This window comes from Drosophila obscura, unplaced genomic scaffold (assembly GCF_018151105.1).
Source record: "Drosophila obscura isolate BZ-5 IFL unplaced genomic scaffold, ASM1815110v1 contig_192, whole genome shotgun sequence".
NCBI lineage: Eukaryota > Metazoa > Arthropoda > Insecta > Diptera > Drosophilidae > Drosophila > Drosophila obscura.
In genome coordinates this window covers 3508987-3777626 of record NW_024542781.1, presented here as the reverse complement: position 1 = coordinate 3777626, position 268640 = coordinate 3508987, and the positions used below count along the sequence as shown (strand labels likewise).

Here is a 268640-nt window from a genome sequence, read left to right as displayed (position 1 = left end):
CTGCAACTCTTTTATCGCACTCACCTCTGCCAGAGCTCTGGGGCTGCGACTTTGTTGCGCCATTGCTCCGCCTCTAGGAAGGTACTTCCGCTTAATTAAAACGATGCCCGTGTAGGGGGAAGAAAATGCCCCACCCGAAACAGAGATACTCGCACTTTAAGTTGCCGAATAAATTAAACTTCATTTATTTGTAGCACACAAAACTTGTTTAACGAGAGAATCGTATATTGGTATACATATATAGTCTGTATGTGTGTATGTATATTATTTTGGTATGCAAGGATTCGTTTATTGCACTAAACATGATAGATATTTATCGGAGTAAGCTCTTCGAGCTGAGAGTACAACATTAACACTTGACTATTTATGTTCTTTATCTTTATCTTTATTTTGTTTTTGTCTGAGTACATCTTAGGGGTACGTCTTTAGCACGGTAATGTTTTATTTGCCTGCAGCAACAATTTGGTTTTGTTGGTTTCTTGGCTAACGAGTATTATAAATACGGAAATTTAAAGGTTCAACTCTCAAATGACAGCGATATCCTAGCTAAACTATGTACACAACATATCGCCGCTTTGGCTGTCTTAGGCTAACGTATAGTCAATAAGGGATTCACAGGAAGTCCGATGTCTATGTACAATGGTGGGTATCAGTATACTGAGTATGTGCAGGCTGCAGCAGCTCCCCCGATGCCCAACCTAATCCTGATCCGGACGCAAATCTCTCTCCAATGATGTCAAAGGAAGGCTGTGGGTCAAAGGTTGTGTTTCATGGAGCATACCTAGTGGGAGGAGTTCGAGGTGAAAATAAAAACTAACACGTATGTATATGCTATGCTATGCTATCCGTTGCTCTGCTGTCTCTGGCTTAGACCCTCGCATCGCTGTACTCGATGCGAACCATGCGCCTTGGTCGCTGCCCTGGCCTCGAAACCGCACCAGATCCCAGGCCACGCAGCGCCAGCAGCTCTCGTGGCTACAACTGGGTCCGCTTCGGCCCGCTGCCTCCGGAGGTTGAGGCGTCCCCAGAGGGCTCCACGTAGGAGTAGCAGGCAGTCTCCATGACCAGCGGATGGCAAATCTCGTAGACGGGCACCTTGAGGCTCGTCTTCCGTAACCCACCCAAGCTGCTTTGCGAGCTTGAGCTGGGCCCAAACGAACGTCACCTGGGGTCGTTGCTCATCTCGGAGTGGTGCAGCTCGCTCTCATCGCCGAAGCTGTGGGCCGCCGCGCTGGGCGTGATGCTGGGTGTGCGTGCCCGGATGCGGATGGCGGACATGTCGGAGCCGCGACGGGAGCTCTTCAGCGATACACTCTGGCGCGAGCAGAAGCAGCGACAGATGATGCGCTTGAAGGCGAAGCGGAAGTCCTTGGAGAACAGGGCGTAGATCATGGGATTCACCGCCGAATTGCAGTAGCCCAGCCAGAAGAGCACCGAGAAGAGCAGCGGGTCGACGCAGTCCTGGCAGAAGGGCCGAATGATGTACATCGTAAAGAACGGGCACCAGCAGAAGATGAACATGCCCACGATGATGGCCAGCGTCTTGGCCGCCTTGGTCTCCATGCGGAAGCGCTTCACCTGAGCCTTGATGTTCCGCCGACCCATTTTCTTGTTGGCCGGGCGGCAGTGTCCCGATCCGCCACCTCCTTCGCTGGTGTTGCTCTGACGCCTGCCCAGCTCTGGCAGGGCTTTGCCCACCTGCAGGTAGCAGGAGCTGCCACCTCCATGCTGCTGCCTGTACAGCTGCGACTCCGTGGAGTCGCGTCCATTGGATCCGTTGTAGTGCACGGCGAAGAGGGCGTTGCCGGAGGGTCGCCTGTCCCGGCCGGAGTCTCCGTGGGTCAGTTCGTGGATGTTCTCGGTGGATGGATACGACACGGAGATCTTTATTTTGTCGTGGTGGTGGTGGAGGCGCCGCGTGGCGTACTTGGACAGCCGCTCTGGCGAGGGGGTGCCCAGCGTAGTGGTGGTGCTCTGTGTGCTCCCGTTGCTGTGCATGGAGTCGTGCTGGTTGGAGCCCCTTCCCCGATGTATGCGAAGCGTCAGGCGCTGCTCCTCGAAGCGTGATCCGATGCCCTTGGAGCCTGTTTGGGGAAACGGGAATAGATAAGGAGACATATATGTCAGTATGCATGAATTTAACATAAGGGGTGTTGTATTTCTTGTTTCCGCCTCACATATTGAATATCGCTCATACGCCCCCCATACGAGTCACGTCCTGCGTCGAGGGCGTCGAGTGTCAGGCGTCAGGCCTGGCGCTCTGCCAAAGGGGCAGCAGGCAGCCATCCAGCCATCCGGCCTGCACTTTAGCAAATTAAACGCGTAATTATGCAAATGTTTTCCCATAAACGCGACAAGCACTCAACTCAATCCCCTGCCCGATCCTGGCTACGCGTGTAGTTGTAGTCGCCTTTAAGCTGCTTTCAAAGCGAACTTTATTTCATTAACACACACACACAAACACAAACACACACACACACACACATTTGCATAATCACCGCTCTCTCACTTTTCCCCCCCTAGTGAACCCTAGTACCCTGGCCATATGGCTCAGCCATCGCTTGCTCTGCATTTATTACTCATACGCACGTTTAACTGCTGAATACATTTTCATTACGAGTACTCGACCCACGACAAGTAATGAATAATCTTGGGATGCTCTTGCTCCTGCTGCTTCTGAGGTTGCTCCTGCCTTGGCTCTTAAAGAATTAAAAGCTGATTTATTGTCAAGCGATAGCTTTAAACCCACTTCTTGCCCTTGGCCCATCTGCCAGCTTATGCCGCGAAGTACTCTTTCAGCAATTTAATAACGGTCTCTTGAACGTCTGCTGATGCTGGCCAGTGCAAAAGACGGAGCATCATTGATGTCGAAGAGCACCAGACCATATGGGTCAAAGGGAACCAGCCCACTCATGTGTGCTGCAGACGAAAGCGTTGAATGAAATTTCTATACACTGCCCAAGAAAAAGGCCAGTAGAATGAAGAATCAAACTTGAACGGATATTCGAGTACGCTTAAAAATATAATTAATTTTTGTGTGTCGCCCAATCGATGCCGACAGGAGAATTACAGCAAATTCCCATACAGATGGCAGCTTGATTGTTGGATTGTCGGATTGTTGAGAGGGCATATCATCGTTGGTGTGGTGTATGGAGACTTCATTTATTTTTTGATGATTCGGAATGTCTCTGGTCGTGGGCCTGAGGCCACTTCCCTCACAGACAAGCTGTCGCTACCTTTGATTGACCCGGTATTTGGTATTTGCCAATTTCTGGTCATTTCGTTGTCGGCACTTGTTTTTTTGTTTTTGTTTTTTGGCTTTTTTATTCTTTATTTGTATTTATTTCGATTTGTTTTCTCTGCTCTCGTTTTTATTGAAACTGCAGTTGACTTACACAGCTGCTGTACACACACAAACATACACATTTATCCACATACATATATACGAGTATATCTGTATATCTTTTATGTAGCTAATTTGATGAGATTTTTGTCCTTGCGCCTAACAAATGTACACAACAGAACTGAAAACAATAATGGGCTGCTTACGGCTAGTCGGCTTGTATCTTGTATCTTGTGTATCGTGAATTGTATCTTGTGCCTCATACGAGTTGTTATACGAGTAGTTATGTAGGTTTGTATCTGTACGAGTAACTATATATGTATAGTAAGTAGTTTAACATAGCCTTAGATCTAGGTAAATACATGAAAATTATTGCCATACAGTTACAACGTCGTTCAATGCGAATACTGACAATTTGTATAGTGGGATGCTGGCGGGGATCGGGACATACATACATATGTATATCTATGTGTATATCCGATTGGGATTACTGCTACTGGCGACGTTCACAAGAGTCGAAAAGTATCAAAAGTCGAAATGCATTGCCCCCTTCAGAGAACGCGTCCCTTGCAGAAGCCGCCGCGCCGTACTCGGCGCGTGCTGCCAGACCCCTCGTCCCCCAGCACCGCATCGCTGGAGTCCTGGGGCAGCGAGGATGTGCGCTGAAGCGGACCCGGACCCGGACTCGGACTCGTCTCGTAGCTGCCGATTAGTCAGCTAAAGTCCACGGCATCGCCGTCGTCCGAGCAGCCGGAAATGGTTTTGTGGAATGTGGCAGGAGCCATCAGAGCTCGGGCGGCGATCATCTGGAAGTTCTCCGAGGCCCTGAAGCCACTCCTCGTGCACACGCAGCGGCAGACGATGCGCTTGAAGGCGATGCGAAACTCGTGGGAGAAGAGCGCATAGATCACGGGATTGATTGCCGAATTGCAGTAGCCCAGCCAGAAGAGCACCGAGAAGACCGTCGGCTGGATGCAGCTCTCGCAGAAGGCTCGTATCAGATACATCGTGAAGAAGGGCAGCCAGCAGACGATGAAGCCGCCCACGATGATGGCCAGCGTCTTGGCTGCCTTCGTTTCCATGCGGAAGCGCTTCACCTGGAACTTTGCGCTGCGCTTGCCCGCCCGCTTCTTGGCTGCCGTCGAAGCAGCTGCGTGACCGCTCTCCAAATCCGTGGCCGTCTGGGCCGTGGTGTCCAGATTGAAGGTCGTTTCCCCAATGTCGAAGAGGCTGGTCTTGAAGGAGGCCCGTCGCCCGTTGGAGCTGCTGATGACCGCAAAGTGTGGGGTGGGGGAGTGTGGAGGCTGCTGGCCTGACGTTCTCTGTGATTCCAGGACGTTCTCGGACGAGGGGAAGGACACCTTGATGGCCACCTTCTCGGGTCGCTGGCGACTGACACGCATCGAGGTGGCTCGCTTGGGCGTGCCCATCTGCGAGGCGGACTGATGGTGATCCTCGCCAGCTCCTCCGCCGCCTCCGTTGCTGTTCACGCTCAGGGTCGAGGACATCGAGTGCACGGAGAGCGGGGTGCGCTGTGGTGTGCTGCAGGGACGTCCCCGGTGTATCCGCAGTATCAGCTGTGACTCGTCGACGCGATTGTTACCCGACTCACGGGGACTGCCTGCAATTAGTGAGTGGAGGGAGTTTTTCGGGAGTCGAAACGAATAATGTCTTTCGCGATGACCACACGTGAAGGAGTAGTATTATAGTTTGGTAGTTTGGTGTTTCGGGTGTATCCCGGGGGTGTAAAATTAACACGGAGTAAAACATTCAGTTTGTATGGTACATGGACATGTGGTAGTACGAGTGTAATATAAGTTGAATGAACGAACTGAACTGTTGCTTTTGTTTGCTGTTTTGTGGTTGTAGTTGTGGTGGTGGTGGTGGTGGTGTGTTGTGGTTGTGAACTGAGTTAGATACATTCGCATAAATATTTAGAGATGCAAGAAACATTTCTTCTTGAATAAACGGTTGAATGGTTAAAATTGTTGGAGACTGACACTTCACAGAGAGCGGATAACTAACTACAAACTGTTACATTAAAATAGAGATACATATGTACGGTGGAGTAACTTAATTGAGTAGTAAGTATATGTATATATATGTATGTAATAAGGTTTGTTCTACGTTCATCAATACAGATATATTTATAGAGAAAAGGAGGGTCTCATTCCATTATAAAAATCTAGTAATATGTAGCAAAAATGTAGTACAAATATTGCAATTCATTAAATGTATTTTGGTTCTCTTTTGTTTTCAAATACGAGTATCCACAGTAATTAATTGCTATAAAAAACTTTGTTAATTTGTTTGGGTTTATTTATATGTGGTTCGGTTTCCTTTTGGGGAGTTTTTTGTTCTTTGGTACGTGTTGGCATTGAGGGGGTACATAGTACATATTTGTTGAGCCCGAGGGAAGGGTTTGTTGGGTCTAATTTTATTTATTAGTCGGGGGTCATCGAGCAGGAAGGGTCATTAAAAAGGGCTCTACAAATTATACAGGGATACGAAATGAGTCCGACTGAAACGACATGGATAATGAATGCACCCTTGGTGGCACAGAGAAGCATCAGATATAATTTAGTATTAAATTTACCCGAATACAATTACGAGAGGCTTTTCATTTATTGATAATTCCGGACTGATTGCCAGCTTTAGTTCCAGGAGTATTCTTTGTTTAAACAACAGAGTGCCTCGCTCAGTATTATCTTAATTTAATGCGGGACGTGCAACATTTCAATTTGCATAAACTCCATTAAACTTATTGAAACAAAATTGTGTGTTGCCCATGAATATAAGCAAACGAAGCAAACGAGTGGCTGAAGCTGAGGCCGAGGATAGCAAACAAGAAGTCCAGCATATGTGTGGAGACTGTACATAAAAAAGTATACACTATTGATTCCTTTCATGTATTCATACATAAATACATACGAGTATGCATGTATGTATGTATATGCCCTCAAAAAATGAAAGTTAAACAAACAATTTGTATACACATAAGGAAAATATAAAAAAAAAAAAAAACCGCTCTATCCTAATGTATGTAAATACAGCCAGATATGAAAGCGCAATCCGAGCAAACGGTCTCTAGTCCTCTGTTGGCCCGGACTGTGTCCATGGATATGCCTGTGGATGTGCCACATCCTGGGGCGTTGTTGATTTAAATAAATGTATATTACTTTTGTTTTCTGCTTATGTAGGTTTATCCCTGCACCTACACACAGGACGAGTACGAGCATGAGTACGAGTAAGGTGCAGATACTCGTATGCCTGGGCGTACTCCCACATGGTCGTACCTGTGAGTCTCAATTTCCCTTTGATTGAAATGCTTTGTCTATGTGCCTGCCTTCAGGCATTAATTTGACATTTGTAATTCAGTCAACACATTCATGTGGGCGTACACTACGATTATCTGTCATTTAGCTAAAGGTCATTTAATAAATAGTTTCATATTTTTAATGAGCGGCAGAGAGTAATTAGCGTGAACAATTATTCCGCGAAACCTCTTGTGGACCTGCACGAGTGTGGGTCTGATTGTCATATGCTTTTGACCTTTGAACGATGGCTCGCCGCGGCTGCAAGTCAAGGCGAGCTGCAGCTACTGCCACTGCCACTGCCACGGGCAGCTCTCACGAAAGTTCCTCTTGTTCCGTTCTGCTCTTGACACAGGGCCAGGGCCACACTTCTAAAATTTCTAAACCCTAACAATAACAGAACCCAATCGACCCACCGACCGAGCCAGGCTCTGGCTCTGGCTCTGGCTCTGGCATCGGGCACATTGTAGTGGTCGACAGTCGACAGTCGACACCATGAACCTCGGCAAGTTTTTGAACTTGAAACTTGATTACCTTCAAAAGCCACTAAAAAGGCGTGTGGGATGGATGGGCGTTGGGCAATGGTGAGAGGTGGGGAATCCTTCTTTGCTGGTGAGCAAAAAGCATCAGCAACACCCGCATTGTGTCACGGAAGGTTTTTTGACTCTTTCCGTTGCGTTCTGCCGGGAACGTTGCGGCAAGACACGCACGGACAAGTGGCCCCTGCACAGAGAACTATAGCACTGTGTGTGTGTGTGTCGATGTGTTGGCTTACAGCAGTATGTGTACGACTGAGTGTAGACAAAGCATATTTCAATTCTGCCACACGCTGATTTTTTGACTGTGTCAGTAAGTGGGTGTGAGGGTGTGAGAGCGTGAGTACGAACATGCTCTTGTTGCTGGCAAATCTGAGCTCTGTGCTCAAAAATGGCGCCAACTAACGACGCGACAGTTGCAAAACAAAAACAGCTCAGTCCCACAAGGCACTAGCAGGCATGCTGGCATCAGCAGTACTCGTAGAAGCTCAAGAAGCTGGCCCCGAAATGCATTTGTGTACCCTTGAAGAGGGTATTTCTATTTTGCACAGAGTCTCCCTTAATAATTTGTCGCAAACGGTCAGAACGATTGGTCAAAAATGTATCAGACGTATAGTTTCAGAAATATCAAAATCGGGCCTCTTATCATGCTATATGTAGCTAGCTCCCAATCCTTTATGGATGCTTACGGCCCAACTAAATGACACGTCCAGTGCCTTGTCGTCTAACATCAAGTTCGTGTATATAAAAGTCGGCGTGCCTTACTAGCTGCTCTTATTTTTGTCGTTAGAAAGAGGATCAACTTGGGTTCAATATGGCGTCAGGTCAGTCTCTGCCTCAAAATAAGCCATCACATTTTAAGTGCTGTCTCAACTCAAGAAATCCCCAGGGACTTGAAGGGCAACAAACGACAAAAAGACAGAAGGGAGATTCCCCTTGAAAATCTATACTAAAATAGCACTAACAGCTTTTATTTTAGTTTCAGCACATAGGGCTGTAGTAGCAGTAGGAAGAAAATTACTAATAATTATAATTAATGAAGTAAGGCATATTAATGCTGAAAATGTGTGAAATTGTTGGTTGAACTATGTTTATGCCCATGACTTATTCATGAATCATTTGAATCGGGCATGCAGCTAATTCCGGAAGTTTGGGATGGTTACAGGAACACAGGCGTCTGGGAGAGCCAATCAATTAGCAGGAACATTGACTTCCAAGAGAAACGTGCACGAAGGTCGGCTATTGATTTTCGTTATGAAGTCAGCGGGTCAGTCCCCCGTTCGTTAGGTGGGTTGGCTAGTTAGCCTGGCCCGGCTGTTTCGGGAACTGCAGATTATCGCCAAATGCGTGCGCTTGGCTTGCCAGCGCTTTGTGGAGGGACTAAAGGGAAATAAACTAGAGTTGTGCCCAATGAGCTGATCAGGCGGAAGAAAGTGCGCTGCGTCCCGCGTCCCCGGCCCCAGCCCCGACCCAGGCCCAGTAATGTGCAAGAAATGCGCCATATACTCGTATTAAAATAAACATTTAATGACAGTTTATTGGGTGCCCCACAACAGCAGCAGCTTCAACTTCAAACGGAATATGTTTGGCAGGATTATCGCCAGCAAACAGTTCGATGGGATGTCAGAAGAACAACGAGGCCTAAAATGACAAAACCCCAAGAAAACAGCAATTTGCAAAGACAGCAACAGGGGCTCTTGTCTTCCATTTCGAGCTTCTTTCATGTCTACCATTTACGTACATATGTACAAATGTATGTACATACGTATTCGTATTCCAGGAAGCCCTGGCCCTGCTCTAATGGCTGAATTTTTTTTTCATTTAATCCAGGCTGCCTTTTTACGAGCATCTAAGCCGATTTGTTTGATGTGTTGGGTTCTCTCAGCACCCATTGGGGGTTTTTTTTTTGTATGGTTTTTGCTCATCACTGGAAATAATGCTAATTATAATGCGTGACTTCTCCCTTGAGCATATGATTGATATACGTAGTGCTAGGATTACTTTAAAGTGGTTTGGGATAACGAAATGGGAAACTTTAATGATTTGATGACTTCATGTGGGGCTCTGTGGAGTAACGAGAGGGATGTTGAGAGGTTCTTAGGAGATTATTCACAGATTTAAGTTGAGATTCGTGGTTACTTACATGGGTAGACTAAACTAATATTATTTTATGAGGCACTTAGCATTAGCCCAATGTTAATTTTCGATGACATTCACTTGATGTCAGGGGGATTTCAGTTACAGGGTTTTACAGTTAATCCAATTTATACAGAATTAAAATTGTTGCTGGGGTTTTATGGGGGATTTTATTCGCTTGTCGCTCGCTTACATATATTTAAATCAGATATTGCCAATCGGCTCTAGGGGTTGATTTTTTGTGTGTGTGTTTTCTGTTGGCTTGCTTCGGGGTCTATGCTTTGACTATGTCTATATGCATATGTATGTGTATTTATTTATATATTTACTCATTTCCATGTTATTTATCATGTTTATTTATGTTGTGAGCACAAAAACAAAATGCCGACAATAAATGCACGTGTGTATGTACGAGTGGTGTATCTGTATGTGAACGTGTCTGTGGGACTGTGGGCGCTGTGTATGAGTAGTTATTTATACGTTTATATGTGTATGTAAATTTAGTTGTACACTTTTTGCTTTTGTCAATTTATACAGTTCCTCATAAAAGTATTCGTTAAACGGGGCGAGAACATACACACACACACATACACTACACGTACACGTAGAATTGTTATTTGCTTGGCTGAAAATTTATGGGTTTCGGAGGGAGTACCTACAGATACATCCGTACTGAATCTGGCAGGGACGACGGCACTGAGGTGTCTGTGAATGTGTCTGTGAGAATGTCTGTAGTGTTCAGTGTGAATGTGTACACTTTACTTTTTGTTTGTCTGTTTTTTTGGTAACCAACATAAAATGGGACAAACGGGACGTCACACTATTGTCTACACGTTGAGAGATTTGAAACTGTTTAGCAATCGATATTAAGCTGAATAAAATGAACTATCTACGTGATTACGTTACTTACGAGTATCGAACATACGAGTACGAGTACGGGTACGGGTACGAGTACGAGTAATGGGTTGAAATGAGTGGCTAAGCTACGCACAAGTTAGGACAAATCGTGGGTGACAATTGAAAGATTCAAACAAACTGTGTCCAAATGAGAGCTGGTGGAGTCTGTTAGCTACGGGTGACTGCTTTCGGATCGCATTCGGATCCGGATTCGGATTCGGATTCAACTTACCCTTGGTGGTCTTGAAGCCCTGGTTGATGGCCCGCGTGGTGCGCACCGCGGCCCGGTAGATGCGCCAGTAGAAGAAGAGCATCACGAACATGGGTATGTAGAACGATCCGAGGGCTGAGTACAGTACGTAGCCGCGATCGTTGGTCAGCTCACACTTCCAGGGGCAGCTGCCCGGCGTTGTCTGGACTCTGTTCTGCGGCGGCGCGCTCGTCAGATCCTGTTCCATTTCGGTGGAGGATAGACTGGGGGATGATGTGGTACTTGTGGTGGTGCTGCTGCTCGTGGTCATGGCGGCAATCCGTATCTCGGCGGAGCCATCGATGGGCGCAAAGTCGGGATCGTAGGGATTGTAGGCGTTGCCATTGCTAATGTGGGCGGAGCTCTCCAGCTCGCCCTGTTCCTTAATGCTATCTAACTCTAGTTGCCCCTCCTCTGTGCTTGACATCGTGGTGGCATAGAAAAGCGTATAGTTTCCCCGCGAATAGGTCGGCTGTTCAACGGCCTGGAACGAGAAAGGGCACACCCAGTTATGACACTTGATATTTGGAGGGTTTCAGAGAGTAGTCCATTAAAATTCTGTGCTCGCGCTGGCACCCTGTTCACTCTGTCCTGTAGCACACTGTGCTAAGAAGCCAATAAAAATGCAACTTAAAGCGGGGCGGACTATACATACTCGTATTGCGAAATATACTCGGGGACGTGTTGTGCATAAATATTACACGAAAGGTAGCATACATCTCGGCGTTGTAACAAAGCCAAGCTCCCTGGCCGAACCGAGCCGAACCGAACCGAACTGAACTGAACTGAATGCCGCTGGCAATATGGGGGGAATATGTGAAAACATGTTGCCCCATGTTGTGCCCATCCTTCTTGCCGCCTGCTGCAGCTGAATCGAAATTGAATTGAGCATATGGAGAGGGGAGAACGAGTACCGTAGTATATGGCAGTATAATAATAATCGATGGCTCCAAAAGGTCCATGCAGGAAGCAAACAGAACGCCATTCATTCAAACGGGGCGCATTCAACTGCATTCAATTGCATTCAGCTGCGGCAGCCATGAATTGAGTCGACTGTGCGCTCGAATTCTTTTCCTATCCCTCGGAGGATACATTTTCATGTGTGTGCAGCTATGCGGTTAAAGCATCCATCCCATCCACCATTACCAAGGTCCAATGGGATGAAGTGAAGCCACCGGCCGTAGCCAGGGAGCACAGCACGAGCACGAGCACCTCAAGATTAATATGTCTGGCCAGACCGTATATCATGCATCAGTTTCCAGCTGAATGTCTTCGTTAGGCATTAGCCTAAAACAATGTAGGCCCAAAATAAACTGAACCAAAAGGCAGGGCCATAAACTGGAGCCGGACCAAGAGCTGGCTATCTTCGCTGATCTGATTACCCACTGACAGGGTGCTCATAAATTGTGCTCCGTCTCCGACTGCCCCCACTGCCGTACTGTTTCCTCTGTTTGGGACATGTACATGCCTACATATGTATAACAAACACATCATTATCATTGCCGTTGCGTAAGAGAGAGTGTGGCATGCATGGGTGCCAAAAACGTTGCAAAAATGGAGACGGGAATGTAGTCAGAAATTAGAAGACGGCCCATCCAATGGCAGGCCAACAAAAGGGACAAACTCGTGTCTTGTTTTACGGTAATTTTGGCACAAATGAGCCAGATTGCAGTCTTTAGCACGAGGTTGTCGTTGCCGTTGTCGTTGCGGTTTGGCAACAACTTCCACCCGTAATGGTGTCAATGACAGTCCGCCCCCATGTAGGCCAGACAGTTTGGGGCCCCGAAAAACTTCTAGCAGCGGGCTTCGCTTTGTTCTTTATGAGGATTGGGCGTGCTGAAAACAGTTTACGGACTTTCAATTTTGTTTTCCTTTCTCCCTCTCACTTTTTGGCAGAGACAAACCGCGTTTCACTCGTTAATTTATCGGATTGGGTCAGCTGTGGGTCAGTTGTGGGTGGCTTGGGCCTTGGGTGGACTTGTGTGGGCTTGTGTAGCAGTCGGCAGTCTAAAGTCGACACTCACCTTTTGATCCTTCCAGCCAACAAGGGGCGGAAAGCAAATAACAAATGAGAGTACCCAAATGCCGGCGATTAAGGACTTGGCCTTCTTCGTTGACATGATGCTTGGGTAGGTGACGGGTCGCGTGACCGCCACATACCGATCCAGGGATATGGCACACAGATTCAGAATCGAGGCGGTGCACATCCAGACATCTACGGCCAGCCAAATGCGACACCACACATCGCCGAATATCCAGACCTGTGCGCCGAAGGAAACCATTAAAAAAGGGTGCAAAAATATAGGTTTATTTATTACAGGCTAAAGGTTTATGGTATATTCACCTTGAACACCTCCCAGGTGGCGGAAAAGGGCAGCACCGCTAGACCCACCAGTAGATCGGCCACAGCCAAATTAACGATGAAGAAGTTGGTGACACTGCGCAACTTGTTCGAACAGAAGACGGCGGCAATCACAAGGCAGTTGCCACCAATGACCAGAACGTTGATGAACTCGAGTATGGCCAGGGAGATCAGATTGGCTGGTTCCGTCCATTTCACAGATTTGATGAGATCCTCGCACTCTGTCTCATTCATGGCGGTACTATTGAGATGGGTGTATATCCGTGTTCACCACCTGCAATCCACCGACCAGAAAGGTTACCAACGGAAAGATACCAACTCGACTGACGGCTACCTGCCACAACCTGTCAGGGGCAGCCGGCCCTCGCGTGCCTAATTAATTTATTAAGGAACTCCGGTCTATAAATACCACAAAAAAAAAGAAAGAATGTTGCCAGTGTTTACCCCAAGGAAAAACAAAATGTGCGTGGGCTCTAAATTAGCTGCTACAACCCGAACTCTGCCCCTATTCTCAGAACTCGTAATCGTAGCTGGGGTGGAGAGTTGCACCGCAGAGCCCGAAGATACAAATCGGTTGACAATCATTGGGATCCTCACATAGAAACCTGTACAGAATTCAAAACTAAGCAATTACCTACTTTGCAACATATTGCAGTAGTTGTACTTCTAATTAGCAGAAAGGCACTCGGTTCCAGTGGCTCGCTGTTCTGTTATTTTCAACTTTTGTGAGCGCCGGCAGGCAAATAAACTTTTCCACAGAAGGGAAAATCGGAAAATCTCCATCAACCAAAATGAAAAAAAATTAAATGTAAAATTACAGACGAAAGAGAATACGGAGTGGGAGCAGAGGAGAGGGAGAGGGAGAAGAGGAGCAGGAACAGAATGCCTGCTGGCATATTTGCTTAATTGTTTTGTAAGACGGCATAAGCCATCTCTGGATGTTATCCAGAGCTGACCTGTGCAAATAATTGAAAATTAAATGTGGCCGGAAACACGAGTAGAGCTGACCAGGGCTGAACTCCCCTCGGGCCGAGAGCTTTTCCATTCCCTGCCCACTTGGTATTCAGCCGGCAGACGCGCATTGCAATTTAATTGCCATAATTAATTGCGGTCGTTCACTGTACTGGGTATATTGAATGTGTTCACGTCGAGTCAATTTATGAATGAATTGGCATGCGAATCGGCATCATCGTCGGCTGCATTTCAATTGCTATGCCACACAATGCACGACTCTCTACTGAGAGTGAGAGTGAGAGTAAGAGCGAGTGAGGGAGGCCGGCCATCAAGCCATCGAACATACGAACATATTACTCGATAAACTACAAATCCAGCTAAACAAGCAATCAACTGCCATAAAGCCAACTCGCTGCGCCATTCCCTTCCTTGGGTGCGCACAATTTGGCTACTAATCAATATTTGAAATTATTTTTGACTTTAATGGCTCTACCGACTGCCTGGCACGCACACAGCCAACCCAGGCCATCCCCTGTCGCGATTTTTGGGGAATAATTGTCGGGTATGCGATATTCAGAACACGCAACAAATCGATTAAAGTATACGTTTCTTTAAGCCCGATCTAACTACAATATATGGCGGTTGATTGTGCGAACCTTTTGGCACGTTCCCCCAATGGAACTGGATGGTGCTGTGGCTGTGCTAATGAACACCTGTTCTGGCAAGGTAATCTTGTTGTGTAAAGATCTATGTAAAAGGTTGCTACTCGGGGCGGGGGAGTTGAAGAGTTGCAGAGCGGAAGTGAGCCTCTGGCGACCACAACAAAGGGGACAACCATGGGAACGAACCCAACTAAAAAGCCAAAGTCAAAGACAGCAAACAGTATGTATAGGAGAGTCGTATCGATTTATAAATTACTCAGAGACCTGGAAAAGGCATTGATTACAGTTTAAGTTCAAGGCAACATCCATATGAGTAATTTAATCCTCTAAGAGCCCAGACCTTGGCGAAGGACGGGCCTGTCCTGCTGTTGCTTTTCCTCTGAAATTCAGAGAAATTTCACAGTGTGGGCTGAACGGAATATTCCCAACACTTGGAAGGGCCAGGCCCGGAGCTGTGGCTGGTAGCTGGTTGCTGGTAACTGGTAGCCAATCAGGGACAGGGAATGCGTGTACTGAACTCGCATAAATTACTCACATGACAAACAATATACATGGGTCGAGCCGAGTGGCAGGGCCGAGCAGAGCCAAAATGCTGTTCCACGGCTACAAAGTTTAAAAGGCATTCACGCTTCAAGCTCCTTGCCGGAGAAAGGCACTCTTACTCGCCCCTAGTCCACGGCATTCTGTTCTCATACGAAATTTGCATGCCAAAATTCGCTTTGTGGCAGCTAATAATGGGAAATGCCCAAATTGAGTTGCAGGCTGAATTTTGCCAGCATTAAGTTGCCGAGTGTAATAAATAATTGACATTTAAAGCGAGTTGTAAAAGCTTTTTACCCACTACCCACACGTCGGTTGCGCGCCTCTCTTCACTTGAGTATACTCTTTAAAAGCGTGCACGAGTATCTAGTGTACCTGCAGTGAATGAAGAGTTCTGAAGAGTTCAATAATGTAAATTTCATATTTGGAGAAGAGAGCACAGAATCAGCTGTTTTATATTACCTTCACACACACACAACAACAAAATACGTGTAATTGGATCGGTAAAACCAGTTGATTTGGGAATCCTGGTAAGGGTATTGCCGTGCCAACCAGCCCAGCCGGTGGCAAGCCTTCGTCTCTTGTTCCGTTACGCATACGCCTAGTTGACGATGACATAAAAAAGCCGCGCATTTAATGTATGCGAGGCGAGAGGTGGTGCAGCTTTGAAGCAAATTAAATTTAATTACCTCAGCATTAAAAAGTTAACAGAGTTCTTTAGATGGAAATTAATTGTCAAATGGCGTTAAAAAAAATAATGAATAACATTTTCAGTAATCATATTTATGGCGGCATAAATTTCAAATGACTTTAAAGGACTCCTCTCCTTGAATTATGCTTTATGTCGTTATGTCAATGTTCAGATTTAAGTAAAATGTGATGTTCTCAAGCATAAAACACTCCGACCAGCCCTTTCGTTGCACTCAATCGAAACTCTCCAATTGAGGTTTCCGTGTGTCAGAGTTTTGGGAGCGTTTGTTTTAGTCCCAATTGATTGGGAAATTTCTACTTTTTTTGACACACAACCGACCAGGAGAGGAAAGAAAAGCTGGGTGGATGGTATTGACACAACTAATGGACACTTAACACGTAAAGTCGACAGAGAGAGAGACCCGCCAGGCACTCAACGAAGACAGGCCACGAAGAATAATTAAGGTTTTCCATTAGAGTGAGGCGTGAATGCACCAGTGATGCCCCATTGACCCACAAATTTACCTTCTTTTATGTCCTAATTGCAATGTCAGCAAAATCGCCCATATTTATTTAGTACAGAGCACTGTGAAAGCGCAGTGCATAAAAATTAAGCACGAAATTCCATTGTTGCAGAAAAATATATTTGAGATGCAGCATGCATTCGCCAAGAACAGAGGTAAAATTGTATAATTTCATTTAATTTTCTGCTCCAAGGAGGAGCGCCTGAATTTGATTTGTTGCACACGAGTAGAGCGGAAATGGGAATGGAGAGAGAAAAGAAATGCGCCGAAGGAATTGCTGAAAATTTGATTTCATGGGATATTACACAAGGGAGAGAAAAAAGGAAAAAAGCAAGACCAAAGGATTGTCAAGTGCCAGTTACATTGCAAACATTGTATTAAGCTACCGTATAATGCCAGAATCAGGTTTTAAGTGAGAGTTAATAATCCGATAAAGAGTCGTACATTTTTCCTGGAGCAATATTAGAGAGTATATGAAGAAATAAAATTCAAATATTTCTAATCCTTTAAACACACACAAAATGATTTCCACATTTTGAGTTATTAAATTAAATCTGGCTTCTGAACCAGGGAAAATGCATTTTAATGATTTATCCTAATTGAATCTGCTTGTGGCAAAGGGTAGTCAAAAAAGAATTCAATAACTGCATAAATGGAAACATTTCCGTTCCGTTACGTTCCGACCAACTATGCCACAACATTTGTGGCTAAAATCCAGTTTCCAGCAATTAGCCAGGCCCGTAGTTTCGGCGCCGAATGAGTTGGAAGAGAATTAAAACGCCAAATACGCAACATTTTCCGGCGGCGGCCGCAGAAGGGGAAGTGGACCATTATACACAGACCCCACGCAGATAAAACAATTTTGCGGCTTGCTGATTTCTGCCAACTGCAATTCGCCTGTCGACAGTTGCCGCAAAAACTTTTAATTTCATTCTGATAATTGGGAGCGAATGGTGCCCAAAATTGTTGTAGAGAACGCCCAGAGAAATCCCCAATTACGTTTACAAATGCGAAAAGTGGTTGGGCCGCAGTTGAACTTTAACGTTTAAAACTATCGTCGTCTGGCATAAGGAGTTTGTTGTCCTCTGCAAATCACTTAAGCCTTCCTTTCTGCTGTCAAATCCCATCTACGAGCACAATTAAGAGTTCGTATTAGGTTGCGTTGCTGAAAACCGAATGCAAATGACAGCCTAAAGCCTCTCGATGAGTTTTGCAGGCCTTGTCTATAGATTTGGAATTCAAGAATTGTTGAAGTGATATCTGAGTGGCTTTGCTGGGAACTCCCCTTCAAGGATATCCAGGGCAGGAGTTTGTCTTGGCGATGCCTGTGCTTCGCTGGCCTCAATTGAATTACTGATTTATGATGTAAATTGCTTTAAGTAATTAAAATTGAATTAATGGCTTAGCTGCCTGCTATGGCTAAGTAGTTGGGCCATTAACAGGGAACAGATCCCATTCTACGTATCTATCTGTCGCTTCCTCACTTCCCTTCGCTGAATTTGTATGTAATGGTCGTTTTACGAGACGCAGCTCAAAATACGATGTGTGTGCCAACTTTACGAGCATCTTTCAGCGGAGCATTAAAGTGACAGAGTCATGTGTTGATGCCTCGACTAACGCTGCCGCCCACAAGTGCCATGTAGATTTAGTCAGTGGATTTATTGCCCGTCGGTAACTCCACTAAGCGTCACACAAAACTCTGATGCTGATGCTGCTGCTGCTGCAGCGCAAACAGCCTGACAGACAGAACATCTACAGGATAATCAATGTCGGGCGCACACACACGCATCAACATGTCAAAGTTGATTGCAGCATTCACACAGATACAGAAAAGAGCACGGGGGACAAATTTACCAGTGGCCAAATGTGCAACTGACATCTGTGGAGCATCAACAGACATAGGACGTGCCTACTTCCCCCACTGCCCCTGCCACTGCAACTTCTGCTACAACACGAACCTACTTCCCCGGCCCCGATCGCACAGTTCCTTGGGCACAGTTCACTTGTACAGAACCCTATGTGGTACCCGGCCCCTTGTCCCCCTGCCGTGCAGAACGTGCGTGCCACAGTGCCACAACGGAAACGCGCAGCGGAAATAATAACAGGAAATGTTGCCAACTAAATTTTTAACACACAGCACAACTTCACCATCAGGCTTGACTAATTGTGCGCGACATGCTTGGCATTCCCGACGAGTCCTTAGGGCAAATAGAGTCGCATTCAAATTGTTTTTGATTGATTGCAGTTGGTCCAAAGTTGAAAGAGAAATCAGACCGAATCTGGATAAGCACGTTCCGAGTTCCTTAAGCTAGAACTCTTGTTAACGCCTGAAAGTAGTGCCTTGGCCACCTCAATCCCTGTTGAATCACTCACCAATAGCAGCAGTTTGTTGGGTTCTTGTAACCATGAATTACAGTTTGTTCGTTGCTGTTCCCTTATGGCCATGTTGTTGTCGTGCCGGCTGTGGTTGATATTGGGCATGGGCCTGGGCCTGTACTTGACAACCGCTAGCCAAAGCCGATGTCGAGGCTGGTCTCGCTGCCGCTGCCGATGCCGCTGCTCCAGCTGATCCGTTCTCGTCTCGTGGGCCACGGCACCCGCACGCTGTCTCCATCCAGAACAGCGAATTTGTGTGGCACACCGTCCCGGTGGGTCAATGTCAATACGCACGCCCCCAAATAGTCAAGTCAGACGGTGTGGAGCTCTCCAATATCGTCGGCTTGTGCAATGTTTACTCTTTTGTTTACACGATTCGTGGTTTACATATCAAATATGTATATGTCGTGAATATATATGCTCCGGAATTCTGACGGAATTTTCCAAATAAGCTGAAAATAGAGAGAGGGCCAGTGAAAAAGAGTGGAGTTAAGGGCTGGCAAATATAGATTGTAAATAGATTGTAAGGCTGTCAAATTGTTCCTAACAACGTGGCGTATACTCAATTTTTCATTCATTTCCACCATGTGGGAGTGTGTGTCAATTGCTTTGCTGTCAGCTGCTCGTAACAAGAGAGTTGTCAGTAAATTTACTCTGGAGATGTCACGTTGAGGAAACTTACTTGGCCCCAAAAACCTATGGAACATAAAATATTGAATTGTCAGCAACAATACAGAGAACTCGAGGGTTTTCGGGGGAAAGGGAGAGCAGATACTTTGTTAAGCGACTCCTAGATGACAATCAATAAATCCAATTGTTTTTCTCTTCCATTTTTCAGCTGTGAGATGACAAAAGCCATCAGAATTTACTAATTGCCTGCCCGGAAAGTTTCTGCAGTGACTGAACAGATTGTGTAGGTAGGTAGCCCCAAAGTTTTGCATTCGATGGAAAAGTTATGCGGAGAATAAATAAACAAGTTCCAGGGGGAAAACTGACAAATAACTCGATTTTGATTGAGTATCGCAGTGGCAGTGGCTGTGGCTGTGGCAGTGGCAGCAGTAGCAGCAGGGGCAGTTTTTCTTTGCATTGAAAATGCATTTAAAAGTTTGTCAAACCTTAAAGAATTTTCCATTCTCCTTTCGCTGATGAAAGGCTCACTGCAGCATGGGCCCTTCCTTCCAATTTATTCCCCTTTTATTTGCCCTTCGCTCATTTCACGGCCTGTCACTCCTCCAGGCAGCTTGACATCGGCTTCCCCAGCTGGGTTGGGACAGGAACCGAAAATGAAATGTCAAACTGCGTGGCCACAACTGTGGTGAGATGAGAAATTGCATTTTCACACGTAATTTGCATTTGCTGGCACCTTTTACTTTTCCATTTCCATTCCAAGTCTCTGCACACACAGACACACAGGCAGACAGACACCGTACTACATATAGCAGTGGATGAATCGATAGGTAATCAATGTTTAATAACTTGAGCGTGTCCCTTGACCGTGGCCTAAAGCGGGGACCAGACTGGCTGTCAACGCGGTAAACATTGAATAAGTCATAGGCACGACGACCCAGTCGGAAAGGTCCTAACGCGTTCACGCATTTATAATGGGAATATTATAATGAGGCCACGTGCCTCAAAATATCCAAAATCATCCTCGTCAGGCGCCACTTATGTACCGAATATGAATATAGATCCCGCACAGTCCGAATGCGTCATTTAAATTTTTGGCGCGTTCTGCCCCTAAGAAGGTCAAATCATTGTCAGGGCCTGCCTGCCTGCCCTTGCCTTCACCCGAAATCGGCTAATAACCATAATTTGTATTTAATGACATTCAGAATTCGTTGCCTGTAGGCCTGGCTAATTCTTATTCATTTAGAAAGCCATCAGCCATCAGCCATCAGCCACTCCCAGGACAATCTAGAGTGGACACCTATTAATAAATATATGCATATTTGCCTTATGGCTGTCCGGCACGGTATACATATGTACGTAGCATTGATTCATTTTGCCTGTGAGCTGTGCCCGCTCTCTCTCCATCTCCATCTCCATATCTATCCATGTCCTAAAGCTACTACATCAAATAGCACAAATATATGTATAAATATTTGAGAAGCATTTGCATAATAATGCTCTTGCTGGCTACGCATTAACGAACACTTGTGTCTGCCATTGTGACATAATGCACTCTGCCAAGAGAACATCGTCCTCATAGTGCACTGGTCTCATTTATATATGCTAAATTAAATTAACTCAAAGGCTCCAGGGCTGAAACAGCGACTGCGACTGTAACTGGGTCTGTCACTGTGGCTGGGAAACTGCAGAGGGATGTCATGTCATGTGCAGCCATTTTCCTCTTTAGTCGGAAATGAGCGACTTCCAGCAAATTAGATGGATATACCCGTAACTGTGCGCTGCATACACAATTCGCTGCCCCGGCAAATGATGGCGGCTCCACCTAATTAGATGTGTGTGTCGAATACGCCGGAAAAGTTTCTCATTTCTTGGTACTACGAACCACGGGGCAAACAGACATCATGTCTGGCTTTAATTCATGACTGCTTATGCAAGTCAAAAGGATTGTGCGGCTTAGGTAAATAATGAGGGATTGTGCGAGGAAAATACAATGCAATTAATGTGAATTTCATTAAAGAAATTTCCGACGATAAAAATATGAATTTATTTGGGCAAGAGACCCACGAAAAGACCCAAAGTTAACAATAGATTCCAGGAATAAATTTCAGTTATATTTTTTCTTAACAGCACTTTCCAAAAATAAATCACTTGAAGAGCCATTAAATATGAATTTAATATTTCTCGACCCCAAATATTAGCCCAAGCTAAAATTCTATAAATTATTTAGCCCGTTCAAAGGTAGCCCCTGAATGGCTATAAAGGAATTCAGCCGGAGAGCCTCATCCCCGGAAAGACAGTTGCCACAGAAACAAAAACTATATATACATAAGTATACCTCTATACGTCATCAACGAGGTGGCCAAGTGGGTTGTGTTGTTAACAAGTCCAAATCACTCGACTGCAAAGAAATCGGGATTGAGATTCAGGGCCACTTAAGTGTCATTACATTTACATCCGCTCCGCTCCCTTCGCCTTACTCGCCTTTCGCACTCTTCACATTCATTTGTGTACTTGTTTGTGTTTGTTTTTCCTCCTTTTTTTTCATTTCATTTTCATCGTGTTGTTGCTGCTAAGGTAAACCCGTGCAGCTAGGAAAAACACCTGTACCCGGGTGGCTCGCTCCCAGTTGTTTACAGTATGAATAGTTTATGATGGTTAAATATCATTATTGTTAATCTTGATGAACAAATGTACTCGTACTCGTATATAAATCCCAATTAATGGTAGCCAAAATGGGATAATTAATTGACTTTGTGATTCAAAATTTACAGATTGCCTTTTATAGAGAATTAATTTTTGTATTTAAGAGGAAATTTTTGGAGACGAGAACGGCAAGTTGACTGAATATGTAAATAGAATTTACATTTGACTGTGTAAATGGTTGACAACTTCTTCATTAAAGGCTGTTTGAAAGTTATTTCTTTCGGGCCGTGTGTCAGTCCAGTTCTTCTACGATCGCATGGAGACGAGACCCTTACGTTAAGGGTTCATTCAGCCTAGAACTACTTTAACTGTGCGTATGTGTGTGTGTTTAATGGCTTTTATGCTCATTCCTGTTCTAAATGTACACAAATACCCACACATAAACACACCCAGAGAAGACAGAGTGAGATGGAAATATAGAGAGAGAGAGAGAGAGAGTGAAAGAGCTTGGGCTCGTTCCTATGGCCTTCTCCCAGAACTAACAAAAGAATTTATGTGCCATGCTCAACAAAATATAAAAATTTACACTAAACACCCAACCATAACCAACCCTTTTCACTATGCACACACACACACACTGGCAGGCGTTGTCTTGTCTTTGGCTTTACATAGAAAATTGACTGTGAAAACGCTTTGGGCACTTTTCCCCATTCTGTTCGCACACACAGCCGCTTTTCCTTTCATGCTACTGTCTCTGTCTCTATCTCTGTCTCTATCTCTGTCTATGTCCGTGTCGTATTATGTTTTGTTCTATGTTTTTTTTTAAGTTTTTCAGAATTTGTGTTTGTTTTTTTTGCTGTTTTTTGTGGCGAAATAATTTGTGTTTAGATTTGGTGCTGTCGTAAAAAGTGCTGCAAAAATGTTTTCCATTTTTAAATTTCGGGGAAAAGTTGTTGAAAGAATGAATGAATGAATGGTTTTCGCATTCCGACACGGCTGATCAATTAACTAATGAATGTCGCTATAATGAATGCATGAATAACCTCAAGCCACCATTCATTCACTGCTCGACTGTTGCACAGATTTGCTCTGGTTCTGGTTCTGGCTCTGAGTTTGGTTTTGGTTTTGGCTTTTAGCCACACGCACGTATCGGGCCACAGGCCCAGATGCTTCCCAGAAAGGCAAACGGCAAATTAGATTAATTACAGTCGCACACACACACTCACACACATACTGCCACACAACCAGGAAACGAAACGAATTCGATTTTCAATTCATTCGATTCCCATTGTCAACACGGGGCAGGGAGGGCAAAAGTTCACTGATGACAAATTTAACATCGCATCGCATCCAACTGGATGCTGATTCTGGCAACAGAGACAAGCGGGGCACACAATCCCGACATTTGACTTCGAAAATAGACTAAACGCAACACAAAACATTTGCAAACCTGCCAAATGGATGAGTTGTGCTGCCAATTCAGGCTGCCAATCAAAATGACAAAACAATTGAAATCAAATCCATAAATTGCTTTTCTTTTACATATCCGTCGGATATACCTACAAATGTACTTGTGTGTGTTTTTTTTTCGTGTGTTTATTTTGCATTCGATGCAAATGCATATTTTTTATCGTCTGATAGAATGCAATTTCATCGTTTGCCTGGGTGTGGCCAGGGACGGGGACGGGGACGGGTACGGGGACAGGTCGCAGGCATCCCAAACATGGCTCGTGTCTGGCAATTCGCTTGAATATCGGATGACTCTTGCTCTCTGTTGGCCTGGAAGAGGCAATAAAAATTGCAAAAACGGCAACGGGCAAGGCAAATGAAATGGAATTACTTGTGTAGGTGAGCAATTAATTCAAAAGTGTCTGGCAAAGAAAGTTTCAGTCATTAATTAGCATTTCCATATACACTCTCGCACACTCACTCACAGAGAGGGAGAAAGACACTTGTGCAGGCGAAACGGTATACGTAGAATGGTATACGGACAAGTGCTGGGAGAGTTCATGGCTTCAGTTCATTGGGCACGTTTCGGCCAGAAGGAAGAGCGGGACAGGGCAAAGTTGAGCAGGACCCAGAGTAAAGCTCATTTCCGTTTTATATTTAAACACTTGGGGGCTAAAATGTTTGCTCTACTATTGCCACGCAGTGCAAAATCATCATAAAAGGCAAGAAATGAAAAAATAAATATCCCCAGCCTAGACCCCAGTCCGCAGTCCCCAGTCCCCAGAGTGGCCCCAGAGTGGTCTCCCCCGGTCGATGGACCATGGAGGTGGGAAACGCTTAGCAAGTGGATTTTTAAATTAGTTTGTCGACTCCTCGCCTCGTTTGGTATCCGACTTCTGCAGATAAAAGCCAAGGCGACTGACTGCAGACTTCTCGAGACGGCAACGTCCTTTTTGGCAAATGGAGTCCGTTCACTTCGCCTTTGGCTCTGACATTCTGGTGCTTATTTAAATGAATTAGGTGATTTTTCAAGAGCTAAGCTCGCCACGAGCAGTGGAACTCATTTCCGTTCCAGTTGCCACTGGCTCTTGGCCGTTGTCCGTTGTCCGTTGCCCGTTGGTCGTTGTCCGATGGTCGTTGTCTCCTCATGCTTCATTTGGCATCCACTTTGTGGCTGCATCGGAATGAGCTGTTAATTTGCAGGCCACTGCGTGTCAATCAAAACTTTTACGAGATATTTCTATGGAAAATTTCATTGCCCCTCACCCGCGTAAGCAGTGAAAGAAAATCATCATCCAAAGGTATACAAAAATAAAAAATAAATCTGGCGTAGCTATAAAAGTGCTCGACAAGTGCCAAATACATTGAGCAGACATAGCACCCAGGGAGACCTCTTTGCGAGACGAGACTTTCGGAGGCAACTTTTCTGCTCACGCGTCGTATACGCAATGAAGTTTTCGCTCCTTTGTTTCCGGGCGCCCTTTGTCTGTTTTGCTACATGAGCACACTTGCGCATATGAGTGCCGCTCGTGGAAGCGGGTCGTAAGGTGACAACTTTGAAATAAGGCTGCAAAGCGGCAAAGTGGCACGAAATCGAGGCGAAAAGAGCCCAGCGGAGGGCTCCTCCGCCAGGCACACATTGAAAAGAAAAACGAGAGCGACACTGAAAGTAAAAGTGAAAGGGTTGCGTTGCGTTGCGTTGCTCCTGTTCAGAACATTACCCGCCAGGGTGCCCCCAACCCATTTTATTGCTGGGTTATTGTTATTTAATGCCAAGTTTAATGCCAACACACTCCGAGCAGCAACAGCAAACACCTAAAACAATTTCATTCCCGCCCCATTAATATATTTCAACTGGTTTGTTTCGTTTCGATGTACGTGTGGGTTTGCTTACCCCACTCTCTCCCTGCCCTCCTGCCGGCCTGGCACTCACTGCCTCGCCCAGTGGCAAGACTGCTTTGGGTGTTTGCTTTGGGTGTTGCACAATTCTATGCTGACGCTCTTTTGTGTTCGCCTGGGCGAAAGAATCTCAGGTTTCGGTGGCTTATGCACGTAGGCTGCCTCGCCTTTGTTGTTTCTGTTTTCTGCTTTCTTTTAAACTAGGAAGCAATTTGAATGCCTTCACAGAGGGCTGCACATAACACAAAATTATGTTAGAGTTACTCAAGGCGATTCGTTTATGGGAAATTTAACGTAGATGCCCAGGGGAAAATATAGAAAGCAGAGGTTTCATGGGTATACTTAAAGTTTCCACATCAATAGAGGAAACTCTTGTGAATCAGTTTTGGATTGAGTTCTGGTTAATTTATGTCGAAAAATCGTGACTTTAGGCGCAGCTTGAGCGTTGGAGTGTCTCCAAATTAAAGCACAGCGCTTGGATCATTCCTAATTTAAATTTTAATAAATTAGAAAAAACCCCCAGTTCACCTCTCGGTCGGTGAAGATTGAAATTCCATTCTGTTCAACTGCCAACCCATCTGTCCGTTTTATTGGATATTCCTTTTGGTCCGGGCTCTGGGCCGTGCCGGGCCGGGCCTTTGTGTGGCCTGTCAAAACAACTTCCATTGTTTGCCCCCATTTCACCTGTCAGCGGCTCATTGTGTCTGTTAAGCTTCACACTCGGGATAACAAAAGGAAGAAGGACGAATCTGTTGCCGGGATGAGTGGCGGGACAGCCGGTCACACTTTGGTTTCCATTGTCAACAGGGCAGCCAATTTAGTTAATTAGGCCACTGAAAGTGTATAAACACAGTCTCTAACCAAACCGGACGGGCACGTGCTGCGGCTCTGGCTCTGGCTTTAGACAGAAAAACCCGCATAAATGCACAAAACACTTGACAATTGTATTTTGTATTTTTCGTTTTTCTTTGTAATTTGTGTGCCACACGACTCCCCCCGACCCAGTCCCCTGCCCTCGTCTGCTAATTACGTTGCGAGCCTCATGGCTGATTGATATGGGTTTGTAATTAACTGAGTCTGTGGATAGCCCGTTCCGTTTGGGCACTTAAACTGATTTCTAATAGTCTCGCCTATCCAGCCAAAAACTCCATCCACAACCGCATCCGATTCGATCCGCCGTTCCACGCATTTACATAGCTAAACGGCGCCAGCGGCAGCAACAACAACAGCAACCAACCATCAACTGTGGCAAGAAAAGAGTGCTGTACGCTGCTGTACCCGATGCTCTGAATATGGAACCCCAAAACTCATTGAAATATTCAGCCAATATTTATCCAATTCGCAATTTTTCCGGCTCAAGGGTTAAGTTTAAGCTGCTTTAATTTTAAGACTTACAAAAAAATAAATTCATTTACGGAGAAAAACATAAAAAAAATCTTCTTTTCGCCTGTGCACAGACATCTTCACAAAAACATTACACCCTTGCATGCCCACTACCCAGTAATTGTAAATGCATGTATTTACATGCAAACACACATAGGAGGATGTACTTATGTAGGTGCGTTTAGCTAGGAGAGACTCACCTGCATAAATCATCGCGATTTGGATGGCGATTGTGAATGGGGCTCTCTGGGCGAGATTAGCGACACGGCCGTCACCGAATTGATTTAAAAATCGGTCAAGTTTTTGTGGCCGCTGCCTCTAACTCTGCCGGCACTGCCGCTCTGTTTGCTGTTTGTTGATGCACTTGGGAGGCGTTAACCGGCTCGACAGTTGCGCCTAACTTTTTGTGGGCTTCTCGACTTGTTGCCTCGAGCTGTGTGAGTTCGCTCCGGCGCTCCGGCTCTCCCGTTCTCACTGCTGGCTGCCTGCCTGCCTGCCGCACTCTTTTGCCAATTAATTGGTTGTCAGGCGTTGAATAATTGCACGCATTTTGACTAAATTCGCCATGTTCTATTCCACATTCTGTGCTCACAAAATTAATAGTTTGTTTGCGCTAGAATTTGATGGAAATATGTTTTATTTGTTGAGCAAGATTGTGGCCAACAAAACAATTATTTGCTGTCAGCCCCAGACAACCAGAAACAGCTCGACAGCGAACGAAATACTCGTAGTTTGATCTCTGGCTGGCCTGGCTGACATCATGTTTGGGTGCATCTATAAACAGATATGTTTATTTCAGCATATGGACACTCTGACAGCGGCACAATTATGAAAATTTCCGTTTGTCAATGCTGTTTGTTCTATGACAGCAAATGAAATTGTTTGCTAATGAGGGAAATTACGAAACTAAATGAAACAAGGGAAAACAATTTGCAAACAAGGAACAGAACCGAACCGAACTAAACAGAACTGAACAGAACAAGCGGCACGGCGCTGCACTGAAGAAACACACAATAAAATCACATAAAAGGCATTCACACTCGTTTCACACTCGCGAATGCATAATAAATGCACTCACACACTTGTCTCGCTTTTTGCGAATATTATAATAGCATTTAATTGTTGTTGGTTTTTGGGCTCTTGCCTTGTTTTCTTTTTTTTTATTTTTGTTTTATTCTTTTTTTTTTGTTTTCTGTCGAAAGCACGTAGCTGCATTGAGCGTCAGTTTCAAATGTCAGCAGCAGCAGCAGCAGCAACTGTCGTTTATCACCCACATCACACCAAATACGAGTATGCGGAATATTCTACAATACTTATTGGATGGGTAATCCGTTTGAGCTCTGAGCTGGGAGTCGACAGTCGACCGGAACTGAAAGTGCAATCGGAAAATGGTGGAAACTTCTTCAGTTGCTACTGCTACTGCTGTTTGCTTCTGTCTGCGATCACGACCATTCATAACGACCGACCTACGAGCACAGCGCACTTCACTTCGGCTACACACAAACACCCACACAGACGCAGAGGCGTCCACTCACGTGGGCGGACTGAAAGGTACCGTTATGCTCATCCGACGCCGTCGGCAAATGTCGGCCTGGAAAAGAACTGTTCGTGCGCCTTGGCACAACCGACGCGGCAGAATTTTCACAACTGAATGCCAGAATGCGAGACAGCGCCAACAGTTGGCCCCCACGGTGGATGCCTGTGTACGTGAGAAATGGAACGCAATGGAAATGGAACAAAGAACACGAAAATATAGCACGATAGAACGAACACGAATCTACGCCATAGGCCAAAGCAGCAACAGACAGTCGCTTGCTTGATGAGTTGTTTTGCGTAATTCCGAGGCAGAAATCGCATGCGATATGCTCGCATTCCCTGGTAGAACTGATTAATTATAAGCTTTTGATTCCCTTAATCTGCATTCGCCTGCAGCCAGAGGCCTGCCGACTCGAGTCAGAAAATTTCCTTTGATTTGTGTCGTTTTTGGCTTGTTAACCTTTCGGTCCGGCGAGGCGGAGAGACAGACCAGAATAAAGAAACCACGCATAATAAATTGGCAAATTCGAAGTCAAAAGAGGGACGGCATAAAAAGGACACACTCCTACACACAGCCAGCCAGCCAGCCAGACAGACAGTCAGTCAGACAGAGAGAGAGTCAGCCTGCCCCTTTTTGATGGCCCATCGGGCGGATGGCGATGGTCCGTCCTTATTCTGATTATCCCATTCGTTGATTTTTCTTGCAATTTCATTTTATGACAAAGTTGCTCGAGTTCAATTTGGCGAATTTTCCCTCGATTCTCCATCGACTTCAGAGTCCCACTTCAGCCAATTTTCCATTAGTCGGGCAATGCGTTGATTGCTTTTACCCAGTTTTCTGTTCTTTTTCTTTTTTAAGTTTTTGGCTTGCGACTGGCAGAGAAGCAGCAGAAGCCGCCGCCGCAGCAGCAGCAGCAGCAGCAGCAGCAAAAGGATAAGCCAATATGTACTCGATTGCCATGTCATTATGAACATCTATAGAAATTGGTGCCGCTGGTGCGCTGATTAAGAGAATTTGCCATGCAGGAGCCGTTCCAGCCATTACTCACTTGATTTTGGCTCGTTTTAGCCCTCTTTCATCTCTCTGCTGACCCGAAGGTTTGTTTTGGCCAGAATTCTAATAATGATAAATGAAACGAAAACGCCTCGGGACACACCCACACCGACACACACAGCCACACTCTAACCCTGCATGTGTATCCGCTGCACGAGGCGTTCATCTCTAATTAGGATAAACAGATGTTGCCGAAAATTAATTACACATCACGAGCCGAGCACATGAAAAGCTCCTCCAACTCGCCAAGCCTCCAACGACCAACGACCAACCCACCACGCTTTCCCCTTCCCCTCATTAACTGTCAGTGGCATGCCGTTACGGCTTCTAATCAGAATGACCACCAGCAGCTGATGGTCATGATGGAATGGCAATGATGCTCATCTTTTTGGTTACCCTCTGCATTTACATTTACATTTACATTTATGTAAGTACGAGGAGTACTCGTATCTGACTGCTGCCAAACCCCATCCCCGGGCGGCAATAAATCTCAGCTGCCTGCGAAATAAGATACTTTGGCTGCCATTGTCTTGCAGCAAGTTTCACGTAGATTTGCATTCCTAACCAGGTAAATCCACTTGGGCGACAGCGGGGAGCGAGAGTCGCTGATTGTCTCCTCCCTCCCTACTAGCTTCTAGCTGTCACCGGGGTCCTGCCAAGGTGGCTTGAAATGTGTAAAAGTGCAATTCTGCATATTTTGCCCTTCACTGTGAAGTGGCTGCGGTCCTTGCTCTGCTCTGCTTTAAATTCCACCTTCTACGTGGAAGGGCTAGCTACACTGTCTAGTGAAAAGTGAGTGGGACCCTGCGGTTTTGTGGGAGCTTCTGTGATTATTTGTATATCTCCTTTTCCCACAGTTGGTGGCAGATTTTCCTGGAATTCCTGTTCGGGTTTCGAACCTTCAGTTTCATTCTCCCTAAATCGGATTTAAAGAATTGCTTTCGTCTGTTCGTGTGTGTGTGTGTGTGTGTGTGTGTGTGTGTGTGGCTGACCGGGCACAGAATACGATTTGATGATGCCAAATCAATTTGCGGGCACAATCGAACAAAAGAATCTGCCCGATGTGCTTCAATCTTAAAGTTGAGTTCTCATTTGAGTGCCCAAAATTAAGCCCTCCCTACCCGGGCTCCCGGCTCCCGGCTCACGGCTCACGGCTCCCTGCTGTCAGTCAAAGGCAAACACCTGTAATAAATATTCGTTTGTCGTCTTTCGTTTTGGGCTCTGGCTCCGCTTGGTTATCCAGGATTTCTTGCTGGCGCTGTCACAGATACATTTTGTCTGCTTTTCCGTGTGAGCGCACAAGACAGCAGCGGCCGTGCCAGCGACAGCGAAAGCAGGAGCAGGAAGACGCAGCCGCCAGGAAGGAAAAGAATGCCTAGCTGGCACAATTTTATACATTTCAGTGAAGCTTTTTTGCCGCCTTGCTGCCTTGCTGCCTTGCTGCTTTCCTGCCCAAGCCCCTGTGCATGCCCGCCCCCCCTGCCCAGCGCCGTCGCCGTCGACACAGTTTTCATGCGGGCAGTGAGAAGGGCCATAAAGAAAAGCACTTAGAGAGATGCGAAGAGGCGGAGAGTAGTGCAGGCGCAGGCCCACGCACTTGATTCCTGAACCACCACCCAGTGGGACGGGTTCAGTGGCCACTTTTGGATCCCCTACCATCCCGCTCCAGTAGCAATTCATTCAGCCATTTATGGCTGCACAAGTTGCGTTTCCACGCGGCTATAAATTTACGGCACGCAGCTTCAGCGACTTCCCGAGCAGCTGCTGCTGCTGCTGCATTCGGCCGGGCTCTTAATTTAGCACGGAACCCGCAAGGATGCAGCTGCCCCGTTGGAGTACACTCCGCACCAAGTGTTACACTTTGCGCCCAGCTGAGCGCTCAGCGTGTGTTATTAATTGCGTTATATGTGTATTAATACACAAGTGGAGGCACACGTGGTGGCACCTGCTGTAGGCTGGGTTCCATGGTCCAAGGATGCTCACATTGCCTCCGGTGCTTTAGCTCAGCCACACCCCATTGAAGCCACATCTAGCTTATGTTCGCTCATTGCTTATTCAGGCAATCAGAAGATGTTTGCCCTGCTCTCCCATGCCCATGTAATCAAATTAAATCTCAACTGCATCAACAGTGCCGGTAACTGTTTGACTTACAATTGAAGTGCCTCCGTCTGCACCCCTGCTACACTCTGTGGCTTATGCTTATAGTATAAGGCCCTGGAAGACGGAGGTATAAATCAGTTTTTATATGTCAGTGCTGGCTGCTCGTCCTTCCCGGCTGCTGTTGCTGCTGCTGCTGCTGTAATTGCACACGGAGAAACATATAATGGCCAACACGAGCGGGTTCCCACTTACCCAGACTGTGTGTGGAGGAGCGCGCTTTCAAGCAATTCAATTATAATTACCAGCGCCTTATTAGCGCCATTAAAGTGAAGCCACAACCCCAACCATTGCACTGCAGTCTTTCCTCCACGTGCTCGTCTGGCTTCTTGCCTTTTTTCAGGCGGTTCATTGCACGTTGCCAGACACGCTGTCACGATGGCAGTTGAGATGCATACATACATACATACAGACAGGTTGACAGGACAAAGAATCAATCAAGTAAATATGAGTACGGTATTCCAACCAAAGAGATCGACTAACAAATTGTCATTGCTACACTCCGATCTGTTCTATCAGTTATCGAAAATCAGATTATGCGGCTTGCATACTGCAGAACGTAATCAAAGTCAATGCATAAATCGAATGCATAAACAGGTAGGCAGCAGCCAAATAAAACCAAGTCCCAATGAAGATTTCCAATATTGCGCATACGCCACGTGCGGCTCGGGCTCCGGCTCCGAGCTGCATGCGTGATTCAAACCAGAAAGGGCCACAGCCAGACCCAGACATATGGCAGGGTATGAGTGCTGCACGGACACGGAACCTGCCCTGCACTACCGATGGCAGATCAATGATTACAATACTAAGTTGAGCTCCAAGCAGGCAACAGCAACATCCCCTCCACGGTACACCCACGTACAGACCCGGACGAGCACTCAAGTGCAGGTAGCAACACTCACTTAGCACACCCCCCACATACTGTGCCATGGAGAGGGATGCCGGACGGGGAATGGGTGCAGCATCCGTATCATCAGTGTAGATGCAGCAGCTGCCAGTTTCTGGAAACAACAGCAGCAGCTGCAGTGGCAGCGGCAGCATCACCAGCAGGAGCAACAAGAGTGGGCGTAGAAAAATGAAGCTAATAGACAATCTGTGGGCGGAGTATGCCACTCTTCGACACCCTGTTGTGTCCTCCGGTGCTTGTAAATCAGTCGGATGCTGCCCTGTCCCAGTCGAATATACCCGTGATAGCCATCGCTGTGCTAACAACACGTCGAGTGCATTAGATGAATATTAAAAGCACTCGCCCGCTGCCCGATGCCCGCTGCCTGCAAGCTTGGTCCTCCTCCAGTGCAGGACCTGCACTGGCCATCATCAGCAGTCTGTTGCGTTGCATAATTTACGGTTATGCAATCAATCGCACAAACAGAGTTGAGTACGCAACAAATACGAGTAGACCACGTCCTGACTGAGTGGCGCTGATAAACTCCACCGAATGGGCAATAAATTATGTTTGTTTGCATGTAATCAAATTACATTTACCTACGGGCATTTGCACACGCATTCGTGGTCTCGGTTCGGACTATGGGATAAGACCAAATGTCAGACCGTTCCCTAATTTCTGCTGCGTAATTTGCCAACAGCCACGGCAGCGCAGCTGTGGGCTGTGGGCTGGGGTAGGGGGGTCGGCTAAACAATACCGCATTAAGTGGCAGTGTCATTGCCAGAGTCAGCGAAACAGCCCGCGTGGCCAGGCCTGTCAGCGCCGAATAGAGCCACAGGAACGAGGACTCCTCGAGTGTACCTTTACGGCATGGAGACTTCTGGCAGCATCTGGTCGTGATTGCCTGTTTATATGTACAATGTACATACATCTGTGTGAATAAATTTATCGCATGCTATACGCCAAGCTGATGTCACTGATACAGTACTATACTGTTTACACTTTTCCAGAGTTTTCATGAGTTTTGCTTTGTTTTGTTAGCCACCTGTTGGCGCCTGTTCCATTCTATTCCATGCACTGTGGGTCCCTGGGTCCCTCTCTAATCAAGCCATGCCAAGCCAAAAAAGATTTATTAAAACGCACAAAAAGGACCAAGGACACGGTCGAGCTTGATACACAGACAACGGCCCGAGCAGACGACAGACCCTTAGCCATTCTCTGGACTCGTCCCGACTTCCGGTTGTCCTAATGGCGGAAGGATAAAATTAATCCGGTTAAGGTCGAATTAGAAATGTCACCTGCTGGAAAAGAAACGTAACGTGCCGTAAGTGTAATCAGTAATGGTTGTTAGCTTTAAGTTCCGTATTAGCCTTCGTCTTTAATTGCTCCACGGAGCAACATGTTGCCCGTTCATCATCCGGGACAGAGTGGACAGAGACTCGCAGACATATTGTTTGAATAATTGCTCACAAGCTGCTCGGGCTGCTTCCACTCGTAACGGAGAACACCATTGCCCCGGCAATGAGATACTCAGTTCTGTTCAGTTCAGTTCAGTTTTAAATATAGGAAATATTTCACAGCTTAAGGTCTAGCTTTAGGCCTCCGATGGCAGTGCGAGTGTTACATACATTTGCTCGAATACAATATGCCCCATGCACTTGACGGTAGCCGGGTATGCAAAGCACTGGAAGGAAGCCGGGCGAATTAAAAGTCGTAACAACAAATGCGAAAAGTCAAAATGTTTGTTAGACAAATAAATTCAACACTTTCCGCATATTTTCATAAACTCCGAGACGAGCACGAGTGTGCATGTATTTATGTATGTATGTGTCAGATTTCATGTGTTTGTGCGTATGTGTGGAATCCATGGACATTTGCTGGGACTGGGGCGAGTGTGTTTTAATCCAACCACAAGACAAACACCAACTGAAGTGTGGCCCTGGCCCCCAAGGCAGTGCCCGGACACTTAAAGCAAACTAACAAGTTGAGGGGAAGACACGGGGACACAGGGACACAGGACGCAGGACACAGGACTGGGGGGAGGGACAATGAGGGGGGGATCTGGATGTGCCTAGTAAGTCAAGGCTCCTCAAATTCCTTTGCTTATCAACGAGACGCCGGAAGCTGTGGAAACATTCATACATATTTACATGCCTCGACGGGCCCTGGCCGGGCTCGGGCATTGTGTGTTGTGTCTGACTCTCATCAAATTACATATTTAACGACAACAGCAGGAAGGCAGGAAGGACGACTTCCACATGAGGTTGGGCACAGAAGTACAAGCAAACAGAACAGTACTCGTAATACACATTCCATTGGCTGGTAGCTTCCCTCGACTGCGTAAATGTCGAAATTAGTCAATTTGGCAAAAATATCCCCCGGCTAGTTTTCGTTCCGTTCCTCGTCTTTTGGCTCAAAGCATGTTGCACTAGAACTGGGGGAACTCAAGGAGTTCCTCTCAACCTCGCTATCTAGGCTGAGAGACCTCAATAGATTGTCGATGTAAATTCAATTGCTTCGAAAAGTGTCCATTAAAATTCGTAATTAAAACGTTAATAATTTAATGCAATTGGCCGGCATTTCTCGAGTCGCCTTTCGCAGGATTCCCATTCCCGCAGCGGCAACGTTGTCAATTGAGCGCAAAAATCGATCATAATTCGATAAACGCCCTGCCAAGGAACGCAAAAAGTTTGCACTTCGGTCCAGAGTTCCGAGGGTCTTCGGCTTGGCGCTGGCCCTTGTACAGAGGATGGAGGCTGCAGAGTGTGTCCAAGCCTGTAATTGAAGTTTCACTTTTGGAATTTTCAACTGAAATTACTGACTAGAGTGCGAGAGATACTCGTACCGAGCCTCACAGGAATATGAAAGCACTTTTTTTAAGCTTACAACCCTTTCCCTTTTACTGAAGGAATGTTAGAAATACTGCTCCATCAGCAAGACGAGTTTTGCAAATTGCCAAACGAGATTCGAGGAAAACTGCCATAATGGGGACATCAGTTGCCAGCTCTCCCTCTCTCTCTCTCCCTTCCTATTTTCCTATCTCTCTTCCGCTCTCTCTATTTCTTGGAAAACCAAATCACGCTCGAGATTACCGCTACAATGGCAGACATCTATCAAGCAAATTGAACACGCCCATGTCACATACATTATGGCCAGAGAGACGCCCAGCTCATCTCTTTACCCTTTTATCAGAGGACAAAGCAATTGCAAATCCCACCAGCTAACCAGCCAGCCAGCCAGCCAGCCTTGTGCATAGAGTGACAGCACGCACTGTACGCCGCCTCTAATATCGCTCCATAAATAAAGTCAAACAATAAGTGCGTCAACCTGGCAGGGCATGGGCAACCGTGGGTTGGATGCTGTATCAGTCATGGTGACAGCTCCAACGGAGCATGGGACGAAAAGTGATGATGGGACCGCTGCCTGCTGCTCTTCGCTGACACGTGTTGAAATGTCAGTTAGGCAAATAAGGGTAGACAGCAGGATCCCGGCTCATGCTCAGGCTCAGGCTCAGACTCAGACGCAGACTCACAGCGGAGTTTGACAGAAGTCGTGGGACGACTGGATGACACCGTCAAGCTAAGCCACAGACGACGAGTCATTAGCTGGATCCGATGGGTGGCAGAGGAAGGAGCGAGTGAAGGCGAAATAAAAACTGGTACCACCTCACTACCCCCCACTCGCATAATAAATGTTAACCACTTACCGAACAATTGTCCCCGGCAGCTGGGGACCATTCCAAATCTGGACTTAAAGACTCAGATTAATCAGTATTTGTCTGGGTATTATCCAGGGGCAGGCTTAGATTTCGTGGTGGATTTAACGACCCGCTAGCATCCGGCGTCCGCCCGGTCACCTTGATCCGACCACAATGCCAACCGACAAACCGAACGCTAAATAAAAAAAGGATGGATGGAAATCCAATACTCGCATCGGCTACGTGGTGCACGGGGGTCCGTGGGGCACACGGATGAAAAATAAATGCAAAATAATAAAAATCGATTTGAAACAGGCTCCAATTGAAATTGAATAGACTTGAGCAGCGCCAAGCATCCTTTGGCCGTCCTCCTGCCGGCAGGATGTGGCAGTGCCGAGCACTTTGCACGTTGTCATTTGATAACCCATTGTGGCAGACGCAAATTGAAAAAAAGTTCCGTCTACATAGAGGGCGGCAGGGAGGGGAGAATGCGAACAAAGCTTCATCTTGACAGAGGACTATGGATGGAATATGGAGGACATTCGACATCTGTCGGATATGTGTGAAAGTAAAGTCCAGCAGGCGTAGTTCGTATATCCATGCCAGCACATCTGCTGCGCCCCCTCTAATACGAAAAAGAGAATTTGTCAAAAAAGAGTTCTGGCCCCAGAGCTTCTCCTCCGCTCGTTCTCCCAATCGTTTGGCCTGCGAACTTTGAACTTTTGGGGCACAAGCGTCACAAAACCGCAACAGCCAAGCAATTAACATGGAATGACACTTTGATGGAAGTGTCTTATGTGTGGGGCGGTCGGTCAATCAACTGCCTGCCGGTCAAATGAGTTCGGACTCGTTCCCCAGAGCACGGGAAGGTCGATGAAACAAAGCAAATCTCTCTGAATACATTCATTTTGGGGCAAGTCAACACCATTCGGCTCCAAATGCAATTTACATCCAGGGCCAGTCAGGCGGATAGATAAGGCGAGCCCAACTTTCTTCGGGCCTGCCAGAGGTAGCTCTGGCCAAATCCAACTTTGCTCCGCCCGCACATTGGCTGGCCCTGGCAGGATTCCATGCACAAGTCGAAACTGATACGTGGCCTGAGCATCGTCCGTCCGTGAGCCAGAATAAAATGCTTATCATCTCAACGGACTGAGTGCATCTCCATCGTTGAATCGCGCAGGGCAGCTGTGGGCAGTGGAGTGGAGCTTGCACCATGGATTCCATTTCATGAACAGGAGGAGAGGAGACCTTAAAGCTGTTTAAGCCAATCCCCGTGGACACGTGTTAACCATTTTATGGCTCTCGTAAATAGAGAAAGACGAAAACCAGACCATAATCAACACGAATTAAATGTTCCTCTCCCCCTAGTCAAACGACTATCTTATACACTCCTAGCATCTTCTCAAAAGTAGGCAACAAAGTACAGGGAACTGGCCTCGTCCCTGTCCCTGTACATCCAGCAGCCCCACAGTACGAGTACTTGGCGGCTGCCCTGCCGAATGCCAAATCTCGGCGATTAAACTTCAAGTGTAATTCGAGTCGGAGGCTGGTGGCTCTGGCTCCGGCTCCGGCTTTGGTTCTAGCTCTGCTTTGATTCCGCAATCTACACAATATTTAAGATTTAATTTAAATACATACATACATAGTATATATATATATATATACGTAATGTATGTATGTATGTATGTTCTATGGAAAATCCAGAGCACGCTCTCGGTCTCTCCGGCTCTCGGGCTCAGAAATAAACAGAAAAGCAAACCCTTGCCCGACTTTGGGCCGAGTTGAGGACTTTTGTTTGTGCATAAAATTAAAGGAAGTCGGCTGTGGGGCAACTTTTATGATTGGGTTGGTTATCCAATGGCTGCGCCACAGCATCGCGCGCCGTGTGCCGTCTGTTTGGGTTAATAAAATATGCAAAAATTCGGCACGAAAATTAAGTTTCCTCTGCATTGTAGAGTAGACCGAGACCTTTCGCACTCGCACCCGAACTTTCGCCTGCTGTTCGCTGAGTGGAAACTGAAAAGCGACATATGCCCACAGAGCGGAAGCGTCACACATACGCACTGTTGCTGGCTGCCGTCCTGTCTGCCTCTTGTCGTTAACTACTAATCAAATTATTAATACAACTAAAACTTTTCAGGGCCTGTCACGTTTCTTCTCTGCCCCTGTAATGGGTAAACTGTGTTGCCAGCCCACACACTCCTACCTACTGTCTGATGTCGTTATAATTATCATGTTATTGAGTTAATTATACATTTAGAGTGTTTGTGTGTTGGTGGAAAGTGTATTTAATAGCAAAGCACGGCACAGCACAGCAACAGCAACAGCAGAGTTTTAGCCAAGCCCCAGAGGCTTAAGCCTCACACAATGGCAAAGCAAGGCAAAGCCCCATGGCGGTTGAAATTTGTAACTCCCAACATCATTAGCTGTAACCACAATTTTCGGGGGCCCACACTTAAGCCGCCATTGAATGGGGAAATTCATTTAACACACAAATAACGCAATTCTATTACATAAATTGAATATGGCCACGGGTACTGGAAGCCTTTTAAACTAATGCCGTCTCTTCCTGCCACTCTGCACCTCTGCCCATCCAATACTCAACTCACTCAGTGAGTTGCTTGCAGAGCCAACATGCCGGAGAACGAATACATATGTACACACATACATAAGCCCAAACAGAAAGTCAAATGCCTTTTCATTCCATTTCAATTGTGGCACACACATACACACACACACACGCAAGCAGGCATTAATATTCCCCAATATCAATACCAATACCAATACGAATACGAATACCAATACCTGATGCTTGCACACCCGCAAACGCACAGACACTCACACACACACATATTCGTGGCACAAAGAATGCCATATATATTATTTATGAGTGTGTGTGTTTTAACTAAACAGAAACTCAATTGTTGTTTTTTGGGGCCGTTTTGTTGTTGTGCTATTTTCTGCCTGCCGCCTGCACGTGGCTTTTCCCCGGGAGTCAACAATTTGTGTCCCCATATTCCCCATTTTTATTTATAGGTGAGTAAAATAAAAGTCGAACGTGTTTATGGGACAAATGAGATACTTTAGATTCAATTATGCATTCGTCAACAGAGCTCGTAATGGAATCGCAAATTGTGCCATCTGTGTGTGGGAGAAATTTTCCGTTTGTTTGCGCTGCTTCAATTTTGGTCTTTGGACATTGCGGAACGGAGTCTTCTTAAAGCCACGTCCTCAGACTTATGTCTGGCAGTCATAAATCAGATTTTGGGCTTATGCTACTCGTACTGGTCAAGTGCTGGCCGAGCTGGGTACTTAATAGGGGAAAAGCTAACCACAGTCTGCCAAAAGGATTTGTAACCCCGAGTGGAGTGTAAAAAGCTGACCTTTGTTTTCACTTGACAGTGGCCCGACTCCAGCAGAGTGTTTATCAATGGACACTAACTTATTCGCCTGTAGTTTCAGGGTACAATTCTAGATCACGACTCTGACATTGCCCATACGCACTGTGGTCGGACGAAAATCAATACTCAGGCAATCCGTTCAGCCGACTTACAAGTGTAATCACTCCAGGAAAAGTTGACCCCACAAGTGGCGGTTGCTAATAGAACGCTGCAATGAAATGACCTGGCAACCCCCTTGGCCCACTCGACAACTTCGTAATCGGGAGGCAGACCCAAGTATCTGGCAAATGCCGCAACAAAGAACAACTAAGTGAAGCCGAAATCCTTTTGAGAAATTAGTCGCCTAGTCCCGGACGACTTTTCCACTTCACGCCTGGTCAGGGCTTTGGACAGTTTCCAGCTGGCGGTCAGCGCTCTGTGGGTTTCTGTGATTTAATGAGCTGTCCGGCAAAGAAGTCCAGGAAAAGCCGCGTAACAAACGAATCAAAAGAGTTTCCATTGTAAAGCAATCCACGCACAGTCGTCGTCGGGAATGCGTCAGAGCTTTTTCAGTGGGAATCAATCGGTAGTGACGTCAAGCGTGCTGGGTGGGTAGCATTCATGATGCTTTTGTGATGCGGAAAAACTTTGCTCTTTGCTGCTGCGGTTGGACCGAAGTCAAGGTCCAGGCTTTTTGGCAGCCTTTCCGCAAATGTCATTAGCCGGAGAGAGAGAGTGCTGTGTGGTTTTCTGCATTTGGCTTTGGCTGGCAGCCATTTGCAGCTGCATCTGTCTGAATGAAAGCATTCAAAGAACAGCAGGGAATTAAGTAAACAAGCAAACGCAATTACAAGCGACTAAATAGACTAAAGTTGCATTCTTAATTCCATTCAGTGCCAGCCCGAAGACACTTGCCACTCGACGGCCTGCCCCAGGGGTCTCCCATTGAATGCAGGAAATTAGCGAGAGCCTCGGCCTGGCCCAGACACGAGACACAGACACTGACACTGACGAGATTGTGCCCCATGCACAATCAGGCCAATTCCAAGCAGCCTCAAGCAGCTGACTCAATTAGAGACCCAAGAAACTGCCAAGGGCACAGCTCGCACACAAACACACGAATCAGATCAGATCAAGAGGCAGTGGGTTGGCTTGGCCTTTATTAAGCCATTAAATTATTAAAGACTTAAGAGACCCCCCGAATACGAAAATTGGCGAAAAGTCAACACCTGTTGGGGTCCTCCCGTGTCCGTTGCTGTTGGCTTTAATTTTGTGACGCACCCAGACCCTGTTACCTTGTCGTCGGCATCTCTAATTCAATTATCGGCAAGAGGAGCACGCCCCACAGTCGGCCCCACTCGGTCTGTCTCCCATCTGCAGGGTAAACATTTGCTTAAACTTTACAATGAAATTATCTGAGCGTGCCACGGCAGTGCAGGTACTCGTGCACCCCGGACGGGACGGGACGGGACGGGACTTCCGCTTTGGCCCAGCATCTATTGTGGTAGATGGTAAATTGGCATCGTAATTGGAGTGTGTTGTGGCTAACAGTGAACCGTGATGTAATGAAAGGGAAGGAGTGTGACTCCCTGTGGAGCGTAGTCAGTAATCAGACATCCGATAATGAAGGCACGCCGCTTCCACAAACTCAACTGTTACAAAAAAAGTTTGATTAAAAAAAAGCCCAACGAATTGCTAGACCCCTGACTAAATCTTAACAAAGTTTACGCCTGACATCATTTGTGTCAATATTTGGCATGGCCAATCGAAGTACGAGTACTAAGGTTTCGATGTGAGATGAAGATTGTTGGTCTGCTTTGTTGCTGGGAGCTAGAAACGGCAATTAACAATATTAATTTGATTAGAAATTGTGACCTTGATATGTGTGTCAAAACTTTTGAGTGCATAATGATAGCTTTTTCCATGAATAGACACAGCAGTCTCTTGGCTGATTTAAGTGTAGGAAACTCCTCGAGCGGCTTAACTACGAGTTCCAATTCCCTGCACTCACTCAACGATTGTCTCCGAGCACTCGACGAAATTCTGTCGCATTTAATTAAAGTCTTGCGCATAATACCCCAAGCTAAAATGTCACGGCAGTCAAGTGGTCTTTTTGGTCCTTTAAAAAATTTAAAAGTGCGCCACATTCTTAAATATTCAATAGGTTTGCTGGGATGTTGAGTGCTGGTTGTTGGATGCTAGATGCGGGCCCTGGTTCTGGCTTTTTGGGCTGTGGTGGTGTGGCGCATTGTCACTGTTTCCCTCTGTGCTCGCACCGTACATAATTTAATTTGCTGGCATAATACGCTGAGCATTAACAAAGTAATTACGGGCATTATGGCAACCGCATCGGTGGAGCAGCCTCTCCCGCAATCTGCAGTCCCGCTGCGATTGCCATGGTTGCCATGGCAGATGAAATGAGGAACGACCATTGTGGCTGCCATACACACACACACACACACTATACAAGCGCACAGGAGGCCGCACACAGATGACAGATTTCCGCGTTTCCTAATTAACGCAACACTTTCAGCTGGATGGCACGACCGACTGGAAAATGATTCAGCGAAAACTCACATTTTAGATAAGTACAAAAAGTCAGAATGGACTGAAAGGGCGCGCCATCAATCAGCATGAAGATGGGCAATTAACTGAATAGAAAGCAAGAAAGAAGATATAAAGATATCCAGGTACAGCAAAAAAAACTAGTCCCGCTGCAGAAAAAACGAGAAGGAACGTGTGAATCGTTTCTTTGGACGCGACTCTACTTTTATACCCGTACTCAGTCAGTATATAAATTTGTGAGCTTATGATTTAAGTAGAATTGTAAAATATTTTACATTTTACATTTTTTTGCTACATCTGGCAGCTTCCATTTAATTGAACTAATTTTTACAGACCAAACCCCTGCCCTGCGAGACAGTCAACATCCTTTAAGCCACTTTCAGTGATTTAATTAGCCTCCATCAAGTTGACATTTGTCGGGTTGAATCTAAAATAAATTCCGAGCTGTATTTGTACTTTCCGTCGCTTATCTCTTAGCCGTTTGTCTCTTGGCAAATGTAAATAAATAAAGCAAGAAAGGTCGCCACAGTATCCTTCAGCGATGCTAAGCGATGTCTGGAGCAGCGCCACCCCAGAGAAGGAAAGAAAATGCAGCTTTAAGTACGGAGACAGCAAATGAATTTCACAAAAAATGTCAGAACCGATGGGAGGCGAAAATGAGTGGATCGTCCGTGAAATAAAATGAATTAAAATGAGAGAGGAAAACGTATACGCAGGGCCCTTTACTGGAGGCAGATCCCCGTTGTCAGTGGCGACTTTTGATTGTTGCCACCCGAGTTTTTCTTTGCCATTTTTGTTTCTCCGCTGTGCAGACGGGAATAATCAAATGCACGCAGCTGCCACGGCTCCAAGTAAAGTGAAAGTTAAATAAATTCCCGACTGCCTTTCGGCAACGCTCACGTACGCAAACACACGCGAACAGTAGCAACATTATGGCACACAGAGACACACTCTTACGCTCCATTGAGTGAACCGCGTAGTGCGTATACGACGTGTGTGCTGCACAAACAGTGCATTTTCATTCCGTTTTTAATATAAAATAAGTGCTTCTGTTCTCTGTTTTCGGTGATATCAAATTCAGCCTAAACTGCAGCACGGTGAAACAGTCAGCGAGGACTTTGCAAGTACTTTCGCAGTAGAGCTTAAGGAAAGGAAAGCACAAGGAATTAATGCTAAGCAAAATACGCATAATTTCTCATGTGGGCGACAAGCTGGCACTCGACAAGGAGTGGGCGTGGTTCATGCGAAGTTGCCATTTGGCAACTGGCGAAAATCCAAAGTCAAAGCCAGTTGCAAGACGGCATGGAATGGCACGATGGCAGTGGCAAGACGGATTCGGGGAACGTGGTGGCTTCGGACACGCCGGAATGGAACACAACAACGGTACAAAAATAAAGTTGAGCCGCCTAAAGGCTGGCGCCCACTTGCATAATGCGCCAAATCTCGTTGTTTACTCGATTCTGTATCTCCGACCGGTCCTGAACTTTTGAAATGGAGATTTATGGGCAAAGTTAAAGTTAAGGGAAGCAGGACTGACTCTAAGAATTCACGGGCAGACCCAAAGCCAGTCTCTGAGCTATTAATTGGCAAAGTGTGTGGGCCACAAGTCGCCTGTCAACGTCCAGGGCCATGGCCTGGCAGGAATCACCTGTTGATTTCGCTTGCCGTCTCACTAGGCCTTAATTAAAGCCCTCCAGCCACGCCAACTTTTCTTATCTATTGCGAAAAGTTCGACTCGTCTGTGGCTCTAATGAGCGGACGGCAATGGGTACAGTACAGAATAAAACAAATTAATCCACTTTGCTGAAATTTGTCAAAGTCAACTAACCCGCTTGGGATTGGTGATTGGGGTAAGGAGGAGAGGTGAGAGGTGACAGGTGAGATCCAACTGCAGAGACACAGCAAATAAACTTGTTTGATTCAATGTGACGGGCATGTCTGATGCGGGAAAAAAGTTTGGCAATAAAAGATGACTGAAGTAAAAGCGAAACAAAATCGAAAAACCAACTTACTATTGATGGAAATTTATTGAAAATACGAGTATGTGCCCATGTCAGCAAAGATTGAGAAAAGAATTACATACAAACACAAATGCAATCTGTCATGGCCATGGAGTTCGATTAAACCTGATGGCGTTGTTCCGGCCCATTTTTGTATTAAATTATGCATGAAACAACACAATAAGGCAAATCAACGACTGATAAACAACACATGATAGGCATAGATGGCAAACGGACCAGTACTCAATAGTCGCACAGACAGACTTTGGCACATACGAGTATGACATTCTCAAATTGTACACGGAAAACCTTTTACATTTCCCATTTTGTTAGTAGTTAGTTGGTAGTGATATGAATTATTGCTGTTCGGGGGAGTGACAAGGCAGGTCACTGCCAATGCAAAGCGGAGGAAAAGTTGGCAAAAACATGTTTAGAGGACAGGGATTATTACAAGGCTTTAGCGACGAGCGTAGTGCGATGTAACGACGCGCTAAGATGCTCCCGATGCTGACGGCATGCCCATTGTTGTCGCTAATGACACTTTTATAACTTTTTATAGATTTCCCGCACACACACACACGCACATAGTGTGAACTCTGGGGCCATTTATCGTGGCAGCAGCGACAACAATCCTTTTTGTACAACAGCATAATACGCATGAGTGTGTGTACATATTGTACGAGTATATGTATAAACGCGGGCGACGTTTATTTCGCTTTCCTTTTCAAAACTTATTTACGAGAATGTGCGGGAGATGCTACCGGATTTGCAGAGCCCCAACACATCTATTCACCTACGCGTTTGTGTGTGAATCTATTGGTTGTTGCTATAGTACTTTTCTGTTGGGTTTTCTCTATGTGTGCGAGTGGTGAGAAGGCCTGCCTGCCTGGGGGCGCATGGCGCGTATACGCAACGTGACGCATACGAAGCAGCAGCGAAACAAACAAGCCGCAATATAATTTCGCAACAAATTTCAAATGCTAGGCATGAACAACTTTTAAACTTACCCCCAATGCACCCCCACACACACACACACACACCCACACATCCCCAGTATTTATTCCCTGGGAAACACTGATGCGTGGCAAGTTAAATTTGGAGTTGGATAAATTCAGCTGCGGACGCGAATGGGGAATGGGCTGGTGATGGGTAAATAGACTAAATCAAAAGTAATCATCTTCAGCACACACAAACTTTGCTTTCGGTTTGCTAGGGGATCATTTAGTTTCATTTGATAGGACTTAAAACTCTTATCACTCAAACTGCTAATCTAAAAAGAAACATAAATTGGCAACGTCATTGTTTTTGAAATTCTAGAAGAGATAAGTATAACATCAGAGTCTATAAATTTGACTGTTGCAGGCGGATAGTCTGCAGTTACGGGCGAACAAGAGGCGAATCAGCATGGCATATACCGGCTATGATCCGATCAGCAAGATCTGGAGCTGTGAGAATGAAAGATCTCACTTTGGAGAGGACCTGTCCATAGGCGAAATAATATTTCAGGAGATGCAGCGTCATCCCAAGGATATAGCGCAAGTATATTCAAAAGACACATTCAATGACGTGCTGAGTAATCCTCAAATGTTGCTTCGCAGATATCAGACTCGGAGAAAACGATCCTCTTGCGGGAAGAACTTCTAATGAACGCAATGCGCATTGCCAGTTTCTTACGCAACCTTGGACTAGATCAGTCCGACGTCGTGGGCATCATAGCTAGGAACACCACACACATCTCGGCTGTCGCATACGCCTGCCTCTTCAATGGCATCGCTCCTCACTCCCTTAACGTTGCCTATTTGACGGATATTATCGAAAAGCTATTCCACATCACCAAGCCCCGTATTATCTTCTGCGACGGCGACGAGTATGAGAAAGTGCGAGAGGCCACCGCCAAGTTGGATGTTAAGATTGTGACAATGCGTAACCATCCAACGAACTCCATCCGAATTCAGGAAGTTCTGCAGACACCTGTGGAGCTAGGCTTCCAACCCGCTCGTCTCAAATTGGGGAATAGCCAGCAAATGTTCATTCTTAGCTCGTCCGGAACCACGGGCACTCCTAAGGCAATCACCCTGTCCAACAGCCGCAAAATTCTCAACGGCAGCACGTAAGTATTGCCCAAAGAAATCAAATTGGTATCAATTGGCTTACGGATTTTCTTACAGCAAGCTCACCACTGCGGATGTTCAGTACGCATCCAGTACACTGGACTGGGCCTCGGGACTAGTGGCTACCATCACCACGGGTGTCTTCAGCACGAAACGCATAATATCGGAGAGACCCTTCGATCCGGCTGATACCCTGCGCATGATCGAGGAGCACAAGGTCACATGGGTGCTCCAAGCCCCAGCGCAAATGGCGGCGCTTCTTAACTGTCCGGTCATTGAGATGGCAAATCTACAGAGCTTACAGTATTTCATGTACGTGGGTGGCCGCTGCACTCTGGAAACGCAGCAAGCACTTCGCAGTCGCTTGGGGAGGGATTGCCTGAACTTCGGCTATGCTTTTTCCGAATTGGGCTGTTTCTGCTCTCTCAACTGGAAGTTCGGTGAGAAGCCCAATTCCGTGGGTCGTTTGACGTCGGGTCTTAAACTGAAGATTCTCAACGAAGTTGGTGATTCGTTGGGACCCAACGAGGTAGGTGAGGTATGCCCTAACACTGGAGAGTTCTGGCCAGGCTACTATGGAAACCCGGAGGCGACGAAAAAGGTTTACGACAAGGACAACTGGATATACAGCGGTGACTTGGGCTACGTGGATGACGATGGCTTTCTGTATATCGTCGATCGTAAGAAGGATCTGCTGAAGTACCAGAGCAATAAGTATTATCCTCACGAGCTGGAGAACTTGATCTCCCAAATGGCGGGCGTGGCAGAAGTCTGCGCCTTTGGCATCTGGTCTGAGGCAAATGGGGACGAGGCTGCTGCCGCTATCGTCAAGAAGCCAAGTGTCCAATTGACTGAGCAGGATGTGGTCGACTTCGTGGCGCAGCATGCAAAGACCGAGTTCCTGAGACTCCATGCCGGCGCCCTAATCGTTGAGGACTTACAGCGTAATCCCAATGGTAAGACCAATCGAATGGCCACCAAGAACAGCTTCCTTCAGGCCAAGGGTATTAAATAAGGGGGAGTATTGAGTTGTCGATCCATTAAAAACCGAACGAGATCGATATTATGATAACCTGTCTGCGTTGTCATGTGTGTTAATGCTCAAAGAGTCTAGGCAGAACACATTTTCGACCTCATCATTTTTTTGGGACAATAACAGAGTCGTAGACCAACTTCATACTAGACATCCCAGCACAGAGTAACAGTACTGGTTGAAAGATTGTCGAGCCATGTGTGTCTCGACTACAACCATTGGACTGCCTTACATTTTGGAAATTGAACTTTTATTGCACAATATGACATGAACATAAGAAGATACGTTTAAGGAGAAGATAACATAATCTTCACGCATATCATTATTGTGGCCTCTGCTCTTTAGCAGTGCTGTTGTATAAATAAGCTTTGATTTATCTTATTATACATTTGTACTTTGCACCAAGGTCCCAAAGATGACATGAAACATTAACATAAACATGACATTAAAACACGAAAATCTTTGGTTGAAGCACTGCTTCTCGTGTAAATAATATTGTTCTCCCTAAAAGTCTCTGTTACTAAGTAGATAACACTACCAGACACGATTTTTTCTCAAGGAACCAAACTGACTTTTTCTTATTGATTTGAGGGTTTGAAAATTTGTGATGAAATTTTTATACCCGTACTCAAAAAAGAGTTAAGGGGTATATTAGATTTGTGGTAAAAGTGGATGTGTGTAACGCAGAGAAGGAAACGTTTCCGACCCCATAAAGTATATATATTCTTGATCAGCATCAATAGCCGAGTCGATAGAGCCATGTCTGTCTGTCCGTCTGTCTGTCTTGTTGAGCGCCTAGATCTCAGAGACTATAAGAGCTAGGGCAACCAAATTTGGTATCCAGACTCATGTGGTATCCCACTGCTACAAGTGTACTTCAAAATTTCGCCCCGCCCCCTTCCGCCCCCACAAAGAACGAAAATCTGTGGCAGGCACATTTTTAAAGATACGATAAAACTAAAAACGAAGTATCGTAGAGAATGCCCATATCTACCAGACTGCTGAATCTGAATCAGATCGGATCATAATTATAGCCAGAATGACGAAATTAATTTTCAATTGCTTCCCCTGCCCCCCCCCCTCACGCAAACGAAAACGAAACTCATTTTCCTTCTCGCTCGCACACTCTGCCGCGTTCAGTGCGCGAGCAACCCCCAGCGGAGGAGATGTAGAATATGAATGGTACATCTATAATCTACATGTTAGATGTAGAATATACATTGTATATGTAGATGTAGATAGCAGATGTAGCAAAAAAATTTTAAATGTACAATTTTTTTTTTAATGATAAAATCCTAAAAATTCATATGTTCAAAAATGTAAATACTGTCTGAGTACGGGTATAAGTAGAGTCGCGTCTTTAGAAGCGACTCACACGTTCCTTCTCGTTTTGTTTCTACCGCATAACTTTTTTTCGCTTTTTTTAGAGGTAGCGCTTTTTTTCATTTAACTTAAATATTCGGTTGTAATGAACTTTGTTATTCTGAAAAGCTAATAGATGCAGCTATTAATTGAACATATGCATTTATTGTTTCAGTCTACCGTCTGAAAAATATTAAGCTTTCAAATGCCAAATTTGACTTCAAAACTCAGGAAAATAAAAAAAAAAGAATATCTTATGTCCTTTTATGTTTTGTGTAAAGGTGCATTAATTAGGCGACGTTTAAAGTATTTCTCATAAAAAGCTATGCAGATACGGTTAATAGATACGGCTAAAGCAGAGATAGACCCAGATGCCATACAAGCATTCTTGGCTAAAATTGTGAAATAAACTGTGAATATATTAGCTGAAAAATCATCGTCTCTTGAATACTGAAGAAGCTCAGTAGCTCAACAAACAAATTAGGGTCGATGATACTCCGAATCGTCGGTGAGGGTATTGCGGCATTGCACTTGCAATTGTTGATCCATTTCTGTCCACGTGATGACCTCAATTGGGTTTGGATGTGTATTATGTTAGAACGACCTCTCTCTTACTCTCACATATAGTCACATATACTAAGTGTATAAACATTCATGTGCGGACGTACACTAACGTACACATACACATGTGCATATGTATGTACGTTCATCTACGAGCCCTCGTACGAGTATGAGCGGCATTTGTAACTGGTTTGCTTTTGTTCAAATTACAAGTTTCATTTTTGCCCGCCATTTGCTCTTATTGTTGACAATGCCAGGACCTGCGACCAGACCAGCACATTGGTATGGTTGTTGCCGTTGCTGCTGTTGCTGCTGTTGCCGCTGTGTCAATATCCTGGCAGCATTGTTGTTATTGCAGATGGAACATGCGCCTGCTCGTTAGCTGGCAACTCGTAGTTCCAGGGAGCATTGTCTATCCGGGCGATGTCCTTGTTTTCGTCACCAACTTTGACATTTGATCAACACCATCAAAGGCAAAAGCATCATCAAAATGGGGGAGAGGGGACTCAGATTAAAGCTGTTGGCTTGCAATTGGCCTCATTTAATTCCATTCTGTCTGTCATATCTCCACAGGGGTCTGCAACATGTTTCCACTTTCCCCAGTGCAATTTCCATTAGCAATTCTCCGCGAACAGGGGGGAGATTTCTGTCAGTTAGCCACTTTAAATCGACCGCGAATCGTTTGCTAACAACGCTCGAATTAATTAATTTCATTTACGCTCAATTAGGTAATGTCGATTTCGCACTACACCGACTCTGAATACTCATAAATAAATGCATCTCCATGTGCAGCGGCGTCAAACGAATCTTTTATTCATATTTGTTCGAGCTCAATCAATTGAAACGTACAAATGCTGTGCACTTCTTTTTTCATTTATTATTATTACTATATGTATTAATTATGAGTCAATAAGAATCAGCAGCAATTTGTGGCTTGCAAATTACTTTAAATCCTTTTTAATTCGAATTGATTGTCAGGAAGTTGAGCGTAAGTGTTTGTTGAAACCAATTTCCCAGGTTTTATTTAATCAAAGCAACTTTTCCATTATATTTACTGGTGCGATGTTTCAGGCCAGGCTTGGGAATAGCCGCTTAATAACTGGATTGACTAGCTATCCGTATAGCAGCTACTCGGCTTATAAAAGACTCGGCTTGGCTCGGAACACCTCAGTGCTTGCCCGAGTGACGAAAAGATCACAATGATTGTGTTACACAGATTCTTGGCTATAATTGGGACACTGTGGTTTGCATTTATCAGTAAGAATCGGAAGCGAACCCGAAATAGATATCTAAATATAGTTTTAATCGACTTATAGCATTCGAAACGTCTGCGGATGCTAGCCCCAGCGAGCAGCAGTGCGGAAATCTCAACGAGTCGCAGGTAAAGAATGGACAGCGGATCACGGAACTGGACGAACACCCATGGATCGCACGGATTGAGTTCACGGACTCACAGGGAGACCGAGAGCATTTGTGCATTGGCGCACTCATAAATACCCGTCATGTCGTCACAGCGGCTCATTGCCTGGATAATGCCGATAGAGATGTCTCGGCAGTTGTCCTCGGCGACTGGGACTCCAGCAACAACATCACCGAACGGGACTGCAATCCCCAGGGCTTGTGTGCACCGCCCCCCCAGCGCATCGAACTCAAGTCACTAGCCATGCATCCAGACTACACCATCCACAAAGTCGACAATGACATAGCTGTGATCAAGTTGGCCAGGAACGCGGAAATCTCTGAATATGTTCAGCCCATATGCCTGCCTACAGCCGAAGAAGTTTCAACTGGCACCGCTGACACAGCTCTCCAGGTGTCGGGCTTCGTGAGACCTAACAGACGGAATATAACTAAGAGAATTAAGATGCCGTTCGAGAAAGTCCGCACCGAGGAGTGCCAGAAAAAGGATCGAGACAATAGGATAGCGAACTCAAACATTTGCGGGAGCACCGAGTTTAATCCCATGTCAGGGTCTGCTCTCATCGAGGCCCACGGAGAGCCACGTAGGTTCCACCTAGTGGGCGTTGCGGCCGCGGGATTTAACTCTGAACCGAGTTTGCATTTGCATACGAACGTTCGTTTGCACCTCAATTGGATTCTGCAGAACTCAAAAATGTAACCCTCTCTATTTAGCGGCCTCACTGTCTTTCTACAGGTTGATTTACGAATAAACAAAATTGCAAACTCCTGTATTTTAGGTTTTTGTACAGCCCCTTCTCTTCCGTTGCATCTATGTATAACAGATTGAAAATGCTTTTAGGTTATTTACGCAAAGTTACCCCCAACTCTGACCCAAACCCAAATGCATAAATCACACGGAGACCCAAAGCACAGTTGGGGCCCGCACCCTTGAGTTGTCACCTGCCCCGAAATTGGATTCTCTAGGCCACCCGGCACCCAGGTCCATCGCTTTCGGTGCACCTTTCTGCTTTTCTGTTTTCGGGAAATGCAGTTTTTCGGCACTTGGTTGGCGCCAAAAACCGTAAGTACATATCAGCATGGCATAATTTATATTTGCGAGTCTCCTTTGCCGCCACCCCTGCAAGTCGAGGGAGCTCCTTATCGAAAGCACGCAAGTCGCAGGAATATGGAAATGTGCAAACAGCTGCAGCCATAAATTCCGGGCCATGCAGTCGGGCGGGAGAAACGAAACGAGGCACTTGAACAAGTGAAGTAATAGATTTGGTTTGCCATTGAATCACGGCTAATTGTCGACACCCCCGCTCTACACTGAGCACTGAGCTGTGAGGCAGCGAGTGCTCAGGGCAGATGGAGGACTCCATGAAGTCATCACGAAGGGTCCTGTCAAACGGCGTGATTACGCATACACCAGCACCACAACCACTACCGGTCTGAAATGATTAATGAGCCATAAAATGCGAAGTTGTGTTGCCGTTGCGCGCCAAAGACATTCACAGAACACGCAAAACTCTCTCTCTCTCTATCCGCAGAATCACATCACGGAAAACACATGCTCATAAGATCAAAAAGGAACAGGAGCGGCCCCGTAATTTTAATGGCATTTTTATTTCCACACGTAAAACAGAAAATTGAGACAAGATGAAGTGCAGAGGGGGGGCGGGTGCGGGGCGTGCACATGCCAATTGCGTGTGGCAATTACAGGCAATTACATTTTTAAATGCATCTCATAAAATGCATGAAATGTCTTTTTAAACGTTTGCAGCATTTCAGTGGAGTCGATATCGAAAGAAATTTATTCCAATGCGTACTCGTTCAGTTGTTATCAAACCGCGCGAGAGAACGGATCGGAGCAGACAAAGCAATATGCTTTCATCCAAATCAGTCCCTGTTTTTGTCGTATTATCTTTTATTGCGCTGGGAAGTAGGTTTTGTGGAGGCACTTGATGATTCTTTAATATTGCATACACGTTTGTTTTTGTAGATGCAGCATTAGCCAGCAAAGCAATCGATTGTGTGAATGGAAAGCGTGATCCGGAAGCGTTAATTTGGCTAGGAACGATTCGGTATACCACAAAAAACAGCCGACTGTATCCCTGCTCTGGCGTTGCTATCACCACTCGCCACATCCTTACGCCGGCGCACTGTGTGATCTGGAAGCAGCAAAAAAACTACATCTACAGGAGTGGAGAGTTCAGGACACACAACATCATGGGCATTTTCATTCATCCGAAATACACTTTGGACCGCTCCGACAACGATATCGCTATACTAAAGCTCGGAGACGGTCCTGTGCTGTCATCCTGCCTCTCTCTAGCTGAGGAGGTGGAGGACGTTTCCCTGACTGCCCGGCGCTTCGATGTGGTGACCACCGCTCTGGGTCCAAGTGGCACAAAGAGTCATCGAACAACTAAAATTACGAGTCATGCCTACTGCCAGCGCAAATTTGAAGGTCTGACCATAACGGAGCTTGAGGTGTGCGCACACATCCCGACAGACAGCCCGGCATTGATGGGCTCGGCACTGGTGGGCAGGAATATGGAGAACGGAACTGAGGCATGGAAGCTTTTGGGGATTTCCACGCATGGCTTGGCCGAAAGCAATCCGCACATGCCGACCCTATTCACTCTCATTTCAGCGTACAGGAAGTGGATTGAAGAGATAATTAATTTGTAATCACACCAAGTACGAGTAAACAAGAAAAGAAAAGAAAGGAAAATGGAAATATTTTTATTTAAATGGATCGATGAATCATAATCAGCAACGCTGAGACGACTGCAAGTGAGGCAATCAATTCAGATGTATATGCAGTCTTTGTTGAGTCGACGCCCTACCCACAGCTCCCAACGAAATGCCGGGACAGAGGGTATTTGTATTTGTGAACTGTATTGTTATATCCGCGCTAAGTAAGTTGTCCAAGGCTCCTGAGACGACCTCAATTAAATTCCTCCTTCCTCCTGAACACAGCTATTGCGGCAATGTGTAGAGAGGAGGCCTGTGGAAGACTGGATGAGGGGCAGCTCTACACTAACAAGGCGCAAGCCGAGCAGGATGAGCACCCATGGCTGGGTCGTATTGTCTTTAAGAACAGGAATGATTCGAAGCAGGAAGCATTCGTATATCACTGCGTTGCCGTGCTCCTTAATGCCCGGCATGTCTTGGCACCCGCCAGCTGTTTCGGAGGCAAAAATGTGAACGAATACACCTATGCGGTTATGTTCGACTCCTCCGACTGTGAGTCCAGCGCACACACCAGAATGTTCATGATTGAAAATATTATTATGCATCCTGACTACAAGAACGACACCCTTGGCGATGATCTGGCTGTTATCAGACTGGATCGCGATGTGTCCTTCTCTGTCTTTCTTCAGCCCATTTGCATTCCGCAGTCCTGGGAAGGACCAACGACTTTACTTGCAGCTAACGTGGACATGATTGGCTATGAGATGGGGAAGAATATGAACAGCCGCCGCATCAAGGCTTATGCGCACATCATCGATCCGCAGTTGTGTGTGGAACGATACCCGGGAATCACGGAGCGTCACATGTGTGGATACATCAATGGGGCGGACCTGCAGCTTGGCTCGATTTTAATAGGCGTTCGTGTGGAGAAAGGTGTTCCAACAAATTACTATCTTATCGGAAATTTAATGGCCAAGTACGAAATATTTATATCAGCGCCATACCTGTTCACGTGTATTGCCCCTTACAGGGCTTGGATTTTGGATAATATTCATCCCATTTGATTTTATAAATTATTTCTCAATTTGTGTTGTTGCTTGAAAACCTGTGAGCATAAAAACATCATAAAGAGCATAGTCTGAGCGCACTTCTTTGTGTATTTTTTTTTTTTAATTTCGATAAATTTCAAATAAAATCTATTTTTCTTTTATTTCAAACTATATATCGGTCGAAATGATCATTGATCTATCCCTCATCGGCCTTATCGTTAGTGCCATCAATGGTTTTGCAGCCCAAAAACACAGTTACAACAATTAACTTGCTTTAGTTTATTAAATGAAAAGAGGACGAAAAAGTATATTCCATTCTGCTCCTGATATGTAAATATATCATTCATACCGCCAAACATTTTGAAATAATCCTTTAACCACTATTACTGGGCTGCCACATCGCTGCAAAAAGGTTGCAGCGCTACCACCAAATTTCCATTTATCGCACAAAAATACCGATATTTTATTACATTATTTTTGGTTTTTCGTTTGATTAGTTCCAAAACAACTGCTCTCTATCAAAATCAGGCTTGATATTATTATAAAAATTAAAAACTAACTTAAAAACTAAATAATCCGCAACAACTTATTTTTAATATTCTTTATAAATGGGCTTTTAGTATATGATTAGACCCCAATTCCAGTTCTTATGTGGGAAGCAACAGGCACATACATAACATTAAAAAGAAATTTTGAGAGCAAAAACCAGGTTTGTAATATATATTTGTATATATACATACGATCAGTGGTCAAATGCCCATTTTAGATGGTCGCAGTGGAGCATATATAATAATGTTATTGAAATAAAGGAAACAATATGTATGTAAAATCAAAAATATGTTTTGTTATAATCTAAACTATATATATTATATGTTTTATTTATTTAAAGAGACAAAACACTTGAAACTAATGTGTTTGATTTATGGTATTTAAATGGTATTTCTCGAAACTGAAATGGTATTTAATGGTATTTTTTGTTGTTGGCCGGATGGTATTTCTTAGCGGGACGGTCAACTAGAGCTGTCAAACGATTGATAGTTGAGCCATCGATAGCTTTGAATGTTTTGAAAAAAACAATCGATACTGTCGTAATAGAATCAGGCTGAAATAATTATTAAAAAACCATTGAAACCTTTTAGGAACTTGTCCATTGTAAAAATTAGATGCCACCTGTCGATTTTTTTACAAATTTGTCTTCGTCGATAGTAGATAGTAGAGGCCGTCGATAGTAGAGGCCATCAGTAAAATATCGATACTATCGATAGTGCCCTCGATGGTCAACTGATGCCAGGTTTCCCTCCATTTTTTGTCTGATTTTTTTTTTATTGTATTATCAATTATCAATAAAGGCATTATTTGCATCGCGAATGACTAGTTTAACCCGATGACAACCGTTTTAGATAACTTCCTACGAGCTGAGAAAATCGGCGAGGGCACATACGGCATTGTGTACAAGGCGCACAGCAATTTAACTGGTCAGGATGTGGCGCTCAAAAAAATCCGCCTGGAAGGGTGCGTAAATCAACAACTACATAAGTGCTGGAAATCGCATGCAGTGTCACCCAGTGCAGTGTCAAAGCATTGTGCACCCAACCCAACAATCAGCAATCTGCAAACAGTGTGCAGTGCCGACACATACAAATGTATATAGACAGCTAGCATCCTGGCTGCTTACGCCGTGTCCTTGACGAATGTCAAACACCTCGCAGGCTCTGCAGCAGTCCCAGACCATGCTGCACAACGCAGCCCGGATTCTGTGAGTGCCACGCTGCAGTCTAGAAATGCGTAGCACCACATGATTCGGCTGCGTGGTCCAGCCACACCTTCTGTATCCAAGTCACAAGCGCTCTTCATACTAACATAATATACATCTGTGATACCTACTGACTTTCCCCACCTCCTTGCAGTGAGGCTGAAGGCGTCCCTTCCACAGCGATACGAGAGATATCCCTGCTGAAGAACCTGAAGCACCAGAATGTGGTGCAGCTGTTTGACGTGGTTATTTCTGGTAATAATCTATACATGATATTCGAGTACCTCAACATGGACCTGAAGAAACTAATGGACAAGAAGAAGGATGTCTTTACACCGAAGTTGATCAAAGTAAGTTATCAAGCTGCACCTCCACACGTATATACTTACGCAGTCATCCTTTTCAGAGCTATATGCACCAGATACTCGACGCCCTCTGCTTTTGTCACACCAATCGCATACTGCATCGCGATCTCAAGCCCCAGAATCTACTCGTAGACACGGCGGGCAGAATAAAGGTAGGCATTAAGCTGTTTTCCTGTTAGTTCCGTGCTAATTCATCGCTGTAGTTGGCAGATTTTGGGCTGGCACGCGCCTTCAATGTACCCATGCGACCGTATACCCACGAGGTGGTCACGCTGTGGTACCGAGCACCGGAGATATTGCTGGGAACCAAGTTCTACTCAACTGGAGTGGACATCTGGAGCCTGGGCTGCATTTTCTCCGAGATGGTAAGGCATTCGTATAATGGTGCTTGGTTATCTCATTCAATATTCTGTCTTAGATTATGCGACGCTCATTATTTCCCGGGGACAGCGAGATCGATCAGCTGTATCGTATCTTTCGCACTTTGAGCACGCCCGACGAGACCACCTGGCCGGGTGTGACGCAGCTGCCGGACTTTAAGCCCAAGTTCCCCAAATGGGAAGCGACCAATGTGCCCGCACCCATTCGCGAGCACGAGGCCAACGATCTGATAATGGTGAGCGAGTGCCAATCAAAAGCAGCAGCATCTGTCTATAATTTTACTTTGCTGAACAGTCGATGCTGTGCTATGACCCCAACATACGCATCTCCGCCAAGGACGCGCTTCAGCATGCCTATTTTCAGAATGTGGAACATGTGGATCATGTTGCGCTGCCAGTGGATCCCAATGCTGGCAGTGCATCTCGTCTCATGAAGCTCGTCTAATTGTCACCAACCCCGGATGAACCCTAGCTAATTTCTTGTGATCTGTTAGTATAGTAAGTCCAACCGACTACCTCACCGCCACTTATCCATTAATATACAACTAGTGAAATTACATGTGAGTGTTGTCTTCCTTACAGCTGCCACCATCATATCATCCATTCTTAACACACACAACAAATCCGCTAAATACACGTTCATGCCCATCAAGTATTCGCTGAGTTTATTAAAGATATATCGGTTTAGTTCACCAGGCGCGCAGCCAGAAAATAGCGGTTGCGATGCCGAGGAGAAACCTTGGCACCCGCCTCCGAGACTGCAGTAACCCCACCATTGCGCTCCGACTGACGTTGGCGCTGGCGATTCCGCTGATCGTCCCGCATGTACGTGCCGAGAGCATTGCGCATGCTCTTGGAGAGCGGTGAGTGACTCGTGGCATCATCATCGTCTTCGGCAATGCCGTAAGACGTTGAATCGGTCAGTGCTGTATTATCGTTCAAATTATTTTCATCGAACACGTCTTCGTTTTGATTTGCCGAGTCGCTGGCGTCTACTGTGCCTGCAGCGGACAACGGCAGGGGCCGCAGAAGAGTGATCTTTTTGGTGTTGATTTTACCCAAAATTGTCGGCTCCTGTGGTTCCCGCTCCGATGATGGATCGAAGCGATTGTAGTAATTGGTCTGAAAGTCTTCCGGGCTGAATCGCTGCACCCCGTAGTAACTGCCGGAGTTGGTGTCGTAGAAGAACATGGGCTGGGCTGGAGGCAACGGAGGTGCATAGTAATCGTACGAATCATCATACTCCTGCGAGTCGTAGGCGGGTCTTCGTTTCTGCTGCTTGCGATGCTTTCGTTTGCGTTTCTTGGAGCTCTGCACCTCTGGAGTCGGATCCTCTGGCTTTGGGTCCAGGTCCTCGTCCAGAGACTGAAGGAAAACGGGAGATGTCTCAATGATATTCGTGCTGCCGTCGTTGAAGAAGTTTGCCAGTGGATTTGTCAAGTTTCGCAAACTAAACGAGGGCTGAACACTTCGAATGAAACTATTCCATACACGGACTAGAGGACGCTCTGTGGTCGTCGTTGGCGCCGCTTTGCCTAGGCCATGGACGCTACGCCTCCTGTAGCCCCCGCGAGTATTCGGCAACAGGACGTACTGGTAGTTACTGGAACAAGAGAAGTAGTACATGGGTAAATCTTTTCATAGCCAAGGTACAAAGTTGGATGCTTCCTACTCTCTATTGGCTGGATGCATTGCCTGTGGCAAGCGCTGCTGCAGCTCCAAAGCCGGCGTCCTGGCTGATTGAGTCTGGATGGGATAACTCCATGCTACAAAGAGCATCAGAGCTGTCACCAATTGCCAATGCATGGCTGTTTGCTGTTTCTTTAATGTCCTTAAGTGAAGGCTAAGCACTGGCTGCGTCTGTTCTGTTGCCCTTCCAGGTCTATAGCACACTGAGACGAATCCGAGGCGCGAACCTAGTGGTCATGACCATTGTTTTCGTCTTCGAGCGCATCTCATTAGAATTTTTTTACGCTGCCCCACTGAACGCTCAATATTCAATATCCATTTTGATATGAAATGGCATTCTTCCAAGCCCCAGACACTCAGCTGCGTTGGCGGCATTAGCCGGTGCCGACAGTAAAGCAGCTAACCCAATTCTGAGGGTGTCGAAAAGAAGAACATCTTTGCCCCGCGGCTTCGTGGCAGCTGCCAATCTCGCCCATACATATGCTAATGGATTTTTATAGATTACACAATTAATATGCCATTCATGGCATTGCCTGTGATTAAGAAACTCGTTTGATGGTCTCTAGTCTCTGAACTGGGAATGTTGGCAGTTGTCTGATTTCGAAAATTATGCTAAGCTGACTGTGCTAAATGGACGGTTCGCGAAATGCTTTCTCCTGATGAATTTCTTTCTATGGGAGCGACTCCTTATAGCGAATATATCGAATAGATGATCTGTCTAAATATGTGTGTATTTATGGGAGCTTTTTTTTTGCACTCCTACTTTTTTATGGCATGACGATTCGGATTATATTGCGAACTTAAAATGGTAATTGTTATTGGATGTCTCCATTTAGACAAAGTTTTATAGCGCTGATATGTAGAACAATTTAGAAATTTAATTTAAATCAAATTGTTTATTCAAAGAATAAACAAAAGGGACCGAAATGACTCAATAATAAATCTCAAGAAGAAGGGAAGGCTGGCTTCGTCGGACCATGGATCATAGTTATTTCTGAGCCAGAAAATTATTTGTTTACTACTATTTACTACACATATATTTAACAAAAATTTACAAATTTCATAATTCTTGAGTTTAGAAATCTTTATCTGCTGAAAAGAAAATCAGCGGCACAAACAAACCAAAAACGTGCAAGGCAAATCAAAAACAAATGGAAAATCAAAGAAAATTCCTAACAAGTGTTTTTCTTTGCATTGCGGAGAGAGATGGTGAGAGAATTAAGCCGAGAGAGCAAGAGAGCTGTCAGCCGCGGAGAGGGCTTTCGATGCCTGCTGGAAAAGCTTTGGCTCTGGCTTTGGCCAGGAAACGGTTCAGTCTACTTTGAGATTCCTGGCCAGCAACGACACGACATCCGACAGTGTCCGCGGCGCGTGCTCCAAAAAAAAAAGGAAGGCTGGAAAAACGCCAGCAGCAAGGAGCTGTGGCTGTGGCTGTGGCTGTAACAGTTTCCACCAAAGTCTAGGAAAACAAGTCAGAAGGAGGCGCATTTAAGTGGCAGTGGCTTTTTTGGGCTAAGCTAAGCAAGCGATTCGTGTGATTCTATCCATGTGTATATATGTATGTACGTGTCTCTTGCCTGTGTGCGTGCGCGAGTGCCAGTGTGTGTTTGTGTGTGTGTGTGTATCTAATAGATACATTCTGTTTTTGAGCTGCTGCTCCAAATTTATACAGAGCATATTTGTGTCCATTTAATTGAATTAAGTAAAGGGCTCCGCCACCGAGACAAGCGTCGCCATTCCGTTCCATCTTTACATAAGAGCAAGCAAGCGTGAGATACAGATACGGAGGAAGGCAGAGCGACTGTGACAGTGACAGTGACAGAGCAGAGAATGTCAAGAATTGCGTAAAGTTTGTGGCCCGTGTGTGTGCCGTGGGAAAAGTGACATTAAGTGCTTAAGTAAATTATATAAAATCATTAAACGCCCCGCCGACGAGCATCCATAACACGGCAAATGTGAAACGACAGCTGCAGCCTGGAAACACACACAGTTTCCATCGCTACAAGATAAACCGATTCGCCCAAGCAGTTTTCTACCTTACCTTTTGGCCAAATGAAAAATTCAAAGCCGTCACACAGGGCCTGTGGCTGGGGGCGGACTAGATTTTCGACATGGGCGGGCTACTGTCAAGGTGTGCGCTACCTCAAGGCCTAGTCTCGTAGCTAACCCTAAACCCAACCACAGGCACGCACACACCCACACACGTGTCCCCCCCACACACACACACAGTCACACACTCTCCCAATGGAAACATCTTGGCGGGCGTTTTGTTTTCCATTTTCAAGTGCGCTTTTTGGGGGTGCCGTGCCACAGAGCAGAGCGGAGCGGAGCGGAGCAGCACCCCACCCAACCACCAGGTGTCTGACTGAAACAGTTTTTGGCGTCACTTTCGTTTTCGTTGTGCCCTCGCTCAAGTGCTGTGCTTGACCATAACCACTAAAAGTGTCACATTGCGTATACGCCGCGTGTTGTCCTCGAGCGCGGTGTATTTGTTTTGTGGCCGTGTGCCACGAGCTTACGTTCGTAAGCTCGTTTACTTTTGAGCAACGCCACCCACGCTTGCACGGAGAGCCAGCGTTTGCTCTCTTCTCTTGCTCACTGTCCTCTCTTTCCGAGCTCTTTCCGCTCTCTTGCCGTGGCATGTTCTCTCTCCCAAGCAGCTGTATGTTTTGTTTTGAATCACATTCCGCCATTCCGCCATCCGCAAACAACAAAGGACAACGTTCCGTTCATCCGTGTCTCTGTCGTTCTGTCTGTCGGTCATCTGGTCACGTTTTCCACATCCCATCCCCCATACCCTTTGCGAGGCAATTTAAATTTTATTGTGATTTTTATTCTTGGCGCAAATAAACAGCACGAAGAGCGTCTTTAGGCTCTCTCTCTCTCTCTCTCTCTCTCCCTCTCTTGCTCTTTTGTTTATAGAGCAATTTAGCGACTAAAAGTATGCTCCGACAAGGCATCATCAAAATGATGGGTCTACATTAGCCTGACAAGGCTTTGGGGATGGATGGGCGAATGAATGGCTTGGGTGGTGCACTGGACTGGCATGGGAAAACGACATCGAAGCCACCTGTCGAGCGGCTAAATATTTAATACCTACCTAAGATTTATGGAACACCAGTCCAGTGCTTTGTGTGTCCCAAAACACCAAAAGTTTACCCCAACAACTTGTGCAAGCCATATTTCACAGTCCATGGCTATGGCTGTGGCTATGGCTATGGCTGAGCAGAGTATTGCCTAGTGGACCAGCTGGGTTACTTTCTTTGTTTGGGCCATGTCTTGGCATTTGGCCAAGTTCCCCTTTCGGTTTTCCGTTTCCGTTTTTCTTGGAAATTGCAAACTTTGTCTGTCTGTCTGCCTGGCAGGAGCAGCATTGTCACAGTGATTCGGGGTCTGCGAGGAAGAGCGAGGAAATTTCCATATTTCTCGCATTAGCCAACAGCCAACTACATAGCAATGGCGGGGCGGTGCTGAGTGACTGCTCATTAAAATGCTATAAGTGTACGAACAATTTGCATGCTGCACGAGCAGCGGGTGGGTGGTGCCGAAGTCACGGCACTGTAAGCGCTTAGCGCCGAGCTTCGAGCTTCGAGCTGAATAATTAACACCCCGGCCCATACCTGTTGGCAGTGGCTTCTGCCTTTATTGGGTGCTCAGGAGCGTACAATTAGCGAATTGGCATTTTGGTAGATAAAATCGAGGTAATGCCGTATGGCCAGGAAGCTGGAGAGGATGCGATTGTTCTCCCAGCGCCAGTCGATCATCAGACCCACCAGATAGAAGTTCTGTGTGACATCCCCCTTAACCTGCATCCCCACTAAAGGTGCTCCGATATAGTAGCCCTCCGGCTTGGCCTGGTAGCCGCAGACGGTGCTGCTGCTGGTGACAATGGAGCTGACCTTGGACTGGCAGAAGCCACGACTGAGGGTGTTCACCCAGGTCTTTAGCTTGAGATCCTCCTTGACTCGCAGCCCGGCCACAATGAATGTCTGACCCACCAGTGTCTCATTGACCAGCTGGGGTGGCGGCATGCAGGCGGGCATCACATTCGGGTTCAGCTTGGCGTCCCGCTGCAGGGTGAGCACGGCCAGGCTGTTCTTCAGCGTGAGCGGGTCGTACTCGGGGTGAACGGCGATCTCGGCCAGCTTTATCTCCTGCGCGGGCACCACACAGAATCCGTCCCTGTCGCATGTCGGCTGGCTGACAGGAGAGCTCTTGTTATACACTCCCAGGTGGACGGAGAACGCCTCCGCCTCGCCATTGTACTGTACAAAGCAATGGGCGGGGGCCAGCACATTGCGCTTGGAAATCAACACGCCCAGGCATCCATCGTCCCTGATCTTTCCCTCGAAACCTGAAGGCCACATATGTCATTCACGCTTCACAACTATGCCAGACGCTCACCTTTCTTGAAGACGATGCGGGCCACCCACTGGTGCTCCGTGGGTATGGCAAAGTTTGCCTGCTTGAGCAACTGATCCTCGTTGAAGTAGCCGCACTCAGTGTCCTCCAGCTTGGCAGAGCGGACGCCCGTCCAAGTAGCCAGCAGCAGCGTGATCAGAGCGGTTCCCCAATGCATTCTAAAGCGCGACTCAAAGTCAACTGAGCCATGAAAACTGCTCAAGCACGAGCATCCCATTGTCGATGCCATCTCAGTGGGTTTCTCCAGAAGTTGATCGTCTACAGCGATTTGTCTTGATTGGCTTTCGAATAAACTATTCGTTCCACCTGTGTGTTCTGGCCAATGCAATTGCGATAATGAATGTTCTCTGAGGTGATTGCAACACGTATTAAAAACCAGTTCCAGATGCGGAACCTCTGGGCAGCTCCCAGCACGATGCATCAGTGTTTCCCCTTAATAAACATATAACATCCATTAATCTGTGCATACATAGATATGTATATTTATTTACTGATTGAAAACATATTGGAAATACGCTGAAAACAGGCTCTGCAACCTCCAGCCTATAGCAACTGTAGTCCGGATAGAATGGGGGGAGGTGGAGCCTACTTTGTCGCTGTGTTCTCCATTATCCAAGGACGAGCACTCCGCAAATCCTGGTAGACATGGGTGGTGGATGCACCCACGCTCATCACCCTGGCCAGCAGAGCGACCACATAGAAGCTGTGCGGCACATTTCGCTCCACGCTGATGTCCATGAGGGCCGTGCCCTCGTAGAACTTTGTGCGCTTCACGGGGAAGCCGCAGAGTTGGTTCTCCGGGGGCAGGGTCGAGGCGGAGGTCAGCTGCTTGCACTTCTGACGGGAGACCGTCATGGCCAGGCCCTTGCCCTTGATGTTGTCGGTGTGGGTGAAGCCCGAGAAGTGAAGGTTGCGGTTGATCAGCGACTCTGGCTCCGAGTTGCCCTGCATGCAAATGGGTTGAATGTAGTTCGTCCACTGGATGGGCTCCACAAGACGTAGGATAGCCATGTCATTGTCGCCCGTGTCCTTGTCCGCCTCCGGGTGCACCTTGATCTCGGCCACGTTGTACAGCTTGGGCCCGGGCACACAGAAGCCCTTGTTGTTGCAGGCGAACTCCTCGTCGGGTGAGTGGCTCTCATCCCACACGCCCACCATAACGACGGCGCTCACATTGCCCGTTCGGTTCTTGAATCGCTTCACACACGTGGCGGTGGTCAGGACATGCTGCTGGTTCACTATGACCACGGTGCATCTTGTGTTCGTGTAGCCATTCCCTGAGTGACAGTCAGAGTGAGAGTCAGATCAGCGATCAGAGAGATCAGAGAGCGAGTGTTGCACTTACCCTGACTCTGCAGCAGAACTCCTATCCAGGGGTACTCCGAAGGCTCTGTTCTTTCGTCCGTTGTATAGAGCAGTCGCTCGTCCAGGCGGCCGCACTGGGTATCGCCCACTGTCAGAGCTATGGGGAACAGAATAGATGTAGAATAATTAAATATTCCATAAACCCCAGTGGAATATGTATACGAGTAGGTGTTTGCACTTACCCCCCAGCCAAGCCACAACTAGAAGTTGAACAAGTTTTCCAGCCACAACCATTTCGATCTCAATCCGCTTGTCTTTCTCGCCTCTCCAAGTGCTCGGATCGAACTGAGAATAAACTGGCTGAATAAACTTACTCACAATAAACGCTCACTGAATCATTCGAAATGTTTCGATAATTTAGATATTTCTCGGCAGTCAGAAACGAATAATTCAAGAATAGATTCTCAGATTAGCAACATTTATTCTTCAAACAAAAACAACTCAAGTTACGTAATACTTCTGTGCTATGAAATACTAATAAAATTCGAGCCCCAAGTTAGGTGATTAAAAGATTCATCCAAGAAGTTTGCGCGATGCTCAAAGGTATATATTGGAAACCCGATTCAATGCTACGCTTTCGCTCCCAGTGTACGACAGTATTTCCAAAGACAAGACCAGTCAATTACAAGAAAAGGACACTCATTATATACCGATTAGATTGTTACAATCCGTCGACCCGTTGGGCTCTCCCATTGGGCTCGGCTCTGCTGTCCCTCCTCGGATATGCATGTGCACAGGCCCCCACCGCCCCACCCACGACTACGACTGGGGCTGAATAATTAATGTTTCAATTAGAATGCTATTATCGAGGGCAAACACAGGCTGCTCAGCAGGCAGTGAAGGTGAAGGACACCGAAGGACACTGTAATGGATCGCGACAGTGGGGGGGTGGCTGGATTTAACACTCTACTAAATATGCTTACAAATTGCTCGGCCAGATCCGGCTGGCAGTTTATTGTCCAATCCGACAGTGCTCTTGCAGCTTGACCTGCTTAAGCCGGGGCGGGGCGCTCATAACTCGCATTGTTATGAATTCCAGCCCGCCCCACCCCATCCCAAATAGCCCCAAATACCTCCTATCCTGGCCTAGTGTGGTCCCGACCCGACCGGACGGGACCGGACTTTAATGAACAAGCCGCCCGTTGGTCATTCAGCAATAAAACTTGGCTTGGCTCTTGCTCTTGCTCTGGCTGTGGCCTTGTCCAGCGAGTACCCCGGAGGGAACACGACTACGCTCCGAACTGAAGGAGAACCATGAACAGAAAGAGAAAGAGAGAGGGGTTGGGGTGGGGTGGGGTGAGGAGGCGTAGGCACCGGAATGGGCATGCAAATTGCTCGAACCAGACCCTGCCTGGGTGGACTGCGTGGGCATTGGGTGCGCCTTTTGCTTGTAAAGGGTCGAAAAATGTGCTTCGCCTTCCAGACTTGCGTGTCCCTCAATCTTTAATCGCTGCCAGCACGTCACGTGAACAACTTGCCTCTCGTTTCTCTTCTAAGGAATAGCTAATGGCGGCGGCTGGAATCGAATTGAATCATTGATTGTACTGCCCCGCTGTAGGAGGCAGACCAGACCCAGACCCATACCCATCCCATTCACTCGAAATTTCTCTATCTTTAAGCTGGCACGGACCCCTATGAACACTATGAGCGAGGCCTGGCAATGATGATAGTATGACGCGTGACGGCGAAATTCCAGCCATTTTCAATCCGAAACGGGTCCGCACACCTGCCGTGGTAGTCACTGGAGACTCATCGACAAATGTCCCCTACAGTAACAACAACAACAACAACAACAGTGGGACGGGGACGGGGCCGGGGGCCAGCAGCAGCTCGCCAGGAACAGTTATCGGAGCAGCAGCAGCAGCAGGAGGAGGAGGAGGTGGCACAGGAGGAGCGACAGGAGGCTGCGGCTTTAGCAATGTGCTCACATCGAGCAATCCGCAAATAACCCACCAAGACTCGATCTCGTCGAGCCAGCAGGACCCCAATGAGGTAATCATCATACCAGCGGACACCCCCACGGGGGGTGCCGGCAGCCACAATGCACAGCACCACTTCGGAGGCGACTCGAGTGACACGCAAGCCGGACTCGACTCTCAGCAGCAGCAGCAGCAGCCGAATGGCCATGGGGAGGAGCCGGAGCTGCGCTTCAGAAAGCTGCAGGCCTGCAAGGAGTCCTGCTGCTCGGAGCTGGCCCGCAAGGTGAGTCCACACCCATGCAAGCCCTTTTACCATTTCGGGCCACATGCGCCACATTACTGGCTCTGCTCGTTGCAGATGTATTTCGGGGTGTGCGTGACCATCCTGATGACTGCCTCATGGGTGGGGGCCACGCACTGCATCAAGTACATGTACAAGTACCGGGCGCCCTACGATGACGTGCTGAACGACGACCAGGACACGTCGTCGAGTCGCGCCGAGCTGAGTGCCGAGCTGGAGGAAATAATGGCCATCAGCGACTCGTCGCTGCATCACGTCGAGGACGCCACCGAGATGTTCAATATACCACCGCGGCAGCCTGTCTACTTCAGTGCCCCGTTTTTTGCAGCCTGGTTTTTTACAAACTTTTCACTGCTCTTCTTCCCGATCTACATCCTGGGTCTCGTGTCCACGCGCAAGTGCGACAAGCTGAGCGAGGTCCTGGGCGATGTGCTGCGAGGATTCCGGGAGCGCGGCTTCACCGTGGGTGAGTGTGTCCACCCACTGAGGCGGAGTTCGCCCCCAATAATTTCCAGCTAACGTTATGGTTTGGATATTCGCACAGGTCGCTTCCTGAATCGCTGCCTCTCCTTCTGCATTTTGTGGCTGGTCACCACCTACCTGTATACACTCTCCCTGAACGTGCTCTATGCCACGGACGCCCTGGCCCTGTTCGCCACCAACGTGGCGTGCGTCTATCTGCTCTCATGGGTGATCCTGCACGAGCAGTTTGTGGGCGTTCGAGTGAGTAGATCTGCACCCAAGCCCTCCCCCCACAGTACAACGAATAATTAATTACCCACTGCTTTCCGCCCAGATTGTCGCCATCATTCTCTGCGATACGGGAATCGCACTGCTCGCCTACATGGACGGCATCACGGAGAGTCGGACTCTGAGCGGCGTTGTTCTGGCCACACTGGCCGGCGCTGGCTATGCCGTGTTCAGGGTAAGTCACAGTCACAGTCCCCCTGCTAACCTGCCTCCCTGATTGTGTCGTGCCCTGTGCTCATGTCGCTGTCGGGCTGTCGCTTTCTAGGTTATGTTCCGCAAGGTGATGGGCGATCCGCCGGTGGGCCAAATCGCCTTCATTTTCACCGCCCTGGGCTTCCTGAACGCCCTTCTGCTATGGCCAGTGGTGCTGGCGCTCTACCTGACTGGCACGGAAAGCCTCACATCGGAGAGCATACCTTGGAACCTACTGTTCGCGGCGAGCCTCCTGCTCCTGGGTATGTCAACCATTACATGCCAACCCAACCGCCTCTGCCTCTTCCTCTGCCTCTTTCCCTGCCTCTGTTGTGTTCGAAACTTTTATCGTTGTAATTAATTCCGATTGCAGTTTTCCACGTTCTGATGCAGTTCAGCGCCGCCGTAACATACAACATGTTTGTGACATTGGGTCTTATTACCGCTGTGCCCGTTTCTGGTGGTATGTACACACTGGCGGGCTCCACAACATTTCATGTTGGGTCCTGTGATGTGGGATGCCTTGTCGTTCTATTGGGTAGAATTCGTGGCACCACCTGCTCTGGGCTTGTTCCTTTCGCTGGAACGATTCCGTGACTACAAATTGTTTTAAATTTGAATATAAAAAGCGGGCACTCATGTGGGGCACACGGCATCGTTTGATCTTCTTCGGAGTTAAAGTAACGCGACATAAAATATCGGCATGCCTGTAACTTAATTGATCTAAAGGGGGAAGTTTAAGTGGGATTTTAATCGAGTTTAATAGACTTTGACCCACAACTCCGAACTTTCCACCCATAGCACTCGATGTCATACTGTACAGTGCTAACTTTGCGGGCATGAAGCTGGCCGGGGTCATACTAATTGGCATTGGGTTCTTCCTCGTAATGTTCCCCGAGAACTGGCCCGACTACATAACGCGACTGCTGCGGTAAGTGGAGAATGTGCCTTCATTAGTAATAATCATATTGCTAAAAATACAATTGTTATGCAATTAATATGCTAATTTTCTTTGTCAGAGTAAAGAATCGTGCGTGTTTGGTTCAAATATACTTTACAGTTTTTTATATATTTATTTTCTTGGGTTCCTTTCATTTCATTTCCCTTTGTTGTTGGTTTCAATTTAATATTGTATGTTCTATGTTTTATGTTTTATGTTTATTGCTCAAAGAGTTCGTAACATTAACGACTAAAGCCACTATTTAAATAAAAATGAATCATCATCGCATTAATTGAAATTTCTACTCATAAATTAATTTATGATTTAGAAAAAAAAAAAAAAAAAAAAAAAAAAAAAACCATATTGATTTACCAGTGTACTCACATAAACTATATATTTAATTTTATATAAACAAACATCTTGCAGAAAGAGCGTTCGAGCCATACTCCGTTACCAATGTTGTTGTGAATTAGCCGAAATTCGCTATGCTCATTCGGTAGGCCAAAAACACAAGCTAAGCCCAAAACCCAAAAACCAAATACAAAAACAAAACAAAAACCCAAAAAAAAACAATAAAACAATTCCTTACAATTAGTTATATAATAAACTAGAACCGTAGGCATCCTAAGATCTGTTTTTTATACACAGTACCCACTACCTACTATTAACGAACCTTCCATCTCAAAAACCAAACTAGTGATATTCATAAGTAAACGATACTTGGCAGATTTTTTACTGAATACTACTACAACATCTTCTATGCTATATCTATAATAGGTACACACATATATGTACATACATACATGCATTTGTACATATGTATGTATGTGACAAACAATACCCAAACCCAAACAGACACTTTGGCTTCCAACTTTGCGCTCACCCTTGTTGAATTGAAAGATATGTATGTAACCTAGACATGTGTATCTATCTACCTACCTAATTGAAACTCTATTTAATCGCCTACTATATGTACACAAAAATAACTACTACATACATATACATATATGCCTTGTAACACATATATCTATCTATCGTTATCGTTATAATCCGTTAAACCGACACTTCTTCGGCTGTTGTGCAATTGGTTGACAATCCCGTCTCATTGTTGTTCTAAACGTTACTTTGGCGGAGTTGTTACTCTTTATACATGCATACATTACATACAGTACATACGTATATATATATATATATTTATTGTCGTTGATCTATTTGATAGTTAAGTTTTATTTCGGCATATCAGCAACCCCATCCATTCCATCCCATACTTACTGTAATTACCTAGCAAGTAACCTCAGTTGGCAAGAGACCAACCCATTTTTTGTTTTTGTTTTTATTTGTGTAAGATATGTGTATCTTTCTATCTGATCTGGGTGATGGTTGCTGATGCCGAGGATCGGTTATATATTCGATATCGTAGTAGTTCGTACACCCAAACACAGACTGTGTATACACACCACACATACCCACCTCACTCACACACAAACACACACACAGATATATAGATTGCCTTTCGATCCGACATTGCCAGAACTTCAAAGAGATATTGGTTGTGCTGTTGGTGTTTGGCTGATTGGTTGTGTGATCTTATCTGAATCGCTTTTTGTAATTGAGTTCATTGAGTTTGACTTGACCCAATATACTCCTACATATATACATATGTATCTGTAAATACATTCCGATTTTCGTTTCGTTCTTTTGTTACTTAAATTGTCTGCACCAACTAGTGAGGCGAGCGCAAGTAACCATAGATGATATCCAGATGTTACATACATACTACATACATATATATCGCAGCATGAAGGAATGTGCTCGAGAAGCCCGAGAAGCTCGGTCCTCCCCCCGTCTAGAGTTCTATGTTCAATTCCTTATCGTTTCTCATAAGACTGAATCAAGTGCAAGTTTTCCGTGCCCTAGCTTAAGAATGTCCCTCAGGTTGATACTGCAAGACGGAGACAAATTCCGACCCTTAAAAAAAGAGCGCAATCCTAAATAAAGATATACCTAAAAATGCATTCGAAATGTTACTGATTGGCATGTTTAAAACCCACCTTCGTTTTCTCATCGTTTCGTATCGGATTGGACGTTTTTCGTTTTTCCAAATTCAACTTCTCTTGAGTTCCTCTTTGTTTTCTGTGTAATCTGTCTGTCTAACTTTAAATTCTACAAGCTCAACGAATTCTACTCTATGCTACTACTATAACTCTACCTACCTACCTACCTACTTCTTATATATATATAAACAAACGTGTCGATGTTTCAATTGTATTTTTGCAGAAGCATCATAATGCTGGGTCACAACGCGAGGTGAGTTTCGTGAGTAGGCGGCTGAGAGGAGTTGTTTGAGAATGTTTTTTTTTTTTTGTATAACCTACGCATAAACAACACGGTGGCCAAATCGAATAGAAAAGTTGTTGTAATACGGCATATAGGATATAGCATATGTACTCTAAAGAAACCCGAACCTATACCCATACCGAGATTCAACTAATACAACTACTACTAATATATGTATTTATCCAAATCCAACTGTAAGCGAAGTATGTTTTCAATTCGATTTCGTTTCTTATCCATAGTCAAATACTTTTGCCTAGAACTTTTGGTATTTCGGGTTTGATTTGGTTTGTGGAGGGATGATGATTGCAACTTTATCGATTCTTTACTCTCTTACTCGCATCCCAGTATGATTTCAATATCCTCTCCATAAGCTATTCCATATTCCACACTCAGAGTAAAGTATTGATAGCATAGCTCATTTGATAAGTAATTAAATACAATGCATTACAAATACAAATACAGTAGAGCCAGTCCCAAATACTATTGGCTGATTTCAATTTGCTATTCCTTCAGAACTTCTTTTTCGATGAGTACCTACTGTACTCGTGCCAAGGTAAGTCAAGGCGAGGGTTTTTGCCGTAACCGTGACCCTCTGCCAGCTATAAACTATTTTGAAGAAACTTCACTCTCACCTCATCCAACGTACGTGTATGTAATGTCACTCGCGAGCTTAGATCTGATCTGAATCCGAGATGAATGACAGACACACTCTCTATCTCTCTCTCTCTCTCTCTCTCCTCACACACCGAAGTACTGTCTGTATGTAGATGTAATGAATGAAATCATAAATCTTCTGTTGATCAGTTTCTTGTATAATTATTTTGGAGATAAACTGAAATTCTATACCAGCAGCTCTCTAGTAGATAACATTTACTGATTTCTGATTTCTGATTTGTATATAGTAAACACCGCTAATCTGTACTATTGCTTCTTTTCTTCTTGTTTTTCTACTTCACCTATGCCACAAACCTGCCTATCTCTCTCTCTCTCTTTCTCTCTATTTCTCGACTATCTCCTCTCTTCGAACTCTTCTCTCTCTCTCTCTCTCTCTCCCCCTAACTCTTCAAACACTGAACACCTGAACATACGCGATCACACAACGAAACGAACCGACCCGGCTAAATCGATCAATTGCCATTGCAAAAATAAACACTGCCAAAAAAAAATAATAATACATACCCATCCATGAATACACTCGAACAACACATGTAGCGGTAGGCCAGCGCTTTGTAAACGAGATGCTATAGTCCCCGGACCGTCCACGAGATATGCGCAGCGGCACATCACGCGCACGCACCACATAAGCTAAGAGTTGGACAAGTCACAGAAATGTACAGAGCAAAAAGACCGCAACCAGAACATATATATATATTTTGTAAAAAGATTTTCAAAAACCAAACAAAGCAAAAGAAAAAAGAAAGCCAAAGCCAAAGAAAACCCTGTACTCAATTGCACCACTTGCCAGCCTTGGGGTAAGTACACAAACCTTCATTCCTTTTGTATGAAAGTATCGATAAGTACAAGGTACAGTTGCCGCCCGTAGAGTTAGTTGCGCTGACTTGAAGCGCGGGCAGGGGGACCGGAATCGGAATCGGATTGGGATCATCGTGAATGCATTGTTTTAGTCGTACTGTTATGTTTTGTCCTTTGCTGTCTTTTGCTTTGATATCCTCTTCAAATTATGCGTTCTCTTTCTCTCTCTCCTCTCTTCCTCTATGGTCTCTTTTTGGACGTCTCCATTCCACAGATCGCAGCATATTTATGCATCCCATTGTAAACATAAGCGAAAGTATTATGCGGTCAATACAAACCCATATGTTGTTTGAGCCAATCGCATGAATGAATCGCAGATCTCGAGGCGGCCGATTGTGGTCGTGGTCACGGGCCGTGGGCATTTTTGCTTAGACCCCACGGCCAAGGCCACGACGCATCGCCCCCGAGCCTACAAAGTTTTTATAACCGTTGTCTGACTGTTGAGAACAATTTTTGTACCAATTACATTTAGTAAAGTAATAGTTTCCCCAATAAAGAAACACAAATGAACGAACGAACGGTGAGAGCTCCAGATATGTTTTTTTATTCATTTTATTATCGACCCCTAAACTCTGTAGCCTCACTACGTAGCAACACACTCGATTATCCTCACGCATGTACAGTCCACCATCTCAATTCTCACTTCTCACCTATCACTTTTGGCACCTATTAAATTATTTATGGTACAAATTTGCTATCTTCTAAGTTAGATTCTGAAATTGCTTTGTGAGTGTTTGCACCATGCCTATGTTGTTGGACAGTATCTGTATTAACCGATCTATACTTCTTGTATCTGGAAGAGCACAGCTTTATGTTAACTACATGCATACATATACATATATATGTGTATAACAATTTGTGGCACTCGTAACTCGATCCACCCCGCTTAACCCCACACCAACACCCACACTGACATACACTCCACACACCTACAAACCCACACACACACACACACACACCAATATACAGGAATTATGTAAATAACAGTAACAAAACATCAGTAAAAAATCAGTAAAAAGTCTTAGATCTCTTATGCTATTGTGCGAGTATTTGTGCACTGCAGACAGCCGTCACAAGATGATACCCAGATGGAACCCAATTCCAATTGCTGCTGTGGCTATTGTCTGATCTGCAGTGCATATATGTATGTACGATGCTAAATTGAAATTAAATAGTCTTGCAAATGAATAATTTATGTAAATGTGAGTGTATGTAGCGCATTAGAATTGAACACGAAAAGAAATGCCTAGAAACTAAATCAAACTAATGCCATACAAAGAACTTGCCTCCATAGACCTAACCAAGCCGATACTAACATGTACACTTCTTTCTATGCCCAAAAAAACAACACACAAACTCCCAAAAAAAAAAATAAAAAACAAAAAAATGATCGTATAGATGGGGTCGCGGCCCTCGGAGCGGTACTTCAATAGGTCAGCATCCCACCATTATCGATTATCGGACGGGATACATAAGGTCCCATCTTCGTTCACCCTCTGGCCGTGTGAGATGACTGACCTATCGCCAACTACCAGTGGGTATCTGCATGGCAGCGTCAACGCACAGCATCACCAGCAACTTCTACATCAGCAGCAACAGCAACAACAGTCCCATCAGCAGCACCACCGACAGCACCACCAGCAGCACCTGCAGCGCCAACACTCGCACACCTCGCTCACCAAGATCCACCGCCAGAGCAGCAGTCACAGTGTCCATGGCGCTGGACGGTCGATGGCTGCCGGCACCACGGGCCGACTATTCTCCTATTTTGGTAACGAGCACGAGCATGAGCGCAAGAAGTCCGAGACGTCTTTCTTCAACCTGGGATTCCGACGGAAGTCCACGGTGGTCTATTATGCCCCAACCGATTAGGGGGGCAGCTCTCAGCTCATGCAGATGCATATCAAGCAAGCATACGACGAGTGTAGGCAAAACGAGAAAATACAATCATTCAGTGTTTAAGGATTTAATAGAATTTTGCACATTTAGGAGATGCAATATCGATGTCGTATCCGATTATAGTGTACACGCCATTATACCATATTATTGTCGTTGTTGTTGATGTAAAAGTTTGATCGGAACACATGCAGCTTACAATTTTGCTCAAAATATAACACATTTAAATGATACAGTTAAAGATTCAGATACAGATACAGTTACAGATAAAGTTACAGTTACAGTTGAGAGACTTCAGCTCCAGTCAACAGAATCCAGGCAGCCACGCCCGAGCCCACACCTCGCCACACCACGCCACGCCACGCCTTCAGTCTCAATCTCAATCTATGTAAATGAGAAAGAAACCAATCCATGAATCGAGCACCCGAAAAGAGCTCAAAAGTGCCCCAAATGTTAACTATACTCGTAAATGGTTATTATTTAATACTCATAATTATTACGAAATTGTGTAAGGAATCGAAGCCAATTGTTTTTAGCAATTATATACATACATACGTTAATTGTAACGAAAATGAATAGTCAAATGTTTTAGAGTGGATCCACTCAATGGCACACCTTAAGAAGGAAACGACAACGCTAGATCGAAGAAGTGAAACCAAGTTACTTAAGGCAAATAGTTTATAGACTTTTCACCAACAACTTGAGATTCACTTGGCTAAGAAAAACAATTAAACTGTAAGCTCATCTAGCCACTAGATCCAAAAGGTTTTTCATTTTAGACTCAACTGTGCATTTTGGATTGGATTTTTGTTAAGGTTTTTAGTTTGAAAGCGAACTGATTGCGATTCGAGTCAAAAACAAATTGAAGTATTAGTATTTTTTAAACGTTTATGTGTTGTTCGTAATTTGTAATTCGAAGTGTTGTAGAGAATAAAATGAATCAACGAGGAAACTGTTGTATTAACGTGGCCGGCGCTCGTATGACCCAATCTAGGATCCAATCTCTAACCCTTTTTTGGGGCATACAGATCTGAGCTACTATATATTGTACTTTGTTGTGTAGCCACATCCAATAATTGATTTGTGATAGTTTTTAAAAATGTTTGATAACCAACTGCATACACATACACACCCCTACTTTTACCTACCCGCCCACACAAAGAGAGGCAATTGGTGTAGCTGGGATGTATTTAGAACACACAAAACTGAACACGAAATAAATAGTTGAAAAAAAAGGGAATGCATACTTGATTGTTTTATATTTGGGATTTGGGCTAATTCAATAATTGTTCGAGACGTCCCTGAGTGGGCTTTGAGTTTACTGGGAGATGACAAGCTGTGTGGCAACTGGGAAATGTATCAGTAATACAACATCAACCATTCAAATTACATCTCCCCTTCCAAAAATTATTTTAAAATTCTAAAAGGATCGAAAAATTAAAATCAAAGTCCAAATTAGAAATTTTTCTTTATATTTGTGGACCGGATTTACCGATTTTGGCCGGATATAGTGCGCGATTCATTTACAAATCGAGGCAGTGCCGTCGGGTGATCACGGACATAGCATAGTATAAGATAAAGAAATCGGAAGAGAACTTGCGACGCTCGGGCCCATTCTTCGGGCGGCGTGAAATAATTATTTTGGTGTTCCCACTACTTTTGTTTTTTGTTTGTCTTTTGTTTTGTGATAAACCAATTCGTGTGATTTTGCATTCTTAAAAATTGCATTCATTTTTTTTTGGAAATTCGATTTGTGCACTTTGATCTTAAAACGTTCAAATTTTAATGCGTGACGAATAAGTCAATCATTGAAGACTAGAAGAACTGAATTTTTAACCGTTGAATCGGTGTTATTCGACTAACCAACCTTACGGAACCGAGAATCCAAGATGAATACATTTGGTAAGTGGGAAATGATAGTCTAATCTCCATTCGTTTACTATAAAATCATATATTTAAACATTGTGTATATGGATTCGTATTTTTGAGTTGCAAGACACTTAATATTCTATACATTAAACTATGGAAAAATGATACTTTTGTAAAAATTCTCTGCTGTCTGCTCTCAAGGCACTTAACATTAAGGTACATTATACAAAAACAGACTTTGTTCTTGGACGGACATTCGATATAGTCTCTGGTTTTACAAGTATTCGAGCTTAAACAGATACGGTTACAGATTCATGTAATTCTTTTTGTTTTTGTTTTTTTAAGGCACAATATACACTTTGTATTTTTCTACAAATTGATAGGGGAATGGAATATTATAGGGACAGCCCTCTGCGGGCTGAATAAGACACCCAGAAACAAAACCAAAAGCGGACATAGCCAGCCGCCACTTGAACGGGCTCTCGCAGCGCAGCGCGTCTCGGCTCGGAGCCTCGGCAGCCTCCAGTCGCAGCGGCACATTTGGAAATGGAGGAGTTGCCCAAATGCTGCGACAGTCACTGCCCACCGATCAGAGCTGCTGCTGCTGCCCTGAAATGACTATGAAAAATGTGTGAAAAATATTTTTTGTGCCCATGTCCAGCTACCTATGGCTATAAAGTTTTTAATGAAAAAAGCTGGAGATTTCTTTTTTGCCCTGGTAGGAGACCAAGTGGCTGATAAACTGGTTCCTGCGGCGCATAGAAAAAGTTCTCAGGGTACAGATAATAAAATTCAAGCGCATATGATAATCAAGGCGCAAAAAACAAAAAAGCGAACGGAAAAAACGCCGCTGCGGCAGCGGCATATATTTAATTCAGGCAACAAAAAAAACAGCCAGCAGACCATCGGACGCAATGTCGACGATTTAATATAAGAAAAACACGACGGCAGGCGTTGGATATTTTGTGCCATCCGTTGGACCAGGCAGAGCTATGGAAAAAAGGTGTGCGTGCGGCACAAACAACCCTCAGGCTGGACCTGGACCTCCCCGATGGGTGTAGGTACGGGGCCTAACTGGGTTTGGATGTTAACAGGTTTGCGATCGGCGCTCTGAGCGAGCGCACACACGCATACAGCTGGGCGACTTCACGGACATTAGAGAGGGCCACAGAAGGAGCAGCGGCAAAGGCAGCGACGACAACGAAAACCCAGCGGACGACGCTTCCGTAATCTGAGCGCAGTAGGCGCGGCTGTTTGCGCTTTTCTGCTGTCGTTGCTGCTCCTGCTGCTTTTTCTGCTGCTGTTTCTGCTGCTACTGCGGCCGCTTTTGATAGAAATGACAAATAACCAGATTCATTGTAATAGATTATGTCTACAACTTAATCGCCTTGCAGATAAATGATGACAATGTTCAAAAGGAGCAGAAGAGCAAACGGATTGCAGAGCGGATTGCGGAGAACTGGGCTGGCAGCTCGTTTTGTTTTTGGGTGTCAATTTTGTGTCTTTGAGATTGCTGTTGCTTTGTAGTTATATCTTTTGTGGAGAGATTTGATGTGAGTTTTTCGGTTGGACGAAAGTTTGCTGAAAGTTAAGTTAGTTATTTGGCGTGCGGATGGATCCCTATCTAAATCTATAAAGCATGGTGAGCGTTAGGCCAATCAGCGAGATGACCAGCCCCAGGGCCGATTGCAGGCCCGGGGCGCCGGCCAATCTACACTTGAACATATCGTAGCGCGTCTCCTTGTCAGCCACAATATTCTGATACTCGGCCTCCACCAGCTGTCCATCGTAGTAGGTGATCAGATCCTCAAACGGATACTCGTAGCCCTGCAGGCATTCGCACTTGTAGCCGCCAGTTTCATAGCCTCGACCCATTATCGGAACGCACTGGAAATATGAGGGGGGAGAAAGCCATTAGGGGGTCATTATGCATTAGAATGTCAGGAACTGCTCACATAGGATGACTTCTCGTCGCACTTGTGCGTGCCCTTGTAGGCATTGGGCTCATAGTACCAGTCCGGGCACTGATTGATGTCCAGCTGCAGCATGTCCATGGACACGGCCACCACACCCCTGCGTAGAGCAAACAAATTAGTCAGTTTAATTGCCAACATTTGCATCACAATGCCCCGCGCTCATGGGAGTCACAAGTCAAAAGTTAGGCCATGTCAACACTCGAAAATTAGACAATCAAATCATAGAAACGACAACAAAACATTTGCATGAGAATGGGATTTTGAATATGGGATTCTGAATGGGAATGGGAATGGGACTGGGACTGCGCCCTCCCTAAAAGGGATCACGGCCCGCGACAGCGGCACGCAAGCGGACCGGCCCAACAAGTATCAGCACCCTTACCCCTCTGCGACGGTACTCACTTGAATTCCAGTTTCACTTTGAGGCTATCCCAGCCAAAGAAGGGCACCGCATAGGTCACCAGCCACTTCTTCACATAGCCATTGCAGTCGAACTGAGGCTGGGTCCAGTAGCCATGCTTGATGCTGGCCGCCCTATACGAGTTGGGGTAGTGCTCGTACTTCTGCTGGTATTCACCTGTCTCGTTGTGCCGTAACTTGATCTTCATGTAGAAGGTCTCGAGATCGTCAAAGTTGGTGTTCCAGCGCTGCTTGAGGAACTTGAAGTACTTCTTCTCGGTGTACAGATCGTGCGTTTTGTTGATGCGCGCCAGATCCTCCACCTTGAACTTGCGTGTGTTCAGCTCCGTTTTGTAGGCATAGGGTGCGAAGTAGGTGCGATTGGTGAACTTATTGCGCTCCCAGAGCGTTGAGGCCGACCAGACCTTGCTGTCGCCCATCATAATGGCCAGAGTCTCGCCGATCATTTGATCCTCGGTCAGCGGCTTGTCCGCCACACGCTTGCCCGAGTATACCTCATTGGGATCCGATACCTGCCGAAAAAGAAAGCGAAGGACCATACCCATATGCATAAGTTAGTGTTGGGGAGCATTCGCAGATCTTTGGGAAATCTTTCCCCCACAGCCGAAGAGGAGTTTTGCATTTGAATGCTAAGAACTTGTGCAAATATAGACACAGCAAGCGGCGGGAGCAAGAGGAGCGAGTGAGATACAGGGAAACTCTAGTTCCGTGGCTGCTGGCTCTTTCTCGTCCTCTGCGGCTGCTGGTTGCTGGTCCTTTAATGAAGACGACGCCTTGTGGCGAACCCGTTTTTCGTGTCCTTTGCGCTCAAACTAATGAATTTAGCATTTGGCAATGGTTTGACACTGAATATTTAATTCACGCCGCGCGGCTGGCAACTCAACTCCAGCTCCAGCTCCTACTGCAAAACAGACACACACACACACACACCCAGAGAATCCGAGGCTGAAACTGTGAAACTGGCATTGCAGGAAAGCAGGAAATTCGAGGAAGTTGAATTACGCGTGGAAAATTATAATTTACACTTGAGAAGTTTTCAAGAGCCGTCGTCGAAGGCTCTTAATAGGTGTCGGGTTATCAATTATTGCTCTTCATTTAGCGTGAAGGCGAGATGGTGGGAAGAACGCTCTTCCATCTCTGATCTCTGCATCTGTAGCATCGCTCTACATAGACGACTACACGACTGCTGCTTACCTGCAGGAAGGCGCTAATAAAGTTGGCCAGTCGCACGGCCATCTTGGCTTCGTTCTCGAACTGCTCCTTGGCGCCAAAGCTAACATCGCCTCGCAGTATAAGATCCTGCGGATGGAAGCTGCCAAGATACATATGCATCAGTAGGGGAACAGAAAAGTGGATACCCCCAACCCCAGCCTTTAACTCACTTTTTGCATGTGCGGTAGTTCACCCCATGGATGAACTTCAATACTTGATCGATGTTTATGTGCTCGGAGTGCAGAGCCCGGGAGCCAGTCGTGTAGTTCCGGTACTCAGAGTGCATGTCCAGATACTTCTGTCGCACATGGTAGGGCGCCTTTTCCCACTGAATCGGCAGCTTTTGAATCCCTGCAGGAGATCGATTGTTAATAAGGAGTCTTGTTGGTGGCGTGGATTCACCTACAGCCAATACTGAGACAGTCATACTCGTTGTAGTATTGCTCTGCCGAGGCGCGCTCCACAATCTCGCCCAGGTAGGGGCGGCGCACAACGTTGGGCAGCCGGTATCCCGGCTTACAGCGACATTGGTAGCCGCCTCGCCTAAAGCCCCAGCCGTGCAAGGGCTCACACTCTGTCGTCTCCTTTTTACATCGCGCCGTGTCTGAAAAGTGATTCGGCCCCTTGTTGCCTTCGCCGAGGGGGCACTGATTTATGTCTATGCGCTCAAAGTCCATTTCCAGGACGGACACTGCAGTGTATCTGTGGAAAATCAGACAGATTAGGTCCAATCCCTGCTGCTTGGTAGCAAGAAAATTCAGCTTACTTGGGATATTCGATGTGCCGGAACTGGGTGTGTCTGGGGTAGATATCTGCTATGGGAACGACGGCTGCCACCAGCCACTTGTTCGAGCGACCGCAGTCGAAGTAGGGCCGCGTGAACTTAATCGGTCCGGGATTCTCTTCAGAGCCAGGCGGGCCGTGGAAGGTGAACGTTTCGTTTGTGTTATTGGCATAGCGGATCTCCACCTGGTAGGTGATCTTGGTGTCATGCCGTCCTTCGACATTGTCCGGCAGCCAGGCGCGGTACCACTCGTTTATCTTGTAAAGGTCATGGCTGTAGTCCTTCGATATAGAGTCTGGATGATGGGCGCCCAAGTCCTGCACATCAAATGTGTTCCACGTGGAAATCTTTTGCAAGTGAATGGGATCATTGAAGTCATCCAGGCGGAAGGTGCGCGGTCCAAAGCGGGGAAATGTCTTGTTGAAGAAGCCGCGATACGACGACGAATATGAGCTGTTTGGCGAAAAGTATACGGCCGAGGCGTTGATCGACGGGTTGGCCGAGACGTCAGCCACTGTAGACAGGAAGTAGTACATCATGCCCGGATCGTAGGTGTCGTTGATGGCGGGGCGAATGAATCGCGACTGCAGAATGTAGCTCCAGAAGAAGCTGCGACTCAGCGCCATGTTCTGCAGATGCAGCAGCGCCGTCCGATTGGGGAACACGGGATTCACATTCACCTCCTTGATGTCCGGCTGATGGGAGACGGCATCGATGGGCATGAACAAATCGGAGTGGTGCTGGATGGGGCAATTGTCTGCATTGACTTTGTCGAATTGGATCTTGATCTCATCGAAGGCATCGCGGGCCTGCCACTCGTGCTGGGCGAACACGCCCACGGCGAGTACCAGCATAAAAAGCAGGTAGCTGCGCCCCAAAATCGTCGAGGGAAACATATTCTAGTTCTGTTTTCTAGCTACGCGTGCTGCCACGCCCTGCTACCTGTTATTAGTGCTAACTAAAAGCACTTTTAATTTATACAAACACAAACAACTTAAACAATAAACTGAGATTCTTGGGGCGCGACACAAGCAAATTAGTAATGTTTGCACTTGTTGGAACTACGCCCTCAATATTTATGTATCGATGTATCGATATCTCTTTTTGTCGATAGTATATTTGTGGGTGATTTTAAAATGGGCATTATTGTAGGACATAATAAATATATCTGCTGTATAGTGCATGTCTGCACTATTTTTCTGTTGTTTCAAGTATTTTAACTCTACCAATCTATCCAGAAAGAATATCGGTATAAAGTCATCAAACAGTTCGGCAAGTGCTGTAAAGCCTAGTACTCAGATCAAAAAACTGTTTGCTAGCAAACAAATGTCATATATTCTTCTAGCGGCCAGTGGTGTGACCAGAGGTGTGCACTGCATTCTGTACGGTTACACTGCTTAGACAGCTGCTTGTTGTTGTTTGAAGTTAATAGAATGCACTTCTTCGGCTGGGGTCGCTCTTCCCCAGCCATATCATGGGCTCCCCAATATTTTATTGGCAAGGTGTCTGACTCCCGTGCCAACCACCGTGAAGACAAAATGTTTTGATTAAAATATTTGTTTTATATTTATGAAAATTAATAAAATTAGATTAATTAGATTCTATTTGTCTTCATTGTTTAAATGTTTCATTTGGTTTTTTGTTCTCATATTGCAATGTTTTCTTCGTGTTTGCTGGCAAAATATATCAAATTGATATAACTTTCAATGGGGGTCGAAACATACCAGTAATACAAGCATATACTTCGGATACTTTTCTAGTATATACCGACTGTTGGAAGCTGCCGAGCTTTTTCGGCAACTCTGACTCCACATTTACAAATAATATAATGGCCGTGGCCGTGAACTACGATTCGATGCGTTCAACAAATATTTTGGACTGCCGCGAGAACAGGGCGAAGCAATGCACTATAAGCAGTAATGATATATGTGTGTGACTATGTGATATCAATTTCTTAGGAACTATTAACACCGACCTTTTTTTTTTTGTTGATCTGAGTACTGCTTTCCGTACAGAGCCTAGAAAACAGTTTTTGCCCGAAAAAATTTAAGAATATCGGTAAAAAGTCACCAACATTTCGGCAAGTGTTGTAAAGAGTAAGCCGATAATTGATGTATCGATTTATTGTGCGAACCAGTTGTGTAATTGAACTAGTTCTGTCGTACCGGCCACAGTTTAAAAATTGTAATTTGAATTGTTGTCCGTTGTGCAACAATTTTTTCTTTTTTTTCTTTGCAAACCTTTTCCAATTTAATCTTATGCTGTGCCACAAATGACAGCAACATCCACTTGGAACTTTGCCAATTTTTGGAAGTATCCCACAGTGGAATATCTTCCAGCAGTGTCTGCATTTTTCTCTACATTAGATGGAAGCAACTGTTGAAATTCTGTCCAATTATTACATCTTAGCACATTATCTTGGGCCCACATCTATACTAGTACCTTGGCTGTCCCCCAAGGCGAGCATTCACTGTATTTACATGCACATTCAGATGTTGATTCCCCCCTCCATCGACCATTTCTTTGGTGACCCTTCCTCGTATCTGCATTATTGAAGAGTCCATTTGTGCAGCCCTCTCGCCACTGACCAGGCATGGCCAGGCCACTGAGATGGGGATTAATTTAATACAGAATCGGGTCAGCACCCAAAACAGCTATTTTGGCAACTTTGCGGCTGTGGTTACGGCTCCGGCTCCGGCTCCTGCCCGAGGGGCTGTGATGCTGTTGCAAGAGCCATTTCCTGGCGCTATCGCCCAGTGTCAATCTGCTGCTGTGGCTGCCGCTCCTCTTCCTCTGTCGCCACCTGCACTAAATGACACGAATTAGTGGACGAGCCGTATCCCCCCTCCGCCGAGCACCATTCTCCATTACACTGCAGCAGTCTGCAGTCTGCAGCCACATTTACGTTTACGTCCTGGCCATTTCGCTTGGGTTATTTATTACACCTGTCGTTTTATGCTTTACCTTTTGTTTTTTTTTGTTTGTCCATTGTCGAGTCCGGGACTCTGTTGTTTTTGCCAGTTGGATTACAGAGGGGGGATATGGTATGGTTGGGTACTATGCGGGATCCTCCTTCTGGCCGACAAACTAAAATTTGGCACAAACATAATTTCCAGTTTTTCGACTGACATTTCCGTACGTGTGTTGTGCGTGTGTGTGTGTTTCTGTTTGCATCGGTGTTGCTGTCTGGTTATCCTTTGGCAACGGCAGCCCTAATGCAGATAAATCTACGCGCCTCCCGCACTGTTTTTATTTTGCACGTGGGAATCGGAGTTACTACTGCCACTGCCACTGCTGCAACTTGCAACACATTTTGCAGTTATTTCGGTCCGTTGTGTGCTTTGTTTTAGTTTTGGGCATTCGCCTTTTGTGCTTGTTTCGCCGGCTACCGTAATTGATTGTTGCATAAATTCCGCTCTTGTTCTTTGCCCCCCCTCCCACAAACACATGGCCATGGCAATTGCTTTCTGTCGGCTCGCTCTGTGCCAGAGAGAGTTTTACGGGGGATTACTGGATGATGCCCCTAAATGCATACAGGGCGGGGTGGGGGGAGTATTGTGTTGGCCAGAATTTGGCAGCGTTGCATGGCAGATAACGGTTTCATATGGGAATGTGCCGCCAGGGCATTAAAAGTTTTGCAATTCGCGATTGGATGGCTCTGCCAATGAAGTTAGGTCGGGATGCATGGAAAGTATCCGAGTTTTGTGTTGAGCTTATAAACAGAGAGCAGAAATAGTTACTGTGTCGGAAATCTATCTATATTATTCGGCAATTCTCTGCCCAGATATGTGATTCTCCCCATTAAACATTTTTGACTGTATAATCCATTCCATAAAATTGTTGTATACGCAAGTGCAAAGGCAAAGGAATTATTAATATTAATAGCCGCTCTGCTCTGACTTACATATTTCTGATAATTTTTATCAGTACCCCAGAACCAAAATGGATGCCACATTCGGGCGAATTGCCTTCTAAATAAACGCCAAAGTTCAAAAACACCAAAGAGCGCACAGCCAAAATCAACCACAACGAAAAGCGCAACGAGATAAAAGAGTCTTAGAATGCCAGACAGAGTCGCCGAGGGGAGAGTGGTGTAGAGGAGGGGCAACAATTTAAGCAAAATCAAACAGAAATTGTTGGTTCAAATATAATAAAACAAAAGCGTGTGCGTAGACAATGCCGGACAATGACAAGAGCAGCAGCAGGCGGACAGGCTGGACAGCAGCAGGACATAGACATGGACATGGACACATGTACATACATACATACTGATGTACATATGTATGTATGTATGTATGCAAATCAGCTCTACGAATATGAGCACGAGTATATGCCATGTCTGCTCCTCCTCTGATCGTTGGATTGCATTTTGGCATGGCTCCCAAAAAGAAAAGATGAGAAAAATACAACAAATAAAGTGAAATAAAACGAAGTGAAATAAGGAAAAGTAAAGTCCAAATGTGGATGCCTGTACGTGCGGCTATGGTAGAATCCAGACGGTAGAGTAGAGCAGCGCAGAGAGGAGTGGATGAGGGGCGGATGAGGAGCGGGATGAAAGCACAGCAACAAAGCAAATAACAGCAACAGCAACACACAAAAGCGGCCTAACACACAGCGCAAAACATTTTTTTGTCAAGGGTGAATGACCCAGAATCAAAATCCACAAAGTCGTCGACGTCGTCGTCACTGCCTGCCTGTGCCTCTGCCGCTCCCTTTACCAGCCACCTCCTCATCATCATCCTCATGCAGCAGCAGCAGAAGCAGCAGCGTCAGAGTCGTTGGAATCAAGGTATATGCATATATTGAACAGAAGGTGAGGCAATCCGAGAGAGCTGCCTGCACTGGTTATACATCTGTATGTACCACGTTCCCATGTCCGGATGCTTGGTTGCTCGGAGAGTGCTCCAGCCTCACCCTCTGTTTAATATACCTTGGCTTGAATCTTCGTGCGTTTCGGCTGGTTTCAGTTTTCGTCATCCTCACCAGCAGCCGCACAACACCCGACCCCACCCCACCCCCACACAGTTTCTGCATCATTTTGTGCGGTTCGGGCTTTGCTCCTCCTCGGGCGGCTGTTATGATTGCCACAGCCAGACGATGATAACCCAAACCACCAGCAACAACAGCATCAGCCAGCAGAAAGCGGAAAAACAAAAAAAAAGAAGAGTATTTGAACATTTTTGCAGCATTGCACACGCGACTCTCGCACGCTCAGCCAGACAGTCGACAACAGTCTGGTGGGAGAGATACCCAATGCGGTCCACTCACAGATACAGTTACACAGCCAACAGACATTGCTCTCTCCGAATTTTCAATGGGCCACGAGTGTTATCGGGCAAACCAAACCGAGAAGCGTTAATTGCATGGCATTGTGCTTGCCAGAGATACAGATACTCTTGCTGCTGCTGCTGCTGCTGCTGCTGCTGGCGGATACTTTCGGTTCTGCTGGATGCCTGGCCGTCCAATCAATCTTCATTTGCCACAAAACGAAACTTTATTTTCTGCAGCAGCAACAAAAACCTCTGACAGGCCAACAACTTCCTCGCACACATCCACAAAGCAGCAATTAAAGTTGACCAAAGGAGCAGCCAGGGTCCGCTCTCCGCGTCCTGTCACCTAATTTCCGTTTTAGAAAACATGTCCTCTGTGCCCCGGCCAAGTGCCACTTGAGCTTCAGCCCCTGCCCCTAGACCTGCCCCTGCCACAGTCCCAGCCCCAGCCCCAGCAATGTCCTGCCAGTCAGACACAACTAGTTCTTCAAGTCAGAAGAGGCCGTGGACGTGGACAACGACAACGACAATGATGACGACGACAGCAGCAGCAAATAATTTTGTAATTCAATTGTTGTCCTTCTTCGCATATGGCGTGTCCTCCGGCAGGTTCCTTCGGCTAGCTCTTTCTCGCGAGCACATTGCCCTGTGGCAAGTGGCCGCCTAGCCAGACCAGACCAGACGGACGGCACGGCTCGGCTCGGCTCGGCTCGACTGACTTGTGCTCCCTGCCTCGAGGACCTACGACAATAGCAAAAGTTGCCATGCCCAACCGGAAACGGAATGGCCGGCAAGCGACGACCTCGGTCCGTTCGTGTAGTTAGCAGAAGTTCTGCAAATTGCAGTCTATTCCTTCTTCTGCTTCTTCTGCACCTCCTGCCCTTTCTGTTCCTTTCTGTTCCTTTCTGTTCCTTTCTGTTCCTTCCTGTTCTTGTGTCGGCAAACAGTTTTGACGCTACCTCTAACTGCAATGTGGCAATGTATTTACGAGCACAACTTTTACATAATGTGAATGGATACTTGTTCCGTTTGTGCCGCTTGGAAAATGTTTGGATTTGTATGCCGAGAGTTTTAATTAGGCTTTGGCTCATCCTTGACAGCAACTTTAGGTGTCAGTTAGCCGTGTCTGCCATCGTATCCATCGAGGATACATTGAAAGCCAATCCTGTGCTCCCATGCGACTATGCTAATTAAATCATTTGTCTAGCAATGCATAACTTGTTTTGTTTTAATGACATTTACATATACAACATAAATAAAATTAAATGAATTAAATTAAACTGATATCAGTCGGGCAACTTCTACATTTATTAGCCACCAATGGGAAATACGTGCTGGAAATATTCGTTCTGCATTCATTGCACAGTGCACTTGAACGTTGCGAAAGTTTTTCCCATGGCCACATAATCCTTGGTCCTATCTTCGCTTTATGTGGCTTGTAATTTATGCGTATTAATTTCATCTTTGGCCTATCCTGCTTCCTGTCTGTCTGTCTGTCAGTCTGTCCATTGCACAATGGAAATGCTCCTGCGCTCCTTGCCGCCGCCGTACTGTTCGTTATGCGTTTTGAATTGGAAGTTGTTCGATGCCCCCTCCTCCCGTCCGTTGCCCATGCGGTCGGTCTCCGCTTTGGTCCGGTCATTGCATCGCATCGCAGCGTTCTCTTTCTCTTTTTTTTTATTATTTTGAATGGCACAAAAGATATGGACGGATTAAAAAAGGATTCATTCTTTGTCTCTCTCTCTCTCTCTCTCTCTCACGTATTCTGTGTAGCTCTCTTTTGTGCACAATAGGAATGCAGGCCAAGGCAAGCGATTGCATTGCAGGAACCGCTCAATCCCTTCGCCATTATTCGCATTATAATGCCATTTTGGTATGTAAATACTCGTAAACAACAAAAAATGGAAGACCCGAAAGCAGGGCCGCGGCATCGCCTTCCCATCGGCGTTCTAATTGCCGGCAAGGACCTGCCTGGGATGCCCGCTCTGCTCTCGACTGCCTGGCATCCTGCTAGGCTGGACATGCAATTGCATTGCAGTCGCGCTGGCATTGTTCCAGCCTCCAGCCTACAGCCGCAGCCGCAGCCCCAGCCCCAGAGATTCGCTTCGATTCGCTTCTCTTCTCGTGGTCTTAAGGGTTGAGTTTCAAGTTCTGCACTCCTCGTCGGGGTTATCGGACGATTACAAAAGATTTCCTACTCTCTGGTCAGCATCGTCGTGAGTCGTGAGTACAGAAATCCAAAAAGCAAAACTTGCAGCGGAAGTTGAGCGTACATTTCATCAGCTGCCTGGACTCTGGACTCCTGCTGCAGTCCGCACAGTGGGCAAGGGCAGGGGCAGATGGGCAGAGGGGCAGAAATTAACTTTTATCTAGGAGATACTTTGGCAGCAGCTGCCGTGCATCGGGGGGATATTAATCACTTGTACTTTGTCCTCTATCCCTTCAAAGTTTGTCCCCCTTCCCCGAACTATGCTGCGTGCGAAATCGAAGTCGTATATCAGCGATATCCTGGCGTAGTCCTGCCTCCATCCTTATCCTAGGGAACCCTAGTTCTCGATGCGTTCGTTTGACCTTCTGCGCTGTCATTGACCCCGCCTTTGGAGAGAGGGCTCCGGCAACTGCATCGTGGTCATGGTATGGGTAATATTATGGATAGCATGGCGAGAGGGTGTGAGCTTAGTTTAGGGGTACGGAGTGCGGGGCTCTCATTGCACATAAGGTATATACATACAAGCGAGTCCTGTCCTGCGGCACTTATGTATGTGGCAGTAGCATGTGCTGCCAGTCGCGTTCCCATTCTGCTTTTGTTTTAACTCACAAATTATTACAACATGTACACTTGAAAACTTAGAATGCATTCACTCTCGCATTCACATTCACATTCGCAGACTCACAGCACACCGGGAGTGGGGCACACTCCTCGCATGCACTCACAAACACTCACTCGGCCGTACTGACCTATTCCTCTGAAAACGCTGGTTAGCCTGCCTGCCTCTGTCTGGCAAATGGCAAATGGCGAATGGCTCAAGTAGAACACACACCACACACACAAAAAGCGATTCTTGAGGCCAAGCCAAGCGTAAACATTTAAAGTTCTCATTTTGTTGAATATTTTTTTGCTTTGTTTGAGGATTAAATGTGAGGGAGGTTGGCATAGGAATGCGTTGCGGCAGCAGATGTTAATTTAAAGCTAAGAATAATGAATAGCCATGGCTTTATTTATGGATTTGAGTATCCAACAGGGATGCCAAAACATTTCTCTTTCAACAAGCTAATCGATCCAGCCATGTCCATTTCTCCATCAGTGTATTCCTTGAGGATTCATTTAATTTAATTAATTATTATTCTTATTAATAAATGCACTAGTCACAAAACATAACTCATAATTTGATTTGATTAAGCAACTTAACCTATTTTTTAAATTAAGATTTTAATTTAATTGTATTTTCTATGCTTCGAACATTTTTATATTGTTAATACATTAATTAATTATTTTTAAGGAACAAATTTAATTTTTCCCTTTATCGAACCACTAATAATTTTTTTTAAGTGTTGTGGTAGTTTGGTAGATTCCACAGGCTAATAGCATTTATAAGGAATTGCCGTTCGGAACAGCCAGGCTTGTGACACATATTGTTTAAGTAGGTTAGGTAAATATACTTAGAGACCTCCCTGTTTCCAGTGCGTTGATTTAGCTATCGATATTATCGCGATCCCTATTTTTCGACAATATATAAAGATCCAAGTTAATAAATGCAACCAATATCTATCTATGCGTACAATTTTGTCTCAATAAGACAGCTATGACAGAAAACAAGTTGAAGTTGGCGTTTCAGAGTCCTAATACTTACGAGTATCTAAAACCCCAGGCTATGCAGGCTTGTTTTAGATAATTTGCATTTTGTTTTCAGTCCCATTCGCCATCTTACGCTTGCTGCAGTGCAGTGGGGGGACTGCAGATGGGATCTGCGGTCAAGCCGAGAGTGCAGCGCATGCAAATATGATCTCCCGATCGGGATTAGTGACACTTGATTGCATTTCAGGCTGTCCCCAAGCCTCAACGCAACCCCAGCAGCGTATATCCCCGCAATCTTCGCTTTTACAAAATGTTTTAACACCTCGTTGGGCTTTACAATGGATGGCGATTGGTATTGGCCGGATCCCTGTTTGGCCAGCAGTTGCACCTAAGCCAGAGCTAAAGCTGAAAATCGATATTTGGGCAGAAGGTTAAAGATGGAATGGAATGGAAGCGAGGAGCAAAAGCAAATGCCTGCCAACACCTTGGCAGACGGACGGACGACTGTGGCCGGGGTATTGAATGTAATTAAAAGGAGTTGAATTACACGTGTTGGCTCCAAGGCAAGTGAGGAGGACAAGGGAAGGCGGTGGAGGCGGAGGGGGAGTAGGAGTAGGAGGACTCGACACAAAAGGAGTTGCTTGATGGCATGCAAAAACAACAGCAGCGGAAAAAACATCAACGAGGAGCATAAAAACAAAACAGCAAACCAAAACCAGAGAGGCGAATGGGGTTAGGCAGAGCAAGACGATGGACGAAGGGGAGAGAGAGAAAGAGAGGAGAGGGGACAAAGTTCTTCTTTTCACTTAACACACAAGTGAAGCTTGTTCCGTCCCGTTTCGTCTCTCGACTGAACTGAAAGACTCCGACTCCGACTCCTCTCCAAAATGCACTTTAAATGGCAGTTTCCGGTCACATATACACACATACACACACACGTACACACGCATAGAATCGTATGAGAAAAGAAACAGAATGCAAAAAAAAAACAAAAAGCACCAAGGAGTCGCGCTGTGCCAGGAGCAGCAATGCACCGCTTGGTACATACTGTACTCCTCCCCACGACCCTGCTGGCACACGGCACTCCTCAAACAAGGAACATCGCCGTCTCTCGCTGTCATGTCCGCCGTCATCGTTCTCATCGCCGTCATCCTTCTTGTTGTGTTCACTCACATCCTTCACATCTCTCTGCAGAGCCCTACCCTGCGCTGCCCTGCCCTGCCATTCGATTCCTTTGCGCTCCTTCGTGCTTAATGCAGTCTAAGCTTTTCATAGGCCTACCCCTGCAGCTTGCATTTGCATTTGCATCTGGATCTCCATCTGCATCTGCACTGGTGCGAGCGTGAGACGGAATCGCTGCGAGGAAGGACTAAGGGACATGGAAGGGAGAGATCAGAAAGGACTCTCTGCATGCAGCCAGCATTATTAATCATTTTCCACACATTAGCATAGCGAATTATTAATCAGTACGGGATTAGAATTTGCGAAACTTCTTCAAGACCTTCCCGCCCTTGTCGGCCAGGCCTGGGCCTCCTTGGCAATGTTCTCCTTTGCCTGTGTCTAGCCCCTCGTTCCGCATCCCTTTCGGCCTTTTGGTCTCCCGATCCGTTTGCGTTCCCACTCGCCCTGCTTCCCGTTCGGCACTGAGGATGCCCATCCTTGCACTCGCATATTACTTACGCCAGAAGGCAATGGGGACGACACGATGCCAGCTCGAGCCGTGTCTCTGAAAGAGTTACAAGAGAAGATTAGCCTCAGGTTCCACATTTGTATATATTAGTTATTCCTTTGGGGCTACGTCCACTGTGTACTGATCGAGGATGTACACAAAGTCCTTGCCATCAGTAGTAGAAAATCGCCTATTCGTTTAGGTACTTCACAACTTGTTGCATGGATCATCTTTTCGTGGGATCATTGCACCAGCATCGTGTGATCAACTTCTTGATGGTCTGAGGACAATCGGAACTCAGCGCATCTATGTCAGGACGGTCGCCTGGGCTTCGAAGGAGCGTGCATAACACATATGAAGCGTGATAGCTGGAGATCTGATGTAACTGACTTACCAGATCCAGCCGCAAGCATAAATGCGATTTTATTGGCATTCTCCATGTGACTGAATGGCGGTGGCGGAACATCAGCTCCCAGGGCATGACATCACATCTATCTGCGTATTTTCTGCCCAAGATCACCTGCGAATGGAACCAATAAGAGCAGTACACTGCACCAGAGCCCCCATAGCCGAGCCTCTGTCGAAGGAAGAGTGCAATTTACGGTGCACAGCATCTACATTTGTAATTGTTAAGCAGAATCAGATTATGAACTCACCTGTCTGATTTGCAGTTCTTAGAAATCGTTACACTTTCACTAAGAACTGATGTGGTTGTTTGTATTATTATTCGTTTATGGGTAACTTGTATTTGCGTTGTGATAAGCCTTATCTGGGGTAGGGTGTGAACCAAAATCGTATCTGTGAAAGTCACAAACTCCAATCATCGATTACCAGCTATTTTAATGTTCGATTCAAAAATTATTCTTGGATCTTTTACTGCTTACTTTGCATCCTTTTCATTCCATTAATTATTTTTTGTTTTTTTTTTGTATATTTTCAGCTCCCAAAAACTTGGGACGAAGCTCGTATCGTGCCTACAACCATGACATGTACAGCTCTCTGTCCAGACAACGTGACTATGCCGGTGAGTGAGACAATTTTAATTAATTTATTGTATGTATTTTGCATCCCCCCTACCCCATCCCTGCTTTTCCATTCCATCATTAAAACTTTCGGATAGAGTCTGTCGTATAAAAGTCAATCGAAATTAGTTGGCAATGAAAGACAAGGCAAAGAGAAGCTAGCACAGAAACATCAGGAGATTTTCCCATTGACTGTTGCTAGTTTTGAATGAGCCTGAGCCTGAGCCGATAGGCACTTCAAGGCTTGTAGGATGGGAAGATGGGTGCTTAGAGCTGTTTATATTGGCCGTTCTGCCCCATCTGGATATCGCATTACACCATGATGACGATGCACTCCAGTCTTCCACTCTTCTGCTTGGATTACACAAATGTCTATGGTTACATAAAGCTACTGACAGCAGTTGCTCTTCATTAAGTTATGCCAACGTCCCCGTTCCCGTTCCAGTGCCCATCCCATCCCGTGGCGGGTTCTTTGCACTCCTTTCGTTTTCAGGCAGCGTTTGCCGCTCTCTGCGGCCCTACGGTTGTTGGTGTAGGTCCGGTCCTGGCTTATGTAAACCACATTCCAACTTCACTCGGCTGGCTGTACCGACTGACGGTCTGACAGTTTGACTGTGTGGCTGTATGGCTGGATAGCCATAGCCCCAGTGCGTTTACATAATGCAAATGCAAGTACATAGCACTTGAGCATGCTCTTCGCGCCACGTTTCGCATATTTGCCGGCTGCATGTGGTTCCAGCCCCTGGCCCCTGGCCCCTGGCCCCTGGCTCCTGCCCTACCAGGTCCCTTGCTTCGCCTGGTTAGCCCTTTGCCATGTCAGCACCTCGCTTCATATTTTTCTTTTTCGACTGCAGAATTAATGGGTTAAGTAAATAGCCATGTAATATGTTGCAGTGGCTGCCCGTTGCCACTGGCCGGAGAAGAGCTTGGCTTATGGCAAAAAGTGCTTCAATGGCAACGCTCGGCTGCCCCAGCCTCGATGCCACAGGCCAGAATCGAATTACTCTACCGATTGAAAGGTCTTACATATTGTTCGTGGCTCAGAGTGTGTAGATCTAAGCTACAGAGAGAATTCAAAATGCAGTCTTTGTGGTAGATAAATGAGAAGTTGGCATGCCCATAGACTAAATAATTCTCTCTTGGTTCTCTCTTGGTGCCCTCTTAGTGCTTTTCGCTGTCAATGAAAGATCTACCTTCAATCCAAACACTGCCAAGTTTTTTAAATAGAGCTCGATCCGCGGTCGCAGATCAATTTCCCTTTTGAAATTCCGCCTATTCGTGCCACTATTTGTATTCAACCCACCAATCCGAAGCGGCCTGATACATACATACGTGGGTATACACATATGTGTGTACATATGTAGGTGCACCTTGTCTCGAAATGTAGGTGAAATATTTCGCATTCATTTGCCGGCAACTCGCACTTTAACCATGTACAAAAAACAAACAAAAATACCCGTAAAAATAAATGGCCAAACTAAAAATGTGGCTGCCGTCGTCGCCATTTGCGCACAGATTGCATTTCAATGGGTCTGATCTCGGGGCCTTCAGATTTCAGCTCTCCATCCCCATCCCCAGTCCCCAGTCCTGGCTGCATCTTTCCCAGGCTGTGGCAAGCTGCAGTCAGCCACTTCTTCTGAAGCTAACGGCTGTCGCCATTCTGCCTCCAGTTGCTGCGGCATCGATGGTTGCAAGGGTCCGCCGCGTTCGCCGATTTGCTTTTGTTTTAGGAACAGCCGCATAGGGGCGAGAAGAAGAGTAGAACCACTCGCCCCATGTGGCTGTGGATGGATGGCAGCAGAAAGTAGGCCAAGTTAAAATTGATTTAATGCGTTGATTGCGTGGATGTCGGGCAGCGGTACCGCAGCCGCAGCTGCAATTGCAGTTGCAGTTGCAACTGCTCAGATTTATGCGTTTCTTTCTACCCTTTCGCGCACACGTCAGCTGTGGCTTGTTTTACTTTCAATGGATCTTAATCTTCCTCACGATCCGGTTGCCTGAGATCGTTTTGACCCACAGAGAGAGAGAGAGAGAGCTCGGCGAGGGGCAGCGTCAGTCAGGGCGTATGCGCGATATTTTCTCCCCACGGCAATTGTCGAACATTGACCCAGGACCTCCTTCCCTGGCCTCTCTCGTTGGTGTTCAGTAGAAGTTCGTTAAAAATAATTGCCAACCCTTTGCCGCCTGGTGTTGCATGTGCCACAGTCACATCACACTCCGCTACACCCACTTGCCGTTCTGCAGTTGCGTTGCCGTTGCCGTTGCCGTTGCCCCCAGCCTTCGCTTAAGTTTGTTGATTTCCCACCTCCCGGAATGTTCAACGTCAAGTGGTCGCGCGTTTTCTTCTATTTTTTTTTTTGACAGCTAATTGGAAAACTGTTTGGAAACTCGCCTCGCCTTCCCTCCTTCTGTTTGTTTCGCAGCTTAACTTAGAATAGTATCAGTTTATGCGTTGCCCTGGCAATCGCTGCGATATCGAACCGAAGGGTATCCGGATCCGGATTCGGATGCCATGCCTGACAGGATGCGGAAAAAGGGCGCTTTATATTTTAACACCTTCATCCAATTTCCAGCTTTTTGTTCTACTTCCTCGCATCGATCGCCCGGGTCGCCTGTCAGTTGCGTTCCGTTGTGTTCCCTCCTGCTCCTGCTCCTGCCCCGAGCTTAATTTATGGACTTTGCCCATTTTCTGGCGCATCATTTTTTGCATTCTTTTTTCATTCCGAAAGTGACGACAAAACATTCCACAATATGACAAAAAAATAAAAAACTGAAAGAAAGAGAAATCCTTTTTGCAAAAGAATCAAATTCAAAAAAAAAAAATATATATATACGAGTATGCATAAAAAAAAGAACGCCATCGACAATTTAGATAAATTTTCCCACCAGCCATGGGCATAAGACAAAGACCACGACCCAAGAAGATCAGCGAGGGGTGCTGCTCCTCTGCCCAGCCAAGGCTGCTCTCTCCCTCTCTCTTTCGAGATCATTTGGCTGTGCGAGGGGTGCACAGGGTGTCCAGGCCACGGGTGCGGTCATCAGGCTCATCCTTAGCCTCATACCCATACCCATACCCATTTTATTTCATCCACAATATAATCACGCTGTGCTCGATATCAAATGATAAACTCCAAGCCAGCCAGCTTCGAATGATGATGACGATGACCGTGGCGTGGCGTGGCGTGGCGTGGCGGTGGTGGTGTTGGTGGTGCAGCTTGCCTGAGCCGTCTTCTCCCGGTGCGAGTGTGTGTGTGTGTGTGCTCAATGGCTCAGCGCATCCTTCAGGTACAACTTACTCATATATCACAAAAGGATACTGCTCCTTCTCCTGTGTACTTTTCTGCTTAGCTTTTTGTGTGCCTGTGTGCCCGTGTGCCCGTGTGCCTTGTCTTGTCTGCGTGGTCAGCTCTCCTCTGGCTATTGCTCCTGGCAGCTCGAAGGTGACACCGCGGCACAGACAATGGCCAAAGGAAGGAGCAGGAGATGGTCAAGCGACCGCCTTTCTTTTGGCAAAAACGAAATAAAAAAAAACCAACAAAAAAAGGAACCAACAACGAAAAATAAAAAATTAGACGATACGAACCAGTCCGACAAAAAATTAAATAAAAAGAAGTACGCAAATCAAAATCAACTCATAAAAAACAACGTTTTATATGTGGGTATGCATTAAAAATGCAAATGTCGCATTGAGTTTCCTTCTTTCTTGAATGCCTCATTTTTTCCCTTGCCATCTTCCTGCCATATCCTCGCTGGGGCTGGTCATCCACTTCCTGTAGCCGACAGTCTCCGCTCAGCTCAGCTCAGCTCCATTCCGTTCCGTTCCAGCGTTGGCATTTTAAGATTTTGGGTAAACAACATTTTGCAACGCCAAGGACCTACTGGAAAACTGTGCACCAAAGTGGGTTAGTGAGGACTTACGGAAGGTGGTGCATGTATGCATGAGCCATCTCTTGCATTAGGCAGAGGAGGTCAAATTTTCCAAAACCGAATTTCACCCTCAGAAGAACACTAAGGCTTAATCGTACTTAACCCCCCCTAAATGATTTCTAAACTTTCTCGAAATATCTGAGGTCTCGTCTCCACACCACTCCACTCCACTTTGCAATCGAGAATCGGTACAGCAGCAGCAGGAGTAGCAGACCGCCGAGCAACCACCAGCGATAAAAAGCTAAGCCAGCGAAAGGGGGGAGAGGGGTAAAGAAGCAGCAGAGGAAACAAGAAGAACAGAAATATCAGCGGAGCTCAATAAGTTTCGGCCCCTGGACATTGTCCATCCTCCGCTCGAGAGTCGAGAGTCGGGAGTCGGGAGAGGTTCAGGTACATTCGAGGAAGAGGATAGGGATGAGTGTACTCGTACTCTTACCTCTACCTACATTCATTTCAATGCAGACAAGTCCTTGCGTCGCCGTCGTCGTCGTCAGAGGTGATCTTCCTTTGTGTGGCAGCCAAGTGCTGCTGTCTGCGTCGCTGCTGTTGCTGCCCCTCCCGCTGACGTTGTTGTTGTTGTTGTTGTTGGTGCCTCTCTGGTATCTCGAAGGAAATGAAAAGCATGCAGAAAAAGTTTTATTATGCGAGGAAAAAATGGGATTTTTTTTTATATAAAAATATTTGGAACGGACTGCGGCTGGCAGTAGCAGCGGCGGCGGTGGCGGCAGCAGCTTGGCAGGGGGTTGCAAGGGGAATAGCACATAGTATGGGGGTAAGGTAAGGCTAGGGGAGGGCCGTCCAGGCCGAGCGAGCTATGTGCCCCTTGCCAGTGAGGCTCGGCTCTGCCCCTGTTACTGGCACTGGTGCTGCCTCGGATTCTGCCTCTGCATCAGCATCAGCACAAGAAGTGTTGGATGTCATCTTATTATTTTGAGACCACGGCAGCGACGCTGGCAGAGCGATCGCCTTGATGATGACCGTGCGCCCGTGATTCCCCTGGCATTGCCCCTGCCCCTGCCCCTGCCCCTGCCACCGTCGCTGTAGCTGCCGCATCGGGGCTACGGGGCCGCCACGTCCCCCGTCAGATGTAAGTCTCGCAAAACTGTGGGAATAAAAACAGGATTCAACACAAAAATTGCGTTATCGCCACAGATACGGACATTGTTGTTGGTCGCTACTGCTGCTGCTTCTTGCTGCTCCTGATGTTGGACCATCGTTTTTGATGATGCCTCCGATTCCTTGATGATGCTCCTGTTGCTGATGGTCATCGTCGTCGTCGTCATCATCATCATCATCAATGTGCGGCAGCCAGCGGTTTTCTCGCTCATGTCCTCGTTTCGTTCGTCCCCGTTTCTCTTTCTCTCTCTCTCTCTCCCTCCGGTTTCAGCCTCTTTCCCAGCATTCACTTCGTTTTGGCTTTCGTTTTCTGCCCTACAAATGAAGCAAAGGAAAGCTTTTCGATCTTATTCAAGTTTCTGTTGACCTTAGAAAGATGTTCCGAATGAACTCAGCATTTGGTATATTTGGAGCCCATAAGAAATGCTCAATGTATTGTCTAACCCGCTTATATATTACATTTCTTACTTAGCTGAAGGATAGTAAACTCTTCTAGGGGATCGTTATACCATGAACAAAAACCTATGTATATAATTTTATGTCTTGATATCACCATTGAAGACACTCAAGTAGATCTGTGTCAATCTATAGATCCCTATACTACCTACATTCTATTCCCATTTGTACAATATTACATCCCCTCGACGGGCATCGCACCTGCTGGCTGGCCCAAAAATTGAGTTGGCAAAATGCGAATCTACAAAAGAGATGGCAGCACACACATAGAATCATCACAGAACAGATCTTATCGGGGCATCTAGATACGCTTTACTTGTCGCTCGGCATTGTCCGTGACTCCGAGTTAATTAAACTTGGACGGACGGGGCGACGGACGGGCAGGCAGAGGCAGGAGGCAATCAGAGTGGAGTGAAGCGAGTGGATCATAAAAACGGATTGGCCATTGCCCGGCGGTATGCTATGGGAGCAGAAGAATTGCAGTTAATTGAAATGTTCCTCAAACATGAAACACACACACACACACACACACACACACATGCAACGATAGCGATAGAGAGAGCGAGCCCCAGAGAGCGAGAGGGCGACAAAACGCATCCATCGGTCGCGACTTTGTTGGCATCTTTGGGCCCGGCTCTGGAGGGGTCAATCGGAATGACAAAAAATTTATAAAAAACCAAGAGAGGCAGAGGCAGGCAGTGGCAGGCAGTCAGTCCAAGTGGAATACACAGAGAATCCAGAGAGCGAGAGCTACAAGCCGGCAAAGAAATTCTTGGCAGAGGGCAGAGTAAATCGCAAAGGCAACGGCAACGGCAACGGCAACGGCAACTAACGCTGTGGCTGTGGCTGTGGCTGGGTGGTTGCTGGGGCGAAGAACTACAAAAAGCACAGACACATTCGCACGAGGGAGCAATATTCTATGTGTGTGTGCGAGAGAAGTTGCAATACAAATGCAATTGCCTACCGCTGCGAATTCAAAAAACAAAACAAACAGGAAGCTTCTCTCTCTCTCTCTCTCTCTCTCTCTGTGTGGATATCGTGTGTGCTGGAGAGTAATTTGCATTGGTGTGCGTGTAGCTGCAAGCTTTTTTGTGGCTGTAGCAACGACATCGACAACGGCAACGACGGAGACGGTGACTGAGAACTGAGAACTGAGACTGCGACCTAGGCTGAGTGACTACCCAGCCGGGTATCTGTATCTGTATCTCAACGCCACTCCACTCGCAAGTATCGCGGACGCGCAAACGACCATGCGAAAATATTGCAATTACAAATCTGGAACTTTTTACACCAACGGTTAAAGCAACCGGCCATCAGCAGTTCAGAACAAAATTCAACGAAATTCACCTAAAATTCAGTTAAAATTTTTTGGAAAAAAATTATACCCTTTTGGCAACGCATCAACAACAGTCAGAAACGAATAAACACGGAGTCCGCGCATACAACGTCTTCACACACTTTTGGATTAACATCAGCAATAGAGCCGGCAACCATCATCATCAACATCAACCAACCCCGACCCCGACCCCATCAAATACGTCATCCAGGAATCGAAATCTAACAACAATAGAATTTCAAATTACAGTCTCCGAAACTTGTTATAAGTGTTTAAAAGATTTAAGCAAACATTTGCCAGTTTTTGTTTAAGTTTTTCTTTATTTGCTGCATTGAATAATAACGGTAATAGCGGTAAATTTTCAATAATATAATATTTAAATATGGTTAAGTGCACCAGTGAGAGGAGGATCACAAGCAAACAACGCTTCTAATTATAATAATATAACCACTGATAAATAATAATCAATACTAATACGCAGTCATAGGCTAAACTTGATTATAATAATACATACATACATAATTCAACTGACGGATAAAGTATCTATGGGCGAGCGTGTCAAACTGTAAAAGCACGCGAAAATGCAGCGACATGTCTGGAAATGCATTAAAATTAAATACAAAATCTATAAATTTCTAACAAGTGAAGCAAACACAACCTGAACAAAAGTTGAAACCCAACGGAAAAAATCGCAATCGAAATCGAATGAAGACAACGAAAACAACTAAAAGTGCATACTGAATTGAATACTATTCCGTGCCAAGTGGAAACTATGATCATCAAGAGAAGCTAAACAAATTAAAAAAAAAAAAAAATACAATAAAATATATAAATACAAGAAAACAGAAAACATTCGAAGTTTTATAATTATCTAACCAGTGAGAGAAAAGCAAACAACTTTTGCTACCAGCACACAGAAGTGGAGACTGCGTTTACACACACACACACACACATACATACACTGCTGTATGTATGTATGTACATTTGAGAAACTGCATTTGCAAATCAACTTTCGGATTGGATTGTACCAGGGATTGGATCAGTGCCAGTCTTCAGTCAGCCACCCCAAAACGCAGTCAGTAGCCGAAACAGCCGCAAATTGAAACTAAATTAAATTTCAATCAAAATTAATCCCAAAGCAAAACTAAAACGTAACGAAACAATTCAAATTCAATTTCAATTGAAATTGCAATTTAATGTCAATGTGATGTGCCTCCCCCTCCATTTCATACTAAGCTTTAAGCAAAACTCCTGAACACGCTTTACGTAACGCGCGATAACGATCGACTGCAGTTGCACACAGTGCAGTTGGAAAGCTTTTGGAACGACTCGGCACGGCTCTGGACCAACTGCAACGATCGCTCAAGCCCCCAAGCTCAAGCTTCCCCCGCCCCCACCCCTCGCACACAAGAGAGGTACACGCCCCAGTAAAACAAAAAACAGAAAAAGAGGGTGAGCAACGCACTGCAAATCTCAGAGCAGTGAGCATTGAGCAGAAGAGAGGAGAGAACAACTGCAGCCGATTGCAGAACGGGAAACGATCGTACTCGCAAGAGAGCTCGTAACTTGTTCTCCGGCCGTCGAAGCTTCGTCGTGCACTTCCTGCGCCGAGCTGCAGCGGACAGGAGACAGCAGCCGCAGCAGCAGCAGCCCCCAGCAACAGGGCCACAAGAGAGTCGCGTCGGCGATCAGTTTGGCGGCGAATGCAACGCTGATTGCAATTACTGCAGGCAGGCAGACAGGCAGACAGGCGACAAGGAACGACTGCATTCTTAAGCAAAAAGTGAAAGAGAGAGAGAGAACGGCGAGTGCGGTGACTGATCATTGTCGTCATCATCCTCATAATCATCATCAGTCTTGTCGTATCGTCGTACTGGCGCTCTACTGTACACAGAACAGCAGCAGTAGCAGCCGCAGCCGCAGCCGCACCACCTTAACGCTGCACTCTGCATCACTCTCACTCTCCCGGCGATCACAGATCGCGCAACGTGTCCGGAATAGCGCGAAAGTTGTGCTGTGAAAATATCTTTTAGCGCGCACACGTCGAACCGAAACACGTTCTAGATATTGTAATTATAAGTGCACCAAAGTGAATCCAGTGAAGTTATTTGCATAGTGCAACAAGAAACAGAAACAGCAAAGGCTTTCGAAACACACACACATTAACTACTGCATACATATAGAAATTCCCATAAATATAGCTTAGCACATTTTCGGATTAAATATCTACCACACACCTACAGCGCCAATTGGATACTCTACACATTTGGATACACCAAGCCAGAGATACCTCGACATTCGACTGGAAGCTACATTAGAAATTCCTTTGAGTAAGTGCTACCAATCCAATTCAGAAAGATATACGAATTCAGATAGCCCTCCGGCAGCGGCAGCGGCTGCGTCTGACACACCTTTTCAGTAAATAAGTAGACAGATATAGATCTTTATTCCACGTTTATTGTCCAAAGAAAAAGTTATTCTACATATAATGACTGTCATTTAGCTGTCGTAAAGATATGAGATCTAGAATTTCTGCCAATTCTTTTGTAATTAATACCTGTTGTGACTTTGCGTTGAGTCTATTTCTCTCTACTTAGTCTATTACGAAATTATGCCTTGTTTGAGGGTCATTTTCCTACATATTCGCGTGTATATTAGATGCATATTCTTTATCGCTTGTTTATATATTTCAAACTACAGATTTTACCATATCTTTAAAATATTCTGAAAAAATCATAAATCTGTTTTTGGTTTCTAGAAATAATCCCTTTTGGAAGGATACATTTTGACATAGCAGACATGGCTGCTGGCCTGTGCTTTTGGTCAGTTAATCCGTGTTTTCCATGCCTGGGTAGCGGTTCACATTTTTCCTGGAATAATCAGTAAATCAGCACACAAATTCCTTCGATACTTCTAAGGTTACTCAGCTGTTTTACTGTTAGCACCCACTGTGTCTCTGTCAGCTCTGCACGAGTAACTTCCCAGGGTTTCCATTTCCTTACTATACCATACCGTACCATACCATACCGGCACTTCTGTGTAACCTGAGATTCCCTCTAACTTTTTCCGCAAAGTAAATAAATTCTGCATATTTACGGCACACAATTTCGATTGAAAAGCAAATGCCACTCAGCAGAGTATTGAAGAGAATTGCTCTTATTTATTTGAATTTTTGTTTAGTTTATTTTTACACTACTTTAAAAATATATAGTGGCTGAGGGAGAGAGAGCTGAATGAAACCAGCGTAACATTTGAGATGTTCACGTGCAAGCCCTGTTTCTGTGGCTTACCTTGGTGCTTGACGTGTGACGTGGGAAGCGGGAGGCGGACACAGCGGACATACTGTGTGTGTGGGGGGGGGTTGGAGGTAGTAAGCCCACAAGTTCATGACCAAAAAGCCGGATAACGACGGCCATAACGACGACTACAAAAACAGAAACATTGGGCGAGCCCACTAGTCGGCTTCGGGCGCAGAGGTACGCCGCGTGGGCGCTGGTTTCGGCCCTGGCTCTGTCCTTAACCCCTCCCCTCCCCGCCACTATCTTTCAACTGTCTGAGTCCCAAACCCTGTCTCTGTCCCACTGTCCAGTTCAGTCCAATACCCCTCCTACGGGCGGTCAATCTCTCTGCAGTTTTGTCCCTGTGTCCGTGTATCTGTATCGGCATCTGTGTATGCCCCGGGTATCTGTGTGTGCGGCCCTGCTGCTGCTGCAACTGTATGCGTTTATTTTAGTTACCGATTCGACGGCTCTTGCCTTGTATAAAAATTTACAGACAGCATCTACATTTTACACAGCCCTTGGGCATTCATGCCTTTGCTGTTTTTCGCTCATTTTAACCCCTTTGACGGAATGTTCGCCCAAAGTTTGTGTTGAATTTTTTTCTCGTTTTTGTGTGCCTCTCTGCTTCGGTGTTCCCCTAGTGTTTGTGTGTGTGTATGACAGTGACTGTGGATGGCATTGTGGAACGTCGACGGAGTATCTTTCGGATACTTTGCGGCCCAAAACTGTGTATTCTTTAGCCTATTTATTAGCAATTTTAACTCTTGTTTGTCTTGGTCTCAGGTTCTGCTTTTACTTTTTCCGTGGCAAAAGATTAAAGATTGCAACGGGTTCCACATGGCAAAAAAAAAACAGCATAAAGAACACAATAATACTTGGCATCCACACGCGACAAAACTTGCTCATGCTTTTTTTCTTCGCATTTTACGCCCCACACACCAGAGAGACGATCTTTTGCCTCTGAGCGTGTGTGTGTGTGTGTGTGAGAGAGAGAACAGCATGTTTTTTCGCCATTCGCTTTGTTGTGCAAATTCTGCTTCCACTCGCGCTGCTTATCATGCTTCTCTCCCGCTCTCGCGCTCTCTTGGTAGCTTCTGAAGCTTGCTTGCGCTCTCTCTCTCTCGATTCCTGCTTTTTTTTTTGCGAAACTTTTTGCCCGTCTGTCTGGCACGCTGTGTGTGTGTGTGCACGTCTGTGTGCGAGAGAGAGTGTCAGTGTGCACTGTGGCTCTCTTTCTGCCTTTGTGTGTGCATTTTTGTCGCCACCGTCGTCTCTGCTGCAGCTTTCGTTACGACTTGCTGCTGCTGCTGCGACTGCGACTCCCAAAGTTGTTTGTGGGCTTTGTTGTGCGACGGACGACGGAAGACCAGCAGCAAGCAGCGCACAGAGCAGCAGCGAGCGTCAGACGAAGAACCGAACCGAGGAGAACCGGTGACGTAGCCGAGTCGTCCGCCGCCATTATTACAACGCGGCCGCCACACGCAGGAATTATTGGCCAAATCCAAATTCAAGTCCCCAAACACACTCACAAAAAAAATATCTTAAATCAAACACGGAATCGGTCAGTGCAGTGGCTGCAGCAGCAATCAGAATCGGAATTCAAGTGCTTGCCAAAATATCCAAATCCAAAATAATAGAAATTCCCATATAGCCCTGAGCGCCCCGCGAGATTTATTAATATGTTGGCGGTAAGCGCGCGCGGCATGCGAAACGAAACGTAACGGAACGCCAACGGCAACGGCAACACGGCCAATTGTGATCTCATAAAAGTACATAGATACATTTGTATCTAGCTCGTAAATAGAAATATTTTATGTAGAAAAGGCAAGAAATCTAGCAACAAATTGTGCAACGCAAATATTACAACAATAACCCAACAAAATCCAATCCAATCCAACAAATACAGATAGTAGTTTAAATCTGAGCGAAAACCAAGTCAACGAAGGGAATTAATATTGTGAATATTTTAGTGCAGCCCCCCATACAAAAAAAAGGTAATTTCTGTCTGAGTATACAGTGTATCTTTGAGATACACTTGGCAAAAAGAAACTGCAGTTTCCGATTAGTGCGAATATATGTACTTACATACCTACATATGTATATATGCATAAATATACATACAGACTTGCGACAGCAAAAGCAATCCCATCAAGTGCCAGTATCTGTGTGAGTGAGTGACTGTGTTCGCTTGTTCGAGTGTGATTGTGAGTGTGAGTGAGTGTTTAGTACGTTCCGATGTGTGGTGTGTGGTGTGTGCTGTGTGTTGGGGAACCAAGAGCGACGGCATTTTTTACATTTTTTTTTCCTCTTTGCGCTGCAGATTCTCTTGAATGCAGCCAGGCCCCAACATACAATATACATATGCATGTCGCCTCCCTCTCCATATCTCTCTCTCCCCCTCTCTTTATGTTTGTGTGAGTGCAAAAATTAGAAATTGCGCCCAGTATATATTCTACATGTTTACATATATATTTAAATATGTATTGTATATAGAATTCCAAAGGCAAGAAACAGCTGACTCATGGCATGAAACGAAATGAAACGAAATTGTATTTATGTGCGTTCAGGTGTTTTCTGATATTTCTGATGCTGATATTTTATAAAAACAGACGACAACAACGCCCACGGTGTCGGCAGGCCGCGTTGTTCAACACTGCAGCACACATACTTATGCAAAGGGGCCCCCACCCCAGCCCCCTCTCCAATACACTGAAGTTAGAGCCCCACACACAGATGCAGCAGTGAGGTTTTTTTTTTGTTCGCTTCTCCCTCTTTGTGAGTGCCGCGTGTGTGTGTGTGTGTGTGTGGCAATGCATTTAACGTCGTCACAATCGCATTAAACGCTGCTGCCAGCGTCGTCGTCGTCGTCGTAGGCTACCTCTTAGCAGTCGCCGCCCACCCCCTCTCTTTTTGGTTACCAGCCCCACTGTTGCACCCGCCTGCCGCCTCCTTTGGTTGTCCTCATGCTGCTCATGCCTGTCCACCATTTTGATTTTTGCCTTTTGCATCGTGTTCGTTCTCCCTTCAGCCTCTCTCTTGCTCCAACGCCGACGCCGCTGACTGACGCCGACGCCGCTGCTTAAATCATTAAAAAGTGAACTTAAAATAAAGAAAAGTCCAGACAAAGTCGGAACCGAACCGCTTCTCCCCTCTCTCTACTCTACTCTACTCTACTCTGCTGTGTGTGTTAGCGAGTGTATTGGTGTCTGCGAGTATCTGTGTGAGTGTGCGAGAGTGGCAAACCGGTTTGTTCTGCCTCTGGATCTGTGCGAATTTCGGTTCGTGCGCTTATTCTGTTGTTGTTTGTTTGTTGCCTTCCTTGCTTTGGCATTTGTGGGATTCGCCTTCGCTTCTTCTTCAGTTTCAGCTTCAGCTTCAACTTCTGCTTCTGCTGCTTCTGTTGGCAGATTTCTTTTAGCACTGCATTCGGTATGGAATGGCATGGAAAGCGCACAAAGCGCGCTTGCTTCTCTTCCTGGGCTCCATCTCGGCCACGTGTCAACCAAATGGCGTCCACACAAACACACGCATGCACATGCACATGAACATGCACAGCTAAAATTCGCACACAGTTACAGTTTTGAAAACCGGCCGGCGAGCATTGCACGAATGGGGGCCGCAAAAGCTTTCTTGCTGCTGCTGCAGTCTGTGTCCAAGCGCCAAAAGCTTTTGAGTGCAATGCGCTCTCTTCTTTGGATAGTGAGAGGAGCAAGGAAAATCAGTAGAAAAGCAGAGAGAGCCCCACTCTCGCAACCACAAACACACACACACACACACAGAGACACACGTTGCTGCAATTATTTGCAGTTCTTGTCTTGCTTCCGTTTCTTCTTCTGTTGTCTGTCTTCTCATCCTCCTCTTCCCTCTTCCCACTCCCAACCCCCGACCAACCACGCCTGCTGATGCATGTGCGCATAATTTGGCGCTTCGCCATGTTTTCTCCGCCGCCTGCCTTTGTATTTTCATGTTGTCGCGCTATGCTGCTGCTGCTGCTGCTGCTGGCCCCAAAAGCCGCATGGAGTCGTCGACTCTCATTTCGTTTGGGTGTTGCAGGATGCATGACTCTTGCTCGCACTGCCTGGGAAGGCAAGAGGCAAGAGGAAGCAAGGCCTGAAGGCAGCCAGGTTGGGTCTTGAGGCCTAAGGGGCGACTTGACAGTTGCCGGCAAACACGTTTTGGCTTTTGCATTCGACCTGCGAGCTGTGTTAAGTAATTTCAATTTAGTGTTTTCCTCACATTTTCTAGTCGAAAAGAGAAAGAAGATCTGTACATAAATTTATGAGGACGTTAGAATATCTTCAGTTGCTTTTACCTTTTTCCACTCTTAAGTTTAGATTTCTTGCCCTGATCTTTACTCTTTTTTTCTACCATCTACTTATATGAACTCTATGTACTTTTTCTCGATCCTTTTCTTACCATTTGAATATCTCTCTTTGCCTGCTTTCAAATATTCCATATTCTTCCTCTCTTTATCTTTCTTTGCCTGCCCATTCCTTTTCTATTTCCTTCTCTCCCTACTTTCTTCGCATCTTGGCAATTAGTTTCTGGCGCTGCACACAATTTATGCAACATTCAGGCCAACGGGTGCCAACGGGTGCCGTGCCAGGCAATGGCAATTCCAGCCGCTAGGATATTCTTCCATTTAGCAGTCCTGGGTGTCCTCCCCACTCGTCCCCACCTCTCCTTCCCTACCAAACCCATTGGGGTGACACTCGCACCACAGCGGGAGGCCACTGGGAGCAGCCTATTTTTGAAAATAATAAAATATGCTAAAATACAACTAAAAGATGCATACGTACCGAGTATAACTAGAGACTCGTTTACGGCCCTGCACCCCTGCCACCCTGCGACCCTACCACCCTGCCACCCAGCCAATGCAATTGAGAGGCGCCTGCAGCCGGCACTTTTCTAATTCGGGAAAACTATGGGGAACCTCCTGCCCCCTTGGGGCATTGCTCAGCCCCACGCGGTTCTGTTCTGCTCGGTTTGGGTTGGATTTAGTTGGGGTTTTGGTTGGGTTGTTTTTCGAGGGTGGGCCGGAAGGCACGTTGCTCACACAAAAGCGCAATTTAGTTTCCAGAGGATCGTGTGGACTGTGCGGCACCCTGCTGCCTGGGCCCCTTCCTTTTTGGCCAACTCTCCAAGTGCCACACTTCTTTTTCTCCTTGCAGCAGTGTTTGTAGTTTGGTTGCCACTGCTCCGGCATTGGCTCCTGCGGGGCATCTTTGACAGCCATAAAAAAGCACGCCATTTTCTTCTTTTGGAAAACTTTTGTGTAATTTTCATTTTGCGCTTGTCGCGTGTGTCTTTCCCTGCCCTCCACCACCTACCTACCTATCTCTCTGCCTCGGCTTTATGTGCTGTTGCAGGCAACGAACAACGTTGTTTTTCCCCCTCCAGATTTTTGGCAAGTGGCACAGCACACAAATACACAGGGACAGACACAATACTACTCGTACTTCAGACAATGTTTGCACATACAACTTTCCGTCCGGACTCCGGACTACGTACTACGGACTACGGACTACGGACTGTGGACTTTGGACGTTCCCTTGCCGCAATGCAGTGAATCCGGCAGGGCTCTGCTCCCCCCTTTGGACCAAGCCAACACGTGACTGACCTCCTCTGGCCGGAAGAGACCCAATCGGAGCCGCCATTTTCATTTGTTGATGCGGTCGAACTTCATCCGTGCAGTGCTCTTTTTCGGCCACAAAATGTGAACATCAAATATTGAAAACATTTTCTTTTCCCGCTCCGCTCCGGTCCGCTCCGCACCCCGATTTTATGGCGGCGCCTGGTGCCCCTGGTGACGTGGCCAACAAAAAACCGCCTGATTGGTTTCTTGGCAACAAAACCCCCACCAGACTGCAGCGCCTGTCACGTTGTTTATTCAACCCAACTCGACTTGCAACTTATTGCAACGATAGCTTTGATTTTGGCACAGCACAGACAACAGCAATTGGGAGCAACTGTGTCCTCGGAATGTGACTCGGATTACCGTGCAGCACCAGACCATGTGACTGACTGTCTGCTCTGTTTTTCGATTTGTCAAAGGACTCATGACACTTAAACTATTAAACCAACAGATTTACTAAGAGCTTTACTAATATATGTTACTAGAATGTAAAGACCATCGATATATCCGTTGTCTTCCTAATGCGGGGAGGGGAAACTTTCGCTATTGCAACTTTAAATTCCTTACAAATCTTTTATTATTTCATTATACATATATGTAGTACGTGAGGTGGTTGTGGCTCCCACATTAATTTCTACCATAAATTACATTGCATTTCTTCTCTTTTAATATTCTCTTTGGATCTTCCCATCTGCGCCTGACCCCTTAAAGTCTCCACCGCGGTGCACCGTTGCCTGTGGCCGCCTCAATATAATTTGCTTAGTTTTCCTGCACTTTTGCCGGCAGAGTTTGTTCGTTGTCGCAATGCCATAAATTCTGCAACTTATGCGGCCAACTGGCCGTCTCCCAACACTCCCCTCTCCCCACACCGTCTAGGGCTATAAATTACAAGAGGCATTTGCCACACTTCCGTTCGGTGCCTGCTCCTGCTCCTGGCTTGCATTGGTCCGGTGTGGTCTGGACTACCAGTTACTCTTTGAGATATTTGTGTGCCTTAAATCGGCTTAACCAGGGGAGTTGCTAGTTGTGCTGGTTCATCTGTTCTTGCCCCACCCCGCCCAAAAAAAAGGGGCTTGCTCAAAATCAATAACTACATACACAAAGCAACGTTTTACATATCCCCAACAACTGTTCCGGTTCTCTGGTCTGGTCTGTCTGTCTCTCCCCATTGTTGTCGCCGTTGTCCATGGCAATAACATTTAAATAGCCACGAAAGCCCACCCCACACCGGGGGAAAGTTGGGGAAAGTTGGTGTGCCCTTGTGCAGCTTCTTGAAACTCACCTTTCGAAAAGCCTGAAACTTTAACACTTCAAACTGCATTCGATGGCATGGCTAACAACCCCAGACTTGGGCCCCAACTCCGCCAGACAGCGCCCATGTACGTACATAGTTTCTGTCGTCTGGCTTCGGTCTTTGCAACGTGAAAATGGCAGAAGGGTAGAGCCGTACAGCCGTACAGCCGTACAGCAGTACAGCCGTAGAGTCGTAAAGTCGTAGAGGAGTGGGAATGGTAATTCTAGCCCAGACATCCACTGGCGACGCTTTGTCTGTCAGCCCCGTCTGAACACAGAACCAATGTGGCAAAAACGATTTATTTGGCTTTATCAGCAGTTTTTGATTTTCTTTTGTCTCCTTTTCAAAGAGAGTCGCATTAAATCGCTCCTATTTTTTTCGATCGTTTTCTCTGGCTGCGGCGATTTGTCATATCGCTGATTTACTAACCTTACACCAGGCATTATCTCTTGGCAAAGGAGCCAAGAGCCCATACATACATCCATACCATACCATACCATACCATACCATACCATACCATACCCCAATGGTGGAATCCACCCCTGCTAAGTGAGCAAAAATAACAAAAAAAAAAAAAACCCCCCACTAGCGGAGGGTGGTTTGTTCGTTCCAGAGTTTGCTGAGGGTGTAGCTAACCGGCACAAGTGCAAGGCAGGGCAGGGCAGGGCAGGATATGTACATATGTATATGCGTGTCTCTTCAATGTGTTTGTGTGTTTGCGCATATCGCCGGCATCAACATAAAATTTATTGAGGTAGTTACCAAGCCAAGCCAGGCGAGCGGGTCCTTACTTGACTGCTCTACAGTGCAAACAACAAACACAAAAAACTAAAAGAAGGAGAAAAAAAAAGTAAAAGAGTTCTTCAGCATGCAAATTCTGGTTTTTTGCATGTGCAGCGAACAGAGTTGCCACCGTCGAGCAAACAGCGGCAGCGGCAACCCTGTTGCCACAACAAACATCCATAAAAAATGATGACAGAGCAGAGCAGAGCATAGGCAGAGGCAGAGTAAACACACAAAAACAAAAAGTGTTGCAAATTGAAAGCGGTTTTAGGCCAGACCAGCATGGGTCCGGGTCAGGTCCGGCGAGAGCCACTCACCTGAATAGCTTCGCTCTTGCTTTGTGCACGAATAGAAGGAAGTCTTTAAAATTCTTTTTTGGAATGTATAATGATATTGGACGAGGATTGGGTCAGAGCCATTGCTTTGTCTGTCATTCTGCTGCAGCCAGGAATCGAAATGTTCAACTATTCTGGCTTCCCCCATCTATGGCACTGTATCGTTCGACGGTTACCTTCTATCAGACTCCCATCAGCATCAGAACAGATCAGACCCATCAGACACTGCATGTGGCCAAGGAGAGTTGCTCCGCGTACGAGAAGTAATTCTGCATACATATATCGATATGTTCTAGGTGCCGGGCCTCCCCCACTAATGGAATTTCACATATTCAGGCTTGACAGTATCACCCCCCCCACCAACTGTACCAATCTCCACACTGCCCGTGTTTATTATTCATTTCCTTGGCAGTGGCTCGATAAAAACGCTTTTCCTGCACATTTTCATGGCATCGCCCGCTGAGAGGCGCACAATGCAGGCAGGATGAACCCCTCCGCCCCCCATGGCTTTCCCCCACACGCCTGCGGTTGTCGCCAACACTTTCCACTCACGGGCACACAGAGCACACTGGGTTTCACGCTCATGCTTTGTCATGGGAAGGAGGAGGCAGGACCCAGAGAATGGGTTATGAACAGCGATAGCTGTTTGTTATTGCTTTAACTGGTTGACTGGCTCCGGTTATTGTTATATGTATATCTTGCATTGCATTTGGATGCCTTTCCCCCTCCACCGGCACTGCAGTTGTCATAAATATGTGTTGCGCTTTGCATTTGCCCGCACTGGAAACCTTTTATGAACTCCGGTACAGAGCAGGGAAACTTCCTTTGCAATTGCAAACTCTACAACTGGGCTACACAATTTATGAAATACGGCTTTGGCATAGCATTTGCATCAGATCATACACTGAGAGCATTTACCTACCTACTTTTCATTGGTGGCACTCCAAAGGACTTGGCAAACATTCACCTACACTAATAGTAGGGTGTCCACCCCATTTAATGTACATATGTAATGTATCGCCTGGGATTATCCCATCCTAGTATCGAATCGAGTTGGCAGCCCAGACTTTGCCCAAACTGTCAAACGTCAGCGGGAATGATTCGGCATTGCTCAGGTCGGGCTCACAAAATTTTATTCCTGTTTCTGTTCAGTTGTGAAAATTGTATATCCGTCTTACGAAACGTTTCGGAACAAAAATAGTTTTCATTGAATTGTGCTCTCAGGGAAGTTTTCAGTGCCAAATTAAAGAAATTAATTTACCAAATTGATTCAAGCCGAGTGCAAGCGAAATTTCAAGTCACCACCGAAAAAAATAGGAAATTTCCAATTGTTGGTTTTTGGTTTAACTTTTGCATTGGTTCCTCCGTCCTGCTCGTCTAGAGATGAGGGCCGCCACCGCCTTCCACGCCCGGAGGGCATCAGCTGGCACTTCTGAAAAGCGTGTTGTAGGAGTTCCGTCCCGACTTTTTCGGAGTCGTTCAGTCAGTGAGTAACTCATACACACACACACACACACACACACACACACACACTCACACAACATACTTATGCACAGAAAGCAGAGCGGTATCAATCGAAAAAAAAAGTATTTCAATGTCAGCGGAGAAAGAACGGAATAGAGGGAATAGCAAAAATTAGCGAAAGGCAACAATGCCGCATAATAAAAAAAAGAGCGAGAGGCCCGTCCGTTGGACGACGTCAAGCAGGCAGCAACAAACAAAAAAGTCGAGCACAAAAAATGCCTCATAATTTCTGATCAACCGCACTCTCTCTCGCACGCTATAGTAGCTCCCTCTCCCTCTCTCTCTTGCTATTTCTTGGCCGCTCTCACTGTTTGCTGATTTTATTTTCTTGCACAAAGTTACGCAATTATCGCTCTCGGTTATAGATTCTCATTTCTTTCGTTTCGTGTCGTGTCGTGTGTTGGTTGTCGCTGCAGCAGCTTTTGCTTCGTTTTTTGTTTGAGAAACGTCACACACACACACACACACACACAGACACACACATGTATAAATAGATATGCATGTATGCATGTTATACTGATAATATTTTCGCCAGCTTCGATAGATTTCCCCCCTCGCGTACCCTTGTACATACATACATATGTGTGTGCGTTCGTTCGTGTTTTGGCACTTGACAACCGCGGAAAATATGCATTTTCATTATGAGACGGAGAGTCCAAGTCGGCTGCGCATCATAAATATTCATTTATGATAAATTAAATTGCCCAATGCAGCTGCAGTCCTCCTCCCCAAAGCAGTTTTCCTCATGTTTCCACATTGCAAATGTAGAAACAAGCAAATAATACATGCATAAATAAATACATACAAACATACATATGTGCAATGTAGATAAATATTCTGGATCCGAAGACTTGTATACTCTTCTTCGTTACAATGGCAGCTACATGGCTGGCAGCTGTATGTACATATGTATGTACATATGTGAATAAGTTCCGAATTGGTGAAATTTCAAATACTTTTCATACAATCGATTATTCTTATTGCCTTATCGGTTGGGAAATAAGCTCTGCGAGCGAGTGGGCCCAACCGGAATACCGGCTGAAAGGGTATAATGGCTGACAGGTTTCTGCCTGAGGTGTTTGCAGATAAGCAGAGTGAAAAATGTCTATATTTAATTGAGCCTCAATACAATCCAAAAACCAGAAGCACTGCTGCCAAGACTTTAACCAGTTTAGACACACTAACACAGATTTATACCCCCACCCGTGAAGGCGAATGTGAATTCTGGTTGCCATGGCGACTGCTACTACTACTACGTCACGGTTATCGCTATCTCGAGTCGGATCTATTATGGGTAGCATCGCGTATACGCACTATTCGCGACGCGCCTCTCTCTGCCCCTCGATTGTTTACATTTGGACTATTCTCGCACGTTGCTCTCTCTTTCTCTCTGTCTCTTTATCATTCACGCACTTTTTATGTGCGTCGCGTCCCACTGCCAGATCGCCAGATCGTTTTGTTTGGAGTCAATGAACTTTTTGGCAAACGTGCTGCCCCTCACACGCACTTTTCTCTCACACTCTCTCTCTCTCTCTCTCTTTCCGGGTCTGTTTCTTTATTTTTTCCATGTGTATGTGTATGTACGTATACGTACCCATGCCGGGTGCGTGCGGCGATGCGTAAGCTGCGAAATTTCTGTTTCGCGAATTCTCGCGACCCATTTCCAAAACAGAAACAACAATTTGTAGCTATGTACATATTTCACTTTTCTACAGTCTCACGGCGCGTTCGTTGAACTCCTCAAGGTAGCAAATGTGCGCTGACTTGGGAGCAGGTCGGGCTACAATAAGTAGGTGCTTCTTCACTCTGCACTCAGGGGATAAGAGTTACATTAAGTGCTGAAATAAGAGCAAATTCCCTTTAAAATAAATGTCAAACAAGTTTTCTTTTACTAACTATGGATCCACTTCAATGTAATATTTTCTTGCAGAAATGGCGGAGGGTAATGGCGAGCTGTTAGATGACATTAATCAGAAAGCCGATGACCGTGGCGATGGCGAACGTACAGAGGACTATCCCAAGCTGTTGGAGTACGGTCTGGACAAGAAGGTGAGTTCCCGTTCCCCAGGAGGTCCCACTGTACTGTACTATGTATATGTAACTCCCGAATGGAACATTTTTGTATGATATGTATATGCGTAGGTCGCTGGCAAACTGGATGAAATTTACAAAACCGGCAAACTCGCTCACGCCGAGCTGGATGAGCGCGCCCTGGACGCGCTCAAGGAGTTTCCCGTCGATGGTGCCTTGAATGTGCTGGGTCAGTTCCTCGAATCGAACCTGGAGCATGTGTCAAATAAGTCCGCCTACCTGTGTGGCGTGATGAAGACATACCGACAAAAGAGTCGGGCTAGCCAACAGGGCGTGCCCGCGCCCGCCACTGCCGTACAGGTGAAAGGTCCCGACGAGGACAAGATCAAGAAGATTCTCGAGCGCACCGGCTACACATTAGATGTGACGACAGGTGGGTCTACCTTGGCATACGATGGTCTGGTTAACTTATCCAAATCTAACCATCAACTTAAGGTCAACGAAAATATGGCGGACCGCCACCAGACTGGGAGGGCAACGTGCCCGGCAACGGATGCGAGGTGTTCTGCGGCAAGATACCCAAGGACATGTACGAGGATGAGCTCATACCGCTCTTTGAGAACTGCGGCACAATCTGGGACCTCCGCCTTATGATGGACCCGATGACAGGCACAAATCGTGGTTATGCATTTGTCACATTCACAAACCGCGATGCGGCCGTCAATGCAGTGCGCCAGGTATTTATGCCAACCATTGAATCGCCCCACCACAAACCCACCAGCCCACCAGCCCCAGCCCACCCGAACAGCAAACCAATCCCCGTCCACGCCCCTGAATCAGTGCTTTAATGTTTTTATACGTATTGTTAACTATTACCGATATATACATATCATCCTATATATACTATATACTACATCTATAACGTATTGTATCCACATATTTACTCTCGTGTTACGAAATCGGAACAAGTAGGAACAGCTATGCGGCCCACAAAAAACAACTGAATTCGACCAAAATAAAATGCAACATTTGCGGAAACCAAACTTAAAAAAAAAAAGATAAAAGAGAAAACAAATCCAACGATTCGGTGCTTTTAGATCCAACGAGAAAAATTGTGTGCAATTTTATTTAGTTTTTACCTACCGTATGCTAACTTTACAGTTACTTTCTGCTGTTACTCTGTACCTCTGCCAATGCCTAGCCTTGATCTATAAACAAATTTGAACCATAGGCAACGCTATCTGTCTCACTATCTGCTGTCACTTACTCTTTTTCTCGCTCTACTTGATCTTTCTGTAACTTGTAATGCATGTCCCGTCTTCTACTACATACAAAACATATATATATATGAGTTGTAATATTTAGTTAATCCGAAAAAATCTCTCCCAGCGCATTGAAATCGTTCAAATTTCAGATTTGAAAAGAGTTCTCTCTATCTATAAAGAACAAGAAACAAAAACCGAAAGAAAAAAACAATCTGGCCTCCCTCTACACACACAACACACACACACACCCAACCAACCAACCCCCCTGTCTATTTCTGTATTATTTGATATACTATTTTCTTTTTAGTTGAATTCTATTTAATCTTAAGTCGAGCTATGTAGCTATCAACTTTTGTAGTCATCTAAGCAGCGTGCGTGTTCGATTACTGTCTGGTTTTATTTAGACGAGCATGTCCCCAAAATTCAGAACGTGATATACATATGATATCCAGTATATCATGTACCTTATTAACCACTTAATCACTAACCAATAAAAACAACGTTTTCCTTTAACATTTTCCAAAAAAAAAAAACAATAAAAAAACTCAACTGACACTCTATGCGGCCCGGCCCCGCTTCGATATGAAATTGGTAACGCAATGAAAATTACTTTTCAAACTTTTTTTAGTTAACCTTCTCCAAAAAAAAAAAAAATCCCCACCCTTTAACTGATTTATTTCCAAATTGATGATTAGTGCTTATGATTTTTTTGTATTATTATTTATTATTAACAGTGAATTGGTATTAAAAAGAAAACTCGTTTTACCTTCCCTTCCACCATTTAGCTCGATAATCACGAAATAAAACCCGGCAAGTGTCTGAAAATAAATATAAGCGTACCGAATCTGCGCCTTTTCGTAGGCAATATACCCAAGTCAAAGGGCAAAGATGAAATTTTAGAGGAATTTGGTAAACTTACAGGTAAATTGTCAAACAAAATTAACAACAAAAATGTATTTTAAATTATCATCAATTGGAGTGGAGTTTGGATATCTATCGGCTCCATACTCCAAAATCGGCTTTAAATTGAAAAACAAAAATCCAATTGGCTAATGAAAAATAATACTTGAATTGGCTAATTGCGGGAGGACAATAGCGAGGACTTCTGTTAGGGTTAGGTTAGGAAAGGGTCGTAGGATTTGGAATTAAGTTTCAGTATAAATAATTTTATATTTATTTTTGTTTCACAACTCATTCTTACTATTCACCCCAACACTTCAACAACCATCCATCCATCCACCCACCAAAAAACACCCAAACATCCGCCATTGCCATCTCCACATTTGAGAAAACGTAATGTTGAAAGGCATTCCCCCTTACCCTTTACCCCATGAAACCCATGCTGCCTGAGACACTCTTTTCAAATGCGCGCGCCCTCTAATGCGATAGAAACCTCACCAAAAACCACAATCATCATCGGATGCATTCCTATGTTTTATCTTTTAGGTTGCCTCATAGCACAAACACACACACACACACACACACACAAATCAATCACGTTCAGATACACGCATAGAAACAATGACACGCCCATTTCAGTCATTGCCATTCGTTATAAGCTTAAATTGTCGTACAAGAATATATCTTTTCATCCTATTTATACATAATATCTCCAGTCATTAACTTTGCCTACGAAAATGAACCAAAAACAAAAAAGAAGAAAAAACCAAACTGAAAAAGAAACAAATTTTTTAAATTATTTACCAAATTAATATGCATTCCAAAACTTTCGTTTTCCATTATGTTCTATAACTACTACTATTCCACATTGTAAGAAAGCAGGCTACTACTACTACTATCAAATATTACGTATACGCAGAGTTGAGTGTTCAAGCTAGAAAGTCATTTGATTAGAAACGAAATTAGCAAAAGCAAAGGTAAGATCTGGTCGGTAAGGAATGACTTTCTGGCTGTAAATACAATATAGAACATGCCTGCAGAACTTGCCGATATGTTTTTTTTGGTTTTTTTTCTTTCGAACTTATAATTCTGCATAGTAAGTACTAGACCAGTAGTGACAACAATTAATCAACATCAACTCAACTGGAAACTAGCTGAAACAGTCCAACCAAATAGCTAAAGAAATCAACATTTTTTGAGTAAATTCCATTTTTATTTGGCACGCATACAAAGTATAAAAAGAAAACCTACTTAAGTCTAGATTCTAGAGTTCCACACATTCTCCCACATATAAGAATATTACCAATACCATCACCCAAACCCATACACACATACGAACACACCTGCCACATTATTCGCCCACCCTAAACCAAACCAAACCAAACCAAAAAAAAAAAAAGAAACAACCAACAAACCAAATACCCAAATCAATCCAAAATCAAATCGCAGTACCAATGGAATACAAATTTTTCATAGCAAACCAAAATTTTCTTTTGTTTTGTGTGAACTTTTAAACAATTGCAGCTAAATGATTTTGAAATTCGGAAAGGCAAAAAGATTGGTGTTACGATATCATTTAACAATCACCGGCTATTTGTCGGCAATATACCTAAGAATAGAGATCGCGACGAATTAATTGAGGAATTTTCTAAACATGCACGTAAGTGATCCAAAAACCAAACAGCAACAACAACCAACCACAAACAAAGCAAAAGACCCCAAAAAAAAATAATAATACCTAGACCCTAGACCCTAGACCAGCACATCCCCCAATTGGCTCCCACAATTGGCCGAAACGAATTTTATTCATATAAAATATATAAATAATCTAATCAATGTTTTTAGGGGCGATACTTGCAGAATGTAAAAAGAGCATGGAAGCCTGTTATCCCAAGTATCAATTGGATTTTTGTTTTGCAATTTTCGCTTTTAAAACGCTTAAACAACTCAAATTGATAACAAAATTATTATACACTCCAAAAAATCCCAAAAAAAAAAAACATTAAAAAAATCGAACTGCATCCTAACCAGAGACCAGAAACAAGGCAGGGCTTCCATTGAACCGAAAGTAAAGAGCGAATAACTATCCCTAGTTATCCGATTATGAAGCCCTGCCTTTGGGTCAATTGATTTTAACCTATTTCTCTCTGTCATTCTCTATTCTCTCTCACTCATTCTCTCTAACGTTAAGCGCTGTTAGTAAATACAACAAAAAATTAATTGTTTTATCATTTTTAGCTTCATTTTTCCAATTATTAAATGTGCCCAATTTGTTGACGTTGAAAACCTGTAGCTAAAACAATTCGCAAAAACAAAACAAAAAGAAGCAAAACATTTTTGAATATTTTTGAAAAAACAAAAGCAAAAAAAAGGGACAGACTTAGTTTTTGTTTTAGTGCAGATTTATATATACGATTATATCTTAAACTATATATACAATATAGATAACAAACGGCGCACACCAAACAAACCGAAACCAAACCGAATCAAACGATCCCGCCCTGAAACCAATACCAATACCAAAACCAATACCGAATCCAAAATAAGAAAAAGCAATTCGTCTACTCAAATCGATATGTTCTGGCCTATTCACGTTGAATATATATAATATACAATACTACTTAATGACTGGAGACAACAAGCCTTTAAAAAGAAAACTCATTTTACTCTATCTCTATGTGTAACTATCTATCTCTCACATAAGCGCCACTACCCCCTGAGCAATCGAACCAAACGAATTAAATCCAATCGATATATGAAACTACTCGAAAACAAAATTCAAAATCTCTGTCCATATTTTGTTGTTTCGTTCGTTACTGTTCTCTCTCTCTCTCTCTCTATCGATCTCTTTTTGTATCTCAGTGTACACAGTTCTCTCTCTCGCTCTCTCTCTCTCTATATATATCTCTATCTCTCTCTCTTCCTTAATCTGTCTAACTCTGGCTATGTTTGTGTATAGTTTATACCCATTATTGTTTCCATTACTACTACTCGAATCGAAAAGAATCCCCCCAGCTCAATGTGTGCTCTACTCGTACTCGTACTTCGTGTTGTGTTTTTGGTTATACATCGATTGTTCTCGTATTCCTTTTTTGTTGGTTACTTTTGTTCGTTTTACTGCCACATGTACTATAAATATATACAATCAAACAAACAACAACCAAATAGCAATACCAGAGGTTTTTTAAGTGTTTTTCTAAGTGTGTGTTTCGTTTTACAATACTCTCTAAACGTACTCTACATATCCTCCTATCCGTTACTCAATGTTATACCCCCGCTCTCTCAGTAAAACTTTGTCTTCAAAATCTCGATCCTTGCATACCCTACTACCCTACTATCCACCCGTACACACAAAATACCTAAAATGTTACTAGCTTAGCCGCATTCAATTATTCAAAAATATTTCAAAAAGTTTAAGCAAAAGCAAATTAAGCAATTGTTGGCATTGGTTTTCAAAATCAAAATACAATATACAATATACATGCGTACATATATTTTGTTCAAAAACAGATTCGGATATCGGAAAGATTCATTATTTTACATAACAATGATAACCGTTGCTTGTCATGTAAAATTTTGTGCATTTCTCTTCAAATATTCCATATTTTTCCTATACATAGTGTGTATGTGTTAAGAGTGTGTCTCAGTGTCTTATCACATCTACTCTCTCTCGCTCTCACACACACACACACACACACACACACACACACACTTTGATACGCACACACTTGCCAATACCAATACCAAATACAAATACTTTTTTGTTGTATTTCATTCGTTGTATTTCTATTTTTACATATGCAACCAACTAATCATAAATTGCATTCGAATTGATAGCGTGATTTCTATTCCACCGTACTTAAATGACATTTTTTTTTATATTTATAAATAAATCTGAACCCGAATCTGAACCTATAGCTGGCCTTTACGAGGTGATCATATACAGTTCACCAGATGATAAGAAAAAGAATCGCGGCTTCTGCTTTCTCGAATACGAGTCACACAAGGCGGCATCTTTGGCCAAACGAAGACTCGGCACTGGTAGAATTAAGGTGAGTATCCCCCCATCAGATTCATACATATATCATCTATACGATATACCTATCCATACATAACGAATTCATTTCTTTAAAAGGTATGGGGATGTGATATAATAGTCGACTGGGCCGATCCACAGGAAGAGCCAGATGAGCAAACTATGTCTAAGGTTAAAGTTCTTTATGTGCGAAATCTAACCCAAGACGTCACAGAGGAAAAACTTAAGGTAAGTTATCAAAAGCTTTTACTGATTCATCAATTTTAGTTCTAAATCCAATCAATCAATAGGAGCAATTTGAGCAATATGGCAAAGTAGAACGCGTTAAGAAAATTAAAGACTATGCCTTTATACACTTTGAGGATCGTGATAGCGCCGTCGAAGCTATGCGTGGCCTTAATGGCAAGGAGATCGGCGCCTCGAATATTGAGGTAGGTTCTACAATTACCAAAATCCCCAGATGAGCCTCTATTTAACATCTTTCTTCCCCCCATAAATCTTTAGGTCTCACTCGCCAAACCGCCTTCAGACAAAAAGAAAAAGGAGGAAATTCTGCGTGCACGTGAACGTCGCATGATGCAAATGATGCAGGCCCGCCCCGGCCTTGTGGGGTATGTACTTCCAGCTCCTTTACAGTCCAATCATGTCTACACCTGAAATATTTGCACGATCCTTGTCTAGCACAACAACAATATACAAAATACACACTGGCGACAAATTCCAAATCGCAAAAAACGAAAGAAAACAAAGATAATGCAAAAATTGCTGCATTCCATTGGGCAAATTTAATTTCGTCAAATCCTAAATTGAAAAACCAGAAATATCTGAGTGTCTGTTTGCTTTTCAAGTCGCCTGCCACTAGCTTATCCTGAGATCGAATTAATTTATTTTACTTTATATTTTCTTTCTTTTATTCTTTCTTTGCCCTTCGTGAACACGTGGTTTACCGCAAACTTCCACACAACCCACTCCAAACCAAACCAAACAAAAAATTTATACTCAATCCCATCTTGTTCCATATGGGGTAATCCTTGTAAAGATTTGAAACATTGTCTCCATACAGAAATCTGTCGCCGACACATCCCAGCATGATGTCCTTGACGCCCATGCGCCTGCCAGGTGCGCGCATGCCGCTCCGTACGCCGATACCTCGCGAATACGGTAAGTTTGGCAAATTGGCCAAGTGACTCCATCAGATACATTCTAGATGTCCATATGTATGTATATGCATATACATATGTATGTATATACTCGAACCATCTCTGCCAGATGATGGGGTAGATGCAGATGATGATGATGATGGTGCAGAGAGCGAAGGCCGCAAGCGCCTTCCTTTGGGAATCAACACAATTGAGCAAAAACAAAAAAAAAATACTTTATAACTTTTGTTAATTTGGTTTAGTTTTCGTAGTCAGTTAGCCAAGTTGTTAGGCACACTCACAAACAACACACATATACTAACACCCAAACATATAAACATACACTTACTTGCATATATATATATATGGCGTATAATGAGCTGCCCCATCCGGTACTTATTTGATAGGTTTGTGTTCTAGTTCTAGTTATAGTTGAAAGTCTAACCAAAGTACGCAACTCTTGGAGCGCAGGTGCTGCAAAGTTTAAACATAGCATATAACACTAATCCGGTCTGCAGTTTAGGTCTTAAGTTATACCAATATCATGTCCACCATTGAACGCAACCTTTTGTTCTTATTTTGGTTCATCTTCTTGATTATTGTTTCTGTTTCTGTCTCGCCTCATCATTTTAGTTAGTTCTTTAAGGCGCGCTCTACCCACTAACAATGTACGCTCGTCCCCCAGACCCCTCTTACCACCTCTCACACACACACACACACACACACACACACACGAGATACCTAGAGCCCTTTAAAGTCACGCTTAGCACTGCCCTCGAGCCCCAAGACCCCGTCGTGTACTCTTTTGAAAAAGAATCCAGCTAGATTAAGTCTACTAAACCCCACTAACAACTCTCAACTCGCATCTCAAACGATGAGATCGAAACATTGGCAACCAATTGAAACATAACCTCACTTTAACCTGAACATAACCTCACTTCTCACTTGTTTATATGTTTTTTCTTTTGTTTGTTGTTTCATTGTACTAATCGTAAATGTTGTTGGTTTTTCGTTCTTCAATATTCGCATTTGCAAGTTATACATATGACGATATCGCTCTTTATCTCTTTAAACCTAACTCTTGTTCTATTTTCCGTTTTTTTTGTTTATTTGCATGTCCGTTTTAAGTTCTTTTTCGATGTTGTCGATTCCTTTTTGTTTTTTTTCAACTCTCTCCTTTCGTCCCACTCCTACTCCGAACTCCGAACCCGGTTCAACTCTCTCTGTATCGCAGCCAAGTGCAAAGCAAACAACTACAACATTACCTACTCTCTCTCATAATCAAACCGAAACCAAATCATCCACAACCAAAACCAAAACCCACCCACCCATAGAACATTAGCCATTAAACCTTAAACGTTGTTCATAGTTGTTTATGATAATTAAATGTTGCAATTGTGTTCTCTGTGTAGCGAATGTTAAGCACCCTGTATACTGTTTGATGTTATATCACCGGTAAGTAATCCTCAAGTCTCATCTACTTAAACCATACGACCCCATACACGCATACCAATTTTGATGTGTGTGTTTGTTTGACCACCAGCCCCACCCTCGCCCTGCCCCGCCCCAGCCACAGATCCAATACCCCAAACATGAACCTACCGACATATCCACACCTCCTTTGAACATCCTATTGCGTTACAGTACGCGCCCAATTCGTGGAACATTGGCAAAAGTGAAACAATTGGCAGCATCTCAACAGCTACGAGGAGCTTAGAATAGGACTAGGTCTCAGCACTCACCCTAACGGGGACTCATCACTAATCTAATCCCACCTTATCCCCCCTTCCCACCACCATGTCCTGCACAACATTATTTAGAGGTCGATTACGACTATTTTGGGTACCCGGAATACCGTCCTGGCTATGCCAACAACGAATCTTATTATGACGATCTCTACCGCACCTATGAAGGTGATTACAATTTCTATGATTACCCGAACGCCTCAAATGCCGGCAGCAGCGGTGGCACCAGTCTCGGATCCGGAGTCGCTGGGGCCTCAGCAAGTGCCACGCATCGTCCATCGAGACAACAAGCAGGTGGCTCGAGCCACTCGACCAACTCGTCGGCCGTTATGGTGCGTTATAAATAGACTTTTTTGGCTACTCCCGAATCGGACAACAATCAGAACAACCAGATCACACGCACACAGAAACACACGAGAATTGTAGAACATATTTGTTAATATATATATTTCATTTTATATGTTCGAGCCTTCAGTTACAAAGAGTTGCTTCTTCTTTTAACCAAACGTAGAGTTGAAATATATTTTGAATATTATATTATTTTGTATATTTATATTTTTTTGGTCTTATAATGCTTTTTGTTTTATTTTGTTTGGCTTAACGGATGCTTTAATTGCCCAAAACTATATTTTCTTCGTTTCGTTTACAAAGTCAAAATTTGCACGTTACCTGATGCTGAAAATTCTACCACACCAACACGCTCACCCATACGCACCCAAAAAAATACAGCACACCACGCCACGCCCACACTTATACACCCACACACACACACACACACATGTGCACGCCAAATGCTGGTGAAAAAAGAAGGAGTATATATTCGCTGCTTGTATCGCTTTGTTTCGCTTTTGTTCTGGGACAAATCCCAGGTCCACACAAACGAGAGATCCGCATCGCCACGCCGCCATTGACAATTTAACAATTTGTGCTTTAATCTTATGCTTTGCTTGTACATACATCATACTATATACCCGCTACATAATTTATACCCTTAATTGCACAACCCATCGCCATCGCCCTGTCAGGCTTAATTAACCATTAATTATAAATTTATGAGCTGAACACAGCGTGCTCCCGTTATAATTTTAATTCGTTTTTTAGCAATTAAGTGAAGCGCTTTTTAGTTTTAAATATTATTGCATTCTTTGATGCGTCGCCCTATATTGTTATTATTATTAAATTTACATTTACATTTAAATTGCTGCCAGTGCTTTAATAAACCATTAACCGCATACGCTTATTGTAAATCCTAATTTTTAATCAAATTTACAAACTTGGTAAAGTTATTTTTGTTTCAATATTGTGTCAATCGCAAGAGGAATAACTTTTGTTGCTTGGACATACTACCAACACATAGACGTGTCAATCGCCCCAGATCGATCCGTTGTTATAAGTATATTATAATATCCGATTGAAGCAAGACAAGACTAGTTAAATAAATGTTCACTCAGCTCACTTGATACAGAGAACAAATACATTTTATTAGTATACAATAATATTTTCAACATCAGACGTATCTCTATATCAATATATACATATATCTTATATGCATACATTACATCGTGTATGTACAATCAAACAAAAAACAGTTTACACCAAGAATCTAACGCGTTTATTTCGATTTTTTCTTTTCTTTTCTTTCTTTTTATGTGTTCTTGTTATATACTTATCTATATACAAACAATTCATTTGTTTTTCGGTACAATATGACAAAACAAAAACAAACAAAAATCTTGAAAAATTATATATATGTTCGTCAAAAACCAAAACCAAAACCAAAAAAATGCCCACACTAAAATTACGAATTCTATATCTCTGCCATTTACCTAAATCGATATCAAAACAAAACCAACCAACGACCAAAAAAATCAAAAATCAAAAATTAAACCAAAAAAAAAAAACGATTACCTTTCTTTTTCGAAAACCAAAACCGTTTTTCTGGCCCCACCCCTCCAACCTTTCCGAAAATGAAATCCCAAAACAAATTCGAAATTATCATCGATTCGACTGCCAAAAATTTCCAAATCCAATACCCCAAAACTCCAAAATGTATTTTCATCTTGCTTACTTTCATTTGATTTGAAATGACCAAAATTTGACAATTATCTTGGCGATCCATATATATACAAACACAATTTCAATTATTTATATAATGCAAACTATCAAATTGTAAAATGCAAAACGATTCGAACCAATCTCAAACTTGAAAACCAAAACGAAAACGAAAATGAAATTCGAAAACTTGAAATCCAAAATCAAACCAACAACCGACAACACAACGAATGATGGATAATGATGGATAATGGAACCGAATCTGGAATCACTGTATGAATCCACCTATACACGAACACGCACACATACACACACACACCTCAACCCATACACACATACACACACACACCACACTTAAACCCTAACAAACGCCACGCTCATGCATGATATGATGACGATGACGATAATGATGCCATGTGTGGATTGTGTTGATGATGATGATGATGATAATGATGTTGATGATGACCATATAATAGGGGGCTGGTCGTGGGCATGGAACCACAGTGCAGCGTGGCAGAGTCGCTGGCCAGCGTGGCAGCATCAGTCGTCAGGGGGCCCAAACAGTGCCACAGGCGGCGGCAGCGGCAGCGGCGGCGGCGGGACAGGCGGCGGCGGTAGCGCGGGGGGCCACCGGTCAGGGGGCACCGGCAGCAACCGGGGGGGTCCGTGGGGTGGCACAAACGCGTCACAACGCTCGTGGCACCCAGCACGTCAAGCCGCTACAAAATTTACCAGGTGAGCTCAACAAAAAACAAAACCAAAAAGTACCAAAAAAAAATATAACAACAATCAAAAACTACAGAGATAAAACACAACCACAATCAATCAACCAACAACAAACCAATCGAAACTATCAAAACGAATGAACTCAAAGCTAAATCTCCCAACAACCTTCGTCAAAAGAAAACTGCAAAGACAATCCAACTACAGCAACAACCCAGCAAGAAGTAAATTGCAAATGTCAAATTCATATAAATTAATAAGTAAAGCCAAGTAAAATGTAAAAAACCCATACACCCACCTGCCCACAGCCCACACCACACCACACCACACACACACACTCACACTCACAACCCCCATACTACATACATACATTCATATGTACACTCTCTCTCGCTGATCCATAACGCGCACATGAACCGAAACGAACCCATCGAGCGATACTGTTACTTGTACTCGTACTCGTATTGCTATCGAGTGAATCCCATCCAAAAACCGAACCACCTATACCACCTATACCACCAACTACTCCTTCCGATAACCAACCAGGGAGGGCCCTTCAATGTCGTGTGTCTCGCATTTGTAAAGTTCTAAATGTTGTAAAATTTCTCCCCTATCCCCTACTTTAACCTCGATGTTGTGTTCTTTTTCTATATTTCTAGAATCACAAATTATACAGTTTCCTTTACTTTATTGTGTTCACTGTAGTTGTGCTTTTGCTGCTTACGATTTTTGGTGTGCTGTCTGTCCTCTTATTCGGGGAATGAGTAATATAATTATGAGTTTCATTTCTTTGTGTCAGCGCTGAATTGTATGCTACACTTTTTTGAAGCATGCCCTCTCGTGATTGCTATATCTTTTTCTTTCTTTTGTTTAATTGTAAGCAGCAACACACACACACACACCTAAACCAAGCACCTACGCCCTCACACAAACACACACACACAGTCACACGCAAAACCTATGTATATGGAAAGCCATAATAACAAATTATATGATTATTTAATTGCATATTGATACGGATATGTGCTTAATTATACCATGATCAGTGTCTGCTGTATAAACGTTTATGAATCGATTAGTATATCTCCAATACATACTACATATGTACCTTACACACAAACACACACGCCAGTATCCATTCGCACAAGAATATTGTCACTAACTAACTAAAAGTTAAGCAAGTACATGGAAGATTGTCCCGTTTTTGTCTCTAATCGCCCCACCCTTCATAGAAAGCGAGAAGAATAAAAGAGAGAGAGCCCATACCCTGAGAGGAATCATCCAAAATTTTGACGTACGTGTATATAATTTTTGTTGTTTTTTTTTTGTCCCGCGTTAATCTGTTGGTAATTTTTGGTTACCAGGCCATAAATAATATACTTATACACACGAAATGCGCGTCAAGATTGACTTATTGTTCGATTGCGATTGCACAAACCTATATATTATTTAAAAATATATATAAATTATACTCTAGCCCATTAAATTAACCATATACATACATATATAATTTTTATGTGCATTTCTGTATATCGAGTCGAGAGTCTTGTTAATAATTAATTACCCACCATGCTTTGCTAACCCTGATTTGATTTAGAAAAAAAAAACACAAAGCCAAAGGAAGTGAATAAAAATCAAATAATAATAGTATTAGTAACCTACATAAGCACATACATATGTACATATACATATGTATGTTTGACTCTATATGTATAATATAATAATCACCCTATAATCCATGCCATACATATCATACATATACATATTTCCCCACAGGGTGGCCCGAGTTGTGATCAACTGAAATAGTTTTCTTTGATTTGTACCATACTTTTAAACAGATACTAATCGATTCGTGTATTATGTTCACACACACACACACACACACACCCCCCAAAACGTTCTTATAATTTGTTATCAATGGAGCTTTCTGTATAGCGGAGAACAAACCCTCCCCACCATCTGGATACCTGGCACGCTTTCGAACGTAGATCATCTGCAGCAAAGCGTGACAACCTCCTGAACATATCCCCCCACACGCGTCCACACTCAACTGCTTCAACCTTACTCGCTTTACACTTTGTGGCTGTATTTGTAGATACAGATCGTTTGATTTATCTTTAGAATGCTTCACACAATCTGACTCATCCACACTCACACACACACACACGTACATGCGCTTTGTTTCTGACACACATCGTAAACGTATGATTGACATCAGCAAAATGCAATACCATAAAGACAAAAAAAAAAAAAAAACTAAATCTGTTTCTAGCTGGAGCGGCTCGCAAGACGTACATGGAGGGCAACTAAGCGTAGCACCTCGACCAGCTCCTCGACCAGCGGCGAAAGTCGCCCGCTTGTCAAGAAGCCCAAAAAAGATAGTTCCTCAAGTAGGAAAACCAAGCATTCACACAAGCGTTCCAAAAAGCATAGCTCCAAACACAAGTCATCTCGGTCCGAAAAAAAATCAAGACGGTGGTCTCCATAAATTCCAGAATCTAAATCTCGTTGCAAAGTAATGTTTCAAGCACTATGCAACAATTCAGAACACGCCACCACTTCAATCCATTTGTGTTGGGCAAAAACACTCATCTCACACTGAACACTATGCAGCAGTAAACAATCGAACCCTTAACCAAAGGTTACATATTAATTCGAATCAAAATTCAATTGAAAACGATACTACCAGATGAGGAATTGTCATTGGATATCGGTTTCAAGATTCAAGATTCTAGGACATAAATACACCTCTAACCAATTCCAGATCGGAATCAAACACTCGCCAGATCATATAAGATCAGTTCAGATCAGCTCAAATCAATATTAACTCAGCTAAGAAAAACCCAACACAAAAGGACGAGCGACATTGCAAAATTCAAAATTTTCCCAACGGACAAGTGAAGAAGAAAATAGCTACAATCAAGCACACACATCCCAGACACATTCAAGAACAGCGCTCTATGCAGGAATCGATCGATAGAACGACCGTTCGATTCCTAATATTGTACCCCTGTCCAGTTATTAACGTCACATTCCACAATCTAACTTTTGTAATTAATGTTAAATGTTTTTTGGCAATAATATCATGTGAAATGTTTTACACACACTGAGAAACCAATTCGGAAAATTGTAATTCACCCAAGCACACACTACACATAAATAACACACTCAAACCCCACATCTATTTCATTTTGTGTAAGACCCACGTTATACGTACCTAAATGTATCATACCCCAACCAAGGTCCCTAACGTTATGTCGAATTAACACCAATTCATGATTTTTGATGTGTAAAGAAACCCTTATAGTACGAATGGGATATATTAAATGAGCAATGAATAAACCCGTTTGTCTTTAACATTTTTGAACTGTAACAAAAACCCCTATACTTCTTCAGCTATTATATGCAAGGCAAAAAAAAAAGACTGGAAAAAATGCATCAAATTGTGCGACCAAAAATACAACATCAAGAAAACCTCATTTAAACCATAGCCCAGCTAAAACTTGAACTTTATCAACAACAAAATCAAAAATAATAGAAACCACCTTGAACCATTTTTGTATTAACAATATTTTTAACTCTCTTTCTCTTTTTTTTCTTTCGAAAAACACCTTCAACCACACCCACACACACACACCCACAAACACACAACCAACTACAACAACAACCAAAAATGCTATCTCCGAACAATCAACAAAAACCACCAACAACCAACCACATATGATCATCATGAACCTATGAACCTACAAAACTACTGCAGTAGTCGGTAAACGTAAGTTCGATGGAGGTCACCAAAATCCGGCAGATGTTAAGCGACGTTACCCGAGCGGTTTAATAGGAAATGGCGGCAGTTGGGGCAGTTTACCGCTACCACAGCAACCTTTAGGCACAAATGGTGAACAGTGGTACATGGATACGTTTTCGGCATGGAGTTAGAACAATACAACATCAACATCAACAACAGCAACACCAACAGCAACCCTATATATGATATCAGTTAAAAGCAGCCACACAACATGGAAGTTACAGCCCCAGCAACATCCAATAATAATTTTCACTCGTCGATGTCCTGGAGAAGATCCAAGTAACAAACTCTTAAAAGCAATAAATTCCCTTTAAATAAATTGTATAAACCATAAGAACTACAGCTAGCGAAAATTTTGAGAGATCATTTTGCTTTAGATATCTTCATTTCGGAACCAAACCGATTTCTGTTCGTTTGATTCATTGGAAGCAGTCGATTGTGCTCCTCAAAATAGCTAACAAAAATGCAGAATCAGAATCGGAAGCAGCAACAAATCAGTCGATGAGAATATATATCACTTATATGTATGTAATCACTTATATAGCCTTTGCAGCAGCAGAATTTTAAACATTTTTTCATTTAGTGAAAGACATTTAAACGATTTCCCCCAGAACCATTTTAAAAATCAGAAAAGAGCAAACTCGTATAAACTCGTAGATAAAGAAAAGTCGAATCGTTTTAAAAGTTCACAAAAATATAATGATAAAAACAAATTATGTCTCATAGCGTTTTTAACTTGAAATCGAAACAATAATTGAGCGTATATAGCAACACAAAACAAAACAAAAACCGATATATAAATTTAAAAATATATATAAATATATTTATCTAATAACTATATAGAGAGAGCAGTCTAAGCCCAGTACGGATTGATTTTAAATCTTAAGCAGCATGTAGCACCTTTTTATACATTGAAAATGAATTGCGTAAAACCCAAATTCGAAATCGATTCGACTATATACAGAACCTTTTACATCATGTACATGGAGATTAGCATGAAAAGAGCCTTAAGCAAATTTGACAAAAACACAAGAAGCCAATAGTGCACAAGCAATTTCCCTTTATTGTATATAACCACAGCAATGAGGAGCCAGCAAGACATATAGGAAACCAGTGCATATATACGAGAGTTCAGGTTCAGATTCAGATGAATTGATGTGAACTAAAAAAGTTTAATATTGTAGGGACTTCGAGAGACAACAACAAGAATTCAAAGTGAAAAGCAAAGCTTAATGAAGAAACATTGACTGACAAAAAAACAAAAACAAAAATAAAACAAAAAGTAATAAAAAATTATAAATTAGATTGATTGAATTGATATGAGAATGATAAGAAAATACATACATACAAACAATTTAAATGCACCCAGCATTATTATATAATGACTGGCAGTGGCAACTGGCAAAGACTTTCTGCATAAATTGAAAAACAAAACAAAAAAACTATTTTTTAACGAACCTAAGTTTAGGCAACTTCAAATCAATTAACTGGCAGATGAAAAAGTATATATGTAGGGTTAAACAATTGCACATACACACAAATGCAGATGGTTCCGGAAGCCAGAAATCGGCAAAGCAAATCTCGGAAAATATCTGCCAATTGAAGCAACGAATTAGAAAGACAACACAACACACACACATCACAAGCAGTAAAATTAAAAGTAAAAGTAAAATTAAAACTAATAATAACGATGAATATTATGAATTTTAATAACACAATAATAAATACTTAATATTTACACATATAAACATACAAATTGTGCTTAACTTTCAAAGAAGAAGATAATGAAAAGATAAACGAAGATAAATACAAAAATTATGAAATGAATTAGCCAACGCTCGATTGCGTTTTAGCAGCAAACCTTAACAATTCATAAAACCTAGAAATTCTCCTTAAAAGCCTCTCAACTAATTAACAATTCAGACTCAACTCTCTCCCAATTTTATTGACGAACTCATCTAAGCAGAACTGCTACGCACATATAATATGATATGAATGAAAGTAACGCCCTAAAGCAAACACCACACCTACATACATATATAGCGATCCTTACGATCTAACGATTGTAACAACCTAACTGTAACTCCATGCCTATAAACACCAACAACAACAAACAGCACACACACACACGTGTCAAAATACTTTTATATAGGAAAATCAATTATACAAGAACTTGCCTTGCCTTTCGTTTATTTAGATTATTTTGCAAAATTCAAAACTAAAAACCTTTTTTTGTTGAAATTTTACCTGTCGTTTATGTCTCCTTTTCCGCTATTGCTAGATCTCAAGTAAAGCAACAAGTTAATTAATATTATATATATAAAAAAGAAAAAAATATATAAATTAGTTTTAAACTAACGAAAGAATACTTCCAATTTTGAACTCAAGTATAAAGCAAATACAAAACTGTTGGCCGTTGATGAAGGACAAGGGCGCGTGTGTTTTAAAACGTATCTATGAACATTGTTCAGCATAAGCCTAAACACACCAGTTTTTTTAAATTAAAAGTAAACAGATAAACACACACACACACACCAAGCAGTTGCCTAAAGTAAAAAAAAATAATAAATATAAACTATGAAAACTTGCGCAAAATTTGCAAACCAGCAAAGACTTTAAATACATAATATTAGCCACAAACAATAAGAGGAACATATACAACAAATTCTAAATGACCATAGTTAAGATTACATTTAGTAACACTCACACACACACAAACTCAGACACATACAACAATACATATACACACATAATGTTTAAAGAAACTAAAGTAAACTGTCTTTGTAGGAGAAGGAAGAGAAGTGTGCGCCATTTTCTAAATACAATAACAAGCAGAAAAAAAAATCACTTAAATATTTAACCAGTTTTTTAAAATAATTTTTGATAAGTTTCCTTAGGAATTTTTCTTAAACGATCTATCTTTTCCGGATTGAGAGCAGAGTGTTGCCCTCGAAAAAGAAAGGGCAGAAATCATTTAAAACTTTTATTATGTTTTTTCTCTTTAAACACACACAAACACAGCAAATGAGATAATTTTTTAAGGATGTTATTAACGAAAAATTCTTCAACGCCGCGTATTTTTATCATGCAAAATTTTCGATTTTTCGCCCTTGAAATTTCCACATATTTGGTGACTTTGAACCCTTGAACCCACTTCAAATTGCAAATATATACATATAACTAATTTTAACGATTTGTTTAATTCGATAACTGTACTGATTTTATATTGTTTTAAATTTGTAATTTAATTTGTAAGTTTTTATTGTTAATGTGTTTTTCTATTGTAAACTAAAAACTAAACTAAAACTGTAAACCAATTGGCAAATTGTTACACACTCCGTTAAAGTTTTCCAATTTCGTTGAACTTGATGAAAGTTATGAATTAATGAAATTATCACCAAAATTATGTGCCGTTATTTAGAAACCATTTCTTTGGAAGCCTGAAATTTTCCCACCCATCCCTTAAACCCATCCCCTACCCACATTTCCCTAATTGTGTTAAATATTGTAATTTGTAATTTTTGTTTTAATTTTTTTCGGGAAAGCAAAAACGTTTGGCAAAATTAGTTTTTAATTTGAATATTTAGTTTTGTTTGTGCGCTTAAGTTTTCAATAGTATGTTATATATATATATTAAACTATATGAATATTAATTTTTAGCAAAATATTTTTACGACCTAACACATAAAGCTCTAATGTTAAATACTTAACGTACTAATTTGTTTAACTTTTTAATTGGTTTTACATTTTTGTGTATTTGTGAAGAGGACGCGCAAACAAAATTAATCTTTGACCCAATAACAACAGCAACAACCATAACTGTATACGTGTGTAAATTTAAACTTTCAACAACAATACAAAATATTACAAAGAAAAAAAACATACAAATTTAAAAGAAATCCAATAAAATAAAACATAAGTTTAAGCAAGGTGGACAACAAAATTGCAAACTGCGCATGGAAACTGAGCGAAAAAAATGAAAAACTTTACATGAATTGTGATGATGCAAAGGCAAGATTTAATCATAATTACTAAATCTATATATACATACATATATATAATATATATACATATAAATATATATATATATCTTTCTCTATAAATATATATATATATGAGTATATAATGTATATGTAGGCGTAGGAGTGTATAATCTAACTTAACTTTTAAACAGACTGCGTACGTATTAAAAATTTTTAAAATTAATTTGTGTAAAATGTTTTAAGTTTTGAAAAATTGGCAAATAAAGAAAAAAATAAAAATTAATAAATCAAAACACGACGATCGCATTGTAAATTGAAATATACACAAAATCTCGACCTATTCAAAATTTACTCTCCAAACCTTTTCAGCAAACAAAATCAATCCGGTCATGTATATTTCAAGAATTGGCCTAAGAGCAAGCGCAACTGTTTATAAGGAAAGAGCCAAGAGTGGTACAGGATGCCAAATGCAAGGATCGGCAAGGTCAGGGCAGTTTCCAAAGTTTTTTCGTTACTTCTTTTGTATACATACTCGTAAGAACACGATTCGTATGGGGACAATTTTTATTTCGGACATACTCGTACACACAAGTTAGGTTTAGCTTTGCCACATTTTTACCATTTTGTATCGACTTTTTTTAAACAAATTTTTTGTTGTACTCTACATTTATAGTTTGTGTGTGTTTTCTATGCTTTTAAATTACATATATATCGAATCTATCGAATCATTTTATAAAAGATTGATTTAACAACTAATTGATAAACATCACAGCACATTTGCATGAGTACTACGAGTACATGCTACGAGTACATACATATATGAAAGGGATTCATAAACCGTGAACGTAACGTCGCCAATTATTACGATATAAAATCAAGAGATGATAATTAAATAATAAAAACACAAAATCTATAAACAATCAGAATTCATTGTAGGAGAAGGCAGAAAGACCGAGGGAGAAGAAACAGGAGCAAAAATTTTACGTCTTAATAAACAATTATTGTTAACGAAGAAATTAAAAGTGAGAGAAGCATATTGTACTAAAATATTTGATATACATACATTTGTTATTATTTGTAATATGAAAATTAAATAAAATTGCATCCAGATAATAAAAAATGAAATAAATAAAGAATGCAAAGATCGTCTAATGCTCAATCCCATTAAAATTCCCAAATGAAAGTTCCACACTTTGATCGAAAAAATAAATTACGATTTATTTTTGAAAGTTAACGTTGAACAATATTTAGAAACATTTACTGCGCGACGAGGACTTGCTCCGAGATCCACTGGTACTCGGTCTGGTGCTGGCACTAATGTTGCTGATGTTGTCCGCATCCAGCACTGTCTCGTCCACACTGGTATCGTCTGCGGGTAGCTCTTCGTCGCTGTTCTCCTCGCTGATGAAGGAGCCCACTGGCGTGACGATAGAATATCCATGGAGATCTCTGTTGATCATATTTCCCATGTGGAAGGCGGAGTTACAGTTGTTGACTGCCAGGAGAGCCTTGACTCGAAATATCAGAGTTTCTATGGTTTCGCGAAGACTGGGAATGTAGCTTATGATGGCGGTATTTATGATGGACCTTGAATGACAGCATAGCTGGTGCAGGAACCTGGTCACCTTCTGCAGCTCTTGGAGAAACTTTGTGAGCCTATCAGGATCCCGGCGCACTATGGTCTCCAGCACGGACATACCACGCTGCAGAAAAAGCTTCAGAAAAAGCTGTGAATGCTTGAGGAATAATCCGAAATTGCGTGGCTGCTCCACAAGCTGCACAATATTAAGCAATCCATTCAACAAGTTTACTGTAGACTCCCACAGTCTCAGGCTGTCCCCTTCTTTTTCCGCGCTCAGTTGAGCATTCAACGAGTGTATTAGCACTTCACACAATCCCCGAAACAGCAGCGGAAAGTTGGCTCTGAAAGATATCGTATAATTATCGTTTGAATATCAGCTGATATGTATCGCTTACTTCTTGAAATTTGGAAAGGATATCAGTGCCTTGTCCTTTGTATTTAGTATTTTGCACTCCTTGATGAGCTCATTCAGAAGTTCGTTCTGCCGCGCAGAGGTAGAGTTCTTAAGGAAGCCCTTAACCAGCTCATCTAGGTATATATTACACTGAGCTCCTTTGTCCAAGTTGCTTGAGAAGTGGAACCACTTACGACGCAGAAACTTGTCACAGAGTACGCCTGAAAATCATCAAATCAAAATCATATTTTCACTAAATATGAACATTCGTACGTACGTGTGTCTTCGGCTAGCCGGAATCTCGTCTGACTGGCATCGCCCCAACCTCCTCCCAGTGTCCGCAAACTGCAGAGCAGTCGGTGCAGCTGAACCGCCGTACTCAGATTTAGTACCGATTTCTCGTACTTTAAAAAGTAGTCGAAATTCAAGGTGGCCAGTTGGGGAATAGTTTGCTTTTTATATGTCGGTACATTTAGACCCGGCAGACGTGATGTATGCAATATGTACAGGGATTCTGAAATAAACGAAAATAAGATGAGAATTCGTGAGACAATAATATAATAGCTAAGCTTACCGTGCAGCTGTTTGGAATTTGACTCATCGCTCCATCCGCCCCAGGAGAAGTATAAGGAAAAATATTGAATGCATAGGCCAAAGCAGGTTTTTATATAGTTGAATCGTTCCTTGAACAGATCCAAATTGCTATACACATGGTTGACATTGGCCAACTCCTCATCTATGGCCTTGGCTAGGACTTTTAGGTGATTATTTAAATCAATCATCGACTGACATATATCATGTAAGAAGCTCTCCGGACTGATACGATGCGGATGGAGAAACACTGAATCCAAGGAGTCCTGCTGGTCATGGACTGTAGCTTTCAGTTTTTGGACCACATCTTCAAGCAGGAAACGAAGCTCCAACAACCCTAAAGCGTTGCCTTTTTCCTTATCCTCCAGTGGATAGTTCAAGGATAGCTCTTGCTTCTCCAGTAACACCAAGATGCGCACATCCATTGGTCTGTACTTCTCCCGTGGTCCGTACAACTGCTCAAAGTCAATTTTGGTTTTGTTTGTCTTGCAGGGAGCCACCTTGAGGGTTAAGTCCACTAGTGTGGTTATATTACAGATTTCGTCCTCCTCCAGTGCGGTTTCATGGGCCTTGGCTCCAGGCTTACCACCTTGCCGTTTGTGCAGCGTAGCTTTCTGTTTTGAACAGTCGAGGAACTGATATGGAGGAACTACAAAGTTAGGAGGTGCATGGGTCAATAGCGACTTGACCCTTTGCTCCATGCGTATCAATTCACCCAAACGGAGCAACACTCGTTCGCGCGTGCCACGATGAATCTGAGCTGCGAACGCACTGATTGTTACCCTTATCCAGTTGATAGTATGGAAATAAATGCTAAGAATATGTTTCTGCTGCTGCTCGTCATAATTGTCGAAGATGGCCATGTAGTTTTCGTCCTCGAAGAACGAGGGCAGTACAATTGCACAGCCAAGTAAGGCATTAATCACATCCAGGCTGCCACGGTAGCAATTTTGGTTTAGCATTCTCACAAGGTAAAACAGAGGCGTCATTACATATATAGATCCAGAGGCTCTGTAATTGCGCAAAATTAGCAAGATTCTTGTGCAGTAAAAGCGTAAAAGGAGACAATATTACTCACTCAGTTTTTGGCGAGAGTACAAGCTCGGATATATTTATGGCAATGCCAAGAACGTCCGATTCTATGTTTACAATCGATTCGTCCAGTTCGTTGATATTCTTTTGATATTCCAGCTGGATGCCACTTTAAAATGTTTGCATTTAGTTGAGTTTGGTTTCAATCAAGATACTCACTTGATCGGCTTTGGAATTGTCTCGGTAGCGAAGTTGTGCTGAAAGCGATAGGTCATCAGTTCACAGAGCCACATGGTAAAGTATTTATCGTTCCAATATGAAGATATGGGACATCTTTGAGAAATAACGGTGGCCAACTCTTCATAGAACAGCGCCAGAGACTCAGCACTGTTAATGATGGATGATTCGGTGAGAGCTGTGTGATACAAATAACACTTGCAGGTTGAAGTATTTTACAAGCTTCAGACCATCATCATTTTCTTACTTATCAAGTTGGCTGCTACTTTGGAGCGACCGTCGGGCAAACCGTCTATGGAATCCACGGCGGGGGAAAAGTCCTCGTCCCCGTCGTCTAAGCTGCGTTCCTCAGTGCACGAAATGGCATTAATTAGCTGCACGCTGCCAATGATGCCTTGCTTCTTCACATACTCAGTGCGATTGATCAGCTGCTTCTTCACCACCATTTCGACTTGCTCCTGGAGCGGCAGTGACTCGGGTAGTTTTGGCTCCGGAAAAGCCAAGTTGCATAGCACTTCCATAGCCAGGCGAGTTTGCGGCAGTGTTAAGTCACTCAACCGATCCAGCATCGGCAGGAAGAGAGACGCGCAGTTCTGCACATCCTTGAAGCTCTTGCGCAGCAGCTCGCGCAGCAAATGCAGGGCCATTGTGGTAAGGTGTTGCGAGGATTTGTCACAGGCAAGATCAAGTAGCTTCCTCAGAATATTCTTCTGAATTGTGGTAAAAATCTTGAAGAGTACGCTGCGGTAAACGAAACATTAGCTCAAGCACTCGGTTCACCCTCGTTGGGCAGGGCACATCCTATTCACCTATACGAAGATTTTGCAAACTCTGACACAGCTGCATTCTTTTCGCACATGAAGTCGTGCAGGATGTGCATAAGTGTGCTAATATTTTTTTCCAAAATGTGCGGATAGTGCTGTTTAACGTCCTCTAGAATGTTTACTGTGATTTGGTTTAGCTTTATTCGACGACGAAGCTGCCAATAACGTTGGTTCGTTAGTTTAAAATGAACATATTTAGGGGTTTATATGTATGTATATACTCACAATATTCTCGATATACAGGGAGTTATCTTCATTCACATGGATCAGCAACAAAATCATTATTAAGTCAAGGGCGCTGCAAATACGTACAGCTGTAGAATAATGTATAAAATTGTTGTTTGCCCTGAACTAACGTGAATCCGTCTGCAGGCAAAGTTGCTATTAGTCTCTGCCACATTTGATAAAATCGATGGGAGCGTATCAGGCCTAGTTTCAGAAAGCCAAAAAGTTCCAGTTGCGACTTCTTGTCGTTGGCTGTCGGTGCGCTGCTGTCGTTAAGAGCTCTGTGACGCCAGTTAAATATTTCTCGCAGTGTGGAAACCATCTGATAGATATAAATTCGTCTCAGTCCCATTCTATATGGATTGGATTAATAAATCTTACCTCCCGCACACTATCATCTGTGTCCAGTATAAGACTGTTCAACAAAAGTCGGATGAGGTGGGGCAATGTCTACAGAAACAGGCGGTTAGAAATGAAAACAGAATATTCATAGTTTTGGATCTTGTGTACCGAGTCTGGACAGGTGCCACTTGTAGTGAACTCTAGAATGCGCAAGCGCAGCTTGTCTTGGGTCTTGGCTGAGAGCGAAAGGTTACTCAATGTGTGCACAGTGGTCATATTAAATAGCTGTTCGCTGCAGGAATAGTTTATACTGCCAAAAGAAAAGAGTAAGTTTGCATTACATAATTACGTTGATGTCAGCTTACAAGAGCAGCTCGACAAATTCGTCGTGCATGCTGGCATCCAGCATAAACTCGGCATTGCTTATGATATCCAACTTAGACGAGTCGGTGGCTCTGTTGAAGATACCCTCGATGCGCTTATAGATCTGGTCCTTGTGGGAAAGGGTCAGGTAGCGCATCTGGGCCATCATCAGGGGCAGCAAAGGCATTGCAATAGCACCCTGGCCCTTGATTACTTGGTCCGATGTGGCCACCTCTTCCATTCTGTTCAGTAGCACCTCCAGGCACGGATCCCGCATAAAATCGATCATAAGAAAGTTCATGAACATGCTGTTCTGCGACTGATATATTTGTTCCTCCCCGGCTGCATCCACAGTACAGCCAGTGAGAAGTTTCTGCGACAATTTGGACTTGGGCCCCATGGCAGAGTTGAGACCTGCCTTGAAGGTCTCCAACTTGTCCGCATAGGACGGGGCACTCATGAACATGTCTCGCAACTTTGAAACTATCGAGACATGGTCACAGGACAGCACAAGGGTGTCGCCCTGGTCCAATTGTACCCCGGCTCGTATCAGTACGAGCTCGAAGAAGTTGTTTGGCTGCCGCGACAGGCTAAGGTTTCGGCTGGAGGACTGTGTGCGCCCCAGAGTCGCGGCCAGGATGGCACTATGCTGTGACAGAAAGCGTTGCGTATGCTCCTGGGAGGCCGGTATGTTCTCCTCGCTTCCACTAGAAGTCGGTGCCACAGAAACATCCGTTTTGTTGCCGGTTTCGTTGTCCGCCGGAAGCTGTAAGAGAAACCCACTTGTATTCACGAAAAAAAGCAACAATTTCGAGTTCACTTACTGGTATCTTGATTGAGTTATTTTCATCGATGGTATTTAGTGGCTTCTGGCCACGTTTTTTGTATTTGCGATACATAATTAACAATAAATCTCACAAATAATGAATGAAAAACAATAAACAAAATATAAATCGTAAAAGGCGCAATTAACGCGGTGTTACACAGTACTACCCACCAGTGATGACAATATTTCATTTGTAAAATACAGCTAGATTGATCAGAGATATAAAAATATCTAAAACAGCTTGTAAGCCTGTAGCTGCAGCATAAATAATGTGAATTCTTCATCAGCGGAAAAAAAACACACCACATTAAAACCTTAAAATCCCGCTGTTCGCCCTTAAATTTTCCTCCCGTATAAGCCAGATATTTCAAGAAAATAGCTGATTTGGCAACACTGCTACCCAACCACATAATTAAAGCTTACCAACACTGAACCGCCGTTAGGGGTGGTGTAAATTCAAATATTTATTCAAAACATTCGCTACATGATATATAAAACTTTTATTGTTTTTAAATGTATATAAGGTATTCTTCATATGTGATAAGTAAGTATATAATATTGTAACCATGTGTTCGCTTAATTGTAAGAGCCGGAAGCATGTTCCAAAAATTGCTAATCGTTTCTAAAAGCACATTATTGCCTGCCTAATGGAAAAATCCAACGTAATATTATAATAATTACTTGTTCATAAACTTATTTATAATTTTAAAGCCTTCCATTTGAATTTTTAAACTGGTGTGCTAACTTTGATAATTTTGAATATAATTCCTTGATGCATTCTCAACATTTAAAAGTGCAAAAAACTCTATTCTATTGTGTCATACATATGTATATCTGTTAATAGATTATAGTATACATACGTACATACATATGTATGTATATGGTTTATAAAAAGGAAGTACAACATGTCTTGTCTTGAAGTGATTATGTCAGAAATTGACTTATGCCGAGAATATCGTATATCTCTATCGTACCTAATTCATAGAAAATCACTAATTTGGCGTTGTTTTAAGTATTGCTATTAAATTTAATCTCTCCTTGATGCCTTTTTTCTATCACACCAATACAGTCCATAGCGGATAATATGCGATTCTCTCTCTCTCTCCGCGACCTACACAATACTGTTCTCATCGGAATCCCAAATCGGTTCCCTACGTTTGATATAGTCCATGTTAAACCTGAAATTATTGCTTTTTCGTGCGCCTTCGCTTGAAGCCCGTCATTTGCTTTAGCAACTGAGAGTTCTCGTCATCCAGATCCATATTGGGTTCCCATAGGCGCAGTCGTCTGGGTATGTAAATCAGTCCCAAGAGTGTAATAGCTAGACAAAAATGTAATTAGCAAACTTGAACGAGAGTTTGATTAAATTACAATTACAATTCAGTACGCATGGGAAGATCACGTAAAAGTTGAGTGTGCTTGAGCGAAAGTAGAGAGCCTCAGTGGCGTAGAAGACCATGGTAAGGGCCAAGGAGCAGCCGCCCATGCTTACGACCCTGTTATTCAAAAATAGAACATCATTATTTCCCCACACCCATAACGCCACAGCTTCACTGAGTTCTGCTACTCACGGTCTGTAGTGTATGTAGAGGGTGCAGTGGACCAGGGCAATCGCCTTTAGCAGGCAGTACATGCCAATGATACGGGATATGGTGTAGTCCCCTGCAAATATCATAAAGCATTGCGATGCGATTCCTTATGGCGGGGGGAGGGAGGACTACGTTACTCACCCTCGATGAACTGCGTGTCGCTGTGATCGCCCAGAAAACTCCGTCGCTCGATATAACTACGAAATGCCGTGCCCAGGTCCATGAAGGCCACAAAGGCTATCCAGCCGCGGAAGGCATAGAGCAGACGTTCGCGTGGTCGTCCGCTGGCCATGGCAGCCCTAAAAGAAATTTTTGCACTTTTTAATACAAAAAATATTACGCCGACAAAAAACAAGGGAGAGAGCACTAACTGTAATGCTATGGCATTAGTCAGCCACGCGGGCTTATCTGCCGGTAAAAATCACTTGCGGCAAGTTACGGAAGTCCTCAACCATCCACCGCATCCGACCAGCACACGCCCCCACACCCGCCCACCTCTTGGAGCATGCTCTTGGCTTGTGCTGAGACTGGCTGGCAAAATCGATATCACACCCAACGCGTGGCACGTTTATCATTTATGCAACGGCAAATATTTATACAGAGCGTAATTCCTGGCTGCACGCGAGCACGTGGAGCCCGAATTCTGGCCGGAACGGAGCGTGGAGTGGGGGCCCAATCAGGTTATTTATTTTCAATCAACAAAGAGGCGCGCCGGCCACCGGCAGGGTATCCCAAGCAACGCGATTATGGCCCTGGGACCGGCATTCATAATTTTAGGCCATCAGCCCCAAGAGTTCTTTTGCATTTTGCACAAGAGTCTATATCGGTATGTGTGCTGTTTATTTTTATGACAAATTTTTGCTTACATTTTGCACGGGGTTCCAAATTACCACACTCGAAACACAGCGCTCCGTCACTCACGACGAATTACAGACGTAATACTGAAATACACTAGTCTTTATAAATTTTGTTTTGTTAAATCCCTTATTTGTTGCAGCATTTGTTCTCTTATTGTTTTCATTTATTCACTTTTTTCGTACTGTCGGCTGCAACGCCTCACCGTCCATTGAAAGTCTTCCATCAGCGCAAGAAAGTGAGTCCGATAGTTCAATCCGTTGCCAGAAAGCTTCATGCTTTGAGCTTTTACCAATCGGCTGAAGCCCGTTACTCGTTGGGTATTTTCAAAAACGATTTATTTAGCAAAAGTAAAAAAGGTTTCAACAATTTTGAAGGATACGTAGTAACGCAGGTTTTGTCAAGTTCTGTGGCTCTCTGGGGAATCATCGTCAGATTATGCTGTCAGGACTAGTTCTGTTCCTTGCCAATGTTACCCTCAGTCTTGCGGTACTCGGCCCAGTCCACAAAGCCATCGTTGTTGAGGTCCATGGACTTGAGAACATAGTCGATGGTATCCTCCAGGGCCTTGTCCGTGTATACGCTGCCAGTTTTGTGCTCATCGGGAGTTTCACTCCCATCCTCGGCAGGTTTCTTGCTACCATCTTCGACTGGAATGACAATGAATGTAATGTTAAACATAGCAACTTTATGGGAGGGGGCTGGGAAGCGCTCACCGAAAACCGCTAACAAATGTTTCTAGCTATGGATTTAGAAAGCTACTGGGGCAGGGGTTTAGATGTGGGAGGGGGATTATGATTTGTATTCGACTTTATTTGCTAGATCTGGTTTTACTTACAGAGAATTGCATGCGTCTATATAATAGGTCTCAAATTGAAAAAAAAGAGTTTTCCATTTAGTTATAGTTTTACTTCGATTTTTTTGCGTGTTTTTTCTCTTTTTTGTACAAAACCAACGTTCACACAATCAGTCTGTTTTTTGTTGCTGCTCTCAAGTTGCGCTTAAAAATTAGTTCATATCGAAATTAACTAAAATTATGACGTAGGGAAAACAAAATAAAACAAAGCAGTTAAAAATTGCACAAACCACTTCAGAGATTCGTGTGGACTATTCGAAAATAGGGAATTTTGTGTGAAAATATCTTGGAAGGATATAATGAGTTACAATTTGTTCAATGAAGTTTTCCGAGTGGAATGGAATGCTTGCAGCATGGTAAGTAGAATTGCTTTGGGAAAGGGTCTAAAACTCTGTCAACGGTTTGACAATGTCGACGTAATTTCATGATGTTTTCGGCGAAAGGAGTATGTGTTGCACGTCACAGGACTTAAGACGAAGACATAGTCAAGCTTGATTGATTAATGCAAACTGAACGGATCGAACGAACTATCTACTAATGAACCGGCTGCTGCTGCTGCTGTTGTTGTTGTTGCTGCTGCTGCTGTTGCTGCTTTTCAGAGGCCTTCTGCTGAGCCTTGATGAACTCCGGATAGTCTATGTAACCGTCACGCGATGTATCGTCCATTTGCAGGATGGGATCAATGAGGGCCACCAGCTCTTCATCGGAGAAGACTTTCTCCTCGACGTGCGGTTTCTCGCCGTTGGGCTGCTCCTTGCTGCCTTGCTCTGGAGTTCAGCGTTTGGGCAATGAGTGTTGTTATGTCGTATGCAAGATGGATTAGGATGATGTTTGAGCATGACCAAAACCAAAACCAGAACACACCGGAAACAGCCGAATTAAATTATTTTGTACGTGACGCATATGCAAAAAGAGGTAAAACAAAACACATGAGTCAAACAGAGCAGGAAATAGAACTGCAGACGCATATCAAAACACACAAAACCAGCATCCTCAAGAAAGAATCGTGCGATCTTACCGTGCCAGTGGATCAGGGACTTGATCAATTCACAGCCGTCCAGCTTGTTGTTGTTGTCCGAGTCGTGCATCTTGAAGTAGTGGAACTGAAGCTCCGCCTCAGACATTTTGCTCGTATCAATTGGCACCTGCATGTGCTCCTGGATGTGACTAGAATGTACAGTAGATAAACAACGATATGATAATTGCCGAGATAAGATAGCCGAGGCCCTAGCTGACTTACGCGCGCTCCTGTTGAATGTTGCCCGTGTTCAACACCTGCTGGGGCTGGCCGTGATTATGGCCACCCGCCTGCTGCTGGTGATGCACTTGTTGCTGTTGCTGTTGCTGATGCTGCTGTTGGTGCTGTACGGGCTGCAGCATTTGTGGCTGCTGTTGGATGGGTGGCTGCTGGTGTTGCTGCACAGGAACCTGCTGGTATTGCACAGGCTGCTGCTGCTGGACGGGCTCGTATTGCTGTGGAAGGGTTGACAGTCGGTCAGTGTTCTTGCGCCCTAGACTTGACTCCTACTCACATACTGCTGCGGCGGCACTCCAGGAGCGCCGTGACCTTGCTGCTGGTACTGCGGCGGCGGCGGCGGCTGGTGATGTTGCGGCACCTGGGGCACTTGTTGCTGCATACATCAGAGAATCGGTCAATTAAACAACTAGCAGCTGCTTGCACAATATCAGAAACTCACATAATGCTGGGGATTTACGCCGGGCGCCACACGTTGAGCGCTCGCCAGGCCCAGCACGGCTAGCAGCAGGACTGCTCTGAAATCTGGAAAATGCATCTGGATGGAAGTGCTAGATTCCAGCAAGGATTGGGATCAATTTCAGTCGGATTCCTCGGTTGCTAATCACCACGTCGCAAAGTCAAAACACACACGTACACAAAATCACCGCTTCTTCACCTTTTGCCAATCGCATCGGGGACAGCTGTTAACACCTATAGCCATTCACAATGGACATGAAAAATTAAATAGGAATTAATTGTGTAAAATTACCTTTTGTCGATGTTCTATTATGTATTTATAATTATTTTACGTTTTATTTAAAATCTGTTTAATGTCAGTTTGCGAGTTGTAGATTTTTTGAAAAACAAATGTGTTGGCTGGGACTGGTCACACTGGTTACATAGTAAAATCCTAATGTTATTGTTATTTTATAAACTCCCTTCAATGTTTGTTCGCCAAAAGGGGATTGGGTTGATGAAATATTTTGTTCAAGGTGCGTTCTCCTGGTTAAATAGAGCGGGGTTAATTAAGTTCGTTTTTTTTTCTCGGTATATTTACGGTATATTTCTGGGGTATTGAAGGACTGATAAAAATATATTTTCAGTTGTTTAAGTCCTAACTAGCTAGTATTAAATTAAATATTAAACCGAACTTCAAAATCGAGGAATATTAACGCATCTTGTCGTGTCCATCGGTATATTTACGGTATATTTTGATATTGACAAGGTATATTTCGGTATATTTCTGAGGGTCAGGCGGTATATTTTATCCATAACTCCGCGGTCATACTCCTTTCCGTAGAGCTGTCAAACGATTGATAGTTGAGCCATCGATAGTTTTGAATGTTTTGAAAAAACAATCGATACTATCGTGATAGTATCTTTTCTATTTTGGTTTTTATAAACTTAAGCAGAGTTTGCTCGTGTGAGACTTGTACTGGCTGTTCTGCTTCCGGTTCTTCAGGTTGTTCTCCGTTGTAATTAGTCAACATGTTTTCCAACAAAACGGCGCCTTGATCAGCATTGATCTGTAAACGAAATCCTTCTTTTTTGTATCGTGGATCCATAATGGTGGCAAGTCTAGTTGTTGAACGCTCTTCAAATGGGAAAAGCCTTTTTTTTGCGTTTTCCTGCAAAAAAAAACAGACCTGCTTGCCAACATTTGTCTCTAGATTGTCGTATTGCTCAATGGGACTTTGAACCAGGCCGTTTGATAAAGGTATTATAGCGCAACAACTGTAGCTCGATACTATCATGATTGTCGCAAAACCATCGATAGTAGCGGCTAGCAGCAAAACATCGATACTATCGATAGTGCCCTCGATGGCTTGACACCTCTACCTTTCCGCCTCTCCGTTTTCAACCAGCTGGTTCAGCGCTGCTCAAAATATAAAGATTTGAATATCTCGACCAGAGAAATTGCTAAATAATGGTAAATATCCATGATAAAGCATGGCAAGAACAGTTGCTAGTAGCTACAGACTATATGAAATACGAGCTATATAAAAGAAAGCGACGCACGTGCTGCGACATTCACCTTAACCTCACTCTCACTCTAACAAATGTCTTCCGCACCGACAGGCTGCTGCACCCAAGGACATTGAGAAGCCCCATGGCGGCGATTCTGCTTCAGTGCACCGCATCCGCATCACCCTGACCTCCAGGAACGTGCGTTCTCTGGAGAATGTGTGCCGTGACTTGATCAACGGTGCCAAGAACCAGAATCTGCGTGTCAAGGTGAGTCGGAGGCACCGATTTGGGACTATAGCACACCATGTGCACCCGCATTTACCTGGAGGCTTTGTGTTCCGACAGACGCTTAGCCTAGTCATTAATAAATGCCATAGAAAAATGCTAGAATCGGACATTATTCCCACATTGACTCGTCACAGTGTGGGAATATTATATGGTTCAAGCGACACTCGTCTAAAATCATATATGTAGAAGTGTGTGCTAATGGCGTTCCTTTTCTGTTTCAGGGCCCCGTACGCATGCCTACCAAGGTCCTGCGCATCACCACCCGTAAGACTCCTTGCGGTGAGGGTTCCAAGACCTGGGATCGTTTCCAGGTGAGTTATCCATAGGCATTTATTTTCACATTCATGGACAGATCTGATATCGTGGTTCGGTATTTAACCTGCCGTTGTACAGTATCACATTTGGTCTGCCCAGACTAAACGTGTTCTCATAGTCCTCTTTGTTGATTTTCCTTGGCAATTTGGCTCTCCGAATTCGACAATCCCTTCAGCTGAAAAACTTCCTCAGCACTACTGCGACCCCATCACTAATTTGAATCTCCATTTTCGTCCCCTTTCAGATGAGAATTCACAAGCGTATCATCGACTTGCATTCCCCATCTGAGATCGTCAAGAAGATCACGTCGATCAACATCGAGCCTGGCGTAGAGGTTGAGGTTACCATTGCCAACTAAGAACGGCTGATGTCCTTTTTCTACAAGTGAAAAAGTTTTCAAATAAAATCGAAAACTTTTCTTAAATATCTTCTGTGAACTTTATTGCAAATGGTTTTTTGTGCGAATTTCGTAGGGAAATGCATGTGTACTGGAATGTTTTCTAAGGGTCCCGGCCAGAATGCACTGGGCTGACAGTCTAATAGTAGTCTGGCACCGGTGCGCAAGCAATCTTGACAAAGTCTGCGTACCGCACATTGCTATTGCTGTTGACATTAGCCTCGCGGAAGATATTGTCTACCTCGCGCATAGAGAGGCCCTCGCCCCAGTTTTGGAGCAGGTTGCGCAGCTGCCGGGCCGATATGGTGCCCTTGTTATGCGGATCGGCAGCCTTGAAGGCGGCAATCACCTCGTCGGGCAGACTCTCCACCTTGGAGTGCTGATGCATAATGTCTAGAAAGTCGGCGAAGCTCATTTTTCCATTCTTCTGCTTCAGGTATGAAACCAGTTCTTGGATTGTCGGCGACAGACCTAGCGAGCGCATGATTACCTAGAACGACGCATTTAAGTCAAAGTGTGTGTCGTGCCGTGCATGAATACCGCTTACAGTTAGTTCGTCCAGATTGTTGATTTGGCCCGAACGGGCGAACAGATAAAAGCACTCGCGGAACTCTGCATTAGAGATAAGAAATGTTTTCAGAATGAAATCATCAAGGTGTCCCAGCAATAATTACCATCTATATCCTGTTCTTTGAAGTAACGTGCCTGTTCAGAATATTATGTACATAGAAAGTTGGATAGAAAAGAAATGGTTAATGGGAGCAGTCAAGTGGAAAGTGCAGTTGTAGAAAGCGATTCCGCCACTGTTTGGAACATTTAATGCAGCCTCGACTTACCATATCGAAGGAATTTTTACTGCACTAACAAATCAAACAAATTAACAATAAATAAGCTAAACACAATGGACGAAAAATGCAAATGAATAAATAAAAATTAAACGAAAACAGGCAGCAGATAAGTGTGACCCCAAGGTATACAGAAAATATGTCATCGACTATCTACAGGTGTCAGCATCGATAGGTGCTATCGATAGTTAAAATCAAATCGTCTAAAGAATTAACATATATATTATTTTTAAAATTTGTAATCAGACAAACAAAAAAAAAACCAACAGATTTTAATTAAAATGTATTTTGTTGCGCACAATTACACAAGTCAGAGCACACTGTTGTATTTAAATATTAAAACAACATCATATAGTTATCGTACAATTAAAATATTTGCCTCCACTTCCTTGCATACAAAATCTGAAAACTGCACCTGATGATCTTAAAAACTAAGTACGTCCTCTCCTCATCAAACAAGAATTTATAGTAAGTATTATATGCGTGGCGAGCCCTCCATCCATAGAGGCAGGAGCCGCTCAAAATTATTTTGTGAACATCATCAAAAACTATGAAATAAATCTTAAAAAAGCAATAGGCTAATAATTTGTGTCCAAATATTGTAGATAGTCGAAATATTAGTTGCATTTGTGTTGGTTAGGTCTGTGGTTAGATAGTTAATGGCCATTTCGCTATTTGCGCGTCTCTGGCTAATGGGCATTAAAGCGCTTCCGTCTCATCATAGACACACATATTCATAAGTACGTCGCTGCATCTGGATAGCACTATTGCACATTTATTATGGACTCGCGGCCCTTGCCAACGCCCACCCAGCGCACTGGCACGCTCAGCTCTTTCTCCAGGAAGCGAACGTAGTGTTGTGCGTTCTCCGGCAGCTCCTTGAAGTTGCGTATGTGCTCCGTCGACGTCTGCCAGCCGGGGAGGACCGCGTACTCCACCTCGATGTTGCCCAGCTCGGCAATGGTGCCCGGGAAGTGATCCAGTTTGTCACCATTCGCCTTCTTGTAGCTCACAGCCACCTTGATATCCGGCAGCGTATCGAGGATATCCAGCTTGGTAAGGCAAATGCACGTGTAGCCGTTCACCAGCGAGGTGTACCTAAGCAATGGTATGTCCAGCCATCCACAACGGCGCTTTCGCTTCGTGGTCACGCCAACTTCAAAGCCGCGCGTCTGCAGCAGATCACCAATTTCCTGAATATCAATGGAATCATTTAATAAGCGACTCAAATCTCTTTGCCTTTGGCAATTCACTCACATTCAACTGCTCGGTGGGGAAGGGACCGTCACCCACGCGTGTCGTGTAGGCCTTGACCACGCCAATGACCTCGCCAATGGTCTGAGGGGGCAAGCCCAGACCGGTGAGGACGCCGCCAATGCTGCAGTTGCTGCTGGTCACATAGGGATACGTGCCAAAGTCAATGTCCAGCATGGCCGCGTTGGCGCCCTCAACCAGGATGGTCTTGCCGTTGCGCAGGGCGGTGTGTAAGAAGCAAATCGTGTCCTTGACATAGGGACGAACCTTCTCTGCGTAGTCCCTGTAGCGGGTCAATTCCGCCTCAACGTCGACATTTATCGATGGGAACAGCCGCAGATGTGTGGCCACAATCGACTTGAACCTGAAGCAAACATCAATAAATTACAACCAGCATGAGGGGGTCGGTGATGATTCGGCAGGCACTGGCACTCACTTGTCGCTGAACGCATTAAAGTCGCCCAGGAGCTCGCCTACACGGATGCCGTTGCGAGTGGCCTTGCTGGAGTAGGCCGGACCGATGCCCTTCTTGGTGGTGCCCAGCGACTTGCCGCCCTTCTCAGCCTCCTGCATGCCATCCACATGCTGATGGAAATCAAACACCAAATGCGCCCGATCCGAGATGATCAGCCGGTGCTCCAAGTGCTGCAGGCCCTTGGCCTCGTTCTTCAGCACCTCATCGAACAGCGAGGGCAGGTGGATGACAACGCCATTGCCTGCAAGTGCACAAATAAATATTAGTTTAGAGCTTTGGGTATATCTGGGGGATCTCCCTACTTGCTGAAACTGCACACTTTATGGGTAATAAATGTGCAAGCTATTACGTCTAGCAGTCATGTGACTGCCTCTGCCGTACGCCTTACATAAAGGCACTACAACTGTACTGCCTGTACTGCATTCCCATTCCCCCGACATTCTCTCAGGTTCAGTTGCTCTCGTTTCTTAATTGGAAAACTTGTTCTCGGAACTTATTTCCTATATTTTAATGCCGGATACAAGGTTCATCTGAACCAAGGTTCAGAATGGAAACGGTTGCCCAATTCGATCAAACACAATCTAAACTCCGATGCAATGCTGCAGAGACCCACTAAAACTTGCTAACGCTCGTATCTAACAAGTGCTTACACGAGCTGTTACTAGTATAGCTGTTATCTAGTAGTTTTTATGGTACATTGAGTTTTTATTTGATACATACATGTGTACATATGTTCACTAATTTCGTTGAACTGTGGCTATTTATTGTTGGTAGAGCTTGCCCATCTGCTAACTTAACAGAGAATGCAGGCGGAATCAAGTGGTTTGAATTTTCCTGAGAATCTGTAAAATATCACGCATATCTTTCTACATTCTGACAATAAATTTCATAACAAGCTGACGACGAGTTTCGAAGAATATGGAAACGATTCGGAATTCATAATGCCTGGGCACGCGAGCTGGCTCTGCGAACGGCTGATGTACAAATTGGGCATGGAGTAAGTTGGAAATTAAAAATAATAAGCTAATTGCCTGATTAGAATAATTTGTCCCCCCACCCGTTGCGTTTGATTGTGTGGGTGGGTGGATGGATGGTTGGTTGTATGCGAGTGTGTGTGTGTGTGTGTTTGTGTGTCATAAACGATATCTAAACAGCAAAAGCTCTCACATCACCACCAAAGCCAACAGACACACTCAACAGCTATTTCAATGGGTTTTCTTTCTTTGTGTTTGTTGGGGGGGGGGCTCTGTTCTGATTATCTCATAAATTAGTCTTGTGACAAGCGATGAGAATGCACAATTTGTTGTTGTTGTTGTTGTTGTCCTGGTAAACAATGTCACCAACCACAACATCGATTAAACTTTGCAGCGCAGAAGAGCAGGATAAAAGTAGCCAGGAGAGAGATATACTCGTGAATAAATTGTCAATAACGACCTTGGTGACGTCATTGGCAGCACCACCAGGCACAAGCGTAACCAACTTTTCCGCTTAACTTTGATTAAATTATTTCCATTTTCCCACCGCCCACACATTCACGAAAATAGAAAACCTTTTATTTTCATGGGCGAGCGATATCAAAGTCGAAAAACAGATCCATCTGACTGACCCGCAAGCCAATGTCAATGATGCACTATATCTTGCCAAAAATTCCTTCATATACTGCATGTGAATATATGTACATATGTACATGTGTACATACATATGTACATATATTAGTATTTTCTCGATACATTAAATTTCGCGAGGGAAAAACTAAACTAGAAACAAAATAAACGAAGAGGCACATGTGCATGCATACATACATTTTTTGGTACAGTGGAATATCTATTGGCGGATAACATTAGTCTTACTTTCAGCATCGACCACTGCTCGCTCGACCTTCATTGTATAAATGTCGTTACATTTTCGTTAAATTTAAAATATGAAAATCAAAAGTGAATGGGTAAGAAATCGTTAGCTTACTTTCCAATTTAAAACCCTTCTTGCTAGAGATTTTTCTTGCTTGCCTTAGCCTTAATTTGCATTTCTTGACTCGATGGATCCCATGGTATCATTCTGATCCTGGCCTCTCAAAACTTACCAATGACCGAGATGCACTTCTCGTTCACGACGCCGCTCGGCAGTAGATGGAAATCGAATTCGGTGCCATTGGCCACCACAGTGTGTCCAGCATTATTGCCGCCCTGTGTGAAAAAATTAAAAAGAAAAAACAGGTCAGAAAATCCGCCAAATGGTATAGTATATCAACCCATCCATATAAAACACATACATATGTATAAAGATTGTATTAATATTGATATACAAAATTAGCATTGTTTGTTTGGCTTTTGCGTGTGTTATGGCAGAGAAAAACAAAACCTGTGCGAAATGAAAAATAAATAAAATATTCTTATGTCAATTGAATAACACCCGTTCCGTCCCGTGTTTCGGCACATTTCGGGCGGCCATCAAATGTGCCCACGTGCCCCACACTGTGTCGCATGAAAACGAAAACGTTCCACACACACAGATACCTATAACTATCGTAAAGAATTTCAGAGATACGCCAACACCCCAGGCCAGGTTGACGCCAGAAAGAAATTTTATTTGTTTTTCTCTTTCGTTTTGGCAACTGTACAAAATTTCTTGACTTTTGCTAATCTAACATTATATTATATACTGTAAAAAGCATAGCAAATGAAAAATGTGTGTGGTGATTAGCGGAGAAAGAGAAGAGTGAAAATTCTGGAACCTTCACAAATCATTGTGAAAAAGCAAAAACAAGACAATCAAAAAAATGTTTACGCAGTCCCAGTAACAGACCATACTACTCGTATAGTAGAGCTTTCTGTTCCTGAGCCATGATAAGATACGAGAAAATGGCGAGCCAAGATTATAGTCCCATTCCCAGTTCCAAATACAGACCCCGACCCATACCCGTCCATGGCCTTTCACTGCGCAATATGCGTAATCGGAGTAGCCGAGAGGCGTGTCAGTCGTGTGACTCAGTCCACAGAATTATCAGTTATATAACAAAGCTGCTCTGATAAGAGGGCTTCAGCTCTGCATTGTTGCTAGGAGATGCATTAACTTACATTGTGCGCCAAGAGGGGGGAAACTCCATTTCCTATCGTTCGTTGAACTAAAATAGTTCTGGGTTCAAGCCCAAACGGATATCAACAAGTTGTTATGGGGACATAAACCATCCGGCATGGCACGCAATGGTCAGCTCCAACGACAACAAAAAAGAGAGATTTACTAGGGATTCCGGGAATCTGCATTGATAAGAAACTAGTGCTCGGCTAAGACTGCATGCGCCCCTGTGGGGATGATGATGCCGGGTCGCGGCAAGTGTGTCTCGTCTCTGTCATGAGGTGACGACGGGGCATGGTGAATGATGTTGGTGGTTATGTAAACCTGGTCTGGCTGGTGGTTCGGTTCTGCTGAGCAAGCACAACAGATGTGGATGTGGGAATAGCACAGCGGAAAGGAATTAACGTCAGTCGAGGGCGAGAGAGCGTGAGACAGAGAGCGAGAGAGCACAAGTGACGAATTTTGGTTGGCAGACTCGCTGACGGAATACACACACACACTTATGTATGTGTTATATGTAAGCGATTCAAAGCAGGGAATAGGAATGAAAATGGGCAAGGTATAGTGAATAAAGAAGGCAAGGCAGTTCCGGATACTGTACTGAATTATGCTAGAAATAATTTTGGAGAAGCGTTACAGTTCAACCATGTGCAGATGATGCATATGGGATGAAACCGGAATTCCTTACCTTCTACATAATATACCCTGGGACCCGGAGCACAAACATGCGCTGAGCTACATACAAACACTTGAGCAAGCACAGACGCCGACACATACACAGCCACATGGCGGGCACAGAATTGATAAATACAAATGAGAAAGCATGCGGCGGCGATAATAGTTGGAAAAAAGCCCATCTACTTGTGAAATACTCAGATGCTGAGGCGGCAATGACAGCCGGGGGGAAGCGGAATTGGATGTCCTTCAGACAAGGATGTCAGGAGGCTACAGCCGCTGTGTTATCAATCACTCTCTTTTACCCCCCAGAGATTGGGTCGGTTACTCACCTGACACCTGCACACGATGTCCACTTCGGAGGCCAGCATGTCCACCACCTTGCCCTTGCCCTCGTCACCCCACTGGGCGCCCAGGACAACGTCCACTTTGGACTTGTACATTTTCGTCCGTCCTTGGTGCAATTTCTCGTAGAGATTGCCGTTGATGGCGTTTGTTGTTGACATTGCGACGACTAAACACGGAAAACAGGCGACACAGGAACCACAGAAACACGTTGTGAATGATTTCCGTCGCGCAGCGCAGCGAAATTAGACTCGGCTATTCAATATATACCCGCGATTTTGGTTTTTGGTTCATTATGCACTTGTACAGATGGGATACATATATCAATAGCGATAGTTTTGTGCGATAGACGAAACATGTCTGAATTTGGCAGAAAAATTAGAATATTTAGGGAATGAAACGGGCTTCATATGGGAGATCGGACAGGGACAGGGAGTAAATTAAAATACCTACATACATAAAATCGAGTCAGTAGTATAAGCTTTTTTAGTTGATTGGCATCACATTAAGGATTATCAACAGGCCCCAATGTCACTATCGATACTATCGTTCTTTTGAACCTGTATTCTTCCGCTTAAAATCAGCCGTTGGCCGAAATGTTCTTAATAGTGATTGTCTAACCGGATTAAATAAGTTTTTGTGGGATTGTTGGTTTGGCGGCAGAAGTTATTTATGCAATTTTCGTTTGCAATCCAATAATATGCCCATACCCTATGAATAATTCTACCATGAAATATAAAACAAATTGTCCCTCTGGTCGCACTAAAAACGCGTTGCCAGCTGTTTGGATGCCGCATTTTTTTGTTAAGACCGTGAATTTTTTTATTTTTGATCATGTCGGAGGCAGCTGAAAAGTGTCATTTGTAAGTAGAGGCACCTCTTTCAAGATGTAGTATTTATATTTAACTTCCATTGCAGCTGCCATGCAGTGCCATTCAAGTACAGCTGCCCCAAGTGCAATGCGCTGTACTGCAGTGTTGCCTGCTACAAGTCGCAGACACATCTCAAATGCTCCGAGGAGTTCTACAAATCCTGCATACAGGACGAGCTAGCCGGTGCGACTACGGCGCCCGAAAGCCAACAGGACATGAGAAAGATCTACGACATATTGAAGCGTATGCGGGAAACGGACGCTGGCTTCAATCCCAAGGACTTTGACGCAGACGGACTGGACAACCCGCTGGGATCGGACAATGAGGAAGGACAAGAAGATGATGATGATGAGGAAGAACCTGGCGATGAAACAGAAGAAGCATTTGAAGAGGAAGTGGAGGAGGACATTGCTGCGCGCCTGAAGGGCATCGACATCAACGACGCTGATGAGGTTTGGAGCCGCCTAACACAGGAAGAACAAGGCGAGTTCCAGAAGCTAATTGCCAGCGGGGACATCATGAAGCTCATGCCGGACTACAAACCCTGGTGGGGCAAGGCGAAGAACTCTAAGATTGTGGAAATTCCTGCACCAGGAGAAGCCAAAAAAACAGACGACTCCATACCCGAAATCCAAGAGAATATACCAAAGTTCTCGGATATTTGCCAGAAGACGCCGTCGCCCTCTCTGCACTACAACCTGTGGAACATCTTGAGCGCGTATGCGTGCGTGACCCGCTTCTACGCCGGCGAGCATCAAACCAACGCTAGCGAGGCTGCCGCACATCTAGTGAATCTCAGCGCTACCCTCAAGTACGGCACCAACTTCGAGGACGCTGAAGACGCCATTATCTCGGTGGAAATGGAGGCCATCACTACGGGCAACGGCCCAGCGGGCGCTGCGGCAGTGGGTAGTGCCGGTGTGGGCACAAACTTCTTCGTCGAGAGCAGGGAACAGTTGAAGCAGGATGCCCGCCAGCTCATGGGCACGCGGGACCACAAACTGGCCGCCCTGAGCGACATCCTCCGCCTGCTGGAGCAATGCAAGGCGCTGATCAACCGGAAGGCTTCGCAGGAGGCCGGGTTCCAGAAACTGTTTGCCCTTGCCAGCGGCAGCGTGGAGCTGAATCGAAGCAAAGTGTCGCAGTTGGCGAAGAAAATCAAGTTCTTGCTTTCGTATGTCATGAGGGAAGAGGTCCTCTGAAATATAAGTCAAAATACACATACACATTCATATTCATATTCAAAATCTTGTTTATTTTTTGTCTGGCTAAATTTGTGTTCCCCATGTAAAAATGGACCATCTGATTTCATCTGGGGCTGTTTTCGTCCGTGGTATGATGCAATCTCTAATGTTAATTTTTGTAAGTATTTTAGTAGGAGTTACCAATGCATTGATAGTTATCCTGAGCCAAACCATAATTTTATTCCCACTTACGTTACATTTCATTCCCACTTACGTTTTATGCCTTATGTGTTTAAACTATACTTTGAATCTTGAGTAGAATCTTGTAGAAAATTGATTTATCTATCGGATAGGAGTATAGTCAGGGCTGAGAGTTTTAGCTTGCTAGTAATTTCAAAGGGCATAATAAAGTTAACGAATATGATATCCGATCGTGGACAGAGAACGATTAACCCATTGTCGACCAGTGGGTATTTCAATATATGCACGAAATAGCGCACAACTAGCGCTGTTCAGTTGAAAGATATAGCACGATAGCACGATTTTTTTTTGTAAGTAAAGAGGATGTATAGTGGACCTACAAGGAGCATTTAATTTAATGGCGGTTAAGTGGGTTATTTAGTTTTGCCTCAGTATATTTACGGTATATTTTGAAAGTGACAATGTATATTTCGGTATAATTCTGAGGGTCGGGCGGTATATTAGATCGATAAATCCGCGGTCACACTACACCGCACATAGTTTTTTTAGTTGGGAACTCGGTACTACGCTTTTTACGCTATTTTGTTATTTGGTAGGTCTTCGCACCTTGTCCTAAAATAGGGAATTTTGTTCCTGCCCCCATCCCGTGTGCTTAATTAATTGAAATGCGCACACGTACGGTTTACTTTGGGTGTAGCGGAATTTCAATGCGTGTACTCCGTGGTTGTGTGTGTGTGTGTCTGTGCGCTGTGGTGGTGTGTGCATAGGTGTGAGTCTGGCAACAACAAAATCCCATCGGCCAGCAAGTGTTCTTCGTACGCTTCGCTTGTTAATAATTAAAGCAAAAAAGGAAACAATTTGCTGTGCGCACAGAGGAGATCTCTCTCCCGCACTATCTCGTCGTTGCCTTATGTAAGGTGCCTGGATAGAAATGCAATTATTTACTGTTAATAGGCCTAAAAAGAAAAAACACCCAACGAGAAGTTCAATCTTTAAGATAAACGAGTTTCGCTTATCTTCCCTGTGTGTTTGTGTTTGTGTGTGCTGTGCTGCTTATCTATCTCCACAAATATGCGAAGTATGCGTCAACCTGTTTCGTATACTTTCTGTTGAAAATTTCTACTGCTCCAGCGCTGGTGGAGCCGCTGCAGCAGCAGCAGCAAATCCCAAATACCTCGTCCAAACCAATGCTAAATAAGTAGTAGTTATGACTGCATGCAGCTAAATTTATAACCGCGCAAGCGAATCACCAGAAAAACCTGATGGAAATACTATAAAACACCGTAAGCAATACCGATCGCGAAGCTACGGATGGCAATGACAACAAAATAGTTGCTTGGCCGATGGATGACGCCCAAAATCAAAGACATGTCAGACGTGTTGTCGCTGTAGTGTGTGTGTGTGTGTGGACGATTAAATTCCCTATTCAATGATGCACAATGTACCCCCCATTATCCATGCTAGTCATTGATGATAACATAACAGCTACTTTAACAATGTGTTTTTGCTTGCATGTGTGTGTCATTCGTATATGAAGCAATTGCTGCATTTGTTTACAAACAGCTGATGGACGGACGGACGGACGGACGGACGGAAGTGCTGGGAAACCAACTTCTCCCCATTTAATCACTGATAAGATAAGGAATTTTCCTAATTTCGACTATTGTCTACTGAGACGTTATCGATATTCTAGTATATGTATACGCAATGAGGATTACGTAAAGTGGAGCACTATCAATGACTCAGAAAAGTAAATGTTGCCTTATCAATGTTGGCGCTAGAAAAAAACCATTCAAAGGAATGCGTTCAAGATATATGTATGTATCTGATCCATAAAAAAAGTATACGTTTAGTGAGACAGCAGTACGCACAGCTATTAAGGTCAGACTAAAAATTAAACCATAATCAACTTCAAGGCTGATTCCGATTTTGGTTTTAGGTGGGCTGGGCTAGAGTGGCCGATCGCATTCCAGCACGTTGCAATGGTCACTCTTGTTCTTGATTACGCATTACAAATGTCTTGTATACAATTTCAGCAACAATTTGCCCTCGTATTTAGTGAATTAAGTGCTTACGAGTGCTAGTTTTGGCAAATTCTGCATTTTATGGTTTTACATAGACTTTCTAAACTAATTCCCTCTTCTGCTAAACTTCTGAAATACTTACGTTCATACACACATACATATGTACATGCAGGTTTCCAGACTAAACTTTTAACCAAACAATTAATATACAAAGCAATCTTCCTCCCATATATATGTAAGATATTGTTTAACAAACAATCGCCGCATAAAGTAATTTGTTGGCCTAAGATAAACCTACAAGTTGCTCTTATAACCAAAGAACATGGTTGTTGTTTTTTTGTGTTGTATGAGTGATGTTTACGGCCAAAGAGAGAGAGACGTAGAGAGAGATTTCTATTTACGTAGCTCAAATAATTTATGATTATATCGTTCTGCCCCCTCCCCCCTTGTCGTTTCGCGTGTGGTACTTGTTGATTGATTCATTTGATTAATTTATAATTTAATGGCATCCTCCATACCTCGAATTCACAGGAAATGTCCCACCACAGCGATGATCAGCTCTTGCAGGCTGGAAGCGATTCCTTCTGGGAGCCCGGCAACTACAAACGCACCACCAAACGCATCGAGGATGGCTACAAGTGAGTTGCAAATAGAGTACCGTCGTCCACCCTCCCCTCCCCTCCCCTATGTCACTCTGTCAACGGTTGTACCACAACGGTGTTGGGTCATTGCCAGCAAACCAGTTTTCATTGTTGTACCCATTATAACCCACTTGGGGGGTATTATCATTTTGTTCAAATGTTTGTACCGCAAAGAAGGAAGAATCGTTGACGCCATAAACTATATACATATAATATATATATTTAAACTATATACATATAATATATATATTAAATCTAGTTAAACTATAGGTCTGCCTATATTTTTTTATTTAATTATCTATAATTCGCATATAATATTATTCCTTGAATATAATTGTACCCCAGGGTACATAAGCTTCGATTCCCCGAAGTGAACCTTTCTGCATTGTTATTAATTTGATTTTATCTCCATCTCTCTCTTGCGCAGACTCTGCAATGACCTACAGCAACTGATTCAGGAGCGAGCCGACATCGAGAAGGGATATGCAAAAAGTTTGCGCGCCTGGTCAAAGAAATGGGGTGACTTCATTGAGAAAGGTAAGCAATCGCAGGCAGATCAGGTGGGATTGGGATTGCGATGAAGTGGAGTGAAGATGGAGTGTTTTAGTTAGAGTGCTGTGGGTGGTAACTGTGGAATAGGACATCCATCTTCTTCTCTCGCACGCTGTGTAGCCATGCTATTTGTTTTACACATTCATTCACGCCCTGGTAGGTGGCGGGGGCCCAGTGGAGTGCGCCAGTGACCTGCTGCTGGTGATAGCGACTGCGTCACGTTGTCTTCCCACCGCTGACTCCTGCCCCTCTGCCCCTGCCGCTGCCGCTGCCTCCTGGCCCATGGCTACCTCTGTTCCTATTTGCCACATTCTGTACATCATTCTGAGCATTGTTGTTGCCGTTGTGCGATAAGTGGCTTAAGCTATTAATGGGCTTTTTGTTGTTGTTACCTCGTTTTTTGTCCACTACCATCGACTGAGACGGTGTGATGGAAGCAGCGGCTGAGGCATTGCACAGTGGTACCAAACTGCACGACTACTAAATGAAATATTTTAATGATGAGCGCTGCGGGAGCTCTGCTATAAATACTAGAACTTAGCCTCGGAGTTTTCGCTCTTTGATGGGTTAACTTCTCTAGTTTTTTTGTCCTTCATAGGATCTATAAACAGTTTTCGAAAGAATTTCATTGAGATAACAATTGCAAAAAATCTGCAGATGACTTCGATTTCGAAAGGTCTTTTGAATATTTTTTATGAAAGGAATGTTGTAATAAGCGCCTAACTTGTTGTCATTTTATTCTTGTGAATGTTTTTCACTCCCAGACGCACAAGCGAATGAAGCAAAAGAGAATGCCCTAGAATTGCAAAAACAACATACATTGCGTGTGCATTGATGGTCGACTCGAATTTCGCTCATAAGGATTCTTGTTCTTCTGGTTGGATTTCTCCCAAATGAAAAAAGACAGCCCACTGGCAGAGTAGCTCAAATTAACACAAAATTGTTCAAGCTTAACCATGATTTCGTCATAATTTGTTGATATATTCCTATCATATTTTTATGTATGTATGCCGTTTCAAAGTTTTTTTTTCTATTACCAAAAAAAACCCTAAACCCATAAATTGGGGGTTCGCCCTAGCCATTTTATTTGGATATCCGGCACAGTGTGCGTAGAGCGCTTCTTCGCGAAATGAAATCGAGTACACAGCGCTTGCAAAGTTGGTAACCGCTTTGCCTCATTGCTGGCGGCTGTTGTTGCTGTCCACTTTCACAGTAACCAGCAAAAGCCAATTGCAAAAGCGGCTACTTCTACCACCGCCGCCTACTCCCGGCCACTTCCACTGCCTACTCTTCTGCCATCCCCACGTATACATATACAAATACGAATACGAGCGGAATTTGCCTAGTTTTGCGTCTAGCCAGAGTCAGAGGCAACGGATGCAGAAAGGCAGAGGCCGAGACAGAAGCAGAAGCTCCAGCTAGTGTCCATCCAGACTAGACCAAACCGGCACCAAAGCGTCGCTTGAAATGGTTTCAAAAATCAATGCGACGGGGAAAATAGAACGAGTTATTTCTGTGCTAAGCGTCTCAATTTCTATATATCTCTGAGTGTACGAGCATGTGTGTGTGTGTGTGTAGTGGCATGGATAGGGGCAGGGGGGCAGTGGGCATCCGATTGAGAATAGTCTCTCGTTAGTCAAACGAGTTTCGTGCATTTCCAATTATAACACGAGCATCATATAAATTTTGATTACAGTTTGCGCTCTTTGTTAGCGCCCAATAAAAAATGCCAAAAATGTGAGGTATTTTTCGACCCACTCCGGCACACAGACACATCCATGCATACATAAATATGGATGTACGATCGCACGATTGCCGAGAAAACGAACCATACCCATACCATACAATCCGATATTCTCGAGCACGCTCCTCGACTCGCGAACGGCTTGGGTGCTTTGAGGTGATTAGATAAAACGTAGAAGTGCTCCCCAACGTAATGGTTCGTGTTCAAAACGCTGTAGGGCAGAGATGACGTCAACCGTAGGCAACAACCGTATAATCTATAAATAATTGGGGATCAGTTTGTGTAAGAGATATGCTTGATTGGTTGCAGGGCCGGAATACGGCACCACCGAGGCGGCCTGGAAGGGTGTGCTGACGGAGTCGGAGCGCGTCTGCGATGTGCACATGAAGATCAAGGACAGCCTGTGCAACGATGTCAATAGCCAGATCAAGACGTGGCAGAAGGAGAACTACCATCACACGCTTATGCAGATCAAGGAGCGCAAGGATATGGAGGATATGTTCAAGAAGGCCCAAAAGCCGTGGGCAAAGCTGCTGGCCAAGGTCGAGAAGGCCAAGGCCGACTATCACTCGGCCTGCAAGACAGAACGCAGTGCAACCAACCAAGAGCGCAATGCCAATGCCGACAGTTCGCTGTCCCCTGATCAGGTAAATACTCGAATATCATAGATAATCCTTGGAATATGCCTATGCTAATGTGATTTGTTGTCTCTTGTTGCAGGTGAAGAAAATGCACGATCGCGTGCAAAAGACCAAAGATCAAGTGCAAAAGTGCCGCGAGAAGTACGAGCAAGCCATTTCCGAAATCACCAAATTCAATTCGGTTTACATTGAGGAAATGACATCTGTGTATGAAAAGTGCCAAACCATGGAGAAGACGCGGCTGCTATTCTTCAAGGACATATTGTTCAATGTGCACTCGAGTCTGGATCTCACCAAAGTGCAAAGGTTCGTTGCGATTTTCCTCCGTTTGTGTGTGGCTTAATTGAATCGAATATTGTTCGCTTTCCTTTGCAGCCTGCCCCAAATCTATGACGAATTCTATCATACGATCAACAATGCGGACCAGCAAAAGGATCTTAAGTGGTGGTCAAACAATCATGGTATTAACATGGCCATGAATTGGCCAATATTTGTGGTAAGTTGTATGCCCTGTCCAAAATCTCTGTTGAATCTGTTTAATAGGGTTACTTTCTGCATATTTAGGAATACACCGAGGAGTTCCGCGACATTGCCAAGGGCAACAAATCAAAAGAGGCACTGCCGGCGGCACCCATTACGCTCATCAATCAGCGACCTGTTGCCGAAGAGGGCATCCACGTAAGACAACTTAGGAACTCATTGTGCTATGTATTTTCATATATGCTAATCGTGAGTCTGTTCTCCTCACCTCACTTCACAGGAATACCACTCCACAAATAGTCTCAAGAAGAGCAACAGCGCCGGAGGCAGCGCTAGCAGCAGAGCGAGTGGCAAGAGCGAACAAGCGGCAACGCCATCTTCTGCCACAACAACTGAAGCCAGAACGTCAGCGGCGCCGGCAGCCGTCGGCTCGACGACAGCAGCAGCAGCAGCCACAGTAACAGCAGCGTCGTCAGCGGGAGCGGGAGCGGGCGCGGCAGTGGTAGCACCGAATCGCAATCCGAGCGTAACGTAAGTTGAAACATTTTGTATTGTTTTGAATTACGATACACCCGCCTGGTCCCACAGACACAATTCGCGTTGAAGCGCTCATTTTCATTGAACTAATTGATTTCAATTCGTGTACTCTCACACAAAACATACAAACCCGTGCAGCAATGGCAACGGCAAAGTCGATTCCAATCCATTCGACGAGGAGGAGGAGTGGGATGAGGCCGACAACGTGCTGGTCGACAACGGTGAGCCGGGCGTGCCAGTCAAAGCGTTGTACGATTACGAGGGCGCTGAAAGTGATGAGCTCACATTCAAACAAGGTGGGTGAAGCCTTCCATCTGACCAGATCTGCTTCGTTTCTAATCTGGTTCCCTCTCCCTATCTTTCTATCTTTGTATATGGCAGGTGAAGTTTTTGAAAAGCTTGAAGATGAGGACGAGCAGGGCTGGTGCAAGGGACGCATGAATGGGCGCGTTGGCTTATATCCGGCCAACTATGTGGAACTTTGTTCCGCGTAAGCGGATAACTCTGGCAGCGGGATGGGCAGCAGCCGAAGTCGTTAAACAGATATATGAATGCATATACTTACGTATATAAATATATATATATATAGAAATAAACCGAGGTTAAATACGCTTTACGGAATAATGCGTATACAGTAAAACAGTCGTTGATGAAAATATTACCATACATATGTATTAGAATTTGTTACGAGCAATCGACTCACACTTACTCGTATAGTGTGGGGCATTTAAGGTACGACGCAGCAATGGCTATCCTACCAATCAAGAAATCAACCAACAAACCTACCAATTAACTCACCAACCGTAGCAGCCCGACACAAATGCGAGCAAAAAAACGTAGCTAAAAACGTCGTCATATGAAGGAACAACAATAAGTGTAAGCGTCAAACATATAAAATGACATTACGAACTAAATGTATTATGTAGTTTATGCTATGTATAACAAACTGAAAGTGAAATTATGTATTGTATTGTATTTTTTGTCAGAATGTGGTCGCATTTTTATCCACTTGTTGGGCCGTTCGTTACCTTTTAGTGGTCGGCCGGCCGGTGCGAGCGGAGCGACCGCCCTGCCAGATTTCGATATTGTACATGCATAGCATTTGTAATGCGTTTCTTGAACATTTTATTATTTATGAAGTTTTGTGTATACATACGTACATATTGGATTGTGTATACGTATATTATTGTACATGTACATTTTTAAATGACTTAAATTATTGAAATAAAACCCACAATAAACAAGATATGCGATGGTTCTATCTAGTTAGGGAAAGGTGTCAATTATTTGTTTGTGGTAGTCACCAACGTCGTATCCAGGGTTTCGCGAAGGGGGTTCCAAATCATATAAAATAACTTTACAAAAAAAATGTCCGATGTATATTCAACTAAAAAGTATGGTAAAGGTTGGGCAGCTGCCCCCCTGCCTCCCCCTAGGTACGAACTTGGTAGTAACTCATAATTTTCTTCCTGCTCTCTTAAGTATTATACACACATGTTAATTGAACTGTCAAAAAAAATATGAGACATGATTTGTATGAGCGGACGAACGACGGGTATATCAATCTACATATTTCAACCTCAGCATCAGCCACTACGGAAAAGAAGATCAATAAAAGTGTAAACAGCTCTTAAGACTAAAATTCTCAAATTTTTTACACGTATTATTTATTATTCCGTACCTTAAGATTTTCTATGAAAAAAGGTTTAATTTATTTTGTAAGGGAGAGGGCCCGGTTGTGTACATTTTTGTTATTGCCTCATAACTTTTGACCAATTGCATATTATACAAACATATGTGTACCAATTTAAAGCTAGAGGTATTAGCTAACGATCAGTGAAGAACTAAATTGATTCCTTCATTCAGAATTGTTTTATTAAGAATTTAGGGAAGTAACCTTTTTTGGAAAAAAGAGAAGGATCGTGTGAGTCACTTCTTGGGACGCGACTCTATTTATACCCGTACTCAGTCAGTATATACATTTTTGAGCTTATGATTTTTTAGAATTTTAGAATTAAAAAAAAATTTTACATTTACATTTTTTGTTACATCTGTTATCTACATCTTCATCTACTATGTATGTATATTATACATATAACATGTATATTATACATGTACCATTTAGATTCTACATCTCCTCTGCTAGAGGGCGCTCGCGCACTGAACGAGGCAGAGTGTGCGAGACAGAAGAGAATGAGTAGCGTGTCTCTTGCTGTAGGAGGCGGGGGAAGCAACTGAAAATGAAGTTTTCCATTCTGGCTATAATTATGATCCGATCGGATTCAGATTCGGCAATCTGGTAGATATGGACATTCTCTACGATACTGCGTTTTCAGTTAAAATTGTGCCTGCCAAAGATTTTCATCCTTTGTGGTGGCGGAAGGGGTTGGGGCGAAATGTTGAAATACACTTGTAGCAGTGTGATATCAGCTCCTATAGACTCTAAAATCTAGGCGCTCATCAAGATAGACAGACAGACATTTACCAGAAATACAAAAATACAGACAGGTGCAAAAATCCTGATCATCGTCCGAAAGAGCCTTGGTTTGCTTTGCTTCTGGTTTGGCTAATGATGCCTTCCGTCCACGCTTTTTCTGGGCAGAAACAGATGCTTGCATTTTTTTTTTAACTTCGAATGTTTCTTAGCTGCTTTTTCCTTCAAAGAAACAATGCGATCAGGAGAAGTAAGCTCGGAGCTTTCCATCGGCTTTCTACCACGCTTCGAAGGCTTCTGTGGTGTAGCCCTTTGCAGAGGACCAATTTCTTCCAATAGTGATAAGCAGCTGGTTGAAGATTCACAGTGGTTTAAATGTCATTTATTTGTACTACATTACCATTAACAACGATATTATGCAGTTTCTCAACCAAATACACGCATTAAATACAAAAAAACAGGGTGTCCACAATAGGTATCATTTTCCAAAAAACAAAAATAAATGTGTTTTGCATCTATTTTGGTTAAAAACGAAAATAATTCACAAACTACAATGACCATACTACAAGGAAAGCGAAACACCAAAAAGATTGGAAAAGATTGACATTTATTTTTTCGCTCTTCAAAAATAATAAAATTTACTTTTAAGTTTTTTCCATTTTTATACCCATAATTAAAAAAAAACGGTAGGGGTATATTAGATTTGTGGTAAAAGTGGATGTGTGCAACGCAAAGAAGTAAACGTTTCCGACCCCATAAAGTATATATATTCTTGATCAACATCAATAGCCGAGTCGATAGAGCTATGTCTGTCTGTCCGTCTGTGAGTCTGACCGTCTGTCCGTCTTGTTTGTCGCCTAGATCTCAGAAACTATGAGAGCTAGGGCAACCAAATTTGGTTTCCAGACTCATGTGATATAACACTGCTACAAATGTATTTCAAAATTTCGCCCCGCCCCCATCCGCCAACACACGGGACGAAAATCTGTGGCAGGCACAATTTTAAAAATACGATAAAACTAAAAACGCAGTATCGTAGAGAATGTCTATATCTACCAGATTGCCGAATCTGAATAAGATCGGATCATAATTATAGCCAGATTGAAGAAATTAATTTTCAGTTGCTTTTTCCGCCCCCTGCAGTAAGAGACCCGCTACATAGATGTAGATGTATAATCTATATAGTAGATGTAGATAATAGACGTAGCAAATATATGTAAAATATAAAAATTTTTTAATTCAACAATTTTAAAAAGTCATATGCTCAAAAATATATATTCTGACTGAGTACGGGTATAAGTAGAGTCGCGTCCCCAGAAGCGACTGACACGTTCCTTCTCGTTTTAAATAGAAATAGATAGTTGAATATGTTAGAAAGATTTTGTGAATTAACTTTTATCAAGAATAAAATTTTTTTAATAAAAAAAATAGTCATAGAAAACATTGCTTAAATACATCTAAGTTAATGAAAATTTATGTTAATTGGGTCAATTAGTTGTCGTTCAATAAACTTAGACGATAATATCGCGACAGATTTATATAAAATGTATATTAACAGACATTTAATTTTTTAGTCTCAGTGTACCTTGTCAGTAAAATGCACATTAAAAGCTTTTTCATGATTTATATGATTTCCTTGTCCTCCATGTAACGTTTTGCACTTTGGTCTACTGCATTAAAACAAGTTCCCTATTTATAATAGTTTCCATATCAACACGCGGCTTTTGATTGCAGATCAAGGATGTGTTTACCGATGTACCTTATGAGGTCAGACACGCTTTCTTCTGTCTGCTAAATAAATTTACACGAATTTCGTTCGTTCGTTTTTTTTCCGAATTGTTTTTATAATTATGCATTATAACTTAAGCGAGAAAATAATGTATCAAAAAACGTTTGCATCCGATACGCGAATTCTTCGCTTCCCTCAGAATGCATAAGGAATGTGTCCTGGAAAGAAATTCATAAGAACTTCTTGTATAGGTTATCAATACAACAAATGAAGTTCCTAAGTATTAGGTCTGTATACGTAAAATCAAGTTAATTTCAACATGAAAATAATGTTATTAACATTATACTGATCAAGAATACGTACATATGTATGTATACGAATACGTACTTATGAGTGTATGTATGTTTATATTTTTGCTTATTATCTAAATTAAGACCTGGTGTAAAAATTAGCATATTCAAAAACAAATTCCATTGTGCTTGACTCAGACTTAATAGTTTGCCAGAACGTTCCGCTTGGGTAGAAATTGCATCTATGTAAGTATCGTTTTGAGCTATGAATATGAAACGTGCGATTAAAATGTTTATGGTCACGATCCTTAATATTGTGGAGTGCGATTTATTATATACTGTATAGAGAGAGGGGTTTGCATGGTCGCAATGCTGTGTTGCTTTCAAGCTGTCGAAGCGATAGTACTCTAATGCGTCACTGGTAGATAAATATTCTAGCAGTTGTACTAAGAAGCGCGAACAGTTCGGACATATCGGCTCCGAATATTTGTATTTATTTTTTGTCACGAAATTACTGTTGATAAGTGCGAGGCGAGGGCATGTTAAACACTAAATACCAACTAATTCCGACTGACGAGCATTCGCCCAAGGAGAAGAGTTCTGCAACATGGATAGTGAAGTTAGCCCTTATATTTGTGGGGCTCTTTACTCTTGCTTTCTACACTTGGAGTCCCGTATTAGTTCAACCAGAGTCCAGTACGTCCACTACTCCGGGAGCGAATGAGGCGTTAGCAAAGTGGGAAGCGAATCGTACAACCTCTGTCTTTGAACAGTCTACCACCGAAAACGAACACTCAACCACGACCAATGAAAAGTCAACCACGAATACTGAACAGTCAACCACGAACTTAGTCTTGGAACAGCAATTGACAGCAAGGACCACCAAAGCATCAAAGTCCGAGGAAAAAAACAATAGATTCTTTGTGAATACGCCTCAGTGTCAAATGCCCTATCTAAACCCCTTCTCCAGAAATATCTTAAATGTGTACCACAGGAAACGCTATGTAGTGTGTGATAAGAGACCGGACATGCTGAAAGTCAACTACAATGAAAAAGATCGGACCTACGAACTGCACATGAACAATGCCAATTTAACATGTTGCTACAAGCAGATCTTGAGAGCAGGAGTTCGGACAAAAGCTGACTCTCAGTACAAGTAAGTGCTAAAGGTATACTCAGAATTATGCATCCAAAGAAGGTAGTCATAGATCATTATTTGTGCAGGCTGCTTCCATGCGTTACGTTCCCCCAGGATTTTGTGGTACCCAACCACGTGGAGGCAGTGATCACTGAATGTCGTCGGCCAAACAGTTCAAAAGTCCTGCAAGAGGATGGTTTTAGTTTTGTGCATCCACGAAAGCCAGACCCAGACCCCACGCCTTCATCGCCTGCTGATGGAGGTGCGGAGAGAAGGCCCAGCGTCCTGCTCTGGGGCATAGATTCGCTTTCACGCATGAACTTTGAGCTAACCATGCCATTGACGTTCAAGTATTTCCGGGAACAGCCGTGGTACGAGCTGCAGGGTTATAACAAGGTTGTTAAGCGTTGTATATCATGCTCGTAGATTCGTTCCTTAATGGATGGCTTCTGTTTCTGCAGATGGGCGACAATACCTTTCCCAATCTGATGGCCGTCCTCACGGGCTTCAACCAAACCCGATCATATTCTAAGTGCCGACCAACCGCAGTGGGTGGGCTGGATGCCTGTCCCATGATCTGGAAGAGCTTCAGGGCGAAAGGCTACGCGACCGCCTATGCCGAGGACTGGAGTAGTTTATCGACATTCGATTATCTGAAGATGGGTTTTCGCACGCCTCCCACGGATGTGTATGGACGCCCGATGATCCTGGCCCTGGAGAAGGAACTGACGAAGAGGGTTATAAAGAACATACCATACTGCTTGGGCCGAAGGTCTGCCGCTGAGTACATCTACGACATGGCCGAGCAGTTTACAGAGGTTCACAAGGATCGTAAGTTCTTTGGCATGTTTTGGACCAACTCTTTCAGCCACAACGACTTTTCCATGCCCTCCGCCATGGATGCCAGAATGGTCAAGTATATGCGCACACTCGACCACAACGGGATCATGAACAACACCATTGTCATCTTCTTCAGCGATCATGGCAGTCGATTCGGGGTGCTGCGCAAGTTAGACAGCGGTTTTCTAGAGGAGCGGCTGCCGGTTATTTACATGCGTATCCCCAAATGGATCCGAGACAAGTATCCGGAGTTCTTGCACAGCTTGAAGGCAAACAAGAACCGGCTGACTTCGCCCTACGACATTCATGCCACACTCAAGCACATCTTGGAACTGGACACACCCGCGGAACAGTTGCCACGACCCGAGGGGTGTCCCACCTGTCACAGCGTCTTCGAGGCGGTGTCCTTGTCCAGAAACTGTTCCCTCGCAGGCATCGACGACCATTGGTGCGGTTGTGTCGGCTTCACGGAGGTTCCCGCTACAGATCCAATGGCCAGGACGATAGCTGAGCAGATAGTGGAGACCATAAACAAATTTCTGACTGGCCTGAAAGGCACGCAAAAGTGTCAAACTCTGAAGCTAGCCAAAATATCGTCCCTTCACAGGAAAGGTAATTCAAATATCTATCTGGTAGGGCTATCCATTTCCCCCGGCGGTGGTTTCCTTGAGGCCTCTGCCCAGTGGAACCCCAAGACCGAAAGAATCTCCACTACGGTGAGCAGCATTAGTCGGCTGGACTCCTATGCGACACAGTCGCAGTGCGTTCGTGTGAAGGAAGCAAAGAAGTTTTGTGTCTGCAAAAAATAATCGGGTTCGATCAGCACCGGGCAACCGCAGGGCAGCACAGGAACCACAGTTGTGACCACAGTTCGGTATCGTGATTGTGCAAAGAGCAAATGTTGGGGGGGGGTTGACAATTACATGACAATTGGCATGGATACTCTCGGATAATTGTCACTTGACAATTACCATGATCAGATTGTTCGGGGGATGCGCAAACTAATTAATTCTAATCGTATATCTATGTACATAATTAAATTGTATTACCTATGTTAACTAGTGTTAGTCCTAACTTTAGCCAGAGAACCCACAAAATCTATCTCATCACTTCATTGATCTAATCAGTCATAGCTAGACAACACAACGATTCAGATATTCTGATAAAAGTTCTTTGTATAATTGATTGCGTTTATTTATGTGTACTTATAATCTAGTATATATTAATGACAATGGTATAACCCAAATGATTTATAGACATTTTGTAAGAATGATTTTGTCATTGGCGTGTGAATGCACTTGAGTGTTAGTACGAATAAATGATTATCTCGACTTTATGAATCTCTCCGGTGGACAAAACTATTGAATTTTTGTAACTTATCATAGTAAATATAATTATATGTAAGTTAGCCTGTAATCCATTGTAGTCTTTCAAACTAAACAATAAATCGATCGGTAAAAAGAACCCATTTTAACATTTAATCAGACCACTATCTAACAAACAGTGGCGCCAGAAATCTATTACCCGTACCCAAAAAAAGTTAAGGAGTTAATTAGTTGTGGTAAAAGTGGATGTGTGTGCAACGCAGAGAAGGAAACGTTTCCGACCCAATAAAGTGTAACGTTTCACCTGCCTACCCACGAACACAAATATATATAAATTATACCAGGCTAGTTGTTGGTCCGGCTTCTGCTCGTCGGCTATTAGGGGTGATGATCTTTCCCCCCTCATGCCATGCCCCTACCTTGGCCATTCCAAGCCGCCTTCATTAAAGATGGAATGGCCCCTTTCGCCTAGAGATGCCTGCATGGGGAGAGTGCTAGCTAAGGCAAAACAAAAACAGATTAAAACATTATAAAATATATTCTAAATTTTATAAAATTGAACATACCGACATACTTGAGCTACAATGTAATGCACGAGAAATAAATGGTATTAAATGGACTAAAAATGAATAAATACGAACAAATAATAAATAAATATGAATAAATTCGAATTGATATGACTAAATATTTAAGCGCGAAGATCGCTGCTAGGAAAGCCAGTCTCTGCTTGGAAATTAATCGAATTTTTCGGAAATGTGATCGTTCGCTTGCAAGAAGTGCTACGCATAAACTTTGATGGCAGAGGATGGGCTGGCGCATAATTAACTAAGTCCGCGTATAAATACATATCTGCTTGTTTTGTCCGTTGTACAAAAATGACGACTTATGTGGCCGTAAAAGCACTCACCCTTATCAGGAATCCATCGAAGAAAGCGCTTTCACCGACCTATTGCAGCATCTTTAAAGGAGAAAGGGGAGAGAGGAAAAACACCGGGATGGAAACAAAATGTTCTAAGCGCGCATTCCCTGACCTCTCTTTCATTGCTCACTGCACAAACACTTCCTTATCTTGCTGTGACACAAACGTAATAGTTAAAAAATAAAAAAAATAAAAATTTTGTGGGCATCTGGTATGCCTCTGGCGACTCGCCGTCCTGATCCACAAGGGGGTCTCTCCCGATTCCCTCGCTCCCAATAGCGAAGGGTCGCCGACGCAGCTGTCTCACTGCACGGTTCACGGGCACTAACTAGCCATCCTCTAAGCACTAGCTCTGCCTGCTAGAATTTCAGCTGATCACCCCTTTTCCCTTGCCCAATAAGCTGCTACTTGCGAGCGCTGCTGGTATTAAGCGTACAGTAAGGCGCAAGGGAGATATAAGAAATGGGCTCGTCCGAGCTTTTGCGCGTATTAGCTGCCGCCTATCTGGGTGATGGAGCGGGACTCCTCTGTTGAGCTTCTCCTTGACTGCGGGAGCGATCCGCCAACTCAGTATCCAACTGAAGGGCACCTCTTTGCGGCGTCCCGGCAGTGGCGTAGCTACGTACGTGCAAGACGGTGCGGCCCCCAAGCTCATGGGCCCAGACTCTGACCAAAAAATCTCTCACTCCTCACTTCTGTTTGAAATGCAAGCATGAATTCGACTTATATAATTAAGCGTCGTTTAAAGATTATCATCATTCTATGGAAACGGCGGTAACGTTCCAAACGGTAAAATATGATTTTCGGAGGGTTTATCAACCAATTTCAGATGAGCCTTTTCTTCATTAATTAATATGCACCCATAAAAAACAAAAAAAAAATTTAAAAAAACGAGAAGGAACGTGTGAGTCGCTTCTTTGGACGCGACTTTACTTTTATACTAGTATACAGTCGGTATATAAATTTGTGAGCTTATGATGATGGTGTTCCAATAGGATGGGTCTAATAGGATGGGTTTAGCAATATGATGGGCTTCTGCTTTCAATAATAAAGACGACTGCTCTCCTTTTCGTGCAAAGAATTACTGAAGTTTTTATTTCATCTTTTCCCTACCTATAGGGCTGAAAGGTTAGTATATAATGTACATAAAGTGTACATACTATTTTGACACCGGAGACTGCTGGCTCAGCTCCTCGCCGGATGTTGATTCGAATGTGTTTACATTCGAATCTCTGCTGTTGTGGCGGAATGTGCTGTCGCGGACGATCTCCGGGTTGAACGACATCGGTTGAACGACGTCTAATTGATGCACCAACATATACACAAAAAAATAGAGGTCACACAATATAATTTTCTATCGACTTTTCCTGAGTTTTTAAAGTAAAAATTTCGTTAAAAATACCGCAAAAAAATCATCATTTTTGCATTTCAATGCTTTATAATTCCCAGACGGCAAGCTTAAATCACAAAGTGTTTGGGCTTAACTTCTAGCTGTTTTAATTATCTTTTACAACCAGACGTAAGGTACTAGAGTTACGTGAAAAAAGAAGCGCTACCTCTGAAAAAAGCTTTAAAAAATACCAGATTTAAAAAATTCTTCAAAAAAAATTCTGCCCTAGAAAAAACCATAATTCTTTTAAAAATTTTTAAGTCCAATATCTATCAGAAAAAGTTGGTTTGGATCCTTGAGGACAAAAAAGAGTTGGATTTTGTCGAGTAGTGTTATCGTCCTTTGTGGTGGTGGAAGGGGGCGGGGCGAAATTTTGAAATACACTTGTAGCAGTGCGTTAGTCTGGAAACAAAATTTGGTTGCTCTAGCTCTTATAGTCTCTGAGATCTAGGCGTTCATCAAGACAGACAGACAGACATAGAATCGGCTATTGATGCTGATTAAGAATATATATATTTAATGGGTCGGAAACGTTTCCTTCTCTGCGTTACACACATCCACTTTAACCACAAATATAATATACCCCTTAAATCTTTTTCAGTACGGCTGTAACAATTTAATTTATCGGAAAAAGTCGGTTCTCTTCGAAGCGTAAATAAAAAGTTAAATTTTGTCGAGTATTGTATTGTATTGTCGAAAAGTAAGGCAAGATAAAGATTGTAATTTTGTTAAATGTACAATAAAGTTTTTTGAACACATACATTTTCAAATAAATAATTCGATTTTCCTCATGACCTAATACAAAAATGATTAATACATAAAGCTCACACAAAACCCTCTTAATGATAAAGTATCTGACTTTAGGTTGGGCCCCAATTTTTTTTTGCACCGGGGCCCCTTCTTTCTAGCTACGCCACTGCGTCCCCTCTGCCCAGCGATAGATAACGGGCGCCAAGATCTGCACGAAGCGATGGAATTAGGCGTTGTCGCCCTCAAACTTTAATTATCCATTCTCACCAATTCAACGCCTCTTCCCAAAATTCAACTTCTCCCTTCTGGACTTTTTCACTACCAATTTGCACTTTACTCGTATGTATACGCGTATTATAAAAAAAAGCGAGTTTTTCTACTCCGCAAAACTGCACTAACTGGGGGACCAAAAGCAAGAGATCGAGCTAGACGCTTCCGTTTAAGCGCCAACCTCGTGGAATAGGAAAGGTTAAAAAACATGGCGAACACGGAGGCCACACTAAACGAGTTAAGAGAGCAACTGCAGAAACTTCAAATAGCAAACGCACAGCCAACAGCTGCAAATTCTCAAAACTTAGCTCAAATCATCATTCCCAAATTCAACAAATCCAATCCGACACTTTGGTTCGCGCATATAGAGCGCCTCCTTAGTTTGCACAATGTGGTGCGCGACGACCACAAGTTTGACCTGGTGTCAATACAACTGGAGGAAGATGCAGCCCGTGCAATCGAAGATCTCATTACTCGGCCACCTACTGATAACAAGTACGATGCAATGAAGCGTCGGCTGCTCGAAACTTTCGGCGAATCAGAAGATTCGAAAATGAGACGACCCCTCCGGGGTGGCGACATGACTGGGAAGAAGCCGTCGGAGATCTTGACTCACTTGCGTCGTTTAGCACCTGCTAGTGGATGCGAAGCCGTAATACGAAACCTTTTCTTCACTGAGTTGCCTTCGTCGATTCGTCCACTCATTTCGGTTTGGGAGGAGAATGACCTGGACAAGCTGGCAAAGATTGCCAAGATGCTCGAAAATAGCCCTATCGACTCCATAGGTGTTATGTCGACTCAACCCAAGCCCGCTGAGCAAAGGCAGCACAGCGTGGAGGCGGTAAGTAGCAACAATCAAAATTTAAAAGACGTTGCTGCTGCTCTGCATATTCTAACGCAGAAGGTGGAGAAGCTACAACACGACATGCACGCCGCCAAGAAGCCCAAGGTTTCTCAGCCAGTAAATGGCACGAGCGCAGACAATGATGTCAACAATGCAACCCTTTGCTACTACCACATCACGTTCGGTGATCGCGCATGCAAGTGCCGCCCAGATTGCCGATTTTGTCAACAGTTAAACTTAAGCTGCTACCGCTAACTCAGCTGGTTGGCGGTAGTATCTCAACGACCAGCGACAAGTCATCCAGGAATCAGGATCACCGACTGCACATCCAAGATCAAAACACTAGTCGGACCTTTCTCATCGATTCCCGATCGGTGGTGTTAGCTATACGCTGCGCCATGGCTCAACGCAAACTTAGCGAAAGTAAACAGGAATGGTATGCCGCGAACCAGACTATTATACGAACCTTTGGACATCAGGACCTGGAACTCGACCTGGGCCTGGATCGTTCCTTCAAATGGTCATTTGTCGTCGCTGATGTACAATCGGCAATAATTGGCGCTGACTTCCTAGCACAGTTCCATTTGCTCGTTGACATCAAGAAACAACGTCTTACCAACAACAAGCATATCCGTAATCTCGCAGGATTTTGCTTCGCCAAATAACGATAAAACGGAGCAAGGCGAGCACCTACACATCGACAACATGAACTCATCCGATTCACCTTCAGTTCGCCACTACATAACAACAACGGGAGCACCCGTAGCAGATCGGAGCGAAACTATTTGTGGCTAAAGCACAGATACATCAACTTATCGACAACAAAATCTGCAGATACTCCAAAAGTCCATGGGCCAGCTCGTTGCACATGGTAGCAAAAAGCAGTGGTGGATGGCGGGCTTGCGGCGACTATCGCAAGCTTAATGCCATCACCGTTCCAGATCGTTACCCGATTCCCCCCATTCACGATTTTGCCGACCGACTATATGGAAAAAGCGTTTTCACTACACTAGACCTCGAACGAGAATACTATCAAATACCGATGGCCCCAGAGGACATCGAAAAAACAACAGTATGCACACCGTTCGGGCTAATTGAATTCGTAAAAATGCCATTTGGACTGAAAAATGCGACACAAACGACCCAGCGTTTCATGGATCAGATCTTCCAAGCGGTTGAATGCGTCTTTTGCTACATTGACGACATTCTCATAATGTCCACTTCAGTGGAAGAGCATAGACAACACGTGGATAGGATTTTACAAATCTTGGTATAGTTAACTATTACCGTCGCTGCATACCTCATGCGTCAGAGATCCAGGCGCCACTCAACGACTTGACAGGCAACATGAAGAAAAACGACAAACGACCTGTGCAGTGGACGCCAAGCTCGATTAAAGCATTCGACAATTGCAAAAATAGCATAGCTAACGCCGCAACCCTCGCTCATCCCAGTCTTAATGCAGACCTAAGTCTCACTTGTGACGCCTCCGACACAGCCATTGGAGCAGTACTTGAACAAAATACGAAAGGGAAATGGCAGCCTCTCGGTTTCTTCTCCAAAAAACTCAGCGCTACTGAAAGAAGGTAAAGCACTTATGATAGAGAGGAAACCGAGCTGTCTGAGATTTTAAATGGCGACACATCTTTAAATCTACAAGCGATTCCAGTCGACGATGATTGTCATATGGGAACAGGAACAGCTCGACCATATATTCCCCAGTCCTTGCGATCCCATGTATTTTCAAACGTACACGGACTGTCGCACCCAAGTGGCAGGTCAACTCTCAGACAAATCTCTCGAAAGTACGTGTGGCCGTCAATGCGCAAAAATGTTCTGGAGTGGTCAAGGAACTGCCTCCCGTGCCAACGAGCCAAAATTCATAAGCACAACGCTGTGATCCCGGAAAAGATCACCGTTCCCGATGGAAGGTTTGATCACATACATCTAGACATTGTCGTGATGCCCTTGGTTGACGGATACAGATATTGCCTGAAAATGATCGACCGCTTTTCTCGCTGGCCAGAGGCTGTGCCATTAAAGGATATGACTGCAGAGACCATTTGTGAGGCACTATGTTCGCGCTGGATTTTACGTTTTGGCTGCCCATTGACTATTACAACCGATCAAGGAGGTCAATTCGAGTCGGCACTTTTCAAATCACTGGCCACTGGCCAACCCCCAGGCAAATGGCATGATCGAGCGTTGGCACAGGTCCATGAAAGGTCCATGAAAGGTCCATGAAAGGATGTGCTGGGCCTCCGCATATGCTTCAAGCTGCATTAAGACATCAGCAGCAGAAATGTTATATGGTTGTATTCTACGCCTTCCAAACGAATACTTTTACGACCTGGACGCGCCTTCGAACCCAGTCGACTTTGCCAGTCAGTTCCGGAAAAGAATGCAGGTGGTGAAGCCAACTCCAACTTCGCATCACAGCACACATAAACTCTTCCTGCTTAAAAACATTCAAAATTGCTCACATGTCTTCGTCCGAACTGATGCGGTGAAACAACCCTTGGAGCCGCCGTACACGGGACCATACCCGATTATATCCAAGTCATCCGACCGGGTTTTCCTGATTCGGATTAATGGAAAGGAGACAGTAATTTCAATCGACAGGCTTAAGCCTGCATTTATAGCAAACGACGAGACCAGCCCTACGGAAGATCAGCAGTCGAATATGCCGCCACGAACAAATGCAAAGAAAAATGAAACCTAAAGATTGGGCACTTTTCTAGGGGGAGTACTGTGGCAGCCCGGATCGCGGCCCTCTGGCAGGGCCAGCAACAACCTCGAGACGAAATGGCAGCTCCAGCAACGGACTCTCAACAAGTCAGCAGCTTCAGCAACTACGACGACATGCGACAAGACATTGTAATCAAAGATTAAGAAATAAAGAGTTATAGTAAACGACCGATAGAGCGTACATTGGCCAAGTCGCCAAAACTCTAGATGCTGCTACATGCATGTACTACATATGCATGTGTGTATTGTTTATATGATTTCCTTGTCCTCCATGTAACGTTTTGCATTTTGGGCTACTGCATTAAAATAAGTTCCCTAGCTATAATAGTCTCTATATCAACACGCGGCTTTTGATTGAAGATCAAGGATGTATTTACCGATATTTTATGAGTTCAGACACGCTTTCTTCTGTCTGCTAAATAAATTTACACGAATTTAGTATGCCCTATATTCTTTGAGTAGTTCTTTCCAGTCGTACTTTGTATAACCGACTCCACCAAAAAGATTAAATTACACCCGATCGTTCGTTTATTTCCCGAATTGTTTTTATAATTATGCATTATAATTTAAGCGAGAAAAAAATGTATCAAAAAACGTTTGCATCCGATTGCATTCATAAGAACTTCTTGTATAGGGTATCAATACAACAAATGAAGTTTCTAAGTATTAGGTCTGTTATACGTAAAATCAAGTTAATTAAGGGGAATGCATGGTCGCAGTGCTGTTGCCTTCAAGCTGTCGCAGCGATAGTACGCTAGTGCCTCACTGGTAGATAAATATTTTAGCAGTTTTACTAAGAAGCGCGAACAGTTCGGACCTATCGGCTCCGAATATTTGTATTTATTTTTTGTCACGGAATTACTGTTGATAAGGGCGAGGCGAGGGCATGTTAAACACTAAATACCAACTAATTCCGACTGACGAGCATTTGCCCAAGGAGAAGAGCTCTGCAACATGGATAGTGAAGTTAGCCCTAATATTTGTGGGGCTCTTTACTCTTGCTTTCTACACTTGGAGTCCCGTATTAGTTCAACCAGAGCCCTGTACGTTCACTACTCCAAGAGCGAATGAGGCGTTAGCAAAGTGGGAAGCGAATTGTACAACCTCTGTCTTTGAACAGTCTACCACCGAAAACGAACACTCAACCACGACCAATGAACAGTCAACCACGAACTTAGTCTTGGGACAGCAATTGACAGCAAGGACCACCAAAGCATCAAAGTCCGAGGAAAAAAACAATAGATTCTTTGTGAATACGCCTCAGTGTCAAATGCCCTATCCAAACCCCTTCTCCAGAAATATTTTAAATGTGTACCACAGGAAACGCTATGTAGTGTGTGATAAGAGACCGGACATGCTGAAAGTCAACTACAATGAAAAAGAACTGCACATGAACAATGCCAATTTAACATGTTGCTACAAGCAGATCTTGAGAGCAGGAGTTCGGACAGAAGCTGACTCTCAGTACAAGTAAGTGCTAAAGGTATACTCAGAATTATGCATCCAAAGAAGGCAAACATAGATCATTATTTGTGCAGGCTGCTTCCATGCGTTACGTTCCCCCAGGATTTTGTGGTACCCAACCACGTGGAGGCAGTGATCACTGAATGTCGTCGGCCAAACAGTTCAAAAGTCCTGCAAGAGGATGGTTTTAGTTTTGTGCATCCACGAAAGCCAGACCCAGACCCCACGCCTTCATCGCCTGCTGATGGAGGTGCGGAGAGAAGGCCCAGCGTCCTGCTCTGGGGCATAGACTCGCTTTCACGCATGAACTTTGAGCTAACCATGCCATTGACGTTCAAGTATTTCCGGAAACAGCCGTGGTACGAGCTGCAGGGTTATAACAAGGTTGTTAAGCGTTGTATATCATGCTCGTAGATTCGTTCCTTAATGGATGGCTTCTGTTTCTGCAGATGGGTGACAATACCTTTCCCAATCTGATGGCCGTCCTCACGGGCTTCAACCAAACCCGATCATATTCTAAGTGCCGACCAACCGCAGTGGGTGGGCTGGATGCCTGTCCCATGATCTGGAAGAGCTTCAGGGCGAAAGGCTACGCGACCGCCTATGCGGAGGACTGGAGTAGTAAATCGACATTCGATTATCTGAAGATGGGTTTTCGCACGCCTCCCACGGATGTGTATGGACGCCCGATGATCCTGGCCCTGGAGAAGGAACTGACGAAGAGGGTTATAAAGAACATACCATACTGCTTGGGCCGAAGGTCTGCCGCTGAGTACATCTACGACATGGCCGAGCAGTTTACAGAGGTTCACAAGGATCGTAAGTTCTTTGGCATGTTTTGGACCAACTCTTTCAGCCACAACGACTTTTCCATGCCCTCCGCCATGGATGCCAGAATGGTCAAGTATATGCGCACACTCGACCACAACGGGATCATGAACAACACCATTGTCATCTTCTTCAGCGATCATGGCAGTCGATTCGGGGTGCTGCGCAAGTTAGACAGCGGTTTTCTAGAGGAGCGGCTGCCGGTTATTTACATGCGTATCCCCAAATGGATCCGAGACAAGTATCCGGAGTTCTTGCACAGCTTGAAGGCAAACAAGAACCGGCTGACTTCGCCCTACGACATTCATGCCACACTCAAGCACATCTTGGAACTGGACACACCCGCGGAACAGTTGCCACGACCCGAGGGGTGTCCCACCTGTCACAGCGTCTTCGAGGCGGTGTCCTTGTCCAGAAACTGTTCCCTCGCAGGCATCGACGACCATTGGTGCGGTTGTGTCGGCTTCACGGTTCCCGCTACAGATCCAATGGCCAGGACGATAGCTGAGCAGATAGTGGAGGCCATAAACAAATTTCTGACTGGCCTGAAAGGCACGCAAAAGTGTCAAACTCTGAAACTTGCCAAAATATCGTCCCTTCACAGGAAGGGTAATTCAAATATCTATCTGGTAGGGCTATCCATTTCCCCCGGCGGTGGTTTCCTTGAGGCCTCTGCCCAGTGGAACCCCAAGACCGAAAGAATCTCCACTACGGTGAGCAGCATCAGTCGGCTGGACTCCTATGCGACACAGTCGCAGTGCGTTCGTGTGAAGGAAGCAAAGAAGTTTTGTGTCTGCAAAAAATAATCGGGTTCGATCAGCACCGGGCAACCGCAGGAGCACAGCACCAAAGGAACCACAGTTCTGTATCTGTTCGGCATCTCGTGGCCATTGTTCCGGTCTCTCAGGGCAGAGCTGCCTCTGTCTATCGTTAGAGACGATCTCCTGGTGAATGGTTTGGTATCTGCCAACTGTTTCCGCAACTAATTTCGGTATCGTGATTGTGCAAAGAGCAAATTAGTTGACAATTAGATGACAATTGGCTTGGATACTCTCGGATAATTGTCATTTGACAATTACCATGATCAGATTGTTCGGGGGATGCGCAAACTAATTAATTCTAATCGTATTTCAATGTACATAATTAAATTGTATTACCTATGTTAACTAGTGTTAGTCCTAACTTTAGCCAGAGAACCCACAAAATCTATCTGATCACTTCATTGATCTAATCAGTCATAGCTAGACAACACAACGATTCAGATATTCTGATAAAAGTTCTTTGTATAATTGATTGCGTTTATTTATGTGTACTTATAATCTAGTATATATTAATGACAATGGTATAACCCAAATGATTTATAGACATTTTGTAAGAATGATTTTGTCATTGGCGTGTGAATGCACTTGAGTGTTAGTACGAATAAATGATTATCTCGACTTTATGAATCTCTCCGGTGGACAAAACTATTGAATTTTTGTAACTTATCATAGTAAATATAATTATATGTAAGTTAGCCTGTAATCCATTGTAGTCTTTCAAACTAAACAATAAATCGATCGGTAAAAAGAACCCATAAGGGACATTTTAACATTTAATCAGACCACTATCTAACAAACATAGTGTGACGGCACTTCGGCCGGGGTATGCTCGCCGCGCCGGGGTTCACAGAAATCTATTACACCCGTACTCAAAAAAGAGTTAAGGAGTTAATTAGATTTGTGGTAAAAGTGGATGTGTGCAACGCAGAGAAGGAAACGTTTCCGACCCAATAAAGTGTAACGTTTCACCTGCCTACCCACGAACACAAATATATATAAATTATACCAGGCTAGTTGTTGGTCCGGCTTCTGCTCGTCGGCTATTAGGGGTGATGATCTTTCCCCCCTCATGCCATGCCCCTACCTTGGCCATTCCAAGCCGCCTTCATTAAAGATGGAATGGCCCCTTTCGCCTAGAGATGCCTGCATGGGGAGAGTGCTAGCTAAGGCAAAACAAAAACAGATTAAAACATTATAAAATATATTCTAAATTTTATAAAATTGAACATACCGACATACTTGAGCTACAATGTAATGCACGAGAAATAAATGGTATTAAATGGACTAAAAATTAATAAATACGAACCAATAATAAATAAATATGAATAAATTCGAATTGATATGAATAAATATTTAAGCGCGAAGATCGATGTTAGGAAAGCCAGTCTCTGCTTGGCAATTAATCGAATTTTTCGGAAATGTGATCGTTCGCTTGCAAGAAGTGCTACGCATAAACTTTGATGGCAGAGGATGGGCTGGCGCATAGTTAACTAAGTCCGAGTATAAATACATATCTGCTTGTTTTGTCCGTTGTACAAAAATGACGACTTATGTGGCCGGAAAAGCACTCACCCTTATCAGGAATCCATCGAAGAAAGCGCTTTCACCGACGTATTGCTGCATCTTTAAAGGAGAAAGGGGAGAGAGGAAAAACACCGGGATGGAAACAAAATGTTCTAAGCGCGCATTCCCTGACCTCTCTTTCATTGCTCACTGCACAAACACTTCCTTATCTTGCTGTGACACAAACGTAATAGTTAAAAAATAAAAAAAATAAAAATTTTGTGGGCATCTGGTATGCCTCTGGCGACTCGCCGTCCTGATCCACAAAGGGGTCTCTCCCGATTCCCTCGCTCCCAATAGCGAAGGGTCGCCGACGCAACTGTCTCACTGCACGGTTCACGGGCACTAACTAGCCATCCTCTAAGCACTAGCCCTGCCTGCTAGAATTTCTGCTGATCACCCCTTTTCCCTTGCCCAATAAGCTGCTACTTGCGAGCGCTGCTGGTATTTAGCGTACAGTAAGGCGCAAGGGAGATAAAAGAAATGGGCTCGTCCGAGCTTTTGCGCGTATTAGCTGCCGCCTATCTGGGTGATGGAGCGGGACTCCTCTGTTGAGCTTCTCCTTGACTGCGGGAGCGATCCGCCAACTCAGTATCCAACTGAAGGGCACCTCTTTGATTTTCTATGATTTTCGGAGGGTTTATCAACCAATTTCAGATGAGCCTTTTCTTCATTAATTAATATGCACCCATAAACAACAAAAAATAAATTTAAAAAAACGAGAAGGAACGTGTGAGTCGCTTCTTTGGACGCGACTTTACTTTTATACTAGTATACAGTCGGTATATAAATTTGTGAGCTTATGATGATGATGTTCCAATACCATAGGTCTAATAGGATGGGTTTCAGCAATATGATGGGCTTCTGCTTTCAATAATAAAGACGACTGCTCTGCTTTTCGTTCAAAGAATTACTGAAGTTTTTATTTCATCTTTTCCCTACTTATAGGGCTGAAAGCTTAGTATATAATGTACATAAAGTGTACAAACTGTTTCGACACCGGAGACTGCTGGCTCAGCTCCTCGCCGGATGTTGATTCGAATGTGTTTACATTCGAATCTCTGCTGTTGTGGCGGAATGTGCTGTCGCGGACGATCTCCGGGTTGAACGACATCGGTTGAACAATACCTTAAACGACGCCAAATTAACGCACCTATACACAAAAAAATAGAGGACACAAGATATAATTTTTTTTCGACTTTTCCTGAGTTTTTAAAGTCAAAATTTCGTAAAAAATACCGCACAAAAATCATAATTTTTGCATTTCAATGCTTTATATTTCCCAGACGGTAAGCTGTAATCACAAAGTGTTTGGGCTTAACTTCTAGCTGTTTTAATTACCTTTTCAAAATAGCAAAGTTCTTTACAACCAGACGTAAGATACTAAAGTTATGTGAAAAAAACTATCGCTACCTCTGAAAAAAGCTTAAAAAAAAAATACCAGTTTTCAAAAATTTTTCAAAAAAAAGTTCTGCCATAGAAAAAAAAAAAATATCATCAAACCATTTCTAAGCCCCAAATCTTTAATAAAAAGTTGGTTTTGTTCCTTGAGGAAAAATCGTGTTGACTAGTGTAATTGATCAAAAAACAAACTCAACGAAATTTTAATTTTGACCTATACTTTTTTTTGTATTAATATAAAGTTTTTATAAAAACATTTTATAATATTTTGAAATAAAAAAAAATTCTTTTTTTTTTAACTTATTTTTAAAAGTTTTTAAGATAAAAAATAAAACTTTAAAATTTATTTAAATACTCCGCGGATTTATATTCCAAAATACAAAAATATTTTTAAAAATGTTACTCATTTATTTTTTGAGTTATTAATTATTGCCTGCCAGATTGGCAGAATCGACCACTGTGCGAAGCGATGGAATTAGGCGTTGTCGCCCTCAAACTTTAATTATCCATTCTCACCAATTCAACGCCTCTTCCCAAAATTCAACTTCACCTTCTGGACTTTTTCACTACCAATTTGCACTTTACTCGTACATATGTATGTATACGCGTATTATAAAATTATATCCGACACTTTGGTTCGCGCATATAGAGCGCCTCCTTAGTTTGCACAATGTGGTGCGCGACGACCACAAGTTTGACCTGGTGTCAATACAACTGGAGGAAGATGCAGCCCGTGCAATCGAAGATCTCATTACTCGGCCACCTACTGATAACAAGTACGATGCAATGAAGCGTCGGCTGCTCGAAACTTTCGGCGAATCAGAAGATTCGAAAATGAGACGACTCCTCCGGGGTGGCGACATGACTGGGAAGAAGCCGTCGGAGATCTTGACTCACTTGCGTCGTTTAGCACCTGCTAGTGGATGCGAAGCTGTAATACGAAACCTTTTCTTCACTGAGTTGCCTTCGTCGATTCGTCCACTCATTTCGGTTTGGGAGGAGAATGACCTGGACAAGCTGGCAAAGATTGCCAAGATGCTCGAAAATAGCGCTATCGACTCCATAGGTGTTATGTCGACTCAACCCAAGCCCGCTGAGCAAAGGCAGCACAGCGTGGAGGCGGTAAGTAGCAACAATCAAAATTTAAAAGACGTTGCTGCTGCTCTGCATATTCTAACGCAGAAGGTGGATAAGCTACAACACGACATGCACGCCGCCAAGAAGCCCAAGGTTTCTCAGCCAGTAAATGGCACGAGCGCAGACAATGACGTCAACAATGCAACCCTTTGCTACTACCACATCACGTTCGGTGATCGCGCATGCAAGTGCCGCCCAGATTGCCGATTTTGTCAACAGTTAAACTTAAGCTGCTACCGCTAACTCAGCTGGTTGGCGGTAGTATCTCAACGACCAGCGACAAGTCATCCAGGAATCAGGATCACCGACTGCACATCCAAGATCAAAACACTAGTCGGACCTTTCTCATCGATTCCGGATCGGTGGTGTTAGTTATTCGCTGCGCCATGGCTCAACGCAAACTTAGCGAAAGTAAACAGGAATGGTATGCCGCGAACCAGACTATTATACGAACCTTTGGACATCAGGACCTGGAACTCGACCTGGGCCTGGATCGTTCCTTCAAATGGTCATTTGTCGTCGCTGATGTACAATCGGCAATAATTGGCGCTGACTTCCTAGCACAGTTCCAGTTGCTCTTTGACATCAAGAAACAACGTCTTACCAAAGACAATATAAGTATAAGATGCGTAACGCCATACGAAATTTCTGCACACGAATTTTTGAGGCTGGCTCTAGAGCTGGCTCCAGGCTCTCTTGAAATTTTTTAGAGAGAGAGAGCGCTCTAGAGCCAGCCGCTCTCTTGTATGCATACAGCATACGAAGGCACACGAAGTTGGTTCTTTGCCGTTGCGACAGCCGAGCCGAGTCGTCGCGACGACTGCATGTGTGCACATGCATACGTTTTTTACAGCGCTGTCGAAATATACCCTTCACTTTATAAGTGTAAGTTAATTTTGCAAGACGCTTACCACCCCAATATTAAAAAACTGTTATATTGTATATGTATATCCCTCCAACGATAATTTATTTTAAGATGGTATATTCGATAATGATGATCGGATATTCATATATAAAAATACATAATATATTTAATACATGAAATTCCATGAATCACATTGGAATAATTGCCATTAGGGTATTCAGGATGCGACGTATTCAACGCCGGTATATAATTTCGTTTCTCAACTCATAAAAAGGTTTCCGTCTCGAAAATCGTCCGCTTAGCACAAGTACGCACACATACGCACTTGCTGTTCTGTGTGTACTCACACATGCAAGCGGATTCTATTTTTAGATTCGTACGCTCTCAAATTTGTGCGAGCGAGATGGCGCGAATTTCGTCGCTGGCAGAAAAATTGTCTTGCATATGGCAATTGAAATGTATGAGCGTTACGCATCTTATACTTATATTGTCTTTGGTCTTACCAACAACAAGCATATCCGTAATCTCGCAGGATTTTGCTTCGCCAAATAACGATAAAACGGAGCAAGGCGAGCACCTACACATCGACAACATGAACTCATCCGATTCACCTTCAGTTCGCCACTACATAACAACAACTGGAGCACCCGTAGCAGATCGGAGAGACTCTATCTGTGGCTAAAGCACAGATACATCAACTTATCGACAACAAAATCTGCAGATACTCCAAAAGTCCATGGGCCAGCTCGTTGAACATGGTAGCAAAAAGCAGTGGTGGATGGCGGGCTTGCGGCGACTATCGCAAGCTTAATGCCATCACCGTTCCAGATCGTTACCCGATTCCCCCCATTCACGATTTTGCCGACCGACTATATGGAAAAAGCGTTTTCACTACACTAGACCTCGAACGAGCATACTATCAAATACCGATGGCCCCAGAGGACAGAGATGGCAGCTCCAGCAACGGACTCTCAACAAGTTAGCAGCTTCAGCAACTACGACGACATGCGACAAGACATTGTAATCAAAGATTACGAAATAAAGAGTTATAGTAAACGACCGATAGAGCGTACATTGGCCAAGTCGCCAAAACTCTAGATGCTGCTACATGCTTTACATGTTCATAGTATGTACTACATATGAATGTGTGTATTGTTTATATGATTTCCTTGTCCTCCATGCATTTTGGGCTCCTGCATTAAAATAAGTTCCCTAGCTATAATAGTCTCTATATCAACACGCGGCTTTTGATTGCAGATCAAGGATGTATTTACCGATATTTTATGAGTTCAGACACGCTTTCTTCTGTCTGCTAAATATATTTACACGAATTTAATATGCCCTATATTCTTTGAGTAGTTCTTTCCAGTCGTACTTTGTATAACCGACTCCACCAAAAAAGATTAAATTACACCCGATCGTTCGTTTATTTCCCGAATTGTTTTTATAATTATGCATTATAATTTAAGCGAGAAAAAAATGTATCAAAAAACGTTTGCATCCGATTGCATTCATCAGAACTTCTTGTATAGGGTATCAATACAACAAATGCAGTTCCTAAGTATTAGGTCTGTTATACGTAAAATCAAGTTTTGATGCACTAAGTACTAAGTTATAAGCATTCAACACCTGCGAACTATACTGATCAAGAATACGTACATATGTATGTACAGGTACATACTTATGAGTGTATGTATGTTTATATTTTTGCTTATTATCTAAATTAAGATCTGGTGTAAAAATTAGCATATTCCCAAACAAATTCCATTGTGATTGACTCAGACTTAATAGTTTGCCAGAACGTTCCGCTTGGGTAGAAATTGCATCTAGGTAAGTATCGTTTTGAGCTTTGAATATGGTGACGATCCTTAATGTTGTGGAGTGCGATTTATTATATACTGTATAGAGAGAGGGGAATGCATGGTCGCAGTGCTGTTGCCTTCAAGCTGTCGCAGCGATAGTACGCTAGTGCCTCACTGGTAGATAAATATTTTAGCAGTTTTACTAAGAAGCGCGAACACCGCGGACCTATCGGCTCCGAATATTTGTATTTATTTTTTTGTCACGGAATTACTGTTGATAAGGGCGAGGCGAGGGCATGTTAAACACTAAATACCAACTAATTCCGACTGACGAGCATTTGCCCAAGGAGAAGAGCTCTGCAACATGGATAGTGAAGTTAGCCCTAATATTTGTGGGGCTCTTTACTCTTGCTTTCTACACTTGGAGTCCCGTATTAGTTCAACCAGAGCCCTGTACGTTCACTACTCCAAGAGCGAATGAGGCGTTAGCAAAGTGGGAAGCGAATTGTACAACCTCTGTCTTTGAACAGTCTACCACCGAAAACGAACACTCAACCACGACCAATGAACAGTCAACCACGAACTTAGTCTTGGGACAGCAATTGACAGCAAGGACCACCAAAGCATCAAAGTCCGAGGAAAAAAACAATAGATTCTTTGTGAATACGCCTCAGTGTCAAATGCCCTATCCAAACCCCTTCTCCAGAAATATTTTAAATGTGTACCACAGGAAACGCTATGTAGTGTGTGATAAGAGACCGGACATGCTGAAAGTCAACTACAATGAAAAAGATCGGACCTACGAACTGCACATGAACAATGCCAATTTAACATGTTGCTACAAGCAGATCTTGAGAGCAGGAGTTCGGACAGAAGCTGACTCTCAGTACAAGTAAGTGCTAAAGGTATACTCAGAATTATGCATCCAAAGAAGGCAAACATAGATCATTATTTGTGCAGGCTGCTTCCATGCGTTACGTTCCCCCAGGATTTTGTGGTACCCAACCACGTGGAGGCAGTGATCACTGAATGTCGTCGGCCAAACAGTTCAAAAGTCCTGCAAGAGGATGGTTTTAGTTTTGTGCATCCACGAAAGCCAGACCCAGACCCCACGCCTTCATCGCCTGCTGATGGAGGTGCGGAGAGAAGGCCCAGCGTCCTGCTCTGGGGCATAGACTCGCTTTCACGCATGAACTTTGAGCTAACCATGCCATTGACGTTCAAGTATTTCCGGAAACAGCCGTGGTACGAGCTGCAGGGTTATAACAAGGTTGTTAAGCGTTGTATATCATGCTCGTAGATTCGTTCATTAATGGATGGCTTCTGTTTCTGCAGATGGGCGACAATACCTTTCCCAATCTGATGGCCGTCCTCACGGGGTTCAACCAAACCCGATCATATTCTAAGTGCCGACCAACCGCAGTGGGTGGGCTGGATGCCTGTCCCATGATCTGGAAGAGCTTCAGGGCGAAAGGCTACGCGACCGCCTATGCCGAGGACTGGAGTAGTATATCGACATTCGATTATCTGAAGATGGGTTTTCGCACGCCTCCCACGGATGTGTATGGACGCCCGATGATCCTGGCCCTGGAGAAGGAACTAACGAAGAGGGTTATAAAGAACGTACCATACTGCTTGGGCCGAAGGTCTGCCGCTGAGTACATCTACGACATGGCCGAGCAGTTTACAGAGGTTCACAAGGATCGTAAGTTCTTTGGCATGTTTTGGACCAACTCTTTCAGCCACAACGACTTTTCCATGCCCTCCGCCATGGATGCCAGAATGGTCAAGTATATGCGCACACTCGACCACAACGGGATCATGAACAACACCATTGTCATCTTCTTCAGCGATCATGGCAGTCGATTCGGGGTGCTGCGCAAGTTAGACAGCGGTTTTCTAGAGGAGCGGCTGCCGGTTATTTACATGCGTATCCCCAAATGGATCCGAGACAAGTATCCGGAGTTCTTGCACAGCTTGAAGGCAAACAAGAACCGGCTGACTTCGCCCTACGACATTCATGCCACACTCAAGCACATCTTGGAACTGGACACACCCGCGGAACAGTTGCCACGACCCGAGGGGTGTCCCACCTGTCACAGCGTCTTCGAGGCGGTGTCCTTGTCCAGAAACTGTTCCCTCGCAGGCATCGACGACCATTGGTGCGGTTGTGTCGGCTTCACGGTTCCCGCTACAGATCCAATGGCCAGGACGATAGCTGAGCAGATAGTGGAGGCCATAAACAAATTTCTGACTGGCCTGAAAGGCACGCAAAAGTGTCAAACTCTGAAACTTGCCAAAATATCGTCCCTTCACAGGAAAGGTAATTCAAATACCTATCTGGTAGGGCTATCCATTTCCCCCGGCGATGGTTTCCTCGAGGCCTCTGCCCAGTGGAACCCCAAGACCGAAACAATCTCCACTACGGTAAGCAGCATTAGTCGGCTGGACTCCTATGCGACACAGTCGCAGTGCGTTCGTGCGGAGGAAGCAAAGAAGTTTTGTGTCTGCAAAAAATAATCGGGTTCGATCAGCACCGGGCAACCGCAGGAGCACAGCACAAAAGGAACCACAGTTCTGTATCTGTTCGGCATCTCGTGGCCATTGTTCCGGTCTCTCAGGGCAGAGCTGCCTCTGTCTATCGTTAGAGACGATCTCCTGGTGAATGGTTTGGTATCTGCCAACTGTTTCCGCAACTAATTTCGGTATCGTGATTGTGCAAAGAGCAAATTAGTTGACAATTACATGACAATTGGCTTGGATACTCTCGGATAATTGTCACTTGACAATTACCATGATCAGATTGTTCGGGGGATGCGCAAACTAATTAATTCTAATCGTATATCTATGTACATACTTAAATTGTATTACTTATGTTAACTAGTGTTAGTCCTAACTTTAGCCAGAGAACCCACAAAATCTATCTGATCACTTCATTGATCTAATCAGTCATAGCTAGACAACACAACGATTCAGATATTCTGATAAAAGTTCTTTGTATAATTGGTTGCTTTTATTTATGTGTACTTATAATCTAGAATATATTAATGACAATGGTATAACCCAAATGATTTATAGACATTTTGTAAGACGTGTGAATGCACTTTAGTTATAGTACGAATAAATGATTATCTGGACTTTAGGAATCTCTCCGGAGGACAAAACTATTGAATTTTTGCCACTTATCGTAGTAAATATAACTATGTGTAAGTTGAGCCTGTAAGCTATTGTAGTCTTTCGAACTAAACAATAAATCGATCGGTAAAAAGAACCCATAAGAGACATTTTAACATTTAATCAGACCACTATCTAACAAACATAGAAAGTAGGAAGCATCTTCCTAGTGTAGCTTCCCATATGCTAACTATCCAATGGTAATCTGAAATTAATATTGTAAGTGATACTTTCGGAGCCCTCGGGCCGCAAAACTCGTTTCGCGATTGCAACTGTTGTGAAAACAAATTTACGAGTCAATCAAAACATACACGCATCAGAATATATCAGGCTCAACTTGTTTTCCCATCGACAAGGGAATGGATGTCGATGGGATGGAAAGACAAGAAAACATGGCAGCCGGATGAGTTGATTAAGGCCAGGGTGAATGTTCTTCCCTGCGATAAGCACCACCCAAATCAAACCTCAAATGATAACCACAAAAAAATAAAAATTAAACTTGACAACCGAAGCATGGATACTCTATATATAAAAGGGGTTAGCTAAAGAGTGAGGAACGTGCATCATGTATCAGTGTAATCACGGATTCCTGGCAATTATTCATACTACGAGTATATATGATAAACATATGTTTTTTTAATGGGTATTTTAGATTTGTGATAAAAGTGGATGTGTGTAACGCAGAGAAGGAAACGTTTCTTGAACGTCCATCTGTCCGTCCGTCCGTCCCGATGAGCGCCTAGTTCTCAGAGACTATAAGAGCTAGAGTAACCAAATTTTATTTTCAGACTCATATGATATCATACTGCTACAAGAGTATTTCAAAATTTACAATTTCTTAAAATTCTACATAAATCATAAGCTAAAAAATGTATATACTGACTGAGTACGGGTATAAAAGTAGAGTCGCGTCCACAGAAGCGCCTTAAACGGTTTTTCTCGTTGACATAGGTATTAGGCGTTTTTTTTTAACAGCTCATCAAGGGATATTTATGAAGGGATACTGAGAGTATTAGTTTGCTAGCCAAATAATAATGTTTTCCTGTATGGATAAAACTTGTGTTGCAGCCGAAATACTGTACCCTTTGGTTAGGGTATAAATATATTAACAATGAACAGAAGCTGAAACACAATTTAATTTGTTCAAACATTTGATAGGGCCTAACTCGCTGATAAGGGTAATAATAATTATAATCGGTGGCAAGGCCACTGGGTTGCTACCTGGATTGCGGAAGAGGATGACGAGAACGAGGGCAACGCCTATTAAACGCCTCGTTGCTTTCAAATGAGATTGGTATTGGCCTGACTCGTCCTGGCGCGTCCATGGCAGTGGCCTCACGGTAGAGGGAGACAGCCATAGTGCTGTTTGTACCGGGGAAGTGTCTGTTCGGCAAATGGCGGCGATGCCTGGGAGTGGGCTGTCCTTAAATAGCGCTAGGATGCGCACCTAACTCAACAGTAGCAATTCGACCAGCCGAGCAGCAGGATCGCCAGGATGAGTGAATTTAGCATCGATTACATATTGAACCGCGCCGGCGACAGATACATCGGCACCAATGCCTCAGTCGGAGTCCTGCAACGACTCCGCGCCAGCATTCCCTTTCATCCGTACGCCCATCCCGGACACAAGGAGCAGCGCGCCTCGCCCCCAGCTGTAGTAGCTCTGGAGGAGGGACAGCTCCCCATGTACGACTGGTTGCAGTACACCCGCTACCATCCACCCAAGCTGCCACGTGCCCTGCGGCAGAGTGGACCCGCCAAACGCACGCCCGGACGCCTGCCCCGGATCCCCTTCACTCCCGCCCAGCTCCAGGCACTGGAGACGGCTTACAAGGAGTCGAACTATCTGAGCGCAGAGGATGCCAACAAGCTGGCAGAGTCCCTGGAGCTGACCAACACCCGCGTGAAGATCTGGTTCCAGAATCGACGCGCCCGAGAACGACGCGAAAAACGCGACAAGGATGAGAGCTGCGACTCCACCTTCTCCTCGAATGCCTCCAGTCCGGAACCGGATATGATTGTCATTGTTTGACGGCAGACATGAGATATGATGGAGCTGGAGTTGGATCCCATAGCTCACATTTTGGCTGTTAATGGTGTACCTTGTGATGGGTTCCCATACTTGGGAACGAATGCACTCATTTTTTTAATTGAAACTCTTTGTTGTACAAATAAATCTAAGTACGATTAGATATTCATTTAAGCATAGACAATAACTATTTATAATTTAGAAATAAATTAAATAACATTCAAATTACTTTTTCGAGAGTTTTTTCACTTTCCAATTTGATATCGCAGTAGCGGGAAGTACTGGGCACTAAAACAAAGAGGGATATATGATATGGGCAATATGCAAAACTTTTGTATTTGTATTTTCCATCCTAGCATATAAATACTTATAAATTAAGGCACTAGTCACAACAATTCTAATAGTTATTAACATTTACAAATTCATATATTATACATTATATTTTACATTCTACTTATACAATATTTTTTCTTCCGTCTATAAGTTCCTGTCTAAAATATTCTATAACCAGCTGTTCCTGGAGAGCTATTTCAAATATGTAGCTATCAGATGCTGATAATCAGAAGAACGATCGATCTGCAAGGATATCTGAAGTGTCGTTTTTCGGAAGTTAAGCTTTGTGATTAAATATAAATAAATAAATTTTTAAGCAAAAAAAATGAATGAAACTAGAAAAAAATTCATATTTTTCATTGAACTAAATCTATTAATAGAATCTTTCATTTACCATCTATTCTAGAAGCCTGCAACATGTTAATGTATTAAAAAAGTGATTACATTGGACTCATTTTGATTAAATATAAAGCTTTACAGATATTTGGGATTTAAATATTTAATTTTGAGTGACATTTAAGCAATAATAAAAGATTTATCGTATTCTCAGCCCATGAGGTATACCAGAAACCGATCAAAATCGAAAGTTTGCACTTAGGATGTCTGCTTGTTGTCCCATAATAATCTCTAACTTTAATTTTTAAATTTGTATCTGCATAGGAAATTCAGTCAATTATATATGTACAGTTCTCCCCACATGTGAACCTTCATCTCATATCAGTTTCACCTGATGCAAATCCAATTTGGATAAAGTAATTCAATATTTCATATCGGAAACTGGTTGACTTTGTTCATTTTGCTCCCATTACATCAAACAAGACCGCCCCACACGCAGATACTGGCAGAGTTGTGTGGCCAAAAATCGAACCCATATGGGAAAATATTTGGAAATTTTGAATGAAAATAAGGAAGTTCGCGTGCCGGAAAAACAGCAAACGCTGAGATGGAGTCGTGAATGGGAATGGAGGAGGGGAGGGCTGGCTAAGCCGATTTCGTAATTGTTGCTGTTGTTTTCTATGGTCAAGAATAATTTGTTTTTCCGCAACCTTTGTTTGCAAACATACAAAAATATCAGATTACAAAGCGGCAGTTCCTCCGGAGAAGAAGAGGAACCCATTTTCCGTTTGGTGAGTGGGGGGATACACTTTTCCAAGTGTATGCTGAATTTTACATATTTTTGCCACAAGGTCTGGCAAATGAGTTTACGCAAATCCCAAAGATGTCTGCACCTAATCCCCATCTAATCCGATCATATGAGTACGAAAGGGCCAAAGGATCTCGACCGAAGTGGACAACAGGAAGAGCGGATCGCATGCGCCATTTACTTATCGCAAATGAGCATCGAAAGGTGATCTGCACAAAGGGTTGGCCATTGGCCACTGAAATTGAGAATATCAAATGTCGCATACGATCAATCGAAGCCACATGTCCACATATTTATCAGAGAGCAGACCGCATTCTTTTTTAAACTTTCCACATCAGACCACAGCTAACTGGCAATGGCCTGTCAGAGACGGAGCACTCGAAGGATCTGCTTGAACAATTTAAGCCACACTCATTAGTTGCAGATAATTCGAGTAAATTTGTGAAATCGGCTTATGATTTGCATTCAATGAAGGAATGTTTATGTTACTAATCTAGTCCTGTTTGACAAACAATGCGGCAATATTTATTCTAATGGCGTAGAATAACACAGCAAATGTACCCCCGGCGGGACCTTGTCCCATTCTTCGGACCGGACAAAGGCCAGGCGCAGGCGCATGCGCAAATACGCGTAGAATGGAAAAACTGGGTCAAGACGGGCGCGGGAGGGACTAAACGGCCTAAGATTAAGGTAATTCCCATTTTTACGTGTGTAGATTGAGGTAAGCGCGGTCAGCCTGCTTAGCAGGGCGTCAGACAGACTGCCCTTTTTTGATCTTTTGTGTAATTTATAGATCCAAAAGAAATACTCTCCAAATACAGATGGAAATAAAAATGCGTCTCTGCTTTTCGAATTTTAATTTTTGCTAGCACACTTTAGCATACTTGCGGCCAACCACTAACCATAAAACGAATACGTTCATACATATAGTAAGTATCAAACTGTTCCAGCGCTTTTCAATTTGTGCGGGAACACGTAATATCATGCATATGCGCTGTTACCAATTTATAATTTGTGGCATTTCTATTTCATATTCGTCCTCTGAGATCAAATGCTCTTTATTTTCGAATTTTAGAGTATTATGACACATTTGTGAGGCACAATATCAGAATAACTGTTATTTTTTAACATATCATCTAACGCTTATATACTTTTAATACAGAATAAAAAATGGATATACATATGTAAATATAATTATCTATTAGGGTATTCGAGGTGCTACTTGTAACGTCGTTCGTTCTTGCATTCCCTCAAATATCGAGAAATAATTTGAAATTCAAAAAGCCAGTCGGACAATAAAGACTGGACAGACCAGCATTTAATTTTATGTATTTATATCATACATATATCCAGTCAATGATTATTAAATGTTATGGCAATTGTTAAATTTAAACGGCCCCATAAAAAATGTCAGTTTTTCAACCAAAAAACAAAAATTTGATGCATCTTACACTAAAATTGTATGGTGGCTCTATGGGTAATTAAATTAATAAACATTTGGTAAATTCTTCGCAACATTTCGAAAAGTTGCTCAACATTTTTGAATATTTACATCTTATACTTTACACTAAATGAATCTTATACACTTTAGTTTCTGTGAACTTTTTGCCAGTTCTAGCTCCGTTGCGTTCGGTTTGTCAACAAACTAGAAAATAATGTTTAAAAAATCCGAAAAAAGGAGTACTTAAAACTGCCTAATCTTGTAGAAAATTGATTCATCAATCATCAGTACCAGAAATGAGCGATGAGTCCACTAGTACATGACGTCTAGACCTTAGTCTCTTTCGTTTCTGCGCGTGGCATAACATAATTCGGTTCTGCCGTCGACGTCGTTATTACAATTGTGCGGTGAAAAGTGAGATGCTGCTCTTGTTTATTTTGGGCAAAATATATAATATACTAAGGGGCAAGCCCCCTGCGCACTCGCTTTGCTCGTTTGCCAACCCCAAGCTCACTGACCCGGCAAACTATTTGTCGCAGTCAACATTTGCCTTCGAAGTCAAATTACCGGTGATCGTCAAAGTTTTAGTCGTAGCCTGGCAAATCTAGTGAGTTCAAGAACTCTGTTTGATATTTTACGGCTTCGTTCTCATCGCAAATTGTATCGACCGATTTGTATGATACCAACAACTGCTCTGTCTTGAAGTTTCAATCGTCGACGGGCACATTTTTTGCTGCCAACTGTTCTTTCTGCCAGCCATGCATGATTTAAGTATGGGAATACATCTGGGAATACACGTTCAATGAGAGCATTTTGCGAATCAACAATTGTTCAAAAATCGATTGGCTATTTTATACATCCAGTATTTTCATTGATAGCAACTTCACCTATATCTGATGAGTGTTTTGATAATGTTTCAGTAAATTATCGGATATTGGAGAGCGTCGTATGAGCGGTGTGAACTCCAGATTATTTTTTATACCCGTACTCAAAAAAGAGTTAAGGGGTATATTAGATTTGTGGTAAAAGTGGATGTGTGTAACGCAGAGAAGGAAACGTTTCCGACCCCATAAAGTATATATATTCTTGATCAGCATCAATAGCCGAGTCGATATAGCCATGTCTGTCTGTCCGTCTGTCCGTCTCGATGAGCGCCTAGATCTCAGAGACTATAAGAGCTAGAGAAATCAAATTTGGTTTCCAGACTTATGTGATATCACACTGCTACAAGTGTATTTCAGAATTTGGCCCGGCCCCTTCCGCCCCTGCAAAGGACGAAAATCTGTGGCAGGCACAATTTTAAAGATACGATAAAACTGAAAACGCAGTATCGTAGAGAATGCCCATATCTACCAGATTGCCGAATCTGAATCAGATCGAATCATAATTGTAGCCAGAATGAAGAAATTCATTTTCAGTTGCTTCATCCGTCTCCCCCTGAATGAAACACTCTACTGATTCTCTTTCTCGCTCGCACACTCTGCCTCGTTCAGTGCGCGAGCAACCCCTAGCGGAGGAGATATAGAATCTAAATGGAACATGTACAATCTACATGGAAGATGTAGAATATACATACAGCAAAAAAATGTAAAATGTAAAATTTTGTTTATACCCGTACTCAAAAAAGAGTTAAGGGGTATATTAGATTTGTGGTAAAAGTGGATGTGTGCAACGCAGAGAAGGAAACGTTTCCGACCCCATAAAGTATATATATTCTTGATCAGCATCAATAGCCGAGTCTATATAGCCATGTCCGTCTGTCCGTCCGTCTGTCCGTCTGTCCGTCCGTCCGTCTTGATGAGCGCCTGGATCTCAGAGACTATAAGAGCTAGAGAAACCAAATTTGGTTTCCAGACTCATGTGATATCACACTGCTACAAGTGTATTTCAAAATTTCGCCCCGCCCCCTTCCGCCCACACAAAGGACGAAAATCTGTGGCAGGCACAGTTTTAAAGATACGATAAAACTAAAAACGCAGTATCGTAGAAAATGCCCATATCTACCAGAGTGCCGAATCTGAATCAGATCGGATCATAATTATAGCCAGAATGAAGAAATTAATTTTCAGTTGCTTCCCCTCCCCCTCCCGCCAGCGACAACGCATCTCATTTTCCTTCTCGCTCGCACATTCTGCCGCGTTCAGTGCGCGAGCAACCGCTAGAATGTAGATGTAGAATCTAATTGGAACATGTAAAATCTACATGTTAGATGTAGAATATACATTGTATATGTAGATGTAGATATCATATGTAGCAAAAAAAATGTAAAATGTAAAATTTTTTTTTTTTTCTAAAATTCTAAAAAATCATATGCTCAAAAATGTATATACTGACTGGGTACGGGTATAAGTAGAGTCGCGTCCCCAGAAGCGACTCGCACGTTCCTTCGCGTTCATCTTTGAATCACAATTTCTCGAGGCGAGCGAGTGAGTGTCGGCGAAAGGGGCTTGTCCCCTAGTACACCTCTCTGTTAAATTAAATTCCATTTTCTCAATTTTTTCCTGAAATTCATCATTTATAAATCTATTACTTTTGTGAAATTCATTACTTATAATCTATCCATGACTTTTTCGTTAGCTTCAGCACTTGTAAATCGATGGCTGCTAGATGACAATGTCATTGCCGACGCCGCAGGACCTCTCCAGGTTAACATCGCCTATGCCATTGGGTGTAGTGACGCAGGTCGATGTGTCATCTGCAGATACATCAGAGTCGAAGACGTCTAGTAGCTGTCGCAGCCAATTCTTTTGGGACGTTTCGGTTGTGTGAAGGGATGCATCTATATACTATATGGTTAGTGTCTTAGACCACATACCCCACCATTAACAAACCTCTATATAAACAGTTGAACACCTTGAGTTAAACAGGGGGAAAAAATACTGTTTGTCATTTCTTCTTTTAGATAATACCTTCCTCTGTACTTACGAAAAAAAACCCATATCTGCGCTAATATTGTTCAAGTTTTATAATATTCATGAGAACATTTAAATACCAACTAGTTGACAATTGGTTAATGTCCATGATACATACATATGAATACATATTTATCGATTTCGATATTCGGTTTAATATTAATAGCTAGATGGGACCCTAAACATTGAGCATACTATCAGATTGATGATTAAATTTTCTACTAAACAGTGGAATCTCACAAATTCAATAGAAGCTGCCTTTTAAATGTATTGAACCCGTGCCTTTGCCTTTTCGGTTTGCTCCTTGAAGTAAAAATAAAACTGGGAATCACCGAGTTATTCGTAGTGTGTATAATTCGGTCATGGATGGATGTAGAAAATTAGAAAAGGTAGAAAAGTAGTAGTAGTCCAAAGAAGCGACTATCACGTTCCATCTCGTTATAACAAGGTTTTATCAAAAAATTTCAACCAAAATGTCATGGTAACTACATATGTGGTACATATGCATAAAATATATAGACAATTGCGTAATTATGTAATTATGTATCCCCAAACAAGTTAGTTAATAATTATACTCAATAAATACTAGAGATGAGCAATTAAAACAAAAACCGAACTGACAGGCTGGCAACTTATGTGTACAGTGTCAGTGTTGATAAACGCTGTCAGGAGTTGCCATATCACTGAATAAAGAATATAAATTGAAGCGGGTAGTTGTTTAAAAAAGTCGTTGAGCGTTTAATGCGAACGGTTATTTAAACAGATGTTCATGCAATTTGTTTTGTATGTACTTAAACTTATTATTTATCTCGATCCAAACAGCTGATTGCTCCATACATTTCTGTGCGCCTGCGCTACTTTTTCTTTGGCGCCCAGTCAAAAATACTGGCCATTTCATTCAATTGCATAACAATACGCAAAATAACGGTATCGTTATCGTATGCGTACGCTTCTCAGTCAGATATTGACGTGCTTGTACCAAGCGTCGTGTGCGCGGAGGATACTCGACTCGCCCCCACAGTCCACCCGGAGCAGCCTCGCCACGCCACGCTCCCTCCGTCGAGCTGCGAAAATCTCACTTATCAAAGATTCAGCAACAAATCGACATTTCTGAATGCCCACAATCCGAATGGCTAAATAATTGATTGAGCGTGCCCCCGCCAAGTAGCACGAGATGCCTCGCCTACGTCACAACAGCAACGTCAGCCGTAAAAGTAGCCAGAAAATCTCCGTCTCATAGCATCCCGAAAACGTGTTCACTCCTCCTCCTCCATCCTCCTCCATCCACCAAAAATCGTGCTTCTTCCGCAACGCTTCCGTAGTTAATCCAAATTTTCGCTGGCCAGGCAATCCTTTTTTGGGGCTAAGACAACGGCTAAGAGATTCGCATCCCATCGCATCGCTTCGCAGAAACGTGTACACGCGTCGTCCATTGGCAAAAGTGAGTAAAGTTTATCGATTTTTTCTGGCGCGGCGCGGCGCGTTGCTCTCTCTTCTCGTTTCCTTTCCTGTGGGAAGTCCGTGGGCCTAATCCAAAACTCGCGTGATTCACATGAAATATTCACACACACACAAACACACACATAGTTCCGAAACACACAGATACTCCCACACACACACACACACACACACACACACACATAGAAAGAGAGGAAAAGACGCAGGCAGGCCTTTTTTGGGTCACGAGAGGCAAGCTGTGTGTTGACATTGGTCCTGGTCTCGTTTTCACACACAGGCAAGGCACGTGCTTTTTTTTTTTTGGCATAACTTTTATAGACGTAACCATTTTCCGCCCGTGTCTTTCCCTTTATCTGTGCAACGTTTTTATTGCACTGCGCTCTAGTTTATAATTCATGACGTTCGTTGGCTTTCCCTTTCAGTTGATGTTGGCGCCACTTTAGAGAATCAATTTGAAGCGACAAGACACCACTACCGTCACACGTTCAACCGGAAATAGGCATGGACACTGCTGCTGCCGCCGCCGCCGCCGTTGTTGTTGACCTTAGCTCTGAGGGCAGCGGCAAATCAAAGCTCCTGAGCAGCCCCATCCCCAGCCCCGGCGGCACCGGGTCCAGCATCTCACATCCCAGCAGCACATTGAAGCCAAAGTCAGTATCAAGCTACGCCCTAGCCGTGGCACCTTCCGCACCTGGATGCAGTGATCAGGATCAGGTGGGCAGCACAGTAGAGTCCGTATCGGCTACGCCACCGCCAACGCCAGCGCCGGCTTCCAGCACAGGCCGCATCGGAACGCAACGGTATCCGGGCAACGATGGGATTGGAACTGGAACTGGAGCTGGGACTGGGACTGGGGCTGCTCCCGAGCCTCTCAATGCCGCGGATGCTTCCCCATTGCCTTTGAAAAGAGGCCTCCTGTGCAAGGAGGCAGTCGCAGTGTCGACCTCGGAGCATGGTCAATCTGGCCCAACATCAAAGTCTTCCGCTAAAGCTTCCACAACGCCAATGTCTGCCTTGCTTATACCAGTTGCAACTGCAACTGCAAGGGGAACCGTATCCACTGAACAACCACCAGCAGCAGCAGCAGCAGCAACGCCTGCCGAATCAGCTCCTGGAACTCCAGCAACAAGCACCACAACGACCACAAGTACAAGCCATGCTCCATCGGTGGGTGTGGGTGCCGCACCACCATCATCATCATCATCAGCGTCGTCACCGCTGAACAGCGTCTCCAATTCGCGTTCGCGGTCGCGTTCCAGTTCAAGTTCCGTACCGAGCGCGGATCCGCTGTTGCAGTGGCAGGATATGCCCCAGTATTTGCAGTTCAATCCGTATGTGCTCCGTGGCTACCGTCCCCTGCAAACCTTCAAGGGCTGCCTGCTGAGCCTATTCTACTGGCACAACGAGACCATCAACATACTGACACACGGTGAGTGCACAGAGAGAGCTAAAGCTACCGATACCGCCTCCTCCTCCAATCACCACTGCCCTGCCCTGCCCTGTCCTGCCCACCCACATGCCAAAATGTCACATCACACTTGTTTCTTTGCTCATTTATCGATCCGTCCGAATACCATTGCCTCTCCTCTGCTCTGCTCTGCTCTGCTCTCCTCTCTGGCATTGGAACTCGTAACAATCACGGTCAAAGCCAAGTGCAGGCGGGCCACATAAATAGATTAGCCCGCATTTCTAATGAACCTCGGTCTGGGGCGGGGGCTGTTGCTGGGGCTGGCCTGTGGCTGGTGTTACGTTGCGGTGTGCTTTGGTTTGGTTTGGTTTGGTTTTGCATAAGGAAACAAGCCAAAGAAAGAATGAACATGGAATGCAGCTCTGGCTGGAGTCACTTTAATGGTACAAAATGTAGGGATCAGATAATTCCACTATAATGTGGGGACTCCAAATATGTATTAGTAGAGCATACACTTCTCGCGTGGATTCATGGGGGAGGCGACGGGACAGTTGAACTCCTCGGAGAACTCATCAAAGTTCGACAGTGGTCCGATAACCCGAAACTTTCCGGGCACATGCTGGTCGGTGGATACCTGTATGCCCTTCACCCGCGGATGGGCATCATTGCACCAGACCTGGGCATAGCTGATGAAGAACAGCTGCTTGCTGTTGTAGTCCATGGTGGGTAGGGTCTCCCTGAGCAGTTCCTCGCCGCTGTTGGGCCTCGATTCCAGGGCGTCGTACCATTTGCGATAGGCGGTATAGGCGAGACGCACTCCCCCGTTGTCCGCTATATTCTCCGATTGCGAGATGGACTTCTTGAGGGGTATGCCGTCGTAGACATACCCACCGTACTGTTTCGTGAAGCATGTCTGGCGATCCAGAAAATTGTTGGCGGACGTCTGGTCCCACCAGTCGTGGAATTGGCCGCGAGCATCGAACTTGCGGCCAGAGTCGTCGAAGCCATGGATCAGCTCGTGACCAATGAGCACCGCCAGTGAGCCGAACATCACGGCACTGGGATAGGCGTTGGCCCACAGGTAGAAGGGCTGAAGCAGTGCCACCGGGATCTTGATGGCGTTCTCCACGAGAATGTTGGCCGGCGTATAGCTGAGCAGCTCTCCCGCCTCCAGCGGCTTGGCCGGCTGATGCAGCTCCGCGCGCATTTGCTTTACTCCTAGGAGACTGGCCTGTCGCATATTCTCCACATAGTCGGCGCTCTGCAGGTTCAGGCCTTCAAACTCTGCGGTGAAGTTATGGTCCGCATAGGAGTTAACCTGCATCGTCATCGCCTCGAGCTTGATGATTGCCTTCTCGCGGATGGGTCGGTCGATCCAGTCCAGCAACTGGCTGGAGCGCAGCGTCTCGTTGAAGGTGGACTTGAGTTGGCTCCACATGTGCTCTACTTCCCGGGCGGTCACTTCGTTCTTGTAGCTGCGATATATCATGTTGTCCAGGTTCTTGGCGAAGCTCTTCTTGGTGAGACCAATGCACATCTCTTTCTTGCCTTCCGCCGTCTTGGCCGCCGACACGGCAAAGTCCTTGATCATGCTGTAGAATATATAGTTGGCCACAACGCGCTTGGGCGTGCGCAGTATCACCTGGACAAGGTTCCGCTGATATTCCGAGTTGTACTCGTACACCTGGTCCGTGATCTTCTCGCCCATGCTGACCAGCACAAAGCGCTCAATGTCCAGAGTTGGCGCATAGCGTCTGTGCATCTCGGATACCGTCAGAAGTTCCGCCATGGAGGCAATGTCCATGCCATCGCTTTCATCGGCGAGGCCATGGGCCAGATCCACCTCAAAGTCCAGTAGCTCCTGGGCCGTCGCCTTGGCCAGTTTCTTCTCTACGCCCAGAAAGCGCTCCATTGTGCTCTGCATGCGGTCGCGCAGGGCAAGGCGATAGGTTAGGGTTCTGTTGTCCACATACATGCTGCGTGACTCGAGCGGGAATTCCTGATGGCCGACATACACCCTATTCAGATGATTGTTGGCAAAGTCCTTGGTCACTTCGATGCTGATGATGGAGCCCACACCATAGCGGTAGTCCATGCGGGCGGTCGTCTCCAGCCAATCGAAGTCCGCCTCCTGCCAGGACGAGCCCTCCAGCACAGGCATGGAGCCGAACTCGGCGATCAAATTCTTCAGCTTCTGCGCGTAGGTGTCCTGCAGCTCGTCCAGTCGGGTGCAGGACTCGTAGAAGTGCTTCACCTGTATATCCTCGCGCGTGTCGTTCGCACTTGGCTCACTAGTGAGGATCAACACCAGCTTGCGGTTTAGGGCTTTGGTCAGCGTCTCGAACAGCCCAGTGGTGAACTTATTCAGGCTGAGGGCCGAATTGATGCGCGACCAATTGCCGCAGGCAAAGGCATAGAAGTCGGTGCACGGATCGGCTTTTTCATTCATGAAGCTCTTCATTTCGGCCGCCTTGGCGTACCGCAGCAGCTGCCTCATATACGGAGTGTCCTCGTTCAGCTCGTGTTTCTCCCCGTCCGCCGGCGCCGCCTGGCTGCAGCCCAGCAGCACTGACAGAGTCCACAGGATGTGGCCTATAATGAAAATAGTACGAAGCGCGTGCATCTTGGGGCCCGTTGCTTCTTGCTTCGATTTGAATGCTCGACTGAGCACAGATCCCCAGATGATACACATCAACAACATGCAGAGGCCAACGGCCAGTGGCCAACGGCCAACGGCCAGAGATGTGCCTCTATTCTCGGTAAAATGCGCAGCCCCAGAGGGTTATCTCGCATCTCCCACATCGCTGCCCCAGTTAGAGATGACGGCGTGAATGTTTGTGCAATTGAATGAATGACATCAAGTGCTATTCACCAGAATTTGCAATTGTACGGGAGATATGTATGTACTTGGAAAGTATTTCGTTCCACATTACTCACCTTACCGAAATGGAGAACGCTGCAAAAGTTTCTTCCGCTGCACATTGGGCCAGACAGCCGATATTTTGGCATAAATTCGAAAACTTTACAGAAACAAAATCTTACTTTAATTGCACATTTTCATGGTGCATACCTTGGCTAGAAAAAATGGATATACATTTCTGATTTTAATGCTGCGCTGAAATCAAAGGAAAAGTTTCTTATTTCTAGTAGTACAAATTCACTTACATACATATGTATGTATGTAGTTACTTATAATTATTTATTAATTAAAAGTGAGATTTACTTAATGCAACTTTGATTTATACCTCTTCTTCGAATAATAGTACTCCCATCAGCTATCAATTTGATTAGGTATTAATTTATTAATTAATGAATCAAGAACTCATTTTGTTGTGTTGAGCAGGTCAACTTTTGTATGGACCCACGGAATCCAAAGCAAATCCAAATAAGTTTCACGAATGCCCATTATATTTGTGAATTCAAAATAATGTGTGCAATGCTCAACGCTCACAACTTTCGAATTTCAATTCAATCGGCATTGGCAGTTGAACGCAACGCAATAAAATTGATATTGAGCAATTACTTTGTCAATAATAATTGCTCGCTGAATGATTAAGTGCCTCGGGCTTTTCTCCGAGTGTTTACCAAGCAACGTGAGCTGCGATTTGATCACGAGCTCCCCACTAACCAACGGACACGAGACGACTTGGGAGAACAACGACCAGGCCCCATGGCTGATAAGACGGGAGAGAGTATGCGAGTGGGAGAGCTTGGGGCTTGGGCTAACTCTCTGGTGCTCTGACTCAGTCTCAATCCCAGCAAAGAGTACAGTAAATCAGTGTACGGAAGTGCGTTGTGTATGGGGCAGTGCTCTGTTGTTGCCGCCACTTTCAGTTGCCCGTGGAATGTTCGCCATGAAGAACGCTTCTGTTGCTACTGCTGCTGCTGCTGCTGGCCAGCTCGTGCTGCTGATTCTGATTGCTGGGATTGGGTGCGCCCAGGGTCATTTGCTGTCCCAGCCGGCGATGGAATTACGCATTCAGGCCCAGGAACAGCTCATCTCGCAGCACAACGACAGCGCCTATGTGCAGCGTCTGATGCGGCTGTCCAAGTCGGCCGAGATGCGAAACTATATGCAGCCGGAACTGGAGCCCTGCGACAATTTTTACGCCTACAGTTGCGGCAATTGGCCCAAAATCAATCCAGCCAATACCGCAAACCCACGCGAGACCAACTACGAGCAGGTGCTGGTCAAAGGCTACCACCACAAGCAGCAGCGCCTGCTGCAGCGGCCGGCTGACGCTGCCGTCGATGCTGATGAGGTGCTCAAATTAAAAGAGTTCTTCGCCAACTGCCTGCACTTCCGCCAGACGCCGCTCCCCGTGTACCGCCAACAGTTGCTGGAGATTGTGGCCGAGTTTGGACACATGCCCGTCCTGGCTCTGCCGGGTCAGCAGTGGCCCGCCGACGAGTTCGATTGGGTGGCCACCGTGGCACGCATCAAGCGAAAGTATGGCCTGGACATCATACTGCGCCTCCAGGTGTCTCCTGCGGGCATCTATGTGGGACAACCGCAGCAGATTCTGCCACAGCCCAATCGGCAGGGACGAGCTGCCACCATAGCGGATCAGCTGGAGCGGTATTTGGGTGTGGAAACGCAATTGGCACAGACCACTTCGTTGCAAATCACGCGAATGGAGGATTTGGTGGCCCAATATATGAGGGATCTTCCTGTGGGCGTGCTCGCACGTCCACGCACACCCGAGGAGCTGGATGCCCTCTACTCTCCAGTGCTCAACCTCACCCAGTACATTGAACTTGTCCTCGAGCGGCCATTGAACGCGAACGATACCCTGTACGAGCATGTGCCCAGCTATCAGGCGCATCTGCTGGACTTCCTGACAAACATTTCACCGCAGATGCATGCCAACTATATCTACCACGAGCTGCTGCAGCACTTTTACTTCGAGTGGAGTGGCTCCGTGGTGGAGCATTGCACGTCCAAGGCGAGGAGTCTGTTCCCCGAGCTGCTCGACAACATGGTCTTGGGCGAGTACGGAGATGCAGCCACGCTGAGCGACATTGAAGCCGTGTGGCAGGAGATCAAGCGCAGCTTCCGCGACCTGCTGGAGAACGACACCGCCGATTGGTTGGCTTTGCCGACGCGCACCAAGCTGCTGGACCAGATCAATGCCACTCACCTGCTGGTCAACGGACATGCGGATGTCAATTTCACGCAGACCTATGAACGATTGGAACTAAAGACTCGGGACTATCTACAGAACTTGCGGGCCGTGCTCAGTCACGACAGCCTGAAGACCAAATTGCCTGCGGCTCCACTGACAACGGCCAGCTATGATCCCGTGGAGAATCGTGTCCTGTTACCGGTGGCCCTGCTGCAGCCGAACTATCTGTGGTCCCGCTACTACCCTCGCGCCCTGCGTTACGGCAGTTTGGGCACTCTCCTCGCCCACGAGTTGGCCCACAGCATCGAGGATGTCTCGCACTGGGATGCCCCGTCGTTGAGAGATTACTACAAGCGATGGGCCTGCTTCAAGGAACAGTACGGACGTCTGCGACTCAATGGAGAGTATTTGCCGAAGAACGATCTGCAGGCGGAGAACATAGCCGACAATCTGGCTGTGCAGGTGTCCTACCACGCCTACTCAAAGTACTTGAAGGAGCTGGCCCCATCCGCCCTGGCCTCGGAGCAGCTGCCACAGCTGACCCAGAACCCGCGGCAGCTGTTCTTCATCAGCTATGCCCAGTTCTGGTGCACCGATTCAAATGAGAGGTTCCGCGACAGGGTATCCCTTCTCGTTTCGCATACACCCAATGCCCTGAGGGTGCTGGGTTCACTCTCCAACCTGGGAGCCTTCCAGCGGGACTTTGCCTGCAGCAGTGGCAGTCCGATGACCTCCGCCCAGAAGTGTCAGCTGTACGGCATCTCCCTGGATTAGCTCGGAGCGGTGCCGATCCCGATCCGATCGAATGCAACATATTCTTGGATGAAATATATTTTTATGTACAGTAGCAGACAAAGAAATCCGGACACTCCTGTTAGCTAACTTTAAACCGATGGCGGGAAACTAAAAAACGTCTAACTGAGTCGGGAAATATTTTTATGGCATATATACATTCATTAGCTGTTAATTGATGACTTGTTTTCATTTTACAAAGAAAACAGTTTTAACAAAAAATTAAAAACTTTTGACTTTCTATGTATTCGTATGATTTAAACGACCACCCGCCGCAGGGAGTGAGAGGAAGACCACCCAAAAGGACCTTCAATGTAGGATCGTATTTGTAAACGCTTGAGCGTCAAAGATCGCTTCAAATTGGCAAAAAATATTAGAAGGGAGTTTATCTAGTCGGTAGGTATCCATATGTCTTCAGAAGACAGGAGTTAAAGGTAGTGAGACAGTAAAATTACCACCTAAGGTACTTCAAAAAATCCAGACAAAGCTCCAATTGGCCAAAATCAACAAAACTTGGGCTTTAAATGATTGGAGAAAAGTAATGTTTGTAATAATGGCAAGAAAAAACTGTTTGGTTCGGATATTATGACGAATGATCGCCAGAAAGTCGGTGAACGCTTTAAAAATGAGTCCCAAACGGTGAAGCAAGGAGGCAGCAGGATGGTCTGGGGATTTTTTTATACCCGTACTCGAAGAATCTCTTTTTAAACCCGTACTCAAAAAAGAGTTAAGGGGTATATTAGATTTTTGGTAAAAGTTGATGTGTGCAACGCATATATATTCTTGATCAGCATCAATAGCCGAGTCGATATAGCCATGCCCGTCTGCCCGTCCGTCTGTCCGTCTTGATGAGCGCCTAGATCTTAGTCTAAGAGCTAGAGAAACCAAATTTGGTTTCCAGACTCATGTGATATCACACTGCTACAAGTGTATTTCTAAATTTCGCCCCGCCCCCTTCCGCATCCACAAAGGACAAAAATCTGTGGCAGGCACAATTTTAAAGATCCAAATAAACTTAAAACGCATTATCGTAGAAAATGACCATATCTACTAGATTCTGCTACTATGTATACCCAGAATGATGAAATAAATTTTTAGTTGCTTCCCCCGCCTACTTCAGCCAGACACCTTTTACCCATTTTCTTTCTCGCTCGCACACTCTACCGCGTTTAGTCCGCGAGCGCCCTCTACCGGAGATGATGTAGAATCTAAATTGTACATGTACAATCTACATGTTAGATGTAGAATATACATTGTAGATGTAGATAGCAGATGTAGAAAAAAAATTTAAAATGTAAAATTTGTTTGTAATTCTAAAATTCTAAAAAGTCATAAGCTCAAAAATGTATATACTGACTGAGTACGGGTATAAGTAGAGTCGCGTCCCCAGAAGCGATTCACGCGTTCCTTCTCATTTTTTTACGATTACGATTTTTTTACGATACGATTGGTGAAAATCAAGAAGTTCAACTGAGGTTGTTATATTTAGTTACTGCCAATAACTGATTAATGACGATATTAATGGTATCAATATATATGCAATAGATTTCACCAAATTATCCAACTCATTCAGCAACAACATTTTTTAAATTTTCTTGCTTAAGTTTTTGTTGTAAAATTCGGTAGCAACCTCTAAAAAAGTTTTTTAAATAAAAATAAAAACTTTAATATTACTATCAAACCGAAGATAACAAAATTAAGGGGAGTCGCGTTTAAATTTCAAAAAATATCTAGCATATCTACCAGATTGCCGAACCTGAATTAGATCGGATCATTATTATAGCCAGAATGATGAAATTAATTTTCAGTTGCTTCCCCCACCTCCTCCAGCACGAGACCGCGCTACTCTTTCTTTTTCTCGCTCGCACACACTCTTCCCTGTGCAATGCGCGACCTTTGCGGAGAAGATGTAGAATCAACATTGTAGATGTATATGTAGATAACACATGTAGCAAAAACATGTAAAATATTTTAAAATTCTACATTAATCATAAGCTCACAAATTTATATACTGACGGAGTACGGATATAATAGTTGAGTCGCGTCCACAGAAGCGACCCACACGTTCCTTCTCGTTTTTATACCCGTACTCAAAAAAGAGTTAAGGGGTATATTAGATTTGTGGTAAAAGTGGATGTGTGTAACGCAGAGAAGGAAACGTTTCCGACCCCATAAAGTATATATATTCTTGATCAGCATCAATAGCCGAGTCGATATAGCCATGTCTGTCTGTCCGTCTGTCTGTCTGTCTGTCTGTCTGTCTGTCTGTCTGTCTGTCCGTCTTGTTGAGCGCCTAGATCTCAGAGACTATAAGAGATAGGGCAACCAAATTTGGTTTCCGCACTCATGTGATATCACACTGCTACAAGTGTATTTCAAAATTTCGCCCCGCCCCCTTCCGCCCACACAAAGGACGAAAATCTGTGGCAGGCACATTTTTAAAGATACGCTAAAATTAAAAACGCAGTATCGTAGAGAATGACCATATCTACCAGACTGCCGATTTTGAATCAGATCGGATCATAATTATAGCCAGAATGAAGAAATTAATTTTCAGTCGCTTCCCCTGCCCCCTCCTGACAACGACAACGCAAGTCATTTTCCTTCTCGCTCGCACACTCTGTCGCGTTCAGTGCGCGAGCAACACCTAGCGGAGGAGATGTAGAATCTAAATGGTACATGTTTAATCTACTTGTTAGATGTAGAATATACATAATATATGTAGATGTAGATAACAGATGTAGCAAAAAAATGTAAAGTGTAAAATTTTTTTTTTTTAATTCTAAAATTCTAAAAAATTATATGCTCAAATATATATATATTGACTGAGTACGGGTATAAGTAGAGTCGCGTCCCCAGAAGCGACTCGCACGTTCCTTCTCGTTTATTATAGAGTTGGGTATCTGGCATTAATTGACGGATAGGTAAACACGGTCACGTCCAAAAAATTTGTAGAGAAAAACCTCATACCGTCTAATGAGAAGTCTTTTCCGCCCTCATCTTCTAGGACGATTCTGCTCCTTGCCACAGTGCAACATTGGTCAAGAATATTTTGTTTAACTTTGCTATTACATTTTGCTATGATTTATTCAAAAATGTAGATTTTCGCAACGATGAGTTTGAGGATGATGTTCTAGTTCATTGTATACTTTTCAATATTCATCAAACGTTATACCAGAACAATTTTATTTCCTGATACAAAACTTTGTGTGCATATTTCTGTGCAAATATAAAAGTGAATACAAAACAAGTATATTTGGGTTTAAGCTGTTTATGTATTTCTCTTGCTGTTTATATTGTTAACTTTGTTTTAATAAGCTTTTTTCTTGAGAAACATAGAAACATATTGTGTAAAACAATAAAATTCACTTATTTTTGAGTGTCCCGATTTCTATGTACGCTACTGTACGTAAACAGTATAAACCATTAAATTTGTTAGTAGATGGAGCACTTGTACTCCGGATCCATGGGCGCTGACTGGGAGCAGTTGAAGACCCAGGAGAACTCCTGGAAATTGGATAGCGAGCCAATCACCCGATACATGCCAGGTGCATGGTTGTCTGTCTGGGCGACGGTCTTCTTGAACAGCGTCTGGACATCGTCGCACCACAGCTGGGCAAAGCCCACGAAGAACAGCTGGCGATTGTTCAGGTCCAGCCCCTCCAAGGTCTCCTGCTGGCGCTTCTCCTCCGACTGCTGCCCCAGCCAGCGCTCGTAGGCGGCGTAGGCGAGCTTCACTCCGGCATTGTCCGCTATATTCTCCGACTGCTGCGTGCTCTCCGGCAGCTTGGAGCCGCCGTATCTGTAGGCATGGTACTGCGCCTGGAAGCACTTGCGCCGCTCCTCGAACTCGTAGCGAGACTTGATGTCCCACCAGGGGGCCAGGTTGCCGCCGGCATCGTAGTTCCGGCCCTCGACATCAAAGCCGTGTATCATCTCGTGAGCCAGCAGGTAGCCCAGCGTGGCATACTTGAGGGCCTGCGGGTACTGGTCGCCCCAGAAGTAGCGAGGCTGCAGCAGCGCCACCGGAATGGTGATGTTGTTCTCCAGGATGTTATAGGCGGGCGTGAAGCTCAACAGATCGGTGTCCTCCAGCGTGCTGGGTGGCTGCCGAATTCTATCCGTGCTGCGCTTGGCCTGGGCCAAGTTCAGCTGCTGGACATTGGCCACATAGTTGAGGCGATCGATGTCCACCGCTCCGTAGAGCTGCTCGAAGTTCTCGTTGTCGTAGGAGTTGATGTGCAACTGCATGCTGTCCAGCTTCTCGATGGCCAGCTGGCGTGTGGCATTGGCGATCCAATCGTGCTTGTCCCCCGCCAACTGCTGCCGGAACACTGTCCGGATCTGGTCCCACACGCTGTGCACCTCCGCCTCGGCCTCCGGGCTGCGGTAGCTGGCATAGACCACGTGGTCGGTGAGCTTCCCAAAGTACTTCTTGGTCTTCTCGACGCACCACTTTGGCAGAGTACTGGGCGCGGCATCCACCAGGTAGTCCTGCATCAGCTGCCACAGCACATACGTGGCCAGCAGTGAGGGCGGCGTGGCCTTGACGATGCTCAAGGCATTGTCCAGATACGGCTCATCGAAGATGTACAGCATTTCCGGCACATTCTCCGGTCCCAGGACGAGGCCAAAGAACTCGGTGAAGTTCATGTGGTCGCCATACTTCTCCTCCAGCTCGGGCAGCGTGTACAGGGAGAGATTATCCTCGATGGACTCCGAGGTGGAACTGGAGCCGGCCGACATCAAACGCTTCTCCAGCGCACGGAGCTCTTCGGCGATCTTCCTGGCATGGTGGGCACTGAGGCCAAAGTACTGCTGCAGATCCTTGGAGGAGCTGGCCTCCTCCAGAAGATTGAGGATGCCCGAGCTGGAGAGCATCTCGTATTCGGGCGGACCGAGATACACACGGCTCAAAGTCTTGTTTTGGATGTCGCGCATTATGTCCACGGACAGGATAATATGGTGGCCGTACTTGTGCTGGATCTGGGCCACAGTCTGCCACCAGATGAAGTCCGAGGCGTTCCAGCGGTCGCCAGCCAAGGCCGGAATCTCGCCGTACTCCCGGTAGACATTCTCCAGCGCCAGCTTGTAGTGGACATCGTCGCGATGCACCAGGCCGCAGGAGAGATAGAATCGCTGCAGCTTCTTCTCCAGCTCCGTTTTCAGCTCATTCGAAAGCAGCAGGCTATGCAGCCGACGATCGAATCCCTTGGAGATCAGCTTGAATGTGTCGGTGGTGATGTCGTTCAGCAGCTGGGCGGGATTCTGGCGGTGCCAGTTGCCGCACGCATGGCTGTAGAAGTCGTCGCAGGCTGCTATCTCTGGCTTCAGCATGGCCTTGATGTCGGCCACCTTCGAGTGGCGGATGATGCTCTTGGCATAGTCCGAGGTCAGGTCATCCGCAGTAGCAGAGACTGCCACCAAAAGGCTTACAGCCCCCCAGAGTGGCCACAAAACCCGTCTCAACATGATCTCACGCTTGGTTCAACTGATTCTCAGTTGGCATTTCAATCGCTGATTTGTTGAGGGCCACAGCCAGCCGCCTATCAGTGCGATATTTGTTTACACAGAATGTTCAGTATAGAGCCAGACACAGCCACAGAGCTCTGTGGTAGGTCAATCTCTTATCGCACCGACAGCTTCCACAGATAGTGGCGGCTCTTATACGAGTCTTATAATTAAGTAGAAGCTACTCAGAGTGTGCGACTTGACCTAGGAAGTATTTATTCCACTATTTCCATATTCCATATTTTGTAATTAAAAAAACCCTGATCTTTTTTCAGCCATACCCATCATCTATATACTGGCCATTGTGCCCGGTCTGATGCCCTGGGACAGTGGCTACAAGTTTCTATCGTTCTGCCATGTCTTCGGCTCGGTGGCACCCTGGTGCGGCAGCTTCGTCTACCATCTGTTCATGAACATCGAGAAGGGCGAGAATGTCTACTATACACTGCTCAAGCTGGACATGGTCGGAATCTGGGTGAGCCAGAGCTTCGGTGAGTGTAATCGTAGCTCATATCATATCATCTCCCTCTCCCTCTCCCGCTTTGATTCAGAGGCCAATTAAATGCACGCGCTGCTCGGAAGCGGTAGCGGAACTACATACATATGTACATGTTTAATGAGTATTCAATATATAGGAACTATTAAGAACTAAACCGTGTACATAATCAGTACACCTTGCATCTGAGGGGGGGATTCATTCTGGTGCTGTTGCCGCACTGAAAGGCCTCGGCAAAGGATCGGCTGTTGGCCATCATGGCGCGCACCCGCACTTCGGACGGCGCATGGATACTGGTCATGACATGGGCATGTCGCCTCTCGGGCAACACAGCCGAGCACATGGTCTGGGCCAGGCTGAGGAAGAAGAGCTGCTGCGGCGTCTGCAACATATGGGGCAGGGCTTCCGCATCTGCAGCCACAGCCTTCGAGTGATCCAGCAGCCACTTGTGGTAGGCGGCCAGGGCAATGCGGATGCCCACATTGTCGGCAATGTTCTCGCCTTGCGTCTCCCTTCGGGGCAGCTTTTGGTTGCCGAAGCGCAGCTCGCCAAACTGATCCACCAGACACTGTTTGAGCAGGTGGAAGCTCGTCTTGGCCTCGCTGGACCACGAGTCGCGTAGATTTCCCCTTCCATCGAACAACAGATTCGAGTCGTCAAAGGCGTGGGCTATCTCGTGGGCGAGGTCGAATCCCAGGGTGCCGTACTTGAGGGCCGCCGGGTAGACATCGTCCCAGAAGTAGCGATGCTGCATGTGGCTGGCTGGGAAGATCACCAGATTGGCCTCCCTGATGTAGCAGGGCGAGTCGATCATGTCGTCGTAGAAGATGGGCTTGGACTGCGGCCGCTGCAGGTCCTCTCGCAGGTTGAGGGCGCGCACCTCCAGCAGGCGCTCAATGTTGCCATAGTAGTCTGCCGAGCTGATGATCAGCGAGCCGTAGTGTTCCTCAAAGTCGACAGACTCCTCGCCAGATATCTGGAAGGACATGAGCTTGAGCTTCTCCACCATCCCGTTGCGCGTCTGCTCGTCCAGCCACTCCAAATCGGGGCCATTCAGCATCGTCTCGAAGGTGGCCTTCAGCTCCAGAAACAACTGGCGCAGGATGGCGGGAATGTGGGGACTCTGCTGCTCCAGGGAGTGATAGACCATGTGATCCAACACAGCAGGAAAGAGATCCGTGGTCCGTTTCGCACAGTACTCCTCCTGCTGCTGCTGCTGTTGCTTCTGTTGCTGCTGTTGCTGGTACTTCTCGGGCTCCAAGTTCAACACAAAGTCCTCCACCAGGCTCGACAGCATATAGTTGGCCAGCACCCGTTTGGGTGTGCTCGCGAGGATCTTGTTCAGCTGCCAGAGGTAGCCGGGTACGTATTCGTAGACGGGCAGCTGGTAGTCATGGCCCAGCCAGTGGCTCACAAATCTGGTAAAGTTGAGGGACGGTCCGTAGGTATCCGTCAGAGAGCTGATCACCGTCAGGCGTTGCCTCAATCTCGGATCACCCACCATCTTCTGGCCGATGCCACTGCGCCCCAGCTCCGCATCCAGGGCGCTAATCTCGATGGCCGTCTGATGAGCACGCTCTGGCGAGACCCCCAACAGCCTCTGCAGCCTCCACTTCAGGCGCACCTGCCGGACCAGTTTCATAGAATCCTCCTCTTTGATGACTACCAGGTCATCCCTTTGGCCCAAGGACAAGCGATTCATCTGGCTGTTGGCAATATCGGGACCGACACTAACGCCCAGGAACGTGATCTTGCCGTAGCGTCGCAGCAGCGTGGCCATCATCTCAATGGCATCGAACTTGGACTCGTCCCAAGTGCTGCCCTCCACGGCGGGCATGCCACCAAATTCCCTGAGGATATGGAGCAGATGGCTGCGCTGGTTCATCCTCAGTGCCGTGGTGTTCAGGCACGACTCGTAGAAGTACTTCACCCGCGTCTCCATGGGTCTGTCTGTGCTCATCTTGGGCTCGTTCAGCAGCTGTCGCACCCGCCGCAGATAGCCATCATGGAGTGCCTGCCCAATGCTTTTGTCCGTCTCCACGGAGGCTGCATTTATCGAGGGATACTTCCCGCACGCATGGCCATAGAAGTCATCGCAGGGACTCACACGCGGATCGATGAAGGATCGCATATCCGCTGACTTGGCATGCCGCATGATCTCATGGCCCAGGGGCGTCGTTAGCTCCTTATAAACGCCCCCCTGGACACCCAGACGCCCTATGGCGATAAAGATTAGGCAGGCGAGAGCTTGAGGAGTGGCTCCCATTTTCGGTTGTGTGCTGCACGAGATTTGTTAAGCGACTGATCTCAACATTTTTGGCTGGGAATCGGCGGTGGCTTATCGGTGGGGATGGCCTCTCCCTCTCTCATCACACTACTATCTCTCTTCCGCTGTCTCTTTGCAGGTGCTTTGCCCCTGGTGGTGGCCACAACGCTGTGCTTCACGCCCGTTCTCAAGTGGCTAATCATCAGCTCCTATTGCCTGCTCTCGCTGTGGGGCCTCTACAAGGTAAGCAAAAGTTCTAGTGGCTGCAACTAAATTATATATGTATCTATTTTGATTTGATTTGATTCTTTTGACAGGCTCTGACCGCCAGTTCGCCCTGGCAGCGTCGCCTCTGTTTTGCTCTGCCCTTTGGCATGCGCTCCATACTGACCTTTCTGCGGATCCGGGGAATGGTCGGCGGCAGTCACATGGCCCTCTCCCATGTCTATCTGCAGGTGCGTATGTCCAGGCTTTCCAATTCACTAACATGCTATTTTCTATAACTAAACGTTTTTGGCTGGCCTCTCTCTCTGTGCGCATAGGTTGAAGTTGTAAGTGCCACAATTTTTCATACATATACGTACATTCGAGTAAATGGACAATGCCGCAACCCGATTTGACCGGCTGACACCAGTTCAGTACAGACACAGAGCCCTGCATCACTGCCCCCATTGCTAATTTGTTCCCTCTCTTCTCCCACTTGTCTGTGTGTTGCTTCCAGGATGGCGTCTCCATTCTGGGCGGTGCCATTGGTGCCATGCGTATACCGGAGAAGTGGTTCCCCGGCGTGGTCGACTTCTATCTGAATTCACACAACATCATGCACGTGCTGGTCGTGGTGGCTGTCTACTCCATGCATAAAGTGAGCAAAACGTATCCATGGGATTAAACATCCTAGTGCCGATTACAATCATTTATTTTGTATTTTCTAGGCCACCATCAAGGACTTTGAGTGGATGTCGACACAGACATGCAATAGCTTCGCCAATGTCACCGAGCAGGCGCTCGGCCATGTGGAGCTATGACCCGTTTACTGGCTGCTGCTGCTACTGCTGCTGCTGCCATTGCCATGGATGCTGTTGGCCAGGCCGCGGGCCAAGCGATCAAATGCGATACGAGCCCTGATGGCCTTGACCAGGAGGAGGAGACGGCCACCGAACGGTGCTGGGTGAAACTGCGCGCCTGCGCACGCTGACTAGATAGTTAAAGACATAAAGACATAAAGACAAATGCGCTACTTGAGTATATACCGTGTATAATGTTGCAGTAACAATATACATATGTATATCTAGTTATAGGCCATACATATACATATAGTACATATATATATAGTACATATATGTGAACTGTATAGTACATATAGTACATACTTCGACTGTGGTATTAAGCATTAAGGTTATATAAATTACTGAAATGAAACAGAAGATAATTGAAAAGAACTTGAATGTGCAAAAAGTCTAACCAGATGAGATTAACAGATCAGATCGAACCGAACCGATGATGGGTACCTATATAAGTATGTAAGTACGAGTATAGTATATGAGTAATAATGATTTGAATGATGTTGATACATGTGTACCTCATTGTGCTTACGACAAAAACATCTAATTTTCAAATATTGTATGTATTGTATGTATAACTTTGTACCTCGTCGAGAATTCTTACAATAAGGACACCACACCTATAAGCTAACCTTCTTCCTAGTTGATCTTTTTAGATATGCAAATTGTTAATTTTTGGCAACCGTAACGTAACGTAACGTAACGTAACGTAACGTGGTAGTGGTAGTCTGTCTCTATAAGGACTCTCTATTAAGTAATGCTCCAATCTGTGCATAGTTGTGAAATGGAACCAAACAAAAAAAAAAAAAAAAAAAACCAAAAACTGGAACCACGACAAAGTTGTTGTTGCATGTTGTGTGCCAGTAGTTACGAATAGTTAGATGAAGCGGAGTCGCGGAGTCTTGGAGTCAGTGGTCGGGAGAGGAGTCTTGGAGTATTCCATGTTGGACAAGCGTGAAACAATGAAATGAACAAACAATCTTCTCGGCTAAAACGCTGCTGCAACGAATCACGTACATACAATACGTAGTGAATGCTGCTATACCATATACTACTAGTAAGAGTACTTAAACTTAATACGATATTGAGTTGATATCATTTATGTCAATTGATTGCGCAATATAAACCTCAAGTATTTACTGAGCTCCCCGAATATACATACATACCTACTTATTATATATTGAATATGAATTAGTAAAATTTGCAATATTTATTACCCTAGAATCTTAGGCATGTCATGAATTAGGGCAGGTATTCTTACAACCAACCAAACAACCAACCAACCAACCAACCAACCAACCAACTAACAAACAAACCAACAAACAATGAAACAAAGAATCATACTAGGTACGATAGCAAACCATTCAAAAATGTCGGTATACTTTTAATCCAAAAACGCAACGCGAACAATTATGAGTATGTAACATGTTTTAGTAGTGTCAATAATTTACACCACCCTCCAATGAGAGAGAAAGAGAACAAACCGAGAAAATCTAACACATGAAACGTAAGCTAACAAACTAATTCAACAAAGCAATAATTAATAATTAATAGGCAAACTCAATGCTTTTAAGTTACAAAAGTTGCTGCTAGTTGTAAGTAACAATTATAAAAATATTGTCAAATGATTTTCTGAGAAGAGAAGGTTAATAAATGAAAACAATAAATGAACAGAAACCCAAATTCGAGTTTTGAAAATGTAGCCACACGCAACTTACGCTAGGTGGCGCTGGACTGGGCTTCTCGCTGGGAAACACTGGAATATCGTTTATAGTTTATCGTTTTTATCGTTTATAGTTTATTAAATTCTTTAGTAAATTCTTACATTCGCGCCATGCATTTTACATATATAGACAATATGAGCTTTTATCCCTCTGCTATACTCTTCTCCTCTTCCTCTGCAACATGCAATTTTTATTCGAGTTGCTGACTAGTTTTATTTTATAAATATGATTTGTTTAGATACGATTTAAACGCTTTTGATTGATGCGTGTTCTATAAGTAGATTCGGATACACACTCATAATATATGAAGACTCTATACATATATGTATATATAAATGTATATTTAAAAAATTTACAAAAATGGAAAACTTACACATACGAAGCTAGTTAGCACTTTAAAATTCCTAATCTCTGACTCTTCCGCATATGTACCATAGTGTAGTATATAAATATGTAATTCGTTAAAGTAACAACTGCATTGCACATTTTGTCGGTGTTTCTTGCTTCTGTTATTTCTTTAGTATATTTCTATATGCATATATATTTCTGATACGCTGCTGATTTTTTTTTAATTAGCGTTCAGTGTTTTGGTTTTGGTTTTAGTATTTGATTCTTTCATTGTTAAACTTTGTTCATCTTTATTCTCTTATCATATTAATGCATATGCTGCGTAGTAGTAGTAACTTTAGAGACAATTCCCCGTATAAATATTGCCGATTAAACTAAACATTAAAACATACATTTATGAAGCAACCTATTATTCCATTACAACGTTCGTTTCAATTGCGCTTTGGATTTGCAGCAAACATTTGGCACCAAAAAGAATTACAATAACTAAAAAGTATTTATGCTAAACAGAATAAAATACGAGTAGGTACAATAAATAAACGATTCACGTAAAAACTAAACGAAATTCAATCTCACTCTCTGTGGGTGCCCAGTGACTTTCGACCTTCGCCTCTGTCTCTTAGCGCTGTGCGTAGGAGAAGTCCGTCTGGGCCTGTGCGTCCTGGCTACTCTGAGGCTGGAGCTGGGGTTGATGATGATGCTGGTGCAGGTGATGATGATGCAGGCAGCCAGCAGCTTGCTCCACCTGATAGCCCAGTGTTTGACGCTCTAGCGTGGAGAATCTCGAAGCTATCATCATTTGCTGCTGATTCTGCACCACCGAGAAGCTCAGGCCACACGAGCAATGCTCAATATGGGGCTGAGGCGTTGCCTGTCCGGGGGTGGCATGCACTAGAGCTTGCTCCGTGATGATTGTAGGTGGCGGCGATGGCGACGACAAACAGTCCTGACAGTAATGTGCTCCTGCTGCTGCTGCAGGCGAATCGGTTGGGACTACGCCTGCGACTGTTGCGTGATGATTGAACTGGCTGAAGGAGGGCGGCGGCGGTGGAGGCGGTGGCGGCGTCATCGAGTGGCTGGAGCTGGAGTCCGAGGTCTCGGTGGTCGTGTCAGTGGTGGTGCTGGTTGAGGTCGATGTGGACGATGATGGCTTGTGTGGCTGATGTGGCTGATCGGGTGGATGATGGCAGCGACATATTGTAACTCAAAAAGTGCCGCCATCGTGCTGGTGACTAGATGCCAATGAAGATGTCAATGCGGATGCCGGTGGTGCTGTGATTGTGCTTGTGCCTGGGGCTGTGGCTGTGGCTGCGGCTGTTGCTGTGACGGTGACCTCGACAGAAGACGACAATGGGGCTGGGGCTGAGGCTGGGGCTACTGCCACTGCTACCACATTGGCCGGCTGGTGTTTCAAGGTGCTATACCCATCGCCCTCGTCATCGCCATTCTGCTGCAGCTGCTGCCCCAGCGGTTGATGATAATGGTGATTGTTTATGGAATGATTCTGATTCTGACTGTGATTGATTTGTGTGTAGGCTTGTGTGTTGGGATTGGGTGAGTGTGCCAGTGCCTGTGCCTCCTCGCTGGCCAAGATTCCATTGCTCGATACCCCCAATGATTTTGGCGGTATTGGCGGAGGTGGTACCGGCATATCCTCCACATCGAACGAGCTCGTCGAGCTCTCCCGCTGCGTGATATTCATCGGTGCGGCCGTGGCATGCATTTCCAGGCTGCCGATGGAGCTTATGCGGCAGTGCTCACGATGATGCACAGTACTGGCCGCCGAAATCGAAGAGGAGTCCTCGCTGAGATTATTGAGATTCATGTGATTCAGCTCGCGCGAGCTGGTCGTCGAGATGCCCGAGTCGCGGAAGTCGTTCGGGACAAAGCAGACATTGAGATGTCCGCCGCCGCCGCCGCCGCCACCATCCTGGAAGTTGGGAGGCAGCGAGTGCGGCTGCTGATCAGCCTCGGGATCGTCGAAGCTGATGTCTACCACGGCGTACTTCTGGCCATGCTGCTGCTGCTGTTGGTGCTGGGATGAGTGGCGACGGCCGACGCCATCGCCGCCTCCAAAATCGTTGAAAATCATAGGATTCGATGCTCGCTTGTCCGGCGTAATTCCACGCGGCGGCAGCGGTGGTGCGTTCGGAGAGTTAACTGCCGGCTGCCGCTTGGGCGGCACCTCTGGACTGTCCATCATGGCTCCTCCTCCTCCGTTGGCGATAAAGTTCTGCGATCGGGGACGATTGGGCACTGGAGGAGCCGCAGCACTCTCGTCCAGCGGTATGGTAAGGCTCTCCTTGCTCAGCGTCTGATACGAATTGAGGGGATCGACGGGACGCACAGTGTCTACCTGTCTCGTGTAGATTTCATCTAGCTCGTAAACATAGTTGGCATTGGGATTGGCATTCTGGCTGCTGGAGGAGGATGCTGCTGCCTGCGCCGTGCGCTGCTCCGTGGGTAGAGGCGGCAGTGGCGTGTTCACAATGCTGTCCGAGTGCTGCCGCTTGAGGCGACCCATGCCCGACAGACTCTGCTTCAGCTGGGAGAATCGCTCCAGCAGGCGATTGTGTAGCGGTTGAACGCCGCTGGGAGCCAACTGTCCATGCAGCTCCAGAGCCTGCTCCAGAATTTGTATTTGTTCGAGTATCAGACCCTTCAGGCGCTGCACATTCGCCTGCTGGCCGGCGCCCTGCGGCGACTTGAGGAACTGATCCGAGAAGAAGGCCTCCTGGTACTTGCTGATGCCGCCCATCACATTGGCATCGATGGTACCCTGCAGGCGCATCGAGAACGGATTGATGTTGCGTTTCGGATCGCGTCTGTACTGGACAATCAGCTCGGACAGCTCCTTGCCCGCATTGCTGATGATCTCACAGGCATATTCCACGGGTGTCAGCTCCTGCACCGACTTCTGCTTGACCTCGAACCAACGCAGAATCCCCGGCAGTGGGCTGGCTATATCCAGGATGGTCCGCTCTATCCACAGCGACTTGAACTCGTTGTCCTTGTCGATGGGTCCCTTGTATATGGGTCGATCGTAGATGAATCTCGTCACATCGTTCACCTCATAGAAGCGGGCTATTTTCTCCGGCACCGGCACCATGGCCGTCTTCAAGGCCTGAGCATCGCCCAGGGGCCGCACATTACTGATCTGTATATACTGATCGGGTGCATTGAGAATGGCGCCGTCGGGTGGACTGTTGTTACCCAAAATCTGGGCACTGGGAAACTCCGTTTGCAGGCGTTGCGTAAAGGCACCGATACGCTCGTACTCGAGGCCACGATACACAAACTGTTTGTTCTGTAAAAAACACAAGGGAATGAGAAATAAATCCAGAAGAGATCTTGAACGACTGACTTACCCTCACAAACAGCGGCAGACCCATGCCATAGAATCCCACTCGAAAGTACTCCGGCTCTGGTCTTAGCTGCGTTAAGATATTTTGAAAGAATTTCGCCTCCTGTATGAGTATTTCGCTCAGTTTATTGTAGTCAAAGCGACGCGTTTCGTACAGTTGGGCCAGCTCTTTGCACAGCGGAATGCCCTTCTCCCAGCATTTGCCCTTGTCGAAATATTTGAGGATCTGCAATGCATGAGACTTTTTTTTTAAACATCCATAGATGGTATACAAGAAGATCATTAAGATTATTGTGGAATTGGCTACTAGCTCGTCTAACTGGATGCGTATTTCCTTTTCAATGTGTCTCGTTTCAATAACGCTGCATATCCGTTATTCTTGTCCCTTGCCTATTCCATTGCTGTGTATTGACAGACACGCTTAGAGAGGATCAGCGTCGTCTGTGCGGCTTGAGAGATAAATACCGGGCCCAGAATCGCGTAGTAGATAATAACTAGCTTAGATAGAAGGCTCTGCAGTGTGGGGAAGTCAGTTTTGAGAGTCGAGTGAGAGACCACCACCAAATGCCCTTGAAACTCGAGACAAAGAGATAATATGTACTATATACCTCATGGTATAGTCGCTCTTTTCGCTGCCACTCTGGTTGGCCGCTATTGTCGAAGGGGGCAAAGCTCTGGGTCTCCCGATCCCACGACAACATGGAAGCATACAACTTGAGGGTGAAGCCAGCCTCCGTGTAGTTCTCTGCCTGCAAGTGGAGGTTGTGCAGCTTGTAAATGTATCTGAAAGAACATTATGAATGATTAGCTGGCAAAATGCAGATAATAGTATCGGTATCCGCACCTCAGATACATCTCTTTGCGATTGATTTCGTTTTTGTAAAAGTTCAAGAGATTCACGGTGCAGGTCATGCGCTTGTCCCGATTCTCCTCGCCCTGCATCACACTGCGATAGTCGAGTAGTCGCTCCAGGAGTCGCGTAACAGAGGCTATAAATGCAATGCCAGCGTCCTTCCAATTGGGATTCTCCACTTGGACTTTCTCCAGCAAGCTGGCAAGGGATTTAGATCACGGATTAGTTATACATATGTATGTGGATAGAGGGAATCGGAATATCTACAGAATATCACAGAAAGAGAGGCGTAAAGGGTGGTTCTGCGGTTTGAACTTACACCAAGCTGAGATGTTCCCTTTTTTTTGGCATGGATGGCGGATAGCAATGCGAGTGTGAAGTGAATTATTTATATATTTACAGACATTTACATTGACATTTATATATGATTGTATGTACATTCCAGGAGGAATCTGTGCTACAACTTACATGGTGCTGAAGAGCTCCCTGTACTCGTCATCTCCTTTGTTCTCGCTAATTAGCAGATCCAACTTGTCGATGAGTTCGCTCTCCACCAGGCGGAAGGAACCGCGCGCCGCCTGCTTGGGGATGCAAGGTTACAATCGTTCTTTCAATGAGTGTTTACTGTAATCCACGCTCACCTGCTCGCACTGCATCATATCATAAAATACGGAAAGCGTTGCCTTTCTCAGTGCGGGCTCTGGCACGAGTGTGACCTCCAGGAAGGGGCCCACCATCGAGGGTATAAAGTGGAGCTTCTGTTCGCCCAACTGCGACCACATGCTCAGGATCTGGAAGCCCATCAGGACGCGCATATCGCCATGCGAGTGGAGGATCTTCAGCCGCTTGGGCTCCCTGTACTGCTCCAGCTGCAGCGACGGTTGCGTGAGGAAGGAGACCGCAAGGCTGAAGTAGCTCCACCACAGCTGCGAATCAAAGGCCTGAGCACCAAGGAAACGGTACACCAGCGGCTTGGCAAACTCCTCGAGGGACATGCGCAGCACATCGTTCGCGGCCAGCTTCATCACGAGCCAATCGTTGGGGAACACGTGCCAGTCCTGCGTGAGCAGCTCCTCGTACACCAGCAGGGACTTGCTGAGGAACTCCTTGAGGTCGCGCGGATCCTTGTTGTTGGGACTGAGCTCGTCCCAGTAGCGCTTGTAGTGCGTCTCATCCAAGAGCTGCAGCAGCCCCAGCAAACAGGACACCAACTGCGGCAGCACTGCATTGGAGCCCTCCATAATGATGCTGATGGTTCGTATCAGTATCCCGAGTATGTTCTTGCACAGCGAGTCCAGATCGTGCTGCAGCGTGTTGGTGACTTTCTCCCGCTGCTCGCGCTGCAGCTCGAACAGCTGGCTGAGAATCTCCGAGAGAATCTCGGCGCACAAGCGCAGCTCATCGCGCCGACTGAGATGCATGCGGAGGTGCTTGCAGGCCACCGACAGAACCACAGTGCGGGAATCTAAATGAAAGAAAGAATTGGTTTGAGAGTCCGATAGGGAGAATCGCGGGTTTCAGGATTTACCATCCTCGTGGAAGAGCTCGCCGGACACCAGATCCTTGACCGCATGCAGCTTGGCCTGAATCAAGCGTATGGGCGCACCACGCGGTATGGCATCCAGCATATTCCGCGCCAGCATGCCCAGCTCTGGTGCTGGCAGCGTGTCCTTCAGCTGTTCCAGGACCACGCCCGTCGAATTGAGCAGCGCCTCTTGGGTGGGTATGATGACATCGTACGACGGCACCGCCAGCATCCCATTGAGGTCCGTGAACAGCGAATGGAGGTCCCGCCGGAACGAGTCTTCGTACTGGCCGCCAGTGGCGCGCGCAAACAGACGCCGCGACTGAATCAGCAGCTTGAATATGTACTCCAGCGAGCCGAAGCACTTCTGGAACGGGTCCGGATGCTCCGCCTTGGTCATAAAGACGGCCATATGCGCCACGGATGTGATGAGACCCTTGTAGACGAGAGCGGCCGCAAAGTGATTCTCGATATACTCGTTCATTACGGGTCGGAAGTGCTGGAACTTGTTGCTCTGCAACAGACTGAAGATGCTCACTAGGACGTGGAAGACCAGACCCGAGTGCTGGGTGCTGTTCCCCTCCTCGTTCGAGAACATGGCGAACAGGGCGTCCAGCACGTCCTGCAGGAACTTCACGAGCTCCTCATCGTTCAGGCGCAGCACTCCCGTCAGCGAGTCCTGTATGGTGTCGGGATGTGCGCGCCACTGCAGCAGCGAAAGCAGATCCGCATTTTGCGTGAGCTTCGTGGAGCAGAGAAGAGAGCGCAGGACAAACACCTCCTTGGAGCTGCGACTGAAGCATCCCCCGCAATCCATCTTGGCCTGTGCGTCTCTGGGGCGGCACTGCAGTCGCAGATAGTTGGAGGCCTGCAGCTTGCTGGGATCCTCGCACTTGTACACATACAACTCGTGCTGGCCATCGCCCAGGGTGGCGCCACCCGTCTCCATTAGCCGCGCAAAGCTGAAAGCAAACAGCTTCGGCTCCGTCTTGTCCCGCGTCGAACAGTGCCGGAACTCGAACCGCACATGGGCGGTGGCAAACTTATCGATGGGCACACTCAGGCGCAGCATTTCGTTCCAACTGGGTGCATTCTGATGGTACAGGATCATCGAGCGGAACTGCGGCTGGGCGTCCATTCCCGAGGCACCCCACAGGCAGTCGGTGAGCACATTGCCCGCCACGTCCAGCACCACAACCGTCACGAGAATGTTCTTGCCCGTGTTCTTGCCCCCGCGCTCGAATTCCCCACGCTCCAGCGACAGGAACAGATCGTTCCGCACATCTCCCGGCATAATGACATCGGGGAATCCCATTTTCCGTGTAATAGTGGAGCCCTGGAAGAGCAGCGGCTGCTCCTGGCGAGCCTGCCCCAAGCCACCGTGCAGCAGCTTCAGGGACACCACAATGCCCTGGGTGCTCTGATTGCCCGTCTGGATGGGCGAGTACTTTCCACTCGACTTCTTGATCATCAGCTCTGGTAGCAGATGGAAGTCCTTCTCCTCGCTCTGGTACAGCTTGAAGTTGTACTCCCGCTCCTCGGAGGCAGTGGAGGCCTGATCCAGACTGCTGTCAAAGTGCGCAATGTCCGCCAGGGAGAGGACGCCCACGCCAAAGGGTCGACGATAGGTGGGCCCAGTGCCATGGCTGCCACTTTTCTCGATCTTCTTGATGGAGTCCGACTGTATGATCTTTCCCACCCGCATCACAACGGCCACCAAATGGAGATCCTCATTCAGATCGGCGGCACCTTTAAAGCGATAGAGAGAGGGAGAGAGAGGGAGAGAGAGGGAGAGAGAGGGAGAGAAAGGGATGGATCATTAGGGATCATCATTCTTTCGTAGTTTCCTCTTACCCAAATCCGTAAAGACAGTACAATTGCTGTGCAATTTTTCGATGTAATTGGAGAAACCATCTTTGGAGATTTTGACCAGAAACCGTTCGGACAGCGGACGCATGCGGCTTCCATCGTAGAGAAAGAAATATACCTCCGCATCATCGCCACCGATGCGATGGCCAAAGTCTCGCATGCAAAAGTACAAATGATGCGTGAGTATCTTCCGTGGGGTCTTTCTCCTCAAGGTACCGCGACTCTGTAAAGGATTGGATTAGTGACTGATCGAACAGAGACAATATCAATCAATCAAGAGAGGGCGACTCTTTACCGATGAGGCCTTGGCATTGTCCGCACTGCTCACATGGACATTGTACAGCTTGACGATACCAATGCCATGTGGATCCACGGCCAGGGGACCCTCGCGCGGCACCAGATCGAGTCCAAGCTTCCTGCAAATATCAGAAAAGTATATCTTGGTTGAGTGATGTGGATGGGCACGATGCAGCTAAAACAACTATCACACTTTGTCACGTTCCAAAGAGGACAGTTTTCCCTCCCTCGCTGATACATGGAATATCTAATTAATGGGAAATCCATGTGAAGCTTTTCGTAATTAATTGTCGCTTGAGCGCTGGAGTGGAGTCGTGCGGAGCGCCAAGAATTAAATACAAATTTGGACAGTCATCATGAACGATGATCATTAATCACAGATCCCAGATCAGAGATCACACGAGTGCTGCATATTCCCATAAATAGAACAAAACAAAGATAGCAGAGAAAGGGCACGGAGGAGTTTATTTATATAAAACGAGGAGAAACGTTGCGAGTCGCTTCTGTTGCCGCGACTCCACTTTTATACCCGTACTCAGTCAGTCAAATTTTAGAATATTTAATCTGTTTCCATTTTTCTGCTATTGTTTTAAATTCCGCTACATCTGTTTCTCTTTCTTTTCTCTCACACAAACACGCCATTCTAGCACGTTCTCTTCCGCCAGAGGGCGCACACTACACGGGACTGAGTGTACGTGAGCGAAAGGGGTTAGCCACTGTACATAAATTTCCTCATTCTGGCTATAATAATGATTCGATCTGAACCAGATTGGGGTCATTCTATACGATACTGCGTGTTTGTGTTTTCTAAATTGTGGCTGCCACTGATGTTCGTCTTTTGTGGTGGTGGAAGAGGGCAGGGCGTAAATTTGAAACACACATGTAACAGTCTGATATCACATTAGTCTGGAAACAAAATTTGGTAGCTCTAACTCTTATAGTCTCTGAGATCTAGGCTCTCATCGAGAAGGTCCATACGCATACGCAAATGATAATCAAAAATTGTAATATAAAATTTTTAAACATCTGAAAGACTGCCGACGAACTGCTCAAGACTCGGTCAAGACTCAGTCTAACGAATTCAAAAAATAAACAAATTTATGTCGTGTGCATGACGAAGAACATCGATTGAATTGTGTCTCGTCGATGAGAAATTGTGTCTGTTGTTGGTATGGTTGGACTGATCACAGTTGAATTGATCTTATGGTAACAGCTGTTCAATAATAAAACTATTTTATAACTCTCCTAACCCATACTTTGTTCATTCGCATAATGAAGGATTCTCTTCGCTGAAATAGACTCGATCGCACAATTGGCCTATGATATTATGATATTTACAATCTTAAAGAAGCTCATGTTAAAAGTTGCACCTCTTATTTCTTATACGTTTCAATCTATTCCTTATAATTGTTAACTCTGAATAGTAGAACAAAATCGTCATTTCAAGGTGCTGTAATATCAATTTACCCACATCCACATATTGTGTATGGAGATCCATTCCATTCAACGCCTTGACTCAATTCGCAGCCTACTCATGCATGCGATACGACTGAATACGACCCCCCAAAGAATCGAAGAAGAATCGACGTCGAACCCGTCATGAGAGCAAGGCTAGAACGGAATCAACTTTCCCAACAACAAACTAACTTGAAGTCGAATCAATATCAATCCAGTTCCAGTTCTATCAACAGAGATCGTATCTAAATGGTGGATACGATCGCTCATTAGGTAGGTGTTCACACTACGAGTATCTGTATGTATGTTCTATGACCCAGTACGTGGGCCAAGCCACGGCCTGCTGTTTGGGCTGCTCTTAGTGGCTACCGAGTGAAATTTACATGATGATCATGATCTTGTGGATCATGGATTCTCATCGCTTTGGCCCGCATGACGCATAAATTTCGGCTGCTGCTTACAACCATATTTTCTGGGAACGAGAGAGAGACACACAGACACATGGCTAATGGGTTCACGGCATTCCGGTGGCGCATGCGAGAAAGAGGCAACACAGACCAGAGACCAGAGGCACACGGAGCCACAGTTAGGAGCCAGGTCTACAGGCACAGCAGCCGAAACGAACCCAACAATCCAACGTCATCAGCAATATGTTGTTGGCCGCAACGTCGCGACGTCGTTGACGATGTTGCTACCTCGGCTACGCTGTGGCTTCTACCTGGCTTACGCAGAGAGCGAGATGGCCAAGACAGACAGACAGCCAGAGAGACAGAGAGAGACACGGAGCGTAGAGTGTAAGGGAGATGGCAGGCATTTTTTACAAGCCTCTGGAATCGTCAGAGACCAGAGCCACCAGAACAAGCCAAAGAAGAAGCCGTTTTGTTGTTAACGAGGCCTAAACGGCTTCGCTCAGGTGAAATCATGGGAGAGAGAGGATCATCAGAGAGAGAGAGAGCAAGAGCGAGCTCAAGTCTCCATTTTGGAACTGGAACCAGTTGAGAGGCAGAGAGATATCGTTTTGAGGTATTTTTCTCTTCTCTCTTTTGGTTTTTTTTTTGCGTGTACGTGTGGTTGCATGTGTGTGCGTTTAAGCCACCTCTGTTACGCCTTTTGGAGCTCTGGAGCTGTGGAGTTGACGTGACCAAAAAAAGAAAAAAAAATGCCAGGCAAACACTCGGACTTGAAAATGTATCTCATGGATACAAATATGAGTGGAGAGCGTGCGAGAACGGTAGCCATTGTGGTAATGAACACTTTAAGTCGTTTTTAATTAAGAGCCCCCGAAAACCGAAAGCTCAACAGGTGAAAGGTAAGGTTCCTCCCCCCAACAGATAAGCTGCAAACTATAGACACCTTTGTGGATTGAGATTTATTTAAATCCCCATCGAAAAGTGTTGAGAATCTATGACACAAAACGAAACATGAAGCACCGGCTTGAGCAAACAAAGATACAGATATCACACACCACACCACAAGATGGAGGAGTTTTCTGGGAGAGAAAGACTCGGCGACTCGCGCGACTCGCACGACTCGAGACCCAAGGAGACGATACAGAAAAATTTAATTATTTACACTTCGATAAGCAGAGCTGTCAACCACAAACAAAAAGCAGATGAAGAAACATACTAAAAAACACAGCAACACGTTCGTTCGAGTTGTATCTATGGGTCGCGCAGCTGAGATAGAGATACACCTCTCGCCTCGAATCACAATCACACATGCCATATATTTCGTATTTAATGTCTTTATAAAAGGTGTAGCTCGGAGATACATTTCAGGCAGGCAGCGCAGGGCAGGCAGCTAAACCCCACAGGAGCATGCCACAGGGCTAAAACAGAGAGGAGAAGAAGCGACAGCAGGAACAGACAATAAACAAACAGCGTACGGTGCAGGGCGGTGCGGTGTGGATGTGGAGCTTAAGACATGGAAACAGCAGCACCATCGCCGTACCACCAGCAGCCATTTCTCGAAATGCCATTTCATTATGGCAAAAAGCCCCGGCAAAAAAGAAGCCGCAGCTGAGTCATCTTGCAACCAGCAACTTGCTGCCAAAAGGAGCCGTCGCCAGAGTTGGAGCTGTTGCTGTAGCTTTAGCTTCAGCTGTAGCTGGAGATAAAGTGGGGTTGGGGCCTTCTTCTGGTGGAATGCCTGGCAACAAGTTTCAGGCTGTGGCTGTGGCGGCGGCGGTGGCGTTGCTTGTCTAGCTCTCAGCATGCAAATGGATCTTCATTTCGGAGAGGGTACAGACGGACCCTCCTCTCTCTGTGTGTAGTTGTAGTAGGATCTGCAAGCGGCGTCTGTTTGTATGGCTGGACAGATCAGCGACATATTTAGCCCTGGAAAACAAAGACGAGTGACTCTCTTTTGGAACCACTTGGCTCTGGCGAACACTTTAGAACGGCGTCTGTGGCGATTGTTCAAGTCCAAATGGAGATCAATTAAATGAACAAAAACCTTAAGCTCTTTTGGGGTTTAATTGAAATATGGCAATATATTTCGAAATACGATTAGTACCAAAGGAATTGAAATTACCTGAATCCCATTTTAATAATCTTAAGGACAGTCGGATATGGGAATTATAAACTTGATGGGTAAATAACAATAGTTGATCTCTTTTCTATTACCATGCTAAAGGACATTGCATTCAGAGAAGTTCTCATGGATTCATGACAGTAAAGTAAACTCTACGAGAATCGTACCCTCAGAAAACCCCTATTATACGTCACTAAAATATGCACAGAGCTCACTATTATTTTTGATTCCATTTCAGCATTTCGCTCGTTTCTTCAGAGACGTACTCACGGCATAAGACCTACATATGTAGGTAATCCTAGATGTTTATCATCACTCAGTTGTACATCATTTTTATACCATTTCAAAGGTACAGATAATTCTTACGAATTAAGAAAACGTAATGTTTTAGAATTAATCAATTCACATTCATACTTAAAATATAAATCTCTAAATGAACTAGAATAAAAAAAATGTACGAGCCTATACGACCTATGCTCCCAATTTCTTTCGATTCTTAGAGAGTCCCATCTCTTTGATCGTTCTTTGTTCCTTGTTCGTTCTTTCCGTCCACTCTATGAGCCAGGCAATAGAACAGAATACAAATCTAATAAAGCAATAAATTCTCTCCCTTCCAGCAAGCGACAAACTAATCAATAGATACAAATACAGATTCAGATACAGATACAGATATGCAGTGCGTGCTGTAAGCCAGATAAGAAGCTAGCACCGCTCTAGATTGAGTTAATGTCAGGGTTAAGCCGAGAACCCGTAGGTGGCAAAGAAGGTAGGACAGACAGAGAGACAGACAGACAGGTAACCCGAGGAGAGGTACGGTATGCGGTATGCGGTCGTATGTCGTATGGGTAGGTACCAAACAAATCCAAAATGCAAATGCAGCTTGAGCGTAAATTCAGACTGTGAACCGGAACCACCACCGATCGCCATGATCACTGGTTCAGGGAGAGTGAGAGAGAAACAGAAAGAGAGCGGAGAGCGGCCTGGCCTGCTCTGTGGCTTGGTATCTGTATCTGTGATTCGTGGCTCTGGGCACTGGGCTCGGTCTGGGTACTGGCGACTGGCGTCAGTAGGTTTTTGAACGCCGCTGAGAGCAGCTGCATTACAATTTTCGAGAATACACGGGTATGAGCAGAAACTGAAACTGAACAGAAACTTTGGCAGAAAATCAGAGATCAGAGCTCTCAAGAGCAGCCACCACCACCAAAGGCAGGCAGGCAGCAGCTACAACAGAGTACAGAGTGGGTTGTGGTGTGGTGCATGCAACACAAGTACAAACACAATCGCAGAATGCAATTCCCACAGCTGTGGAGGAGCTTCAAGCAAAAAAAAAAAAAAAAAAAATGCATGTACTCTCTGGGGCTGTGTTAGTGTTTATCTGCATCTGTATATGTATCTGTGTGTGGTAGCGTGTATCTATGTGTGTCCGTACGAGTGTGTGTGTGTGTTTGTATAATAGAAATCTTGAACAATGCAGCAGCTAAAAACAGCTTTAAAAATACTACAACAATACACAAAAAAAAACTGCAACAAAGTGCAAATGCAAAAACAGATTTACAAAAAAAAAAAAGCAAGCAAAACCTGAGAGCAAGCAAAAATTAATGGCCCGCAACACAGCGGAGCGGCTGCTTGTCAAAAAACGAGTTTTCAAAGTGTCAAAGTGGCAGCAATAAATTTGAATACAGAACCCCAGTGAGAACCCCGAGAAAGGAGCCAAAAGAATCACTTAAGTGTGCGGAAAGGGGTCGCCCAGTCGTTGTTTCGGCCTGGCCAACACACACTCCTGCCGCAGGTTGCTACAGACAGAGAGAGAGAGAGCAAAGGCGCAACAGTGGCACAACAGATCCGATACGATACGATCTCCGCGATCCATTTCGTTCCAAAAATCTCTCTCTTTTTCTTTCCCTCTCTGGCTCTCTAAAAAAGAAAATACCTTAAAACCAGTTATTTTTTTTAATGTATTGAAAGTAGAGGAGGAGAAGGCAGCAGCAAGAATTGAAGTTGAAATGAAGTGCTCTCTGTGCACCTATTTATGTATATGTGAGATACACACACATAGATACATCTAAGTATCTATGTGTGGTAAGATTGAATGTTGCACAGTGCAGAAGCTGCTGTGCCGATGCATTCAAAAAAGGAGTAGCTGCGCTGCCGCTGCTGCTGCCACTCCACAGATACAGATACTTTTTGACTTTAATTGCCATTCGCATGAGTGCAACAGAGACAACTCTATGAGCTTATGTGCCTATGTGTGTATGTGTGTGTGTATCTTTTAGAGTTATACATTATGGTCGTGCCGAAATGAAATACAGCCAAAACACACACAAACACAAACATACAGAGAAGCTACAGCCGAAACCGAACTACAAAAAAAATTTGCATATAAACAAAAGAGCCGATAAGAAAGCAATGCCAGAACCTGATCGAAACAGAACACCCCAATCCATATTCCAATCCGAGCAAACAGAAGACGAAGTTTAGATACCCTATGCAATAAATCCAATCCATCCATATGTATTAAATATCATTAAGAACAGGCTTTTTTTGTTCGTTTTAATATATGTATAGGGGGGTTCCTAAACGGCTAATTTCCACAAATGATCTGGCTATTTTTAAAAGTTAAATATATCTCTGAAATAATTTCGAATGCGAGACACTAGTTTGCAAAGATAAGCTGCTCCTTCATTCAGATCGTTATGGCATAAGTGATGCCCTTTTTTTCTTCTCTTTATTTCAACCTTTCGATCACTTTAAATTCGAATATACCTTCTCCAAGGGTACAAACAAACTCAAAAAATCACGAGAAACCAGAAAGCAAATTGAGTTTTTGGGTTTCCAGATTCAAGTGTTGGACAAAGTGAAATTTATGCGTGGGTTGACAAAAACCTAAAGAAGAAAAAAAGCTATCATATACCGGTTCTGTAGAATACAGTTCTTGAAATGAGATGAAATATTCGTGGATTGTTGTGGCATGCTGTGGGGTTGGGGTGGAAGGTTATTCAACCTATGTACATGCGAGCGAGAGAGAGAGAGAGAGAGCTTAGCGAATAGATTAGATTAGATTGGATTGCACAACAGAACTGAGTACACACAAGACGCAAGACGCAAGATACTGCCCCGTACTCCAAGTCACATTGAGAGATGTGCTGTGCTATGCTGTGTTCTTGGTACACACACAACACAACATCCAACATTCCACTTACTTAATTGTAAGTGCGGCTTGTTCCATGATAACGACGAGCCCAACCCATGGGAGGAAGTGGAACTACATATGTGGTTGCTGAAACTAATTTGGAATATGTCATGTCTGTCTGGTCTGGTCTGGTCTGTCCCGTCCCTGTGCCAGATAACGCACACTGAGACAGTGGAGGAGAGGCAAACATATACATATGTACATATGTACAGGGGCAGGGGCACATTGATTTCATTTCATCATTCTCTCATTTGCTTATTTTCTGTTGCAGTTAGCTTTGTTGCAGCAGCACTCGTACCACCACCAACACCACAATCATGGCTGTCTTTGGCATGGTCTCGGCCGTGTCCGGCTTCATCAAGATACGATATCTGCTGGACAAGGCGGTCATCGATAATATGGTATTCCGCTGCCACTACAGGATCACAACAGCCATACTCTTCACCTGTTGCATCATTGTTACGGCCAACAATCTCATTGGTAAGTTAGCACCTTCTGCACACCCAACCCCGCCAAAACCATTATTAGTGCATCTATGCAACTGATTAACACATGTGGGGGAGACCGACCTCCTTCTGCTATTTGCGCTTACAATTGCAGCAATATTGCTAATGCAGCACTAAATGCGAGTATCGTCGTATCGGTTGTTCCACTTCGTTTCGATACGTTTGAATTTTGACATCCGACTCCACACAGAAAACACACACAAAAGAACGAAACTCGTGCAAAGCTTTCACAAATTGCGACCGCAAAACACGTTCATCGGATTTCAGCATAAAGCCATTTATATGAGTCATTCCCCTCCTCCTTCGAGACTCCGCAACGGGTGGTTGTCTGCCTTCTGACTCTGACTCTGACTCGGACTCGGACTAGACGGGCGTGAAAATCAATGTATCTGCGACTCAATTTGAGAGACAGAACGAAAAAGAGTTCCCACGAACATAAAATTTGAGGATTTGCGAAGGAACATTGTTAAAATAATCACTTAAGATATTTAAATTCGTTTTATTACTAATAGTAAACCGATTTTGTATGCAGTTTCGTGTGTCATCATACCGTATCAGAAAGCTTTTGATTACTGGTTATTTTCAATGCATACAAATGGATTTATTTTTATTCTAGAGTTCTTTTCTGATAATTTCTTATGTAACAGTTCAATTTTTGTATTCACTTGAACATAAAACGAGAGAACAGTAACACAATTATACTCATAGATACTCGTATATACGTATATTCATGATTTATTCTGCCAAATCGCTTTTTTAATCCCTTTCTGTTCAGAGTGAGCGACTTTTATAACCATTTCAAACAGAATTAAACCTGATCCCAAAAGCACTGCTTCTACAACGAAGCTTCAAGCCAAATATTTGTGCATTAAAAGAAGTGCTCTAAAAGCAGACTGTGTGTGTGTGTTGTGTGTGTGGCAGAGTCACAGTCAAATATTGACTGACGGTTAGTTTCTGGGAATTCCCACTCCCCCCTCTCCCCACAGAAAACCACTGACTTTCCTTCCTCTATCTATGTACGAGTATGTACGTGTATATTTCACTTTGTTTCTATCTGTTTGCCCCCAAAACTGACGGCAGAGACAAAGTTAATGTTGAGATTAAAGTTGTGGCGCACCCAAAAAAAAAAAAAGAGAAAAATGTTGCATGAGGTGCCCTTGTTGTGGTTGGGGAATATTTCTCGACCGCATTTGTCTGTCGACCGCACCCACCATAGACAAATTGTGCAGCAAACGAGAGACACAGAGGGGGAGAGAGAGAGAGAGAGAGAGATTGCCCTGTAATGGCACTTGACAGTTGACGAACGACATTCGAGGCTGAGCCCGTTCCGCGGTGGATTCCCACTTGATTTGAATTTATGGCGAGGTCATATTTATATAAACAAATATCTTGTAAAATTATCTCTGATTGCAGGCGATCCCATAAGCTGCATCAACGATGGCTCCATACCAATGCATGTGATCAACACATTCTGCTGGATCACCTATACGTTCACGATACCCGGACAGCAGCACAGGCAGATTGGTACGGATGTCGCAGGGCCAGGATTGGGGAATGAATATGGCCAGGAGAAGCGCTATCACAGCTACTATCAGTGGGTGCCATTTGTGCTGTTCGCTCAGGTGAGTGGCCCCCCCACAAAACACACAAAAAAAAAAACCCGACTCTAACTCTCTTTCCTCTCTAAGGGTCTCATGTTCTATATTCCCCATTGGATTTGGAAGAACATGGAGGACAATAAGATCCGCATGATTACTGATGGTTTGCGTGGAATGGTCAGTGTCCCAGATGACTATCGTCGGGAGCGGCAGGATCGCATCCTCAAGTACATTGTGAGCAGTTTAAATACCCACAATGGCTACTCCTTTGCCTACTACATCTGCGAGCTGCTGAACTTTGTGAATGTGATTGTCAACATTTTCATGGTGGATAAATTTCTGGGCGGTGCTTTCATGTCCTACGGCACGGATGTGGTCAAGTTCTCGAATATGGATCAGGATAAACGCTACGATCCGATGATTGAGATATTCCCAAGGCTCACCAAATGCACATTCCGTAAATTTGGTCCCAGTGGCTCTCTACAGAAGCACGATACGCTCTGTGTATTGGCTCTGAATATTCTCAACGAGAAGATCTATATATTTTTGTGGTAAGTGGAACGGATTGAATGGTTCTATTTTGTGTGACTTTTCTTCAAGTTCTTCCTTTTGTTGCTTCTTTCACTCCAGGTTCTGGTTCATTATTTTGGCCACAATTTCGGGGGTGGCTGTGCTCTACTCATTGATGGTGATCATGATGCCCACCACCCGAGAGACGATCATCAAGCGTTCGTATCGCTCTGGTCAGCGCAAGGAAATTGCTGGTCTTGTCAGGCGCTTGGAGGTATGACGACTCCATTCACCCCTTGTCATTTGAGAGCTCATCTTTTATATATTTCCCTTACAGATTGGTGACTTCCTGATCTTGCATTTCCTCAGCCAGAATCTCAGCACGCGATCATATTACGATATGCTGCAGCAGTTGTGCAGCCTTCTTGGCGCCTCACGCACCCCATCGGCCCCATCGACACTGGAAATGAATCCCATCAGCCATCCCATCTATCCGCCAGTACAGAATTTTGCCGGCGGCAAGGAGACGGAGACATAAGACGGAAGAGTCTCCCAAGCAAACGGAGTGACGCTTCTGAACAATGATTTCAATGATTTCTCAATAATATTTGTAGGCAGAAGAGAGAGAGTGGCAGGAGGAAAGAAGAGTCGAGTCGTGTGTCGTGTCGTGTTTCCATATCTAGAACTAAGACTGTTTCGAGCTACTTTTTGGATGAATCAATTAAATAATAATTTTATGCGAAATTAATATAGCAAAATTGAATGAAAATACATTTTTAAGAGACAGGTGCAGACACACAGATACAGAGAGTACAGAGACAGAGAGAAAGAGTGCAATTTGTAGGTTGAAGATTGATGAATAATGATGGTAGATTTGATGTGGAGTATAAGAGATCCCATCGTTAACAATGATGCGCCATTTAAATATACATTTAAGTTTAACAATTAGATCGATTCCATACAGAAGACAAACGAACAGAAGTATCAGCTACATTTATCGCTCACGCACGCTCACGAAACGTTGATCTATTCTATATTAAAAATTGTAGTAATCGAATGATATATGATATTGTATATGTATACATATATGATGAGTATATATGCAATGCTCTCGCTATTTTGTCCTAACATTTAGTCTACAAATATATATCGTTAATTTTAAGGAATTTTGTTTATAACAAAATTATTGTGATTATTGCTAGAAAAGAACACATTTTACATAAAAGAAACAAAAGCAAAAGAGAACCCAAGAAAGCGCTATCCCAAGTTCAAAGTTGTAATAAATATTCTATATACAATTTCAGACAAAAAAGACGCTCCAAAATTCGTACATATGATTAATATATATACAACGGTTAGAAAGATTGCTGATGGGTGTGGAAATATTGTGTGGGAGAAAGGCCTTGAATCTCATGGGAAATATGCTTCTAATCTATTGTAGAAATGATAAGCAAAATACGTAACAAAGTTCTAAGACTATTCCGCACTGAGATTAATATTATTCTTTATCCATTTCTAAAAAATTGTTTTACGTTTTTAGAACATTTTCAAGTATAAGCAGAAGATATGCTGGTTCCATTAGCAGCACATTTGAATTCGCAGATTCCTCATGAATGAACTATAATTCATTCTACGAATTCCTGAACAATTTGACTCCATATTTAACTAGAACCCAAAGATTTGCGAAATTATAAACAATTGAGCGACTTCACATAATTGAGATGCAACAGCTTTAATATTTCATCGTTAAAAATCCCGTGTCCTTTCACTTATGGGACATTTTTACAGCAACTTAGTGCCATTTCCATGATTTGATAATTTGACAATCAACAGCACTGTTTCCTCCGAATATAATAGATAATTAAGGCGAATTACTTACCGATTTCCCCAGTCAATTTTGGAGACCACTACCATTTGCAGCTCCAGTGTCTGATCCTGGGTCATGGTGGCACTCAAAAGTTCCCGACGACTCTCCAATATGGAGAACATTACTTTGCGCAGGGTCTGAAATTTATAAGTCTCGCGATCCTGCAAACAATGGGATATACTCGTACATATAACTCGAATATCAATCGAATAGGGGAATATCGAATTTCCAGAACACTTACCACATAGAGGCGCTTCCAGATCTCGGACCATTCTCGCAGAACCTGCGTACATTCGGCCACCACGGGATCAATCTTCGACAGATCCTTGATGTGTATGTACGTCTTGGGGAAGAGACCAACGGCACGGGACTTGCGCGGACAGGAGCCGCGATACCAGTGCGTACATTCCTCCACAATGTCCACAGAGTCGCCCACATCCAGGGACAGGCCGAAGCGGACATCGCCATGCCAATTGTGGATGGCTAATGGAGGGGCAAAGAGATGGAAAAGATGGGAAAGTTTGTCTTAGATCAAGTTTGAAGTTACAACCAGTTGCGTTTTTTCTCTCTTTTTGGCCATGACATTGCCCCAGGGGTGTGGCATGGTGTGGTGTGGCAATTAAAGTGCCCCCATGAGTGGCCACTTGAGCATGCCACGAGTGGCACAGCAACAATAAATACTTCAACTATAAATAGGCAAAATGGCTATGAAAAGAAAATACGATGTACGATGTATATGCGTCCATTGGGGGATGGGTGGAACAATGGAGGAGCAGCACTTGGCAATTGAACACTTTGATTCCATATCGAAGCAGGAGCTGGACGATGGAAAATGGAAGAGATGGGCTGCTGCTGCTGAAGTTAAGAGCTCAAGATGGATATGAATGTCGATGTGGATATGGATACGGATGGATGCAGCGCCAGGCAATGAAAGCTGCTCCGCAATGCTGGATGTGTAGCGGCTATGGAAACCTACATATGCACAGACAGAATTTATGGAGAGCTCTCTTTAGGGAAAATGGTAAATAATGGAAATGAATTAGATCTCTTGAGCAGTCAGTAACGATTCAATCATACTTTTTCGACAAAGAATGAGTGCTATAGGGGAGTCTCATTTTCATAGCTAAATATATAATCTTAAACCGAAGAATTTGACACAAAATGTTCATATTTGGTTCAAGTTTCTGAGTGAAAGATAGGATCAAAGATAGTTGAATCCAATTTATGGAAAACAAAGATAACAAAAACGTTTTTTCAAGGCACAATTCTCTAGTATTTCTGGCTATAATAATTATCGGATAATAACAATTATTGTAAATCTTGGAGATACATACATATGTATGTATTTTTTCCAAAATTCTAAAACACAATAGAGCCTCTAAAGAGTCTCTAAACAGTATGAGAGTGGGGACTATTCAATCCAAACTTGTTTTAATTGATTTATTTATGAAGTGATTATCCACTTTAGCATTCTAACAATGATAATAAATTGCTGTACTACAAAGATTTATGCCTCTAGAGTACACTTGTAAATCGATAAAACCAAGGGGTTCCGCACAATCTTACTTGAAAACTCGTATCTTAAGTTCTTTTTACTGACTTTTCTCTCAGTGTACCAATTACAAATGCACGTCACACAGTCTGTAGTCTGAGGAGGCGCCGCCAATGGGTGGAGGAACTTGGGCCATGCTTCTAGGGTGGTGATACTGATGGCGATGGCGATGGCAAATGGTGGTTCTGCTGCTGTTGCTGCTGCTGCTGTTGCTGCTTGTGTCTCTGTGTGCTGCATGTTGATGTGGCAGTGTGTGCTCCCTTCTTGTTGAAAGACAAACGAGCGAGCAACGGCATGAGCATATCAACGAAAGGAGCTAATAAAACGCACGCCCAGACAGACAGACAGACCGACAGTCAGTGGGGGTTGGAGTGGGTGGCTGTTGAGTATGAGATGGAAAATGAAATGCTTCAGTGGCATGAAAATGGGCAAACTGCTTCCTGTTGTTGCCGCCTGCCGCCTGCCGCTGAAGTTCCCGGCAGCTCTCTGGTGTGTCTGTTTTTATGGGATTTGTTGAAGAGTCTCTCCCCTTTCTCTCCATCTCCATCCATCCTTCAACCGCCTGTAACCGGCTTCAATTTGTGATTCTGTAGCCGGATTTTAAATGAATTCTGAGAGCAAGAGATGCTAAATAGCAAAAATTGTATAAATTAAAATGCCAGTTGAAGATCCTCTACTCTCTGCCGCTCCTCGCCTCTCCGGCGGCACTTCATCTTGCCTCCCCGGCGGCAGGCAAACACACTCCGGCAAATGAGAGTACATTCCGTAGAGAGGGCCGGGGCTGCTCTGCTGAATAGGCAGAATGCCATCCAAGCGTTTCCACTATTTGGGTCACTCACATTAGCAAAAAAGGCGTCAGCATGGCAAGCGCCCAAGTGCGCCCAGAACACAGTCCAAGCCACACACACCCAATGCCCCAACAGAAGCCCATCCCCATCCCATCCCATTCAAAGGCATAGCCCTGGGAGCAGCCATAACCCTATCCGTATCCTTAGACCCCATCCATTCCAACCCTCAACGAGGAATACTTTTAATGAGCATTTAGCTGGCTCTCAAAATTTAATATTAAATTTCATTAAATTGGCATGGAGAGTACCCCCCACATTTAATTACTTTTATGATGAATGCATCATATCATATCCCAAAAGGCTTCCTCTCCACGGGAGCTTACATCATTCCAAGCCAACAAAAAAAAGAAATAAGATAGGGATATACAGGCGTAAAAAGAGGATAGAGGGACACAGAAAGAACTAGGCAGAGGACTGAAAGGGAGGAGATAGATTGGCACAGACTCAAAGAGAGGGAGAGAGAGAGAGAGTGAACACAATGCACACTCCACCAACAGTTCGCAATGTCAACAAAAAGCGTATTTAAATAGAAAAGTCGTTACGGCAAGTGCATGCAAAAAGGATAGAGAGGAAGGTGGAAGGAGGCAAAGAGTGAAGAGTATATCAGAACAAAAGAGAGCAAAACAAACGCAGAGAAAGAGAGCGGAGAGGACCCAGTGGACGGACAGGCGAAAAATAAATTTAAATTAAATGAAAAAAGGAACTTCGACGCACCGAAGTTTATACACCTTTTAATGTTTACACATTTAAGGAAAATTCCGTAGAAAGGACTCGTTACACAGTTTCTATATCCATATACATATACATATGTGTGCATTTTAGTGTGTAAATCTCTAAGATACAAAACCTTGTAGCTCTTACATGTCGTATGTACATTTATACGGATGAGCTATACCCCTTATATATTTTATTTATCTTTTCTCTGCGCTGCAAACATGCTCTCATAATCGTAGTCCCCTTTGCGAAGGGTATAATGGAATAGGAGAAAAGGGGCAAGGCTTCCCTGTACTACTACAAATGGATTAAATGAGCATGCGGATGTGCCTGCGCCGTGGGGCCCACAAAGGGGGTCTTGTGAAGGGCGGCGAGCCATCTTCACACTTGACCCTCCCTACTTCCTCTACCGAGGCTCGACACTCAAGTGGCACTCAGTGTTGGAGAGGGAGAGGAGGCTCAAGAATTTAATTAATTAATTGTCTTATAACCCAACAATACGAGGTCGCCCACAATGTGGAACTCTCTTTGGCAGAGGAAAGGGAAATCATCAGTAAATTTGGGTCAAGTGGTGGGGTTTTTTGTGTAAACTTAAACTCGGTTTAGGATATTACTTTAATCATGAAAAAGAAAAAAGAAAAAAAAAAGATTATTCCACACTAAACTGCGGCTGTGCATTAGCAGAGCAAGGTTTCGATCCTCGGACCTCTGGGTTATGGGCCCAGCACGCTTCCACTGCGCCACTCTGCTTGCTGTACATCCGTCGGCAAGAACATCATATTGTGCGAAATTGTATCCGCAATACGTATTTGCATATACAGTACATAACATAAGTGTGATATCTTATCTACAATATGCGGAACATAATGTTAGCCAAGCGAACATTTTTATCTAAAACTTATAGATTATCGCAAGATAATTGATCCATTGAGTGAAATTCAATTGAATTTCAATAAAAAGAAAAACTAAAACTAATAAAAAAGAATAAATATTAAATTAATTATAATATTATTATTATTACAGTACTTTTATAACTCTAGGATGTATTTTTCATTTGCACCGGGCAGAGAAATTGAGTGGAAGATCCCTGTATGTTAAGCCTTTGAATGAAGTTTAATGAAGCACTTTAGTGGATCCTATCCTCCAATCCCTAGCGAGGAGGGCTTGTATTAAAAAACAAAAAATATATGTAAATACCAAATGAATGAGGGGATGTCCGATTTTCAATTAAAATAATCGTATTCCGAGTTAAAAAATCTACTTCAACTATATGAGTGCAATAAGCTGTTTTTTTGTTCTTTACTATCATTATAGTTTTCGCATATCTTATCAGTGTGCACAAAATAAAGTGGATTATGAAGGGAACTCCCCTTCCATTATACTAAATATTTTGAGTAAAAATGTACATCTGTTTGTAGCAGGAAGCCTGACCCAAATGTCAATCAGATGTCATTGTCATTACCAGTGTCTGAACAATAGAGCTGCCTGAATGTCTGATGCTGTCAAACTAGTTCTGAGGCAGTGTCTATCCGAAAAAAAAAACAAATGAAAAGTTTTGCACTCCATCTACAGCCTCATCTCCCTCTCTAACAGCGGGCGAGAGATCTCTCCATTGTCAAGTGGTCTTTGCGACATCAGTCATATGTGGTTATACCCTTAATATGTATCTTTATATGTACGTATGTATAGCTTTTATGTATATAAAGTATATATTTTGTGGCTGTACGTGTAAGCATGTTGATGGGGCATGGCAATGTTTGCATATTATATGCATTTTGCTTCTGTCATTTTTGCTGGCATTATTGTAATTAAATGCATTGCATTTGCCACAGAATTAAGTGCAATTTTTTTGTACAAGTGTTGTTTGTTTTTGTACACCCTCTGAGGGGGTATTATGACGTTCTGCAGATACCTACAGCGCAGAGCAGAGCAGATCAGTGTAACATGATCGGTGGAAAACCAATTCTTTGAGAACAACCAATCTCTATTATCTGATGTTTCATGGTCTTCTTATTAGCATGATAGCGTAAATATGGCGACGGATCTGCAAGAGGGTACAAAGCTCCGGCACCCCAAAGCGGGAGACTTTCCTTCTTGTTTGTTTTGGTTATGAAATTGGTATTCAAAATCCACATTGCCGTCCACATGGTGCACATTTTGCGCTGACTATTTGTTTGCTCATTTTTCACCCAAATGGAGCTTAATTCAGACGAATCAATAAGCGGTAATTGTTTTCCCTCCTTTGCCCCATGTTTGGATCAGGCCCGGAAGCCGCATTAAACACACACTTGTCAATTATTTGTACAATATTTACTCGTCATTTCGGTAATTATTTAAACACTTTATCAATGGAAGGGCGTATAGTGCCAGCAGGTAAGGGCGTATATAGTATATAAGTTTTCTTATCAAGGAGTGTAACCCACCAGTCGAGCCCCTCTTCAATGCATTTCATTCCCTGACATTAACATAAATCAGACAACGGATGGGTGGAAGTGGAAGTGGGTTTGGGTTTGGGGACACTTTTCCCATCCGGAAATGTGACCGATAATGCCGTCAAAATGGGGGAAATGTACGATAGATATTATTTATCAGTGTGTGCGTGTGCTTGGGTTGTTAATCACACAGTGTCCCTCCACCCAAATGGCGATTCATGAATAAATCGTTAAAGACGAATTATGGAAGTACAAATCAAGTACCGAAATGGAGATGGAAATGGAAGAGGGAATGTTTTATATGTACGCGCACAAGTCACACACGGAAACAGAAACAATGTAAGAACGGCAGATACGAGTGACTCGAACAATTTTATACTCAGTAATCTCCCGAAATAGTCTTTTAGCAAATATTAATATTACTAGGTAAGGAATTTCTGGCCGAATATCAGACAATTCTATCTGTTTTAATGATTATAATGCGTAAAATTTTGGTAACTGGTAAATAAAACTGGTACATATTCATATGAACATATATGTGCAGTTTAGCTATAATTTCTTCAGTTATTGCCGCAATTTATATTCTTTGATGGTTGCACGCGACCAGTTCGGTAACACGTGTCATGCGTCATGCGGCAACGCCCCTCGGTCGGTTGGGCGGATCTACGCCAGTCATCGCACGGAACCTTTTTATTGGATAAAACGAGTTGTTCTTTTATCATAGAAGAATGCTCTAGTGTTCAAGCCTCGAACATCTCCGGGCGCGTACGGATTAACTACACTCTAATGATCATCCTAAGCAAGGAAATATATTTCAAGGGTACCAAAGGTCGTCTTTTACTTTCATTGACACAACGGCTATTACATGCCCTTGTCCTCCACAATTACAGGGTATTCAAAAAACGAAAAAACGTTGCCGTCAAGCATATTAAACAATGGAATGGAAATGAATCAATTTTATGCGCACTCATGTTCACTTGTGTGAGTCTTTTGTGTGTTTCGTGTGTGTGAGTGTGTGTTCTGGGGAAGGAAGCGCCTGCACAAATTTGTGCGCGCACAACTCAAACTCATCGCAACTCCGGACCGGACCGGGCCGCTCCATTGGCCAAATGCATAAAATGAATATTAAATTAAAGTTGAAACTGAAATTGCCGCAGCGACAGCGGAATTCACTGGAAAAGGCAGACCGACAGCAGCCCCAGCAGCAACATCCGGTGAATAGACTGAAGCCGAGGTAGCGGCAAGGCAGGGCTTCCCATCTGTCTAAAACTTTTGCCAAAAAATAAATAAAAAGTTGCTGAAACTAAATAGCAAAGATTCAGATACAGCTTCAGCTACAGTTTTCACATGGAACTGACTATGCGGGCCAGGCCGAGGGTTGGACCTGATGCTGGGATTCTGTGAGAAGGTGGGTCGGACTCCACTGTAAAGTTGTCGCCCGCCAGTGTGTGTGTACTCGACTGACTGCGCAATTGAGGAACAGCAACAAAAAAAAACGATATGCAGCACAACGGTAAGATAATTACTAAAGCCACTAGAGGCAGAAGGAAAGAGAGCAAATAAGGATGGGCATCTAGGGGAAGAGTCAAGAGAACAAGGGAAAATTTAGAGAAAGAGACAAAGAGTGCGCTGAGCGCTCTGGTAATGAAGTCATTGCCCAGCACGTGGCTTTGCAGCAGCAGAGGAGGAGGAGTATGAGGATGACAACGGACAACGGGCATTGTGCAAGGTTAGGGCGTTGGCTTGACAGCGCCCCATAGCGCCGTGCCGTGCCGTGCTGCACTAATGATGTTATCATGGACCTTCCCGTTGAGATGTATGATGGAGTGACTGATTGATTTGTGTAAACTTTGACCGCTTCTCATGTCACTCGCTGATGTCGGGTCGGGTATTTAATGTAGAGCAAGCAATCAGCAAGCAAAAATAACCACACAATGAACTGCCTTGACAGACGATCGCTTTGGGAACTGGAACAACAACATCGGAGCAAGAAAATATTAATAGATAGATACAACGAATATAAGACACCCTAGAAGATAGCTCTATATTCAACTTTCAGTCTTGAAACGAAATATAATCGTATAGGAGACATACAGAGAACTACATCGGTGATTATTGTGTTCCCAAATCTACAATGCATGCAGCACAATCTGCATAGTTTCTAGAACAGTAGTAGATAGGTTTATTCTAAATTTATATTTGATTTCTTTAGAACCTGTATGATAGTCGGCATAAGTTTTAGTTAGGGTATAACATGCAACATCATCAAGAACTGGCGCTTATCTGGACAGAAACCCATTCAAGCAGCACAATGAATGAAACTTGGCACAGAATCTTCTTTCTGCTGGTCGACAAGAGTAGAGGTTGCCCCCTGCCACTGTCCCCTGAAGTAATTTGTTAAGCGTTGCCATTGATGCGAAAAGTGTGACGAACACGAAGATAATGTGAAAATGCAACAGAAAACAAAACAAGTGACAGAAACAACAAAAACAGTTGAATACAAGAAATTTGAACAAAGAAAGAGAGACAGAGAGCAGGAGCGAGAGTATTCAAGATCTACTTATGCTTTATGCTTTCGCACTGTAGTAGTCCAGCTCAAGATGATTCCCTCTCTCAAACTTTCTTCCTCTCTCACTAGCCGCATCCTAGGAATGCATACAACTAGCTCTTGTATGAACGCTCTCAGGAAATCCTTCACCTCACACAAATACACCTCGGTTTAGCTCTTATCAAAAGTGGATTTTCCTTCCAAGTAAATATATAGCCAACACTGGCAGCCGCAAAATTGTGGCCACTGCCAGCACTCCACAGCAACGTGCAACGCACAAAACTGTAATTAGAAAAGCATTTAAATTGGCAACACCTGGCACAAAGGCAATTGGCAACGCGACAGCAACAGTGTGGATTGGATGGCCGGGAGGGGGCGACGATTGTGTGGGAAACGTCGAGTGGTTGCCCACCGGAGCGGGGGAAGGCGACGACTGTGAGGGAAAAGGAACTTATGTATGTATGTATGTATGTACGTATAAACACATCAAATCGCAGCGCGGCTATAACAAACATACAAGAAATCTCTTTGAGCAAGACGACCGGGCGGAAGGACGGATGATGATGATGCTACAGCCGACTCGTGTGTATATAAAAATAAGCTGAAAAATCGCTTTTCCTCCCCTGGTGCCCAGTGAGGGGGTGGTTGTGGGTCGGTCGGTTGTCTGGATGCTGCTTTCCGGCGTTTCGCGGAAAAAACTGTGAATCAACGCGGAAGGCAACAACAATAATACAGAACAGCAACGTAACGGTGTAAAAGCGCACGTGACGTATACCCCTCCCCCTACCACATGCCATCCCATCCTGCTGTGCTCCCCAGTGGGGGTGGGTGAGGACAAGGTACATCAAGTAAAAGGTAAGGCAATTCGGAAGAGCGGCACCCAAGGAGCGGGCTCTGCATTACCGTTTGTTAAATTTACCCGTGGGGTACACAACCCCAGAAAACTTCTATCCTTTTGCACAATTACAATACTAACCAACTCCGTATTTGTTGTTCGATGGTATCCACATTTCGTTGTCTTTGCTGTTGTTCCTGCTACTGCTGCTGTTCCTGCAGCTGCTGCTGTTGTTGTTGTTGTTGGTTGATGGCGAAAATCCAATTTTGCAATATTCCCAAAAACCTTATACCGGCCACTCCCTATGTGATGGTGGGGGCCCTCTTCCCTCTCAGCAATACGTTGTCAGCGAAATTCCTTTTTATATGACAATCGGATGATGGCAATCGCACATTTTGAGGCGGAAGATTTGCTTTGGATTTGCATTTAATTATTGCTTATTTCTTATCCACCATTTTTACACACACACACGCGCATATACACACAGCACGGCAACTTTCGCTTTTGTTGTTGCCTTGCCTGCAGCCCTCTCTCGCGCGTGCACTCTCGTATTCGCACAGTGGGGCTGGATACTGGCTGCTTGATTAATAAACTAACAGGCAACAACAACTGCCACTTGTCTACGACATTGCTGATTGGAGTGGAGCCCCAGTGCAACAAAGTTGATGATTATCCGCCACTTATGCTCTTCTCCCGTACGAGAGTGTGTACGCGCGGTGCAAGGGAATGGGTGGTGCGGGTATGGGATTGGTTTGATGTCGTCTCAAAGTGGTTGCTTTTGTTGCGTTTTTCACGGACCCGCACACTAATCAAGAAAATCAATAAGAATTTTGGATGATTCTCCAGCCGATTGTCGTTGTGGTTTGTTAACTTTGTTGGCTCTTTTGTTGACTTTAATATTGTTGTTGTTGTCGCCCACTCGCCTTGCGTCGGCGCTATATTTAATTATTGCTTGTTTCGCATAAAACGCTCCCGAACGAACGTTCAATTTATCCGCTGCTATTTATTTGTATATGTTTTCTAAACGCGCTCCCGCTAGTTGGTTGATATTTTAAATTTAATTCGCATAATCGCTTTGTTTTGATCAATTCCTCTTCACCCTGCTTCGTCTATTAACCGTTGCAGGAACGAAATTAAAGGGAGAATTATTAACCGTTAATTTTATCCGGCCGCACTCCCACCGAATCTCAAAAATCTCGAAGTATGGATACTTGTGTCTGAATTATCAACGGAAAATTCTGAACTCAGAAAAACTACGACAAAGTCGCGTTGTTTACGTCCGCGGTTGCGACTTTTAGTGTTTTTGTTTTGTTTGCGCCGCAAGGTGTGTGACGTATGACGTCACAAAATTCAGAGCTTTCAAGAAAAATACCCACCTTACCGTGGGGGATTTTGTGCTTTCGCGCACCCATGGTATATTTAGTCCGTCGGGGCTAGGTAGGTCCTTAGGAGGCCCTTAAAAAAAGTTTGGCGGTCTTAATACTGGGCCATACCTTGCCATGACCCAGTCGAAAGGGAGCACTCAAACCGCTCTCCCGACTCATTTTTGCGTTTCTTAGGGCTAGAGGTGTCAAACCATCGAGAGCACAATCGATAGTATCGATATTTTACTTCTAGCCTCTACTATCGACGGTTTTGCGACTATCATGATAGTATCGGGCTAAAAAAATTATTAATTATTAATTATTCATTTTTTTTTTTTTTATTTACTGGTTACTGGTTCTCGGTTTCTGAGGGCACTCGACAAAACAAATCAAGTTATTTTTCCAAATATTAAGACACATTTCAAATTGACCGCCAAACTCAATTTAGCGCACCAAAAATACTGACATTTTTCGCTCTCAATTCGTGGAGAGTTTGCAAAACTCGCTCTCAATTCGTGGAGAGTTTTCAAAATTTTTATGTATCTATCGGATAAAATTATTTGTTTACGGCTGAGAGGGCCAACTATCTAGTAATATTAAACTGAATATCAAAATTGACGAATTTCATATCAAAAAATATCACGGTATGGCAGCCCGCAGCAACTACGAATTGCACGAGTCTGGCAACGCCACAAAACGACGACAAATTCGTCTTATGCTGTTTTTGTTTGAACCTTTTTATGTAAACAATGCAATAAAAAGGACTTCTGAAAACTTGCCAATCTCTTAAAAAATTTATGTATCTATCGGATAAAATTATTGTTTAGGGCTGAGAGTCCCAGCTAGCTGGTAATATTAGACGGAATATCAATATCGAGGAATATCAACGTCGAATGTTTTGAAAAAACAATCGATACTATCGTGATAGTATCGGGCTGAAATAATTATTAAAAAACCATTGAAACCTTTTATCCATTGTAAAAATTAGATGCCACCTGTCGATTTTTTTTACAAATTTGTCTTCGTATTTTATAGCAGCCAATCCAAACATATCAAAAGCGCAACGACTGTAGCTCGATACTATCATGATAGTCGCAAAACCATCGATAGTAGAGACTAGCAGTAAAATATCGATACTATCGATAGTGCCCTCGATGGTTTGACACCTCTAGTCTGGTCGCAGAACGGGGAAATTCCGTCTTTCCTTTTGATAAAGCTCGCTAATTTGTAAAAAATAAAAGAAGATGCCGCCGAAAAAAATAGCCAACGGTCCTGTTCAGGTAAGTGGATGCAACGCAAATTGTGTGCCTCAATGGAGGAGTTTTACGGAAATATTGTTGTATAGCTGCCGGCTTCCGTGGCAAAAAAAGGACAAAATCATTGCGTACTCTGCGCAGTCGTGGCGGAGCGTGTCTGTCAGCGTTGTGGGGACTTTTACTGCTCGAAAGAGTGCCAGATAATGGACTGGCAGCGCCACCGCTACATTTGCTTTCCGATGCCGGCTTTGGTTATGCCCAGGGCGTTTTCCATTCTCCAATGCCAGGAGGAGGAGCTGGCGCTGGACATTGCAAGTGTATCCAAGGCCGATTCGATTAAAGTGGCTGCAGCCGCCCCTATCCCTGGTAATAGCAATAGCAGCAATAAGGTTAGCAGCAGCACTAGCACCGCCAGCAGCTGCAGCACCACTCCAACTATAGGTGGTATTGCCGCTCAGATGGCTGCAGCAGACTCCAAAATCAGCAACCCGAGCCGGAGCCCGAGCACAAGCAGCGTCCTCTCGAACAACACCGCCAGCATTAAAATGAAAAATAAAATCACGACCCTGCCGACTGTGGTTATACCGCCCAGCAATAGTGTGGTCATCATCAGTGGATTTCGTTCTGCGAATCGTTGCTTTCTTCGTAGCGAATCCGCTGATCAAGCGTATTCCCAAGTATGCGAGAAGGTTCGTAAATGTTTACATAAACTCCCCTCCCATCCCCAAGTACTAACATTGTGTGCTTTTTAGGTCAATGCGCTGGGCAACGAGATGCCGAAAGTAAAGAATCTAAGAATACATGGCTTCGTCTTGGCCCTCCACAATGGTGCATTCCAGCGGGCCAAGGTTCTGCAGATACGCCCGAATAAAATTGCCAGTCTGCTGTTCGTGGATCAGGGCATAGTCAAGTTGCGCGAGGTGGAGTCCATGCGCGAAATAAGCGACGAGCTGCTCGCTCTTCCGAGCTTCTGTTTTCTGGTGCAACTCAAGGGCGTGGCCAATTATGCCATAAGCAACGATATCCTCGCCTTTCTCTCACAGTTCGATGGTGAAAAATTCATCATGCACCACGACTCTTTCAGCAAGAATAACACAATCACTGTGGAGCTTTTCAATGTGAAAACGCAAAAGTCCCTGAGTGAGATGGTTCGGGAATTTTGCTCCACGAAGAAGGTGTACGATGGCAAGAATGTAAACCCAAAGGTGGAGAAGATTGAGAGTGGTGCTCCGGCAGCGGCGAAGCCTCGAGAGGAAAGCCCGACTGTGGAAGCAAAGGTTTATGCCCTTCCGCCCACAGTGGCGTTGCCTGCAGAACCATTGAAGCAGCCAGAGACAAAGAGCGAACCGATCATAGATCTGAAGCCAACTGAGTCATCTGTCGCGCCTGCAAAGGAAGAGCTAAAAGTAGAGCCAAAATCCGTTGAAGTACTCCAATCAGAATTAAGTGCTTCAGCTGCAACAGCAGACACAAAAATTGATGTACTCCCCCCAGCTGGAACAGCAGAAGTCCTCAAACCCATTGGGGCTTCGGGGATCCCAGCCACTAAAGTCAATGGAGCTGAAGAGGCCAACAATGAACCGATTCTAGAACCAGTGAGTTTTATTCGTTGGTTGATTTCCATTCTACATTTGCCTTTGTTTTTCCGCCTGTAGCCGTTTGATATGAAGCGTTTGAGTGTTAGTGACAAGGCGGGAATCGATTTATACATTGTGGATAATTCAAAAATCGCTCGTGGCATGTTTGGGGCCTTTGATCGTGTCTGTGCCAGTGATTTTGGACGTTTGAATACAGCCATATCAAAGATCAGCCCATCGAAGCCTTATAAGCCAGTGTAAGTGATCAATTTACATTGGATATAGCCATACATATGTTAATATCTGAACTGATGTTGCTCTTTTCGCACACGCATACACACAGTCTGAAGGAATATGTTTTGGCCAAATTTGAAAACAGTTTGTATCGTGCAAAAGTGGAACAGATCAAGCAGATGCCACAGACAGCGCAGACAGTTTACCGCATGACATACCTGGACTACACGAACATCGAAGATGTAACCGAGCAGGATATATGCCGATATCCGTTGGATATTAATTTTCCTTGCATTACCAGCATTTGCATGATTGAAGGTTTGCCTATGGCTGCATGATGGTTAGACAGTTGTGTGTTCTAATGGGATTTCTATTTGATTTTCGCACAGATTTCCCCCATAAGCCGAATGCCGAGCAGATTGCGTACTTGTCTGAGGTCCTAAAAGTACACGAAATCATTCACGTTGATGCCGTTTCCTATATGAAGAATGTGGCTTGGATCAAGTGCAGTGAGTTGATAAAAAAACTAGAGAAAATGTAGGGGACTACCCTACAAAATTTCAAATGCCAAATTTTCTCAGACTAAAACAACTCATATTCAGAATCATTTTAAAAAACATTTATATATAAATAAAATTGCATTAAAATAACAACATTAAAAGCTGTTAATACATTCATCTGTTTCCTCTGTTTTTCCTAGCGTTAAGCTGCCGTTGATTAAAGTTTTTTACATTAGAAATTACACACGAAATGAGGGGGAGGGGATTACAAAAAGAGCAGGGCATGCTGTTAGGATGTTAGCCATAGACATAGACAAAAAAAGCGGAGAGAGACTACAACGACAAAAGGCACTGTTTTGGTGTGGTGTGGATTGGCATGCAGCAGTCCCATGTTTGTCCTGGACTGCATTTAGACGTTCTTTTTCATTGTCATCTCGTGGGCAGTACGGAGGCGCCGCCGCAGCTCGTTCGGGAAGCGTTCGTAGCATTTTTTGCACACGGGCTTCTCGTCGTATTCATAGAACTTGGATTTCTGAGTCATTTTCGTGTCGCACACAGAGCAGGCAAAATGATGCACACACCAGGCTTTGTTCAGGGCCGTGAAAACTGTTTAAGGAAATGCAATTAACGATGAATGAAAGGAAATTCATTTGGGGGAGTTAATTTGCTCACCATCGCCGCCAATGACCTGGTTGCAGACAAAGCAAAGGTTGCCAAAGAGCTGATGGTAATGCGTCTCGCAGTAGGCCAGGCCACGCTTCTCGTAGTGCCGATGCCCCAGGAAGGGCTTCTCGCACTTGGCGCACACAAAGTGCTCCACATGCCAGTGCTTGCCCAAGGCAGTGACCACACGCTCCTCAATCGGCCGACGGCAGGCCCCACAAATGGGTATACCCATCTTATCATGGCAACGTAGACAATACAATTCATTCTGTGGGGGGAGATTAGGGGCAGCGCTAGGGCAAATCAATTGGAAAGACAGGCATCAGAGGTCTCACCATATCGTTGGCCGCCAGTCCTGGGCGACTCTTCACCTCTCGCGCCGTCGAATCCAGTTCAGTGCCGCAGGCCGTGCAACTGAAATGATAGCCATGGTAGACCTCGCCCCGGAAACGCAAAGGCTCCTCATCGATAAGGCCGCTAGGAAGATTCATTCGAAATTAGTTCAAAGTGTACCAAAAAAGTATCCAAAAACAGGTCCAGGACTTACTGGCATTTTTGGCATACATAGCGGCCGGTGATCTCTGCCTTCACCTTGGCATTGCACTCGTGGCAGAGGGCGCGATTCTGATTCTTGATGAAACCACTGTCGGCCAGCTCCTTGGCACACAACTGGCAGCGGAAGCATTGCGGATGCCAGCTGGCGGACATCGCCTTGATGACGCGTCCGATGACAAATTCCCCGCACTTGTTGCAGCAGGGGGCGAAGAGTACATGGAAGTCACGTTCGCAATACTTGCGGCCTTCGAACTCGTAGAAGATCCCATCCTGGAATGGTCGGAAGCACTGAGCGCAGCTGAAAAAAAATCACAACAGGAAATCGTGTATACAGAAAGGAATACAAAAGATGCAGCTGTGGGACTCACACAAAACACTGCGTATGCCAGAGCTCGCCATTGGAGTTGACAATCTTCTCGGTGGGCTCGAAGCCGTCGGCGCAACGCGTGCAATGCATTGCACCCAGCGACATGTTCACGGCCTGTACTCTGCAATGTCAGAAAAGTAGATGAGATCAGCATTAGTTTCCATCATTTCATAGCTCTAAAGTGGAGGGATTACACTTTAGCTTTGGAGTACATCATGGTTATGTTATGGCTTTATGGTTTTCGGAGTTGAAGCACAAATGGGAACACAACTTAAGGGCTGGGCATGGAGCGAGCAAATGGAGAGAATGCGGCCGGCCTTATCGTGGAAAGCCAATGTGGACTTGACTGACTGCTGAATCATATTTCAGACACACAATGCAAAGAAATGGAAAGGCTAGGGTGGAACTCTGGATACTCTTGCAGATCGATTTTTCTATGGGAAAACCACCTGAGCCATTCTGTGGTGTGTGAAATTTCGAGCATAAAAAAGACAGAGAATCTAATCCCTCTATAGTTTCAGAGATGTTTCCTTTTTTGGGGTTTTCAAAATCTGTAGAAAATTGTAATACCCTCTGCAAGGGTATGCAAGAGCTATGCCATTCCTTGGGGCTCGCGGGAGCTTTGCTTTCGGAATTTCAGTTGAAGTGCAAGCGTTAAAGTGTGCGGATGGATGGGGCAGTTTCCATCCCGTCGTTAGATTGGTTTGTTTGATGAATTAAATTGAATTCGGATTTGCCGCCAACACGCACACACACAGGCCCACTCGTCGCCACATGAACACACACACACACACAAGCAAATAGTAAACAACACAGCAGAGGCGGCAGGGTTTATAAATAAATTTGAATGTGCACATGACGTCATCGATGAAGTAAACATCTGGCGCAGTAGCAACACCAAAAGTGCATCTTTTGGGGGCTTGGGCGTACCGCAGATGGCACCATGGATGGAAGCATAGTTAATTTGCATATTGCGCAGCCTTAAATGGTGTTAAATTAGGATGTGTACGAGTCTTCAGCGAAGACGATGAATGAAGTGGGTCACTCTTCTGGGACCTAAGGTCGTGTGCTAGTGATGTAATTGCAGGACACAGGCGATGCGATGCCAAGGACGTTGAGACATTTTTGGGAATATTCAGCTTACTGCACGGGTGGCATTCTATCTGTTTAACTGGCTTTCACTTGTTGCACTTGCCCACGGCTAGCCAATTGGATTGCGATTGCGTACGTACAACGTTTTTAGATCACGGCAAGAGAAACACTCTGCAAAACAAAATTTTCATAAAAAATGTGTGTGTTTCTGGCTGAAAGTGCTGGCCAAATGGCCTGTTTCGTGCTAGATCCGGTTGTTTCACAGATTCATCTCACTTTCTGCCCACGATCTGCCGTTTTAGCAAGCCAAATTGACCAGCACAGGCAGCGACACAACAAAAACAACAGGTCTTGTCTTGCCAAATTGGGAGACAAGAATTTCACTGATCTCAATGGCAATTTTGACACTTTTAACTCTTTTGAAACATTGCTAGGGGTTTCCGTATTACCTATAACTAGCACTTTACACAGCTCAATTGCTTGATGCAATTAATTTCTCTTCATTTAATTAAAACGGGCTTCCGCAGAAACGGGCTTGTCGATAAAAATATACTTAACCCACTTAGCCCCCCTCTATTTCAACAGGTGAACACATAGAGTTAAACCGCGGAAAAAAATAATGTTTTGTAAATGCAGCTTGTAACTTACTCTTTACAATCAATAAAAGCACGAACTGCGCTATAATTGTTCCAGTTTTATAATAGTATTCGAGCGTATGTTTAAATGCCCACTGGTCGACAATGGGTTAATCGTTCTGTGTCCATGATAAGACATCATATTTCCCAATTCTGATATTTGGTTTAATATTTCTAGCAAGCTAGGACTCTCAGCCCTAAACATATAGTTTCATCCGATTGGTGAATCAATTTTCTAAATATTGGCTAGTTTTCAGGACTCCGTTTTATTGGAATATTTACAAAATAAGCTTAAAAAAACAACAGCCAATGCATAAAACGTAAGTGTGTACCGAATGTTCTTTAAGTAACCAATTACATTGAAATTTAATAGATTGTGGAAAGCGGCACCGAGTAAGAGCTAAATTTTATTTGGTATCAAAGCCTTTTTGGGAAAAATATCATTTGATTTCTGATTTTACGTGTATTATATATTAATGTTCTCACATATTGACACTCTAACAAATCCCAATTGTCGAGAAATAAGAACCGACCATTAAAATTAAAATTACAAAAAATTTCAATATCAAAAAATTGTTTAAGAATGGTGGTCCCACCTCACCTTTTTTTAATAGTACTAAACTATATTTTACGGCTAATAAATCCCACACTGGCATACTAAAAATAATACTGAAATTACCATTATTACCGATCCGGCAGCACGAACTGAATGATTTAAGCATCGATAGACAATGTCTTACACCTATCGATAGCTGATGTGAGCGGCAGTTTTTGAATTTTTATATTCCACAATGCTAAGTTGACTAGCTTTATCTTGGCACGAATTTGTGTGTATTTATGGCGCCAGGCCCAACAATGTTGATAACTTAATGATAAGCTACAGTTTCAGTTTCTTTGTTACTCTCTCTTATCAGTCCAGGCCGAGCAAGTGGTGTTCTTTTTAGAAATCGTTTCATAACGTGCCTTATCAGAATGAATATCTATGCATATATATATAATTTAAATTTGTTTATAAACAAGTTTTGTATGCTAATATGAACTGTACATGGGGACGGAGTCATATTAGTAGGAAACCCCTTGACATTGAAACTGATATGATAGATACATACATATGAACATACATATGTACATATGTACGTATGCCATACAAAAGTAGAACAAAATGTATTCGAAATTGCATGTACTTAAACAGTACTGGGAGTATGTGGTTTTTTTAATTGTTTAGAAATTTCTCTGAATTCATTTTAGATGTGTGTGCGCTTCAAACTTCCGCATGACGAGTGTGAGGGTCATATTTTCGTAACACCCCACTTCCGCAATGTGAGAAGAGATAAAAGTTTTCAGCTGCAGTTCAGTCTGGTCTGGTCTGCTTCATTTGTATCGCTTTATAAGGGGCTTTGTCCCGCCGTCGATCAATGGCATTCGCTCTTGTCTATCAATATATCTTTTGTCTCTTTCTTTATAATTATTATTAAGTTGTTTTTCTCTTTTAACACACAAACAAACAAAAGCGCCCTCGCCGCAAGGCCGCGCAATGTGGGAGAGAGAAAGAAGAACAACAGAACGACCTGAACCAGAATCCACTGGAATGGAATCCACTGTCACCACCGACCACATGCTTGTGGGGCCGCAGGGCAGGGTAGGGCTGGGCTCTGCGAGACAAACGGCACGTAGCAACAGCGACCGGGAAGAGTCTGTCAGGCGCTGTAATTAAATTACGTTTTATGTTGTTTACCAAAATTGTGTGTTTTTTGGCAAGTCAAGGCAGCAGCAGGCAGACGGTACCTAATATAACCTTTGGAATAGATTTTTGACCAGCATAAATCAAGCGGGAAATGCTTGTCGTCGGCTGGTATGAATGTGTACAGGCGGATGCAGATGCAGTTTTAGCTGCAGTGGGTGTCTAAAAATAAAGTCAATTATGCTGTGTTATTGCAGCTGGTCCCCAAAGCCGGCAAACCAGATGAACAACAACTCATTTTTGTAGCCGTGTGGTTGTATGTATCTGTGAGGTTTCAGTGGAGTCTGTTGTTACAAATGCAACCCACTGCACTGAAAGCTTACGAGTTGTGTTTGCAAGCACACTCATTCATTCATTTCGTTGTTAGAGCTTTGCATAAAAATTCCAACAATGTGGCCCCATTGCATAAAAACGCAATTATAGCGCTGACCGCGTCCGCATTGCATCTGGGTTTTTTAAACCTTATCTTTTCATTTTTGGTTTTTTATATTCGACTTATCGCTATTGCTTTTGTGGGCTTTCTTATCGAGCATTTTCGAAACAAAAAATCCACCTTACATGGTACGGTAGCTTTTTACCTGAACATTTGCCTCGACTCGGCCACTTTTTTGAACCGGCACGTGAATACAATTGAAAAATGCCGTTGCCTTCTCGGTGAACGGACGGTTGTACAGTAAAGCTCGACTAAGCCGACCACCCAATGGACATAGAAATATTCCTTCGAACTACGGAATTGAATAGACCTTGTTGAGACCTAGAGAGTTCCCACTGTAGTTCAATTAAAAGTGCGTGGGCGGCGAAAAAGAGAGAACGAGAGAGAGAGTGCAACAATCAATGCAAGTCCACGTCCGAGACAGTTAACCGGTCGGCTGGATGGCGTTGGGGGCGCCGTGGGCAGTCAATTTGGAGCGTTGGCGCTGGGTAATTCCCCCTCCCCTTTGGGTGAGCATGGTTTTGCCGTCTGGCAATGTCGTGTCTGCATTTGGTATGTACTCGTACATATGCAATGCGATTCCGCCGCCAATGGCAAATACATTTCAGTTGTTGGCAACGCGTCACTTGTTTGTGCGCCTGGCAACAGCAAAACAAAGACAAAGAAACCCAACGAAAATGTTCGACAATTAAAACGGAAAGCAAACACAAAATCTACATATGCACATGTATTTGTGTACTTGAGTGCACTACTAGCGACCTGTTGTCGGCGAGGTGCGATCGTAAAGTTTTGACACCTGCAAATCTCACATACAGTCACATTTACTACTTTCCCCAACTATTGCTCCTACCTGCGCTCACGTGAAGGATTGGTAACGCGTGCACAGCTGTCCATATGTTTGCACTCTGGGCAATGAATGTCATTAGCTTAGCTCTCAAAAAGCCAGAGAATCAGCAACAAAGCAAAACAGCAGATAACTTGCGGGTTCAGCTAGAACAACAAAATAGTCAAAAACACATGCACAACAAGTGTGGTGTAGTATTGTGTGTATGTATTTAGTTAAAAATAAAACTATTTAACCTTAGCGATGTCGTTGCCATAGTGACGTTGATTCGCCATGGAATGAAAATAGCAATCTGTGTACATAACCATAAGAATGCGCAACAGTATTTAGAGATTAGGTTAGAGATTCATATGCATTCGGGAGAAAGAGAGAGGGGGAGAAAAAGTGTGAGATCGGTCAGCTGCGAGAGCACTCATCGCATGCTAATTGATAACGGCAACAACAAACGTTGATTCTGGTTCTTCTTGTTATACCCTTTCAGAGGGTATTCCTCTTTATTATTATTTTTTGTTTGCCCTATAAAGTGTTTGTACATATCTGTGGTCATTCACTTTATAATTAACCAGCCATTCGAGCAATGGGTAAGGTAAGGGTGTCTCTACATTCGGCTTCCAAAACCGACTCCGATTCATGTTCTTCTTGTTATCGCTGCTGATTCTGTCAGTCAGGTGCAGCGGATTCCAGCTAAATCAACAACCTCCTCACACAACTCTCGACTCTGACGTATATTATACAATACTTAATTGAATGATAGAATAACAGATTAAGTAAATATGCAAAATGAAAACATTGATAACCGGTTAAAGGCAGTCACGATCTTAAAGGGGGGTTTGCCCAACCCCAAACCCAACCCTTTGGGTGCGGGGCGAGTTTATCAAATCACATGACTCGACCCCCTTCTCCGGAACGCTTTAAAGGTGTGATCCAATATAGAATGCCCTAGATGTTTACATGCTCATAGCCGAAAATGTTCTAGAATCTAGATACTCGTACTTCTGAAAATGATTCGAATTCCGTAGGTCGGCTGTTTAATACGGAGTTGGAAGCAATTGTGGCAATAATGTTGGATCTTTGATTTGTGTGTGTTTCGATTAACAATTGCTTTTATTCTTTGTTTTATATTTTATATATGTATTTATGTATAAATTTCTTATTCTCTTATTAATCATACTGATTAATCTAATGCGTAAGTATAGTACTTGAATTTCGATTCACATGTGTAGGCAAATTTTGAGCAGTTTGGAAACCAATAAATAAATAACAGTTCAAAGACAAATGAATTCAAATACAAAACACTAATTGATTTACAAAGTACAAATGATGATAGCTACAATTTAGATTTCTTTATGCTTAAAGTCTTGCGGTAACATTTTTGCCGATTGCATATTACATTATCAAGCATTTGCACAGAGACATTCCAAACAGAAGGCCTCAACACCACACACCATATCTGTGTCAAGCAGGGTATACTATACTACTACTCAACCTTTTGGATGGTATCTATGCGTGTGCACGGATAGCTTTTTATAGCTTTCCCATTAACTGCGCTCTTATCTAGAGTTATTTATATATATACACATGGATGATTATTTCACTTACAAGCAGGCAGAAGGCACTTGAACAAAGAAACAAACAAACAAACAAACAAGCGACGTGTACGCCCAAGTTATTACCCTATATGTATACATGTAGTATGTACCTATACCATATGCCAGTGCCAGTGCCACTGCCAGTGCCGGTGCATCTGTATATGTTGTGGCTGTGGTCTAAACTTTGAAACGTGACAAGAGCTCTCCTCACATTTGATGCGCTGCTGTGGCAATCGCCTGCCTGCACTCGCCAATCGCCATCTTTATGTACAACTTATGCGGAACTATAGCCTACAGAGCCTACATTCATAGTATTTACACAGCATATTATCGTAGCAGCCTATCAATTTAACTAAACACAATGGCATACACATAAATAGAGTCTAACTAATGACGCAACTAAGCATAGGTCAACTTATTAATCTTCCCTCGCAGGCGGCACCACTCAGACTTGACACTCAGTTGCTCATTTGCAGTCCTCCGCTACTGCGGCTGCCCGACGATGAGGAGCCCGTCAGTCCGAACTGTGAGACGAGCTTATCGTAATCCTCTAGCGATGTCTCGAACTGCTCCAGTTGCCGCGACAGATCATCCAAGGCACTGGCATCGGCTGCACTGGTGGCCACCGCTGCGGCGGCTGCAGTGGGCCCACAGGCGGCCACCGAGCTGCTCGATGTGGGCGTTGTGGAGCTGGACGAGCTGGAGATTTCCGCCTGCAGCTCGTTGAGGCCTCGCAGGGGCGGGGCGTGATAGCACTCACGATAGAATTTGGCCAAATCGTTGACATGCGATGTGGGCGAGGCGAAGGGAAAGTGCAGCTCCTTTAGCAGATTGTCATCGTCTGGGGGCGGCTCTAGCGTTGGCTCCGAATGGTGGCGATAGGCGGTGGCGGGTATTAGCAGGCTTTTGATGGGTGAACATGAGGTGGCGGCTTCCCCATTTGTGGCCTGCTGCTTTTCGAAGCTCTTGAAGCCCGTCGAGTTGTTGTTGAGATTGTGGCTGTGGTTGAAATTATTTGCCGTATGGTTGTTGTTGTTGTTATTGTTGTGCATGTTGTTGCTAACGACACTGGCCACATTGTCGAGCCGGTTCAGCGACTCCATGGAGCAGCCGCTGCCAGCGCTCTCGTGTCGCTGTCGTCCCCGCAGCAGCCACTCGAACGGTGGCGTCTCCGGCAGCACAAAGTCATCCTCGGTGTACTGCCGCAGCTTGCCCATATCCGTGAAGGCGCCCGGACGCAGCGGCTTCTCTATGTCAATGCATCGCCTCTCCCCAGATCCCAAAGCTGCGTTCAGGCCGCCCAATCCCAGCTTCTTCGCGACAGCCGTGGCGTGAGTCTGGGTCTGCTGGGTGCTGGGGGAGCTGGCATCGGTGGCTGGCCGAAAATGATCCGACTTGAGCATAATGATGTTGTTTTCTGTCTGGTGGGCCTGGGCCGTCGTCGGGGATATGGTCATCTTCGTGCGGTACGCCACAGACATGACCAGAGAGCCCACAATCGTGTGCAACTGTCCAATCTTCACATTCTTGTGGCCCTCGCCGAGCGTATGAACCTGCGGGCGATCCACATAGATGCGATAGAAGATGCCGTACGAGTCCGGGCACTGACGACGCGACAGCTTGTAGGCGGGCGTTGTCCGGGTGAGGGAGATGAGGGACTTTAACATTATGCCCATGCGGCTGTAGATGGCGTGGGAGGCCTTCAACGTCTGGCTCTCGCCATTTATGCCATTCATGTCCGCCTTGGAGTCGTCGCGGGCATTTATCGCGCCCCCATTCGTGGTGGTGCCATTCGCGGTTGGTTGCAGCAGATCCAGGGACCACACTTCCAGCACCATCTGGTCGCCCTCCGTTGTCTTTAGCGATATCTCCACGCACAGGGGCAGACGCTGCAGAATGCTCTCGCCAGGCTTCAGGGCCAACGCCCGCTTCGTCTCCTCCATAACTTCGGGATGGTCCTGCACCACAATATTGAACCAGTCATTGCCCGCCAGCGGATTGCATTGCGTTTGGATCTTCTCGCCCAGACGCGACTGCACCACAACCTGGGTGGACTTCAGAGCAAGAAATTTGATGAACTTCTCTAGGTCTTTTTCCGCGGCATTCAAACGCTGTGCAGCAGACATTTTGCGTTATTTTTTTCTTCTTTGTTTCGGTCTCGTTTTTCGGATTTTTCGTGGTTTTAGTGTGTGTATTTTCAGTCTGTTCTCACTTGCACTCGGACATGGGCTCGCGCACTGCAACAGCGTACAAAGTTCGCCGTTGGCTCGTTTTGTGTTTCTTTTCTATTTTTCACGCTTCCGCGTATTGTCTGCGTTTTCATGAGAATTGAGTTTTGTGGAATTTTTCCGTTTTTGTCGCGCACATTGCGTGTTCTAAGTAATGCACCGCATTATTAACACTTGCTCGGGCATTCTGCCAAAACACTATAATTTGTGCAACGCCTTTCAATAATGTTGTAAAATTCAGTGCGTTTGTTTAGACGCAAAACAAAGATCACTCCCACTTTTTTTCATTACCGTCCGCCATTAAACTGCGACTAGCGATGTGCAAATGTTGATATATTAATATATCGAAATATATTTTTGGCTGATAATATATTTGAGGGTAATATTTTTTCCAAACTGGAGAAAATATTAATATTTTGTGATATATATATTATCAACGGCACTACTTTTGCGAGTCCAGGGCAAACCTACACCATTTTGCTGTTGTTTTACGACGTAAAATCAGAAATACACCCGACTGAATCTATCTATCGATGTAAAATCATATCGGTACTTTTGTGCGATGGGCGAAACCTATCGGCGTTTTATTTTGAAAATAGGGAATAAGGGCGTTAATATTTGTGCTTTGAGGGTTATTTATTGATTTTAAAATAATTTATTCAATTATAAAGAGCAAATCCATGATATCTATTATTTTTAGCCTGAAAAGTGCCTCATGTGATACTAAATTTTGTCCCTGCCAACAGAATGTCAGTAGACAGCACACGGCCTAAAAGGTACACGTCATACGTCACGTACGCAGTGGGCGGGCGGGTGGTTACATTTAAAATTCGATATATCAGATAAATTATGCGTCGTATAAATAACACTGCCCCTGTAGGATAACAATTTGGATTTGGGCCAAAATGGTGAACCAATCGCCATCTAGCAGTCTCCATTTCCCAGGCGTCGGTGCTGCTGCTCCTTCGATAGGCCAAAATATTCATGCTCTGCCTTGGACAAGACATTTTTGGGCAGATAGGGAAGAATCGTTTTCGGCACGGCGGACAGCATACGGAGACGCTCGCTCCCCTCAAAGGCCTGCCGTTCGTCATCCGACTTCTTTTTCATTATGAAGTATTGGAGATGTTCGGCCGTGGCCTCGGCTCTCCTCACATGGTTGTCCTCAATCATCGAGAGGAGCATGGCACCGTGCGCCCTTCGCTTTCGGTACGCTTCCAGCTGTTCCTCTCTTTCCGTCTCCTCACTATTGCTAGCAAGTTCTTGTTTCCGGGCGGATAGTTCGTCTCGCTTCCTCTGCAGTTCGTCCATTTTCCGTTTCTGTATTTCCCAGTGGTACAAATTCATTTCTTGTTTCGTACGATCTCGCGATATGGTCTTCTCCTGTACATCTTGACGAAAACGCAGGTCCGCCTTGGCCTTATACTCGGCTTCCAGTAGATCCAATAGCTGGTAGTCTCTGATTCGTTTTGAGTTCTACGAAAAGGAATTAAATGAATCTTAATGTGCGGGTCAAGCTGAAGCGTGTACTCGGGACACTCACCTCCACTTGGAAGAGCTCCTGGCCAATGCGTGTGCTAATCTCCTCCTGCTTGCGCATCAGGTGCAGTCTCTCCTCTTCGAGTTTGCTCTTCCTATCCTCAACTTCGGACTGCGTCTGGAGCAGATTTTGCAATTCATCCCTGGCCCGGACCTTTTCCATATTTTTGTATTCCTTTTTTTCTTGCATATACTGGAGAGTGTTCTGGCGATCCAGGGCTTTCTGACGATTCCTCTCCTCTTGCTCGACTCTGTCCTCCTCCTCGATTTGCTTCTGCCTGGCATTGTTGAGCTCCCGCTGGTAAAATTTCTCTGCCGCCTCCTGCTGACGGCGTAGTCGGTTCTCTTCGATTTGGCGAGCTAGTGACTCACGAAGCTTTCGCTGCTCCTCCTTCTGGGCCAATATTTTGTCGTCCTCCTGGGCCAGCTCCATCAGCTCCAAGACGGTTCTCTCCTGGCCTAAGGCTTTGGCTCTCACTGCTAGATTGCGGGCCTGGCACTGCTGCGACATGCGCTCTGACAGGTCTTTGGCAATCGCAGCCGATCGCAGCTGCTCCTCCAGCAAGCGCAATCCCTCGCAGTCGTTGCGGAGCTGCTGGCGCCTCTTCTTATCCAAAAACTCGGCCCGCTTGATTTCCATTAGCTCCTGCGATATGGCTGCCTTTTCGTGGTTATCGCGGTGCATCGGATTTTCCTTGGACAGCTCGACGCTCCTTTGCAATGTCCCCAGATCGGACATTAAATTGCGCGAATAGAGTCTGCTCCAAAAGTCGTGACCCTGCGTTACCTCGCTAGGAACAACATATTTTGGTTTTCCGCATATGAAAATGGCTGGCAACGCATCTTTAGCCCAAGACCGTTTTTGGTCACCTGTGCCGGTCGTCATGGTTGACGGTAACAATAATAACAAACACAACAAAGAGAAACAATAATCAATTCTAAATACAAAATATAAATGAAGTCGTAAATAAATCAAATGCTATCAACGATCGCTTACTCAGATGTTGATCGGATAATAGTCCTAGGATCAGGCAGATAAGGATTCCCACGCCACGCTTAATTCTTTATTTTCTTAAATAATATTGATGCGTGATCCTTGCGTACGCATCGGGGTGAATGCCAGGTTTCGATCAAACCTTATCGATATAACATTTCGAAATAAATCCTGGGATGGGACCCATCAAATTTCGTACAATGAAGACACCCACGTTTTCAAGTCATCAAATAACTTAAAATTTAATTGGTTTCTTCCAAAGAATCAAAGTTGATGAATTTCTAATATTAACGATCGATCGAAATGATAAATTTCCTATGCTGAAAATGCAGTTGGAAAGTATTGTTTGTCCTGCTCAACAATTTGGTCCAACAGATCGTCAACGTCCGTGGTGGGGTAACGCTCGACCCAGGACTGAATGTAGCCCTCGTGGCTGGCCTCGTACGTCTTCAGCGCCACCTTCTTGTCCTTGAGCTCCGTGTTGGCCTGGACGAGGATCATGCGCGGCTTCTTGTGGGCCAGACAGATGTCACGCCACTGGGCCCATGGATGCGAACCACTGTCGTTCACCTCCGAGTAGTGTTCGTACATTTTCGTGGCCGCTTCGATGTCGGCCGTGGACTTGTACACCTGCAGTTTGGTGAGGAAATCGCCCAGGGCCTTCTTGCCGACGGTTTCGATCTTGCTGCGGTCCAGCGTGAGCAAGAGATCCTTGCCCTTTTCCGTCTCTTCGACGGTGACCAGACCCTCGCCAGCCTCCAGCAGGACTTTCATTATGACAAAACGGGCACGAGAATGGGCCTGCAGCCACTGCTTCGACTTGGGATTGTACATTTCCAGTGCCACACCCATGCCATTCCAGATGAGACTCAGCCAGTTGACGTAGATGATGTTGTCCTGCTCGACGGCATCCTTGAAGCCGAATATCTCCAAGATGTCCCGCTGAAGGGAGAGATAGAGGCCCACAGCCTCCGCACGACACTCCTCGTACGAGGAACCGATGGCACTGAACTTCGTGTCGTATGTTTCACCCGGCAGATACCACTTGGCGATGGCTTCGCCCGTGATGAGGTTCTTGGTGTTCTCCTTGTCGAAGTTGTAGGCACCGCTCTCATCGATGCGGAACAGCTTGCCACTGCCATGGCCCAGCAGCTCGTGGAGGCCCACTTGCACTTCAAATGCCTTCACTTTATACTCCTTCATCAGCGTTTGATCGTCCTCGGTGAGGAACGGAATGGGGTCTTTGCGATTGATGTTGGCCAGCACATTGCCCAAGGAGACATTCTTGAATCCCTCATCTTGGCGTATTTCGTCATCTATTGAGGAAGGGCAGGTATGATTATCAGTTTTTAGTGGTTTGGAGGGATTGGATGTATGCTACGAAATCCTTACAGTTTGGTATGTTGATGCCAGCGGGCACTCCGCTGCCAGCAAAGGTGAGAACATCTAGCGAGGTAAAGTCGGGCTTCAGATACGAGTCCTTCTCGTATGGCTCCGTCCAGGGCAGATACTCCAACAGCTGCTCGGCACGATCGACCAGCTCGGTGAACTTTGCCGAGCTCTCCTTATTGACCATGGCGACGAAACCCTCGAATTCGGCACGACCACCGGCCGGGTCCCTGTACGTCTCAATGAAGCCAATGTAGGTCTCAATGACGGGTCCCTTGTCCTTGATCCACCACCTGGAACCATCCTTATGCTCATCCAGAGAGCCCTCTTCAAAAGATTTGACGTAGTGCTCGATCATCTTTGCCTCATTCTCGTTGGCCGCGTACTTCTGGGCCTCCAGCAGATTCTGGTTAACACGCTGCAACAGCTTGCGGTAGTCGCCGCGTGTGACACGGAAATTATTGCCCTTGTACTCCTCGAGCGGCAGCGTAATGCCATCCTTAATGGAGTCGGCCACCGACCCAAGCTTGATGTCGTATATGGTCTTGCCGTTCTCCTCGATCTTGAACGTGCGGCACATGTACGGCTCGATGCGCTTCGATGTCAGCCAGGAGTTGACTATTTCCGAGTCCTCCTTGGTGCAGTTGTCCGACCAGTAGGTGGTTATACCATTCGGTGCGAAGCCCAGGATTTCATTACGCGATTCCAGTGCATAAATCAGATCCTTGACCTTCTCGTAGATCTTGGCCACACGCTGATTGGCCTCATAGGCACCCGAGGCGCGCACGATTGACCCGAACTTCTCTGGGGACAGATTCGGCAAGATCTTGCTATCGCCCATGCCCTTGTAGTTGCCGGCATTGGCGAACACGCCGCAAGCGTAGACCACGAAGCCCTAAAGTTGCGGAATATATGTAGAATTTTGAGTCTTATTTCGTTGGGCTCTTGCTCCGTTTTACTTACTGTAAACTCATCCTCAGTGACGCCAGCTGCCAAGGCCTTGGCCTTCAGTTGTTCCGGCTTCTCGGCCACAAAGATGCGATGCAGCAGGGAGAAGATCAATGGCGCCTCGGGACTGGATTGGATGAGAGCAATGAGTCCGCCATCCCACGACGCCTTGCTAAAGTAATGGGCATAGAGCTTCTCCTTGTCGGTCAGATTCTCAAAGGCATTCTTGCACTCCAAATCGGCAATAGGCTGCGTATTTGGCAGCACAAAGTGCGACGTTTTGCTTGGCATCTCAGCGGTTTGTGGAATATTTGCACTCGAACTGTAAAGATAGCAAAAACCACAACCACATTTATCTACATCTGATAATACATCTTTAAACCCGGAGGAATACCTGTGGCGAATCAACTGTGTCGCGAGTCTAACAATGTTTCTGGGGGCACCGGCACCTCTGGTTTTGGCTGTGGCTCTAAGCGAACAGGGCGTGACGATGCTGGGGGCGTTCAGCGTAAGGCTGAGACTGCTGCTGGCCCGGATACGTATGTGGCAAAGCCTGTTCAGTTGTTGACGGGACCTCTGAATTCTTTGCAACAAGAACATGACTTTGAATTTCAGAACTTTATGCAAATTTAGAAAATTCGGTCGAGCGGGCGGAGTGGGCAGAACCTATGTACGTGTGTACAGGACGTGGCATGTGTTTGGCTTACTGCTGTAAAAATGTAAAATGCTACTTTAATTTCGAAATTAAGCCAAATACAAAGAACATGAAAACTTGATGATTGTGCACTTTTCTCAGGGCTCTGCTTTAGCGGGTGTCCCACACTTCTGCAGATGTGGCATTCATGCGGGGACCTGATACACATGAATATATTAAAAGTATTCACGTAAATCTATAGCGGAAATTTCCACAAATTGAGCCCGAAAACCTGTGGAGCAAATGGGGGGCTCCAGCAGGCAAAATGAGAATAGGTAGGATGCAATGGAGGCCATTCTATGCCGAAACTACGTGGTTAGTCATTTCTGAGGCTCTCGGCCAACAAAAGGGAACAAAAAACAAACAAAATACATTAAACAGCGTGCGTACTAACCTTTGAATTGTAAAAAAATTGCAAAATTGCAATAAAATTATTTAAATTAAATAATGCCGACAGCAGTGTGACCATATTCCAGTATGACCCTCATAAATATACCGAAATATACTGACGGACACGACAAAGTGAGTTGATATTAATCGATTTTGATATTCGGTTTAATATTACTAGCTAGCTAGGCCTTTCAGCCCTAAAGATATAATTTTATCCAATTCATGAATCAATTTTTTACAAGATTTGTTGATTTAAAAGACTCATTTTTATTGGATTGTTTACAAAATAGGGATTTCCCTAGCTGATATTAAACCTACGTATATCGATAGTCTCCAGCTCCTACAGTCGATAGGATCGGTATCGCAATCGATGGTTTTTCCATTTGACAGTTTGACAACACTGATTGGAATTGGATAAAGTTATTTGTTTAAGGCTGAGAGGGCCAACTAGCTAGTAATATTATACATATCAAAATCGAGGAATATCAACAACGTCTTGTCGTGTCCGTCAGTATATTTACGGTCTATTTTGATAATGGACGGTATATTTCTGTGGGTTGATA

General features: G+C 44.5%; 37 protein-coding genes and 1 non-coding gene across 86 annotated transcripts; 19 read left to right on the top strand and 19 right to left on the bottom strand.

The window, feature by feature from the left end:
- Nucleotides 1-171: 171 nt before the first annotated feature.
- LOC111065600 (octopamine receptor Oamb) lies at nt 172-27168 on the bottom strand. Of its 2 annotated transcripts, none has more exons than XM_022353837.2 (6): nt 26789-27168; nt 18582-19036; nt 12821-13112; nt 12501-12737; nt 10459-10960; nt 172-2084 (listed from the first exon to the last, which is right to left on the bottom strand). In XM_022353837.2, exons 3-6 carry the CDS (start codon nt 13070-13072, stop codon nt 1162-1164), a joined length of 1914 nt encoding a protein of 637 aa, XP_022209529.2. In that variant the 5' UTR covers nt 13073-13112; nt 18582-19036; nt 26789-27168; the 3' UTR covers nt 172-1161. The 2 variants fall into 2 exon arrangements, with proteins under 2 accessions (XP_022209529.2, XP_022209530.2); XM_022353838.2 differs by lacking the exon at nt 172-2084 and adding an exon at nt 2487-4964.
- An 18084-nt stretch (nt 27169-45252) lies between these two features.
- LOC111065558 (4-coumarate--CoA ligase 2-like) lies at nt 45253-47001 on the top strand. Its single transcript, XM_022353785.2, has 3 exons — nt 45253-45402; nt 45462-45973; nt 46032-47001. The coding sequence occupies exons 1-3, from the start codon at nt 45268-45270 to the stop codon at nt 46987-46989; spliced, it is 1605 nt and encodes a 534-aa protein (XP_022209477.2). The 5' UTR covers nt 45253-45267; the 3' UTR covers nt 46990-47001.
- Nucleotides 47002-50076: 3075 nt separating this feature from the next.
- Nucleotides 50077-51122, top strand: LOC111065639 (serine protease easter-like). Its single transcript, XM_022353895.2, has 2 exons — nt 50077-50187; nt 50247-51122. The coding sequence occupies exons 1-2, from the start codon at nt 50130-50132 to the stop codon at nt 51047-51049; spliced, it is 861 nt and encodes a 286-aa protein (XP_022209587.2). The 5' UTR covers nt 50077-50129; the 3' UTR covers nt 51050-51122.
- A 1056-nt stretch (nt 51123-52178) lies between these two features.
- Nucleotides 52179-54221, top strand: LOC111065513 (chymotrypsin-2-like). Its single transcript, XM_022353733.2, has 3 exons — nt 52179-52273; nt 52334-53255; nt 53317-54221. The coding sequence occupies exons 2-3, from the start codon at nt 53201-53203 to the stop codon at nt 54093-54095; spliced, it is 834 nt and encodes a 277-aa protein (XP_022209425.2). The 5' UTR covers nt 52179-52273; nt 52334-53200; the 3' UTR covers nt 54096-54221.
- Nucleotides 52561-53025, top strand: LOC121403795 (chymotrypsin-C-like). The gene has a single exon (XM_041593602.1). The coding sequence runs from the start codon at nt 52561-52563 to the stop codon at nt 53023-53025; it is 465 nt and encodes a 154-aa protein (XP_041449536.1).
- A 1125-nt stretch (nt 54222-55346) lies between the features above and the next one.
- Nucleotides 55347-57230, top strand: LOC111065527 (cyclin-dependent kinase 2). Of its 3 annotated transcripts, none has more exons than XR_002607015.2 (7): nt 55347-55592; nt 55988-56183; nt 56240-56350; nt 56402-56563; nt 56617-56814; nt 56874-57076; nt 57161-57230. XR_002607015.2 is itself a non-coding variant. In XM_022353748.2 (7 exons), exons 1-6 carry the CDS (start codon nt 55465-55467, stop codon nt 57021-57023), a joined length of 945 nt encoding a protein of 314 aa, XP_022209440.2. In that variant the 5' UTR covers nt 55347-55464; the 3' UTR covers nt 57024-57067; nt 57161-57230. The 3 variants fall into 3 exon arrangements, 2 of the variants coding, with proteins under 2 accessions (XP_022209440.2, XP_041449495.1); XM_022353748.2 differs by having other exon boundaries at nt 56874-57067; XM_041593561.1 differs by having other exon boundaries at nt 56874-57230.
- Nucleotides 57227-58509, bottom strand: LOC111065526. Its single transcript, XM_022353747.2, has 2 exons — nt 58251-58509; nt 57227-58181 (listed from the first exon to the last, which is right to left on the bottom strand). The coding sequence occupies exons 1-2, from the start codon at nt 58382-58384 to the stop codon at nt 57263-57265; spliced, it is 1053 nt and encodes a 350-aa protein (XP_022209439.2). The 5' UTR covers nt 58385-58509; the 3' UTR covers nt 57227-57262.
- A 1073-nt stretch (nt 58510-59582) lies between these two features.
- LOC111065648 (putative thiamine transporter SLC35F3) lies at nt 59583-75179 on the top strand. Of its 14 annotated transcripts, none has more exons than XR_002607025.2 (11): nt 59583-59825; nt 65674-66256; nt 66332-66740; nt 66819-66997; nt 67071-67199; nt 67290-67479; nt 67590-67679; nt 68018-68147; nt 70434-70463; nt 71706-71965; nt 73425-73508. XR_002607025.2 is itself a non-coding variant. In XM_022353932.2 (11 exons), the coding sequence occupies exons 2-11, from the start codon at nt 65726-65728 to the stop codon at nt 73896-73898; spliced, it is 2232 nt and encodes a 743-aa protein (XP_022209624.1). In that variant the 5' UTR covers nt 59583-59825; nt 65674-65725; the 3' UTR covers nt 73899-75179. The 14 variants fall into 14 exon arrangements, 12 of the variants coding, with proteins under 12 accessions (XP_022209624.1, XP_022209625.1, XP_022209630.1 ...); XR_002607024.2 differs by lacking the exon at nt 73425-73508 and adding an exon at nt 72241-72333; XM_022353932.2 differs by lacking the exon at nt 71706-71965 and adding an exon at nt 68583-68652 and having other exon boundaries at nt 73425-75179.
- Nucleotides 61885-62921, bottom strand: LOC111065650 (CLIP domain-containing serine protease 2). The gene is made up of 2 exons (XM_022353945.2): nt 62672-62921; nt 61885-62621 (listed from the first exon to the last, which is right to left on the bottom strand). Exons 1-2 carry the CDS (start codon nt 62916-62918, stop codon nt 61921-61923), a joined length of 948 nt encoding a protein of 315 aa, XP_022209637.2. The 5' UTR covers nt 62919-62921; the 3' UTR covers nt 61885-61920.
- On the bottom strand, nt 63149-64346 carry LOC111065651 (phenoloxidase-activating factor 1). Its single transcript, XM_022353946.2, has 3 exons — nt 64237-64346; nt 64035-64151; nt 63149-63966 (listed from the first exon to the last, which is right to left on the bottom strand). Exons 1-3 carry the CDS (start codon nt 64286-64288, stop codon nt 63275-63277), a joined length of 861 nt encoding a protein of 286 aa, XP_022209638.1. The 5' UTR covers nt 64289-64346; the 3' UTR covers nt 63149-63274.
- Nucleotides 75180-75296: 117 nt separating the features above from the next.
- On the top strand, nt 75297-134414 carry LOC111065645 (heterogeneous nuclear ribonucleoprotein R). 26 transcript variants are annotated; one of them, XM_022353906.2, is made up of 15 exons: nt 75297-75824; nt 91859-91942; nt 113558-113676; nt 113770-114091; nt 114154-114395; nt 115709-115844; nt 119742-119875; nt 119959-120087; nt 120150-120290; nt 120364-120470; nt 120899-121020; nt 122819-123075; nt 125272-125530; nt 125598-125742; nt 127791-128860. In XM_022353906.2, exons 1-15 carry the CDS (start codon nt 75812-75814, stop codon nt 128035-128037), a joined length of 2457 nt encoding a protein of 818 aa, XP_022209598.2. In that variant the 5' UTR covers nt 75297-75811; the 3' UTR covers nt 128038-128860. The 26 variants fall into 26 exon arrangements, with proteins under 26 accessions (XP_022209598.2, XP_022209602.1, XP_022209601.1 ...); XM_022353910.2 differs by lacking the exons at nt 75297-75824; nt 91859-91942 and adding an exon at nt 99590-101105; XM_022353909.2 differs by lacking the exons at nt 75297-75824; nt 91859-91942 and adding an exon at nt 103410-104050.
- Nucleotides 75854-81245, bottom strand: LOC111065647. The gene is made up of 7 exons (XM_022353931.2): nt 80166-81245; nt 79806-80101; nt 79570-79750; nt 79382-79499; nt 78170-78699; nt 77747-77864; nt 75854-77678 (listed from the first exon to the last, which is right to left on the bottom strand). The coding sequence occupies exons 1-7, from the start codon at nt 81077-81079 to the stop codon at nt 77412-77414; spliced, it is 2424 nt and encodes an 807-aa protein (XP_022209623.1). The 5' UTR covers nt 81080-81245; the 3' UTR covers nt 75854-77411.
- Nucleotides 134415-134504: 90 nt separating the features above from the next.
- LOC111065644 (Fanconi anemia group D2 protein homolog) lies at nt 134505-139861 on the bottom strand. The gene is made up of 14 exons (XM_022353902.2): nt 139721-139861; nt 138899-139662; nt 138702-138843; nt 138573-138641; nt 138323-138513; nt 138192-138264; nt 137952-138121; nt 137390-137883; nt 137125-137320; nt 136952-137074; nt 135857-136884; nt 135560-135796; nt 135284-135503; nt 134505-135229 (listed from the first exon to the last, which is right to left on the bottom strand). Exons 1-14 carry the CDS (start codon nt 139793-139795, stop codon nt 134554-134556), a joined length of 4458 nt encoding a protein of 1485 aa, XP_022209594.2. The 5' UTR covers nt 139796-139861; the 3' UTR covers nt 134505-134553.
- Nucleotides 139862-140207: 346 nt separating this feature from the next.
- LOC111065620 lies at nt 140208-142385 on the bottom strand. The gene is made up of 5 exons (XM_022353872.2): nt 142178-142385; nt 141453-141610; nt 141294-141384; nt 141100-141218; nt 140208-141043 (listed from the first exon to the last, which is right to left on the bottom strand). Coding segments are annotated over exons 1-5 (507 nt in total). The 5' UTR covers nt 142180-142385; the 3' UTR covers nt 140208-140906.
- A 104-nt stretch (nt 142386-142489) lies between these two features.
- On the bottom strand, nt 142490-145120 carry LOC111065619 (GATA zinc finger domain-containing protein 10). Of its 2 annotated transcripts, none has more exons than XM_022353869.2 (6): nt 145029-145120; nt 144720-144970; nt 144555-144653; nt 144263-144495; nt 144041-144189; nt 142490-142816 (listed from the first exon to the last, which is right to left on the bottom strand). In XM_022353869.2, the coding sequence occupies exons 2-6, from the start codon at nt 144813-144815 to the stop codon at nt 142617-142619; spliced, it is 777 nt and encodes a 258-aa protein (XP_022209561.1). In that variant the 5' UTR covers nt 144816-144970; nt 145029-145120; the 3' UTR covers nt 142490-142616. The 2 variants fall into 2 exon arrangements, with proteins under 2 accessions (XP_022209561.1, XP_022209560.1); XM_022353868.2 differs by lacking the exon at nt 142490-142816 and adding an exon at nt 143054-143789 and having other exon boundaries at nt 145029-145119.
- A 959-nt stretch (nt 145121-146079) lies between these two features.
- LOC111065525 (40S ribosomal protein S20) lies at nt 146080-147254 on the top strand. Its single transcript, XM_022353746.2, has 4 exons — nt 146080-146189; nt 146339-146494; nt 146737-146826; nt 147075-147254. The coding sequence occupies exons 1-4, from the start codon at nt 146187-146189 to the stop codon at nt 147186-147188; spliced, it is 363 nt and encodes a 120-aa protein (XP_022209438.1). The 5' UTR covers nt 146080-146186; the 3' UTR covers nt 147189-147254.
- LOC111065524 (calmodulin-like protein 4) lies at nt 147245-148203 on the bottom strand. The gene is made up of 4 exons (XM_022353745.2): nt 148064-148203; nt 147902-147932; nt 147775-147839; nt 147245-147717 (listed from the first exon to the last, which is right to left on the bottom strand). The coding sequence occupies exons 1-4, from the start codon at nt 148064-148066 to the stop codon at nt 147367-147369; spliced, it is 450 nt and encodes a 149-aa protein (XP_022209437.1). The 5' UTR covers nt 148067-148203; the 3' UTR covers nt 147245-147366.
- Nucleotides 148204-148342: 139 nt separating this feature from the next.
- On the bottom strand, nt 148343-154158 carry LOC111065523 (adenylosuccinate synthetase). Its single transcript, XM_022353744.2, has 5 exons — nt 153881-154158; nt 151882-151984; nt 149763-150042; nt 149330-149690; nt 148343-149265 (listed from the first exon to the last, which is right to left on the bottom strand). The coding sequence occupies exons 1-5, from the start codon at nt 154052-154054 to the stop codon at nt 148837-148839; spliced, it is 1347 nt and encodes a 448-aa protein (XP_022209436.1). The 5' UTR covers nt 154055-154158; the 3' UTR covers nt 148343-148836.
- A 488-nt stretch (nt 154159-154646) lies between these two features.
- LOC111065587 (zinc finger HIT domain-containing protein 2) lies at nt 154647-156005 on the top strand. The gene is made up of 2 exons (XM_022353825.2): nt 154647-154756; nt 154812-156005. Exons 1-2 carry the CDS (start codon nt 154728-154730, stop codon nt 155965-155967), a joined length of 1185 nt encoding a protein of 394 aa, XP_022209517.2. The 5' UTR covers nt 154647-154727; the 3' UTR covers nt 155968-156005.
- On the top strand, nt 155984-164015 carry LOC111065586 (protein kinase C and casein kinase II substrate protein 3). 3 transcript variants are annotated; one of them, XM_022353821.2, is made up of 10 exons: nt 155985-156127; nt 158706-158812; nt 159243-159352; nt 161421-161758; nt 161832-162058; nt 162128-162248; nt 162317-162430; nt 162513-162763; nt 162908-163065; nt 163151-164015. In XM_022353821.2, the coding sequence occupies exons 1-10, from the start codon at nt 156059-156061 to the stop codon at nt 163261-163263; spliced, it is 1608 nt and encodes a 535-aa protein (XP_022209513.2). In that variant the 5' UTR covers nt 155985-156058; the 3' UTR covers nt 163264-164015. The 3 variants fall into 3 exon arrangements, with proteins under 3 accessions (XP_022209516.2, XP_022209513.2, XP_022209515.2); XM_022353823.2 differs by lacking the exon at nt 155985-156127 and adding an exon at nt 156648-156742; XM_022353824.2 differs by lacking the exon at nt 163151-164015 and having other exon boundaries at nt 155984-156127; nt 162821-162989.
- Nucleotides 164016-167761: 3746 nt separating this feature from the next.
- Nucleotides 167762-170034, top strand: LOC111065510. Its single transcript, XM_022353723.2, has 3 exons — nt 167762-168378; nt 168447-168756; nt 168822-170034. Exons 1-3 carry the CDS (start codon nt 167762-167764, stop codon nt 170007-170009), a joined length of 2115 nt encoding a protein of 704 aa, XP_022209415.2. The 3' UTR covers nt 170010-170034.
- Nucleotides 170035-174062: 4028 nt separating this feature from the next.
- Nucleotides 174063-175363, top strand: LOC121404263. Its single transcript, XM_041593601.1, has 3 exons — nt 174063-174695; nt 174756-174815; nt 174959-175363. The coding sequence occupies exons 1-3, from the start codon at nt 174063-174065 to the stop codon at nt 175361-175363; spliced, it is 1098 nt and encodes a 365-aa protein (XP_041449535.1).
- A 2882-nt stretch (nt 175364-178245) lies between these two features.
- Nucleotides 178246-180762, top strand: LOC111065514. Its single transcript, XM_022353734.2, has 3 exons — nt 178246-178916; nt 178985-179294; nt 179360-180762. Exons 1-3 carry the CDS (start codon nt 178333-178335, stop codon nt 180542-180544), a joined length of 2079 nt encoding a protein of 692 aa, XP_022209426.2. The 5' UTR covers nt 178246-178332; the 3' UTR covers nt 180545-180762.
- A 6804-nt stretch (nt 180763-187566) lies between these two features.
- LOC111065541 lies at nt 187567-190153 on the top strand. Its single transcript, XM_022353767.2, has 3 exons — nt 187567-188219; nt 188288-188597; nt 188663-190153. The coding sequence occupies exons 1-3, from the start codon at nt 187624-187626 to the stop codon at nt 189845-189847; spliced, it is 2091 nt and encodes a 696-aa protein (XP_022209459.2). The 5' UTR covers nt 187567-187623; the 3' UTR covers nt 189848-190153.
- Nucleotides 190154-191996: 1843 nt separating this feature from the next.
- LOC111065638 (homeobox protein MSX-1) lies at nt 191997-192533 on the top strand. Its single transcript, XM_022353894.2, has one exon. It carries the CDS (start codon nt 191997-191999, stop codon nt 192531-192533), a length of 537 nt encoding a protein of 178 aa, XP_022209586.2.
- A 6799-nt stretch (nt 192534-199332) lies between these two features.
- Nucleotides 199333-218018, top strand: LOC111065535. Of its 2 annotated transcripts, XM_022353757.2 has the most exons (8): nt 199333-199801; nt 200241-201247; nt 212931-213146; nt 215557-215660; nt 215735-215872; nt 215960-215968; nt 216139-216279; nt 216350-218018. In XM_022353757.2, exons 2-8 carry the CDS (start codon nt 200320-200322, stop codon nt 216440-216442), a joined length of 1629 nt encoding a protein of 542 aa, XP_022209449.2. In that variant the 5' UTR covers nt 199333-199801; nt 200241-200319; the 3' UTR covers nt 216443-218018. The 2 variants fall into 2 exon arrangements, with proteins under 2 accessions (XP_022209449.2, XP_022209450.2); XM_022353758.2 differs by lacking the exon at nt 215960-215968.
- Nucleotides 201648-203903, bottom strand: LOC111065531 (neprilysin-4-like). The gene has a single exon (XM_022353753.2). It carries the CDS (start codon nt 203847-203849, stop codon nt 201726-201728), a length of 2124 nt encoding a protein of 707 aa, XP_022209445.2. The 5' UTR covers nt 203850-203903; the 3' UTR covers nt 201648-201725.
- Nucleotides 205010-207707, top strand: LOC111065533 (neprilysin-11). Its single transcript, XM_022353755.2, has one exon. The coding sequence runs from the start codon at nt 205072-205074 to the stop codon at nt 207124-207126; it is 2055 nt and encodes a 684-aa protein (XP_022209447.2). The 5' UTR covers nt 205010-205071; the 3' UTR covers nt 207127-207707.
- On the bottom strand, nt 210400-212653 carry LOC111065534 (endothelin-converting enzyme 2). The gene has a single exon (XM_022353756.2). The coding sequence runs from the start codon at nt 212614-212616 to the stop codon at nt 210580-210582; it is 2037 nt and encodes a 678-aa protein (XP_022209448.2). The 5' UTR covers nt 212617-212653; the 3' UTR covers nt 210400-210579.
- Nucleotides 213219-215440, bottom strand: LOC111065532 (neprilysin-1). The gene has a single exon (XM_022353754.2). The coding sequence runs from the start codon at nt 215415-215417 to the stop codon at nt 213321-213323; it is 2097 nt and encodes a 698-aa protein (XP_022209446.2). The 5' UTR covers nt 215418-215440; the 3' UTR covers nt 213219-213320.
- A 254-nt stretch (nt 218019-218272) lies between the features above and the next one.
- LOC111065530 (dedicator of cytokinesis protein 3) lies at nt 218273-248345 on the bottom strand. The gene is made up of 13 exons (XM_022353750.2): nt 247187-248345; nt 238358-238599; nt 238129-238277; nt 226457-226577; nt 226147-226384; nt 224296-226041; nt 223409-224232; nt 223236-223348; nt 223087-223104; nt 222759-222965; nt 222523-222697; nt 221919-222140; nt 218273-221857 (listed from the first exon to the last, which is right to left on the bottom strand). Exons 1-13 carry the CDS (start codon nt 247218-247220, stop codon nt 219755-219757), a joined length of 6192 nt encoding a protein of 2063 aa, XP_022209442.2. The 5' UTR covers nt 247221-248345; the 3' UTR covers nt 218273-219754.
- On the top strand, nt 231483-237007 carry LOC111065536 (innexin inx3). Its single transcript, XM_022353759.2, has 6 exons — nt 231483-231567; nt 233907-234115; nt 235555-235763; nt 235830-236290; nt 236370-236523; nt 236587-237007. Exons 2-6 carry the CDS (start codon nt 233953-233955, stop codon nt 236785-236787), a joined length of 1188 nt encoding a protein of 395 aa, XP_022209451.1. The 5' UTR covers nt 231483-231567; nt 233907-233952; the 3' UTR covers nt 236788-237007.
- On the bottom strand, nt 241909-241980 carry Trnam-cau. Its single transcript has one exon. It is a non-coding gene; the product is annotated as a tRNA-Met (tRNA).
- Nucleotides 248346-249562: 1217 nt separating the features above from the next.
- Nucleotides 249563-252130, top strand: LOC111065570. Its single transcript, XM_022353802.2, has 6 exons — nt 249563-249689; nt 249755-250354; nt 250418-251260; nt 251321-251499; nt 251586-251794; nt 251866-252130. The coding sequence occupies exons 1-6, from the start codon at nt 249654-249656 to the stop codon at nt 252015-252017; spliced, it is 2019 nt and encodes a 672-aa protein (XP_022209494.2). The 5' UTR covers nt 249563-249653; the 3' UTR covers nt 252018-252130.
- On the bottom strand, nt 252074-255204 carry LOC111065571 (LIM and senescent cell antigen-like-containing domain protein 1). Of its 3 annotated transcripts, XM_022353804.2 has the most exons (7): nt 255103-255204; nt 254706-254824; nt 253563-253682; nt 253187-253492; nt 252975-253116; nt 252649-252907; nt 252074-252582 (listed from the first exon to the last, which is right to left on the bottom strand). In XM_022353804.2, the coding sequence occupies exons 2-7, from the start codon at nt 254717-254719 to the stop codon at nt 252386-252388; spliced, it is 1038 nt and encodes a 345-aa protein (XP_022209496.1). In that variant the 5' UTR covers nt 254720-254824; nt 255103-255204; the 3' UTR covers nt 252074-252385. The 3 variants fall into 3 exon arrangements, with proteins under 3 accessions (XP_022209496.1, XP_022209497.1, XP_022209495.1); XM_022353805.2 differs by lacking the exon at nt 254706-254824 and having other exon boundaries at nt 255103-255200; XM_022353803.2 differs by lacking the exons at nt 254706-254824; nt 255103-255204 and adding an exon at nt 253756-253856.
- A 4183-nt stretch (nt 255205-259387) lies between these two features.
- Nucleotides 259388-262436, bottom strand: LOC111065622 (autophagy-related protein 13 homolog). Its single transcript, XM_022353874.2, has one exon. It carries the CDS (start codon nt 262019-262021, stop codon nt 260354-260356), a length of 1668 nt encoding a protein of 555 aa, XP_022209566.1. The 5' UTR covers nt 262022-262436; the 3' UTR covers nt 259388-260353.
- Nucleotides 262437-262756: 320 nt separating this feature from the next.
- LOC111065543 (trichohyalin) lies at nt 262757-264613 on the bottom strand. Its single transcript, XM_022353770.2, has 2 exons — nt 263667-264613; nt 262757-263599 (listed from the first exon to the last, which is right to left on the bottom strand). Exons 1-2 carry the CDS (start codon nt 264546-264548, stop codon nt 263048-263050), a joined length of 1434 nt encoding a protein of 477 aa, XP_022209462.1. The 5' UTR covers nt 264549-264613; the 3' UTR covers nt 262757-263047.
- A 258-nt stretch (nt 264614-264871) lies between these two features.
- Nucleotides 264872-268167, bottom strand: LOC111065542 (dipeptidyl peptidase 3). Of its 2 annotated transcripts, none has more exons than XM_022353769.2 (4): nt 268082-268167; nt 267009-267315; nt 266049-266940; nt 264872-265972 (listed from the first exon to the last, which is right to left on the bottom strand). In XM_022353769.2, exons 2-4 carry the CDS (start codon nt 267282-267284, stop codon nt 264972-264974), a joined length of 2169 nt encoding a protein of 722 aa, XP_022209461.2. In that variant the 5' UTR covers nt 267285-267315; nt 268082-268167; the 3' UTR covers nt 264872-264971. The 2 variants fall into 2 exon arrangements, with proteins under 2 accessions (XP_022209461.2, XP_022209460.2); XM_022353768.2 differs by lacking the exon at nt 268082-268167 and adding an exon at nt 267388-267702.
- Nucleotides 268168-268640: the final 473 nt, after the last annotated feature.

Bases quoted from the DNA above. Each gene is read 5' to 3' on its own strand.
- LOC111065600 (XM_022353837.2), bottom strand. From the start codon at position 13,072: ATGAATGAGACAGAGTGCGAGGATCTCATCAAATCTGTGAAATGGACG. The intron at 12,738-12,820 runs GTGAATATACCA...TTCGGCGCACAG, and splicing joins CCACCTGGGAGGTGTTCAAG to GTCTGGATATTCGGCGATGT. The intron at 2,085-10,458 runs GTAAGTTGAATC...TTCCCCAAACAG, and splicing joins GGGCTTCAAGACCACCAAGG to GCTCCAAGGGCATCGGATCA.
- LOC111065558 (XM_022353785.2), top strand. From the start codon at position 45,268: ATGGCATATACCGGCTATGATCCGATCAGCAAGATCTGGAGCTGTGAG. The intron at 45,403-45,461 runs GTATATTCAAAA...GTTGCTTCGCAG, and splicing joins ATCCCAAGGATATAGCGCAA to ATATCAGACTCGGAGAAAAC. The intron at 45,974-46,031 runs GTAAGTATTGCC...ATTTTCTTACAG, and splicing joins AAAATTCTCAACGGCAGCAC to CAAGCTCACCACTGCGGATG.
- LOC111065639 (XM_022353895.2), top strand. From the start codon at position 50,130: ATGATTGTGTTACACAGATTCTTGGCTATAATTGGGACACTGTGGTTT. The intron at 50,188-50,246 runs GTAAGAATCGGA...ATCGACTTATAG, and splicing joins ACTGTGGTTTGCATTTATCA to CATTCGAAACGTCTGCGGAT.
- LOC121403795 (XM_041593602.1), top strand. From the start codon at position 52,561: ATGGGCATTTTCATTCATCCGAAATACACTTTGGACCGCTCCGACAAC.
- LOC111065513 (XM_022353733.2), top strand. From the start codon at position 53,201: ATGCCGGGACAGAGGGTATTTGTATTTGTGAACTGTATTGTTATATCC. The intron at 53,256-53,316 runs GTAAGTTGTCCA...TCCTGAACACAG, and splicing joins TATTGTTATATCCGCGCTAA to CTATTGCGGCAATGTGTAGA.
- LOC111065527 (XM_022353748.2), top strand. From the start codon at position 55,465: ATGACAACCGTTTTAGATAACTTCCTACGAGCTGAGAAAATCGGCGAG. The intron at 55,593-55,987 runs GTGCGTAAATCA...ACCTCCTTGCAG, and splicing joins AAAAAAATCCGCCTGGAAGG to TGAGGCTGAAGGCGTCCCTT. The intron at 56,564-56,616 runs GTAAGGCATTCG...ATTCTGTCTTAG, and splicing joins GCTGCATTTTCTCCGAGATG to ATTATGCGACGCTCATTATT.
- LOC111065526 (XM_022353747.2), bottom strand. From the start codon at position 58,384: ATGCATTGGCAATTGGTGACAGCTCTGATGCTCTTTGTAGCATGGAGT. The intron at 58,182-58,250 runs GTAGGAAGCATC...CTCTTGTTCCAG, and splicing joins ATGCATCCAGCCAATAGAGA to TAACTACCAGTACGTCCTGT.
- LOC111065650 (XM_022353945.2), bottom strand. From the start codon at position 62,918: ATGGCATCGACAATGGGATGCTCGTGCTTGAGCAGTTTTCATGGCTCA. The intron at 62,622-62,671 runs GTGAGCGTCTGG...TGTGGCCTTCAG, and splicing joins CCGCATCGTCTTCAAGAAAG to GTTTCGAGGGAAAGATCAGG.
- LOC111065651 (XM_022353946.2), bottom strand. From the start codon at position 64,288: ATGGTTGTGGCTGGAAAACTTGTTCAACTTCTAGTTGTGGCTTGGCTG. The intron at 64,152-64,236 runs GTAAGTGCAAAC...TGTTCCCCATAG, and splicing joins AGTTGTGGCTTGGCTGGGGG to CTCTGACAGTGGGCGATACC. The intron at 63,967-64,034 runs GTAAGTGCAACA...ACTGTCACTCAG, and splicing joins AGTTCTGCTGCAGAGTCAGG to GGAATGGCTACACGAACACA.
- LOC111065648 (XM_022353932.2), top strand. From the start codon at position 65,726: ATGACGCGTGACGGCGAAATTCCAGCCATTTTCAATCCGAAACGGGTC. The intron at 66,257-66,331 runs GTGAGTCCACAC...TGCTCGTTGCAG, and splicing joins GCTCGGAGCTGGCCCGCAAG to ATGTATTTCGGGGTGTGCGT. The intron at 66,998-67,070 runs GTGAGTAGATCT...CTTTCCGCCCAG, and splicing joins AGCAGTTTGTGGGCGTTCGA to ATTGTCGCCATCATTCTCTG.
- LOC111065647 (XM_022353931.2), bottom strand. From the start codon at position 81,079: ATGTTTCCCTCGACGATTTTGGGGCGCAGCTACCTGCTTTTTATGCTG. The intron at 80,102-80,165 runs GTAAGCTGAATT...GATTTTCCACAG, and splicing joins CGGCACATCGAATATCCCAA to ATACACTGCAGTGTCCGTCC. The intron at 79,500-79,569 runs GTGAGTTAAAGG...GTATCTTGGCAG, and splicing joins AACTACCGCACATGCAAAAA to CTTCCATCCGCAGGATCTTA.
- LOC111065645 (XM_022353904.2), top strand. From the start codon at position 111,487: ATGAGGGCCGCCACCGCCTTCCACGCCCGGAGGGCATCAGCTGGCACT. The intron at 120,291-120,363 runs GTAGGTTCTACA...ATAAATCTTTAG, and splicing joins TCGGCGCCTCGAATATTGAG to GTCTCACTCGCCAAACCGCC. The intron at 125,531-125,597 runs GTGAGCTCAACA...CAAAAACTACAG, and splicing joins GCCGCTACAAAATTTACCAG to AGATAAAACACAACCACAAT.
- LOC111065644 (XM_022353902.2), bottom strand. From the start codon at position 139,795: ATGTATCGCAAATACAAAAAACGTGGCCAGAAGCCACTAAATACCATC. The intron at 138,122-138,191 runs GTGAGTATATAC...CGTTATTGGCAG, and splicing joins CCCTGTATATCGAGAATATT to CTTCGTCGTCGAATAAAGCT. The intron at 137,321-137,389 runs GTAAGAAAATGA...TGTATCACACAG, and splicing joins AGTAGCAGCCAACTTGATAA to CTCTCACCGAATCATCCATC.
- LOC111065620 (XM_022353872.2), bottom strand. The intron at 141,385-141,452 runs GTGAGTAACGTA...TGATATTTGCAG, and splicing joins CGACACGCAGTTCATCGAGG to GGGACTACACCATATCCCGT. The intron at 141,219-141,293 runs GTGAGTAGCAGA...TTTGAATAACAG, and splicing joins CTCTACATACACTACAGACC to GGTCGTAAGCATGGGCGGCT.
- LOC111065619 (XM_022353868.2), bottom strand. From the start codon at position 144,815: ATGCATTTTCCAGATTTCAGAGCAGTCCTGCTGCTAGCCGTGCTGGGC. The intron at 144,496-144,554 runs GTGAGTAGGAGT...ACCCTTCCACAG, and splicing joins GAGTGCCGCCGCAGCAGTAT to CAATACGAGCCCGTCCAGCA. The intron at 143,790-144,040 runs GTAAGATCGCAC...GCTGAACTCCAG, and splicing joins GTCCCTGATCCACTGGCACG to AGCAAGGCAGCAAGGAGCAG.
- LOC111065525 (XM_022353746.2), top strand. The intron at 146,495-146,736 runs GTGAGTCGGAGG...TTTCTGTTTCAG, and splicing joins ACCAGAATCTGCGTGTCAAG to GGCCCCGTACGCATGCCTAC. The intron at 146,827-147,074 runs GTGAGTTATCCA...GTCCCCTTTCAG, and splicing joins AGACCTGGGATCGTTTCCAG to ATGAGAATTCACAAGCGTAT.
- LOC111065524 (XM_022353745.2), bottom strand. The intron at 147,840-147,901 runs GTAATTATTGCT...TCTCTAATGCAG, and splicing joins CAAAGAACAGGATATAGATG to AGTTCCGCGAGTGCTTTTAT. The intron at 147,718-147,774 runs GTAAGCGGTATT...GCGTCGTTCTAG, and splicing joins ACAATCTGGACGAACTAACT to GTAATCATGCGCTCGCTAGG.
- LOC111065523 (XM_022353744.2), bottom strand. From the start codon at position 154,054: ATGTCAACAACAAACGCCATCAACGGCAATCTCTACGAGAAATTGCAC. The intron at 151,985-153,880 runs GTGAGTAACCGA...TTTTTCACACAG, and splicing joins ACATCGTGTGCAGGTGTCAG to GGCGGCAATAATGCTGGACA. The intron at 149,691-149,762 runs GTGAGTGCCAGT...TGTTTGCTTCAG, and splicing joins TTTAATGCGTTCAGCGACAA to GTTCAAGTCGATTGTGGCCA.
- LOC111065587 (XM_022353825.2), top strand. From the start codon at position 154,728: ATGTCGGAGGCAGCTGAAAAGTGTCATTT. The intron at 154,757-154,811 runs GTAAGTAGAGGC...CTTCCATTGCAG, and splicing joins GCAGCTGAAAAGTGTCATTT to CTGCCATGCAGTGCCATTCA.
- LOC111065586 (XM_022353821.2), top strand. From the start codon at position 156,059: ATGGACCATCTGATTTCATCTGGGGCTGTTTTCGTCCGTGGTATGATG. The intron at 162,764-162,907 runs GTAAGTTGAAAC...AAACCCGTGCAG, and splicing joins AATCGCAATCCGAGCGTAAC to CAATGGCAACGGCAAAGTCG. The intron at 163,066-163,150 runs GTGGGTGAAGCC...TGTATATGGCAG, and splicing joins TGAGCTCACATTCAAACAAG to GTGAAGTTTTTGAAAAGCTT.
- LOC111065510 (XM_022353723.2), top strand. From the start codon at position 167,762: ATGTTAAACACTAAATACCAACTAATTCCGACTGACGAGCATTCGCCC. The intron at 168,379-168,446 runs GTAAGTGCTAAA...TTATTTGTGCAG, and splicing joins AAAGCTGACTCTCAGTACAA to GCTGCTTCCATGCGTTACGT. The intron at 168,757-168,821 runs GTTGTTAAGCGT...CTGTTTCTGCAG, and splicing joins AGCTGCAGGGTTATAACAAG to ATGGGCGACAATACCTTTCC.
- LOC121404263 (XM_041593601.1), top strand. From the start codon at position 174,063: ATGGCGAACACGGAGGCCACACTAAACGAGTTAAGAGAGCAACTGCAG. The intron at 174,696-174,755 runs GTAAGTAGCAAC...ATTCTAACGCAG, and splicing joins GGCAGCACAGCGTGGAGGCG to AAGGTGGAGAAGCTACAACA. The intron at 174,816-174,958 runs GTAAATGGCACG...CCGCTAACTCAG, and splicing joins AGCCCAAGGTTTCTCAGCCA to CTGGTTGGCGGTAGTATCTC.
- LOC111065514 (XM_022353734.2), top strand. From the start codon at position 178,333: ATGTTAAACACTAAATACCAACTAATTCCGACTGACGAGCATTTGCCC. The intron at 178,917-178,984 runs GTAAGTGCTAAA...TTATTTGTGCAG, and splicing joins GAAGCTGACTCTCAGTACAA to GCTGCTTCCATGCGTTACGT. The intron at 179,295-179,359 runs GTTGTTAAGCGT...CTGTTTCTGCAG, and splicing joins AGCTGCAGGGTTATAACAAG to ATGGGTGACAATACCTTTCC.
- LOC111065541 (XM_022353767.2), top strand. From the start codon at position 187,624: ATGTTAAACACTAAATACCAACTAATTCCGACTGACGAGCATTTGCCC. The intron at 188,220-188,287 runs GTAAGTGCTAAA...TTATTTGTGCAG, and splicing joins GAAGCTGACTCTCAGTACAA to GCTGCTTCCATGCGTTACGT. The intron at 188,598-188,662 runs GTTGTTAAGCGT...CTGTTTCTGCAG, and splicing joins AGCTGCAGGGTTATAACAAG to ATGGGCGACAATACCTTTCC.
- LOC111065638 (XM_022353894.2), top strand. From the start codon at position 191,997: ATGAGTGAATTTAGCATCGATTACATATTGAACCGCGCCGGCGACAGA.
- LOC111065535 (XM_022353757.2), top strand. From the start codon at position 200,320: ATGGACACTGCTGCTGCCGCCGCCGCCGCCGTTGTTGTTGACCTTAGC. The intron at 201,248-212,930 runs GTGAGTGCACAG...ATCTTTTTTCAG, and splicing joins CATCAACATACTGACACACG to CCATACCCATCATCTATATA. The intron at 215,661-215,734 runs GTAAGCAAAAGT...TTCTTTTGACAG, and splicing joins CGCTGTGGGGCCTCTACAAG to GCTCTGACCGCCAGTTCGCC.
- LOC111065531 (XM_022353753.2), bottom strand. From the start codon at position 203,849: ATGCACGCGCTTCGTACTATTTTCATTATAGGCCACATCCTGTGGACT.
- LOC111065533 (XM_022353755.2), top strand. From the start codon at position 205,072: ATGTTCGCCATGAAGAACGCTTCTGTTGCTACTGCTGCTGCTGCTGCT.
- LOC111065534 (XM_022353756.2), bottom strand. From the start codon at position 212,616: ATGTTGAGACGGGTTTTGTGGCCACTCTGGGGGGCTGTAAGCCTTTTG.
- LOC111065532 (XM_022353754.2), bottom strand. From the start codon at position 215,417: ATGGGAGCCACTCCTCAAGCTCTCGCCTGCCTAATCTTTATCGCCATA.
- LOC111065536 (XM_022353759.2), top strand. From the start codon at position 233,953: ATGGCTGTCTTTGGCATGGTCTCGGCCGTGTCCGGCTTCATCAAGATA. The intron at 234,116-235,554 runs GTAAGTTAGCAC...CTCTGATTGCAG, and splicing joins TACGGCCAACAATCTCATTG to GCGATCCCATAAGCTGCATC. The intron at 236,524-236,586 runs GTATGACGACTC...TTTCCCTTACAG, and splicing joins GTCTTGTCAGGCGCTTGGAG to ATTGGTGACTTCCTGATCTT.
- LOC111065530 (XM_022353750.2), bottom strand. From the start codon at position 247,220: ATGTGGATACCATCGAACAACAAATACGGAGTTG. The intron at 226,042-226,146 runs GTAAGAGGAAAC...ATCGCTTTAAAG, and splicing joins TACTGTCTTTACGGATTTGG to GTGCCGCCGATCTGAATGAG. The intron at 222,698-222,758 runs GTGCGGATACCG...ATGTTCTTTCAG, and splicing joins CGCAAAGAGATGTATCTGAG to ATACATTTACAAGCTGCACA.
- LOC111065570 (XM_022353802.2), top strand. From the start codon at position 249,654: ATGCCGCCGAAAAAAATAGCCAACGGTCCTGTTCAG. The intron at 251,500-251,585 runs GTAAGTGATCAA...GCATACACACAG, and splicing joins TCGAAGCCTTATAAGCCAGT to TCTGAAGGAATATGTTTTGG. The intron at 251,795-251,865 runs GTTTGCCTATGG...ATTTTCGCACAG, and splicing joins CAGCATTTGCATGATTGAAG to ATTTCCCCCATAAGCCGAAT.
- LOC111065571 (XM_022353803.2), bottom strand. From the start codon at position 253,778: ATGATGTACTCCAAAGCTAAAGT. The intron at 253,683-253,755 runs GTAATCCCTCCA...CTGACATTGCAG, and splicing joins ATGTACTCCAAAGCTAAAGT to AGTACAGGCCGTGAACATGT. The intron at 253,117-253,186 runs GTAAGTCCTGGA...GAATCTTCCTAG, and splicing joins TATGTATGCCAAAAATGCCA to CGGCCTTATCGATGAGGAGC.
- LOC111065622 (XM_022353874.2), bottom strand. From the start codon at position 262,021: ATGTCTGCTGCACAGCGTTTGAATGCCGCGGAAAAAGACCTAGAGAAG.
- LOC111065543 (XM_022353770.2), bottom strand. From the start codon at position 264,548: ATGACGACCGGCACAGGTGACCAAAAACGGTCTTGGGCTAAAGATGCG. The intron at 263,600-263,666 runs GTGAGTGTCCCG...TCCTTTTCGTAG, and splicing joins AGGAGCTCTTCCAAGTGGAG to AACTCAAAACGAATCAGAGA.
- LOC111065542 (XM_022353768.2), bottom strand. From the start codon at position 267,593: ATGTTCTTGTTGCAAAGAATTCAGAGGTCCCGTCAACAACTGAACAGG. The intron at 267,316-267,387 runs GTATTCCTCCGG...CTATCTTTACAG, and splicing joins ACACAGTTGATTCGCCACAG to TTCGAGTGCAAATATTCCAC. The intron at 266,941-267,008 runs GTAAGTAAAACG...CCGCAACTTTAG, and splicing joins TCACTGAGGATGAGTTTACA to GGCTTCGTGGTCTACGCTTG.